This window comes from Nipponia nippon, unplaced genomic scaffold (assembly GCF_047370975.1).
Source record: "Nipponia nippon isolate SJK-2023a ecotype South Korea unplaced genomic scaffold, ASM4737097v1 scaffold_4, whole genome shotgun sequence".
NCBI lineage: Eukaryota > Metazoa > Chordata > Aves > Pelecaniformes > Threskiornithidae > Nipponia > Nipponia nippon.
The window spans coordinates 13,646,644-13,920,794 of record NW_028262358.1 but is presented as its reverse complement, the minus strand read 5'-3'; the positions used below and the strand labels follow the sequence as shown (position 1 = coordinate 13,920,794).

General features: G+C 51.7%; 16 protein-coding genes, 2 long non-coding RNA genes and 1 pseudogene across 30 annotated transcripts in view; 11 read left to right on the top strand and 8 right to left on the bottom strand.

Moving 5' to 3' along the window:
* TTL (tubulin tyrosine ligase) overlaps positions 1-13,365 on the top strand; it is a 17,267-nt gene extending 3,902 nt beyond the window's left edge. Inside the window, exons 2-7 of one of the 2 annotated variants that reach the window (XM_087775886.1) lie at positions 830-908; positions 2,619-2,851; positions 5,808-5,943; positions 6,039-6,308; positions 7,284-7,427; positions 9,330-13,365. In XM_087775886.1, the coding sequence (XP_087632012.1) occupies positions 830-908; positions 2,619-2,851; positions 5,808-5,943; positions 6,039-6,308; positions 7,284-7,427; positions 9,330-9,447 (980 nt within the window). In that variant the 3' untranslated portion in view covers positions 9,448-13,365. Of the gene's footprint in view, positions 1-829; positions 909-2,618; positions 2,852-5,807; positions 5,944-6,038; positions 6,309-7,283; positions 7,428-8,746; positions 9,289-9,329 lie in introns of those variants that run through there. The other variant, XM_087775887.1, reaches the window with a different exon arrangement.
* Positions 13,366-14,194: 829 nt separating this feature from the next.
* POLR1B (RNA polymerase I subunit B) lies at positions 14,195-33,879 on the top strand. Its single transcript, XM_087776834.1, has 15 exons — positions 14,195-14,367; positions 14,472-14,639; positions 16,610-16,756; positions 17,732-17,864; positions 18,910-19,046; positions 20,918-21,141; positions 22,888-23,059; positions 24,675-24,846; positions 25,663-25,944; positions 26,515-26,648; positions 27,083-27,253; positions 27,875-28,031; positions 29,380-29,576; positions 30,017-30,270; positions 32,515-33,879. The coding sequence occupies exons 1-15, from the start codon at positions 14,230-14,232 to the stop codon at positions 33,395-33,397; spliced, it is 3,369 nt and encodes a 1,122-aa protein (XP_087632960.1). The 5' UTR covers positions 14,195-14,229; the 3' UTR covers positions 33,398-33,879.
* A 764-nt stretch (positions 33,880-34,643) lies between these two features.
* On the top strand, positions 34,644-37,643 carry PTCRA (pre T cell antigen receptor alpha). 4 transcript variants are annotated; one of them, XR_015708777.1, is made up of 5 exons: positions 34,644-34,829; positions 34,934-35,245; positions 35,466-35,503; positions 35,867-36,010; positions 37,022-37,643. XR_015708777.1 is itself a non-coding variant. In XM_087776691.1 (5 exons), the coding sequence occupies exons 1-4, from the start codon at positions 34,703-34,705 to the stop codon at positions 35,974-35,976; spliced, it is 591 nt and encodes a 196-aa protein (XP_087632817.1). In that variant the 5' UTR covers positions 34,644-34,702; the 3' UTR covers positions 35,977-36,010; positions 37,022-37,643. The 4 variants fall into 4 exon arrangements, 2 of the variants coding, with proteins under 2 accessions (XP_087632817.1, XP_087632816.1); XR_015708775.1 differs by having other exon boundaries at positions 36,836-37,643; XM_087776691.1 differs by having other exon boundaries at positions 35,462-35,503.
* CNPY3 (canopy FGF signaling regulator 3) lies at positions 36,282-40,242 on the top strand. The gene is made up of 6 exons (XM_087776689.1): positions 36,282-36,528; positions 38,342-38,465; positions 38,758-38,854; positions 39,258-39,380; positions 39,537-39,654; positions 39,766-40,242. The coding sequence occupies exons 1-6, from the start codon at positions 36,426-36,428 to the stop codon at positions 39,972-39,974; spliced, it is 774 nt and encodes a 257-aa protein (XP_087632815.1). The 5' UTR covers positions 36,282-36,425; the 3' UTR covers positions 39,975-40,242.
* Positions 40,243-40,477: 235 nt separating this feature from the next.
* Positions 40,478-42,712, top strand: GNMT (glycine N-methyltransferase). The gene is made up of 6 exons (XM_087776688.1): positions 40,478-40,763; positions 40,855-40,982; positions 41,302-41,415; positions 41,899-42,041; positions 42,193-42,314; positions 42,405-42,712. The coding sequence occupies exons 1-6, from the start codon at positions 40,558-40,560 to the stop codon at positions 42,574-42,576; spliced, it is 885 nt and encodes a 294-aa protein (XP_087632814.1). The 5' UTR covers positions 40,478-40,557; the 3' UTR covers positions 42,577-42,712.
* A 1,368-nt stretch (positions 42,713-44,080) lies between these two features.
* Positions 44,081-63,276, bottom strand: PEX6 (peroxisomal biogenesis factor 6). The gene is made up of 17 exons (XM_087775051.1): positions 62,389-63,276; positions 62,139-62,299; positions 59,638-59,721; positions 58,171-58,273; positions 57,840-57,976; positions 57,644-57,755; positions 53,247-53,455; positions 52,459-52,651; positions 52,007-52,083; positions 51,765-51,897; positions 49,116-49,321; positions 48,961-49,022; positions 48,405-48,513; positions 47,081-47,197; positions 46,384-46,461; positions 45,077-45,216; positions 44,081-44,750 (listed from the first exon to the last, which is right to left on the bottom strand). The coding sequence occupies exons 1-17, from the start codon at positions 63,274-63,276 to the stop codon at positions 44,614-44,616; spliced, it is 2,946 nt and encodes a 981-aa protein (XP_087631177.1). The 3' UTR covers positions 44,081-44,613.
* Positions 63,277-66,565: 3,289 nt separating this feature from the next.
* Positions 66,566-70,587, bottom strand: VSX1 (visual system homeobox 1). Its single transcript, XM_087776390.1, has 5 exons — positions 70,215-70,587; positions 69,865-69,943; positions 69,533-69,656; positions 68,427-68,607; positions 66,566-67,790 (listed from the first exon to the last, which is right to left on the bottom strand). Exons 1-5 carry the CDS (start codon positions 70,585-70,587, stop codon positions 67,525-67,527), a joined length of 1,023 nt encoding a protein of 340 aa, XP_087632516.1. The 3' UTR covers positions 66,566-67,524.
* A 26,421-nt stretch (positions 70,588-97,008) lies between these two features.
* LOC148053128 (uncharacterized) lies at positions 97,009-99,960 on the bottom strand. The gene is made up of 2 exons (XR_015708405.1): positions 99,510-99,960; positions 97,009-99,376 (listed from the first exon to the last, which is right to left on the bottom strand). It is a non-coding gene; the product is annotated as an uncharacterized LOC148053128 (long non-coding RNA).
* On the top strand, positions 99,956-115,136 carry ENTPD6 (ectonucleoside triphosphate diphosphohydrolase 6). 2 transcript variants are annotated; one of them, XM_087775624.1, is made up of 14 exons: positions 99,956-100,060; positions 101,991-102,331; positions 103,665-103,741; positions 104,525-104,668; positions 105,830-105,905; positions 107,484-107,519; positions 108,702-108,790; positions 110,174-110,253; positions 111,166-111,230; positions 111,585-111,686; positions 112,161-112,301; positions 113,182-113,238; positions 114,291-114,403; positions 114,655-115,136. In XM_087775624.1, the coding sequence occupies exons 2-14, from the start codon at positions 102,073-102,075 to the stop codon at positions 114,742-114,744; spliced, it is 1,329 nt and encodes a 442-aa protein (XP_087631750.1). In that variant the 5' UTR covers positions 99,956-100,060; positions 101,991-102,072; the 3' UTR covers positions 114,745-115,136. The 2 variants fall into 2 exon arrangements, with proteins under 2 accessions (XP_087631750.1, XP_087631751.1); XM_087775625.1 differs by lacking the exon at positions 99,956-100,060 and adding an exon at positions 100,611-101,899.
* A 1,625-nt stretch (positions 115,137-116,761) lies between these two features.
* PYGB (glycogen phosphorylase B) lies at positions 116,762-135,080 on the top strand. The gene is made up of 20 exons (XM_087773569.1): positions 116,762-117,109; positions 119,374-119,475; positions 121,378-121,456; positions 122,189-122,292; positions 123,739-123,870; positions 126,394-126,505; positions 127,605-127,687; positions 128,562-128,705; positions 129,042-129,134; positions 129,262-129,408; positions 129,543-129,706; positions 130,061-130,175; positions 130,916-131,017; positions 131,155-131,302; positions 131,861-131,919; positions 132,258-132,399; positions 132,732-132,939; positions 133,384-133,518; positions 133,690-133,756; positions 134,013-135,080. The coding sequence occupies exons 1-20, from the start codon at positions 116,867-116,869 to the stop codon at positions 134,163-134,165; spliced, it is 2,532 nt and encodes an 843-aa protein (XP_087629695.1). The 5' UTR covers positions 116,762-116,866; the 3' UTR covers positions 134,166-135,080.
* Positions 135,081-135,507: 427 nt separating this feature from the next.
* ABHD12 (abhydrolase domain containing 12, lysophospholipase) lies at positions 135,508-184,221 on the bottom strand. Its single transcript, XM_087773570.1, has 13 exons — positions 183,937-184,221; positions 162,310-162,434; positions 158,722-158,827; positions 156,192-156,311; positions 153,331-153,361; positions 143,428-143,473; positions 141,996-142,125; positions 140,426-140,463; positions 140,153-140,232; positions 139,234-139,316; positions 138,423-138,501; positions 138,005-138,132; positions 135,508-137,502 (listed from the first exon to the last, which is right to left on the bottom strand). Exons 1-13 carry the CDS (start codon positions 184,092-184,094, stop codon positions 137,463-137,465), a joined length of 1,164 nt encoding a protein of 387 aa, XP_087629696.1. The 5' UTR covers positions 184,095-184,221; the 3' UTR covers positions 135,508-137,462.
* A 5,557-nt stretch (positions 184,222-189,778) lies between these two features.
* On the bottom strand, positions 189,779-191,544 carry LOC104015800 (testis-specific serine/threonine-protein kinase 4-like; annotated as a pseudogene).
* Positions 191,545-191,884: 340 nt separating this feature from the next.
* Positions 191,885-194,345, bottom strand: LOC148053127 (uncharacterized). Its single transcript, XR_015708403.1, has 3 exons — positions 194,065-194,345; positions 193,655-193,845; positions 191,885-192,990 (listed from the first exon to the last, which is right to left on the bottom strand). It is a non-coding gene; the product is annotated as an uncharacterized LOC148053127 (long non-coding RNA).
* Positions 194,346-194,487: 142 nt separating this feature from the next.
* On the top strand, positions 194,488-226,895 carry PPP2R5D (protein phosphatase 2 regulatory subunit B'delta). Of its 3 annotated transcripts, none has more exons than XM_087776642.1 (16): positions 194,488-194,636; positions 195,500-195,583; positions 202,163-202,376; positions 203,552-203,751; positions 204,138-204,248; positions 206,083-206,175; positions 206,686-206,816; positions 207,207-207,266; positions 207,916-208,024; positions 208,904-208,957; positions 211,768-211,938; positions 214,011-214,138; positions 216,233-216,334; positions 222,289-222,361; positions 222,840-222,956; positions 223,330-226,895. In XM_087776642.1, exons 1-16 carry the CDS (start codon positions 194,610-194,612, stop codon positions 223,465-223,467), a joined length of 1,812 nt encoding a protein of 603 aa, XP_087632768.1. In that variant the 5' UTR covers positions 194,488-194,609; the 3' UTR covers positions 223,468-226,895. The 3 variants fall into 3 exon arrangements, with proteins under 3 accessions (XP_087632768.1, XP_087632770.1, XP_087632769.1); XM_087776643.1 differs by lacking the exon at positions 194,488-194,636 and adding an exon at positions 194,872-194,983; XM_087776644.1 differs by lacking the exon at positions 208,904-208,957.
* On the bottom strand, positions 226,780-228,059 carry MEA1 (male-enhanced antigen 1). Its single transcript, XM_087776653.1, has 3 exons — positions 227,763-228,059; positions 227,525-227,648; positions 226,780-227,445 (listed from the first exon to the last, which is right to left on the bottom strand). Exons 1-3 carry the CDS (start codon positions 228,030-228,032, stop codon positions 227,282-227,284), a joined length of 558 nt encoding a protein of 185 aa, XP_087632779.1. The 5' UTR covers positions 228,033-228,059; the 3' UTR covers positions 226,780-227,281.
* Positions 228,060-228,300: 241 nt separating this feature from the next.
* On the top strand, positions 228,301-251,477 carry KLHDC3 (kelch domain containing 3). 5 transcript variants are annotated; one of them, XM_087776645.1, is made up of 11 exons: positions 228,301-228,455; positions 235,669-235,904; positions 238,209-238,385; positions 240,673-240,788; positions 242,141-242,212; positions 242,439-242,652; positions 242,926-243,012; positions 244,219-244,327; positions 250,063-250,136; positions 250,542-250,620; positions 250,829-251,477. In XM_087776645.1, the coding sequence occupies exons 2-11, from the start codon at positions 235,751-235,753 to the stop codon at positions 250,893-250,895; spliced, it is 1,149 nt and encodes a 382-aa protein (XP_087632771.1). In that variant the 5' UTR covers positions 228,301-228,455; positions 235,669-235,750; the 3' UTR covers positions 250,896-251,477. The 5 variants fall into 5 exon arrangements, with proteins under 5 accessions (XP_087632771.1, XP_087632776.1, XP_087632772.1 ...); XM_087776646.1 differs by lacking the exon at positions 228,301-228,455 and adding an exon at positions 228,761-229,568; XM_087776648.1 differs by lacking the exon at positions 228,301-228,455 and adding an exon at positions 229,606-231,715.
* A 128-nt stretch (positions 251,478-251,605) lies between these two features.
* Positions 251,606-256,388, top strand: LOC148053125 (neuronal PAS domain-containing protein 4-like). Its single transcript, XM_087774281.1, has 9 exons — positions 251,606-252,572; positions 253,256-253,492; positions 254,063-254,229; positions 254,329-254,465; positions 254,604-254,709; positions 254,847-255,093; positions 255,370-255,479; positions 255,938-256,067; positions 256,145-256,388. Exons 1-9 carry the CDS (start codon positions 252,415-252,417, stop codon positions 256,386-256,388), a joined length of 1,536 nt encoding a protein of 511 aa, XP_087630407.1. The 5' UTR covers positions 251,606-252,414.
* A 123-nt stretch (positions 256,389-256,511) lies between these two features.
* On the top strand, positions 256,512-267,003 carry RRP36 (ribosomal RNA processing 36). Of its 2 annotated transcripts, none has more exons than XM_087776652.1 (7): positions 256,512-256,817; positions 261,946-262,084; positions 264,135-264,201; positions 265,063-265,167; positions 265,291-265,365; positions 265,477-265,594; positions 265,689-265,828. In XM_087776652.1, coding segments are annotated over exons 1-7 (750 nt in total). In that variant the 5' UTR covers positions 256,512-256,573; the 3' UTR covers positions 265,691-265,828. The 2 variants fall into 2 exon arrangements, with proteins under 2 accessions (XP_087632778.1, XP_087632777.1); XM_087776651.1 differs by having other exon boundaries at positions 256,519-256,817; positions 265,825-267,003.
* A 1,643-nt stretch (positions 267,004-268,646) lies between these two features.
* On the bottom strand, positions 268,647-271,957 carry LOC104015790 (transmembrane protein 121). Its single transcript, XM_087773506.1, has 2 exons — positions 271,904-271,957; positions 268,647-270,164 (listed from the first exon to the last, which is right to left on the bottom strand). Exon 2 carries the CDS (start codon positions 270,161-270,163, stop codon positions 269,258-269,260), a length of 906 nt encoding a protein of 301 aa, XP_087629632.1. The 5' UTR covers position 270,164; positions 271,904-271,957; the 3' UTR covers positions 268,647-269,257.
* Positions 271,958-274,151: the final 2,194 nt, after the last annotated feature.

Below are 274,151 nucleotides of genomic sequence, written 5' to 3'. Positions count from 1 at the left end.
CTGTGGTGTGAAGTTCCGTATTGGTAAGGAGGTACTCATCTATTTGGCACTCTTTTTGGCACTCTTTTTGGCACGTGTGAGGCCACAGCTGGATACTGGGTCCAGTTTGGGACTTTCCAGTACAAGAAAGGTTTAGACACCCTGGAGTGACCTGGCCATCAGGATAGTCGGGGGGCACAGGATGGCAATCAAGCACTGGGACAAGGACCCAGTAGAAGCAGTAGGATCTTCATCCTTAGAGCTACTCAGCCTTTGACCGAACAAGAGGTTGGAGCAGAGACCCCGAGAGGTCCCTTCCCACCCTATCCAAGGGGGCTTGCTGCAAACTGCCAGAGGGAAGCAAGACTCCAAATCTTTTTACGTTTCCCACTGTTTTGTGGTATCAGGTCTGACAGGGAATGCTGCTGTATGTGACAAAGAAACAAGGCCCTCTCCTAAGCTGTGATCTTTTTGTATCATGGTGTGCTTCCCTGCATCCTCCTCCTGCACTTAGGAGTAACTGAAATCTTGGCTTTTAAAATCTGCCACCAGCAAACGGAGAACATTTTTGGGTGGCGCTGCCAGTTCCCAATGTGAATTAGGAAATTATTATTTTCCCTTAGAAAATGGAAGTGTCAGATTCAAAACAGACTTGGGTAAACGCATGGGTTTTCATAACTAAAAGAAAGAAACCACAGGAGCCAGTACCAGGTTAGAGCATGTTTCTACGATGCAGGGCAAGGAAATGGCCTCCTTTCTCTTCCCTACTGCACAAGTCCTTTGTGCCAAGCAGGTGTTTTTCCTCTGTTAATTGAGAAGTTTGTCTGACCTGTTTGTTTCCCCTTTTTAGGCCATGAACCCGGACTTGTGCAGCTGGTGAATTACTACAGGGGAGCAGACAAGCTGTGCCGCAAAGCATCTCTGGTGAAGTAAGAAATTCACTGAAATGTTACGTGGGATTGGCAGAAGTTTTTCTTCTAACCATTGTCGAGTGTTGAACCTGTTTGGAGGGTGTTTCACAGAACAGCTGCCCTGCGAGTGTCCTAGCATGTGCTGTCTTCAGCCTCTTGCACTGGTCTCTAGAGCTATCTGTGTGCACAAAGACCTCTTTGTAACTTCAGGGGAAATGCCGTTTCCACTGAATTACATTTGCTTGAAACCATAGAGTGTATTGAATCAGATCAGAGCCAAATCAAAAGGAAAAAAAACCCCACATATCTGCTCTTTTTCCTTGTAGACATTTAATTAAAACCTACTCCTTTTATTCTCTGTTTCATACAGAGATCAGACACTAATAAGCCTTTAGCTAATCAGATTTGTTGGTCAAACAAATGCTTGGAGACATCTTCAGGAAGAGCTCTGGGAGTTACTTCTGCATGACCAGCCATGCCAGGATCTCCTGGGGACATGTGGATGAGCTTTCATTGTAGATAACCCTCGTCCCTGTGCAAACTCTGCGGCCATTAGGGCATCTTCATGTCAGAGCTCTTGATCTCCTTCAAGCGTTGGATTCCACCTTAGTGTCTGCGCTGCCTCCTGCTGATGCTGTCCTGCAGACTGTGTGTGCTGATCCAAGGCCTCTCCTTCCCCTGGGAAGAACCTGGTCCCAATTGCTTTCTTTACAGTGGTGATGGTGTTTGTCAGGAATTAGCAGAGTATTTTTTAAACAAGCATTCACAGCGCTCCCCAGCTAGATTTGTCTGCGGCCCGTGGTCTAGAGGCAGTGCTGAAAGTGCTTGCACACCTGTTTTTCTCTCCTGAAGCTTGGCTGACCTTTATAACTGTGGGGTCAACCGTGCATCAAGCTACTTACGAACTCAAGGTACCACAAATTACATTCCCCAGGGCTCCCAGGGTGTCACTGACTGCCTGCCATTTCAGAGAGGCACAAATACACAGAGAGAGTCAGCGAGTCAAGAGCTCTGCTTTTGGCCTTAAGTAAAGCACAGAGTGAGCATTCAGAGAGGCAGGCGGCTCCCTTGACTCTGAAAGAAGACAGGCCTGGGCTCTGCTAACAGGAGTTTGCTGGCATCTCTAGACATTACTGGTAGGAGAGATGTGCCAGAGAGATCGGAGACTGCATGACGCAAGGGGTAGCTGTGTCCTTGCTTTCAATGAGTTCCCAGTGGTCTTCATCCACAACTGCAACACCTGATCAGATCTCAGTGGGGATGGGATCAAGAGCTAAGCACCGGCACAGAGAACGTTACTGCTCTGGCTTCCCTTTTGCCTGTTGCGATCACAGCATCCTTCCTGCCCCGTTCTGTGTTAGCAAACACATCTCCGCAGTTCCCTTGTGCAGAGATGGTGCAGGGAACGCACTGCAAGCTCTAGTGACATGGAAACTTCTCTGCTGATTGTTTCACAATATCCAGAGTATCTACAAAACGTTTAATGAAAGCGTACAGGTCTGTTTCAAAGAGCAGTGCTTGGCTGCAGGTTGGGGTTGCCATGATATCTTTAGGAAAACCCTAATTTCAAGGATCTAAGGAAAATATAATAATTTAGCACAGACTGTCTGTAAGCTGCTATTTATCACCAAGCAGAAGAGCCCAGTTAATGGTGATTTTTACATATTAAATGATGTCTGTGCAGACGGGGGCACTCTGGAGATTAACAGCCTGTCTCTCTTCACCCAGGCTAATCAAGACAAGCCCTGAACTATCGGAGTCCTGCACGTGGTTCCCTGAGTCGTACGTGATTTACCCAACAAACTTGAAGACCCCTGTGGCTCCAGCACAGAATGGAATTCACCATCTCATAAACAACACAAGGACAGATGAGCGGGAGGTCTTCCTGGCAGCTTACAACAGGCGGCGGGAAGGCAAAGAAGGCAACGTCTGGATCGCCAAGTCCTCAGCTGGTGCCAAAGGTTCATTCTCCAGCAAAATGAGCCACGCTCTCGTTATTCCTTACTCTTTACTTGATCAGTAGAGTCCCAGGGTTTGGCTGAACCCAGCTGATATCTAGCGTGTCTATGCAGGGCTTCACCTACCAACTTCATGCCAGTCAAGCCAGCACAGGGCTCTCCTTTGTCTGCTGGGTGGCATGGGGCTCCTGACAAGCATTGTAACATGCATATGCTACCTAGGACATGGATGGCAGTGAAAGGACCTCTACTTTTCTATACATGCGCCTCAAAATGCGTGAAAGTTTGCTGCAGGGAGAAGGCAGCAGGGACCAGCAGGCGAGGGGAATGTGGAGAGCAGGAGATAACAGGGAGCAGAACAGGCTGGGGGGAGGAGGGCAGCAGGCAGGACAGCAGCCTTCAAGGGCAAGGAGCCCAGCTCTCCATGCTGCAGCTAAGCCTGGTTTCACCCGGGCAGAAATACACTGCTTGTCTTTCAAGCGAACCCAGATGCCTGGTGCCAATGGCCTACCCGTGGTCATGCTGAGAGACTGGCTGAGCAGCCACGAGCTCAGGGCATCAAAATTACACCCAAGCCTCAGGGAAAGGTACCAGAGCAAAGACAAGCAATGCAATGTCTGTATGTCCCTTTAATTTGAGTAAGGCAATAGATACCTAAGTGATAACGTGTCCGTCCTTGTTCCAGGGTCGTTGCATCGCTCGCTCTACAGAAATAATGAGCTATTAGAAGAGATAGCTGGACACAGCTATAGATGCAATGGTTTGGTAACTATGTGCTGTCTGTTACAGCAGTATCATGGGCACGTTATCAGAATGGCTTCATGAAAACCTGCCTTGCCATGTGTGCAGACCCTGGGCAGCAGAGCCCAGCCTGAGGAAGGACCTGATCTTTTCAAAGGGAACAAGCCCACATATATTACTCATATTTGCAGAGTCACTTTTGATGCAGTCTTACAAAAATCACCAGAGAATGTGAAAGCCAGAGGTGGCTGCAGGGAGGCTGCATGGTAAAACTGTCCTTCATGCTGGCTTCCTACACTGCTGTGCTCTCTTGGCTGTGTTTCCAAGAAGCATCAGAAGAGTATGCTTATTTTCATCAGGGAGGAAGGGAAGATAAGTCCTTTCATTATGCCAGTGAGGGAATGTGTTTCTGTGTGGTATAACTGTCTGGCAAAGAATCAGTCTGGGCAGTTGAAAAGGCCATTGCTGTGGTTCGCTGCAGGATGGGGAGGTTTAAACTCTCCACGCGCTTTATTCAAGTGCGATCCCATCTTTTCTGCATTAAAGCAGAGTAACCTTTCATTTTCATTAGTGTGCTGCAGAACTCAAGCTGGGAATTAAAGTGGAAAGCAGAGCCTCATGTTAATCTTCTAAAGGGAAGTTTTAAATGTGTGGAGATTACTTCTGATGAAGAAGAAAGCTTGTTGACATCAATTGCCAAGGCAGATCCGGCTCAGGCATAGCCCCTGACTTGGGACAGGTCTAGTGGAAGCTTGGTTGTCCGTCAGTAAAAGGAAAATGAAGGGTTTAGGGTGTCCTGACTTAAAAGTTGAGAGATCTTTCAATTGTGGCTAGATATTGTGGTGTTTTCTTTGAGAGAAGGGACAGCTGCCCCACATAAGCTGCTTTGCTGCCTCACTGGGTTGCTGACTAGGTGCATGGTTAAGCTAACCCCCGCCTTGATTCCACCGTCTGTCCAGTGCAGAACGGGTGCCTGCTGATCTTCCCACTGCAGGGGCTTTAGTGGCTTACAGAGATGATGTTTCTTTCCTTCCCCAGTGCACAGCCTGTGGGTGTAGCAATGCAAAGTTCTGCCTGGCTCTGCTGTGATCAGGGGACTAAAAATCTTGCCCCCCCGCATAAACCATGCGTAAGAAAGATACTTCGATAAAAGGATTTCAAGTCATCAACTTTAGTCCAAAAAAGTTAACTAAATGCCTGAAGACTGGACATAATGCCAGAGAAGTGTTAGATAATTTTACCTGAGCTGGTTTATCCCTCAGGTGGCACCGTGCCATCCCTTTATCAAATCCCAGAAGGGATATGTTTTCTCTTCATTGCTCTGCAACAGTGGTTTCATATCTGGACTCTTGAAAGAAATGAACAGCGACAGCTTCAGCCAAAATGTGGCAGTATTTAAACGGCACATCTAACTTCTTTAATGAAGAGCTTCCACAGCAGGGGAAAACACTGACTACGTGGATGAACATTTTGAAATAGGTTTTTTCCTAATTCAGCAATGATTTTAATAGTAACTTAAATGAACTCGGTGAGCAGAGCAACACTGCGCAAGTGTGCATGTGTGACTGCCTCTGGCAGCCAGAAAAGCCAGGCAGGGGGAGAAAGTCTGAGTCTAGGATAAAAAAAACCCACAAACCTCCCTCCCCAAATTAAAAACAAAAAAAAAAAAAAAAAGGGAGAAGTCTCACAGACAAACTGCCAAAAGCCCTGTTCTCCAAACTGCTGAAAAACAGGGAAAAACAAAACAAAATTCAACAAGTGCTCAACACATGTGCCACCCCCCCCCCCCCACCAAGCCCCGCTGGAAAAAAACACCAGAAAAGGAAAAAAAATCCCCCAAACCAAGCAGCTGCCTCACTGCTTGCCTAGGTCCCTGTCTGCTGTGCATCCCCTCACTCCTAGATAGCCACCCCCTGCAGACGAGCCCCAGGCAGGCCATGCCATCTCAGCTACCCTTGGTTTCCGTTTGCATTAGCTCCCATTACGGGGGAGCCAGATACCCCATGGCGTGGTAACAGGGAGATCCGTCCGCAGATTCACTGCCTGACGCTGAGCGAACATGACATCGCTTGGGCACCGACCAGCCCTGGGGCCGTGGGTTCTCGCATGTCGAGTGGCTTTTTGGGCAAATGAGCCATGGTCCGCTTGGGCCCTGAGAAAGCTCCAGCTAAGGTAGGAGGATCCTCTGCCTAATTTTGTCTTTGTCTTTCTGTGCCAGGGGAAGGGATCCTGATTTCTTCAGAGGCTGCAGAGCTCCTGGACTTCATCGATGAGCAGGGACAAGTGCACGTGATTCAGAAATACCTGGAGAAGCCTCTGCTTTTAGAGCCAGGGCATCGCAAGTTTGACATCAGGTAACCTTTTCTGCTCTTGTAATAATACCAGTTTTCATTTTGGTGCTGTTTCTTTTTAAGCCACTGAGACTAGAGTTTGTCTTCTCGCCCCCCAGGAGCTGGGTTCTCGTGGATCATCAATATAATATCTACCTCTACAGAGAGGGTGTCCTGCGGACCTCTTCCGAACCATATAACAGTGCTAATTTCCAGGACAAAACCTGCCACTTGACCAATCACTGCATTCAGAAGGAATATTCCAAAAACTACGGGCGGTATGAGGAAGGGAATGAAATGTTCTTTGAGGAGTTCAACCAGTATCTGATGGATGCCCTGAACACAACGCTTGAGAATAGCATCTTACTGCAAATCAAACACATAATAAGGTAGCCAGCTGCCTGTTGCATAGGGGAACATGACCCTTCAGTGACAAGGAATGTGTATGGACACAGCTGGGGAAGCAGAAAGACCAAAAAGGGAAGGGTTTCAATTGCATAAATTTAAGATAAAGCCATAAACACCCCGGTATCCTTGCTCAATGAAAAGGGACCTCCGTAGGTGCTGTTCTCTCAAGGGTATGTGTCGACATGTCTGCATTTTGCCAGCTGTGGCTGGAGAAGGATGGAGTTGAGATCACTTGGTAAGGGAAGCGGGTAGGTCGAAAGACAGGGCTGGGAGAGGTTGAGGTTAAAAAAGGTATAAGGTGTAAGAGGGGAAATGAAGCCGGACTCGAGTCTGCAGGATCTCACTGCTTCCCCCGCCATCAGCAGCACATCTCATTGGCATACGTTGTCTTACTCGGTCCCCACAGAGCCAGCTGCCTCCTGGGCACGGAAAGTGCCTGGAGAGAGATCTCAGACATCACGGTGCCATGGAGAATCCAGGTCTTGACAAAGTGATCCTTCGTGGCGGAATTTACTTTGCAAGTACCCTATTGCTGGTACTTACTCCAAAAGGACACGACACAATCTTTGAGGGACTCGGAGGCAAATGAGCTCTCAATGGAAGTTCCTTGGGGACCTGGTGCAGTCCTTTGTGGCTCTGCCTTCTGCTCCAGGCTCTAATTGCACATCACGTTTTTCAGCATTGCCTAATCCAGTAGCGAGGGTGGCTGCTGCTCTCCAGCTCTTTGGGGCTTAACTCAGGGGTGTCCCCACGTGTGATTTGATGGTTGCATGATCTCACTCGCAGGGACCTGGTTACCATGATGTGTGTTGGATATAGCTTGTAATTTGGGGCAGTCCCAGGGCAACAGGGGACCCCTCCACTTACCTGTGCTATGCACGTGCCCTCAGAAGCTGCAGCACGACACGTGTGTCTGCTGGGCTTTTCATCTTGAGTTTCTGTTTTTCCCTTCACAGAAGCTGCCTTATGTGTATAGAGCCTGCGATTAGCACGAAGCATCTTCACTACCAGAGCTTCCAGCTCTTTGGCTTTGACTTCATGGTGGATGAGGAGCTGAAGGTCTGGCTGATAGAAGTCAATGGGGCCCCGGCGTGCGCCCAGTGAGTAATCAGTTTCTGTAATACCCTTGCGATTCTGCCATTCACATGCCTCACCCAAAACATGGCCATGTCCCAGCTCCAAGTGAAAAAGGTGGAAGAAAGCGAATGGCAGGGGAGTTTTCCAGGCTAACCCATACCGGACACTGCTCTAAGTGCCACTTGATTTAAGTTTCTTGCTCCTGTTTCTGTGTTTGGTATCCCCCAGCTTCCTTCCCATGTGAGATGGGGCACTAACCTCAGGTTTTGGACAAATGGGTTTGAATATAACTTGGGTCATTTTTATTGACACTGTTGGGTTGAAGTTATGTTGCAGAATTAATGCTTTGGGGGTCAGGTGGTTTCTCAGTCTCTCTTGTGGAGCCACTGGTGGCTGGTCTTTACCTGAACACATGATAAATGAGTAGCATTAAGGGCAGCAGCTGGAAGTGAGTGACTGAATTTGCAGGCAGCGGGACCCCAGAGCACACTCTGGATGCTGCAGACATTGGATCAAAGCCTCCACCAGCCAGAGGGAGGCTGGGACAGCCAAACAGCCATGGCCATGAACGTCTTTGCATAGGCACAGCGGGAGATGCTGTATTATGTGGTTGAGACAACTGCAGGAGACTAGAAATCTTTGCTAAATGGGCATCTGTATTGTATACAAGCCCAGTAAAACAGAACAGGCTGTACATCACTATATTAGAATTTGATTAGATTAGATTAGATTAGATTAGATTAGATCATCACTAACAGTAGACAAAAAATACAGGTCAAACCTACCAGACAGCCTGTTCAGCAGCCTTTTCAGGGCCAGGGCTTGGGGAGCTTTCTGTGTCCAGGACACCCCGTTCAGCATATGCACCGTGGTGCAATACTGCCTTGCACCTCCTTCTGGTGCTGTATGGGTAGAATCTGGCTGCTGCTGGGTGGATTTGGGTTGCAGCAATGCCCTGTTTGCTTTGTTTCTCTATGGGTACTTGGAAGCCATCAAAAGCAGCTGAGGTAGGTTTTGGCTATTTGTGGCTTCTCCTCTTCAGGGTTATTCTAACTTACAGCACCCATATCACACAGTACCCATTTGAAAGACAAAAATTGGCTGCTGAAAGCAGTAACATTCCCAGGAGCTGAAAAAGCATCTTACTGTCATGTAGCCCCAAAGGCACAGGGTGGAAGACGTTGTTAATCCTAGTAAAGACAGCTTTGGTGCTAAAAATGTCCCAGATGCCAGCATGTTCAGGGAGGTTGCACATGTATTTCCTTCAGCAGAAAGTGAAGCTATTGTTAACTCATTTCTCAAACACCTTGTCTCTCTTCTCCCTAATCCTGCTCTGCATAAGCTGTGCCACGGTGAAGCACATCCCGCACTTCCGAAGGGTCCTGTGAAGTCTCTGTGCCTGTCACAAGCCGATGTGCACAGCTGCACCCCAGTGCAGCATTTCATCAAACCATGAATGCATCAGTGCAGTCCTTCTGGGGCACATCCCCACATGAACGGGGTCTGGTGTGATAATCACGACTCCCCATCTTGGAAGGCGGGTACAAGGGGTGCTCAGCTGTTGTCTGCCCCCGTGCATCTTGCAGTGACTCAGGTCTGGGGCCTGAGGGCATGGAGACTCTGCTCAGGAGCCTGTTCTGACAGTAAACTTGGATAATGGGTTTTGTCTGGCAGAGAGCAATATTGGGAATGGGAGTGCCGTTGAAAAAGAAGACAGTTGCTGGGGTAGGCGGGGAGGAGATGGAAGAGATGCCACCCTCCTCCTGTTTGCCACCCTGGAGCTACCTGTAATGGGAGCAGGATCTCATAGATCCTCACAGATCTCATAGATCCTGCTGTGAAAATGCATGTCTATGTAAAAATTGGTTGGAGGCTTGCTGGTTTGTCCTGCCTGGGCATCTGATTCTCTCTCTCTCGTCTCTTAGGAAGCTGTATGCAGAGCTCTGCCAAGGAATTGTGGATGTAGCCATCTCTAGCGTTTTCCCCCTCAGTGACACTGGGCAGAAGACAAGCCAGCCATCATCGATCTTTATCAAGCTGTGATGACAACAGGAATGCCTCTGCTGTGCACAGGGAGAGACTGCACCCATCGGGTCAGCACAGTTCGGTGGTTTATCTCAGTATCATGCCAAAAAGTGATAGAGACAGGCTTCTTATTTTCTGGGAAATCATGGGGAAAAACAAGAAACCAGGCATCCACACAGAGCTGTGATGAGTCAGAGCTGCTCAGATAACTCTGCCTGCATTCACCAAAATCCACTTTAGAAACAGCTCGTGTGACTTTGATATCTGAAACAAATCTCTCTGGGAGAACAACAAAATAACGTTAAGATGAAACCCCAACAGGGATACTATAATACTGTATTAGCTCCTCCTTTTCTATAGAGAGAACATTGGGTTTTTTAAGGGAATTGAGCGAAGAGAACGATGATCTTCCGGGACATCGTGACTGGGAAGTTGTCCTCCTCCCGCTGCATTTCTTTTTTCCTCACCTACTGCATCATTAGTGCCTTAGCTCAGCTCCAAATAGGTGACTCCTTTCCTTTGTTCCTGCTCTATTACGTAGAAAGGAGGAAGCTCTCTTGCATCGCAGGATGCCTAAAACCAGGAACACCAAGAATTCAGTTTCCTTAGGTCATTTTCCAAGCTGGTTGGCTGAACACCCAGGCAACAGCTGGCAAAAGGGTGCTGAACTGCAGGCGGTGAATTAACCCAAGGAAGGAAGGCAATTTTGTTTATTTATAGCTATCCCTCTTCCTAATGAGATTTGAATCAGTGTCCATCCCAGTCTGATGCAGTTGGATTCTGTTTAAAAGCGGTAGAGAGACCTCCCTCAGGGCTCACCGGCAGGCTGTAGGATTTCTAGCATCACTTTTGTGCTAAGAGTGTTTCAAATAGCAGAAACCAGATCTCAGTTTCTTCTGAGACACTGCAGTGAATTTAGGCTCTTCTCTCAGCTTTCACCTTCATGCGTTTGAGCCTTGAATCAGAAACCTTTCAGCCCAAATGATTTTTTTATCCCATTTGATCCAGCCAATTTTATTCTCCTCCATTTGACAAATATTGCAATTTTCTGCCCTGAACACAGTCCACAGCTCGGTCCCAGCTAGGGGGAAGGTGGGTGAGGTTTTGTAGAGCAGGACAGAGATTCCTTGTGTATAGGTTTGCCACGCAGCTGGGGAGGCAGGTGTTTTGGGGGGAAGGGGAGCTTAAATTCCTTGAGGTCCCTGAATTTCAGACCTAACATCTGCTTTGAGTATAACCTAAATCCCTGGCATATTGCCCACCCTGTGAAGTGTATCTGAATTCTCAGCGTGAGCCCAGCACATCCCTCCCAAGCTAGAGCTCTTTGCAGAGCACAGTGGCGCTTGTAACAGCAGCAGGCTTTGTGGGGGGTGTTCAGGGCTGTGTTCTGCTGCCTCTGGCAGGGAGAGGTGGTTGGCACCGAAATAAACTGGTTGCCGTTACCCAAAACAAACAAACAAGAAGAGATTGTAGAGGTTACAAGCTTCTGGCTGCCTGTGTTTAATGGGAATCGAATCAAGCAATGGGATTTCTGCCTCCCTCAGAAGATCCTAGCGCTTTGGCATACTCATCTCTGCTCGTGATGGAGATTTCAGAGGTCTTTGTGCCAGCAGATGATCTTGGCACCTTTCTGTAGGCAGGACTGAAGTGCCCAGGTGTCCTTGGAGTGATGCATTTTGATCGTGCTGTTATGGGATGGACATTTGTTGCAACATGCTGTGAATCCAGAAGTGGCACCATTTCACACAGGGCCACTAAAATCCAGGAGGGAACAGAGCGCTTAGCAAAACCCCGTGGAAGCATCGCGGAGAGGGCTCATCCCAAAGAGCGGCACAGGCACCTCTGAAGTTGTCAGCGCCCTGAAGCGTGGCGTGGAGCCGCATCTGCCGGGGGTGTGGCGGATGGAGGATGCACTGCTGCACGCTGAGAAGGGACAGGGAGCGGGAGCTGCGTGAAAACGGGCCTGCGGCTTTGTTCCCCTGCACTGCGAGTGCCGGCGGGTGGCTTCGCTTCCAGGGAGACCCTGAGTGCCAGGATTTGGGCCTTGTGGGTGCTCAGAAGAGAGACCGTGAATGCGTCAGTCCATGAGACGGGAAGCGCTGGGTGATAAGCTGGGAGGGGGGTGTGGGGGAAGGACTGGTTGGGTTTTTTAACCTTAAGGTAGCACGTAGATGTCAAAATTTCACTGCAGGACAGGTAAAGCGTAGTGGTAACGCTCCAAGGTAAAATGTAGGCTGTAACGGTTGTTACTCAACTTGCAAAGTTCACCACGTCTCCATTGGCATTTTCACGTGTTAGCTCATGTGAGCTTAAAAATTACACCTTTTTGCCCAGAAAAGGGAAGATCTAACAGCAATCGCTCTGGTCCAGGATGTGCCTGAGGTGACAGAGGAGACGTTGGGCTCTCACAAGCGCTAGGGCAGACGAGAGCAGAGTGCCAAGTGAGAAGAGAAGATTTTTCCCCTTCATAATGAAATGGGAAATGCTCATTTTCTGGGGTGCTAGACCCATCCTTCTTTTCCCCTCAAAAGGGAAATAAAAAACCAAATCACTTCCTTACTGCACAGTAATGTGAGATTCCTGCCGACGTAATGGGATAAGGGCAAGAAAGCTGCCTGGATGGAGGCAAAAGCAGCGGTCCCCACTGGAGCAGCTGGTACCACCGGGAGGAGCAGCAGCTCAGGAGCCTCTGCCTAACTCCAAGGCCTTTTCTTCCCCCTTTTTCACCCTGGATTGTGTTGTGGCATGTCAGCAGCTGGCCAGTTTTGCTGCTCAGCTGAAAGTGGGGCTTCAACTTGATGGCAGAGCCATGACCACAGGTGTTGCAGCTATTCATACCCTGCCTTTTCAGCTGGGCTTGGGGGAGATAGTGATTCAGGGACACTTTAGTCCTTTGCTTGTTTGCTGAATTTTTTCAGAAAAAAGCAACAGCCTCTGGAGGAAAACAGCAGGTATCGCTTGTATTTACCACCTGCTCTCAAAGTGCTCCCCAAGGTAAAGCACAGGAGGTAAATGATAAGGGATGGGGAGCAGAGTGCCTAAGGTCTTGCCCAAAATACTAGCTACAAGGTGGAGCAGAGAACGCATGTGTGGCTGAGGCCTGAGCATTGCAGCCGTGGGTGCACCTTGCAAGTGATGCTCACAAGCCCTTGTGAGACTTTTGTTTCTTTCTTTTTTTAGGAATACACAACAATAAATGTTTTCTAGCTTATTTCAGCTAAAAGGTCAATAGAGAAGGTCATACTCTTTTTCCTGAGCTTTCGCAAAGGATGGTGCTGGGTTTCCAGAAGACACCTACCACATTGCAGAATGTCTTTAGTCTTAGTTGTATCCCTTCATGTCAGCCATGAAGGATTTCAGGCCCAGGTGCTCTGGCTGCGTTTTCCAGCAGGGTCTGGTCCCGCTGGACTCTGGGTTTCAGGTAACTCCCATGTGGCTTGTCTCATACCAGATTAGTCGTGACTACCATGCAACAGCTGTTGTATTCCTGCCGAAATCTGGTGGCTGGCCACAGCCCACGGAAAATGCTGGAGAAGTCTAAGAAAGGCTCAAAAGCCACTTCATCCAGGCGGCCCGGCTTCCCAGCCCTGCTGTGACCAGCGCCCTTCAGGACTGCTTGCATGTCCCTGCTCCCAGCATTTCTTGTTCTCCACGTGCAGCTCTCTCCCAGGAGAGCAATGCTGTGCCGTACATAGGTTCATAATCATGTCTCATTGCCAGTGTCTGCTATGGCAGCCCTCAGAAAACCCTGGTGTTGAGAGGATGGTGGGGTACATGTGGCGCTGCCAAGCTGGCAGCCCACCGGGCTCCGGTTCGTGTCCCCAGCTGCTCTCACGTCAGCATGTGCGTGTGGGGCCAGCGGGTGCCTGAGCTCATGGATCTCCGGTGACTCTATCCACATCTCTCCTAAACCATCATTAAAACATGCAAACCCCACAGCCTGCAGTGTTTCCTTGGGACAGCGGGCCCCTGGGGTGTCAGGTCCCCCAGGAAACCTTCCTGTGGGTGCCTGTGGTGAGTGTTGCCCCCCTTGCCATGTGGGACTCCAGGAGCCAGCCCAGCCCCGCAGCAGAGGCTTCCTCACCTCGGGGTGACAGATGCGAGACGGCAGCATGGCATGAGGGGCGCTGGCCTCGCATCCCAGGGCTGTCCCAGCACCGGTGGGAGCTGGGGAGCAGGGGGGGGTGTTTGGGGGTCCAGGGGTGTGGAGGCGGCAGGGAGTGATGTGGGGTGGGGTGGGTGTCAAAGCTTCCCCACCGCTGCTGCAGGGGCCCTGGGGGACGTGGGTGCAGATGTCTGGGGACACGGTGCTGGCAGTACCTGCTGGGGGGAGCATAGCTCTGGGGGACACAGCTGGGGGTGGCCGTGGGGCGCAGGGTGAGGGGCTGGGACGGGGGGACACGGCTGGGGTGGCCGTGCGGCGCAGGATGAGGGGCTGGGGCGCAGGGTGAGGGGCTGGGACGGGGGGACACGGCTGGGGTGGCCGTGCGGCGCAGGATGAGGGGCTGGGGCGCAGGGTGAGGGGCTGGGACGGGGGGACACGGCTGGGGTGGCCGTGGGGCGCAGGGTGGGGCCGGTGGGGGCGGCGGCGGGGCGCAGGCGCGGGAGCGGCCCTGAGGCGGGAGGCGGTGACGGGGCGGCTGTGCGCACGCGCGCTGCCCGGCACGCGGCGGTGCGGTGCCGCAGCGCCCCCCGGCGGCCCGGCGGCGGGGCGAGCCCTGCACGCGGCCCGGCGCCGCGTGCCCCCGCCCCCGCCGTTTACCCGTGAGGCGGCGCGAGGCGGCGGCGGCGCGTGCCGGCATGGCGGGGCGCGGCGGGGACCCCCACCGGCTGCGGCCGCGGCCACCGCGTCGCAGCGGGGCCCGGCGCGACCTGCCCGGCGCCCACATCCAGTCCTTCAACTACGCCGTCAGCGAGGGCGTCTACCGCGCCGTGCAGGTCTGGGAGGCGAGGGGCGGGCGGGCGGCGGGGGGGAGCGGAGCGGGGCCGCGGCCGGGGCCTCCCGGCGGGCTCCCGCCGCGCTTCATCCGGTGCCGTTGCAGGATCTCTCCCCGCTGGAGTTCGCGCTGAAGGACAGCCGGGTGTCGCTGGCGGTGACGGGGGTCTCCATCGCCCCCCCCGCCGTGCCGGCGGGAACGGTCTGCCAGGAGAGGAGGGTCTTCCCCGCCGAGTGCCGCGGCCTCCGCAGCACCTACCGCGGCCGGATCGCCGTAAGTGGCCTCGTCACGCCTGGCAGCTCCCCGTGGGGAGCAGAGCCGCCGGAGCCCTTCCCGCCTTTCTGCCTGCTTTGGTTGCAGACCCCTCCCCGCTTTCACCGGCCCCGGGGGGGTTTCCGAGAGCTCTGTCCCGCCCGGGGTCTCGGGTGTTGGTGCAGCGTGAGGTCGCTGCCCAAACTTCCCTCCAAACCGAGCTCGTAACGGGCCGGGGCCTTTTCTTTTCCCCCTCCTTTTCCACGGGACCCTAGCTGTGTGCTTCACTCTGCTGTCAAACTTGCCTTGCAATCGGCCGGCCGGTTCAGACGGCCTTGGAAGGAGACCCCTGTCATCCCAGAGAGCGTGACAATCCAAATCTTGTTTCTGCAGGAATCCAGGTTTCAGAAGCAGTGTTGCTCCCGAATAGAAGTCCAGAGTTACCCATCCCTCTTGTTCACATCATATGTTCATCATTTTTCTGAATTGCTCTGAAATTGGCTTAGAGAAGAAGCAGCATCCTCAGCAAATCTTTTCCTTTGCGCTGTGAAAGGATTGCACAGCCATTGCTGTTTCTGTTAAATTTGTGTAATTGTGTCTGAGCTGTAAGTTTGCATGAGGCACTCAGTGCAAGGGAATGCTTGCTTGTAATTTCAGCTTTTTTGTTGTTATTTTAGTTTGCCCGAAGCATTACAACTAACAGTGATAAAAGCGACTGTAAATGCAGTATCTTACCTGAACATGAATGTAGGGCAGTTGCAGATTGTTCACAGCCATTTTCTCAGTGGCTCTTAGATTTTCCTGAGCTAGAGAGACTTTTATTTTTCATACCTGAATTATTCCCTATCTTTTTTTCCAATGTTTGTTTGTTTATTTATTTTTTGAACGCATGTAAATGTTTGGAACAAAACATTTTGCTGTGCCTTGTGTGAGAAGGTATTGCCTCCTGCTTGGACAGGTTGGTTGGTCTCTCCCACTGCCTGCCCTTGCATGGCAGGAAGCAGCGTGTCATCATTCCCTGTTTCCACCGTGCTGCCTTTAACCACGTACCCCTCCCTCAGATTCTTCCTGCAGTTCATGCTTCCCCAAGATGAGAAGTGAGCCCTGGTCTGCTGAGCGGCTGCTCATACGGGAGCTGCTTTATACCTTTAGCCATCGCTTAAACTGGAGACTAGAACTGTGCAGAGGTCTTGGTGTAAGGCTGGACTGTGGATTTGGAGGGGTGCAGTAACATTTCCCTTCCTTTGCCTAGTAATTCCTAAGACGCGATTTACTCTTTTAACTGTTGCCAGGTGTTAAACCAATGTTTTTGTATTGCAATGCTGGTGTTTCTTTCCTGCGTGGCAGCAGCTCTTTTAAAGCCTGTCATTCTGCGCATAAAGTCAGGATTGTTTGCTCCCACAGTGCATTTTATCACTGCGTTTTTTACGGTCAAGGGGTCCTTCTGCAGACCCACTGCCACATCTTGTCATCGTAAATAAATTATTTTTTCACATGCACTTTTCTTTCTCACTTTTCAGTTCACTCATGGATATGTTGCTGAACAAGTCTTAGGAAGGGTCTCTGCAGGCTTGTAGTGGGGATGTCTTTTCATTGAGCAGCGTCTGTTTTCTTCTACTTTTTCTTTTAACTGTTTGCTAACTTCGAAGGTTTCCTGTCATATCCTGTGGCTGCCTTTTTTTTTTTAAGGCTGCTCTGTTGAAGGCTCTGAAAGGCAAAGTAGACTGTATCAACTTTGTTTACTCTACTAGCAGCTTCTTTACCTACTTCTAGACTTGTACTATTTTCTTCGGTAAACCCATGTTGACTCTTTTCCCTGGAGTAATCTTTATGCATGTGTAAATGTTCTGCTTTTTATTATCATTATTACCATTTTACAGCGATAGAATTTTGTGAGACAGATTGTGGTTATATTAAATGTACAGTTAATATAGCAGGAAAGATTAAAAGGGCAACTTAATTGGCTCCCTGTTTGCGTTGTGTCGTTTTAGGCTGACATCAGCTGGTCAGTGAATGGCATGCCACAAGGGACCATTAAACAGCCCCTGGGGTATATTCCAATCATGGTGAAGTCCAAGCTGTGCAACCTCTATAATCTTTCTCCACAAGAGCTCATAGAGCACCATGAGGAGGAAGAGGTAACGGGGATGTTGTGGGTCAGGAAAATCTGCATTTTATGTGAGCAGTATCTCAGGCCAGCTTCTCTTTACAGAACTTGAGCGTTTATATTTTATTTCAAGTTTGACTTGTTGTTTTCTCTGACTGTACCCTATTTATGGTGGTTCCATACAGCATCTTGAAAAATTTGCAGTCACAACTGTCTTTAAATACAGGATCTGTTTGGTGCTGATACCTATGGCTCCAGTATACGACTTCTCAACTGCTAACCAGCAACTGAGGCTATGTAGCTGTGAGTGAGCCTCTGTGGAGACAGAGATTTGGAGAACAGGCATTGAAAGAGACATTTTAATTCTCAGTTGTCTTCTGCAGCTTTTTCGTCACCTCCCCAGTAGCATGTCAGCTGTGGGGAATTGAATACGGAATTATTTAGGGCGGTATTTTGTGCTCACAAAAAGAGTGAGCAAACTATGAAAGAAAATCTACAATGGCATACTATTGCTGCCCGCCTAGCATGCCGCTTGTACCTTCATTCATAGTATTACTCGTTACTGAAATACTTTTTGTCTAATGGCATACCATTTGGGGAGCTATAAATTTATCAGTGTTAAGCTTGTATGTGACCAGAAAGAGGATTTCTGCATTGAAGATCCCTCCGGTTTATAAACTCAAACTGAGAACTTCAGAGTATTTATTAAAAAAATAGTTAATGTCAGCTCTTCAAAGCTGTTCAGGTTTTTTTTTATTTATTTTTTTTGTTTCTTCCTTCAAATTGTGGAACATGCATCCCTTTGCTTACACTATATGCTACAATTAGACTTAATAGTCACTGGCAAGGAGTGCAGCCTTTCCAAATGCAGTGCTGAAACATGTGTCTTGCTATGTGTTTCATAGTTAAAACATTAAATGTTTGTTAACATATATAATTACTTTTACTTAAAATGCTGGGTTACGAATTTCTAAGCACATTAACATGATTTTTCTTCTTCTGACAGGAAATGGGAGGCTACTTTATAATTAATGGCTTAGAAAAAGTTATTAGGATGCTGATTATGCCCAGGCGAAATTTCCCTCTTGCAATGACGAGACACAAATGGAAAAACAGAGGCCCTGGCTTCACAGAGTATGGTAAGCTGAACAGTTTCCTGCAGCATCCTGCTAGTAACTACTCGAGGATGAACAGGAGTGACCATCTATAGCTGACCTGTGGTAGTTTGTTTTGGTGTAGCTCTTGTGTAATGTTTATATTTTTTACTACACATAAAAATAAAGGGTCAACACTGCCGTAATGGTACAAGCATGAGGCAGGTGCTGGCCTTCTAGGAACTGTCTGAGCCGCTCATGCTGAGCAAGGAGACTGTACTCCAGGCATTGCAGTATGTGTAACCTTTTGTTGTGTGGAAGGTGTAACTAAAACCCTACCTTCAGTAGAAGTCAGTGTAAACTGCTGAACTTGTTTCATTGAATTTGTTTATCCATACTTCGAGATGGCACGTTTAATTTACATGAAGCAGATTAAGTAGATTCTTGGCTGTCCCATACCTATGTCATGTATACTCAGTAAAACAAGTTTAAAATTTAATTAAACCAGAAAAGTTACAGTTTTAAAATCAAGGGTTACCAGCTGCTGATTTGACTGGACCGTGGTGTTTCAGCACACACCGTAATTCCACATAAACTAATTTTGAGGCAGTGCCAGTTTAAGCAGTCCCATTTGTTTTATTTTTCTTTGTCCTGCAGTGGATAGCATGGGACAGGACCAGGAAACACTGCTTCAGTGGTGCCACCCGAACAGAAAGATGTGAAAACTTGACCTAGAGTGCCATTAGGAAGAGTACTTGTGTGTTGCTGAGTCTTACAACCTAAGGTTATAGACAGAATAGTTGAGGCTCGGGGCTTTCCTGTTCTTAAAAACTGTGTGCATCTTCCAAGCCTCCTAGCAAGCGTGCTGGCTGTCCTGAGGCATTTGTGCACTAAGAACTGCACTGAGCTGGTGTATTTATTTGAAATGGGAGACTGATGCTGAAACTAGTGATCTGCCTGGTGTTCTCAGCCATGAAGTACCCAAGTTTCTCTCGTGAATTGTCTCACACCTGCTCGGCCACGTCACAGCAATGCAGCCAGTTGGATTTGTACAGCTCACGTTGGTCTTTGCTTGTGTTAATTTTTGCAGGAGTAGTGATGCACTGCGTTAAGGATGAGCACACGGCAATAAATATGAACCTTCACTACTTGGAAAATGGTTGTGTCATGGTGAATTTCATTTTTCAGAAAGAGTTGTTCTTCCTTCCCTTGGGATTTGCTCTGAAGGTAAACAACTAATGCTCGTGCTTTCTGTGTTGAATAAACAGAGAAGTTTTGCTAAGCGTTTTTATTTAAGTAATGAGAAGCTAATTCCATATGAAGTGTTTTCAGTCATTCTTCTGAAGAATGGCTGAAGAACTACAGTCCAAACCGAGCCTGTGCCTGTAATGTAACACTCAGCCTTAGCAGAGGAAGCATGTGCAGGGTCAGGAGAGGAGGGGAGAGTTACGCAAGGGTTTCATGGCTTTTTGCTAATGAACGCGCTGGATGAATAGCTCCTGGAGGGTGTAAGAGTTTACCACCTAATGTGAAAGATCTCAGGAGTCTTTTTAAAACAGAATGCTGGCTGAGTGTCAGTGTGTGAACAACATTAATCATTAAAGTCAGGTTGTCCCATCTAAAAGTAAACTGTCTTTTTAAGGAGAAAAATAAAATGTTTTTGATTGGAACTGGAAGCAATAAAGATCTGGAAGGATCTATTTGAGCACGTTTGGTAGATGTAACCTGTTCTTTGGATAGCAGACAAAAGTTTTACTTGAGCCAAGACTTTTTAAATTCTCCTCTAAAAGCATGCTTTCTCTAGTAGCAGAGCCAGAGTACTTCAGCCCTGTATTTTGCCTATAGCAGCTAAGTGTTAAAGCAAATCAGAGGCCTGTGGCAGTACATGATGGAAGCATCGTGTAAATCAGCCTCAGTCAATTTGTATCTTCTTTCCATCTGCTGTATTCGCATTGCTGTTGCACAATGCATTTCACTCTTTTTTTCAACGCTTTTCTTCAGCTTTTGCTTCAACAGAAGTAGTTACCAGAAGTAGCTGATTACCTCTTGTTTTAATATGCAGAGGAATTGCACTGGCTCTCTGGTAGCTCGTGAGATCTCAGGATAAGCAGGCCATGTTGTCTGAAGTTCAGATTCCTCCACAAAGTGTCACTCTCTGTGGGTTTGCATCCTCCCTGCACCAATCAAGCTCAGTTCTGTACTGGTTTCCGGTGGTACATCCAGGTCCCGCTGCGGCAGACTGCTGCTTATGCAGCCCCACTGTGCTTCTGTTCTGGCTATAATTCTGGTTTCTTCTTGCTGTGTAATCATCCCAGTGCTCTCCTCTGTTGGACAAGAGGCAGCACGTGCCCTGGCTGCTTCCAGATTGTATATATCATGATTACCAAGCAGCAGAACTGAGCTTACATTGCGTCCCTTCATAAAGAAATCTGCCTTAGTGTCTTTTTCATGCAGCCTTCAATTTTTCCTGAACTTTTTGAAGCTCACTTAAATGTGATGAACACATACTTAAAGATGAGGCACGTTTGTCAGTAAATACAGAAGTCATTGGTGGACAACATATTTGCTTAACCCTGAGGTAAAGAACAACTAGGAAACCATTATAACACCAAGACCTAGGAACGTTGGATTTAAGTATGAGCTTTAGTATATGAAGTGCTGAAACTAAAGTGAATTCGTTCTAATAGCCTTCATCAAAAGGCTAAATTGCCTTTTGATTTGCATGAGAATAAGTAGCAGCTTGAGACAATGGTGAATTAAATTCATGATTCTAAGTGAGCTCATTCTGTAAAGATATTATTGGATCTTACCTAAACAAGAGATGCCTGTTAATTTAGAGGATACAAGTTTGTTTTTTTTTCCAGTGGTCTCATTGGATTGGGAGTACTTGTTGTGATCAGCATCGGGGTATAAATATCCGCTGCATTACTCTCTAAGGACCTCAACCCTGCAGTATTTTTCAGTTTGCATAGGTGGGAGGGTATTTCCAGAGGGCTGAAAACCCAAATCAGTGGGGTGCCCTATTTCTTTTGCTGTATTTTATGGACAGATGTTGCTATGACTTTGTTTTTCTGATCTGATACACTTCTGTCTTTCAGGCATTAGTTAATTTCCCAGACTACCAGATTTTTGAAGAGCTGATCAAAGAAAAGGAAGGTGACACCTTTTATGTGAACTGCGTTACTGAGATGATGAGAGCGGTAGTGGATGCAGGCTGTTTCACACAGCAAAACGTTCTCGAATACCTGGGAAAGAGCTTCAGAATAAAACTTAACCTTCCTGAGTGGTACAGCAATGAACAGGCTGCAGATTTCATTTTGAAGTATGTATGTATGTACGCATGTAGGAGTGTGTGATATCAGTGTAATTGTATTGAAATTATAGGCGGATTTAAGAGTACTCTGCCATATTATATCACACTTTGTTATGGTTTTCACATGCAGTCATAGAATGATAGCCAGTGGCCAGTTTTTGATGTGACTCCAGGATATTATGATAATCTGTATTTGCAGTGTTCAGAAATATGTATTTTAATGGTTGACACAAGTATCCCCAAAATGGTTTCAGGAGAGGGTATCGGTTGTTATTTAGATATGATTTTCTGGTGTATTTGATGAAAAACGTAAATATTAAAGATTAAGGAAGAGAAGGTTAAAACTAGGTCTGTGACTGCTCGAGGTTCCATTTGTTGAACAGAAATACTGCCATTTGTGGCACTTCATCAGTTTCCCACAGTCGTTGCCAACTATGATGAGAATTACATTTATCTTTTAAAACGGTAGAAATTAGGTGCTTTAAAGTCTTGCTTCTTCCATGGAATAAGTTAGAAAGGAATGGAAGAGCTGGCTTTGAAACTGCCAGTGTGACAGGCATTCAACGAAGTGATTTCTTTTTCTCCTAAAGTAGGTGTTTGCTCTTTGACAGATTTTTTAGCACATGAAAAGGATCATTTGGGATGCCCAAGTCCTTGAGTTCTTGTAAAGAGGGGGTGGTCAGGTGGCTGGAAACACAAAGACAGCCTGCAGGTGCTTCAGAGGGGCACTTAAAAGTCCATAGACCAACTGGAAGCACAGAACTTTGTACTGAGAAATGCGAGTGGATAATTTCAAGAAAGTTGGAATTACTCTGTGTTTGTGGGTTTTTTTATTTCTAAATATTCTGGTGGGTGGTTTGTTGGTTTTTTGTTGTGTTTTGTTTTGGTTTTTTTTTTATATGGTCTGTACAACCTTATTTGCCTCAGCTGAGGAGAGAGAAGAGGAGGAATAGTGAAAACATAAATTGGGATGTACCCTGTATGTCAGAGGTTCTGCCTTTGGAGTTTTGTCTTGCTTTGCAGTGAAGTTGTGAAGGCTTCAGTAGAGGGCAATGTAGAGCAGAGGTGAAAAGCACAAAAAGTCCTTGAGTGCTGATGGAAGACTATTGCACTTGTGTCTTGGAGAGCAAGTGATCTCAAGTGTCTTGGAAAGCAGTTGATCAGGTTTAGCAGGAGTTAGGTCTGGCTTTCCGTTTGCTTGTACCAGAGTGTTGTTCAGCCCACAATTTTCCACACGTGGGTGGATAGCAATGGAGATTTGGAGTTTTTGTGGCAGGACACTGATAATATTAACAGAAATGTTTTGTGGTTTGCTACTAGTTTCCAGCTCAGATTTGGGGTAGGGTGCACGTATGTGGATATCTATGTGTATATGATTGGTGTCAGAGCTACTGTAACATAACACACAAGCCTCGTCTGTTGACTGGCCCTGACTCAAATATCTGTTTACATAAACTGTATACTTATAAGGACATCTAACATGGAAGTGTGTAAAATCAATCTTTCACAAGGTTCACCTTCATTTAATCAACCAGGTATATCCTTAACAAAACTAGCCCCTTAAAAAGACAAGTTGATCACTTTTCAGCTAGGTTTTTTTAAATATTATTTCTTTGAATTTTCATATAATACTAAGGGCAACTGGAAAAGCTTGTGCCTTGTTAATCACAAAATTGTGATTATTTAGAAGAAACGTGAAGAACAGCTAGCAGGAAGAGATGGTGTTAGTTGTCCTTCTCCTTTCTCTTTCTCCAGCAAGTGTATCTGCGTACACCTGACAAACAGAACTGAAAAGTTCTACCTGCTCTGTATGATGACCCGGAAGCTGTATGCTTTTGCCAAAGGGGAGTGCATGGAGGATAATCCAGACAGTCTGATGAATCAAGAAGTGCTTACCCCGGGACAGCTTTTCCTTATGTTCTTAAAGGTAAGGTCTTAAGGGGTTTAAGCCTGTGAATGTAATGGTCATCCAGTCCAGTCCCCACAGTGACCATGGGGACAGAAGTGCAGGAGCCAGACTGAAGAGCGGGGAGCCTGGATATGCTATGAAGCCTGAGAGAGTGCTGGATGTAACCAGGCAGTGTAGCTGAGGAAGGCTTGGCTGCCTCAGTATAGGGTATTAAATATGCTGAAGAAAAGCCTGTACAAAACCTGGAATAAAGAGCTTCGTAGCCTTCCAGAGCAAATGAAAGCGCCTCATTCAGGGTGGGAGTCTGAGGAAGGCGGAATACCGATCCTTCTGGTGTTTGAAGAGGGTTTTGAAACAGCGTACTTCTGTTGTATCAACTGATATGGGAGTGGTAAAGATCTGCCTTGTTGTGGTGTTGCTGCTGTTTCACATGGCAAATGTGCAAGAAAAAACTGCCCCCCCCCATCTTCCAAAAGTGATGATTCGTGATGATGTTATCGCTCTCCCATCTTTAAATTCCTTTACGGATCAGGAAGTTGATGGCATGCTTCTAACTTATGCAGTTAATTTATTACTGGATGCAAAAATGTGGTTTCCTAATCTGTTCCAATTCAATATGAACTCAGTTTCTTTCTAGGGATTCCTCATTTGAGGATGCCGGGAGGAAAGTATTCCTGTTCAGAAGCTTGATTATCCAATGAAAATCGTTGTGGAATAGTAGTTCCCATCCCCAAGTAAAAATACTTTCCTGAGTTATCTAATAACTCTTCTAACCTTTCTTTTCCATTTTAGCCAAAATTTTCTTAGCATTGTTTTATTGAAAGATTACTAAAACCTCTCTTGAGTGGTTTCAGTGAGTTTAGAAATAAAACAAAAAGTGAGTTCTGTGAAGCATTTTAATGCTATATGGAACTGCCACCAGGAACCAGAAAAGGTTGCTTTCCTGCCTGGCCCTGTCAGATCAGCAGGGGAGTGAGTTAACAGCCCCTTTTCTGAATGCAAAGATCCTAAATAGACTAGAGCAGTAGACACAGTGTGGCTGTATACAGTGGATTTTTACTAAGAGTTCAAAGCGTTGTTGGGTATTTTATGTCCTTTTCCCTGTTTTTATATAGTATCTAAGATCACAGCAGTGATAAAATTACAGTTAAAATGAAAATCCAGTCCACTGTCTAAGATTGTCTCAGCAACATTTAAATACTGTGTGTCCATGGCCTTCAAATTTTGGTATCTAAACTTACTTCGTAATGTGGTTTTACTTTGTCACTGTATTTAGCAGGCTAATCAGTGGAGTTATTCTTGTGGTCAGATTATAGGTACCATTTCTGCTTTGGGTTTTGTTTGTTCTTTATGAAATTCTGTTCTTGTACTTTGTTTGCCAGACTCATCACCGGTCTGGATGGAAGTGATTACTAAGCAATTGGATGGGTATTTTCCTTGCAGGTCTGTGTTGGTGTGATACCATCAGCGTTTTGATAAAATGAAGTCAGTGTGGGAAATATGGCTGTTCACAAAAAGTTGTCCACCCTGCTGATTTCAGAGGATTTCTGTAGCATATGCAACTGATGTGAAGTTCTAATTTCAGCCTTTATTTTCCTGTTTTAAATTTAAATCTCTCACTTTTAAACCGTAGGAGAGGCTTGAAAGCTGGTTGCTATCTGTTAAGTTCGTTTTGGACAAAAGAGCAGAAAAGGCAGATATCAGCATAAATGCAGACAGCTTGGTGAAGGCATTCAGCCTGGCAACAGACTTTACAAAGCCATTTGAATATCTTCTTGCAACTGGTAACCTGCGATCTAAAACCGGTAAATCTTCAGGCTTAAGAAGCCTTTTTTTTTCCTGCTAAACAGAATGAGAAGCAACATAAAACTGAACTCTTAATTGAAAATAACTGCTTGCATGCAGACATTGTACACGGTAACTGAATTAATGAAAGTGGTGTGAGTAAAGGGATAATTGAGGAAAAAGGCAAGGTTTCTCCTCAAGCGTAGACTTTATGCGTGGTATGAAACAGGTTAGTTGTTAAAGCAAAGCCTCTACCCAGATCAGTAGTTGAAACTGAATTTAGCATTTTCCGGAACAGCAACCATATTTTGATTTTTCACAAAGATTATTTCTTCTCAGAAGGTGCAATCTAAGACAGAGAAGGGGCATTTGTTTATCAGGACTGCCCCATTCACTGGTCATGTGAGCTTAAATGGAGAGAAACTGCTTCACTAATGTATATTTCAAATTTACCTGGTGCTTCCCTGAAGTGTCTAGTGTGATGATGTTGTAATGGAATGCCCACTAGAAAATGAACTGAGATTAGAAGGCCACAGAATTTTAGTAAAAAGTACCAGTTGCAAATCCCCAAGCCGCTTCACGGGGAATGACTTCCACGTGTTTCTAAAAGCAGTTAGATTTTAAGCAATAGCTTGGAATTTAAAGTCTCTAGGCCTCTTACAGGTCACTGAGTTTGCCTGTGCACAGGCAACAGCACATGTGCCTTCTGTTGTTGGGATCCTGTGTGAGCATCTTTTGGGCTTGTCAGTGAAAAAGAAACAACTGCCTTGTAACATCATACTTTATTTGTTAAAGCTGGATGACGTCCTGACATAAATCTCAATTTTGTTCCCAAGGCCTGGGCATGTTACAGGACAGCGGTCTGTGTGTGGTGGGAGACAAGCTGAATTTCATTCGCTACCTTTCCCACTTCCGCTGCATACACAGAGGGGCAGCATTTTCCCAGATGAGAACCACAACCGTCCGCAAGCTGCTGCCCGAATCCTGGGGTTTCCTGTGCCCTGTGGACACCCCAGATGGAGAACCCTGTGGTCTGATGAACCACATGACAGCTGTGTGTGAAATAGTGACGGAGATGGTGCCTGTGACAGACATTCCACCTTTGTTATGTTCCCTAGGTATGTTTTACTGGCTTGATCATTTAATGAAGCAGTCTTCCTTTTTACCTTTCTGCCCTGCAAACCTGTATCTGGGAAAGGTCCTCCAGATACTATCACTGAACACTGTTAACTTGAGAAGGTGAAATCAAGTTAAACCTGTACTTACTGTGCTTCTGCTTAGTGGTAAGTAGCACGTTGTTTATACAGGTGTGTCAGCCTTTTGGAGAGCATAAAGTTCAATGTAAATGTCTCTTAGCACAAGGAATTGCACAGTAGAAGCTCTAAGAAATTGGACCAAGCAGTGACTTCCTAATGCTGCTGGTGACTTGAATTAAACTTCAGCTCACTTGTGATTGCCACCATAACGGGAATCCTTATTTCAATCAGAAAAATGGGGAGGGGAATGGCATTCTTAGTTGTGCAGGTTTTATATTTTCCATTCAGTAATCTACAGCTGTGCCCTGTAGGTCTGAATTTTTTGATGTCTCAGAAAGCTTTTTGGTGTGGATTGAGGCTTCCTGCAGAAATAACTTCTGTGTTATGTTTGCTTTTCTGGCTGTTCCTTCTACCAACCCCCTCTTGTCACAGGTGTCACCCCCATTGATGCGACTCCAAGCAAGCCTTACGCGGAGTGTTACAGAGTTGTGTTGGACGGCTCTGTGGTAGGCTGGGTAGAGTGGGAGCTGGCTCCTGAGATTGCAGAAACCCTCCGCCGTTTCAAGGTTGTCTTGTTTAAAATGTTTCTTGGCTAAACATCCTCAATATGCAGTGGTCAAAACTAGGCACGTTTAGAACTTTTTTTAAACTTCCTTTTTTTGTTTTTTTTTAATCTGACCCAGTAAGTTATCTTTAGCTGTATGTTAGTATTGGAGTGGGCTTTTCTGTTTTCCTTGTTTATATCCGTATGTTTGGTCTGCTGGTTTATGAAGTCATCATTTTTAGAAGAACTTTTTTTCTTGAAAAAGGTAAGATAGACATATTGTGTCCTTTTCTTGGTGGAGATTTTTCTGGAAGTATTTTTAAAATCTTTTCTCCACCATTTTGTATTAGCAGCTACACTTGTGGTTGGCATTTTCATTGTGTAGCCTGTTGGATGCAGCTTAACTAAATCAGTGTTGGTTTGTGTTTCTAAATTGGTATTCCTTTGCACAAACAGATAACACAAGAGAAGAGATTTCCTGCACGGGCAGAAGTGGTCCTTATCCCAATGACGGGAAAACCCAGTCTGTATCCTGGGTTGTTCATTTTTACTACCCCTTGCCGGATGGTGCGGCCTGTCAGAAACCTGTTTTATGGAAGGAATGAATGGATTGGTACTCTGGAACAGGTGGGGCTTTGCATATTTCCTTTACAAAGCTCTGACTATTACAGAAGTACCCAGCATGAAAAACAACGTTTGGAAAATATTTGTGAAAGGAACTGAGGATGCGATATAGGGAACTTGAGTTGAAGAGCTAGAATAGGTGGCAAAAGGGTTTTCTCGCCTCCTGCTAATTGGTTTCCTGTAAATGTCTTAGATGGACTGTAGGGATCTTTTTGAGATATTAAAATCTGCTCTCAGTATTAACTTAGTGAAGCGTTTGAGGCGAAGGATTGCTGTCTTGTGTGTACTGTCTCATCTTACGTTACATCATGTTCTCCAAATTGCTCATGGGCAGCCGAGCAGTGGATTGCCAGGGAACTTGCCCATTTGGAACAATTAAAATGGGAGACAGGAAGGAGGACATGTCACTGCAGTTTTGTATTTCCAGACTTGCAGTTGGTCTGTGATTGTGATAGGCAGTTTTACAGCTGTCTGGTATTTTCTTGCCTGCTAATACGCTAAGGTGCAGACAACGACCACAGCTAAAACTGAAATGGATAAAAAGACATCGGAGGCAGCTTTGTTTTGCTTCCTTCCCTTTAAAAGAAGGAAGCAAACGAGCGTTGTCCGATTTGATGCTTGCAGATCTTCATGAACGTGGCCTCGCTGGAGTCGGAGGTGGTGCCCGGAACGACCACTCACCAGGAGCTCTTCCCTCACAGCATTCTGAGCGTGGTGGCCAATCTCATCCCCTTCTCCGACCACAACCAAAGTCCACGAAACATGTACCAGTGCCAGATGGGTAAGTGTTGTAGTACCTAATGCTGCGAGGCCCTGGGCAAGGGAGAGGGGAAAAAAATGCCTCGCGTGTCTATTCCAGTGTGTCTTCCCGCATTCCCAGGTAACAGCTCTTCCCAGCCGTTGTTTCAACATTGAGGTTGATTAACAGCCATTTTGTTCATGGCAAAGAAAGTGAAGTCAGGTTTATCATCCTGGCTGCCTTCCAGTGGGCAGTTGTAGGTTGTTGCACTCATGTTGCCTTCCTTAAGCCTTTAGTAAGTTTTGTTTGGGTTTTTTTTTTCTTAATTTGATGTTGTTGATCACATAGACAAGTGAAGGGCACTGCACCAGCTGTTTGGTGGTGTTAGTGTCTGACAACTGTGCTGCCAACAGTCCTCTGGTCCCCACAACTGACAGAGGTTAACCTCCTTCTGACTGGTAGCTACAGCAGATGCTCTGCAGTAGTCAGTGTGAGGTTTCCTTGCCACCTGTTTTCAGTCAGCGACTGCTGTCTTGACAGTGCAGCTGTTGAGAGGACACTTGCTAGGCATCTCTTGCAAGAGAGTAATACAGCACTCTGGCAACAGGGTGGGTTTTGTTTCTGACAACTATTTGACAAAGATTTAAATTGATTTATTTGGTTGTCTGAAAGAGGTTGGAATAGGGTATGTAGTGGGATTTCAATCAGCTGAGGTGCAAGTGATGTGCAAGAAGCTTATTTAAAAAAAAAAAAAAAAAAGAGGAAAAAAAAAAAAAGGTAGGCGAAGAGAAAGCGTGTGGGTAGGGACTTCCAAGAGAGCAGGTCTCATTACGTCCATAGCATCGCTAGCATATTACATTTCTGACAATATTATCAGAAAGATGTCCTTAAAATGCTACCAATTTTTCATACTTTTCTGAAAGTACCAATGTGACTATGTTCAAAACTTGTTTTCCTTGCCAATATATTTACACTGCAGAAGCAAACACTTTTTGGCCTGGAAATACGTAAGGTGTGCCTCACTATGGGGAAACTCTGGGGAGATGAAAAAAAAAAAAAACAAACAAAAAACCCCCACAAAAAACCCCAACCAAACAAAACCAAAAAACACCACACCAGCCTTATTGGAGATTTTGAAATTGCAGAAAAGACACAAAATTACAAATAGTCCTTATGAAATGCTATGAAAGGAACTGAGTGTTGTGGTTCACAGAAACTTTTCTAGCTGGACTTAGGGCAATTATTAAATTCCAAGGGGGTTAAGATACAATCCCTCTAAATTATTTCCCTCTAAGTATTTCCAGCTTCCTTCTTAACAAGATACATGGAGGATGAAACATAGATTAACTTTGAATTGATGCTGAATAAATCCAACTTTCTTTCTTTATAGGAAAGCAAACCATGGGGTTTCCAGTTTATAACTACAAGGACCGCTCGGATAACAAGCTGTACCACCTTCACACTCCCCAGAGCCCTCTGGTGCGGCCCAGCATGTATGACTATTATGGTATGGACAGCTATCCCGTCGGCACGAATTCAATTGTGGCTGTCATCTCCTACAGTGGCTATGACATGGAAGATGCAATGGTAAGCCACCAAAAGGAGAAATCGTACTGTTCTGTAAAGGAACTTGATGGGGGGGCCTGGGAAGAAGCGTGGTACCTAGCTGAGAAGAGCCCGTTTTCTGCTTCTGCTGGTCCACACACTGTTAGGGCAGATATGGGAGCACAGTGGTTAAGTGGTGTTACCACAGTTAATGCTGGAGCTACTGAGAGTAGAGCAGAGCTCCCTTGTGCAAGGCAGAGCTACTGAGAGTAGAGCAGAGCTCCCTTGTGCAAGGCAGTGGGCTTCCAGCATTGAAAAATACTGGGGTTACAGGAGATTGGAGCCTTTTGAAACGGTGGCTTGCTGGGAGGCTTTGTTTAGGAAGGCAGTGTTAAAAAGGTAAGCATCAGATCGGAAAGGAAAAGCTTTCTTTGTTGAAGTTATTAGCAAGTCTTTAACAGGCCTTTGCTGCTTCCTTTTAGATTGTGAACAAATCTTCCTGGCAGAGAGGGTTTGCCTATGGAAGTGTTATCAAGATGGAGAGCATTGACCTTGCCCTTAAAGCCAGCAGGGCAGGCGATAATTTAGTATTTGGCGTCAGGCCTGGTGATCCGAACCTTACAGAGAAGTTGGATGCCGATGGACTGCCTTTTGTTGGCTCTATCCTACAGCCTGGGGACCCCTTCTACAGCTTCGTGAACCTCAGCACAGGGGAGACCTTCACGGTGTACTATCCGTAAGTACAGCTTGTCCCTCCTGGCTCCCCACGCCCGCTGGTGAGCAGTCTGAGAGCAGCTGGCCCTGATGAGCTGCAGTATCTTTTCCTCCAGGTGTTCCCTTTTCTCCTCACGTGATAGTGTCCTTGTCTTGACAGAGAGAGCATGAAGTTCATGTTCATGTAGGTGACTCCCATGTGTGTATCACGGCTTTTCCCTAAGCCAGTGTATGCTGCAGAGCCTGACTTATCCCAGGAAGAGAATCTGAGGCCGGTAAAAAGAAAGAGCTTGCAGAAATGTTTTGCTGTCTCCCAAGGACCGTTCCTCTGCCCGTCCCCCCCAGTCGTTTTCGGTAGCTTTTTGGTTAATTGACTCGCATAAGGTGTTCTGTCTAAAAAACCCAAAGAAACACCAAACGGAAAATCAAAACAAAGTGCCTCGTCCCAGAGACCTGCCAGAAAACCCTGTAAGCAAATTTGTTACAGGATTAGGGGTTCAAAGAGCATTTTTATTCACATTGCAGCTTCCGAACTGCTAGAATATTAAAATGTGTCAAGTATACGCCTCCCTCCCCCTGCAATATTTCAAGGATAAGTTTTGTAAGATTTTTGAACTTCATTTGAAAGAGAGAAGGCTGCTGAGGCTTTCATTAAAATCTTAATTCTTTCAGGAAAGGTAAGCAAAAACATTGACAAAAACTGCTACATGTAAATGCATCCTGCACTCCCAGTTGTCTGTACAACTTCAGGTCTTACCTGTGTCTCTACAGCATTGACAGAGTGAGGATAATGGTGTGTAGTTATTCACATTGTGAAGGCAAATTAGTTTGAGAAGCGCTTGGGTAACACAGTAACTGGCATTACTGGGAAAACCATTGTTTATATAACGGTGCCTTAGCTGCACCAGGGAGACTGCTGTGGACTCGTAGAATTAGTCATCCTGGTTGTAGAGCAGGGCTAAAAGATTCGGCACATGGTAGTGGGGATCTGTAAGCTCAGCCTCGTCCTTGCACTTGTGGAGCCCGCTTTGGCTTTCCCACCCCACGCTCCTGCTCCCCAGCTCTCTCATGCCAGCACGGCCTTAGTTGAGGTTCTTTACCCAGAGAGCCATTTTACCTCTGTACCATTCAGCTTTTGTTCATTCTTGGTCCAAATCAGATAATTATTTGGGTTCCTACAGAGAGATGAGGTTCCCAGCTCAGCTCTCAGTGTTGGCTCCTGCCCCCAGTTTGCCCCAGAGAGCCTTAAGATGGAGTTCTCCCTCCTGTCCTAAGTGCTGCATACGCTGCTAGATCTTATGCATGGCTTGGAAGAGAGGGAGGCTTTGACTTTGAAAGTTTGAACAGGCTTGGAAGAGGCTTATGAAGCACAGTTTTCTTTTTTTGGTTTGTTTTTTTTTTTTTAGGGGGTTTGTTTTTTGTTTCTGTGGTGGCCTGTACCCTGGTTGCATTTGGACATGGCAAAATAATAGCTTTGAAACAGAAGCTAAACTTAGGTACAGGCCTTCCGCAAACACTGTGTTCATTAGGACTTCAATGGAGAAGACGAAAAGTAACCTTGTCTTAACATGGGACAAAATGTATTTGTTCCTTAGCTGCCGTCTCCAGAAGGAGTGGAGAGTTTGGGCTGACGGCTCTATTACAACCATTAAGCCTGCAGCAGATGCCTAGCACGTGGAACATGAGGCTGAGGGTTCATCTGCAGCAGCAGCACACCCCTGAAAGAGGCACTTGTTGGCAAAGCCCTCTCAGCTCACATTGCGCCTTCCCTTTCTGCTCTGAACTTCCCTCTCTGCTTTGCACCGAGCCCGGTTCTTTATTTTGGTATCCCACCAAGATGCTGTGAATTTATTGGGGGTAGGGAGAGGGACTGCTGCCTCGACACAAAACAAATGGCACGGGGGTGCAGTTTCTCAGATAAAGTGCGATACAGATGAATCAGGTTTAAATGATCTTTATTTTAAATCACGGGTGGCACATTACCTGATCACCTGAAAACTGTAGCTGTGTTTCTAGTATTAGAAAAAGCAAATGAATGGCACTTGTGTGATGCCGGTGTATTGCTTCCTTGCCCTAATTCTTACGCGGTCTGATTTCCCTCGCTACTGAATAGTACTTCTCAAGAACGATGTTGTTCCCCAGCTGTCCCAAGGCATTTTATGAGACTTAGGAAGTGGTTTGGTTTTTTTCCTTCGTTTCTCTTTCCTAGCTAAAAATCATGAGCGCACCTGACAGCTTTGCTGTGATTGTTTTTCCACCTACACAGGAATAAGGAAGTCGGCATTGTAGACAACGTCAGGTTATGCAGTAATGACCGTGGCACCGGGAAATTCAAGAAGGCTTGCATCACTGTGAGGGTTCCCCGAAATCCAACTGTCGGAGACAAATTTGCCAGCCGTCACGGACAGAAAGGTATCCTGAGCCAGCTCTGGCCAGTCGAGGATATGCCATTCACGGAGAACGGGATGGTTCCAGACATCCTTTTCAACCCTCACGGCTTTCCCTCCCGTATGACCATTGGGATGTTAATCGAGAGCATGGCGGGGAAGTCGGCGGCGCTGCACGGCGTCTCCTACGACGCCACTCCCTTCACCTTCACGGAGAAGAACGCCGCTTTGAAATACTTTGGTGAGACTTTAGTGAGCGCAGGTTATAACTTCTTTGGGACGGAAAAGATGTACAGTGGCATCAGCGGCCTGGAGCTGGAGGCGGAGATCTTTGTGGGAGTGGTGTACTATCAGCGCCTGCGCCACATGGTCTCGGACAAGTTCCAGGTGAGGACAACGGGGCCCCGAGACGCTGTCACCAACCAGCCCATCAAGGGGAGGAACTTGGAAGGTGGGATTCGCTTCGGCGAGATGGAGCGTGATGCTTTGCTGGCTCACGGCACGTCTTTCTTGCTGCAAGACCGCCTGTTCAACTGCTCCGATGGCTCCGTAGCCTACGTCTGCATGAGCTGTGGCAGCATGACCTCTCCTGTGCTGGAGAAACCGCCACACTCCTCCTCTGTGACAAGCAACAGGAGGTACTCCTGCTCCGTCTGCAGCGAGGTGGACACGATCGAGGTTGTCCCGGTGCCCCACGTCTTCCGTTACTTTGTGGCGGAGCTGGCAGCCATGAACATAAAAACAAAGCTCAACGTGGAGTAGCTCTGTCCTCGGGCACGGCGATGCTGCTGCTGGGAGGGAGGAAGCATGGGTCAGTCCTGCCTTTGCCCCCCGCGGGTTTCAAGCGTTTAAGTCAGTTCTCAGGTTCTTCAAACGTTTGCGAGATTAATTTGATGTTTGTATCGAGACGGGGGCGGTCGCCAAGCTGTATGGCGAGGAAATGCGGCTCTCGTGAAGTTCGTTTGCGCTTCCTAAGGGATCGCTAGCTCTTGAGATGTGGCGTGTGGAAATCAAGCAATATCACCGCTCCCACTGGGCTGCTGGGTTGAGAGCGGCGGGGGTTCTTCGTTCTCTGAGCGCTGGCTGCAGCTGCAAAGATGAAGAGGTCATAAAACAGCATGAAGTGAATGCTGGAAATGATGGAGAAAAAAAAAAAAAAAGAGATATATTTTGTTTTTTTGAAGAAAAATCCTTGCAAAACGTATGCCTTAATGATGGGTACGTCTTAAAGTGATTGGACATGTTTTGTTTTGCTTTATTTCAATACATACACCTCGAAACTCATGAAGAAGGCACGAAGTTCTGCCCCACAACCCCGCAGCCTTGACGGCAGGAGACCGCGGTGGCCGAGCCAGGCCTGTCCCGGGAGTTTGTGGTGTCGCTGAGCCCAGCAGCTCTCCTGGTGCGGCACTGCAGTGGGGGTATTTTTGGGTTTGTTTGGGGTTTTTTTGGTGTGTTTGGCTGAAGAAGAAAGCAGAGGCCTTTCCAGCCTGGCTCTGACCCCGGACCTCAGCCAAACAGCCCAGTGGGACGGGAGCTGGCCCTGTCACTGCTGCTGGGCTCCGGCCCTGCTCCCCGGTGGGGGCCGGCTCCCGCCTGCCCTGTCCCCCCACGCTTCCCCTTCAGAGCTCTTTCGTACGTTCCCGCATCACCTGGCTCCGGAGCCGTGCTGCCGCCGGGGCGGCTCAGGGCCCGGCGGGGCCGGGGCGGCTCTCCCAGGGCTTGGCGGGCGGCGGCAGGCGGGAGGCGGTGGGGGCGTCCCCCGTGGGCGCGGCCCGGGGGTGCCGGGCGCCCGGCGGTTCCCGCCCGCTCCGCACCAGCCGCAGCACCTCGGCGAAGGAGGGGGCGGGCGGCGCCGGGGCCGGGGCCGGGGCCGGGGTCCGCTCCATGGGGCGACCGGTAGCAGCGGGAGGGCGGGGTGGGACGGGCCGTACCACGGGTGCGGATGGGGGGGTGGGCGGTACCACTGTGGGGAGGGCGGTACCACTGCTGCCGGGGGGGGGGGAGGCGGGGGACAGCGCTGTCACCGCCGCGCTGCTGCCGGCCCCGGAGCCGCGACGCCGGGTGATGGGCGACGCAGCTGGCGGCGGCGGCTGGGGGCTGAGCCCTCCCTCGGCAAAGCCCCGCGGCGCTGCCGCTGCCATGGAGGTGCCCTGGGTGCTGCTGGCTGCCGCTCTGCTCCCGCTCCTGCCCCGTGAGTACCCTCGGCAGGGCTGGGTGCCCGCCAGCCTGGGTCGCCGAGCCGGCAGCCGTGGTGGTGGGGGACACGGCACCCCTAACCCCTGTCCCCCCACCCAGCTGGCGGGGCCACCGGGCCGCTGCCCAGCCTGGCCCCACCGCTGACCATGGTGGTGGCCGGGCAGCGCCGGCGGCTGGTGGTCTGCGTGGTGAGCGACCTGCCCCCCGGCTCCGGCCACGCCGTCTGGATCTCCGGGGAGAACGGCAGCGCCCTGCAGTCCTTCGCCTACGGGGCCTCCCAGGAGGACGGTGGCACCGTCTGCACCGTCTCCCTTCTCCCCGACGACCCCACGGCCGAGGGGGATCTCGCCTGCCACGTGGGGACCAACCGGACCTCCCCAGCCCACAGCTCCAGCCCCATCCGCATCACGGGTACGGCCCTGCTGCCACCCCCTCTGCCCGTCTTGCCCAGCGCCCCGGTGGCCCCGGAGGACGGGGGGCTGGCGGGGAGCAGGTGCGAGGCCCCGCGGGCCAACGTCGCTGCTCCAGCCGGCAAGCGCAGGAAGGGGTTTGCGGCCAGCCCCGGAGCCAGGTGTGCTGGGGTGTTGGCGCTGCCGCCGCCTCCCCAGCTGCTCTCTCATCCCACAGGCAGTGAGGAGGCGGCAGAGCCGTGTCCCGGCAGCACGGCCGGTGAGTCTCCGGGCCCTGCCGCGGCGGGAATGCCAGTTGCCAGGGAGGAAACCCTGCTGGGCTCCTGGCAGGGACCCGGCCGGGGCCGTGCGGTGGTCGGGGCGGGTCCCCGCAGCGTCGCGGGGCTGGGGAAGAGGGGATGAAGCTCCGTCTCGGTGGGGGGGTGGGTCACAGCCAGCCTGCTCTCGGGGACAGCGCGAGGGTGACGCGGGGTGTCTCAGGGACGCGGGCGGGTGACGAAAGCCCAGGACCGGGCCCCGGGGACCCTGTCGGGCCTGAAGTCTTGGCCCCACGGCAACGCTGGAGGGGACGTGGGGGCAGCGGGGTGATGTGGCAGGCGTCACCCCCTCCCTTCCATTGCAGAGCCGCCGGCCCGCGCCTCGGCCGCCCTGCTGGTGGCCGTGCGGGTGGTGCTGCTGAAGGTCGCCCTCTCCGACGCCCTCCTCACCTCCATCCTCCTCGCCCAGAGCTGAGGGCGCGGGGCGGGGCCCCCCCACCCCCCGCGGGGTAAGTAAGTCCCCCCGGGTTTGGCCTGGGGAAGGCGCCTGAAGTATTACGGAGGGTGGAGAGGAGCCCCCCGAACGGCGGAGGGAGGGAGAGACGCGGGGGGGACCCCGGCCGGGGGGGGGGGGGGAGAGAGGGGCCGCCGCTTTTGTGTGGGTGGCGGGGACACGGAATTACGGGGGGCAGGAGAGGGCCCCGAATTGCCCGGGGGGGGGGGGGGGCGGGACCCCTCCGGAGCGGGGCGGCCTGCGCGCCCGCCGCCACCCACGTGAGGGCTGAGCGGGCGGGGGCGGAGGCCATTCTACGGTGGCCGAGCAGGCCCGCGGGCGGCTCCGATTGGCCGGCGCCGCGCGGTTGCTATGGTTACCCGGCGGGGCGGGCGGGGCGATCCCGGAAGCGCGGCCCCGGAAGCGGAGCCATGGCGGCGGCGGCGGCAGCGCTGCTGCTGCTGCTGTTGCTGGCGGCGGCGCCGGCGGGAGGCGACGACTCGGACTGGGTGCGGCTGCCCAGCAAGTGCGAGGGTAAGCGGGGCCGGCGGGGGAGCGGAGCGGCCCGGTGATCGGCCGCCGCCCGCTGGCTGCCCGGGCCGGGGGGTGGCTGGTGCGGAGGCTGCGGCCGCAGCCCCCGGGCCCGACCGCGCCCCGGCGGTCGCTGCTGTTTGCGGCCTGGCGGCTCGGAGCTGGGGCTGGTGGTGGCCGCTGCTGGCAGGCCTCAGTGCTGCGCCCTCCCGGAGCAGCCCCCGGCGATCAAAGGCTTCACCGGCAAACCGGGGCAGGTCGCGACGGACCCCTGCCGTCTGCCGTGGTTTCCTCTGTCTTTGCTGTGCAGGGACATGCGGAGCTCGGCAGCAAAGCGAAAAGGAAGAAATCAAACTCCGGAGCTCTTTGCAAAGCTTTCCCTGCCGGGGAAGCAGCTCTGGAGGCGCCGATGTCCCGGCCGCGCTGCGGCACCCCCATCACCTCAGGGAAGCACCGTAGCGAGCGCTGACCGCGCGCCGCTCCTCTTCCCGCCCAGGCCCGGACCCCGCCTCGGTGCGCGGCGACAGCCGCGGGCAGCGCCGGGATAACGGGACCCAGCAGCGAGCGTTCCCGGCGCGCCTGGGGACGCTGCAGCAGGTGTGGCGCGGAGAGGGACGTCCTCGAGTGCAGAGGGGCTGCGGGAAGGAGCGCTCGTCCCACCCGAGAAACGGCTGCGGTCACCTCCAGCCCCTGGTGCCAGCAGAGTAAGGAGAGCGCAGGAGGTGCGCGCTGCGCTTCTCGGCACGCGCACGGCCACCTTGGAGAAGCCGCCCCGCTCTCTTCCTGCCTGCGGCACGTCTTGCCGCTCACGTCATTGCCTGGGAGAAGGTGCAGTGGCTCCTCGCTGTCAGACCGTCCCTGCTGGGGCTTGGACCTTCTCCTAAAGCAGGGCTCAAAGACGAGATGGCTCCCAGCAAACAGAGCCTGCAGCACAGGACAAAGCTTTCTCCAGCCTCCCGGGATGCCGGTTTCGGGGGAGGAAGGGCCACACCGTGCCTGGCTTTCATCCCTCCACGTTTCCACGTGTAAACCCCCAAGATGTTTCTCTTCTCCTGCTCTCTGTTTCTATAGCTCTGTCGGACTCTTTGTTACAGAAGAAATAAAGCTTTTGTTTCTTTTTTTTTTTTCATTTTATAAAAGAAAACACACGCTGCGTTATAAAGCTGTTGGTGCTGTGGTCTCTGCTGCAGGCGGTGCCCCGTGCGGTGTTGCTGGAGCTCACAGCCCCTCATGCGGTGGCACAGTCCGCAGCCAGCATCTTGCCCTGCCACCCGGCCCGCCGCACCCTGCTGGCTGCTCGGTCCCCAGTGCAGCCCCCGTCTCCCCAGGGCGCTGGGGGAACCATCACCGGGTGGGATGTGCTGGTGTCACGAGGAGGAGCTGTCACCCACGCCGGGGCTTGCGTTGCAAAAAGACCCCATCCTCTTCCAGGAGGAAGGGAGCGGCTCGTGGCGCAGAGGCAGAGGCTTTGGTGGCTGCGAAGCGGAGCTGTCGGGACACCTGCAGGCAGAACTCAGGCAGAACTGGTGCCGTCTGCCTTCCCAGCTGTGCTGTAGCAGCTGGCTGCACGGATGCGCTTACACCAAAGCATTAATTCGGGGGTTTCTGCTTCAAGGGATCGCCCGTGGAATCAGTTGAGCCATTCCTGGTTATTTCTTTGAATGGCCGAGGCGTCTTTTTTGCTCACAGCGGCTCTACTGTGCCTGACTCCTGGCGCCTGTTTCTGCCACTGTCCCCTCCCCAGGCACTGTGTCGCGCTGCCCATCAGAGCAGCGAGACCCCCCCTAACCCACCTGTGTTTTTTACCTTCCTGCAGTGTGCAAGTATGTGGCGGTGGAGCTGAAATCCGCTTTTGAGGAGACTGGCAAGACCAAGGAAGTGATTGACACCAAGTATGGCTTCCTGGACGGGAAGGGCTCTGCCGTCAAGTACACGCAGTCGTAAGTGAGCGTGGGACGGGTGGTCTCCTGCCGCGATCGCTGCCCATGGTCTGCAGAGCCGGGGGCTTCGGGAGCCCGCAGGCAGGCTGCACCGCGCACTGCTCCTCTGGGAAAACCGAACCGCGCCAGGGCTGGTGGGGCGGGCGGGGCAGGGCGGCCGGGGGATGCTCCTTCGGCTTGGGGGAGCCGCAGAGCGCTCCTCCACCGCATCGGCAGGGCCGAGGCTCGCCCTGTGCCCTGGCTGTTCTTGGGGGGCAGTGCCGAGTCCGAGCCCTCCCTCCTCTCCGTGCAGGGACATCCGGTTAATCGAGGTGACGGAGAACATCTGCAAGCGGCTGTTGGATTACAACCTGCACAAGGAGAGGAGCGGCAGTAACAGATTCGCAAAGGTGAGGGCTGTCCTCCAGTCCCCTGCTCCCAAGCGTCCGTCGCTCACCTCTGTGCTGCCGGGGCGCCGAACCGGGGTCTGTTCTTCCCATCCCCTGGGTCCCCTGCCGGCACCCAGCATGTAAGGCCACGCTGCCCCCCAAGTCAGGTGTGGGGCGCTGCCCTTGTGGGGGTGGCCTGCATGGAGGGAGCCCGGCCCGCGTCTTCCTGTTGTTTTTTGGGAGCGGGTTTGCAGAGCGGGATTTGAATGCTCTCCTGGTAACGCTGATGCCCCGGGGAACCCTGATTTTGGCTGGCTTGCGCGTACCTGCGTCCCTGGGCAGGGTCGTGCGGCCGGCGCCGGGAGGGGAGAGCGGGAGCCCGGCGGGAGGAGCGGCGCTTCACCGGGCAGCGCTGCTCCCCCAGGGCATGTCGGAGACCTTCGAGACCCTGCACAACCTGGTGCACAAGGGCGTCAAGGTGGTGATGGACATCCCCTACGAGCTGTGGAACGAGACCTCCGCTGAGGTGGCTGACCTCAAAAAGCAGGTACCCGGCCTGGTGGGATCGGCCCTCAGTGGCTGCCGTGGCCTTGTGGGCTGGAGCACAGGGGGAGGGAGGGTCCGGGGGTGCGCTGCCGGCAACGGGGGTGTCGGCAGGACCTGGCGGCGCGTGGCTGGAGCTCGGCTCTCCTCTCTGCGCCAGTGCGACGTGCTGGTGGAGGAGTACGAAGACGTGATCGAGGACTGGTACCGGCACCACCAGACGGAGGATCTCTCCCAGTTTCTCTGCGCCGACCACGTGCTAAAAGGGAAGGACACCAGTAAGTGCTGGCCGCTGCCGGGGGCAGCGTGGGCCTGCAGGGGAGGGCGGGGGAGCCCCGACGGGGCGCGGGGAGCCCCGCTTCTCCTTCAGGGCCCCCTCTCCTCCCCAGGCTGCCTGGCAGAGAAGTGGACTGGCAAGAAGGGTGACTCGGCAAGCGTGGGGGAGAAGCAGAGCAAGAAAAAAAGCGGGAAGAAGAAGAAGAAGGGCCAGAAGGATGAGGAGGGAGCTGCCGGCCTCCTGCCCGCAGGGGAGGCCCTGGAGGAGAGCGGGGTGCAGGAGGAGGCTCCGCTCACCCACAGCCCGGCCGACGAGCTGTAGGCAGGCAGCCCCGGCCCCCCGGGGCCTCGCCCCGCCGTGTCCTGCGGGTACCAAAGGAAAAAGGGACTTGGGTGGCGGCGTGGAGGCCGCAGCGCCCGGCCCCGCCTTGCCCTTCCCGGTGCCATCCTGCGAGCCGGGGGCGGGGGGTGGCACGGAGCCGCCGCCCCGGCCCTGCTGGGGCTCCAGCTACGGGAGGCCGCGGGTGCCGCCCCGGCGCCGGCTCCTCGTCCCGCCCGGACTGTAAATAAAGACGTTTTTTTCCCCAGAAGCGCCGCCGCCGCCGGCCCTGCTTCACCCGCGTCGCCGCCGGGGGCTCCGCGGCTCCGGCCGCGGGCGGGGGCTCGGCGGCTGCCGCCCGGCCCCGCCCCCGCCACCGGGGCCAATGGGGGGGCGGCGCGAGGGGGCGGTGCGAGCGGGGATTGGCGGGGCGGGGGGGCTGGCGGCGGCGGGGATTGGCGGGGCGGCGGGGGCGGGGCGGGGGCGGGGGTGGGGGCGCGGCGGAGCGGGGCCGCGGCGCAGCGGAGCGGGGGCCGGGGCCGGGGCCGGGGCCGGGGCCGGGGCCGGGGCCGGGCCGTGCGGCGGGATGGTGGACAGCGTGTACCGGACGCGGTCGCTGGGGGTGGCGGCGGAGGGGCTGCCGGACCAGTACGCGGACGGGCAGGCGGCCCGCGTGTGGCAGCTGTACATCGGGGACACGCGGAGCCGCACGGCCGAGTACCGCAGCTGGCTCCTGGCGCTGCTCCGCCAGCACCGCTGCCGCTCCGTCCTCGACGTGGCCTGCGGCACCGGGTGAGGCACCGCGCCCCGCGCCCGCCCGCCTCCCCTCCGCCCCCGGGGCTACCCCGGGCCCCCCCGGCCCCGCTGACGGCCCTGTCCCCAGGGTGGACTCCATCATGCTGCTGGAGGAGGGCTTCCAGGTGACCAGCGTCGACGCCAGCGACAAGATGCTGAAGTACGCGCTGAAGGAGCGCTGGGAGCGGCGCAAGGAGGAGCCCTTCGACCGATGGGGTGCGGGGGCCGCGGGGGGCGTGCGGACACCAACACCCCACCCCGGCGCCGGGCCCCTGGCCCGCTCCCCCCGGCCCCTCGCCGTCCTCGGGCCGCTGGCCGGGCGGCCTCGCTGCAGGGACGGGCAGGGACCTGCCGGCGCCGGCTGCTCGGCAAGCCCCGGCCGTGGCCCTCGCCCGCCTGCCGACCCCAGGCCGGACCCAGCACCTGCAGGGGCCGGGGAAGGGCTGGGCGACGCTGGGGTGGAGGTCTGGCATGCAGGGGAGGCTGCTGGGTAGGTGGGGGTGTCCCTGCCCTCACCCGCTCCCCCGCGCTGCAGTCATCGAGGAGGCCAACTGGCTCACGCTGGAGAAGGACCTGGAGAAGCCAGGGGACGGGTTTGACGCAGTCATCTGCCTGGGCAACTCCTTCGCGCACCTGCCTGACTTCAAAGGTGAGTTGCGGGGGGGGGGGTTACCCATGCACAGCGTCTCCCAGCGGGCTGAGAACACGCCCTAACTCATGCCGTAAGTGGGGCAGTGGATTACACATGGTGGAGTTGCTGTGTCATGGCATGTCCCCAGGGAGGCTGAGAACGTGCCCCAGTTCGTGGCATGAGTGGGGCCATTGGGTCCCGTGGTGGCGGTGGAGCTGTGTGCATCGATGTCACGTCTCTGGCAAGGCTGGAGACACACCCAGACTTGTGCCACAAGCGGGGTGGTGGGTTCCCCACGTGGCATGCTCTGCCCCAGTGAGGCTGAGAACGTGCCTGAGCTCATACCATGGGTGGGGCTGTGGGTTTTCCAAGCTGAGACTCGGGGGGGGGGGGGGGGGGGCAGGTGTGTGCGTGTGTGTCTGTGTATGGGTGAGATGAGGCCCCATGGGCTGTGCCATGGGGTACAGCCAGTGCCTGGGGATGCCATGGTTTCCTCCCCAGGGGACCAGAGCGACCACAAGCTGGCCCTGAGGAACATCGCCAGCATGGTGCGGCCCGGGGGCGTCCTGGTCATCGACCACCGCAACTACGACCACATCCTGGCCACAGGCTGCGCCCCGCCTGGCAAGAACATCTACTACAAGGTGGGTGGCTGGCAGACCCTGCCCCATCCCACGCCCCTCTGCCCCAGCCCCCTGGCCCCGAGGGGGCCAGGCAGGGCAGGGAGCAGGGCTGTGCCCAGGCTGGGGGCCACTGCATCCCCGCAGGACACAGACGTCCTCCTGCGGTCCCCAGAGTGACTTGACCAAGGACATCACCACCTCGGTGCTGCTGGTAAACAACAAGGCGCACATGGTCACCCTGGACTACACGGTGCAGGTCCCCCCCACCGAGGCGGGGGCAGACCCAGAGCTGAGGTGAGCGGGGCCGCAGGGGCGGCACCGGGAGGGGGGCTGGCACCGTGCCCCGCTGTCCCCCCCCACCTCACCATCGTTGCCTCTTTGCAGCAAGTTTCGGCTCTCGTACTACCCGCACCGGCTGGAGGCCTTCACAGCCCTGCTGAAAGGCGCTTTCCAGGGGAAGTGCCAGCACAGCGTCCTGGGCGACTTCCAGCCCTACACGCCGGGGCAGGCCCACGTCCCCTGCTACTTCATCCACGTCGTGAAGAAGACAGCCTGAGGGGGCCATGGAGATGAGACTGTGGTGGCCGAGAGCTGCAAGCGGCTCTGGGAACAAGCAGGGGGCTGGGGACATTGCTGAGAGGCACCGGGCAGTTCCCTCCCATTAATTAAGAGCGCTCATGAGACCTACTGGAGCCCGTGGTCCATGTGTCCGTGTGTCCGGGGCGAGGGGGATGGCCACAGCCGCCACAGGACTCCCAGGGAAGCATGTGACTGTGGGGTGGGTGCAGGCACAGCCTCACCCCCCAAGCCCGCGGCTGTAGGTGCCAGGCATGCCTGCGGTGTGGGGTTTGGGGCGCCCATTGAAGCGGAGCCAAGGGAGCGCCAGCTCCTGGGTGGATGCTGCCGAGCCCACCGCAGCACCGCTCACAGGGGTATGCTGCAACCGGTTTTTCTCCCTTGCACCCGCAACCAGGTGCTGACCCCTTTTCTTGACACCCCATCAGCCCCATCCAGGGGTGCCCACCCCCCTGCCAGGGCTCCCACGGTGGGGAAGCTCTGCACACCCCACCAGCGCTTCTGCAGTGGTTGCAGCTCCCTCCTTGCCCGCCCTGGGGAAGAGATGGTGGCCAGATCCCAGCAGCGCCTTGCGGTCAGGGACAACTCTGCCTGAACACGCTCAGGTGCCAGAGCAACAGGGCTCGAGGCACGCGTCGGCCGGGTCTTCGCGCATGAAATGCCTGCAGCTGCTGGAGAACCAGCCCTTCGAGAAGGAGCTCGGTGGGGAGCTGGTTCTCGACAGCCACGCTTGGCTCAGGGACACGACTGCCAGCAGTCTCGGTGCAGCCTGGCAGCAACGACCTCACGGGCTGGGGCGCACACGGGCCCTTGGCTTAACGTGGGGCTGCCCATGAGCCACGCCAGCAGCTGCAGGGACCTGGCAGAGGCAGAGGCAGCTGCCGGCCAGCTGGCTGCCACACGCAGCTCAAGGGGGGATTTATTTGGCATCCTTGGCAAAGGCCAGGAAGCGGGGCACACGCAATCACGCCGGCAGCTGCTGTGAGGCTGCAGAGGGAGGCGAGACAGGACTTCAGGGGGGTATGGGCCAATTCGCGCTCAGCACAGGTTAGTGGAAACAGGGTAGCTCTGGGCTGCTCCAGCCAAGGGTTGAGTATTTCCAAGGCTGGAGCCTTCCCTCTCCCTGTGATAAGTTTTTCCTAGTATCTGGTGGGAGTTTCCCTTGCTGGCACTTGCCCCCATTGCCTCTTGTCCTGTCACCCAGCGCCTCCAGGAAGAATTGGGCTCCCTCTGCAGAGGGAGCTCAGCTCCCAGCTGAGCAAGCACCACTCCCTCAGCCTCTCCTCATCTCCTCTGGGCTCCAGCCATTCTGGCAACCTTTGCCGGATGAGAGTGACCCCCAGCCCTGTTTGTGGGTGTGCTCCCCGCCTCTGCCTGCAGGACACTGGTTTCTCTGCAACGCCCAGCCCACCCAGGGGCTCGCAGGGACCTTCCCGAGCCCACAGACACCATCAGCAAGCAAAGACCTGAGGCCAGGCAGTGAATACCTAGTGCCAAAAACCTGTATTTATTCAGAGAGACCACGTCAAGCCCAGGCCAGCTGCAGCAGCAGCGCCCTGGGTCCTGCTGCCCTCCAGCCAGCACCCCTCACTGGAGGCTGACAGCCCAACGAGCAACTGCCTCCAGCCCTGCTCTTGGGGCCAAACGGGGTGCAGTTTGGGCCCTGCTCCCCCACCAATGCTCTGTCACCCATGGAGACACTCCTACATTGCCCACAACCATGAGACTCGGCTTCCTCCCTGTGGGGAAGTCATCCCAGCATGCTCCCGGCAGCCACAAAGTGCTCTCCGAGATGTGAGGGACCATTACAGAACCCACCACCAGCTTGGCTGAGCACAGCAGCGCTTCCATCAGGCTTTGGCTCAAGAAACTGCACAGCCACTTTTCCACCCAAGCTCGAAAGAGGGGGGCCCGGGAGACATCAGAGAAGAGCAGGTGGGTGCCTGTTTGTGCCTGTTCTCTCGTACCCCTTAACACACCGTCCCCATCACTCCTCCAGTCCCAGCTCTGCTGAGCATTAGCAGGCAGCAAACTTCTGCTGGATGAGTCTGTACCTCAGCAGCTCCTGCTCGGAGACTGATGGCTGCAACCTCGCGGCAGCCTGCAGGAAGTCTTCCATGGTCAGGATCAGAGCAGAGCTCTCGGTATCCAGCCCTGCGTGAGAGAGAGAACAGGAAAAGGCTGAGAGCCAAGCACAGGGGCGGCTGGCGAGATCCAACAGCCCCCTCTCCAGCCACCAGAGACTGGAAGGAAAACCTGTGTCTCCCTCCTTCCCCCTGGGGCCAAGCATTGGAGGTGAAGATGATCACACCTGCAGAAACTGCCTGCCTGCCAGTAACCCAGAGCCTAGCATTCAGACATGGTCCCAAAGCTGTCGAGTCTCATCTCACAGAGCCTCAAAACCAGTAGTGGTAACTCTCCTCTCTGCCCCTGTGCTGGGCCGTCCCAACACGTGGGACAGGTAGGGGCCGGGCTCCTACCTTCCTCGATCCATTCCACCTTGCGTTTGACAGCACACATCATGGCGTCCGAGCACAGGGCGTAGATGTCTGCTCCTGTCAGCTGAGCTGGGCATTTTTCTAGGATGGTGGTGAGATTCACGGAAGGATCCAGTTTAAACCTGCCAAGTGAGAAAACTGCAGGTGTAAAAGCCACATAAAACACAGACCAGGAGAGACGCAGCAGCCAGTGCGACTGGGCAGGAGGGATCGGAGGCCCCATGTTTAGCCAATTCTGGACTGTGCCCTGCATACTCCAAAAAAAAAAAATCAGAAAGGGGTTGGTTGGTTTGTTTTTTTCAATGCAGTCACTTCTCTTTCTTTGAAACATCCCCGCAGCAAGATCCTCTCTCCTGCTAAGTAGGATCAAAGGCAACTTTCAGTTCTCACTCAAAGAAATGAAGTGCTCCACATGCCTGGGAACAGCCTACAGCCAGGGCTGGATAAGAACAAGTTTAATTACAGACAGCACAAACCACTAACACCAAACCATCCCATCAGAGCCACACTGCAGACAGTGAGCCTCCTTCAGCATGAACAGCAGCACAGTCCTGGAGGGCATGACTGCCAAGCCACATGGTGTGAAAAGATGCTCGCAGCCAGCCCACGCTCTCACCTCTCCTGCTAGCTTATCGTCAAGGGCAGCATCGACCACAGCTCACCATGACAGAAAGTCCCTGCAGAGGCAGATTCGCAGCTGCTCGCCCAGCTGTGGTGGGTGGTACCTCTGCACCTGAATTACAGGGCTTGCTTTTCTCCCTCCAGAGACGCTTTCAGGCGCTCAGAGCAGCTGGGGAAGCCCAAACCCCACTGCTCGGTGATTGCACACAACCAGTATTTGGAAAGACACACAGAGCACAGGCTGAACAGCCTTCAGCATCGCAGGAGGACAGGCAGTGAGACAAACAGAGCTTGCCTTCACCCTTGGACCTGGAATCAGCAGGAGATGTGCTAGGGGAACTCTTGCAGGAAGCAAATGGGAGCTTCCTGCCATGTTGGTGCGCTGCAGTCCCATCACACTGTTAGGATCTGGCTGAGCTCCTCAAGAAGAGCATGTGGGCACAGTGACTGGAGAACTCTCCCAACCCTTCCACTTGGTCAGCCAGCCGAGCTGCTCCCATCTTGTAGGAAAACCAGCTCCAGTTCTGCTGGCTGTGGGTCAGTGACTCAGGTGCTCCCCAGGGCTCAGACATGAAGCCAAGCTGGAGCACACTACGCATCAACCCCAGGAAAGCTGCAACCCATTGGAGAGTGGTGGAAGGCTGCTGCAACAGCACAGGGTCACTCACTTCCTGGTGACGGCGCTCAACACCTGCAGCTGCGACTCCCGGTCTTCATTTACGCCCACATAGACCAGCTTGTCAAACCTGCCAGCAGAGAGAAGAGACAGCTGAGAACAGGCCAAGACAAACTGGCCACTGGTGCTCAGCCCTGTGCACTGGAAACTGAAGGGTGGCCCTGGGGCAGCTCCTTTTGCTGCCAAGTTCATGGATGATAGAAAGCCAGAGGGGGAAGCAGTCGATGTGCTGGAGGGCAGAGCTGCTCTTCAGAGGGACCGGGGCAGGCTGGAGAAACGGGCTGACAGGAACGACCTGAGGTCCAACAGCAGCAGTTACAAAGTCCTGCCCCAGGATGGGCAAGCCACAGGCATGAGGACAGGCTGGGGGACAGCTCTACAGAACAGGCCCTGGGGGACTGATTCCTCCTGCCAGTTTGGTGCCACGGCAGGTCCCTTATCGCCCTGCTCTGCTGCTGGGGCAACAACCAGAGTGGTGGGAGATAACAAGCAGCGGTATCTTGTGCTGCTGCTACAGCCATAGGCACTGGCTTCCTCTTGGCTTCCCATTTTCCCCACAAGCCAGGGCTGGGGGAGCTTTAGGAACAGCCTCTGTGGAGGGAGCGTGGTGGGGACACAAGCCAGCTCATCACTGCCTGACGAACTCTGGGGAGCTACCCTGGCGTGAGGCAGGGTGTGATGCGACATACCTGCCTGGCCGGAGCAGAGCGGGGTCCAGGAGGTCAGGCCTGTTCGTGGCTCCAATGACAAATACCTCTCTGGTGGAATGAAGGCCATCAAGCTCAGCCAGGAGCTGTGAGACAACTCTGCAGGGAGCAAGAGAGGACGCTCACAACTAGGCCTTGGCAAGTCACCCGCTGTCACCCTCAGCCACCAAAGGAGAAGATGAATAAGCAAGGCCACTGGCAGGTCTATGTCTTGGACTTCAGCTCATGTTTCTCGTCTCTGAAGAGCCCTGACACAGCCATCCAGAATTCTCTGTTTGAGCGCAGCCAGTGAGCATGTAGGCTCATTGCAAAGCGAATGCAAACCCCTGGTACCAAGAGAGTCCTTCAGGCCTGTGGTTGGCTCTGAATCCTTCCAGGATGGCCACACATGCTTACACGTGCTATCAGACACTGGCAACACAGACCAAATGCAGGCAGGCACGCATGGCTACGGCTCAGGTTCCCCACTCAGATGTGCTGGCTGATCCTAACGCTCCCTGCTATGTGGTACTGCCCAGCACATTCAGCTGCAAGCCTGCCCTGTCAGTCCACGCCAGGGACACCCTGGCAGGCCAGTGACGCTGCCAACCAGGCCTCAGGGTGGTGAATGGTTAACATTGCAGATCTAGTTCTGCGGCCATGGGGCTTAAGCTGGTCTGGCAGCACAGTACTTCAGTGCTGCAGAGACCTCCTGGAATGGGGATATCTCCACTGGGTGCCGGGATCATCACCTGAGGCGACCAATGGGCACCATATCCAGCTCCTTCCAGAGCTGCTGGTTTGTGTGTGTGAAGACAAATGCCGGGGCCACATGGTGTCACTGGAAAACTCTGAAGAACCCTTCGTGGATGGAGAGGAAGACTGGATGGGGACTATCAGATCAGCAGAAGAGGCCTGGGGAAAAGAACCCTGTTTCTGGGTATCTCCAAGCTGTATATACAGGCAGCTGAAAGGTTTCCCACTGCAGGGAAACAGCAGCTAATAGGAGGAGAGCACGGCAGGGGTGTGAAGGATGACCTTGGAGAGGCCAAAGGGAACAGTTGGCAGCCACAGAAGCAGCTGGAAGAGACTCTGTCTTAACCAAATGTTTGCACAAGCTTGGGCAATCGGGAAGCTGCAGCAATGCAAACAGCGATACTAATGCCCAGAGAGAGGAGAGGAGCCATGCAGAGGAGCTGAAGGGAGCAGGGAGGCAAAAAGCAGAGAGAGAGAGTTGGGATGGACTCTGCCTCACAGGGCAAACTTGTGCATCCCCCCCAGCTGAGGCAGGTATGTACTCTCCTAAGGACAAAGGATGCTCACTGACCTGTCCATGACGCCCCCTGAATCTCCACTCCGCCCACGACTGGGGGCCAGGGAATCCAGTTCATCAAAGAAGATTATGCAGGGAGCAGCTGCCCTGGCTCTGGCAAACACTGGGAGGAGACAGCACAAAAGGTGAGAAAGACCTGAAGGAGCAGTCAACAGCAACAGGACCTGCTACATCACCAGCAGGGAAGAGCTGTGGATGGAAACCAGCTGCCCACTGCCTCCTCACCACCAGCTGCTCCTGCCTGAGGGGCTCAGTGGGAGTGGGGACATGCAGCACCCAGCACAATGGGCCCTGAGGCTCAGCTGTGTCTCTGAGGGGCTGCTGTCCCATCAGGAACACCAGGGACAAGAGCAACAGGAGCAGAGAGAGCAGGAGGGGAAGCTGCGGCGAGGCAGGGAACAGACTGGGTGTAGAAGACAGCTGGGTTTGTGCCTTGCTGGCAGCTGTGGGTAGGAGTTCGGAAGAGGGGTTTGAGCACTACCTCCTTGCCTCCAGCACCACAGAAAAGCCCCATCTTCCCACATGCAGGAGCAGAATGCAATCTGCTCACCATTACGCACGTTCTCCTCGCTTTGCCCAACGTACATGTTGATGAGCTCTGGCCCTTTCACGCTGTGGGGCAGGAGAAGAGGGAGCCAGTTAGAGCATGCCCATCCACCGCCAGGAGAAAGCCAGCCCCATTGCGTGACACCCCCCACTCTTCACCTAAGGAACGTCATGGTGCACGTGGTTGCCACAGCTTTTGCCAGCAAGGTCTTCCCTGTCCCTGGAGGCCCATACAGCAGCAGACCAGAGCGACACAGACCCAGTGACAGCAGCTCTGGGTGCTCCAGGGGCAACTGGATAGTATCCAGGATCTCCTTCTTCACCTCCTGGAGCCCACCAACATCCTGCCAGGACACAGAGGGGATCTGCCAAGAGAAGGACAGTCCCTGTCAGCACTTCTTCCTGAGCCCTGAGCAGGCCTGGGCAGCTCTTGCTCCAGTGGGGTACTAGTCATCAGCCCCTTGTGCCGTCAGCTGTGTCTGGCTACGCAGCAAGTCAGCCCCGCACAGCACCACCCAGACATCCCTGCTGTGGGATCCCCCAGCATCCACATTTCAGTTCTCCCAAGCTTTGCAATGAGGAAAACAAATTGCACGTGGCACCAAGCAAGCTGCGCTTGCAGCGTGCCGCCTCGTCTCCAATCCTCCATTGCACCTCATATCATCTGTCAGCAAAAATACCCCGGGGAAACTATCTGCCAGGGTTGCCTGCAGCTTTGTGGCGAGAGAGCCCTGCTGCAGACAGCCCTTGGGACAGATGAGGGAAGGTAAAAATAGAAAAGGGGGGAAAAAAAAAAAAAAAGCAACCCGGACCTAGCAATTACGAGCTACTTGTGTTCAGGGCACCTTGTCCCCCAGGGTGGTGAGATTGTGCAAGGGCTTCACACCAGAGCGACAAAACCTGGGCTACTAGGACGTCTGTTGTGTGAAGGAGGATGCAAGAGACAGACGTCCTGGAGGACACCATACAGAAAACTAGCTGCTTTTGAACGGGGGGATGCAAGAACAAAGTCCATGGATGCTTACAAGAAATAGATAGGGATGGGGTCAACTGCAAACACACAAGGGATCCTTGCAAAGAGAGGAAAGACAGTAAACTTGAGAGGGGTGAGCCATGCCACTTTCATTATTTTACGCTGAGAAAAACAATCTTGGGGGATGCTGCTGCTCTGCTCGCAGCTTTAAAAATAGCAGGAATGCCACAGTTTGCATGACAGATACTCCCGAGAGTCAGAGCAGCTCTCCTGGGAACGTGCAGAGAAAGCAAAGCCCCAAAACGCTTCCCCCCAGCTGCTGGCCGGGTGGCGAACAGGTGCCAGCACAAACGGGGAGTTTAAAAATAGGCTAGAGCAAAATTCTTTCCCCCTCAGCCAGTTTGGCTGTCCTTCCTTTGCTACTTGAGATGATGTTATCTCACGCTATTTCTCCAGCTGTCCAGCAAGTCCACCAGGAAAATCCAGTCAGACAAGATAAGGATTTCCACAAAAACAATCTTTTAAAGGAAAAGGTCACAGGCCCTCCTTCTTCAGTGCCGATGAATGGAAAAGTTGCCCTCTCCCTTCCACTCTTGCTTATACTGCCTCGCTAGAAAAAGCTCTACAGACATCAGCACAGGAGCTGGAAAACTGCAGCAAGGTTGTTTTCAGGGAAGAACATCGTAAGCCTAGGACACTTTGCAGACACTGCTAGCAACTGGAGGTTTGAAATTAGTTCTCTCTAGGAGGCTCAAGCTGTAACTGCAAACAAATGTGTGACTAACCAGAAAATGCAAGCAGGGAATTGAAAGTTATGTATGTTGAGAGTATCCAGGTCTGCTAATGGGCCTTCTGAACTGTAGCCAATTACAATTACTAAGAAATTGATAAAGGATTGTAAAATACAAACAAAATTAGCTCCCATTCACACCGCTCGCTGCTGAGCATGCTCTATGGTTATTATTTGTCTTACAGTGAACTTGGCAAATGCCTCAAAGCAGAGCTCATTTCAGTCTCTAGTAAATTTATGAATGAATTAAGTCCCAGAGTAGCTCCGGGATGATGACACCAGCAGGGTGTCATCCTGCTAGGGCAGGACTGCAAGTGGGCAGTTGGGGAAAGTGCCAGAATAACTGCTCCAAGGCCAGTTGCTGAGCTCAGTCATTTGCACTCGAGGGTGTGGAGAAGAGGCTCCAATCACTTCGCTGGGTCCTAACACCACATTACCCAGCAAAAACAGCCACGCCAAACGCTGTTTCCCTGGGTGCCGAGTTGCCGGGGGCAGATCATGCCCCTCCCGAGAAGCTGACTCTGCTGGTTTTCTCTGACACTCCACGTCCCTTTCCCTGAAGAACCCCCAAGCTCTTCAAACTACCCGGCTGTCAGAAAAGCCCATGCCAGCTTGAGCAGTGTCCAAGGCCAGGGATCAAGTATAAGGCTTCTCACACATGTGGGGAAACACCCTCACCAGCTTGTGCCCCAGCCTCTCTGTTCCCACACGCCAGGCAGCTGGAGAGCCAGCCTGCAGTTGCCTTTGCCTCTCGAAAGGCTGGGCTACACAGCTGGCACCCCTATGGCACTAGCCAGTCGAGCTGTCTCCAATTAGAGCAGCAAGGGCTTCCCTGACCAAATTCAAAGCAAAGAGGGTGAAAAGCACTAGTGGGGGAAAGCCCACAGTGGGACTGTTTCCCACCCAAGGCTGGAGGAACACGTGGAAGGACACAGGAGGAAGTGACATGTTAGAGCACAGCCCCATCTGGCAAGGTCTGTGAGATTTATCTGGAGCTGTGCAGCTCTAGAGAACCAACCCCCCCTCCTCTGCCCCAGCATCCTACCTTCGGGGCTCCCACTGCCTGCGAATGGGCATCATGCAGCTGGTCCAGCGCAACACTAAAATCCTCTTCAAGCACTGGAAACCCAGCAGTGCAAAAATCTCTCTCCACTTCCTCGCTCAGTCCGCCTGGAAAACTGGAGAGGAAAGAGAAGGGAAGAACTCAGGCTCTGCCCCACTCCTGGCATTATCAAGCTGGCTGCAGCCCCTGCCCTCCCCCGCCTCCTGCCCTGTTGCCTGTGCTACCTCAAGGCCTGGATGCGGGTACAAGCAGCCCGGCTGCTGTGGGACAACAAGGCACAGAAATCTCCCAGCACAAAACCCTGTGAATGCAGAAACAAACAGCATCAGTTCAGCCCCTGACCACAGCTCCAGTTAGGCCATAGAAGGTGTATGGGGAAAAATTCCTCGCAGAGCTGTTCTTTGAGCTTCTGTGCCCTGGTTAAAGGCTCTAGCTTCTTTTTTTTCTATTGGCTCTGTCTTCTAGCAGAGCTGAGCATCAGCCAACACCTCTGCAAAAGGTGTGCAGTACTTAGGCACTAGAAATCTGCAGTTAAAGCTGGTATCTGAGGACCAGGGTTAACCACTGAAGTTGACTAGGCTGTGGGAATTGCCCCCTTCCTCCATGGCCAGGTAGGGGAGGTTGGCCCAGTACTCCCGGCCTGCCCGTCTCCCCTTGCTGCTGTGGTCTCACTCACTGCAGTCCTGCAGACCAGCTTGGATAGGCTCACTTCTTTGCCCAGAGGCAGACTGGCAGTCAGCATGCTCAGCATCGACCTCCTCTGCTCTGCTGAAGGGGCTTCGATTTTCACCTCGTGAAGGAAAGCAGTCAGCACATCTGTAGGAACATCCTGCGGCTTGCAGGTTGTGCCGATTGCCAGGACCGGGTGGCTGTTGAGAAAAGGAGGACGGTGCATGGTCTCAGCTCTATGGAAGCTCCCCTCTTACATTGCCATCACCCACGCCAAGTCACTCTCTGATGGCTAGCCTTTCCTCTGAGAAAAGTGCACATACTGGCCAAGGTGTCTTGCAGCCACTCTGCTCCAGCTTGCCCTTGAACTGCTTTGGGAGCTCTGTCTCCAAGTCAAGACCCTTCAAGTGACATCTCATTTCTTCACTTGATGTCTCCCTTCCTGCGCCATGGTACTTGTCATCAGCCTCAAGATTCTCCCGGGGTCCAGGTCCCTTCCAGAGTCCCTGCGACCCTTGGCATGCCTCACAGCAAACACACCAGGTTTGCTCACCTGAACAACTCAGAAACCAGCTGCAGACAACAAAGCTTCCTGATTCCCTCTGCCACTAAGCTAGAAGAACAAGAGCCCTCTGAAATAAACAAAGCAAGTCTGGGAGAGACTCCACCAGATTAAAAAATAAAACAGGGCATGTTAGCAATCAGTCACCTTGATGTAATGGTGCCTGCTGGCCTAGGAATGGCAGAAGCAAACAATCACCTCAGATGCCCACATCAAACGTGCAGGGTCCATACCTCAGCACTGGGTCTCTGTCCAGGAGCAGCCGTCTCAGAGTAGCGATGACCCTGGCGTCCTCTCCTAGCCTGTCCCGGTCTCTGCCAAGCACCTCGATGTCTTTCAGCAGGAGCACACATGGACGGTACTGCTGGGCCTGGGCAAAGGCCATCTGTACTTTCTCCTCTGTGGCTCCAGTGGTGTCACTGCACAAACTAACGCAATCAACCTGTGAGACAGACCACACAACACACAGTCTGCAGCGGTTGCAACGTGGACAGCTGGGGGACCCAGGACAACGTTCACTTCCACAAAGCTTTCCACAGACAATTCACAGCTGAAAGGAGAACTAAGTGAATGTTTCCCAGAGACATAAAATAGACGCATTTGGGACATATTCAAAATAGACACATTCAGGACTCTCTGGCATGGAAAAACAGCTGTTTCTTGCTTCTCTGCAGGAGATGAGGGGGGCAGGAAGGTTTTGTCTGAAAGAGGTGAGGCCAAGGGTCTGGAGAAATCAACACAGTGGATGTCACAGCTCAGCAACCTAAGCTGGAAGGGATGGGAAAGCTGTGGAAGAGGCCAAGACAGGGAGAAGAAGGTGCCTTGGAGGAACAGTACAAAGAGCGGAGGGGGAGGCTCAGGAAACTGTTCAACCCAGTGCTGCACAGGCTCAAAGTGCAAGAGGAAGGCAGAAGGTAAGCGGGGTAAAAAAATAAGTTAGAGGTGGCTAAAGGCCACTGTGACTGTTTACAAAGCAAACACTTGATGAAATCATCCAAGGTGATGGATGATTGGTGACTGGTGAGCCTTGAACAGCAGCTTGAACACTGCTGGAAACAGGCAGTGCTGCCTCCTGGTGCTGTGAGATCGCTCAGGGCGAGCCAAACCATCTCTGGGATTCCCTGGGCCTCGTCCTCAGAAAGGGTAGCTTGGAGCAGGGAGAACACTGCAGCCTCAAGAGCTGACGTAAAGGGTAAGGACGGGGACACAGAGCACAGGAACTCCTGTGCTCCATGTACTATAGAAAAAAAACAGGAGTTAGGGTTGTGGCAGGCACAGCCAAATGGCAGCAGTATCTCTATGCAAGTACAGAAGGGCAGAGAGAAAGGAGAAAAAACTGCTGATCATCAAGTGGTGGAGATTACAGTGTGGAAGAGTTACTGTGCCCTGGTAGGAGAGCAGGCAGAAGGAAGGGAAGAGAAGGTGGAATGGTAATGTAAGCATTGCAGTAAGTGAGAAAAGGAGGGGAGAGTGTAAAAGCTGGGACAGGAGAATAAGATGGACAGAAAATACCTCTGATTTCAATAGTAAGAGTGCTAGTCTTTAAAAGATCACACAAGGCCAAAACCAGAGCTACAGCCTTGCACATCACACTAGAACCTGAGGCCACCTGCCAGGACATGGCAGTGCCACAGTGCTCCCAAACACGTCCTATACATGGATCTGAAGGTACTGTGAAGTCTCTGCAATCTCGTACTGGATCCCAAGAGCTATGGCACATCTACAGAAGAGTAAGAGCTCAGCACCACTAAGGATCATGTCCAGAAGACGAGCTGCACAGCAGCTGGCCAAGGCTGTATCCACCTCCCCCACTGACCCACTGTTACAGCTTTACTTGGATAGAAAAGAACAGTTAAAGAGAGTAATGTCAACTTAACAGGACCCAACTTCTAAATAGAAGAAGAAAACCCAAATATCCAAAATGCTTAACTTGTTTTCTTTGAGTTTACTCAAAAAATACCCACAAAAAAGGAGCAAGCCTATGTTTTCCTTCCACAAAAATGAACCTTCCAGCTCTCTTCTTTCCATCTTTCTTCTTCTTCCAAGTCCTTTCAGAGTTTCAGAAACTCTCCTAGAAAAGTCACGATGTGACTTCCAATCCCCTCACTTTTGCAAACCTAACTCTACAGATTCAAGGAGATTAAAGCATTTGCAGGATACACCCAGACTGTCAGAGTGACCAAAAGAGGTGTGCAGAAGGAAAATAGTCTTTTTATCAAGTCAGTGAAGACTGCTGTGGTGCCCAGAACCTCCGGTGCTGGACAGAGACAGGGGCTAGACCTCATTTTGGCCGTGAAGCTTACCCAGTACAGCCACAGCTGTAAGAAAACATGAATGGCTGTACTGGTTCAGACCAAGAGCCCGTTTAGCCCACTAGTTTGTCTCCAAGCATGACCACAAGTGGCGGCTTAAGAAAGAGTAAGATCAGGGTAGGCGCACATAACCCTCTCCTCTCAGTATTCTCCAGGCACCTACCATTCCCACCAAAAGGGATTTTCCCAGTCAGATGTGGTTTCGTAACAGTAGATTTCTCCTCCAAATACTCTTACCTACACAAAGAACCATCTCTTTTAGCTTGCCTGCTCCCACTAGCTTCACCTGACAGCCCCAGGCCTCATGCTGGCGCAGAGAAAAGTAAACACTTTCCACTCTCTGCTGACCACTCAAGATCTTGTAAACCTCTATCAAACTCTCCCTAAGTTCTCTATTTTTTCAAGCTGAAGAGCCTGTTCAGCTGTTCACCATGCAGAAACTGGCCTAGACCCCTGATCTTCTGCAGTGTCCTCCTCTGAATTTTTCCAGTTCAGTTTTATGCTTTTGCGATGGGAAGACCAGAACTGTACATGACATTCAAGCTGTGGCAAGACACAGAACTGCACAGCAGCAGCACCTACTCTCGCATCTGTTTCCTAAAATGATTTTTGACATATATGGAGAACAGAGCCTAAGTTTTCATGGAGTCATTGACATAAAACCAAATTCTTGATACTGACTGGTGACAGTCAGCTTGAAATCTATAATTTTCCATGTAAAACTAACTACAGTGAATTTTACCTGCCATTTTACTGCTTAGTCACTTGGCCTCATTAAACCTCTCCTCTAGTCCAAGGACAATCTGTCTCCCTTTTCTCTTACCTTTAATAACTTAGCAGCAAACCATCACATCACAGTTCACCCCCTCTCCCAGGTCATTCCTGAGCTCCCAGTGCAGATGCCTGCAGAGCTCTGCTGCTGATTGTGGAGGCTCACCAACTACTCCCATCCCATTTCCAACATTTAACCGGCACTTTATCCATGCCAGGACCTTCACTCACATCCCACCGCCACTCGGTTTCCCAAAGAGCCTTTTCAAAGCCCAAGTAGACCATGTTGGTCAAGTTACCTTCACCACGTGCTTGGTAACACCTTCAAGTAAGTTTCTGAAGGTTTACAGGACAGGACTTCCCATTGCAAAAACTACACGGATTCTTCACGAGTAGTGAAGTCACCCCAGAGTGCGCTAACTCTGTCCTTCACTCTAACCTGCTACAAGTTTGTGCCCTTTGAAGGATGCCTCTTGTTTCCAGCGACTGCCCTTTCCCTGCCGCTCATCTGTTTTGTCTCCCATTTACTTTTCTCAAGCCCATCCCTATTCAATCTATGCAGTGGCCTTGTGTTGTGGCACAGTGTCCCTCATTCACCCCCACAGCAGATGTAACACTTCCTTGTCTTGGCCAATTCTTTCTTTCTAAAGAAACCTCATTTCCATGTTGTTCCCCTTTCAGAGGCCAAGCACTGCTATGGAAGATTTGGGGGCTTTTTTGCTCTTGGGGGGCAGGGGGTATGGTGAATGTGAACACAGTTACAGGGCAGCTCTTCTACAGGCCGTGAGATTTTGAACCAGATCTGGCACACATGCTGTTATCAAACCAAGGGCTGCATTTCTTTTCTAGGCTTCCCACCCAGCTAGAGAAGATCTCAGCATCACCTCTGCCTCGCTTTCCAACATGCCTTTTGCCCAACCTGTGCAGGGACAACCGAAAACACGCAATGCCACTGCGATTCCTGCCCTCATCACCTCTCCGATTTCTCTCAGTATATTTTAGTTACTGCCACCCTCTGGGGTACAGTATCAACTCAATGACCTATCAAACGACAGGCAGTCAGTCTGTTGAAATACAGCTGTGTATTGCGGTATCAGTAAAGTACATCAGACTGACAGCAATAATAGCAAGAGTCAGTAAAGAAAGGTACAAATGCACCCCCTGTGACAAGAGATCTCCAAATTACTGATCCTGGAGCACTGAAGGGTACACGCCAGAGGAAACGTCTCTTCATGCTTATGCTCTCTTCCTGAGCATCTGTTACTGGCCAGTTTCAGACACAGGCCAAAGGGCTAGACAGACCTTTAGGCTGATGCACATCATTGCTCTGAGGTTCTGCCCACCAGCAGTCACAACCCATGCCAGAGCGAGCTGCTAAGCTCAGCATACTCAGACTCCTTTTGTCTGCACGTGCGCACGGGAGCAGCTTCTGGGTAGGCTCGTGTCATGGTTGCAACAGGGGTGTTGGTATGGCTAACTTAAAGAACATTTCCATAATTCTTTGTACGTTGTAAATCCACCAGTCAACTGACCGCAGGAGGAATTACCTTGAAGAGGTGGAGGTTGAGGCAGCTACACACAGCTCTGACAGCCATCAGTTTCCCACTGCCGCTTGGCCCTGAGAGGAGAACGCTGCCGGCCCCGCTCAGCGCACTTGCCCTGTAACACAGAGGCAGCTCTCCCAGTGACCGAGGAGCAGGGTCCCAGCTCTCCTGGGGCTTGCTAAAAGGAATTCTAACTCACCGACTGTTCAGGTAAGGCCGAAGAGCATCACAGAGCTGCTTCACGACATCAGAAAGTCCAGCAGGAGACAAACTGCTCCAGAACTCGTGGCTGTTATAGGCTGGGGCAGATGGGACAGCGCTGTTTGTTGAACCCACCTGTGAGGAAGGGAAAACAGCACTCTGTGGAACACTGCCTGAGAAAAGACAGGTACCAAGTGACAAAGTCTGTCCTGAAATGCCACTTTTCAATGGCAGGAGACACAAGCCTCCACAGGCACCTTCATCATCCATAGTGCAACCTCAGCCTCAGACCTCCTGTACAGCCTCCCTGCTCTCCACTGACGTCTTACCAGATAGACAGAGGTGTTCTGGGTGTCCACCAGGTAACCCTCAGACTGCTCGCCTTCCACCATGCCTAAAATCTTCCTCACTTTGAAGTAAAGCTCTGGCCACCTAAGGGAAAAAACAAGCAGTCGAAATTGTTGAGTCAAGATCTTGAAGGCAGGAACGAAACAGCTGTCAGCAAGAAGACAGCTGAAAGGCACAGGTAAGCAGAGATACTCTTGCTCTCTCTCAGGACCCACATGGATCCTTCACGGCCCCTGCTGTGCTGTCTGGCCAGACAGACCAACAGGGCCGGCAACAGTTACAGCTTCCGCTGGTGGCTTCAGCCCACAAGTATGGCTGCACTAACCTTATTTCATCTGTCTAAGAGCTCAAGACATTCTGTCTTCTGCCATTCCTTCCTTCACTACAACTCCGCACAGATTCACCTGCAGCATATAAAACCTTACAGCGCAGAGTCCTCTAGGCTGCAGATAGGACTCACCCAAATACCACGACAGCCTGACAAGCATCCTGTCCTGGACGCCTCGCAGGAAAACCATGTCTTCCTACATTGATATCCCACTGGACAGATTAAAGGATCTGCAGAAGTTTCCTTTGGGATTTTCTCCGCCCTCTGAATAACTGTACCACTTGCAAACCAACACAGTTCCAAGCTCTTTAGATCCCATGAACTCTGCTGTCTTCTCTGGCTTGCCACAGGGCTAATATATAAGTCCACAAATGGAAGACTTGTGCCTCCTGTGGTCCTGCCTCCCCTCCGAGAAACCTAGAAAATACTCATCCTAGTAGTGCTATAAAACTACTAAATTTTAAAATACACAGCAGAGCTGAGCAGCGTTATGTGTTGCTTCCTGCATCAACAATTCAAGGCAGTCCTTTGCATTGCACGCCTCGGCCACCTGTGGCAGTTCCCTCAGTGACACAGCTGAAACATTTATACTAACACCAGCCAAATGCTGCTGCAAGCACCCCTACTCTGATGCAAAGGTGGCTTTCTCTCATTTAGCACAGAACTGTTTCAAAGCCATATGAGCAAACCCAAGGAAGGCAAAATTGGTGGCCAAAGAGAAAGTTATTCTAACGTGAACTGTAAGGGCTTATATTCACACTTTGTTGTTTGTCACATGTTAAGAAGCCCAACTTTCACTTTGCTTTCTTTATGTGGCACTGGCTGTCCTCAGGCCACCCCTTCCTCCTCTTCATTCTTTTTCCCCATCAGTTTCTCTCTCTCTCTTTCCTCTCTTCCCTCCATGACTATTTGAGTGAGCTAAGGGAGGCCTCCCTCTTAGCTGCAGCCCTCCATAATCCAACAAAAAAATTTCCCTCTTCCCCCTAAAATAAGAGGCAGATAAACTCTAAACTCCAGGGACAGAATGGAATCAACTGTCTTGTTTCAAGAGAGTCAATAGTGGAAAAGTACCTTTTCTCTCACAGTACCCATGTAACAGTCACAGTTTGTTGTCACCTACCTTAGGAATTTGTCTGCATTTACTTCTAAAAACTCGGCATATCCAAATGTTGGAACACACAGGATGTCTCCCTCCTGGACAAGCCTACAAAAAAGCCCAGGGAGTTTCACCAGTGAAAGAGAGTAAATCCTGCTGGTCATGTGTCCTGCCCGCCCCATACCACGTGCATTTTTACAGAAAAGAATGTATTCATACCGACTCACTCCTTTCCTGTAAAGGAAACTATAAAAAGCCACTTAAAGATTTAGCATGCTAAAGGCACTACTGAGGGGAACCTTCTGGGAATGGTACAGAAGATGAATGCCATTAAAGACCATCTCTTCCAGACAAAATAGCCTCCTTACCCCTGGAACAGCCGAGTATAATTCCAACAGAAAGCCTTGACAGCCAAATGAAAGAGGCTTGGGAGGGCAGGTGTCATAAGAGAGCATGGCAACACATCCAGTTTCCCGATTACTCAACTTCATTCAAAGCTGAAAAGCGGGGTTACAAACATAGAATCATAGAATCGTTAAGGTTGGAAAAGACCCTTAAGATCATCGAGTCCAACCGTTAACCCAGCACTGCCAAGTCCACCACTAAACCATGTCCTCAAGCACCATGTCTACCTGTCTTTTAAATACCTCCAGGGATGGAGACTCAACCACTTCCCTGGGCAGCCTGTGCCAGTGCCTGACTACCCTTTCAGTGAAGAAGTTTTTCCTAATATCTGACCTAAACTTCCCCTGGTGCAGCTTGAGGCCGTTTCCTCTCGTCCTATTGCTTGTTACTGGGGAGAAGAGACCAATCCCACCTCACTACAGCCTCCTTTCAGGTAGTTGTAGAGAGCAATGAGGTCTCCCCTCAGCCTCCTCTTCTCCAGACTAAACAACCCCAGCTCCCTCAGCCGCTCCTCACCAGACTTGTGCTCCAGACCCTTCACCAGCTTCGTTGCCCTTCTCTGGCCACACTCCAGCACCTCGATGTCCTTCTTGTAGTGAGGGGCCAAAAACTGAACACAGGACTCGAGGTGCGGCCTCACCAGTGCCAAGTACAGGAGCACTATCACCTCCCTGGTCCTGCTGGCCACACTATTCCTGATACAAGCCAGGATGCCATTGCCCCTCTTGGCCACCTGGGCACACTGCTGGCTCATGTTCAGGCGGCTGTCAACCAACACCCCCAGGTCCTTTTCTGCCAGACAGCTCTCTAGCCACTCCTCCCCCAGCCTGTAGCGTTGCATGGGGTTGTTGTGACCCAAGTCCAGGACCCGGCACTGAGCCTTGTTGAGTCTCATGCAGTTGGCCCCGGCCCATCGATCCAGCGCCTGTCCAGGTCCCTCTGCAGGGCCTTCCTACCCTCCAGCAGATCGACACTTCCACCCAACTTGGTGTCATCTGCAAACTTACTGAGGGGGCACTCAATCCCCTCATCCAGATCATCAATGAAGATATTGAACAGGACCAGCCCCAACACTGAGCCCTGGGGAACACCACTCGTGACCGACCGCCAACTGGATTTGACTCCATTTACCACCACTCTCTGGGTTCAGCCGTCCAGCCAGTTTTTAACCCAGGACAGAGTGCACTTATCCAAGCCGTGTGCAGCTAGCTTCTCCAGGAGAATGCTGTGGGAGACAGTGTCAAAGGCCTTGCTAAAGTCCAGGTAGACAACATCCACAGCCTTCCCCTCATCCACTAAGCGGGTCACCTTGTCATAGAAGGAGACCAGGTTAGTAAAGCAGGACCTCCCTTTCATAAACCCATGCTGGCTGAGCCTGATCCCCCGGTTGTCCCGCATGTGCCACGTGATGGCACTCAGGATGATCTGCTCCATGACCTTCCCCAGCACCGAGGTCAGGCTGACAGGCCTGTAGCTCCCCGGATCCTCCTTCCGACCCTTCTTGTAGAGGGGCGTCACATTTGCTAACTTCCAGTCATCTGGGACCTCCCCAGTTGACCAGGACTGCTGATAAATGATGGAGAGTGGCTTGGCCAGCTCCTCTGCCAGCTCCCTCAGCATCCTCGGGTGGATCCTGTCTGGCCCCATGGACTTGTGCACATCCAGGTGGAGAAGCACGTCAGTGACTGCCACCTCTTCGAAAACTGGGGCTTCATTCTGCATCCTATCTCCATCTCCCAGCTCAGGAGCTTGAAAACCCCGAGGATGACCAGCCTGACTATTAAAGACTGAGGCAAAGAAGGCATTAAGTACATGCCCCAGAATGGAGGTTTGCGGGCAGTGCTTGGAAGCCCTCAGCATTGGATGGCAGATCACAAGTGAGGAGACTTGAAGATGACTTCTGAAGGACAGGAGAAGAGATGTTGCGAGCAAGCGAAGCACGCTCACCAGGAGAAGACGGTACGAGCGGATATTCTAAAACTACTCATCATCTGCATTACGGTGTTGATTATGCACCTCGTGAGCGTGTATCAGATCTGGGTGCCACAGACAGAGAGCGAGGGTGCCTCTCGCGAACGCACCCCGCGAACAGAAGCGCGTCTCCTCCCCACGCGGCTCACCGGGGCGTTTTGAAGTGCTTGTAGAGGACGCGGTCGTAGCCTCCCCGCGCGCTGTAGGCCGGCGAGCAGACGATCTCTAGGTGCAGCTCCTTGGCGAAGGGGGGCACGGACAGCACGGACCGGCTGCCTTTCCCATCCGCAGCGCCGGACCTTTCGTACCTCTGCGGAGGGGAAAGGGCGCCGCGTGAGACCCCGCCGCCACCGGGCCCACGGGCCTCTGCGCCCCCCGGGGTGCCCGGCCCCGGCTCACCGTCAGGCGGAGGTGTGCGGCGGCGGCGGGGTCGCAGCCCAGGTTGAAGGCCAGGGCGGGGGCCAGCAGGGCGGCGCCGTCGGGCGGGCCGCGGCGGGCGGCCCGCGGGTACTCCCAGGGCGGCGGCCGGGCCAGCAGCGCCGCCAGATGCTCGCGGGCCGCCCCCTCGGCGCCCACCCGCACCCACTCCCCCTGGAAGAGCCCCAGCGCCAGCAACCCGCGCCGGCTCACCCACACCTCTGCCCCGCCGCCGCCGCCGCCCGCCCCGCCGGCGGGGGCCGCCCGCAGCCGCGGTGCCGCCGCCGCCTCCGCCGAGCCGGCGGCGGCGAAGCGGGAGACGAGGGGCGGCGCCGCGGTGCGCCGGCAGGGGGCGCCGCCGGCCGCGGGCTCGCGCGGGGGCGGCGGGGGGGCGAGGGCGGTGCGCGTGCTGTTGCCCAGCAACCCCTGGAGCGCCGGCCGCGCCTCCAGCACCAGCGGGCCGGGCCCCGGGCCCGGGCCCGGCAGCGCCTCGCCCCGCCGCACCAGCACCGCGCCGCCCGCCGGCCTCCCCGCCCGCCCCGCCGCCCCCAGCAGCACCCAGGCCAGCGCCGGCGGGCGGCGGACCGGCCACACGGCCACCCGCCGGCCGGCCGTCAGCCCCAGCCGCCGCAGCAGGGCCCCGCGCAGCCACAGCTCCGCGCCCCGCCGCGCCCCCCCCGCCTCCAGCGCCACGGCGCTCAGCAGCACGGCCTGCGCCCCGCCGCGCCCCGCCGGCCGCACCGCCAGCACCAACCCGCCGCCCCGCCCGCGCAGCGCCGCGCACAGCGGCGGCGGAGCCAGCAGCAGCGCGGTGGCCGGGGCCAACTCCGCCGGCGGGGCGTCCAGCGGCCGCAGCACCGCCACCGCCATAGAGCCGAGCGGAGCAGACCGGCCCCGCCCCCGCCACCATAGAGCCGCGCGGCTAGAGAGGGCGCGGCGCGCAGGCGCCTCACGCTCCGCCAAGGCCATCGAGCGGCGGTGCAGAGCGGCCCCGCGGGGGTCAGGGATCATAGAGCGGGCGCCGAGCGGCTGCCTTCCCTCAGCAGCGCCCCGGCCCGGCCCCGCTTCGGGCGGCGCTCGGGCTCCGGCGGGACCGCAACCGGGGGCTGCGGGGCGTGGGAGAGACGGGGAACGGGGCCAAAAAGGCGGGTGCGGCCTTTGCTGCCCTGCCCTGCCCTCCCCGAGCCTCACGCCGGCACAAGGTGGAATAATGGCGCGCACCCAGGGCAGAACAGGTTGCCCTCGCCAGCGCCCGCCTGGTGAGATTTTGCAGGCTGAATACGTGCGCTTGGTTGGTGAGAATGTGCTTGTGTTGGCGTTAGAGCCGAACTGCCCTTGGAAGGGAGCGGTGAGGGGGAAGCCAGCGCCTCTGATGGGTGCCCACGGCCTCTGCCAGAAGCCGGCTTGCTCTGGGGAAGGGGCTGCGCATCCTACCGAGTGCTTGTCAGTGAGCTGAGAAGCAAGTAATGAAAAACAAACCCCCGTAGGATTCTTTAATTCTGCATCCAGACACCCTTGCGTGTCGCCCCGCAGGGGTCTGTTGGCCTGAGGGGAAGGAGCGAGGCTTCTGGTTGCCTCAAGGACTCCAGCCGGCCTTCCCGCTCCTGGCCTGCTCCCTGCGTCCCATCGCCCAGCTCCACACGAGGGAGTGCTTACAAAATCTTCATACTCCCTAACCTCTCAATCTGAAAATCCAGCCGGTGGCTGAGACAAGATGCCAATTAGAAATTAATATTACTAAGCTGTGCAGAAATGGCACCATGAAGATGCTTCTGCAAATGCAGCCCTGCAGCCTTCTCTGTTCTGGCCAGCTCTGGGCCCATCACCAGGACGCCCCCACTGCCTCCTTGCAAGCCCCAGACGTGCATGTCCAACAGTCAGCCTCCAATCCTGTAAAAGCCGAGAGACACACCAAAATAATCTGATTTTATTCCCTTTTCCCTTTCCTCGTCCCTTCTTCCATGACTGGTTTAGCATATCGCTTAAGTCCCCAGCTAGTGCTGTACATAGGCGCTGTGGAAAGACCTGGATGTGCCAGGGTGGGCGGCAGCCCGGATGAGCTGAAGCGAGGCTGCAGCAGCGCTGGCTGCTGAACAGTGGCTTTGACGTTACCGACTCCTCTTGCCCGAGCCACGTCAAAGGGGTCTCCCGCCTGAGCAAACCCTGGTGTTGTGGCTGAGGGACCCCCAGGGCCCCTCGCAGAGGGAAGCTCATGCCAGCCAGGTCCCGGTGCGGTCACCAAGATGGCTGCGGGGTCTCGCCATGGGCAACCGCGCTGCAGCAGTGGAGATGTGAGCAAGCGGCAGCCGTTGCCGTAAGTCAAGGGTTTCTTCTGTCACACTGTTGTGACCTGCCCTGGCCTGAACCTGCACTGACAGGAGCCATGGCCGGGTTTGACTACCACTGATCTCAGGATGGATCAAATCTGAAACAATGACAAGGAGAACGTGCTGCCCTACTCCTACTGCCGCTACAACCACAGCGACACATGGAAGGACAGCGAGCACTTCCCTGCCAGGCTTAGTGCAGGCAGCCAAGAGGCAAGTGACTGTCCCTGTTCCAAGGATTGCCCCACCAGACCCTGCCAGACCAGACCAGCTCCTGGTGGCAACCGTTACTTCCTGGCACACAAAAAGTGCCTCGGGCCAGCAGCCCTCCCCATGACTCCCCCTTCGCAGTGTGAGGTGAGAGCTGGGAGCCCACCCGGCCCTAACGGGAGAGTTCTCCGCACCCTGCGCGGGGCCGGGGCTGTGGTGTTTTCCCTTGCAGCAGTTGTGGTGGTGACGTGCTTGCTCTCGCAGCGCTGCACCCAGCACAAGGCGAAGAGCCAGGCCATCTGCATGCAGGCAGGGCAAAAAAAAAAAAATGATTGCAGGCATCCAGTGCCAGCATGGCACGGCCCAAATAAAAGGTTTGCAGATGCTGCTCAGGCAGGATTAGGCCTCCAATGTGCTAAGTCTCGGCTCTCGGCAAGCCTAATTGCTGCTGCAGTAAGCCCTGGCTGGTCCTTCCCTGAACCGTGCTCCCCACGGCCCCCCCAGCAAACATTTTTTTTGCTGCAAAGCTTGTATTTGCCATGCATATGTTCCCCCCCCCCCCCCGCCCAGCGGGGCCTGGCCGAGCAGAGGAGGGGAAAGGCAGGAAATCTGCAGATGCCACTTTTATTGCTCTGCTGTTCCCAGCCAGCGTCCCACCGCTCTCCCCCTGCCCGGCACAGCCTGTGGCTGCCTGTGTGCAAGGAGCCAGACCCAGCAGCAGAGGCAGGTGACAGCATCGTTACATGGCCGCACACCCCCTGAGCTGTATTAGGAAACTTTCCAAATTGGAATTATTCAGATTGTAATAAAACCTTCTGAATAATTTTCCGTTATGTTTTGGCCAGCAGATGAAACTGGAGGTGTTCCAGGAGAGCTGTGGCGGCGTGTGTGTGGGCCAGTTCAGCCCAGCCACGAGATGAGGACCCGTCGCAGCCAGGAGCTGGGCAGTTGGATGGCCACGGCGCCCTTGCGCCTCGCTGGGGGTGCTGGTGCGGCTGGGACCACGGGGCTGCTCTGTGTGCCTCCCCGGGAGGCAGTGGTGCCCCCAGCGCTACCTCCCACCGTGCGTTCACCTCGCCCAAGTGAGCGGCTGCTCCTTGTGTTTAACCACAAGAGACGTGGGGATGCAGGGCCCAACTCTGCACCCTCCAAAGCACCAGGATCAGCAGGAGGAGGAGAGCGCTGCACGGAGACCCGAGAGGCAGAGTGCCTTTCCTGCTGTCCAGGCAGGAGACATTTCAGTGAAGAACCTCGTGCTTGAGCTGTACTGAGAAGCATTTTCAACAGCCCTTGGGAGAATGGAGCAGCTTTCTCCCTGTGACTTCCCTCAGGAACTGTCCGAGTGCTCCGTTTTGGACTATCTCCTAACCCATCAGCCGTGGTTTGGCTCTTTGACAGGCACAAATCACTCACCTTCTGGCACGTGGAGGCCAGTGGACGAGACCTCAGTTCTGGGGAGACACACGAGGGCTTTGCTTTGCCCCCTTGGAACAACTACACTGCCTCAGCAGAGCTCTCCGGCCCAGTTTAGGCACGAGTCTGCAGCGGATCTGCTCAAAGCTAGCAACTACCACGAGATGTGCCAAAGGAAGGTACAAACTGCGATGCAGAACATGAAAACCAAAGATACGGCACGATTTTATTTATGGATGCGTAATAAATAAATGGTGGACAAAACAGGAAGAGCCACATTCAAAAATCCAGATCACTAAAGTGCTTTTAGACATAAATATAGGACGACCAAGAAACAGCTCTGACATTAACACTTTTTACAGACAATTACAAAATATCTTCTTATGTCAATTCACAAAATTGTTTAGTTGCTCCAGGGTACTATGGCTTGGTTTTCAAAAAGGTCTGTTCTATTATGCATAGTATGGCAGATAACATTCAAGAGCGTACAAAATCATTGCATAAACAAAAATGTCTTTACCCCCTTCTCCGAAATATGAGTTAAGGAAGCTACACAGTGTAAATCCAGTGATAAGGCTGCATTGGCAGGCCAGATCCTCAGGAGGTATAAACCGGCGCGTCTGTCAGGTTACACCAGCTTGAGGATGAACCCTACCGTGTTTAAAAACCCTGCTGCTCCTCGAGGTGGAAGAATTCCGTGTTCAAAGCGGAGGGACTTGCCACGCGGGCGCCGTGCAGGGGTGGGAGTGCTCGGAGAAGGCGTCTGTAAACTCCCGCACCCTCTGTGCACCCGTGCGTTTGAGAAGGGAGCAACTCCCATTGCATCGCTGCTCTTTGTGCTCCTGGCTGGCCAGGGAAGTGTTCACAGCCCAGAGGGGAAGGGTGGCTCTTCCCCAGCAACCGTCCACGCTGACCACAACGCGGTCTCGTTTCCGCACTGTTCTTGGCCCCGTTGGGACGCCTCTCCCACCCTCCACCCCGGCTCTGCTGAGAAGTGAACAGCTGGAAAGTGAGGGGACAAGGGGATGTGTGTGCCCAGTTTTAAAATGCCCTGAATTCAGATAAAAGTTCAATTATTTAAGAAAAAATATATATATCAATAAATCAATAAATAGTATTATCTCGCCAGGAAGCTGTGAGGCCTGGCCTCCTCCGGGGCAGCCCAAGCTCAGTGGTCCCTGTCCTTCTGCTCTGTGGGGGGCTCCCCATTGATGCACTGCCTCAGTACACCCCTCTTCTCGTGCTTGGCTGTCCTGGAGAGGTCGATGGCTGTGTCCTCCAAATCTTTTGCAGGGCCAAGCTTGTCGGAGCCCCTCTGAGAACTGGCCTGCTTCCCTTTGAGTTCCTCCTCCTCCTGCTCCGCTCGCCAGCCATCTGCCAGCTTCTCTTGGCTCTCTGCCTTCCTGCTCACCTCCATGGACTTTTTGTGCATGCCTTGCAGAGGGGAGAGAGCAAAGCCAAGAGCGCTGGTTGCTTATTTCTGCCCGGGACCGCTCAGCATCACCCCCTGCCCTCCTGCTGCTTCTTTCAGCTCTCGCTTGCATCCCGAGGAAAACTCACGCTAGCTACCAGCCTTCCCCGACCCGGAGCCCTGCCAGCTGCTCTCTGCAGCCCGATGGGATGGCTTGCCGCAGAACTGGTCCGTACCTCCCCTGCAGCAGGGAAGACTTCCAGGGAGAGGGGTGCTGTGACGGCCCATCCCAGCCTGGATTTCAAGCGCCGCCTCAGTGTAGGACCGTGCATGAGCAGAGGGTCGCTCTGAGGTAGCATTATTTTTAGTTTGGGGGGGAGGGTGATGACTTCCTAGACGCCCTGCAACTCCCATCACGCTGGCTGCTAGCACTAGGAAGCCGTCCCTAACCACGCACAAGCACCTGTCTGATATGGCAGTAAAAGGTTTTCCCTGTGAGGAGGGAGTGGAAAAGCCACGGCGCTCGCCAGCCTGCGTACAGCTCATGGCCGAGGCGCCGTTCTTTTCTGGGAAAAGGCAAGGACGGCCATGCGAAAGAGGAAGGGACGTTCGCTCCGCAGCCGCCCCCCTGAATCCCCCAGCCCCAAGCTCCCACTTACCCAGCAGCCACGGGGCGCAGGATCCCACCAGCCCGCTCTTGGCGGAGTTGATGATGGACTCGGGCAGAGGGATGGAGTGCCTCACCATGGCCCCGTAGAGGCCGTACTCGGCCATCACGCTGCTCCGGCCCCAGCACTTCTCCCGCTTCCGCCACTTGGCTCTTCGGTTCTGAAACCAAACCTTCAGGGGTAACAGCCAGGAGAGCACGGAGGGGTGGGATTGGGGAGGAGACGGCCCCCGCGGCCGGGCGTCCAGGGCCCGTTGGGCACGGGGGAGCGTGCGTCCGGGGCAAAGGGGCAGCCGCGGGGGTGCGTGGAGGGGTTTGGGTGTGCGAGCGTGGGGTGCGGACGCACCAGTGGTGACAGGAGAGCAGCCAGGGCGGTGCGCGGGGAGAGGGGTGAGGGAGGGCACACACGTGGGTGTCAGTGAGAGGGGGGAGGAAGGGGGGGAGAGGGAGCACACGTTACAGGAGGCTGATTGTGGCACAGGAGGGTGATCCCAGCCAAAGTCACCCTACGCTCCGCCTGCCCCCAGGGCCCCTCCGCTGCCTCTGCACGGAGCACCGACCTCTCCAGAAAAAGGGGTCCATAATGCAGTGACCGATGATGACAGAGGGTGCTGAGGTCCCTCTCCCCACCCCCTTCCTGCGTTGGAAGGCTCAAGGGGTGTAGATACAGCCTGGCTGCTGCCCAGACTACCACCCCATTCTTAAGCTATTCCACAGTGGGGCAGGATCAGGCCCTAAAATACCACGTGTCCCTCAAAGGGCCAAGCTACTGAGCAAGCTGGCGGGACACAGCCCAGCCCAGCAGCTCCTGAATCGCTCTCAACTCCTGCCCGAGTTGGGTCTCCAGAGCCAAGCTGCCGGCAGCGAGCCGCTGTCAGGGCCAGCTCGGTCCCCTGGTTCTGCATTTCCATTTGGAGCCTGTTCAGCGCCGGGGGGTGGAAGCTGAGCCGCCCCCACAAGCGTCCTGCAGCATTTCAGTGCCACCACTTTCCCACCACCCGCAGCATTTCAGTGCCACCACCCTCCCACCACTGGCCATAGAGCAGAAGAGACAGCCGGGCACCGGCAGCCCGCAGACTCCACGGCGCAGCCACCTACCTGTATCCTGTCCTCCGGCAGCTCCGTCTTCACGGCCAGCATCTCCCGGGCATAGACGTCGGGGTAGTGAGCTTCGTTGAAAGCCTTCTCCAGTTCCTCCAGCTGGTGAGCTGTGAACACCGTCCTGCCGAGAGGAGAGAGCGTCCCGTGAGACGATCCAGACCCTCACGGCGAGCAGCGGGGCTGGCAGCCCCCTCCTGAAAATCCTCCCCCCACCCCGGCTGCAAGCCCTTCTCTTTTGTCGCGCCCGTGGGGACACCCACCGCCCGGGCCTGGGGACCAGAGGGACAGCGGGAGGCGAGAAGGGGGACAGCCCCGCTCTCGGGCTCTACCTGTGCCGGCGTTTCTTCCTCTTGACCTGGGAGCTGGACATCTTCATGTCGCCGGCGTCCCCGGACAGGCTGTCCTCGTCTGGCAGCAGCGGCATGCGGGAGGGGAAGAGTCACATTCCCGTCGGGAGCAGGGGGGACCAAACCCCGCTCCCCAAACACGGCTCCAGCTGCCGGCGGGGCGCGGGCCCGGGGCGGGGGTCCCCTCCCCACAGCGACCGGCGGCATCGGGGCGGCGGCCGAGGCCGGAGCACCGCGCCGGTGCCGCTATCCCGGGGCAGGGGATCGGCTCCCACCCTTGCCGGGACGGGGGGGGATGCGGGGGGATGCTCGGGGGTCCCGGCCCCGCTCACCGGAGACGTTCTCCTTGTGGCGGCGGGCGGCGGGCGGCGGCCCGGGGGGCGGGCGGGGGCCGCGGGCGGGCAGCAGCGGCAGCGGGGCGGGCAGCAGGCAGGGGCCGCCCGGCCCCCCCAGCCCGCAGAGCAGCCCCAGCCCCAGCCCCAGCGCCCCGCCGCCCTCGTAGCCACCGGCGGCCGCGGCGGCGGGGGGGGGGCCGGGGGGCGGCTGCAGCTCGGCCTCCAGCCCCAGCAGGTCGGTGATGGCGAAGCCTTTGGCCCGCAGCCCCGGACCGCCCGCCCGCGCCGCCGCCCCCGGCGCCACCGGTACGGGCACCGCCACCGGCCCCGCCGCCGAGCGTCCCCCCGACGGCTCCGCCCGGCCCGGCATCGCCGCCGCCGCCTGGCCCGGCCCGGAGCCGGCACCGCCGCCCGCCGCCCTTTTTATCGTCCCGCCGCCGGCCCCGGCTCCAATCACGCCCCGGGCCGACGGGGGGGCGCTCCCAATCCCCGGATTAACGGGCCCCGGCCCCCCCGGGCCCCCCGCGCCCCTCCCCCGGCCCCCGCCGCCCCTCCCTCCGCTCCCCTCGGCCCCCGCCCCACGGCCCCCCCCATCCCCTCCCCGGGTGCCCCTCGGTCCCTCCCCAGGACCCCCTCAGCCCTCCCCTGCGCCCCCGGTCCCGGCCACCCAGCTCCCCCACAACCCCCCCGCCCCGTCCTCCCCGGGCCTTCTCCCCGGCCCTGTCCCCATGTCCCCTCCCCAGGGCCCCCCTGGGCCCTCCCCAGGTCCCCTCCCCGGTCCCCCCATCCCGCCCCGTGGCCCTTCAGCCCCACGTCCCAGACAGGGTGTCCCACCAGCCCGCTCTGTCCCCCGGCCCCAGGTGCCCCCCCCACCGGGGCCGGGGCCACCTTGAGGTGCCTTGCCTCCATGCTCCCTTTTGCTCCCAGATTCTTGCACCTGGGCTGCAATTTTTTCCCCCCTTCCCTTCATCTGTTGATGGAAACGATTTACAACCGGCTTACACGGGCCGCCTGATCCGGGCCTTCGCCGGACGGTCAGATTAACTGAGGGTCCTTCTGATAAAGATAATTACAAGGGGACTCCGCATTAACTTTGCATTATTAAAGAAAGACCCAAATCTCCCCTCGCAAGCTGTTCCCGGGATTAGCAGAACAATAACTTTCATTTAGGATAATTGCCGTGGCCAGCGCTGGGGGCTGGGGGGGGAACCCTCTGGGCCATCGCGCTTCGCACCGAGAAAGGCAAACGGGCGTGAGGGGAGCGGGAGCTGGGGGGGGTCACACTCCCAAAGCCACCAACTGGGGGTCCCCATGTGCTCGGGATGCAGGAATGCTTGGGGCATCCCCACCCAGGGCTGCCCCCCACCCAGGGACGGGGCACCCAGGGTCCCCTTGGGCACCTTCGCTTCTCCTGAGTGGTTTTGCCGCAGTTTTGCTGGAATCGGAGACTTTCACTGCTGGGCAGGGAGGATCTGCCACAGTAATTAGAAGCCATAATCCGGCCACCACCCACAACAAATTTCCTGTCCGAGCAGATATTAGTGGATAAAACCCTAATTTTTGACGTTGTCCCAGAATCAGCTTGATTTCAGCAGTTTATGTTCGGGCTGAGCTGTTGGGAGAGATGATGAAGCCTTAAATATGCATATGGCCTAGGCATTTGGAAAGTTTGGGGATAAAGCGCGTATAATTGCTCCTAATCAGTTTATGAAACATAAAAGCTCAAACCCAAGAGAAAGCCGATAGATGCAGAAATGGAAATAGCGATTAAATCTCCCCGTGCTGGGGAGGTGGCCTGGATACGGCGCTGCTGCCCGGGGCGGAGGGCGGCCGTGGCGGTGCCGTGGGGGACGGGGCTGCGGGACAGGGTGGGGGACACGCACCTGCTGCCACCGCCGGCTCCCCTGGCCATGGTGGAGAGGGGCATCTCCACTGGTCCTTTGGACAATAAATCAGTTAAAGGATATCTTGATATATGCTCATCAGATAGGATTAGCTGGGATTAGACTAATCAGTAAATGTTTCTCTGCTCATTATTTTCCAGGGAAGATTTTCAGCTGATTCTCCGACGCCGAAAGATTATTAATCGCTTAAAGAGCAGAACATCAAACATCGCCCCTTGCTCTAATTTCCCTGGGGTTCCCCCCCCCCGCCGTGGGCAGGGCACCTGCGCCAGCCGGCCCGGCAGCCCCAGGGTGCCCCAGCACCCAGCCCCTCCACGAGGGCTCCGGCCAGGGCGGGCGGAGGCCGCAGCACCCCGGCCCCAGCGCAGACCCACGTCGTAGGGGTGGGTGCTGCCCGCAGCTGATGCTGGAGCACCCCCGTCCCCTGCACTCTGCTCCCCGCTGCACTTTGCAGGACTGCGAGGTGGGACAGTCCCCGAGGTGTCCCCTCCTCCCCGTGGCTGCTCCAGCACCACATCAGGCACCCACCGTACCCTGCAGCACCCTATGGGATGGCATCGTCAGGGCGCACAGGATGGGACGGGTGCCTGGGGCTGTCCCCTTTGGACACCAGGGACAAGCCTTGCAAGTCCTTGGGGGATTACAGATACGTTCAACATTTTGGCAGACCCTCCTCGGCCGATGATGGCTCCTGAGCCAGCGGACGGTGCGTTTTTGTCTTTGCGGGGACATGAAACTCAGGGAAACCCTGGAAGGATGTGCCCTCGCCTTACAACCACCTGCTGCAGCAATGAGGAGGGGGAAGCAAGGAGAAGGTATTGAAGGGCCTGGTTTAGGGGATTAGTAATGGGATAAGACAGCTTTCACCTCCCTGGTTTAGATATGAATCAGGTCAATAATAAAGGACCATCTGACAGTTTCAGGCAGCCCTGGGGGGAAGAGGCTCCCATGCTCCATGCTGGACAGAGAACCCCTCTCCGACAGCCCAGCTCCTGCCGCACACCCACCCGTCAGACCCGCACCGGCAGCCACAGCCCTGTGCTCCCCGCCTGCTCCACGCCACGCACCCACATCAGCTCCCGGCAACCCGGCACGGGAGCGAGGTTGGAGCCTGGTCCCCAGGGACGGTATCAAAGCCACAGCCCTCAGGTGCCCGCTCTACAGGGCAAGCTCAGCCAGCTGGCTGGTGGCCGTGGCGGACCTTGCATGGGTGTAAGGTGGCCCAGCAGTGGAGCGCAGCAGGGCGAGCAGCCAGCCGACGGCAACACAGGCAATTTGGCAAGGGTGGGAGCCTGGCGGGAAGGTCCCTGCCTTAGTAAGCACGGACAGAAGGAAAAGAACTTTTCTTCCACCTCCTCCATGTCCTGCTGGGAGCATGGGGAAGTGATGGCTGTTGTGAAAACGCTGCCTCTGACACACGGATGAAAAGGAACTGAGAAATAGCCCATCGCTAGGGGAGAAGGCAGCAGTGAGGCACGTCCGTATTTTGCAAGGCTGAATCCCCACCTCTGAGTTACAGGTGGGCTTCCTTCTTGCAATGGGACTTTTCTCAGGCTGCAGCCAGGGCTGAGTGGTGGGTTATGCGTGTGCTCCTGGCCAGTTAGGAGCAGGTATATGTCATGGCCAAATATCCTCCATTTTGGGGTGATGGATTTGCAGGGGCAGGCAGCATGGCCAGGTTAAATGAATGGGGAAATCTGTGCTCCCGGCACTGCTGGGCAGTGGAAAGCACTTCTTTTTGAGTTTGAGTTTACGTGGGTGAAGCAAAGGGTTTGCACGGTAAGCACAGCCACAGCTGGCCGTGCACACCACCTGCTTAGCGCTGTAGCATCGCCAGCCGAACTTACCACAAGTGCCTCAGCAGCCCTAATTTGGCACCAGAGGGGGGGTCCCTTTCCAGGTCCCACTCTGCATGCCCCAGAGACATCCCTACTAATTCCTCTGCACAGATTTCTGTCTTAAGGCATTTGCCTTTGATTAAAACCAGAAGAGCAGTCACGGTTTAAGTGGAGTTTAAGAGCAAACCATGTGCCGATGCATAGGGCTCTCACATCTGGAGCGTCGCAGAATTAATCAAACTGCTGGGAAGTGCCGCACACAGACAGCTGTCACAGCAGCCTGGAGCCCATCTCCTAATTAATTCCTCGCCAAACACAGGGCAAACAAATGACCATCAAGGTGCTATACCTACAACCGCAACCAGAGGCATGACTGGCAATTGGTGAGCAAGTAGAGCTCACCCTGTGTATTTCCAGGTGCTATAGGTGACGTAGCCCATGGAAAGCCCTGTCCCTGCTCCTAGGGTGGAGACTGGGGCTTGTCCCAGAGGCGTAAACCTTTAGGTGACAAATGGGAATGTGAGGGGCAGGGTGTTTAGGAAGAAACCCAGGTGGAGCAGGCACAACAGCCGTAGCCCTGACTTCTGGCTGCTCCTTCGGCTGGTGCTTTTCGCTTCCACTCCATTTTGTTGTTTTCTAGTCCCGTTTACCTGCCCATCTCACGTCCCCGTCGGCAACTCCCTCCTGTCCTACACAGGGTGCGTGAGCCGGGACACAGCCCTCCCGGGGGATGCTCTGCCTGGTGGTACCCGGGGCCCTGTGCTGGCCGTAGCTCCTGGGCAAACTCCGCCCGCTTCCGCAGCCTTCTGCAAAATCTGGGCAACGGCAAAACAGAGCAGGCCCAGACTCGGTTCTCCTTGGTGCTCGTTCACAGCTCATTAAAGCTAATTGAAATGACTACTGGAGCTGGGTCTATGTGGGTGCTTGGAAGTCCTGGGCACACGGCACAGCTAGGCTGGGAATATCCAACTGTGAGGAGCCCCAAACTAGCCGATGGACTGTCCACTCCAATTAGCCCCACAAAGGAGCTATTATTCCTCCGCACTATGCTTGTCCGATTACTTTATCTTATTATTTTTTGATCATTCCTCTAAAATGTGCTAATTAAACAGAAATCATCAAGTCAATTAGAGAAACACTCATTAAAGCAGAAAAGAAAAGAAAATATCAGCAGAAGAAAAACGGCTGTGAGGCTCCCAAGCACACACAATAGCTGCCACATTCATTCAGCATCTCCCAAAAGAGGGGTAGACATTGTCCCACTCTGGTACGCGCCCTGGAAATGAAACTTCCCAAGCAATGGAGTCAGATTTCTTTCTTTTTTTTTTAATGGAAAAACAGCATTTTACCACCACCTCAGGTTTCTTTTACATTTGGGAGAGCAGAGAAGTTTTTGGTCCCATGAAGGTCTCGACCCAAGGACGATGAAACCCCTTGCAAGATTTTTACTGACCTTAGTGGGTTTTGAACTGAGCCTAGATTCTTAACTTCCAGAATGGAAGATTGTCAGCCAGTTTCTTCATTCAGATGTCTGGCCTTCAACCAGATAATGGCATGATGTGAAAATAAGTTAAAGCCCAGCAAGGTCTTTCAGAATATCTCCACTGACGCCCACAGCTTTAGCGTTAGCCATCTAGGTAGGGAGGCTAGGGGGAACGCGCCGTGCTTCAGCCTGGAGGATGTCAGCAGCGATGGGCAGCTGCTCTATGCATGGAACGGGCCGGGGAACGGGAAGGGACCTGCCCATGGCCAGGCAGCAGGGCAGGGGCAGAGCTGGGAGCCAAATCTTGCCAGATCCTAGCGCAGGCATCTTATCCAGGTGCCAGGGGCATTGCTGCTGCTCTGCACTCGCTCTGGGTGTAACATCATAAAATACCCCAGCCCGCGGCAGACGCACCAGTTGCTTCCATGGGAAATCTAGGCTTGGCTCCAGGACTCCGGTCTCCTGACCTGGCTGGCCCTCAGACACCCAGCGACATGCTGAGGAATGGGCCGTGCCTCACCCCGCCCCGAGAGCCACAGCTACAGCTTGCCACTGCAAGGGGTGCTGGAAAAGCTCAGGGACAAAGCGGCTTGGTTTGGAAGCGACTGGTCCTAGGAGGTGAAGGAGTGATGGAGAAGTGCCTGGGCTGCAAATGGTCCTTGTGAGAACTGGCTGCTCTTCTGGTGACTCGAAGGCCGATTTTTTTCCCTGCCTCGCCTCTCCTCCACCTCACAGCCTCCTTTCCCTCCCAGACACCTCTACCCACCCAGCCTCCAAGTCATCCCTCTCTTCCCCTACATGCCTGTCCAGCGCTCGTTGTCATAACATCTGAACCTCTTCATTTTCTTTTTTCTGCTGCCTCCCGTGGCTTTCCCAGCTCCCAGCCCAGGAGCACGGTGAGCCCCCAGGCAGCCCCTTCTCCACATGCGTACCCAGCACCTCGCCAAGCAGAAGCCTCCCAGAACAAATGCCTCCCTTCCCACCTCCCCGCCCTGACCTGCAGCAAGCTGGAAGCGAGTGGCTAGCCCTGCAGACGCAGGGAAATCCAGGAAGACACGTGAAACAGTGATTTCAATATTTCTAGTAGATCTCCACTGGGGGTAGAGAAAGGAGGATTTCACTTTATTCTGACCCCAAAGTGGTGCAGAGCCCAGCTCAGCTCTAGGTGAAGGTGTTGCCTAGCCTTTGCGTTTCCAAACCAGTTCAGCCATGCCTAATCGTAGGCGCTATGCTATGAGACCTGACAGAATTACTTCTCCTTTAATTAATCTCCAAGTTTGCTATCTGAGTGCCGTGCCATATGGTATTGATTTTTCAGCTCGGTATGACAGCACTTGCCATGAAAGAAGCTAACCTAATTAAAGCAGGGGACACCACGCGCACAGGCAGCTACTCTCACTCTTCCCTTTAATACCGCTTTCTAGATTGGCTCCCCTGAATGCAAACAGGTGCCGAAATGCAGCGCCTCTGCTTGAAGGTGAATTCAAAGGTTTCGGCTGGGCAAAGAGGTCCGGGTCCCCTTCTGAGCACCGGCCTGGGCTTGCAACGCGATTCTGGGTCTGCCGTGACAGGCGATACCCTGGGCTTTCCCTCTCTGCAGCTGAGCGGGGAGATGGCGCGGGCAGAAAGGCCAGGAGATTTTGGAGCACGGCTTCCCCACACCACGCAATGTCTCCATTTCTTTTCAGACAGAGCAGATAATTCATTAATGAATTTCACGGCCCCCAGCCCCCGGTCAAGGGACATAAACTAGGGCCTTTTAGCTAAAGAGACTGACATGTGGCTGTCTCACAGAGCCCACCGGCGTTACCCAAGCAAATGACCCTTCACTGAAGCAATCCTGTCCCAAACAGACCATCTAAAGGACCTAACAGAAAAATAACATCAAATATATCCCCGTGCATACATCCTCCCTCTTGTATGAGTAGAGGCCTATGTGCTTGGCCGTCTCACCTTTGCCCGCAATCCTGTTATCTGGTGTTAAAAATACAGATATAAGAGGTAGGGTTCCTGTAGCAAATTTCACCCATTTTACTTGACCCTGCAGGAGAGCTCTTCGTGCCCAGCTTCCCTCCGCGCTGTCAGGGACGCGTTTTCTGCGCTCTGACGCTGCATTCCACAATTTTTTTTTTTTCAGATGCAGAAAGAGCAGCTTTCAACACGCACGGACTCCCCCCCGCCTGCTTCTCCTGCCATAGCTCAGCCCTGCTCTCACCAATGTCACTCCTGAGCCATCTTTTTATCTTCTTTTCTCTTCAGTTTCTTCATTGGCAGCAACTAGTTGTAAAATCTGTAAAATTTTCTGGTGGGATTAATTTTTCTTATAATAAAGGACAAATTTTAGCACAAAGGACTTTCCAGCTTTCCTACCAGCTCCTGATCTTTGCTTTGACATGATTCTTCCAATGTAGTCAAGGTGGACCTTGATGCCAAAAGGGAACATATTGTCCAAAATGAACAGATTGAATGTTGCCGACAACGAACAGTTACTTAATCACCTCAAATAAGGACTTATATTATTGGTATTGTCACAATCTGGGAAAAAAGGAGGAGGAAAAGGATTAAGAGGAAGAAATAAACCTCTGCCTTGTGGGATCATTGTCTGCAGCCTTCCCTTTTGGCTTGAGGTTTTGCTGGATTTTGAAGGTGGAATAAACGTATTTTCTTCCTATTTGGAAATGGCAGCAAAGGCTCTCGTTTCCTTTTGCTCAGTACCTAGAAAGGTTCCAGTTTCACTGGGGGACGGATGCCTGGTTATCGGTTTCCTTCAGCATCCCCCCTGCTCACCCTCCTTCGCGGCTCCTGCAGTGCTCAGCCAGCCAAAGCGCCCTCCAGCCTGCCGCGAGGTGAACGAGCAGAAACCCTGGGGAATACCCTTCCCTCTCCTCTCGGCGCCCTGCCCAGCCCAGGGCAGGAAACCTCTGTGCCAGCCCCATTTTGGGGTGCTGGCTGCCCCGGCCCAGCAGAGCATCTTTCGGGGTGGATGCAGCCCACCTGGGAGGGGACCCGCCGCTGAGGGTGTCCTACCCCACTTCTCCTTACTTCTGTTGGCCATCCCACCACCATAACGGTCTGGAGCACAGGCGAGAGGGTTACCTGCATCTCCCCTCCTAGCTGGAAGCCCACGGCCCATCCTTCTCTCCCTTTTTAAGTGACCCCTCCTTCGTTTCTTCAGCGCACGAGGGGAGATGTAACGAAGAGCCCCGTCGCCCCGTGCGGCGGCTGAGTGTTCATTTGTTTGGCAAAGGAGATGCTGGGGCTGGGAGAAGCCCTGAGAGCGCTGGCGTGAACCGTGGCCAGTGTGAGCTGCGCAACGGGCTGCGGGGCAGCCATCCCCATGGGCAACCTGAGAAAAGAGGCAATTAGCCAGCCCCTCACCAGCACAGCGGGAGCGGTTCAAGGGGAAAGAAAAGCCGAGCCCTGGTGGTAATCACATTTTTCCACATGGGTAAATGCATTGATCTGTGACAAACAATACCAGGCTGTGCCGCTGCCCGTGGTGCAGAGGAGTGACAGGAGAGCTTCCCCATGCAAGATGTTAGAGGCAGAAGTTTCCCAGCTTCCCTGCAAGAAGCTAGACGTATGCAGAGGATGGGGGGGGGCCCTATGGATGTGCCCCCGGCCCCTGCTGAAACCACAGCCCAGGTCTCGCCCAGAGACAGGCTTCCCAGAGGGTGCCAGGAGCTCCTCCTTAAAGGCAGGTGCAATGCAGGCGAGCCTCATGCACGATCCCATCCCGTGTCCTCAGAAAGTCCTGCAGAGCAGAAAAGCAGGGTACAGTGCACTCAAGTGAAGCTTGATAACAGAGCTACCCTGGGGTAAAATGCCTGTTCGTTGAGGCTAAAACAGTGACAATTACATCTGCTTCTGTCCCTGATCCCCTAACTCATCGCTGTAGCCTTAGTTGCCTTTTACCATCCCCTGCAGGGTTGTGACTGTGGGCTGTAGAGCACCTGATGTAAAAGAGCATTTGGGTAACACCTCAACCGATGCCTGGGCTGGGGCATCTCTCCCAGGGCAATTCCTCTGGCAAAAGCCCAAGCCATCTAAAGGCTGAACCCTGGCAGACCTGGACCTCTGCTTTGCTTGGAGCAGTTCCTCCTACCTCCCCGCTTCCGAAAATAGCCAGGTGACCACAGATAAATACCACTGTTCAGGCAGAAGTGGTGGGATGTCCCAGGAACATCATACACCCTATGGACCAGGCATCATGCGTGCCTGAGAAGAAACATATAGAAGTGTATTATTAGTGTCTTCTCATCGAGTGGACAAAGTGGTTTAGGAGAGCACAGGGCAAGGCATGCATCCTGCCCGAAGAGCTTAACTTCTAAGCTTTAATCAGAAGAATTAGGGCTTTACTTTGGCTCTAATTTAATCAGAATGAATAGCGGAGGTGGTTGTGCCATTTCGTGGGCAGGGTGTGATCAGCTCGGGGCATTCCCTCCTGCCTTGCGTTCGCCAGGCAGCACCCCTGGGTGACCAGGGTCCGACTGCCGGTGACAGGCGCTGTCCTGAGGGCCACAGCTCAGCTCTGAGCGTCTCGGGCAGGACGACAGCCCTCTCGGCTCTGGGGGAGCTGCCCGGGCTGGCTGTGCCCTTCCATTGCAGGCTTAGCTCTAGGTGGGTCCCCACAGGGCTGTCCGAGGTCTCAGCTACCTGGACACACGTGCACGCCTCTGATGGCAGCTCTAGCAGGTCTCCTACGTCTCTGCTCACTCAGCACTCTCCTTTGGGCTGGAGCCATCAGGAAACGGCTCCTGATGGTCGTTTTACTGCCAGCTGGACTGTAGCCTGGGACCTGGTTTAGCCCAGCTTCCAGCACCCGTGCGGTCGCGTGGCTGTGCTGTGGGCATAGCGGAGCTGGACCAGGACTCCCAGCAGCAATAGCGAGCATAAAGGAAGGAGATTTGTTCCCTTCGTGGCAGGCCTCTCCACTCATGACATGAGGGTTGCAGACACCTTGGCAGGCCAGGACCTGTGCGTGGGGAAAGGACCTGGGGCTAAATCCCAGGGCAGGCATCGCTTTTCCCAACTCAGCACCTGCCTCACCCACCACATCGTCACGGGATCGATTTTCCTTCCTTTTTAACTGCAAAATGGCACTTCGGGGAGGGACATTTCACCTGGCAAGCTCCAGTTCAAGGCAAAGAGCCCCAAACTGTGACAGGTTAAAGCGAACTGCCCTGTCCTTCTGATGTGAGCTGCAACGGTCGGAGGGCTTTTGTCACTCACCTCTTCCCACGCTCTTTTTTTGACACTCTCTTCTGTTCACTTTTGCACAGAAGCAAGCGCATCCCTCATGGCAAAGCCGGACCCCAGCTGCCCTGGGCACGGTGCCACCCCGCCACTCTCACCCTGGCCAGAGCAAATTCCCGATCGTGGCAGCAGGCAAACACCAGGCACATGCACTGGATGTGGCCCTCATCCCAGCGCCTCTCACTCCTCCTTGCTGTGCTTCCAGCCCACGGAAGTGGCTCGGATCTTCCTGAGCAAAATCTAATCAGGCCTGTGTAAAAAAACAGAGGGGGAAAAAAAGCCCTGACTGTATTTTTAAATAATACCAAAAAGCTGTAAGTATGTGGTTGGCCTGCTTGTTCTTACTGCCTGGGATCAGCCTGATTATTCAGGGATTCATTTTTATTTCTGAGTTTTATTTTTTCTCATTTAACAGCTGCACATTAATAAAAACTCCATTTATTGGAGGATTTGGCTAGGATTGCTATAATAAAATAGAAGGATTTGTGCCGGGCACTAAAAGAACTCTCTGCAAAAAGTAGTGTTTTTCCAGTGATTAGGAGCGCCGGAACATATTGTTTTGCTGTGTAGCCCCGTCACTGCCGAGGATGGTGACAGATGTCTTGTGTTAATGTTGAATGATTAAATGCCATTTCTGAAGCCACTCCCTAGCTGCGTAGCACGGTGCTGCTTCACCCACACAATCTGCCTTCAATCTGTTCCCTTCCCCGAGAGGCATCCCGCCTTGCTGACTGTCAAGAAGCCCCCATCACAACCCGGGCTGCACGCTGGGCCCCAGGGCCAGCCTACGTCCAGCCGATGTCTGGACATCAGCCTTCCAGTCACCCTCTAAGGACCAGACCGACCGTCATCGCAACTCAAAGACGGAGGATGCAGCCAGTGGAAGCCGAGAGACAAGGCCAGCTCTTGGGCTTCTCATCCTGTCGTGGTGTCCTTCACCCGCACCACTAGTGAGGGCAGGTTTGGTGGGAAACATGAGGCCAGCCCGAGACGTCGCCATTTCCCGCTCTATCCACTGCTCTGCTAAAAGAGGTGATACGTCCCTGCACACTTGCCTCTCTTCTATCCATAGGCCACTGCTTGTGTCAGCAGGGCTTCCTTGATCTCATTTTTGACTATTGCCTTTGAGCAAGGCAAAGAACATCCCAGTCATGGGTATCTGCACAGCCATGTCCAGCTGCACCAGGGGCTCCACAAGCCCTCTAGCACTGGCTTACTTGTTTGCCAGTGTCCCCAACCCATCTCTTACTCCCTTATTCTGTTAAACCACTACAGCCCACAAACTGCATCCTGCTCTGCCCAAAACCGGGTAGGTAACTCGACTCTGGGAAAAAAGAGCCTCTGCCCAGGAGGAGAAGATGGGCAGGCCGGCAGCGAGGTGGAAATGGTGGCTCACTGCTGTCCACCTGAAATTTAGCAAACAGCGATGCTCCTCTTCTAAAAGCCTGCTCTGGCCTCAGCAAACACACTGAGATACCCAGAGAGGCACACACACACATGCACACATACACACAGATCCTTGATCAGAACATCTGTATCCTCTGGAAGTATGTCGTCTTCGCAAAACCATTATCTGTTTGGCATCTGTTGCAATGACCTACTCCAGCGACAAGTCGCGCGCGCACCACTTCTGGCCCACAGGCGCACATGCGACATCTGAGTCCCAACACAGCACAGAGGACAAATAAGGTTGTTTCTCCAAATAGAGCTGATGTGGTGGGGGGAAGGGAGGAGCCGGCTGGGGAGAATCTGGCCGTTCACATGCATTCACACATGTCACTACGAGTCCTGTCAGTCAAGAGGAAAACATGGTAGGGGGCACTTCAGCAAGCTGGGAGGTGCGGAAAGATGTTAAGGAGGGGGATGCCCCCTTGGGAAGCCAAGCCAAGATGGTGTGACCGCGCCCGTTCACGCCATCCACAAACAGCACCCTTCTGCCTGCCTCTGTTCCCTCTGTTCACCCCTCTCCATGCACCTCCGGGCAATTTTCCCCCTCATCCCAGGACCAAGTGCCACCGAAGATGTCGCCTCCCGGGCCGCAGTGACCTGGCTGGGCAAGGCGGCTCTTCTGCAAAGCGTGAGGAAGCAGGAGGACAAGGTGGTGCCAAACAGCAAGAGGCCCAAATTGACTTACTTATTTCTACCACCTCTCCATTAAAAAATTATGAAACCTGCTGTCACTCGCTAATCCATCAGCCTGACAGGTCAAGTAAAAGCAGGTTGCCCACTCGCTTTCACTTCTCCCCCAACTTAATCTCTGTGCTAAATTACAAGTTGATAATGGGTTCCCATTAATTATTGATTTTCCAGATAATACTTGTTAAAGTAGAATTAACGCTATTGTTTCTGAACAAATACTGCCCAAATACTGTGTTTAGCGGGCTTGTAATCAGCTTTACCCACTTCTCCTCTAATCTGATTGAAACAGATTTCCTACCAAATCTTTTTTATCATTTTGTTGATATTAAAAGGTCACATATTTATGCCTGCCCAAAAGTTTAATTTAAGTTACTGCAATTGATTATCATTACATGTTCGTGCGCGAACAGCAGAGTGCTGATGGACGCAACTTTAATTTAGACTGGGAGTGAAGAAGCAGAGAGAAAACCAAAGTAGTACACTTTCCATGGCGTCCAGTGAGTGATGTTAGGCATCGTACATTTTAGCTTATTTTCTCAAGCCCTATATTATGATTCTGTTCATCATAATGCCTTTTGACCCGCTGCATTTACTCCATCATAATTATCCTTTAATACTCTTATAAATGAACTTTTAGCTTATCTTCCGTTAATTCTCAGAACAAGCAAAGCACACACGTAACAAACAAAGCCATCTAAATAAAGTGTTTAACCCTTGTGGTGGCTTTCCCTGATTATTCAAAGGCGGGCCGTGCGTTTAAGAGGTAGGTGGCTTAATTACACTTCCTCTCCTGAGGTGCAGAGGGCGTGATGGCATTTCAGCCCCTCTTCAAGCCAAGCCCCATGGAACGACTCTCTGAAAAGCAAAAGTAATGAATGAAAACCAAAGTAAAACTAGCTGGCAAGAGTATCACAGATCAGCCTGGGATTTCTCCAGCGTTGGGCGGCCGCCCAAGCTGAATGGCACACGGGACCCAAGATGAGCTAGTTAGAAAGGGAAGGTGGAGGCGACTTATCTCAAGCACTTGAGCGGCTTCAATTCAATTTCCAGCTCAGCCATGAGCTCTCAGGGAGCCCTTGGACAACTCAACTCTCTAGGACATGGAGGGAATACCCCTGTGTACCTGCACCTTGGAGCAGAGACCATTTTTCACATCAAAGAGCCCACAGTACTAAGCACTATATCATAAGCACTATATCATCTTCCACCTTGTTTCTCCTCCATGGCCATGCTGAAGCCATGGTGGGAAATGGGGACTCACCAGCTTGTTCCATTTACTGTGTTTCAGAGTTTGGCACATAATCACATCTCGGCTATGGTCTCAATAAAGGTTTCTATAAATACAAATATTCCAGCAACATGATATCTGGGGAGCACAAAGACCAACACTGGTTTGCAGCTGTTGCTGGGTACAGGTGAGACCCTGCAGACTGGACGGGAGACATCATCTGCCAGCAGAGTCCTTCTTGTCCTTCATAACCCAGGATGGACGAGAGTCTCCAATACTCCCAGTGCCTTGGACACCTGCCACTGACCCGGCACGTTAGACTCTCTCAAACTCTTCTGCAGATGGCAAAGCTGCAACCCATCTCTGCTGTGACCTGATTTCCCTGATCCACCTTGCGACGAGCGCAAGGTAGCTGGCACTGGTCAGCGCCTGCCTCCCGAGGCGGAGGACAGGCGTCCGGGCACCCACCGCCCAGACAGCCCTGCTGCCCACGCAGTTCTGAACGTCCCAGATGGGGACAAGATCAGTAAGGGATCTGTGGCACAATGAGGGGTCACCTCCTCGGCAGGAGTTGCCTGCTGCGGCTAGCGATGCAAGCACAGCTCCTTTCAGCGTGGTCACTCCAGTCTCCTTGCTGCAGTTATTTATTATCAGCACGACAAGCAAAGCAAGAGAAGGTCCCTTTCCCGGAGAGTTTGCTAAACGTGGACATACAAGGGCAGAGAAATGGAGCATTATTTTCCCCAAAGGAGCTGAGACACAGAGGTTAAAGACCAGATCCAATACAGGCTTTAGCTGCCTGGGGCTCAGACTTTAGGTGTCTACGTGCAACCCTGCAAACCTTAAATACCTTCTAAGCAGCTAGTCAATAGTCAGCCCAAGCGGCCGCACATTTTCCCAGGACACATGGCAATGAGGTCCTGCAGGCAGAGAGAGGAACGGAGATGGGTGGATGCTTCAACCATCAGGCTGTTGTCCTGAAATGGCTCCACATACAGCAGGGACCCATCTGCTTCAGCATTTCCTTCCCCACACGTATCCTGCATCTGCCTGTTCTGAAGGCAAACTGCTTTCATCTTCCATCAGTTCATCAGTGAGTACCTCACCTGCATAATTCAGAAGTAGTTGGAGGACAATTCACTAAAGACAATTCTTAAGATCCTCTTTTACAGATTGAGTAAACTCTGCAACTTGCCAGTGAAAATCAAATAGATTTTCATGGAAATTTGGTGGTGTTCAGTGAAAAGGTATTAGCGTGCATAATAAGAAAATACCTAATTCTCCCAAACAAGGTTTTGTGCTCATAAGTGCATCTACAATAACCTGGAAGGGTTAGATTATAGCTAGTAATGCCATGCAGACCTCTAAAGGAGATTAACTCAGGAGTTTTGTTATTAAAGGTGTACCGTTCGTGAGTCTAACTGCACTACCACTACAGTGATAGATACTAAAGAGTACTAAAAAAGGTTAACAGCCCTGAGCGGCTCTAAGAGACAACTTGCCCACACTGGTGCATGTCCCAATAAAAAAAAAATCTCAATAAATGACAAATGAAACAGCCATCCTGTTTGGTCCCCAGCCCATCTTATTTGTTCTCTAATATTATTTGCCCTCACGAAATCCTGTTATAGTCTTTCCCCTGGTTTTGCCAGCAAGACGATGATTCTTTCAAAGTCACGGGGCTGGATCCTCAGCTGCTGTGGACTGACCCAGCTTTGTCAGCTAATGGGACTACGTTGACTTACATCAGCTGGGAATCTGGTTGCTCCCCTGCTTCACGTGGAATGGACTCACAAAGATTACCAGTTAGCTTTAAGACTATCATGTATTTATTGTAAAGAAATCACTCTAAAAGCATTTTTCCCCATTCAGTTTTTAAGAATCCAATCCTCTGCTGTAGCTTAAGGACAAACAATTTCATGATTACCACCAACAGAGCCAAGGCCAACTTGAGAAATTTTTATTTATTTCCTGATAACATAATCCATATTCCACAGAATTTGCCATGTGAAATGTACTCCTGTGTAATACCAAAGTGTTAATGGCACAGAGTAAAACAGCAAGCTGGTCTGAAATGCAGAGATTTTGAAGGAAAAGATATGAAATCACATAATGCAGCTCCATAATCGTTTGACAATAAATGATCCTTTTATCCGATTATTATCTCAGTTGCATGTCTTTAATAAAATGCAGCAGTCACCCGTTCCCCAAAGCATTTGGACCACAGCTATGACCAAAGACCAGTGGCCTGTACCAGGAAAGCTGGGTCCTGGTCCTTCATTACCCCATGCATAGCCCAACCTCCTCAAATCTTAGAACCATCGATGGGATGAGACATAGGATCACATCATTAATTGCTTTAAACTGCAGTAGCTCCAATGAAATGGTTGCCCCAATGGTTACTGACTGGCAAGCAGGAAACGGCGAGGACCAGTATAGGAATATAAAGACAGCACTGAAAAAGACCGTGACTATTAGAGTCAAAGAAAGTAAGAAGGAAGTCTCTACGTTTACCAAGAGCAAACGTATCTCCTGCTCGTTAGCTAGCTTTCCTACAATACGCTGCTTGTTAAGCTGCCCTTCACGGTTCAGAATAATTTTCTTTTAGTCAAGAAACTTTCGCAGTTTAAACGAGGAAAGAAGCAGCGGTCACATCTTTTGGTGACAGCTGCAGGAAACTACCAGCTCCTTAACTTTCCAAGGGGAAATTCTCCAACGCTAATAGACGAGTTAACTTGTAAGGAATTTGGGAGAGCTAACACAGCACCAGAGAAGTCCTGCTTTTTACGGCTTCAGAAAAGACAAATGATCCTTTTCCATCAGATTAGAAGTTGGCTCAAAGAATGTAAGCATGTTGATAAAATAATACTATGGCTTCTCAAAGGAATTTGATTTCATTTTGGTTTAAAAAGAAACGAGTGTTATACAACATTGGCTGTGCCCATATTGACGAGTTTTCAATCTGTTTAACTGCTAAATCCTCAAATCAACACCAGCCTTTTCTCAGCCCAGTAGAGTTTGGTTAACCACGAGGCTGCAAAGAAACATTAAATGTTACTGGGTTTTCATCACATTTGCACAGGATTCAAAAATGAGCACTAAATAGCATGGGGTCAGGTCAGATACGCAGACAAATTTAACCACCTGCAGAAATACATTATTGTTTTCAAAAAAGCTACAGCCAAACGCAAATCTACATCTGCATGGAAAAAGATGGTGACCAGAGACAGTCCTTTGGGATGGTGCTTAAAATAGCTGAAGAAAAGATTGAATAAAATGCCATGGCTGGAACACATTCTCTCTCTGAAGTGAGATGAATTTGGATAAGAAAGAAGGGGGATATTTTTCACCATCGATTCTCTAATGTTATTTACAGCAGCCAAAAAAATGGGCTGTTCTTAACTGTGCCAACTATGAACTTGGCCGTTCATACATGGCGTCATGTGTACACGGGGTACAGTAAAATTATTCACCCCCAGAAAAGACATTATCAGCAACTAGGTCGTAACGACACGAGGCAGAGATAGATTTTTCTCTTTTTGCTTTGTTTTGTCGTTGTTTTGTGGCCCCTGGGGACTGAGCGACAGAGATGTAGAGCGGGATTTGCCATAGGTAACTCACCTAATCAGTGTGCAAGAGAATACATGTTGAATTTCTGGAGGAGAAGGTCAGGAAAGATGCAACTTGTTTTGCCTTCACAAATTCTGTAATTGGAAAGAAAAAGTCCTTGCATTTTGCCTTCCAATACAGTCTAGTGAAAAAAAATAGTCCTACAAAATGGCAAAAACAGCATGGGAATCATACTGCCTTGGTCATCCCTTGCTGGCCTCACTCAGCAAGATACCTGCTCTTTGGGAAAACACCAAGTAACGTGGGATGCTTCGGTGCTGACTACAGACCAGTTACACAGATCCGTGACACGGGTCTGATGTTCACACGTGCCCCACTCTACCCAGTTCCCACTGAAAGCTATGAACGCTGCAGGCTCACAGCACCCCAGAAAATCAGGCACCGTATATCCGTACAGCAATGCCTGTGGGCTTTTTATGTCTTTTTCTTGTAATAAACAGGCAACGACGAATGCAGTGAAGGAAGATGTGCCAGAGCAGAGTTATGTGTCAGAGAACAAGCCACCAGAGCCAGGCGGGACAGGAACAAAGTTGCTGACCTAGTGCAAATGCACAGACCTTCATTAAAGTCAGCCACTATGCCAAATAACTCAAGAGCAAATTCTTGTTATAACAGTATTTTTCAAAATCTTTACAGCTATCAAAGATATTTGCAGAGCAGTGAGTTTTCTTTCTTTACCCTGATCAACTCCTCAAAGTTAAAGATAGTCCTACAGAGCATCCACAACAGCAGCCTCTGAGATTTCGCAGAAGGAATGCAGATATCCATGTAGCACATTCACGCCTCCTGACCACAACTTGCTTTTCTATAACTTTCCACAGCCCTGGCAGTAGCCCCTGGACTGCCAAGGGTCTGGACATCTGGTGGAAATCCAGTGGTCCAGAAGGTGATGATACAGCAGGAGCTGAATAGTTATATTAGGGTCTGCAAGGCGTGCAAGGTAAGCAGCTGAGCTAAAACCCAGCTCAGGCGGGCCCTTCTCCTTCCTTGTGATGGTGGAGAAACATCAGCATGTTCAAAGCTGAGTAACTGAACCCTTAGACACCTGCAGAGATTATCAAAGGTGGTAAGAGCACACACACTTTCTTCGGCATGTACAGATTAATTGAAACGTCTGACCAAAATGCTGAAGTATGACAGATAGATCCACACCTCATCTATATTTTTCTTCTGCTGATTAGGTAGCAGTGATCTGCAGTTTGAGTTTTTGAACTGGAGAACTAAATGCGGTGCGAACACTGAGCAGGACTGCCCGTTCAGTTAGAGTCCTTTCCTTCCAACATGACTCTCCACCAGCTCCAGCAACTTCAGACCAGAATAAAACTGATGTCGTTAAATCAGGCTGAATATATTGGTGGCTCTGGTACTTCTTTGGCTGTTGAAATCCCAACACGGGATTTCTCCAGAAATGAAGAAGCAGTTCAGTTACAGGATTGGGGTCACATCTCCAAGCACAGAGCATGTGCACCAGCGACGGCGGTACAAACTGACAGCTGTCATATATTTTCTCTCACCGGGAAAAAAAAAAAGCTATTAAACGAGCAAAAAACTTTGCACAACGCATGCCACCATTGCACCAGCATCAACCCAGAGGCTTCGAAACACACAGAGGCAACATCCCTGGGAACCACTCTTTTCCTCCCAGGGATCCCACCCGTTGCCTTTCCTCTCTGAGGAAGAGGCGAGAACTGCATGTGTGTGGGGAGAAAGGCGTTTGTCCAAATTACCTTATTTATTCATGGGCCTTCCTTAATAGTAACGATAAGAATAATAAATCCTGTGGGAGCAACGTAACTAATTCATGCGCGGATGTGCAAATGGGCAATTTGCAAACTAATTGCCCCCGCACAATACGCCGTGCAGACAGGTTGTCCGAACGCTGGCTCTGCGTACTTTTTGTACGCAGCGGCTGCCTGGTAAGAGGCGGTTGAAATGCTTTCTGGGCGGACAATGGGCTTGCTCAAGTGTGCAACTATTTCGGAGGGAAGCTATCCCGCCCACCCCGGGTGGCGAAGGTTTGTTCTGCCTGCGTCCAGCTGCCGTGTCGTGCCAGGAAAATACAGGGGCCATGTGCGGGACAAAACAGTTTTGCCTTATTGCCTCTGCCGGCTCGGAAGGACGCAAAGAATATCAGCAGCATATGGCCCTCGGGGGATTTCAGCCATTTAACAAACATTATATGCTCCATAACAAAACAACAATATTTCGGTACTTAGATCAACCAAATAACTAAATTAAATTCCCTAGACGGTGAGGGCTGGTATGCTAATTGGCTTGCCTTGTGGATTTTCTATGCGGCTCCCCAAGAAACAGATTGGCCCATTTTTCAGGCAACTGATTGTTAATTGGAGTAATGAATAGCAGGCTGGAGGGGCCGATCACTTCGCTTGGTAAATTCAAACCCCCATTATTCATGAGGACAAGCTAGAGGTGAAGTGGTTTTCATGGGAGGGGGGCGGACGGGCTGGTGCCAGGTCAACCCAAACGCGTTTTTCTTTCCCTTTGCGCTGGGAACACGAGAGAAGGTTTAGCACCTGATTCCCCCATCCCTCTGGGACGCAGTGCTCTTCAAACAGCTGAATCACTTGCGAGAAGGGCTTCCCCCCTTGACTGCAGAAGGCCAGCCGGTACCTCTATTGAGCAGGCCTCTGCAGATCTCCCGCCCTGGCTCTGTTGTCCCTAACACGAGCAACCTCTACCGCCTCTGGGAAAGTCCTCGGTTTTGCTGTGCTTTGCTTCCCTGGTAGCTCTGATGGGCTGCACAGAAGGGCTTGAGGGGCAGGAGCAGGCTGGCGCAGCCAGGTCAGCAGGACACAGCTCCGAGGCTTCTCCCTTCATCATCCCGGCTCCTGCATCTTCAGCGGGCCACACAGCCGCTGCTCCTTCCCCTTCCCACTCACTCACCAGCCGTGGTTCTGGTTCCCCGCTATCCCAGCTTCCCAAGTTGGTTAGAGGCACACAGCTGGGGCGTGGGAAGGTGAAGCTTGGGTCTTGTCTGCTCCTTGACCCAGAAGACCCAGCCCTCAAGCCTGCACTGGCAAGGATGAAGGCTGTTACCTTGTTTCCCAGCCCACTCTCTCCAGTGCCTGGCTTCGATTTCAAAGAGCGTGAAAATGCTGAGCCCTCTCTGTTCCCGCAAACTTTGCTGTAAGCCAAGCTCTCAGCACCTCCCCGGGGCTGAGCAGCCCTCTTCGGATTGGGCTCCGTGGCAGCACACACAACACCTGCATGCTCTTCTGAGCGAGCTTCCTTGCAACTGCCTTCTGCACCAAGACCCGGAGTAATGACTGCCTGAAAACCACGGCCACACTATTCACCAAAGACTACACTCAGAAAATTTTAGAAATGGGTCCCTTTAGGGTATTTCAAGTAGTGTTCTGCAACTGATGAGCTTTTCAGTGTGTTAGCTGACCCAAAAGATAGCTTTTCTAAATTCACAGTTACCCAACCAAAATATTTTAAGTTGTTAATACATCACCTTTCCAGATAACCACAGTTATACATTCTACTAAAATGTAGCAATTGTTTCAGTTGCTTATTCTCCAACAAACGCAGTTTCGGTTTCATGTTGAGCACGGAGGCGGCTCAAACCAGCACACAGGTGCCTAACGTCAAAAGTCACTTCTGAAAATCTCACTTACAGCCTAATTTTTCTGCACCACGATATCAAAGAAACTGAGCTCATCAGAGAGACTAAGATGACATTTTGCAAGAAGAGACTTATTTTCATAAATTATGTTAGAAGACAGGTAGGTGACCTCATTTACTGAGAAAAAACGTGGCACAAGAGAAGACACTCTGTATTCAAAAGCAATTAATGGGTTTTGGTGTCCACATTTCTAAGTGCCCAAGGTGGGTGCTCCAAAAGGCCCAGTCCTCAAAGTCCAACGAGACTGGTTTTGAAAAAAAGTCTTCTTAAAGTCCCTCAGGTTGAAAAGCAGAGATTTCCTACGTTTGCTTCTCTGAGCTGCTCATAACTATTTATCCAGGCACTTCTGCATTCACCCTGGCATACAAGTGCTTTATAACCAACAGTGAATTTATCACTGGGGAACTAGAAACTGTGTTCATTTTACAGGAACTAAACCACTGAAAATTAGTTTGCTTCTTCAAGAAAGCTTAGAAATACTGGAGAACAGTCCTGCAGCTCCTGAAGCATAAATGACTGAAGGCTAATGTTTATTTATCAGTAGTTGGTGCAAGACATGAAAAAACTAACTGAGAATACTTCTTTTCTTTCAAAGGTGCACGATGATCTATTTCACACACAAAACTTCAGGCACCTCCTAACAAATGAGAGGTTCACAATGTTTCAGAGCGGAAAAGTGACTTTCTGGATCATTCTCCCTTTTGAGACTCTAAGCATTCATCACCAATGTACAGCATCAGGCAAAACCACATGGAGGACTGGGAGCAGTGAACTCCTCCTAAAGGGGAACCGCAACAGCAGAGCACCTCCAAAAACAGCTCTCAGGGCACAAGAAGCGACATTCAGCGAAGAAGAAAACAATACTGCACTCGGATCTGATACAGATGTTTAAGCTGGGCATAGTCCTCGGGATACAACGCCACATTTTTGAAGGTACCCTAAATTAAAGTCGAGGTTTGTTTCTGATGCGTTCCTCCGCAGCTCCTGAGATAAAAACAAGAACAGCGCCTGTGAACAGCTATTTACATCTCCCTCTGTAAAGCTGACATGAAAGGTTCGTGGACCGAAACCCACAGAGCTGTGTCTCAGACCTCCGTGGCTTCAGCTCCTCTTGTTGCTCAAGGAAGGCAGTGTCAGAGAAGGCTGTGCTGCCTCAGACAGCACCATCACATCGAAATGGGCCTCTAGAGGTAGTTTTTGCTCTTTAATCTGACCCAGTCACATTTTTGTACAATGAAGAAACACGTGCTAGTAACTCTTCAGGTCAGATTTAATTTTAAGATTGGATACCTCGCGTTATATACATAGGGGGGGAGTCAGCAGCCAGCTTTATTTCCATATTTCCATTTCTGCACATATCGAGCAATAGAATATTATCAATATTAAGGAAAGACAGACACTTTCAGTTTTCTGTTCTTCAAAATTTCAAATTGCTTCTAACACGCTTTATATAATAGTCATTGAAAATATCATAAGACACACAGAGAAAATTTGTCATGAAACTAAACAGTGTGAAAACAAGTAATATCATGCGAAGATGCAAACCATCGCACAAAGCCCACAACTACTGCCTGCAGTCGGCAGTCTCACTGGCAGCTGATTACTAAGGGCATTTTTCCGAGGTCAATACTATCTAGGTCTTCGTTAATGGCCTGGAAGACGGGATGCAACGTACTCTGGGCAAGTTTGCACTCTGCACCAAGCTGGAGGGCAGGGCTGCTCTTCAGAGGGACCTGGACAGGCTGGAGAAGTGGGTTGACAGGGGCCTCATGAGGTCCAGCAAAGGCACATGCCAAGTCCTGCCCCAGGACAGACAGAAATCTCCACGCAAGGGGACAGACTGAGGGTTAGCTCCATGGAAAAGCCCCCGGGGGCCAAGCTGACCAGGATCAGAAGCATGCTCTTGCAGCAAAGGCGGCCAACCATGCCCTGGGCTGTATTAGCAAAAGGGGAGCCAGCAGGAGAGGGAAGAGACCCTCCCCCGCCATTCAGCACTTGTTTGTTCAACCTGGAGAAGGGAAGGCAAAGGGGAGAGCTTCTTGCTACCTGCAGCTACCTAAAGAAGAGAAGACAGAGCCAGGCTCTTCCCAGAGATCTTCAGTGACAGCACAAGAAGCGACGGGCGCAAGCTGGACCGTGGCAAGTTCCTATTAGGTATCAGGAAACAAATTTCACCTTATGGCTGGTTCAGTCCTGGGACAGGGCCCAGAGAGTCTCCATCCTTGGAGATACTAAAAACTCAACTGGACAAAGCTTCGAGCAGCCTGACCAAACTTCAAATTTGGCCCTAGTTTGAGCATGGGAACCTCAAGAGCTCAGTTTGGAGATAAATTACTCTACGTTTCAAATATCATGTGCAAAATGTTCTTTAAATCCAGAGCATTTTTACCAAAAGCTGCTTTTTTGAACCTTAACATCACACATCATACAGTAATAGCTCTCAAAAGCTCTAAAGAAGAGGCTGGGATCAATTTTCTGCTCAGGAGGCAGAAGGATAAGGTGAGAAAGGACTTTCTTCTCCCTCAGAATATTCACAATTGACTCCAAGATTATGACGAGATCATAAAAATCTTTATTAACAAAAGCCTGGTCATGGCACGGGCTGTCTATTCAGCTAGACAAACCTGTGCCACTTGACAACCTGTTTAGCTAATGAATAGTATACATAGTTGAAAAAACGCTTTGCCCACACACTCGCTGGTAGAACACACATTTTTGACTGCCTAGAAGCCCATCCCTAACACGAGACAGGGGCAACAATTCCTGAAATTGTGAACAGTTAAAAACGGTAGCAATTTGTTTTCACTTTACTCATCCTCCCCACCCATTTTTTCTTCAAAACAAGCTTCTTGAAGGAATTACGGATAATATTCAACACAGTGCTACGTGACAGCCCACAGATGGATGCATTTCTAATGAATTTGGAGAAGTTAAAAACGCACTGATAGCAGACATGAAAAAAATCTGGGGAATTCTCCTTAATTAGATTACATTCTGCGCATCCTGTCTGTATGAATGAGGACACAGCAGTGGAAACCGCCTGACAGCGCTGTTAATACAACTGCTAGGGTTTGTAGTTGCGGACATCTGTTTTAAAGCTGTGATCCAAATCTGCCCCTAGAGGCCAATCACCTGGGCTTTGGACTTTGGTCTAAAACATTAAAAGCAAAATTCATACTTGCTGGGAGCAGGTGCCATTCCATTAAACTCAGCACATTTCAACATCACCCTAGATTTCAAGCAGTTCCTACAGTCTGCAAGTGAGGCACAAGCGCAAGGAGAAATAAACCCATTCGTTATAAAATGTTCAAATACCAACAGGGTGTAGTAATGCTGTTTCCCAGCCTAGAAATGTGTCTCAATAGAGTGACCGAAGTGCAAAGCATGCTCAGCCCCTACTTGCTGCCCTACAAGTCAAGGGCTTGAAAATTTTGCTGTATTTTCTCCTCATGCTTAATTTTCTCGCATACGGACATGAACGAGGATATATCGCCTTGCCTAGAAAAGCAATAAAAACAATTTTACTTTTTTTTTTTTCTCTGAAAGCAGAATCAATTCACGTTTTACTGCAATAATCCAAGGCACAGGTCAAATATGGAGGGGGCAGAGGGGGAAAATCTGGAAATGATCCTCCCATACGTCACTGCAGACAACAGGCACACACCTCAGTATAAATAAATAACCGCTAAGCCATCCCCATTCATGTTTCTAATGAGTGCAACCTATTTAACAAATAGACACATAATATAGGTCAATTATGTAGGTCATGATAAATTTGTGAAGAACTTCAGCCTGTAGGGCACCAAAAAGACCACATTGAGGCAGCATTTTCAAAGTTACAGCTCATTTCTGCGCATGGCTTGCGACCAGCAGTGAGGAACAGCAGAGACCTGCTCGGTTTTTCTGTTTTGTGGTACTAGAGCCGCAACCACAAACGAAAACATCAGTGACGTCCCCTGGGAGACACCCTCTGTGATATGATCACGGAACGTAGTGGAGCCCATCCAGCATTTATTCTAGACAAATCCAATGCAAAGCCACTAAGATCATCTATTACACCCTTATTATATTGCAGAGCAAGAGCAAAATGTACATACTTGGCCCGATTCTAGAGTGTTTCAGAGTTTGAACTTATTGCCACACAGTACCTTTAGCTCAAAAAAAAAAAAAAAATCCTGGAAGACAAAAAGACATATTACTTCAGAACGCAGAAATCTTTGGAGCATCGTTAGAAAAGCAAAGACAGAACCAGAAAAGCACAGCAGTCAGTGGAGGGCCTACATGTGAATACGGGATTGATCCCGATTTCCTCAGAACAGGAGACTTATGTGATCGTTTTGCCCACCTGCTGACCCTCCAAAACTATTGAACCAGTTACTAGTTTCAGCCACAATTGTCAGAAACATAAACGTCTCAAAGACGTTTAATTTCTACGAGTTTGTCAAAAACTGGTGAGTATCCAGAGGAGACAGAGAAATATCTTATTTATGCTTTCTCCGTAGGAAAGGAAATGGCAGCTCAGCGTTTCTCTAGGACGTTTGACCACAGCCCTCTGACCAGGGCCAGATGCAGCTCCAGAGAAGCCACAGCACGTGCCAAGTCCTGCCTTGCTAGAAATTTTGGGGAGGAATGATGAGGAACCACAGCGGAGGGCATCAGAGAGCAGCAGGTGCCACATGGGGTTTCAGGTAAGTGACGGGGCTCCAGAGCTACCTGTCCTGCTCAGGGATACGGGGAGGACGCGGGGACAGAATATCACAGCAAACACTACGGGTGCGTGGTTTGCAGGAGGGAGATAAAGGGGTTGTGGGACTCAGATCCGCAGGAAAACAAGCTTAATGTTCGCTGTTCAGTGAACATCACATTTTTCTGCTAAAGGTCAGCACTAGTATAATTTCTTCTTTGAGATGAAGGGAGAATGGATCTTGGATGGGAATTTGAGATGTGGGTTTAGTTGCTGTTACCTTTCCTTAGTATTTCCAAAATATTTTTCTTCTTCAGGCAATCCCAACTCAGCCTGCCGTGGGACAGGACTTCTGGCTTCCTGGACTGCTGTTAGCAGAGGAACTCCAAAATCTTCAAATGAAGTATCTCAGGGAGTTACCTGAGGTACTCTTTTGTACCTTAAACATGCAACAGTATTAATAGCATTACTAGTTAAGTGGCTGGGGAGCATCTGGGACCCGGGACACAGCTGGGAACTGAGAGGCCAGTTCCAGCATTAAAAAACCCCAGCACTAGCCGCAAGCTGGAAGCAGACTCCTCACCCCTTTGAACTTCCCAAACCTGTGCTGCTGCCTGGAAGAGCCAGTCCCCAGGCAGGGCAGGGGCGGCAGCACTGAGGGAAATATGCTCTGCACAAGGAGCCTTAATTAACCGTGCGGCTCTCAGACGTCAGATGTTCAAAACCGCACATGTGCATCCGGGTCCACATAAGGCAGCCCAAACTCTATTGCTGGCCACACGTCCACTGGTTGAATTCCTGCGTGCCTCTCTCAGGATGTGAGGAGACGGAGCGTTTTGTGTAATTTGGCGTATGTTACTACCTGACTTGCACAAAACAACATACCAATAATGCACAGTTCATGGGTACACTGTGCCAAAAATACTGACCTTGTATTTATGTCTATAATATAATCTTGTTACTGTTGCAATAGTCATGACTGAACTGGTGAACTAACCTTTTAATTACACATTTTCTCATATTCATACAATTTGTCTTTGATCATTATTTATTAATTCTCATCCAGACATCCAACACAATTGTTCTTACAACACTGACTCCAGTGTTGTAAGAGATCATTTTCCAAATAACTGGTTCCCAATAACCTGCGTTCTAGCTCAGGTATGATATATGTAATACACCAAGCTATATACTTAAATGTGCACATGTAAGTAATATATATAATACGTAGACATCATACTTGAAAATTTGTTACACACCTCAGACTATATGGCTTGAGTTAATCCTAGGAATGACCACAGTACTGTGTGTGAGAAAGTCTCGGGAACAGATGCAAAACCTTTTAAACCATCTACGCTCCCTCCCTGGGCCCCAGATGAGGCAAGGGGGTTTCCAAGAACAGACTGAGAACTGTTCCCCATGCACATAAATGATGCTTTTCACAGGAGGGAAAAAAAAAAAAACAACAAACCAGCCTTACATTCCCATTCTTTGGGATCTCTAACCCTAACTGCAGCACTGTTTATGAACATATATGCAAGATATTTCAACTATGAGAAATAAATACTGTACTATTTTGCCCCATCCCTGGGGAAATGGTGTTCCTGATAAAACACTGCTCTCTGCTGGCCTGGCCTGCTTTTCCACAAAGGCCTCGCTTCCCACAGTCTTCTGTCTTCCCTAGTGAAAAGGGGAAAAACCACCTTGTTTTGCTGGCTCTTTAATTGCATCTTTTAGCAATCGGTGACAGGAGCATCTTTCGTTTAGGATTGAAAATCATTATATTGCTAAAGAAAACAATACTGATATCGCATAAATCTTTTGCCTTGAAGAAAAAAATGCAAGTAGTCCTTGAACCTGAGTAACTCTCCAGAAATATTCCTGGTTTCTTGTAACTTGAAAGAAGAAATAGGCTGTTCATGTAGCAGGCTCCCCACTGTAACCAGCTCAGCCAAGAGCATATTTGTAAACATAAGGGACTGTTATGGGTTTTGGGAAACTTGCTCCTAGGTGGGAATTTTCACAGCAGCCCAAAATCCAAGTGCCAACCACAGGATTCAAGATGGGGCTCCCTGGTCTTTTACTTTAAAGGACAACTCCAGGCCTGGGTAGCTCTCTGGCCTGAAACTTGTAGCATCTCTACTCCTTATCCCCATTTTTTGCTGTTTTACCAAAAGGGGATCACCCAGACCAAAGCTAACTGAAAACCAGCTTATTTGCATTGAATTTACCTTCACACTGCCACTAGGTATTGCTGTGCCACAGCTGGTATAGCGATAACCATAAAAACTGACAATTTTTAATCTCTCAGTATCTGATATTTCAGGCCAGAATAAGGCGACGCCATGCTGCAGACTCACCACGACCAGCCACCCATGCCCAGCTGCAAGTGTCAGCCTCCCCTCGGTCCCAGGGATAAAGGGTATTTACCCAGGCGTCAGGCTCCATCTTTGCTGAGGTTCTCCTGTCTATCTTCTTCCCGACAGGCTTACAGCTCCTGAGATGCTATGATCGACAGGAGTGCTACAGCAGCAATTTTGGGATGAACACCTACAGGAATTACCAGAGCGCTCTCAGCTGGTTTTTTTTCAAGCTGCCTGCAGACTCAGACAGGCTTCTGTGGAGAAACCACAGTAGGTGTCAGGGCCTCGCTTATGAACTAGGAGGGCTAGAAACTAAATATAGATTCTGTTGCAATTACATCATCGGGGAGCCACAAATCTTAAACATTTTAAGTCTTTGTGCCTTAATCTTCCTTTGCAGGATTCTTCCGTTACTAGCACAATTCCTTTTAAATATAATTAAACAACATTAAAGCAAGTTAGAAAAATAGTTGGAAAGATCATTTTCATCTACATGAGTAAACCAGACAGGGAGTTTGATTTGAACAGTAACCATCATTTGAAATTCCTCAATGCCTGCTGCCCACAAGGCTGGGAAAAACAAAACAAAACAAAACAAAACAAAACAAAACAAAACAAAACAAAACAAAACAAAACAAAACTGATTTACTTTCCAAACACTGCTAAGAGGGAGTCCTTTACTGGAATAAATAACACCCTAGGAGACCCCGCGCTCGTTCCTACAGTGGGGTCTCTCAGCACAGACACCTGCACACAGACGGAGCTGTGGGAGCAACAGCAGGGCTCGGCGGGAGGACGTGAGCCTCTCGCATGCCGCCAACAGCATCACGGCTCAGACCTCTGCTCTGCATACCATTTCCAAACACCAGGCTCCATCTCTTTTTCTTCACGCCTCATGTTTGCCGCCGAGCGCTCGCGCATCCTCACTCCCAAAACGCCTCTCCTCATTCTTCCAGATTGGGTGGAGCAGCAGGAGTAATTTTAGCTGGTGAAAGATAAAACAATCTAGGTGGAAGAAGAGCCGCTAAGGAAGTTCCTCAAGCAGAAAAACTGCTAGAGGAACATGAGGGATGGAGAAAAAAAAACAGAGCAGCTACCTGAGGGTGTCCTTTGCTCACCTCTACCAACGCTTTCTGCCTCAGAGCTGGACCCAGCTTGCAGGTAAGGAGCTCCTGCCGGGGCTGGATCTCCCAAGGGGAGCAGAGGGTGCCCCACAGCCCTGCCGGCCGTCTCCTTGGTGGCCTTATCCCCGGGCTGCAGGGCCTCTCCCCGGCCTGGCACAGGCCCCCGTCTGCTCCACAGCTGCCTCCGCACCTCCTCCCCGCCCGTCCCTCGCCTCGGGGACTGTTTCTCTTACACTTTTTCCTCACACATCAATGTTTTTGCGGCGTTTTCCCCCTTTTTAAGCACATTTTCCCCGGGGCGCCAACACTGAGGGGCTCCGCTGGGCCTTGAGGGAGGCGGTTGCTGCGGCACCGGCCGTGTCCGGCGCGGGGATCCCCGGCCTCTCCTCACGGAGGAGCCCCCGCAGCAAACACCGGTTCCCGGGCACCGGGAGCGGGACGCGGAGGCGGCGAATCCCGCCCAGCACCGCGCCTGCGCAGTGGGAGCGGCGGCCGCCCGCGGGGCGGGGCAGCGGCGTCGCCATGGCGGGGCCGGCGGCGGCGGCGTGAGTGCGGGCGGCGGGGCCGGCCGGGAGCCGCGCCGCGCACCGGGGGGGCGGCGGCGGGCGGGGATCCGTGCGTGAGGGGTCGCGGCGGCGGGCGGGCGCCCTGAGGGTTGGGGCCGGGCCGGGCCGGGCCGGGCCCCCCGCGCTGAGCGGCCGTGCCGGGGCCGCGCAGGCCCGGGCTGCCCGCCGGCCTGCGCCGCGCAGGCGGAAAGCTTTTCCCTTGCAGCAAATCTCAGCCTCCCCTGAGAAAGGCAGGGAAGAGCTAATCCCGGCTCTCTTCGGGAAAACGGGGGCAGCGGGTTTATGCGGGCAGGCTGCTGCTCCGCCGTCCCCCTCATCCTTCCGGCCTCCCCTTTCCCGCCGCTGCTTCCCTCCCGTGACAGGTTTCTAGCTCTCGTCTACCTGCAGTTGAGGCCTTTCGCCAGAAGACTGGAGCAGTCGCCCCGTGTGCGTGCAGTAATTGCCACCTACACCTCTCTGCCTGCCGACAGAAGCCAGAAAGATTTTTTCTTTTTTTTTTTTTTTTTTTTTTTTGCAATGCCATCTCCCTGATTTCTGTTCCATGACAGCCTACGGTTCCTTTTCCCCTATGCTGATCTGTTCTTCGTGTGTGTTTGTGCCTGTGGTTTGGCTTTCCTCCATTTTTATAAAATTTCGTCTTACCCATTTTTGGCAATACACCATAATCACCTTGAATTTAAATTCCTCCCCCTCATGCCTTCTGTACACCTCCTGAATTCGTATCACCGACAGATTACATATGCTCAAAACCCTGTTTAAGTCAACTTCATCAATTGACCTGCTTTCTCTTCTTCATTACACTGTCAAAAAAGGAAAGATATAATGTAATTTATTCCCCATAGATCGCCACTGACTATTTTTTAATCACCTGGATGATGTCCTGTGAGTGCCTGTAGATTTCTTGTGTTGTGCTTTGCTGTGGTTTCTTTCCTGGTATTGGAGCTGGGGGGGCCGCTCTAATTCCCTGGACCTTCTGTCTTGCCTTTTAAACACTGATGTTAAATTGTCCAGTCCTCTGGGACCTCCTTCACCATCCAGGAACTAACAAAGATAACTGCAAATGATTCGGGTTGCCCAGAGAGGTTGTGGCATCTCCATCCTTGGAGGTTTTCAAGGTGCAGTTGGATATAGCCCTGAGCAACATGGTGGGTCCCCTCAAAGCTACCCGTGCTTTGAGCAGGAAGTTGGATGGGAGACCTCTTGAGGTCCCGTCCCACCTCAGTTACTGTATGTAGCTTCTCTGAGCTCTCCTTGCTCTCTTCCTTCTTAGGCCTTAGTAGCAATGGGGAAAAGAAGATTTATGCAGCTTCATGTCTTAAAATTAACTGTAGGTCTCAGTGACATGCTGAAGGAGGATGGATGTGTTCCTTCTGAACCATTGGGAAAGTAGTGTGCGGTCTCGTAGGCATCCAGCAGCCACGGAGGCATTTGATGGTTAGGACAAGCAACATGGAAGAGAGGGATTTTGCTGCTAGGTCCAGTTTTACAAGTGATTCGCAGGTGAATCCTAGATTTTTGAATGCAGGATTCTGCATTGTCCTACTGGAATAAACGTAAGCATTTAACTGCAGGTTACCCTGGGTTAGTTGAGATAGATTTGACCACTGAAGTCTAGCTGATATCTCAGTCTTGCTCCAGATGCTGAAGGAGCTGCAGGCATAAATCCTTTTACTTGCCAGCCGTAGTCTGTCACTCCCTGCGTGTAAGTTTTTTTTACCAGGCTGTTTGTTGCAGTGACTTACTGCTTACTTTGACTGTCATGCCCAACTTTCTTATCACAGATCTAAACCAACTAATGCTCAAGTCAAGTTTACTCCTGTAAGTCCCTTATCAAATAACCATCATACTCTTAGATCCTTTCAGCAAGTTTAGAAAATAAAACATATCTTTTCTTTTCTGTTGGATATAGGAGTGATGTGGGAACCACCTGTTCTGTGTGAAGGACAAGAAATAAAACATTTGATAAAGGGAAGAAACCAAACGTCTGATAAATGGAAGCCATGAAGATATCAAAGCGGTTCTTCGCTTTTGGCATTTTGGCATGCATAGCTATTTATGTTGCTTACATAAAATGGCACTTGGATTCCAAACCAGCCATGGGAGCAACAGAAGGAGTTGCTGAAAGCAGGGGAGACAAACTGAACCATCAGGCACTGACCACAGATCCCTCGGTCTTTTATGGAATAATGTTTGACGCAGGAAGCACAGGAACTCGCATCCATATTTTTAGATTTACACAGCAGCCAAAAGGTATGGCCTGCTTATTGCACGATAGGTTAATTCTTCCATAATGTATGGAGCAGATTATTGATGATTCTTTTCTAGGGATTACTTGAACAAACAAGCTTCAGCTCTTTCCAGAGAGCCATCAGGGAGTATATTATGATTCAAGCATGTGGGTTTGGATGAAATTATGAAAACATTCAACAAGGAGAAAATGCTGTAATGTCAGAATGTGAACTGAATAGCAGCTGTACCTTTAGAACGGTGCCTTGAAGAGCAGTTTTTCATCACGCTGCTTGGTGGAAGAGAGGATTATGAATTCAAACTGCCTTATTCCCCCAAATTTTTACCGTGAGGTGGTTGACTGTCTCCAGTTCCTGGCAGTGAGCTGCTTCTCTCTGCATTGTCTGGTTTACTGCATCCTTGGCTTCAGTGTTGGATTTAAATTGCAAAACTTCACTGTTTGATTAAAATTGCTGTGTATTGCATCTGGACAGAAAGTATTGCTAAGAAACAAGACAGAAGTGTACAAAAAAAGCTCCAGTTTTCCTCGAGTCGTAAGCTTCATTTCTGTAGGTGTTGTCAGCTCCTATTTGTGAAACTCTTAAAGATGAAAGAACCCGTGTGGATGCTGTTCATAGGTGATCTGAGGACGCTTTTAAGGATTAGCAGTGTGGTGTATGGTGCGATTGGCCTGTGGGGAGCACCTTAGGTTTGTAGAATGGGGTAGTGTAAGGCTTAGCCAGCAGAGGCATTAAACAACAGTCCATGGATTTCCTTCTTTCAGTGTGTTCCTGAATCTTTGCTTCCTCCTTGCCTGCTTCTCTCTAAACACAATTTCAGAATATATTGCAGGAAACCTTATGGAGTCTAGTTGGGTACAGGAGGAAGATGTTGTCAAGCTCATGTTGTCTTGCCTGCAGGTTCATGTAATTGCCTATACTGCATGTTTCCAAAATACCTATGTCTGGCTCCCTCTGCTGCCATTGAAAATGGTGGTAAAGCTTCCACTGAGTTTTGCTGGAGTCAAGTTTAGAGAAGAGAGAACAGAGCATGCTGCAACGTGGGGTCTTTGTTACTGGTGCAGTTTGGAAAGCTGCGCCTGGTAGGCGTAAGGGCTCAAAGAGAACTTGCACCCATCTGGTGATTGTCTGATGTGCATGAAAAATATCTGCATAGTGGACACCAGCACCTGAAAAACAGTCATGACTCTTAAAAATGGTTTTCTTAGGAGCTAATTACAGCAAGGGCTGTATTTAAAGGTCGGGTGGCTGTTGATAGTTCATTAGAAATGGTTTTCTTCTTGTGTATGCAAAATTATTTGTACCATTATTTATTTTGGAATATTGCTTTTGAACAGAGACTCCCAAATTAACCCATGAGACGTTTAAAGCACTGAAGCCAGGTCTATCCGCCTATGCCGATGATGTCGAAAAGGTAATTTTGTTTCTGTTACTGTAAAAGTACGTGTCCCAAAACCTCCTGTTCTTGCTATGCCCTGCAAATCACTTCTTGCTGTGGTACAGTGTGCTGAACTGTCTCAGTTCAGGGAAGTGTCTCCAAATGATACAAGCCCACAGTAAAAATCGGTCAGTGTGCAGAGGAGCAAGGAACAGAACGCATCTAGTTCCTCTTGGTGATGTTGTTAATTAAGCACAGTGGATGTTTTTCCTATTCAATGTGCTTAAGAAAATGACAAAAGAGCTGTGCTGGATTGGAGCAGATCCTTCTCCCACAGTGACCAGAATTGGATTCTCAGGAAAATAGTCGAGAAAACAGGCCAAGTACTAACTGACTTCTCTCCCGTCTCCCTTACCTTCTGGCTCGCAGGGATTTAGGGACTTCCTGAGCCAGACTTACACCCAGCTCATAGTGTTTTACTGGCTCCAGAGGCCTTTTTTTTCCAAGGATTTGTCATATGCCTTTTGAACCTTTTGTCGCCAAAACATTGAGTGGCAGAGAGTTCTATATCACTGTTTGAAAAAGTGACTCTTCCTGCTTGTTTTTGACCCGGTGCTGGATAATCCTCATTATATCCACCAGGTCTCACGCTGTAGGAGATAGTGAGTTCTCCACCTTCTCCTGACCCCTTGTGATACTCACTTGTCTCTGTTATACATTTACAGTGAATCATACCTCTGATCACCCTTTTGCCCTTCCAAGAAAGGCAAATCGAAAGAGTTTCTAATATGCCTTTTTTTGTTCGTTCTCTGCTCACAGAGTGGCCAGGGAATAAAAGAGCTCCTGGAGGTGGCGAAGAAGGAAGTTCCTATGGAGCTGTGGAAGTTTACTCCTCTGGTCCTGAAAGCCACAGCTGGCCTACGGTTGCTGCCAGGAGAGAAGGCTCAGAAGTTGCTGGATAAGGTACTATTTCTTGTCCTCCGGTTCGCTTTCCAGAAATTTTATAGCAAAATTTGGTCCCTTCTGTGTAAGGTACATACTCCTTTATCTTCACGTACATGAGCCATTCCTGTCATTTAACTCTGAAAGCAGTGCAGAGCCACCTGATCTCAAATGGGGTTGGGGGGAGAAACTGCGTGAGTACAAGCACAGGGGAATGATGACAGCTCCGAATAATCCTGGAGATGACATATAACAAGTGTAATGAGATACTCCTAACAGTCACCACAGGCTTGTTCTTACCGGGCGTGTTTGTTGGTGGATTTGACCAGGATGCTGCTATTTTGAGAAAAGTTCTCTGCTATTTGATTGGTCAGGTTATCAGCCTGCTGCTGCAAGGTCACTCCTTCATATTGATTGGAAATAATGTAAATTGTATTTATAGGCATGTAAAATACGTTTAATATTTTAAAATGCTATAAAAATAAACATAATATTATGTTTTAGACCTTACAGCTGCGGGAAAAGTTTACTAAGTGTGCACTGAGTGTACTCTTTTTCTAAGCAATATTTGGAAGGAAGAAATGCGGTGCAGTTGAAACCAATGTCCGTATTGTTCTCTGCTGCCTGCAGGCTGGCCCGTTCTTTTCCACACTGAATTTCAGCTGAAACTGCTGCAATTGTTACTTTAGAGGGCTCTGGAAACCCAGGGCTTTGCTACCTCATGTAGGATGTGGTCTAGAGGACCTCTAACAGCCAACATGCTCCTGTTAAAAATGCCATTCCCTGGGGCATTCCTGAAAGCCAGGGTATCCATCTTCTGCCTCTCCCGTGCATATATAATACCCTGTGGGTCACCAGTTGCAGCAAAGTAAACTGCGTTCCCTTCCCTACCCATGTCCGTCCCTTGTTAATGGCATTTCTGAGCAGTCGTCTTGCTCGAAAACCCACACATCCATCCCTGTCTCTGCCCCAAACTGCAGAGCCAGCGTGTAAATCGCTGACCTTTTATAGCAGAGCCGCAGGCTGATGCTTGTTGGGCTCCTGAACTTCAAACGAAGTGGTGAGCAACAGTCAGCATCTGGCCCAAGAAGAGGAGCAGTTGTGTAAAACTGGAGTTGTAAAAAAACTTGCTTTCCAGCTGAAAAAAGATTTCTCTGAGTGTAGCTTTTATTTGAACTACAGGTGAAGGAGATTTTTCAGGCCTCCCCCTTCTTCGTGAGGGACAACTGCGTGTCGATAATGAACGGAACCGATGAAGGTAGGCTAACTTGTGGAGACCCTTTCTGCAATCCTGGAGGTCCCTGCTGCACTGTGACAAGTCCCCGCTCCCTGTAGTGGGAACCCACAAGCAGCGGGTTTGACACAGTTTTTACGCTGCCTCAGGCAGTGCCTGCCAGAGATCTTGTGCTACGTTTTCCAATTTGAAGTCCTGAACTCTGTCCTGATTCTGAAAGCTCGGAGTGCCGGGCAGTTCCTGTGGGATCACCGGGAAGCCACTGTGCACTCAGCACTTCTGGGAAGATTTCTGAATATCTGCTTGTTGAGATGGTTTTCAACAACTGGTTTTGCACACCCTGCTCTTGACAATTCTCATCAGAGCCTTCTGGAAGTATTTGGTCATAATGTTAATTATAAGTGATCTAACGAGTGTGATTGTGAATTCAATCTGAAAAAATCTTACATAGTTAAGAAAATACATGCTGAAGTAAGTTGATGCTCATCAAAAAATGCTGAGGACAGAACCCAGAATCAGTCTTGTTTTAAAATAATTTGAAGAACCATGTCTAAATTCTAAGTAACTGACTGTTGAAATGTGTTTTAAATCTGCTTAGGAACCAAACCTTAAAGTAGCTGGAGCTGTTTGGAGCTGTTTATGAGTTTCTTTTTTAGTGCTTAATGGAAGAAAGACATTGTAATTCTTTTTGTTTTGTTTTAAAATCATTAATAGCAGTGACAGCCTTAGTTCAGCCAAGGGTTGAACTGGACCATGTTCCCTAGCATGCCTTGAGTTTTAACCACATGGATAAATATTTGAATTTGTTAACATAAGGCCCACTAATTAATCTAATTTATGGAGAAAAGCTTTATAAAACAAGAAGAGGACAGAAACAGTGCGGCTCACAAAAATGCTTCGAGGAAAATAGGGAAAATTAGAACACTGCAAAGATGAAAATTGGTAGTATTCAAAAGGAGTTGAGTGCCTGACATCAAACAAAAGCATACCCATGGATGTTTTCCTAGAAAATGAAAAATGTGAGTGTCCGTCATGTCCTTGTCTTTTAGCTAAAGACTGAAGCCTTTGTGACTTCTCACCTAAGTTTTTGACCTGTGAAATACAGAGTTCTCCAGGCATTTCATATATGGGGCTTCTCTTCCAAACATTGCATAAGCTCTGGTATAGAAGATCATTCTCTTTGTTTAAGGCATCTAATCTTGGTTTTTGACAGCTGTTGACAGTTGTGGAGACACTGGCTTTGGGGCAAGGTGGGTCAGGGGAGCTCAGCAGAGCCGGTCCTATTCACCCTTCTTGAAGGTCCTTCTTGCTTAGCTCCTTTGGAGCTTTGTATTGGAAGTCCTCCATTTGTGAAAGGGGGACAAGGGAGCTTGTGGCAGACGGTCTCTGGTGCCTCTGCCTGTCGTTGGATGACAAGCTCTGGTTTGCTGATTGTTTTGTTTAGATGGTGCAGTTAAACTGTATGAGAAAAAAATGCCTCCAGCTAAACAGATCCTAAAGCAGGAAGACCTTGTAATACGGCTCGCCTTATTTGTTACTGTAGTTAGATAAAATGAAATGATATGATCTAATAGTGCGTCTTCTGAATCTTTTCCTTATTAGGTATTTCAGCCTGGATCACAATAAATTTTTTAACAGGTATGTGTACATGAGTATGTGCATACAGATATGACCGATGCTGTGAAATTCATGCTGTTTTCTGCCCCTGCATGGGATTTGCTCATTGACTGGGGTGGAGTGGGAGAAAGAAGGATCTGGGAATAAGTCAGCGGTTGTTTTTGGCCTGGCCTATTTAAGTCATTAGGATTTTGGTCATTTACTTGACAGAGCGAGGAGTTTAATCCCTTTTCCTAGATGTTTAATGTAGCCTTTCTTTCAATTCCCTGTAGGGTACCAGAGCATTTTATTCCTTTTTAGAGTCTTCCACTAGCTCTGGCTAAATTTTTCATGTGGATATTCTAGATGTGCCTGGCAGCTGCACAGGGTGAAAGAAAGTGCTATGCTACTTCCTTACAGATCTGTGACATAGGAATACCACAAGTGTTGACACTGCTGAGTTAGAAAAGGATAGCTGAAGAGTAAAGAAAAAACTAAGCTGGAGCCCTCCCTGACAATAAGTAAAGCAGTCTGCCCTCCGAGCGCTCTGTTCAGCACCCACGGTGTGTGGAGCAATACGACAAGTGCTCTAAAGCTTTTTGTGCTCACAGGGAATATCAGAAAGGTCAGAGATCTTCAAACATCAGCTGTCATGAGGTATACCGAGGTACTTGGCACAAACTAGTCTTGTCAGGAAGGTGTATTTGAAGGATCTAACTGAGAAGAACTGGATTTAAATGAGAAGAGAGGTCTGGGCTGGCAGCAGGAAGAATTCCAAGAGAGCTGAGTCTCTTAGGCCAGCTCTTTTCAGTCTGTCATCCCCTTGGCCATAGGAATCTGCAAAATATCACGAAGGGATCAGGGAGTGGTGGCCAAGAAAACCACATTCCTCTGTGTTACAAAGTGGTTACCAGAGTAGAGCTTGCAAAAGGGTCCTTGCATCCACTGAAAAATGTTTAGGAATCCAGTAACCAAAGCTGCTGTAATTAGGGCATGAACAGCCACCAGAGAAATAAGAGAAACTCTGTCACCTGAAGATTTTCAGGTCACCCTGATAAAGCCAAAATAAACACCCAGTAGATGACGGTACAATTTAGTGCTGGCTGGAAGCTGACAGGTGGAGTTAGATTGTCCTCTTTCTTTACCACTGTACTTCTGGTTTTGTTCCTAGCCAGTTTCTCACAGCACCCACCATGGCTTTCTCTGTTCTGTCACACATTTCAGGCAGCCTAGATGATCCGCAGAAGAGAAGTGTAGGGATGCTGGATTTGGGTGGTGGATCAACACAGATCACCTTCCTTCCACGCACCGAGGTAATGTGAACGTGCACGCTGTTGGGAAATGCTGGTGCAGCAATCAGTAACTGCTCAAATTTGTTTCCCTTGGAAACAGACCAAGAGTTTGTCAGTGTGACGTGAAGCCACGTTTCTGACAGAAAAACCCAGGTCACTTGGTCACATCTGCCTTGTTAGAGTCAGTCACGGAGGCATTCACGACTCTCTGTCAGTCCTCTTACTCCAGCTCCATGGGTCGGTGGTGTGTGTGGTGAATCTGCCAGGGCTGCTGTGTCCTGGGGAAAATGCAGTGTTTGCCCGAGTGTCTTAATCCTTGACTCTCAGTTTGTGCTGCTTATAATGAAGAACTCAAACGCAATGCTGTTAATGAATTCAAGTCCAACATTTGGCCTATATTGGGTTTTAAGAACGCAGTAAGATGCCTTCTCACTCCTTGTTTCTGGTTTTCCTGAGTTCACTCAGTTGCAAATGAATGCTTTCTAAGGAGCAACTGTTATTACGCAGTAAAAAATACATGCTGATGTTTGTCATTTCAGCTTCCTGCTGTGGCATTTTTATAGGTGTTCTGTGAGCTGGAAGCCCTGTAGATGTGGAGTCATAAGGCTCTGGCCTGAGCAGAGATCCTGTTCATAGCAAAGCTGCACAAAAGCAGAGGGCTGGGATGCTCTATCTGGTGTCCCAGCCTGGGCTAATCAAGACATTGTGCTCTTGCAGCAGAACGACAGGGGATGTGAAGAGTCTGGGACGTGGAAATTCTGGACTTAGAGATGGTGTTAAGATACGAGCAGCATGAATAGCGTCGTGGCCCGAGCTTTGCTCCCCACAAGCGCGTTAGCTGTGCTGGTGCGCTTGTGGAGGAGGCTGCAAAGTGCTTTAGATAATGACCCTTTCATTTCTTCAGACTGCAGGCTGGTCCGCACTCTGTTCCTTGGCAAGCACAGTGATGTGCTTTTCCTCTGGCTTGTGGAAGTTCACAGCTGAATTCACTTGAGTAGGAAGTTAATGCGTGCCTGGCTTTCATATTATTTTGCACAGAGTTTGCCCTAGTAGGGATCGTGTGAAGAGGCGGTTGCTGTAGCCTCTTAACAAAAGCAGTTAAGAGCTGGAATAAGGATTCCTTTTTAATTAAAATAGTTCTTTTATACACCAATTTGGTGTGGATACAAATAGAAATGTAACCAGTTTAGACTCTGTCATGTTAGACTCGGACAATATTTTAGCTCCAGGTTTTGTGGTTGTCTTGTGTATCAGCGGTCAAATCGAAATACTTGCAAATTCATCATTTCTCTCTGAACCATGCTAGGATTGTTTCACGTTTTTCCTAATGTTTTGGAAGATTGTGTTGTTGACGTTTGCTGCTGCTGGCAGAAACCTTGCAGTGACATCTTTTTCTCCCTCCAGGCAACTCTCCAGACATCACCAGCTGGCCATACAACTTCATTTCAGATGTTTAACAACACCTACAAGCTGTATTCGTACAGGTTAGTTGTGGCAAAGAGAGCACGCTGTACAGATAGAAGCTTTCTATGAAGCCAGTGAGATCTAGGTGTTTTGCTGAAGTGGGGTCCTTGCAAACGAGTACTGGGAAGAAGTGGAGAAACCTGAGCCACGTCATTGTGGTGGATTAACCTTGGCTGCCTGCCAGGTGCCTACCAAGCCGCTCTATTGCTCCCCTTCCATCAACAGGACAGGGGGAAGAAAATGCAACAAAAAGCTCGTGGGCCAAGATGAGGACTGGAAGGTCACCATCATGGGCAAAACAGACTCGACTTAGAGAAGTTAATTTTATTGCCAATTAAACAGTAGGATAATGAGAAATAAGAAAAAAATCAAAACCACCTTCCCCCCACCTCTCCCTCCTTCCCAGGCTCAGCTTCCCTCCCAACTCTTCTCCCGAAGAGAGAGCCGCCAAGCGGCTCAGGAGGATGGAGAATGGGGGTTGTGGTCAGTTCGTAGCGCTTTGTCTCTGCCATTCCTTCCTCCTCGCTGCCTTTCCCTGCTCCCAGTGTTTTGGGGAGAGGGAAGCAGCTTCTTCCCATCTGTGTTTGCTGTGGGGTGTGTTTGGGCTCAGAGTCAATTCTGTATGCTAGAGGCTGTGCTGCCTTTGAGGAGGGTAGGAGAAATATTAGGGGAATGCCTTCAACATTCCCCGTTCTTCAAGAGTCAGATTACCACCGACAGCTATTGCCTGTGCTTTTTCAAAGAGAGATTATCCTTCTGGGGAAGGGTAATATGAGACTGAGTTGTCACACTGTTCCCCTTATGCGCATTAGCTGCTGACTTGAGCCATTTTGCTGGGACCGTGTAGAGGAGACTGGCATGTCCCAGCCAAGTTGTCAGTGGAGCATCAGGAAGGATGTTTGTTGTTCACTGAGGCTTTTATCCCTTTGCAGTTACCTGGGACTCGGGCTGATGTCGGCAAGGCTCGCCATTTTAGGAGGAGTTGAGGGAAAACCCTGTAAGTTATGGGTGCTCCTCAGGTCTTGGCTCTGAGCATAGGGTACGTAGCCCTGTTGTTGGGGGAGGAGCTGTCTGTCCCCTTCCCACTGGGCTCAAGGTTCCCGAGTGGTATGTGGACTCCTGTCACCATGGCTGGGTGCATTTGAGACGAATGCAGGAGGTGACGCTGCTAGATCCCAGGAGACCTGGATTCTTGCCAGCCCTGGGGGGGACGTGGGACATCTGAGCCATGAGTGGGGCTTGGAGGTGCCTTGCTGAGGCTGTGGGACAGTATGGAGCAGGGCTGGGGGTGAGGGATCTGAAATTAACTCCTTGTGCTTTTCCCTAACCTGGCTTTGTTTTACTTCTGCAGTAGGAGAAGGGGAGGAATTGATCAGCCCTTGTTTACCACCTGGCTTCAAATCTGAATGGCAACACGCTGAGATAGTGTACAAAATTAAAGGACAGAAGGCAGGTATAGTGATTTATCACGCTTCCTATCTAGGCCAGCATGCTATTAGCAGAGTAAATGATATACTCTCAGCCTCTTGCAAAGACAGTACATTCTCTGTTTACTGTTCTGTCTGGCTCCGCTTGACGTGCTGTTAGAGATTCTGCAGCTCTTTCCTCTTGTGCCATGGCGTGTCTGTCCCGTCAGTAACGCTGCTATAGTGGTAATGCAGATGGAGTTGAGCAGTCCCTGATCAGGTCTTTCAAAATCCTTCTGCCTCAAATTATGTTGTCCTTCTCTGATCTATCGCACACTTAGTCCCAAGCTGAGGACGGTAAGTGTTGCCACTGGAAGAAGATGCAGATTTCAGTTCTCTGTGAAGAGCTTATGAAGTGCTATTGTGCAAAAGGGAGCCTGTTTCCTGGCAGATCCTAAATAAATTGTATGTATATTTAATTCTCTGCCTATAATATGCTGGGTTTCTTTGCCTTCTTTTAGGTGAGCCTCTGTATGAGTCTTGTTCTAACAAAGTGGCAAAGATGCTCTACAAAAAAGTGCATAAAGCTGAGGAAGTGAAGGACTTGGATTTTTACACTTTCTCCTACTACTACGACCGCGCAGCAGAGGTTGGTCTCATAGGTACGTTTGCCCCTGTTTTCATTTCATTTTAAATGACAAGTTGCGGAAGAAATGGTAACAATTATACACATCACGATGCTTCGCTAAGCAGGGAACTTAGTCTTTTGTTACACTTCTGTGCAGCATTGGTCTCGACTGGATATTGAGTGCTATTTAATTTCTGTAGAAAAGAGACTGGGGCTGTGAAAGAGGACCTGCAACTTTTGGTAATGGTTTTTAAACAAACTGTCTGCATTTCAGAAATCGTTGTTGTCTGATTAACTCCACAATCCAAAACAGAAAAAAGCCCTCGTAATGATAAACAAATTTCTTAAGCAGTAAAGTGATCTTGGGCTGTGTGTTTTGCTTCACTGACCTTTTTAGATGGAAGGAAGATTTACAGGTAATTCCACATGTATTCAGAATGCATCGATCTCTTTTCCAGTGGTATGCTGGTGTACAGAAGGCTGTCGCGTTCAGTGGTAGAAAGCAGATGATGAAACCTCAAGCTAGTTTGAACAAACATACCCCTCTCCTCAGCCACTTTGTTTTACAAATGATTTCAGATTTAATATGTCGCAGAGCACCGCTGCCCTGTCAGATCTGGTCAAGGGAGTTAACTGTGTTCAGGCATCACGGGGCAGGGCAGCACAGACATGGGGATGAGGTGAGAGAGCCTGTAAACTATGTTTCTTTAAGAAACGAGGCTAAAAGTTCTTCATAAAACGAGGCTTTTCAATCTATATTAAGAATCTTTTAAAGGTTCTGTTACCTTTAAAACAAGTGTGAGTTTTGTCATTGATTTCAGTGGCTCAAGGTTTGATTTCCAGACTTCTGTGACTTGAATCTACAATTGCCTTTATACAAAAACCATAAAAGATCACGTTTTTTTTTCTTTTAGATAAAGAAAAAGGAGGAAGCTTAACGGTTGGTGACTTTGAAATTGCAGCTAAATACGGTAAGTAAAATACAATCAAACACGCACTAGTGATTGTGTGTAAATTCATACCCAGGTGGCAAATGTGTGACATGCTAACAAGCCTGATTTTTTTGTTTTAAGTAAATATTGAGCAGCTCTCTTGAGCACCTCTCTCCGTAGCATCTCACCAACATTTCTGCTTATTTCTGAAAATCTCAACTATTTTTATATTAATTCTTGCTTTTGCAGCCCACATAAGACACATAATACTTATATTTCAAAACTCTCTCAAGAATTACTAATAAACTTGCCAGTTAACTGTTGTCCTGAAATCTTGCTTTCAAAATAGATGTGGAGGTTCTCATCCTTTTAGCATAACCTGTTCTAATCTGGTTTAATTCTTCTTTTTGTCACAAGATTTGTTCAGGTGCTTGATTGGTAATCAGAAAAGGGGAAAAACCAGTTCATAGCTTTTTGCTTCATCAGCTACAGAGAGAACTGCAAATTTACAAATGTAAACATTCTTTTCTTAATACCACAAACTCAGACTTGGATCAAACTGACATGGGGCTTTTTGGTAAACTTTATGAATGACTGAACAATTGTTGCAGTTCTGATTTCTGGACTACCATTTGTGTAATTCATCCTGAGAAAGGAAGTGGCGTTTATTTTGGTTTTGTCTTTTCTTTTTCTTTTCTTTCGTCTTTTGTCTTTTTTTTTCCCCCTGTGTTTTTGTCACCATCTGTTGAGTGCTTATGCTTGAAAAACATAACACACCTGAGGTTGCTCAGATTTTTAAAGGCTTGAAGTAGGTAGAAGAAAAGTTGGAGGCCCTTTTCATCCTTTCCCAGAGGGACAGAAGAAACTGCTGGGAGAGACAGAATGCCTTGATCTTCCTTCCAGTGTGCCAAAGCTTTTGTGCTTCTGCTGACGCGTGCGTGTCATTTCAGCCCCGTTCTAACAGGTTCCATCACTGCGCAACTCAGCTGACGAGAGGTGTTTTATGGATTCGTTTGAGATTTTTCAAAGCTGGGCCGATGCTAGGCCTGAGCCCACAGTGCGCATTCAGATGCTGTTTTCTTTCTCCTTAGTATGTAAGACCATGGAAATCAGCCCTGGGAGCAGCCCTTTTCTCTGCATGGACCTCACGTACATCACCTTCCTCCTGCAAGAACTGGGCTTCCCGAAGAGCCAAGTCTTTAAGGTGATGCACAAAATGGATTGCTGGGGAGAGTGGGCAGGAGGGTGCCGAGGCAGCAGTCGTCATGCCAGTGGCTCGGTCCTTGATTTGCCTTCTTGCTACAACACATGCTCTGTGGTTGGAGGTGGAGGGACACTGTCGCCGCGATGGTGACAACCGGTTGTGATACCCTTCAGCACTGCATTCCCCTTGCATGCTTCTCCTTCTCCCAAAGAACTGTGTTTTAACGTTTTTGTTTCATTTTTTATTTCCAGCTTGCCCGGAAAATTGACAATGTTGAAACGAGCTGGGCGTTGGGAGCCACTTTTCATTACATTGACTCACTCAATAGACTGCAGTACTAAGGCTCCTTGAAGGTGACTTTTGGGAATCTCAGTTTTTGGAAGCCCAACGGGAGAATTCTTTGAAGGGCCTGATTTTGGCTTCCAGAGTCATTGGGGAGGTCATCATAAACCAGGCCCCTTTCTTCCCACCCCCTGCCAAGTCCCCTCCATCACGAGCTCTTTTTTACAGTGCAGAATGCGGTATCTAAAGAATAAGCCTTGATTTGACAGCATCTGCGGTCAACTTGATGTAAAACTTGGCCATTGTTGAAGGAAAACCAGGACTCTGCAGGACAGCTATGATCTCTATGAGAAAAAACACGTTGTTGGAATACACCTGTACTGTGTGCTTGTACTGTGCTGAAGTCGCTGTAGGAAATGGTTACTCCAGGAGGAACTCTTTACTCTCCTGATTTCAGGGTGTTTTTTCCTGTTCGTCAGCAGTTTTCGGTGATGATTTGTATTTTACTACTTCCGTGTTTGAAGGTGAACTTGTGTGCGTGCGTGCAAAGACATTAAATACACAGATGCGCTGCTGGCAGGCGGCAGCTCTGAAATGCAGCGTGGAAGTCTCAGCCCTGCTTTCCACTTGCTGAACTAGAAAAGCTCAGGAGCCCTCTAGAAACTGGATGCGGACTTGGAGGCATGCATCAGAGCCTGTACGCCCTGTAGGGTTAAAGCCTACAGCCTAATGTTGGTCCCCCGGCTGTTGGGAGGTGGGTGGTGGAAGACAACATCGGATTTGCTGGATCGAGATGAGCAAGGCCTGGGAGTTGGGCTGATGATGGATTTGGCAGTCCTAGAGTCGGTCAGGGTAAGATCGATGAACAAGACGCAGGCACAGAAATAAACCCTGAGCATGTTTTATTGGACCTCACAGACATTTGTGCCTTGGCAAGATCGATGCAGGGCCCGGGATGAATGCATTTATGTGGTGGTTTGGGTGCCGCTTCCTGCAGACGCATCTCACGTTGATAAATGAATGTATTGTGGGTGCACTGAGCTGTGGCAGGGTAGCTGCAATGCGTCGCTCCAGCAGCGTCCTGCGCGCGGGCTGGAAGTGGTCTCGGAGGCAGCGGGAGCTGCGCTATTTGTAATCTAAGTGTGGAATTGTCTTGTATTTGTATGGATGTTTAGAGCAGATCCGAGTGGTCTTTTGGGGGTGGAAAAGAGCCCAGCCTGACGGAGAGCCAGCGGTGCGTGCCCCGACTTGCGGGCTCGTGGCCACAGCCTCGTCCTTTCCCTGGGGCAGTGAGATGTGGTATGGCGGCGTGTGGCGCTGCGTGGTGGCTGGCTCTGCAGCCGAGTGTACAGGGGACGCTTGAACCCCACAGTACTGACAATAAAACCCCAATTTAAAATGAAAACACAGTGGTGGTGGTGATGGTGTGGCTTTTAGTGGTTGGGTTGAGAAATGAGTGGCCTGACGCCATCCCTCTCCCCTCACGCCATCGTGGCCCCCCCCGCCATCGCCATCCCCATCCCCATCCCCACGTGCCATCGCAGCCCCCCCGCCATCCCTGACCCCTCAAGCCGGTCCCCCTCCCCTCACACCATCCCAGCCCCAGATGCCATCCCTGTCCCCACAAGCTGTCCCTGTTCCCTCACACCATCCCAGCCCCAGATGCTGTCCCCGTATCCCCGTCCCCTCACACCATCCCAGCCCCACACACCATCCCTGTCCCCTCAAGCCATTCCCCTCCCCTCACACCATCCCAGCCCCACAAGCTGTCCCCGTCGCCTCACACCATCCCAGCCCCACACACCATCCCTGTCCCCTCAAGCCATTCCCCTTCCCTCACACCATCCGAGCTCCACACGCTATCCCCGTCCCCACAGGCCGTCCCGGTCCCCGCAGGCCCTCCCGGTCCCCATCAGCCCGCCACCCCGGTCCCGCGACAGGCGACAGGGTGGCGGCAGCCCCGGCTGCTCCCCCCCCTCCCCCCCTGCCGCGTCGCGGCCCGCCCCGGCGCTGTGGGGCCGGCCAGGGGCGGGCGGCCGCTCCCCTCACCGGGGGCCGGGCCGGGCGCCAGCCTTGCGGGGCCCCGCCTCGTCACGGGCGACGGAGGCGCAGGCGCGGCGGCCCCGGCCCCGGTTGCGGCAGAGCCCGAGCCAGCGGCGGAGCCGGTCGGGCGGCGGCGGGATGGCGGCGCCGCTGAGCGACGGGGAGCGGCGGAAGCAGATCAGCGTGCGGGGCATCGCGGGGCTGGGGGACGTGGCGGAGGTGCGGAAGAGCTTCAACCGCCACCTCCACTTCACCCTGGTCAAGGACCGCAACGTCGCCACCCCCCGCGACTACTACTTCGCCCTGGCCCACACGGTCCGCGACCACCTGGTGGGGCGCTGGATCCGCACCCAGCAGCACTACTACGAGCGGGACCCCAAGGTGAGCCCCGAGCCCCCCGAAACCGCGGGGGGAAGCCGGGCCCCGGGGCGGGGGACGGGGGAGCGGCGGCTGCGCCTTCCCCGTCGGCCCCGCGGGTGTCGCCGCGTCCCCCTGACGGGTGTCACCGAGTCCCCCTGACGGGTGTCACCGCAGAGGTGGCCCCTGGGCATCCCCACGGCCGCGTCCCCCCTGGGCATCCCCACAGCCATGGCCGCTTGCCACGGCCAGTGTCCCTCGTGCACCTCACCATGGCTTCCTCCCCGTGGGCATCCCTCGCAGGTGCTGTGTCCCCGTGGGCATCGCCGTGGCCACGTACCTTGTGCGCACCTTGCCATGGCCCTCGTGCACCTCGCCGTGTCTCCGTGGGCATCACCGTGGCTGTGTCCCTCGCAGGCAGCTCACCGTGGCCATGTCCCTGTGGCCTTGCCCCCGCCATGTCCCTCGCACACATCTTGCCGTGGCTGTGTCCCCAAGGGCATCCCCACGGCCATGTCCCTCACACAGTTCGCCATGGCCGCATCCCCACAAGCTTCTTTGCAGCCCCGTCCCCACGAGCCTTGCTGCAGCCATGTCCCCCTGCAAGCATGTCCTCACACGGGCCTCGCTGCTGCCAGCTCCTCTGCACGCTTCACCGCGGCCATGTCCTGCCCTCGCACCACCGCGGCGGTGTCCCCTGTGGGCATCGTCACCTCCAGGTCTCGGCACATGCCTCAGCACAGCTGCGTCCGGGCTTCGCTCCTGCAGAGCCCACAGGCAGCTCGGCTTTGAGGCTGGAGAGGAGTTTCTTGCCTCGTGCAAACCAGAGAAGCTCTCCCAGGTCACCAAACCCTGGGGAGCTGGTGATTCCCAGGGGACTCAGCCTGCTCCCTCTTCTCCTCCCCACTTGTCAAGTCAGGACGGCGATGCTGGAGATGTCGGGGGGGCTGCAGGACGTTATTCAGCCTCAATCCTTTTGAATTAAGAGCCGATCCAGCACTTACCTGGAGAGCCCCGGAGGGCAGGTGTGTACTAGAAAAGGCACATACCTTCCCAGCGTGCAGGCAGCTGCCTCCCCAAGTCAGCTCTTTTCTCGGGGTTATGAATATTGCCTTGACACGAGAAACAAACTGCACTTTCACGCTGGTACGGCTGCACATGCACTGGGAGTTAGGCCGGTGCGTGGAGCTCTCCCTTTTATCCTTACTCACAAATGCGCTCTGATCCGTATTGCTGCACTGACCGAAGGGATTGCACAGATCCCGTAAAGGCTAAGAGGAGCTTGGAGTGGGTTTGCTTACTGTCCCCTGCGCTTAGATTTGCATTAGAAACACGTCCCTGCAGGAGACTGAAAGGAGCAGAGTATTTATGCAACCGTGCGATGTTTTCAGTCTTTCTGATGTGCCCCAAGGAACAGATGGGCACTTTCAGACTCCCAGCAGTGGTGGCAGCGCGGGTAATCCTGCTGCTTAGTGGGGAAAGATCCCAGCTACAAAGGAAAGAGCTTCAAGGGGAAGCACAGCTTAAAGTCAGGCTATTACTCTGTTAAAAATTCCTGTTTATTTATAAAAATATCTATAGCAGTAAATCTGAGTGAGGGCAAAAGTTTGCACAGCCTGCTTCTCATCCTACAAGCAGGCTTTCGTTAGCATTCGCAGCACAGGCACGGCTCCTCCGAAACTTGGAAGGTCACCGCAGAGCAGCCTGTTGTGCCGGGAACCCTGCCACCCGTGGAACAGTTTGTTTGTTCAACAGGGTGAAACGTGCGTGTGAAACTCGGCGTGGGGAGGACAGGAGGACCCGTGCGATGGGAGCGCTGGAGAACCGCGAGCAGGAAGGGGCCTGGCCCTGAGCCCGGCCAGCCCGCACGGGGCGGGGGGCTCGCCTCGGCTTTCAGCGGGCTCTGGTTCAGTTTCAGCTCAGCATGGGAAAACTTTAAAAGCCCAGCATAAGCATCACCTCAGCTGAGCTTGATGGTGTATAAATATACCATTCAGCATCCTAGATAATTCTTGCCCTAAGTTAAATAGGGAAACACTTAACAGGCGACGAGATTTTTCTATAGAAGGCTGTTGGCAGGGAGACACGCGGTGGAGGGTTGGCTCGCATCCCGCGCGAGATCCTTCTGAAAAACAAACGGCGGTGCGTGGTGTTCAGGAACAGGCGCCAAGAGCCGGTTTGGGAAGACGTTCCTACTCTGGAAAGCGCTTGGATCTGCTCTTAATTTTAAGCGACTGGTGAAAGCGAAGTGCTGTGCCGTGTGTAAGCATCTTGCTTTGCCTCCCCAGCGCATTTACTACCTGTCCCTGGAGTTCTACATGGGCCGCACTCTGCAGAACACCATGGTGAACCTGGGCCTGCAGAACGCTTGCGATGAAGCCATTTACCAGGTGATGTCTTGAGGGTACTGGGGTCCCCCTGAGGAACTGGCCGAGCTTTTCCACGCAGAGGGCTGGGTATCTTTATTTCTCAGGGCTTCCTCTTAAGGATGTGTTATTTTGACTAAACGAAGCAAGGCTTGGCTCTATGTTAGTGTTTTTCATCCCCTAGAGAAGACCTTGGGGTTCCTTGAGAGTTGGAGTATGGTTTTTTCAAACTACCATTTTCCTGTTGTGGCTGGGAAAATTCAGAAGAGTATCCAGAAAGCAACACCCAGTATCCCAAAAGACTAGGGACTCCCAGGCTGCAAATAGCTTTCCATTACTAGGAGAGATGATGGCTCATCATGGGAGAGGTAGTCTAATGGGGGAGGCTGGGCCAGAAGGGGAAACTGGAGCACCAAAACACCAGATTACAGTTCATAACATGCACAAGGCACCACAGCAGCGCTGCCAGATAAAAGTGGGAAGGAAGAAAGGGGGGAAATTGTTTGCTTGAACTAAAATGTCATTGGCTGAGTTCAAACTGGAAAAAAACACAGCTGAGTGTTTTGTGTTGCCAAGGCAATCACAAATGCAAGGCCATGGTTACTTCGGCTTGCAGCCACTTCTGCAGCAGGGCAGTGACCTTTTTGACAGACTATGAGTTTTTGGGCTTTCTCACCCAAAAGGTTTATTCTCCCCCCTCCTTTCCCCCCCTGCCACACCAGACTGATCCACGTTACACTTTCTAGCAGAAGTTGGGCTCTGTCACGGTCTCTCAAAATGAGGTGCTACGATTGCTGACAAAATGTCCTGGCGAGCGCTTTCCCTGCCAAAGGATGGGAAGGGATTTCCAGGGAGGCACCCGACACATTTCCTCTCTGAGGTATCGTGCCTCAGACGGGAGGCTGTTTTTTTTTCAGGGAGGATCCTCAAGTCCTTTTGCAAGGGATTTTCCATGTGCTGATTTGGCCTGATGTGCGAGCGGAGGCTTCCCTTGCTGTAGCCTCCAACGTGTGGAGCTTGTTATGGCCAGTGGCCAGCTGGGATGGGATGTCTCGTGTCCAGCATGGCTCTGTCACTGAGAGAATTCTCCTTGGTTTTTGTGACCCCCATCACACTGTGCATGAATGAGGCTTTCCCAGCTTGTGGTTGCAGACCACTGAAGCGCTGGGAGAGCGGTTTGGGGAGCAGCCATGGCATCGGCCTGACTCCCCGCTGTCCCCCCTGGCACCAAGGTGAGATACTGCTGCCCTCTGAGAGGCAGCATCTCTTGACTCCTGGAGAGGCCTTGCTGCTGGCACACTTAGCCTTCATCCAGCAGCAGGGAGCAGGCCCCAGGCCGGAGAACAAATGGCCTGAGAGATGCAGCAGAGGAGACAACCACTTCCAGCCATGGACTCCGGCCAAGGACCTCGGCGGCAGGCTGGGCAGGAGGCGGGAAGGCACGGAGTGTAACCGCGAACACTGCAGTAACCAGCTGCCAGCGCAGTCGTGCCCTTCCTCAAGGACCGGGCAGGCGCGAGCAGAGGGGCGGCGCACGTACCCGGGCAGGACTCGGCGGTCCTTTGCATGCTGGCTTGGCCTTTCGCCCTCCTGTCTCCAATGGCGAGTTTGGTGGAAGGGCCTCCTGGCCTGAGGGCTGCCAGGAGACGAGTCTTTTGTTTGAGGTCTCTAAGGAAACCTAGTTCATGGGAAAGTGACGTTTGATGATGAGCTAAATTGTCTTCCAATTAATTGGGCTGCCCAGGGACCAGAGGCTGGTGAGATGCTTTGTGGGGAGGGGAGGGTGGGGGGATGCGGAGACCCCTGTGGGTTTAATTTCCCATGCTGTGGGTTGTTTTGGCATCTGTGTTTGCCCTCCTCGGAGAGCAGCCTCAGGGCGTGAGCTTTGGGTGGTGACGTGTTCTGCTGTGGCTCTTTCCCCAATAGCTGGGTTTGGACTTGGAGGAGCTGGAAGAAATCGAAGAAGATGCCGGGCTGGGAAACGGAGGCCTGGGCCGCCTGGCAGGTAATGCGGGGAGAGGGGAGCCCCCTCCTCACGCAGAGTACACGGGGACCGAGGGTGGCCTGGCTGGAGGCTGTCACACCCTCGCTGCTGGCACCGCAGCAGGACAGCACACAGACCTCAGCCCGCATCCACCCCGCAGCCCTTCAGCAGTGTGGAACCCTCCTGCCCGCTCCTGGCTGGCCAGAAACGAGCCCCCTCTCCAGTGAGAACATCCAGGAGATGTAGTTGTGTAGTTTGCAGCACAGCAGGCAGGGCTGAGGCTGAAAGAGGCTGTCTGGAGCCTGTCTCCTCACCTCCCTGTGAATTCTCTCACTTTTCGGAGGCTCCCAAGCAGCTCTCATGTAGGCAGATTGCTGGCTGCTATTTTAGTCTGCGTGTCCCATGGGATTGCTGGAGATGAGAGCTCCCCAATGTGGAGGAAATGCCAGGGCTGATCTTTACCAGAAGTTTAGAAGAGCTCTCACTGTGACAAGGCTGGATTTAGGTTTTTGGTGACCTGTCCTTGTCACCAAAAACTTTTGGTTGTTCATGGTGGCTCGACAGGACGTGCATGGGGTCCTGCTGCAGGCTGTCCCCTTCTGTCCCTTCTGCATGCGGATTTCATCTGAGTAATAAATGTTTCCAGCGGCATTGGTTGTGGCAGCTCCTCACCCCCGTGCACAGCACGTCGCAGCAGGTGTGGAGAGCGAGGGGTGAGGTTCCTTGCAGCATGACCATGCTCTGCTCTTCCAGCTTGCTTCCTGGACTCCATGGCCACACTGGGGCTGGCAGCATACGGTTACGGCATCCGCTACGAGTTCGGTATCTTCAATCAGAAGATTGTCGACGGCTGGCAGGTATGTTGGCAAACTCAAGTCACCCTTTCTCCTTCTGTTTCATGCTGTGGTGGCCACCTCTGCCTGTGGACAAAGCCTGGCCACACAAACAGCACTGTGGTGCCTTGAGCTGTTCCTAAACTGGGTGTTTGAGCCCATCCCCTGGTGCCAAATGGGCTGCCACTTCCTACCACTTGTGCGGACCCTAGGGCTCTGACCGCCTGAGCAAAGAGAAGCGATGAGGGCGGTGGGGTGCGTGTGCGGCAGGTGCTCACCCAGGGACACGTGCGAGCTCATCCTCGCGTCACCAACCCAGCAAGATGGTGTTGGAGCTGAGCCTGCAGGGCATGGCCGGGACCAGAGGTCTCCCTGCCCGGAGCTCTGCAGCACAGCTGCAACAACCTGGGAGTCCCATCCAGGCTGGCAGTGAGTGGGCAAGGAGTCAGGCTAAGGGTGGAGATGTGGCTAAGCACCTCATGAAGGGGTCTGGTGGAGGATGAATTTGAACTTGATGGAACACGTGCAAGTGCCCGGGGTGCTGCTGCTCCTGCGGGTTCCCTGGGAGACTGGCAGTGGGGGCTTAAACAGGGACTCTCCTGTAGCATTAAGGATCATAATATTTTGCAAGTAAAAATAGGCTAAAAAACTGTCCCAGCTGGCAGTTTTCCCTAGTGCATATCTGGAAACGATTTCCGTTAGGAGACTTGCCTTGCTTCTGAGCATAAAGGGCCTTTTTTCCCCTTAAAATAGCTCTCCATAAGTCAGGGAGGGTGAGAAGTTTGCAGTTTGGTTTTTTCCTCCTTCCCCACAAAGAAGCTGCAATGCTAGGCCCTATAAATGGTGATAACAGGGGAAAAAGCATCCACTGCGTAGGGGTGGTGGCGATGCTGGGTTGTGGCTCAGACCTGCCCGCCGCCTGGCAGAGAAATGCCTGCAGGCACAGAGCATCTCTCCAAATGCCTCAGCCCCTCTGGTTTCTGGTGCACATCAGCCTTGGTGGCTCTGCTGAGTTCACTTCACCCCCGTTGGTGCTGTTATGAGCAGAGAGAGGAGAAATCCTCTCTGGCAGAGGGCAGAGCAGTTAGCAAGACCTGGGTTACAGCGGTGGTTTGTGGCCAGGAACAGCACCGATGGGCTTCTAGGGAACCACATCCCACATATCCCACTATCACGGTCAAACTGGATGTAAAGGCCTCGAGACAGCCTGAGTGCAGCAGTCTGTGCCGTTTGGATGGTTTAAACCCGTACAGCTCTGCAAAGCCCATTGAGGCTCATTTATTTATACTAGCTGGGATGTAGTCTTCCATGTTTGGAAAAGCCCAGCTGTCCTCTAGAGGCCTCTGCATATCCATTTTTAAAGCCAGCTTCCTAAAGCTTTGCTTTTAAACTGGCCTCCCTTCAGGGAGCCTAGTTTAGCCTTCACGTGGAGACACAAGCCATTGCTTGAACCCCGTTTGCCTCTTGCAGGTGGAGGAGGCCGATGACTGGCTACGCTACGGCAATCCCTGGGAGAAAGCTCGCCCGGAGTACATGATCCCCGTGCACTTCTACGGCCGCGTGGATCACACCCCTGAGGGCGTGAAGTGGATCGACACCCAGGTACCAGCACGTCCCTTGGTGCTGGGCTGGGGGAAGACGGGCCAGGGTAGCGTGGAGGGGGAGAGTCTGTCCCCGGGCTGCCTGAGGTGGTCAGACTTTGCTTCTCTCCCAGTCTGGCAAAACTCTCTCTGCTACCCTTGCAATTACAAAGGTGACTTTGTTGGCTACGGCTGCAGCAGGATTTGAGGAAAAAGAGGGATGATATTCAGTCACAGCTGTAACTTCAGATCAGCTGGGGCCTCCTCTACTGATCTCCAGGGTGAAGCCCCACAGTCTTGCATGGATTTATGTCGGAGGAGGACTGTATCCCTGGCAGCTGTGCTAGGCTCCTTCTGCACTGCTCCTGGCTACCGCTCACTCAAACTCCGTGGTTTTGCAGGTGGTTCTGGTGCTGCTGCTGTGGGTGGAGATTCATCTCGTGGGGCAGCCATGGAGCAATCCTGTGGGTGTTTAACTCCCGTGATCAGAGCAAGTTCCTCTTTCCCAGACCAGCCTGATGGGTAGAGTGCTGTCAGGGGAGGCTGGAGGCATGGTTTCAAGTCTCCAGCCTGAAGGCCTTGTTTTGTGGTATCGTGGAGAGCAAACGCTTCTTTAGCCTCCCACAGCTGGGGAGGTGATGCTGTGCTTCAGAAGCACGTGCCTGCTCAGAGCACAGGCTGCTGTTTTGTAAATGCATTTCAGTCTTACAGCGGAGGAAGGCAAGCTTTAAAGAGGCACAGATTTATTAAGAGGATTGAAGATATTTCAGCCTCTCCTGTCTAAGCACTGCCCAGGATGGAGGAAGGAAGGACTATGAATTTCTCTGGGGTTCAGGGACATGACCTAGCCTTGTTCCCTTGATGTTCAAGGGTCTCTCAGCCTGATGAGCCAGCTCTGTCCATCTGAGGAGCGCACAGTCATAAAGCCAAGCCATTCTCTTCAGCACCGAGAGCTGAAGCTCAGTTGCAAAGTCGCCTGGGCCTGCTCAGAGGAGACATAAACTAGGTCCTTTTCCAGGGACCGTGGTTGTCGAAGGCAGTGCAGTGACCTAGGCCATTCCCAGGACACACAGTGCAGGAGTTCAACACCACAGCCCCGTGAACAGCATGGAGGCACCGTGCCAGAGCTCTCTGGGGAAGCAGACATCCACTTAGGGACCGAGTACCATTGCCCTTCAGTGTGCTCCTCTTCTGACCCCGGCGGTAGTCTGGGGTTTCAGGGATCCCAAGCAGTGCAGTGGAAACACTGCTTCCTACAAGGAGATGAATTTTCAGAACAAGCTGGGAACACTCAAAAAAGCCAAAGATGCAGTCTCCAAATATAGCATCGCTCAGTGCATGTGATGTGTCTCCCAGTCCCGTGGCTCGGGCAGGCTTTCTGCCTGCTTCCATGTTCGGAGCTGGTAATAGCAGCTTTGAGGGCCTGAGCTCTTGCTGATTCTCCCCAGAGGGGAGGTGCTGCTGACGCCAGCACGAAGAGGCTGTTCAGGGCCAACATGCTGATCTGCCTGGGTTTTCCCTGGCCTGTGAGCACAGCTCCTTCAGTTCTCTGCTGTCTCTCACATCTTTGCTTGGGGACAGCTGCCGGGCTGTCATGCCAATACACACTGACTTGTTCAGGAGGATGCTGGCTCCTTTCGCCAGTGTCGGAGAGGTGGCCCAGGCGCTGCAGGATCAGGGTCTTGCTCTGCAAGCACCATTCAGCTCTGCTGGCATAAGCCCTCAGCCTCTTTGTTCCAGGCTGAGGTCAGGGTGCCTTGCTGCTCAGCAGGTCTGGAGGCACGCAGATTTTGGCACAGCAGTGAGCTGGAGCACACAAACTTGGAAGCACACCCATGCCTTGCCTGGCTAGTGTCATCTGAGCTGGGAGCCCCAGTGTTACGTCCTGTAGCCACGTGTGCAGCATCCGGATGCTTAAGCATCATCTGTAGACTGTGCTAATAGTTTCGCACTCCAGTTCGAGTGCTGGAGATCTCAGTGGATTTACCCAGGCAGGTTCAACAAACCTTGAACACCGGGTGAATTGCTCTGGGAATGGTGCTGCGGTGGTAGGGTTTGGTCCTGGCAGGCAGCAGAAGGCTAACAAGCAGGATTCAGGCTGTGGATTTTATCCCAGATGGAAACACAAAGGTCCCAGCTGCCCTGGTGCTACCCCAGCACAGACAGAATCGCAGCGGCCAGCTGAGGATGCTTGCAGTGATCTGGTAAATAATTAATAGGTATGCTAGTTGGTATAGGAAGGTCAGCAGGTTGCTTGCAACTCTCTTTTACATTTCATCAGTGGGCTTGTAACTCCAGTTTGTCAGTAAAGCTCCAAACAGCTCTGCTTCTCCTATTAACGCTTTGCCAGTGGGCGCTGGAAGTGCCCGTGATAGCAGGGAAGTCTGTGAAGCTCAGTAGGTACGTTTTAGTGAGGTGAGATTCTTACCACAGCCAGGATTTGTCTGTGTCCTCTGGATTCTTCCTGCAGAGGTTTCAGCCACTTTCCCACCTTCTCCGAGGCCACCATGCTGCTAATCAGGGGGGGAATACTGTCCTTTTGCAGGTTGTCCTTGCTATGCCTTACGACACGCCAGTGCCGGGATACAAGAACAACACTGTAAACACCATGAGGCTGTGGTCTGCAAAAGCGCCCAATGACTTCAACCTCCAAGAGTGTAAGTGCTATCCCTCCACTGCCTCTTTTCTGGCCAGGCTGGGACACGGTTGTTCCTGTGTGCATAGCACCTGGCACAGCGCTCCCCGTCTGGCCTGCTTTATCCATGCCTCCTGGCTACCTCCAAAACACAGCACTGTGTGCGCATCCATGGATCACACTACCTCCAACCACTTCCAGAGCCCTCAGGCTCTGCCCCAGGACACCCATCCATCCTCCTTCCATCCCCATCACGCTTATCATGCTCTCAAAACCTGCCCTATGCCTTTCCCAAGTGACAGACCGCCTGCCACTGCATTCCCCACATCACCAAATGAGCTGCAAACCCACACTTGCCACCGAGGGTCGTTTCTGTGCAGTAGCATCCCGTAGTGCTGAAGGAAAAGAGCAGCACAGCCCACCTTACTGTTGGTTTCCTTTGGGTCTATGTGTGACCCCTCTAGTGCATTTTTCAGGCTCTAATTGTAGTGCTGCAGAGCAGATACGGGGCAGCTAACATACCAAATTTCAGTGCTAGGCTGTTACAGAAGGGGAAGGTTTCAGACTAGTCTGGTTTGATTTATTCTTCCATACTGGCAAGCACAGAGATGCATGTGTCCAAGCAGCCCTGCCAGGGGAACTTGTGTGGGACAAGGGGTGATGGCTCTCGAGTCCTTATAATGTCTCCTCTATTCTTGATTGGCAGCTGCAAGCTGGGTTTCGGATGAGCCTTTTGTACGCTTTAGGAGTTGAGTGTGATTGCGGTCTTTGTGCTTCTTTGCCCTGCCCCATTTCTCCTTAGTCCTTAAGCAAGATGGCTGGTCACTCACTTCCTTTTTTTGCCTTCTCTGGCTGCTATCTGTTTTCAGTTTCTGTCTGTCCTTCCTGGTATGTGTGTCTTGAGAAATTGCATGGAGATGTGCCTTTGTCTTATCCCATCTCCTCCTGTCTCGCTGATGCCTTTTGCACATGTACGTTCCCATTCATATCTCATTAATACCAGCCTGAATGTTCCTGTTACAAATCTCTCTACAAGAGAAGAGGGGAAAAGCGCGGTGTCAGGGACCTGCCTGAATCTCTACAGCTGCTGCAGTGCTGTGTGTATTTCTCTCTTGCTGCAGTCAACGTGGGTGACTACATCGAGGCGGTGTTGGACAGAAACCTGGCAGAAAACATTTCCAGAGTCCTGTACCCAAATGACAACGTGAGTGACTCTCTTGCCTCTCTTCCCTGCTGCTCAGGATCATCCTCCCTGTAGTTGTATCACCTTGTTTGCAAGCACTGGAAGGTCATGACCACCTGATGTTTATTGTTCTGGTTCGAGGATTTTTAATGCCATAGGTTGACCCCATAATTCTTGGTGAACAGACACAGCTTTGCTGGCTCCAGAGGGGAAGGCATATTACTCCTTCAAATTCAAAGCAGTTGCCAATTTACGTGGCTTACCCTTTGCAAAAGTAAGGTGTCATTTCAGAGGCAGCCATGAAGGGGGACTCGCTTCCATCCCCAGTTCAACAGATTTCTCACTGCAGGGACTGTCCCAGGCCATGCGCTCACTGGGCACTGGATCCGAAAGGGAAGAGCCCTCACTCTCTAGTCACGGATTAGCATCTGTGCTGGAAAAGCTCATCTGCACTTTACACCCACCCTCTCATTCCTGCTGGTGTTTTAAAATAGACCAGCGTGAAATGTAGTGTGGATGGGAGGCAGCTGGTGTGTCCAGAGACACTGGCTTCTGGCTATCGCAGGGAGTCCAAAATCCTTGGTCCAAAAACCCTGCCCAAGGGTCTTGCAGTGAGGGCGGGAGCTGCGCTTGCTCTGTAGGAGTAGCATGGATGTAGCAGGTTGTGTTGCCCTCTGGAGGCAGCTGTTTGGGATGCTGAGCCCCTTGTCAGTCCCTACAGCTGCTGCTCCATCAGAGGCAGTATGAGAAACATCCACATTTGCCCTGATGAGGTGCTGAACCTGTGAGACCTGTTGGGAAGCCCGTCAGAGTGGACAGGAGCTTCTCCAGGGGTTTGGCTACCAGCTGGGGGTGGCAGCTGCGGCACTGAGAGCTGTGGTCCCCCCACTTGCAGTTCTTCGAAGGCAAGGAGCTGCGGCTGAAACAGGAGTACTTTGTGGTGGCTGCCACCCTCCAAGACATCATCCGCCGCTTTAAGTCCTCCAAATTTGGCTGTCGAGACCCTGTGAGAACATGCTTTGAAACCTTCCCAGACAAGGTGAGTTTGTGGGCAGAGAGGGCCTGGGGGCGTTTCAGCCAGACCTGCCTATCATGAGGGCGAGCAGGATGCTCAGGACCAAGTGGGGGCATGTATACGAAGACCCTGGCAATTTGGGTTGGAAAACAGGTGATCGCTGGGCTTATTTTCCCAGGGAAAAATTTGGAGCAAAACTTGCAAAGGTTGAATAGCTCCATTCCTGGGGACTCTGTCTGTTTCTGGGTTGTGTGCCATGAGAAGGGGCTTGGGGCTGACCCTCACCCCAACCCCATGCATGTGGTACGCTGTCCCAGTCCTATCACTGCCGGATCTGAGCCCAGCAAGTCTGTGTTGCAGGTGGCTATTCAGCTAAATGACACCCACCCTGCCCTGTCCATCCCAGAGCTCATGCGGATCCTGGTGGATGTGGAGAAGGTGGAATGGGACAAGGTAAGCGGAGCTGGGAGGTCCGTGCCGAACCTTGCAGGGGAAAGAGCTGCTGTCCTGTTCTTGCACAGGGTTTCCTTTCCCCTCCTGGCCTGGGTACGCATGCGTTAACCTGCTGTCTGTAATGCAGGCCTGGGAGATCACGAAACGGACCTGCGCCTACACCAACCACACTGTACTGCCTGAAGCCCTGGAGCGCTGGCCCGTCTCCATGTTTGAAAAACTGCTGCCACGTCACCTAGAGATCATTTACGCCCTCAACCAAATGCATCTGGATGTAAGGGACTGGGCTGGTCACAGGCTGTGGGAACTCTGGGGGTCTTGATCTGGCTGCCTTTAGGATGGGAATGTTCCTAGGTCCTATGGCTGGGTCGCTAATGTTCCTCTTTCTGCCTGCCTGCCTGCCTGCAGCGGGTGGCAGCTCTCTACCCAGGGGACATTGACCGTCTCCGGAGGATGTCGGTGATCGAGGAAGGAGACTGCAAACGTATTAACATGGCGCACCTCTGTGTGATTGGCTCCCATGCGGTCAACGGCGTGGCCCGCATCCACTCTGACATCGTGAAGAACTCCGTGTGAGTTGGGGGGACACCCAAGGCACGCACCCTCTCCACTCGCTGGGCTTTGCTCACAAGCCTGGGGGGCTGCTGGAGCCATCAGGTGTCAGGGTCTGCTTTGGCTGCCCTGCTGGGCATGGCAGGCTGGGGAGACTGTTCATTCGCGTGTAAGCAAGGTCTAACCCATCTGCTTTTGGAGCTGGTGAAACCCCTGGCATTGTGGCCGAGGAGGGGGATGAGAGGCAGCAGAGAGAGTTCACGCTTGTTACAGGGAGATCCGCAGAGACTGCCCTGAGTCAGGAGCACATACAGTGGGGGCCCAGCTGAAGCTGTGGGTGGTAGCGGGTGGTTCAGAGCTCCCTGGTGTTCCAGGTTCAAGGATTTCTATGAGCTGGACCCGGAAAAGTTTCAGAACAAGACAAACGGGATCACGCCGAGGCGCTGGCTCCTGCTGTGCAACCCAGGACTGGCTGACGTTATTGCTGAGGTGAGTCACAAGCATCTGAAGTGAGGGGCTGAGCGTGATCCGTTGGCCTCTCATCACCTCTTCGTGTGGTCTGATCAGACCTGAGGCTAACGCCTGGCGGGTGTGAGTGAGGACAGCCTGGGAGGAGCACACCTGTTGCACATGTAGGTGTGAGATTGGCTGGGCTTTAAAGTTGGTGATGAAGAGTTGGCCAAAAAAGTTGCAGAAATTTGGATCTGGTTCCCTGCCCTCGCAGTGGCTACACGCAACCCCTCACGCAGTACCATGGTGTGTGAAATGGGGTGTCTGCAAAAGCATTCAGCTTCACAGGCACAAAGGAGCTCCCGCCCCAGTTCTGTCTCCTTTGTTTACCAGGCCCTTTAGCACAGGTTTTTGCGTCACACTGCAACATGCCATAGCTGAATAATGTCCTGCAATTAAATGTATCTTTATGTTCTGCCTGTCGGTTTCTCCAGCTGCCAGGAGGCGCTGGTACATGTGCACACATCCTCCCTCCCTCTAAAGCTCCTTGAGAGAGAGGGGCACTTGTCTGGGTTTTTGCAAGTGCCCTGTTTCCCCTGTACCTTTGGGCTCCCTGATGACAGGGAGAAGTAACCTCGCCATAAGAAACTGTGCCCCTTTTCCTGGCCAGAGTGCCTCTTCCAATTCCCAGTGGGACTGCAGCATCTCCATTGGGGAAGTTGTGGACTGGGTGAGGTGTCTCACAGGTGGGACACCCCTCGCTTGGTTTGTTCTTTTAGAAAATCGGGGAAGGCTTTATCACAGATCTGAGCCAGCTGAAGAAGCTACTGGATTTCATCAATAACGAGACTTTCATCAGGGATGTGGCAAAAGTCAAACAGGTAATGTGCACTGGAGGTGGGGTGGGGGGAAGAAGGCTAAAGACACCATGCTCCCAGGAACATCCCAGCAGCAAATGCTCGCTTCTGATGCAAGGCCTGGGAAACCATGCCTGTTCCTCATCAGATTTTCTTGCCAGGAAAACAAGCTGAAGTTTGCAGCCTACTTGGAGGAGCAGTACAAGGTCAAGATCAACCCTTCGTCCATGTTCGATGTTCAGGTCAAGCGAATCCATGAGTACAAGCGGCAACTGCTGAACTGCCTGCATGCTATCACCCTCTACAACCGTAAGTCCTGCCAGGGCTGGTAGGCAAGGGGTGTCCCCCCAGCTCTCACTGCCAGAGTTCCAGTGTAAAAGTATGCCAGCTGGTGGCCAAGGAGTCCCGAGCCCAGCTCTGCCCTCCTGTCATGAAGGGCTTCCCTCCAGGAGGGAATACAGAGTGTCTGAAGGGTCACACAGAGCGCTGAGGAAAAGCTCACAGCCCACACCTCCAGCCCAGCTGGGGCCCAGGGCCCAGGTAACCCCCACACCTGTGCTGCAGGTGTTAGCACTGACCTGGTGCAGGTTAAAACCCCACTCCCTAGTGTATGCTTCGGGTGCCTGCCCGTTCCCGAAGGGTGGCAAAGTCATTGGAGCTCTGCATCGTGCTGGCTTGAGTAGTTCTCCGAGGACTTTGCAGCCCATTTTCGCCCAGCACAGCTGTCTGGTTGGGCTTCAGGGTCCTGCAAGTTTGCTGGGTCCATGTGACATGGGCTGGGATCCCAGCCCACCTCTGATGCACGCAATAAACTCTTGTCCAGTTTATCTATCTTCACTTCGGTTGTGTTATGCCCTGCTCTTTCAGGCATCAGAAGCGATCCATCCAAATCCTTTGTGCCCAGGACTATTATGATCGGAGGAAAGGTAATGCGCGTTCCAGACTCGGTGCATGCATGGCTCACTGGGGATGTGGGGAAGGTGCTGTCCCCTTTCTGTGGCTTTGCCGGGCCCGCTGTAGGTTAGCCAGCATGTGTCTGCTGGCGGGCTCTTCAGGACACACCTTCATGGACTAATCAGACTGAACAAGGCCCCATTACTCTTTTCCTGTGGCTCAGGACTTCTCCCAGTAGGGTGTTTTTGCTGATCCATGTGAACAGCAGAGGTGAGGCCCAGATTCTCCCTGTGGTGAGGACCCGCACTGGCACCTCTCATGCTCTCCCTTCCTTAAAAGCCTTCACCATTTCTGGGCTGCTCTTCTTCAGGCGGCCCCTGGCTACCACATGGCCAAGATGATCATCAAACTCATCACGTCCATCGGTGAGGTCATCAACAACGATCCCTATGTGGGGGACAGGCTCAAGGTCATCTTCCTGGAGAACTACCGGGTATCCTTGGCTGAGAAAGGTACGTCTGGTCTTGTATAAGCGCACGTCAGCAGCTGGGCATGTCCCAGCTGAGCCCAGAAACTGGCTGGCCTGACAGGCTGTCATGGCAGGTCACCTGGCTCTCCCTTAGGAAGGGCCTGAGGGCTCCACACAGGGCAGGAGGCCAGCTTCATGCATGGGGCTGCGGCAGGGCTGAGCCTGGCTCTGGCGCCAGAGCCGCGCTGTGTGGGCTGCGGTTGAAGTCAGCAGGACCACTAGCAGATGCCCAGGGTTGTTTTACTGTCCTGAGCCTAGGTTGTGGGGAGCTGCAGTGTGCCAAGGATTAACTCCTACCTCTCTTGCACCTGGCAGTGATCCCGGCAGCGGATCTCTCCCAGCAGATCTCCACAGCCGGCACGGAGGCCTCGGGTACCGGCAACATGAAGTTCATGGTGAACGGGGCGCTCACCATTGGTACCATGGATGGGGCCAATGTGGAGATGGCTGAGGAAGCAGGCGAAGAAAACCTCTTCATCTTTGGCATGCGGGTGGAGGACGTGGAGGCCCTGGATCGCCAAGGGTTGGTGCTGGGGAGAGCCCAATGCATGCCAGGGCTTGTCAGATGGGGTCCCAGCTCTGGCGGGGAGAGCCATGATCTCTGGGAGGGATACCCTCCTCCCCGGGCAGCTCTGGAGCAGGAAAAAGCAGGGAGCTGGAGGCAACCTCCACCCTGGGCTGGTCAGTCCATCAAGGATGCAGCCCAAGCAGCTCGCCCAAAGCACAGTAACTGTGAATGGGACGCGAGCCTGGGCACAGAGTGTTTCAGGCACTGCGGCTGGTCTTGGAGCCACTAGCAGGGTGCTCTGATGGACACAGCCCCAGGAACAAGGCATGGAACATATGGCAGGAGCCATATGACATCCTTCCCTGCCCTCCCTGCCCCAGACAGGTCGGGTCCTGCTCTCCAGGTGCTGGGCCCCAGGGGAGAGCATCAGTCCCTACAGCCTGTCTCTGCTGGGCACAGGTATAACGCACGGGAGTACTACGAGCGCCTGCCAGAGCTGCGACAGGCTATCGACCAGATCAGCAGCGGGTTTTTCTCCCCTCGAGACCCCGGTTGCTTCAAGGACGTCGTGAACATGCTCATGTACCACGACAGGTGAGTCCTGGCAAGCATCCCCGCTGGCGGGCTGCTCTCAGCCCGCCCAGGCCTCCTTCCCCGCGCAGGGGCTAAGCCCTGCCTGCCCGCAGGAAGATGTCCGTGCTGCCCTGTCCTGCCGGGCTGGGACCCTACAGCAGGCAAACCCCCTTACTCTGCTTTGGGTTTCAGGTTTAAGGTGTTTGCCGACTATGAGGCCTACATTAAATGCCAAGGGCAAGTGGACCAGCTGTTCATGGTAAGAGCCGCCCACTACCAAGGGGGAGGGATGGGGTCCTTGGCCATGGCAGTGCAGCGGGGAGACTGGGGGGAGCTGGGGTGAGGGTGCTCCTGTGGGGGCACGGGGCAGGGTGAGGCGGGTTTTGCTGCTTCGACAGCCCCACACCACGGCCTTTGAACCAGCCAAGTGTGCACAGCCAGCGCCCTGCAAGGCTGCGAGCCAGGACGGAGCCGGGTGAGGGACTGACTGCTGACACCGCCTCTCCTCTTCCCAGGACCCCCGGGAGTGGACTAAGAAAGTCATCAGGAACATTGCATGCTCGGGCAAGTTCTCCAGTGACAGGACCATCATGGAGTATGCCCGGGAGATCTGGGGTGTGGAGCCATCTGCCACAAAAATCCCCCCACCCAACCTCCCCCGGGATTGACGCAAGCACAGAGGGAAGGAAGGCGGGATGGGTTCCCAGCCCAGGAGGCCTCACCTGCACTTCACCGCCAGTGAGATGGGCTCGGCTCTGCAGAAACAAGGCTTTTCCCTCAGGGGGGTAGAAGGATGCTCTGAGGAGGAGCCCTGACTGAGGAACAGGAGCTGGGGGAGAGGAGAAAGGACCCTGTGTTTGTACCCATGTATCCAGCCTGCATGTGCTGCATAGTGCTTTTAGTGAGATGACCACGGATAAGTCTTCCACAGCTGTGCTCCATGCTTAACAAGGGCTTTCCAACTAAATCCTCCCCTCTCCCCGTGCATGCAGCCTGGCCTGGCCTCCTTGACCCTGTCCCACAAGCAGGTTTAGCCAACACAGTGTGTCTTGCATCCTCCTCCTGTGGGTCTGCCAGCCCCAAAGCCAGGGGAGGGAGAGGCCACCGTCTGCCCCTCCGGTCCCCCCCTTCCCCAGTAACGCCTAGAGAAGGTGGGGCTGGCTGCTAAAGCAGCTGGCCCCACTGCAGGCCCCAATGTCAAATGCTGCGTGCCACAAGGAGGAGAGAGGGATGGGATCAGCGACTTCCTTGCCACAGAGCTTGCCGTAGTGAAGCCCAGTAACCCACTCCGGGGAGTTTTAGCCTCCGTGTCTGCATAGAGAGGGCTGTACCTGCCACTGCCAGCGGGGCGGGCGTCCCTGCTGGGCCCGCAGGCTCTTGGCTTGCCAGGCACAGCTGTACGCTGGGTGCTACCCGGGGGGCGAACACATTATCACATCATCTCTTGCGTCCCTCCGCAGCCGGGTCCTGCTGCTCTGTGTGTCCCTCCCAGTGCTGGGGTCAGAGTTTAACACCCGTAGCGCTGTGTAGTGCACCAGTACTCCCCTGTGTGACACCAACTCATTAAAACAACCAGAACACTTGCTGGTTTGACTTTGGGCTGACTTGTGACTACTCCACCCCTGTGGGTTCAGGTTGCAACAAGCTCAGGCCATGACACCTGAAGCCATGCTGGCCTTCCTCAGCTGTGGCTTCATGGGATGCGGTCCCCTGCAGCTGGCATAGTGCTGGCACCGTCAAGGGCGTGAAATCCCATGGGCAGCTCCCATTTCTCCCATCCCCAGTGGGGAAGCAGAGCCTCGGATGCAGCCGGGCTGCAGGCACAGACCCACTGGGCTCCAGGAGAGCCGCTTACCCAGAGCTGGCAGCAGCCACAAAGACGGGCCCAGTCCCAGTTGCAAGCTCACGTCCCATGCACAACCCTACTGCAGCCCTGCCCCATACCCAGCTGACCTGCCCAACTGGGCAAAAAGCCCCCAAAACTGCCAGGTAAAACGGGTGAAGCTGAAGTGATGAGCAGTCAATGCCTTTATTAAAACTACACCACTTTTAGATAAACATTTCGGTTTAAATTTCCAAGCGTATCACTGGCCTACTAACGGGAATGGCGGTGTTGGGATCACCAACACCAGCAGTTCAGGTGCCGGACCCTCAGCCCTGCCCCACGGGAGGAAGGCAGGCGGCCAGCCTCCAGCTCAGGCTGCGCTCCGCCCCAAGCCAGCTGCCAGCAGCAATATTAGCTGGAATGTGCACGTCACTCTCCAGAGCCAAGGAAGTGTTTCTCTTCTGTCAGTGCAATAAATACAAGTGCATCAAACATAATTTAAGTGGCACAGTTAGCTTATGAGTATCACGGGTCAGAAACCTCGGGGACAACCACGCTATGGCAGAAGAATCTCAGTACAAGAACAAGCTACTGTCTGCTTTGCAACTAGTATGAGCCTGCAGATATAACTTGGATGCATGCTGAGCAGTTTATACTATGCCGCACACCCCTGACCAGACCCTTCAGGCAGCACAATTCACTCTAAGCACTAGTGACTAAACCTACAGCACCTGGTATTGTCTATATAGACTGAACGGCGAGCAGGGCCAGGTCCCCAGCCAGACACCACAGAGTCAGCATATGATGACCCTCTCCCGTCGCAGTGCAGAGCTCGTCGGTGGCATAAAACAGCCCCTGTTCCAGCCCCAAGCAGGGCAAAGACATCCCCCGAACCTCTCCCCGTGGGAGAGGCTCATTTCCACTTCTGCCTCCTGGACAACGTGCTCTGACCACAGCTGTGAGATGGGCTGAGAGTGCTACTGGAAGCGCCTGGGATGCCCAGAGCACAGAAAGGAGGTGGATGGAGAGAAGGGGAGGGACACCCCAGACTTCTTTTTGCATCAAGAACTGCACACCGCTGCCTGCTTTCAACTACAGAGGAACAGCGTAGCCACCAGGAACAGGAAAACCTGACCTAAACAGCTACAAGGTAGTTGAGGGAAAAAAACCTGCCCTTCCCACCCAAAGGAAGCACACGTCTGTCTGGGCGCGTACAGGGAGAACGGAAGAGATCCATTCCCACATCCTGGGCCCACGTTGTTCATGGAAGGGGGAGATCAAGCAAAAAAGTAATCTCACGCTTCCCGGCTTAAACTCCCAAGTTTGCAATTTATCTACATAAGACACTTCAGTCCTAATAGGAAGTGCATGTGAAGAAGGGGAGAAGCTCCACAGAGGATAGCAGGGATGGGAGCAGAAATGATGTTCAGAAGGAAAAGGGTACAGAAAAGATAGAAGGGCACTAACCTATTCCATTGAATAGATGTTTGAAAAAGAACAAAAAAGTCTTTCATTTTATTTCCAAATGTGTGCAATTAGTCCAACACTTGTAATATATCGTGACTGAAGAGCTAAATAAAAATATCTCTTACCACCTGGATCTTCCATGTATTTGTAATTACAGCCACTTAGCAAAAAGGAAAGGCAAAACATGTATTTCCTAGAAAGAGAACACCTCAAACTCAAGCAAGACAACTGTGGTATGGAGACACGGCAAAAGCCATTCGCCTACAAATGAGTCTCTACATGATCCAAAAACAGCAGCAGTGTCTAAAAGTGAAAGAAACACCCTTGGTCATGACACACGTGTCCTAGGAATGTCTGTCCTCAGCGGTACCGCGCCGGATTGGCCAGGCTTTGTTGTGCTTACATTTTTCACGGTTTGGTAATGGCTCCTGGGCTGTTACCACCCCTCCGTCCACGTCAAAAAAGAAGCCAACAACTTCTTTCTTCTACCATCACAGACGCTGATGCTGGGAGCTGGAGTTGCCAAGGGTACACATCAGGACCAGAGTGGGAATCCCTGATCTCCTCTAGTGCCAGGGATGGAAGAATGGCAGACTGACCCACAGGGAGGGAGGAGGAAAGAGAGAGAGGAAGGAAAGAAAGGAAAATCTCTGTGCTGCCAAGCAGCCAGTCTTCAGTGATGACGCTCATGTTCAGATTTTCCCAGGAATTCCCTAGGAAAGGAAACGACACAGCAGTGACACTCAGCTCTCATAGACTCTGGTGCATGCTGCAGTCTGCAGGTCTTCCCATTCCCCAGGCAAACACCAGGGCTCGAGCACATGCAGCTACAGGCAACAGCACTGAGCTTTGCTCTCGCCCATCAGCGGCTCCCACGAGAAGAAGCAAGCAGAAGTAGCTGCTCTGCAAACAGCTCCTCCAGAGCACCCAGCTCGCAGCAGAGATGAGCCAGAGAGGAGAAGTGCTCCCAGCTTTCTGCGGCTGCCCTTCCCCGAACCTGCTCTGCAAGGAGGTGGGGAGCTCTGCCTTTGTGCTAAGCCAGCCCCAGTATCTCACCCACTCTGGAGACCAAAGGGGTTTTCAGAAGAGCTGCCTAATGCAGGCGCCTGTTACACATCTCTCTTGCTCCTGGGTGCATGTCACAGTGTGCCCCAAAGCCCCAAGCCCCAGTACCCCCCGCAAGCCAGAGGAGACCCCGGTTAGCTGGGCTGTTACCGCAGTATTCGAGGTAGCTCTGGACTCCTGTAGATGTACTTGTGCCGATAGCCGAGGTCTGTGTGGAATGGAACAAACTGCACCTTGTAGTCTCGGAAACTCCGTGACGTCGCAGCGATGTTGTAAAGCTGAGTCCAAGGGGAGGCAGGTGAGGGACACGTGTCATTCCAAACCAGCTACCCCTGCTAAACCAGCACCCCTCTCAGGGATGGGTTATGGGCCCTGGCTTGACCAGCTTTGCTAGCTCTAGCTCCGTTTCACTATTGATTTGCCACCTCCAACACCACAGAATTTGTAGTCGCTTCGGGCTATGCGTTTCTACATAAACCTTCCTATTGCTGACTTTTTGCCTGGCTGGGTGTCATTCTATCCACACCAGTTCCTCCCACCAGATCAGTTTGCAGAGCCACACGTATACCTTCTTTCCCAGATGAAATGGTACCACCGGGTCATCCTCAGCATGAAGGATGAGCAGGGAGCAGGAAATGTATTTCACACTGTAAAAGAGACAACAATGTCACAAAGGCTCAGAGCAATCCCATCACTCTCCAACACCAACACACTTGGATTTTCAAGGAAACCGCAATGACAAACATGTCCTGTGGGTCATTAACTGCAGTTCAGATCTTGAAAACACTATTATCTGGGCACCATTCATTTGATCTACACAAAATTTACTAGTGAAAGGCATCCTTGTAAAAGCTACTTGCTGCTTAGACCAGAGAAAAGTGGCTCACCCCACTGCAAAGCATCATCCCACAAGATCTGGTTTGGTTTCAGCACTGGAAACCAAACTCACAAATGAAATGAAATTGAATGAAAGGCTCAGTGAAAAGATAATGTTATTACACACAGAGTGGCTTATGCAAATGCACAGCAGAGAAATCTTCCCAAACCTTCAATGTCCCAACGCTACTGTTTAACATGCAACATACACTTGAAAAGCATAAAACACATGCCCCAAATTAGCATCTCCCTGAGTAGTCTCTGTGCTCTCTGTTGCATCTGTCCTTATTAAGAACAACTGAAAAAGAAAGAGCTCCACAGTGCAAAGCTGTGTTGCACTCAGGGCAGCGAGAGTAATCTCTTCGGCAAGTATAATGCTCCAACCAGGGAAAAAAAAAAAAAAAAAAAGAAAAAAGCAGAGTGCAGTCTGATGTCTGTCCTCCTTGATGCTTGCCATGGCTCACTGCAGCCACAGCTGAAACCCCAGCAAAGAGGGAACTCACTTCTCATCGTTTGCAAATTTAATTCCGCTTGTCGTGATGGGGTCAAGGAAGAACCAGTCAAACCCAGGGAAGTATCTGTATATCTGAGAGGAAAAATTTGCGTTAGTGGCAGGCACCAGCAGCACAGTTATACAAACAGCAGTAACAGGCAGGCTACTGCCATGCCAGTCACATCCCCTGGCTGCTGGCTGCGCTCTCTGCAGTGAGATGATCCACGTTTCCACCAGCATTATTTTGCCTCTCCTGTTTCAGACCCATCTTATCAGCCTGCTCAGGAGCAGGCTCTCTGGGTGCTTGTACGGTCAAGGTCTCTAGGTATCACGCTGCTGCTGGCAAAAGTCTTCCTGGAAGAGAGCTTTATCCCAGGGCACCTCACCAGCCCGGCCGCATCCAACACCCGGTCTGGGTGTCTGCTCAGTTCACAGCCAACTCGCAGCCACGCCGGATGGAAGAGATGGCCGCATCAGAGTGAGCTCACCAGGGAAACCACGCAAGCGCAAAGGGGCCACGTGCACGGAGCAGTGACCAAGAGAAGCCCAGCTTTGCCATCGCTTTGCTCGCAGCCCACAAAAGAGCCTCCTGCAACAGAGAAGCTACAACACAAGAAGAACGGGCTATCCACTGCTGAAAGCAGAGTCTTTCTTCCCCTCCCTACATTTACTGCCCTTTCTGATCCCAGTTTCTGTTTTCTTTAAGCAGGCTCCACACATGGCTCTGGTACTGCTTATTGTACTAGTGTTCCCAGGAGCTGCTCAAGTGTTCCCAGGAGTGTTCCCAAGTGCAGCTCTTTACCCCTGATGCTTATAAATATCACTGCTGCCCCACAAGTCATGCAGTTAGCTCAGCTACATCACTTCTGAAGGTTAATTTCTAAGCATACAATTACATGCCACTAGTGTGAGAGCCACTGTGTACTTGCCACAGAAAAGGGGTGACTTCGTGCCTCCTCCCGTATGTTGGTGAATGGAGATTCCAGTATCAGGGCATCCGGGGGCGTTTCTGAAAAGCCGAAGGCAATGTGCTGAAATGCAGGGGTGCAGATAGCCAGGCAAGGTCAGGGTCCACCTTATGAGAGCAGCTGCCACCATGGTGCGCCAAGGAGAGCCTTGTCACAACCGCAAACATATGCGGAAATCTGGGACGCCAGCAGGACCCAGGCTGGGTGGGAAGAGCATCCACCCACCAGACTTACCTCTCTCGCAAAGGCGCCTCACTAGATTCGTTGCGACCCTGGAAAGAAGAACGACGAGTATTTAATGTGGCGCAGGCCCTCTGCAAAGCAGCAGGCTCCAGTGGTAGTAGGTGGCAGAGGTACAACTCAACTGCCGTAATGTCGACCCCTCATGCTGTCTGAGGTCTGGGCAGCCAGCCCACAGCGACTTGGGTTCCTGCAGGTCTCCTGTATCCAACTGTCTCAAATGGCATCGGGTGCCTGCATGAAGTGAACAAGTCCAAGGAAGCAGCACACCACGCAGCCACTTGGAAGGACCTCCTTTAAGGTGGCTCTCAGGCTCCCAGCATATCTGCAGCTGTGTGACACAGCCTCTTACGCCCAGACCACAAGGGCTGAGCAAGAAAGAGGGGAATGCGGGGGTATGGACAGAGCAGTGCTGTGTTCCAGGCAGCTGGAGCACAGGGTGATGCTGCAAGGAGTTTCCATAGCTGGGTCAGAAAGCAGCAAGGTCTCCCCCATGCATCTCCCTAACAGGACAGGGATATTTCCAAAGTTGCTGAATTCTCCAAGCACAGCATATTTCAAAATGCTCAAACCCCAGGCTGGCTACGGTCACCAGGGAACTCAGCCGGGGACCACAGTCCCAGGCCACTCGGATTGCAGTGCATTGGGAAATGTCACGAGCATGCTCTGACCCAGAAAGGGATCCTGAACATGGCAAAAATTTAGAGGAAGAGACAAAGGAAAAGCCTTTGCCTTGTCTCAAAGAAAGCAGGATGTTTAGTATCACAGCAATGAAGAGGCACTATCCTGAAATACGTCCTTGTCCTGGCAACACATTTGTTGGACAACAAGGCAAGCTGTTGTGGTCTCCAACAGTTTAATCTGCACATAAGTCAACTCAAAAGTAACTCTCGTGTTTGCCCTCTGCTCCTCCGCAAATCAAAGAGGTAAGAGCACATGCTGCCTGCTGAACAGGACCCACCTCCAGAGAGCAATGGAAAAGGAGGAAGCAGGAAAGGAAAGTTAAAAATACGCAGGCAAAGGCACTTCACTTTGAACCTCCCCATGCCAGGCATGACCACATAAATATCACAGATGGCCAGCGTGTAGTCATGAAGGCATCTGCATGAGTACCGATTACACACGGCAGGTTTGCCAGGACAGGAGGAAAACGTTTTGTAAGGGCAAGTCACATGCACGGGCGGCTGGTCCTAGATACTCTTCCAGAGTATCAGAGAAGCCTGATGTTCTGCTCTGAAGGACATATAGACATAGGTTCACCTCAGGAAGAGATCAGTGCAGTCCCACTTCCTCTCCCCTTGGTCAATCTGCATTACATTATTCTAAGTGTCTTTTTTCCAGTGTAACCCTCCGGGCAATGAAGGTTCAAGATCAATTCCTGCGCAGTCATTCACTGTAGCCCTTCTCACTCTGTACAGTGCAAAGGGAAAGCTACTCTGCAGCAATTATGCCACAGACTCCAAGCCAAGCCAGCCTGAGGATTATGGCAAACAGCACCTTCATCCAAGGTCAGTGTTTAATGTTTTTCAGAAGTTACTAAGTCCAACTGAGATTAGATACTTACCCCGTGCCCAAGGAGTGTCCCCATATATAAACAGGGTTGTCTCCACTTCTTGCTTTTATCCAGTCGAAGACATGAAGGGCGTCGTAGGTCATTCCCCTCTCTGACGGGCTGCCTATTGAATCGCCCCAGCCTGAAACACAAATGGTCCTTCTGAGAACCGCACAAACTGCCCAGCAACAGCAGCCAGCTCTTCCCATGCAGCCCATCGGCGACTGCAAAGGGAACTGGGAGAGGGACAGTTTCTGTTTTTTTCACTGTGCACCTCTACAATTTGGGGCTGAGAACCCTGATTGATCTTGCAGTCTTTTAAAGAAGGTAACTGCTGGCTGCCAAGGAGTTTTTGTGGGTGTAGTCAACAACAAAAACAAAAGCTGAATCTCAAACACTGCCACACTGCGTTCTTGCACCTACCCATCTGCAACAGCCCAGCTCCCAAACCTTAGCTGCTTTTGCATGCACATAACCGATTTGTAAGTAGAGTATCTAACAACATAAGAATTGGATGCTTAGGGTCAAAAACCAAGCACGTTTCACAAAGCTGTTGCAACATCAGTTTGTCCATGCTGTTCGATCAATGCCTTCAAGCAATTTTCCACCCTCCTGATTGTTTTGGCTCTATCGCTATTGCAGCATGTCTACACATCTTACGCTACGCAGCAAGCATCCCACATCCCTTCTAATACCTAACAGGCAGCCAGAGAAGCAGCTGCCAGCAGGACTGAAAAACAGGGCAAGCTCCTACAAATAAACCTCTCCCAGATGTCTTCTTGACAAAAATGCAATGGATTAATTTCTTTCCTGTATCTCCAGTGGCATTACACTGCAGCCATGGCTTAAATACTAAGAAGGAAAAGAAAGAGCAGCAGATGCTTGACTGCTGGTGGCACAAAGTTGAAAAATGGTCATGGCTTCTGCCGAGGACGTTACCAATTGTTAGGAAATCATTTACTCTATGTCTTATCCCCCCTATCAGCTTTTAAAAAGAAGTGCAAGTTCAGCTCCTTGTGTGACCTCAGGAAAGTCCACTAGATCATATCCAAAAGACTACATCTAGGCAAGGCTACTAGTTTCCAGGTGTGCACCTGGAGGATGCCTTAACTGGATTGCTGTGACAGCATACGTGCCTGGGTCACCCTCTGCTCCTTAGCTCCCAAATCAATGAGCCCTGTGCATGAGAACAGATAGGAGCCAAGAGTCCACCGAGCTGGACATCAGGAAGCAGTGCTACACAGGAAGGCACTGGAAAGAAATTTCTGGAAGTTCTTTGGATACCCATGAGGAAAAAAAGAAGCAATAACCATATCTAATTAGCTGGCAGCAAGCATTTATAAAACAACAGCTCCCCTGAGATCCAAAACAAAGAGCAACTTCTTTGTTGCTTCTACAGTAAGAGACATCTAGAAGTGTTTCGTAATGAAAGAAGCCCACATACCTCGATAATCAAACGTGACCACATGGTACCCAAGGGAGCTGAGAACCTGGAGGGGAGAGAAACATGCAGAAACCCATCAGAGACTTGCACAGCAGCCGTGCTCTTGCCTCAGGCCAAGGTGCAGGGATCTAATTTATAACATTGTCAGCCTGACAGGGTAAAGCGACAACTTACAGCTTTTCGGTGTAGCAGACACAGAGCTTTTCAAACACTAACCATCTCAGCCCACTGGTTTTACTTCATTTGTTTCCTCAACCTTGTATCAGGCTATCTTAGATGTTGATTCTCCCTTTAACAGCTTTGCCCTTAAGATCCACAAATATCCTATGACTGTTTCATGTACAAACACTTTCAGGTTTTCCAGTGAAACAGTACAACTGCTTCATTTATATTATTCAAATAAGCATAAATGTTAGCATAACATATAGGAGCCTGTTTCAGAGGGCTTAAATGTATACATCCAAAACATGCAATTGCTCTATCAAGAAGATTTATGTTACAGCCAACGGTAATCCTAACAAAATCTGTGAAAAGCAAGCAAAAATACCCAATGTTAGATCAACTTGCTTGGAAAAAGTGCCTTGGTAAAAGCAATGTTAGCATTCCAAGCTACCATTGCTCAGGTATGAACTTAACAGCTCCAGGGTAGATTAAAAAAAAACCCAAAACAAACAAGAAGTCACAAAAAGATTAAAATATTGTTGCTCTCATGGTCTATGTATGATACATAATTTAAAAAAGCCATCTTAGTATTACGCTATATTTTAAACCTTCTAATGGACAAAAGGAAATAATCTCATATGTAAAACCAACACTTTATTTCTAGCGTAACTGAAATCTTAACAGCCTGAACAATCACGGTTACTAGTTCAGAGCTCTTTAGTACAGAAAAAAAAAAAAAAAAAAAAAAAAAGAGGACAACATAGAAAAGAGGGGTGTTCAGGTAAGTTGGCAACTCAGCTCCTTTGCTGGGAGGACTATGATGGTGATGGTTTCTCCCACTTCCCTCTAGGATCCACGCAGGACTAATTTTCATACATTTCAGACACGCACTGGCTGTTTCTTTCTCTTCACTGGCCTGTTACATCCATGTTACACCCCAAATTACTTTATGGGGCATGTTCCACATACACGGGGCATGTTCCACATACATGGGGCATGTTACCTCCAAACCCATTTTTGCCCGCACCTCTTCAGCGGACCGCGGGCAGGCTGTGCACAGCCCGGGGGTCCCCGGGGTCAGCCTGTGCCCCGCTCCATGCTCGCCCGTACCTGCGCTCCTGGGCAATGCCCCCCGCGTCCCCGTCTCAGAGGCCTCTGCGGGCATACCAGCCCCGTGCTCCTCTACACTGTACTGCTGTGCTGGGGGTCATCAGCCTTTCCTCTGACACAGAGTAACTGTATCTGTAACTTGTACGTAAAAGCATGACAGCGATTTTCTCTGTAACACCATCTGTATGAGAATTGTTACTACTCGTACTACGGTTATGGCTATACCATGTAATTATACCAAGCTCAGCAAAAGTGAAACCAGCTAGCCAGTGGCCACCTGGTTGTTAGACAATTGCTTTTATGGCTAAACAAGCTCAAAACAGTGCTCCAGGGAGCTCCAAAACAAGGTCAGAAGAAGCCTTACAAGCCTCAGCCATGTTACTAGCAGTGGCAATACTATATGCGCTGGGTTACAAGGCTGCAATTTCCCTTTTTGACAGTCCACCAACTGCAGGCTATTGCTCACAAGTCCAGCAAGGATATTGCAAACCCTCCTGTGGCTCCAGGCTTCTCACCAGGACCAAGCAATAGATTTTCTCGGAGGTGTTTACCCTTGCGGCTTGCCCCATGATAGCCTGCACAGGTCTGAGGGCAGGGAGTAGCTCTTCCTTGTAACATGCTGCCATTACTCGGTTCCTGAGTGTTTGATTTTATAGACAATGCAGCTTGCACAAGGAATAAAATTGCTATTAAGACAACCACAGGATGCAAAGCCAAGTTCAGAACCCCTGTAGCGGTAGGACACCGTTCTCAGAGGGACTGCAGGCAGGAGCAGCGCTCGCTGGTTTGGACGGTGCAGCACCGGGGCAGTGCAGATGCCTGCTCAGGGATCTGCTTGGTGCGCAACATTCGCTGCCTTCAGGGCTCATTGCGCCACACGCGGGACCTTCCAGCGTTAACGGTCGGGTCAGCATTCGTTGCTATTCTTTAAACAACGCACCTGGTGGTACTGGGACTATCGCAGCATACAACTGGAATGATACTGAGTGTTACTGAGTGTTACTTCTGAAGGAGTGTTACTGAGTGTTACTTCTAAAGGAACAGTACAATTTTAACCTTAACAGGTTACATATACAGATATCGGATAGAGTTATACACAATTAGACAATTTACAACAATTTGGGGGCACATAGTATGCATACAAGTACAACTGGAGCTTACACAGACAACTGACGCCTGATTGGAAACGGAGAGAGCATTTCCACTGTCCCACTAGGATCCAAATGGTCGTCTGAAGACGGAAAGCCAGTAACTTCACCTATGTATCACACAGTTTGCCTGGCTGCTTGCTGGCACCCCCCCGAGACTCACACGTTACACCGTGCTCCCCCTTACTGCACTCGGTTGTGTTGTTTCTTGGCACTGGCCATGGGGTTCTGCTACTCCACTGCCCCTCTTTCAATGCCATTTTCCCACTAACAGTTATTTGGAATTTACATTAGCAGACGTGACAGCTTCCAAGTCACTCAAAGCTCCTTTGCTCTTTGCTATTCCAGTCTCTTCAAGCAATTCCTGTTCCTCTTTCTTTGGCTCTAAATCCTTCAAAGGGGTTCCCTTGGAGGTGACAAGGTCCGTACTGTGCGCACTTCCAGGGCAAAGGCCCTTTACAGCAGAGGTATTAAATATGCAGTTGTGCCGCTCTGGGATCTGCACACACAAGTTACTGTTTCTTCAACATCCTCTTGCAAATAACTATGCCAGCATCACAGAGAGGTGTGGTTATGTATATACAACACCACAGTGCAGAATACCACTGCAACCTACATAACAACAGCAGAATAATCAGGTAAAATATTAATTAACAGATTAGGTGCTGCAGGACAGCTGTTTCCATCAGAATCACTATATACCATTTTTTAATATGTTCACGTACATATTGGACCCCCTGACTGAACACGCAGAACACAAAATTCCTTCTTGCAAAATCTGGTTTTCAGCTTTACAATGTGATTTTACTGCCAAGATATCAGATACAATCTAGACTTTTCCAGGCCATTAAAAATTATTTAACCTGTTGACAGTTTACCTGTCTTCTATACGTGTTTGTTATGCTGCATTGGCAGCATCTCTTCTCAGTAACAAAACTTTTATTTTAATTAGCAGCTGTTATATTTAAAAATAGATTTTTACCATCCTCTATTTCTTCTTTAAAAATATTCTGAGTTTAACACATCCATTGCAATCACGCACACAGGACTAAATGTTTCACTTTCAAAGCCAACTATATCCCAGTTTCACTAGAGAGTTTATTATTCAACTATTCCTTCAACTTCTATCTGCTTAATAACTGATAATGTTCTCAATTCAAACATTTTTTTTTTCTTTTTGATCTCCGTCCTAGATTTCTTTCATGTTTATACTCATACATACTTTGCACCTGTGCTGTTAGGGCTGGTACCCACCTCCCTCTGGGAGCTCAGCCCCCGCAGCAGGAGAGCAGCACTGTTTGCCCCGGGTCACTGCTCCCATAGCAGCTCTGCCCTCTTCCACCTGAATATTCACCTTCTCCCCCTGTTTGTCTTCCTGCAAACAGCCCCTCAGCACCTGGTTCTCCCCCTGCATTTACCTCCTCAGACCGTCGGTCTGACCGGCACCAGCCACCACCTGCACCTCATACCTGTCAAAGACCACCACAGAGTGGCCTCCAGCTTTCCTTAACCCCAGTCTGATCTGAGCCCCCAAGCACAGCCCTACCCCCAAATCCTGCCACTCAGCACAACCAAAAGCAGCAAGGAAGCACCCAAGACAGCAGCCATGCCTGCAAAGAGCGTGGAGTCTCCTAAAGAGGGACAACAATGGCGTAATGCACCCCCAGCCAAATTCTCCTCTTGTCAATGGGAGCCAGGAGCTGCACGGCTGCACAAAGCAAATGCACCTGGCAGAGAGCAGGAGATGCTGCAACATTAATCTGCCTGGCTCTTGTCCCGGTCAGCTGCCAAGAGCACCAGCCCTCTCACAGCAGTAAGCAACGAGGATGCCCTCAAGATACCCCCAGGCACAGGCAGCAATCTCCATGCTCACCTAAACCTAGGCCGGCCACATTCAGAACCCCTGACCACCAAATCCGGCCTCCTCACAGCCCAGCATGGCACAAGCCGGTGTGCCCAGTTCTGCTCTCCCTAGCAGAGAGCAGGGACAAAGAGCTGGGATAAAGATGATGAAGGTCATCCCATGCCTTTACCAAAGGAAGAAGTTGATGGAGCCTCCCACTCCTGCACCCATTCAACTCAAAGCCAAGATACAGGTGAACCACTTGCAGGGTCTCATCCCTCCAAGGACCTGCCAAGGCCCAACCACGGGCACCGCGCCGCTCTTACACTTCAGAGGTGCCTTTCTCTTCCAGGGGAAAGAAAAGATGAGGGTAAGGAGGAACAGAAACAAGCAGAAGAGCAGGAGAAACTGTCACTACCACCATTGCAGCTGCCAGAGCTGTAAGGTGCCCACCTCAACCTTCACGATGCAGGGCCCCACACTAATAGCACCCTCTGCTTTAAAGCATGGCTCTGCTGCCCATACACCTTCCTTCCTACCCTGGCGCTGGGCAGCTGCAGCACCCAAACACCCACTTCCCAAGACTAAAGCAGACATGCAAAGCAAGGCCAAAGTACAGCCTATCACAGTGGATACACGAGAAGGAAGAACCTCCACCATCAACATTCAGCTCCTCCTGGTGAAGGACACGGCTGGTGATGAGCTGTAACATCCCCTGCCTGAAGCCAAAAACCCTGGGAGCATCCCAATCCCATGCCCTGCACTAACAGCCTCTTCCATTTTAGTCTTTTTTTTAAGAGTATTTTTCTTTCTTGTTTTTTTTCCCCTTAGAATTAGTTCAGAAAAAGTCTCAGATGAAGCCAGTAGGATTTCAATTGGCTTTGCAGATAACAGACATTTCCTTCGACCCTTAACAGGATGTTTAGTTAACAATGCCAAATGTTTTATTTATAGTAATTACTTACACCCCTATAACAATACCGCATTGTTTCATGTGCTGCTATAAAGTTGGGTGATCTCATGCAGTGGGCAAAAAAACCTCTGCATCAGCTCTCCACTATCCCACCACATCAGTGTAATAACAACCAAAAGCTTCACTGCCAAAGCCTCGATGTACAAGTATGAATTACAGAAGGAGCTTGTGGTAGTCTTTCATTGACAGTCAAGGTAGCTAAGAGAACACAATTCTTGTCAGTTTTAAAAGGTTTTGAGTTGCATTATTCAAGCATGAATAAGTTGAATAATGTGAATAACACAGTGACCCTGAATACACCGGTAACTGCGATAACTGGAAACCAGGCTTGAGCAAAGGATAACTGGACATTTGTCCAGACTGGAAGAAAGCATGCCCCTCAAAGTGAGTTTGTATCTGGTTACTGCTCCACTGCTGCTCCTCCTGCTGGCTTCCTCATGGCTCTGGTTACTGTCTTCAAACACACATCGACTCGGGCAAGAACGATTTCGGATGCCTGCTGCTCACAGACTGTGCAGCAGTGGCAGTCTCAATTTTCAGCGCTGCTGCTGAGAAAAGCTGCTCACATGAATCAATCACTCGGGAAAAAAAGGACGGGGACCTCTTAGTTATTATTCCCCTTCTGAGCCTCTTCGAGACGGTTTCCCCTGCTGCTTCCAGCCTACTAGCAGCACCAGCAAAAAGGACGGCAATCCAACCCGTTTCATTCTGCTGGAATAAGCACGAACCTGGAGTTTCTGGCGTGGTTCTGGTAAGCCCACGTGTGTGTTTGCATGTGAGTAACTGACCGAGAAAGACAAATTAAGCAACTTGTCTATGTTCTCAGAAGCAAAAGAATACTAGACCCAGGAACAGAAACCTTGGGTTTTGGTAACCCGTGTTCTCTATGCACGTACACACACAGAAACACAGAAGCACGCAGAATCTTTGAGTATTCTGAAGCACTGCTACCCTTGCTCAGTCAAAATCCAAAACAACTCCTCTGCCTGTCTTGGCCAGCCCCAAATGCATTGCAGCATAAGCTGGTTCTCCAAAAAAATGACCAAATAGGTCACCATACACAATACTCTCCTCAACCAACTTTCTGCAACTTAGCTCATCCTTTTTTCTTAAAGGAAAAGAAATATCACCTGCCTCCTTGAGGCTGCCAAACAGCATTTTCTAAGCGATCTAAGTTAAAAAGACTGTGGCAGGGGATTTTGCACAAGGAGCTGCATTGCAATAAAGCTTTATGAGTGCCAACACTTGACACAAATTATAAAGAGAAGGGAACGATAGCTAAATTCATAGGAAAAACACAGACTCAGACTCCTCTGAAATGAGCCAGCAAAAATAATTATGGCTCTTTTATAAACATGTGATAAGAGACCAAGAAATTGTGTGCGAGAATTTCAACCAAGAGAGAATTTAATAAAATAAATGACCACAAAAGCCATTAGGCAAGAGACCCAAAGGAGCTGAAGTTGCCTGTTCTCATGTAACACACCATGGTGCCACGTCTGGGAAATTCATTGGGTTTTGTACCAAACCTTCAGCACTTGAGATGGCACCACTCACACAAATGCACTGTGCCATGGGAAAGGGGGAAACCCAGGCTGAACCTGCCTCCCTGACAAGTGATAAAATAACCCCCGCACTGGCAACCTTGAAAATGTTTTATTGCAGCAAATTGTTCTGTGAATAGGCAAGTAGTAGCTTTGTCATCCCGGCCAACTAATGGACCAACAGGGAGGTTTATACTGGCTTGGCCCAACATTTTGCCATTTAAAAGACCAAATGTCACCTTCAAAGGTTTGAAGAGTGCGAGGAATCTGAGCTGGCCTCAATCCACGTGTATTTTCCCAGCAGTTGGTGATGTATGGCATCATGTGTGGCATCCTGACAACAAAACCTGCATTAAGACCAGCGCTGAGAAGAAACAACGGCAGAACAGAAGCACCCATTTGCAGACTGGGCCCTCTTTTCAGGCAAGTTTGCTGCCTGCCTGCGGCCTGAATCAGGGACGTCACCACAAGAGTGAAGAGCTTAGTACAACCTTCAGACTACTATCCATTCCTGCTCTTTCACTAATGATGTTGCAACAAAAAGTCTGAGGTTGATCAAAAGAGGTTTCAGAATGCTAAAAAGTTCAGGAGCACAGGTAGTGTTTTTTTCAGTCCTCCCAGTAATGGGGGGAGACTTTGGAAGAAACAGGCGAGCCCAGGATATCAATACCTGGCTCCAGGACTGGTGCCTCCACCAAAACTTTGGACTTTTAATCCATGGAAGAGCCTTTAAGACACAAGGTATGCTGGCGCCTGATGGGATCCACCTGTCCCAATGGGGAAAACGCATCTTTGGGTGTAAGCTGGCAGGACTGATCGAGACAGCTTTAAACTAAAATCAGCGGGGGAAGGGGATACCGACAGGATTGCAGCAGTAAGCCAAGGGTTGGCATGGCATTGCCTGAGGGTGGCAATGCTAGTGGGAACATTTACTCTGCTCCTGGGAGCATGGAGAGCTCAGGAGCACATCTGAAATGCTTATATGCTGACACACGCAGTATGAGAAACAAACATGATGAACTGGAAGCGTTGGTCGGTTCCCAGAGCTATGATATCATTGGTGCTAGTGAGACTTGGTGGAATGAGTCCCACGACTGGAGTGCTGAGATGGAGGGCTACAGGCTGTTCAGGAGGGATAGGCAAGGTGTGTGAGGTGGAGGTGTCACACTGTACGCAAGGGAGATGTTTGACTGCACAGCCCTTACAGTTAGTAATGATGTGCTTCAGAGCCTCTGGATGAGGATTAGGAGGATGGAAAACAAAGGAGATGTAGTGGGTGTCTACTACCGATACCCCAGCCAGGATGTAAGCACCGACGAGTTATTCTATAGGCAATGAGGAGAAATTTCTGGATCGGTAGCCCTTCTTGTCCTTATGAGAGATTCCAACTTCCCAGACATCAACTGGGAATACCATACTGCTGTGAAGAGCAGGTCTTGGAAATTCTTGAAGTTTGTAGGAGATAACTTCTTGTCACCAGTACTCAGTGAGCCAACTAGGAAAGATGCCCTCTGAGGCTTGCTATTTGTGAACAGAGAAGGGCTTGTGGGAGATGTCATGGTAGCTGGCTGTCTTGGCCACAGTGATCGTGAAATGGTTGAGTTTAAAATTTTCATTGTAATGAGAAAAAAAGCCACCAGATTTGCTAGCCTGGACTTGATAGTATTCCTCACAGCATCCTTCTGGACAAGTTGTCCAGCTGTGGGATGAGCAAGTTCACTGTGCGCTGGATGAAGAACTGGCTGAAGGGCAGAGCTCAAAGGGTTCTAGTGAATGGGGCTACATCTGGCTGGTGACCCGTCACCAGCAGTGTTCCTCAGGGTTCAATTCTAGGGCCAATCCTGTTCAATATATTTATCAACGACCTGGATGCAGGACTCTCTTGAGGGACAGAGGTCTTGCAGAGGGATCTAGATAGATTGGAGCATTGGGCTATGGTTAATGGAATGAAATTTAACAAGTTGAAATACTGGATTCTGCACCTGGGACAGAGTAACGCTGGACACAAGTATAAATTAGTAGAGGAGTGGCTGGAGAGCAGCCCTGCAAAAAGGGATTTGGGGGTGCTGGCTGGCAGCAGGCTCAATATGAAGTCAGCCGTGTGCCCTGGCAGCCAAGAGGGCAAACCGCATCATGGGGTGCATCAAACACAGCATAACCAGCTGGTCAAAAGAGGTGATTATCTCACTGTATTCAGCGTTGGTGTGGCCTCACCTGTGTGCAGTTCTGGGCCCCACAATTTAAGAAGGATGTGAAGGTACTCAATTGCATCCAGAGCAAGGGAACAAAGCTGGTGAACGGGCTGGAAGGCATGTCCTATGCAGAGCAGCTGAAGACTTTAGGTTTGTGTAGTTTGGAGAAAAGGAGGCTGAGGGGTGACCTCATTGCTCCCTACAGCTTCCTGAGGAGGGGAAGTGGAGTGGGAGGTGCCGATCTCGTCTCCCTGATATCCAGTGATAGGATGCGGGGGAATGGTTCAAAGCTGGGTCAGGGGAGCTTTACACTGGACATTAGGAAGCATTTCTTTCCTGAGAGGGTGGTCAAACACTGGAACAGGCTTCCTAGAGAGGTGGTTGATGCCCCAAGCTTGTCAGCATTTAAGAGGCATTTGGACAATGCCCTTAACTAACTTTTGGTCAGCCCTGAAGTGGTCAGGCAGTTGGACTAGATGATCGTTGTACGTCCTTTCCAACTGAAAACATTCTATTCTATTCTATGATGGCGAGTATACAGAGACTGGTAACATATGAAAGAATACTCTTAAATGGTATCTTAAATTAGTATACTAGTATAATCAATCAAATTACAGCTGTGATTAAATAAAACTTCTAATTTTTCCTATAAACTGTGTTGTGAAAGTATTCCTGGCAAAGAACCTGGTTAGTTCAGTTGGAGCTGACAGTTAACAGCAGCAAGTAAGAGACCTTTCAAATATCTTTTAATATGGGGAAGTATGCTCACAACTTACAGACCCCTTTTCCCATAGACGCTTCGTATCTAGAGGAGACTACGAGCCCTAAGCTACCTGCCTGTTGGCAGTGGGCTGTAATGAGCAGTCTTCTCAAGTCTGCGCACATCTGATGTGTTAATGTAACTGCTTGGACAACATGTGCATCCACTTACCTTGTAAAGCTCCACGCGGTGATCCCCTCCTCTGGCGAAAGTGATTCATGAAGAGAAGAGGAGAAAAAAAAAAACACCAAACAAAAAAACCACATGTGAACATTTAAGCTTCCAGAAACAGACTTTCCCAATTGCCTCAGGCTTCCAGTTTAACACAAACATGGCAAACATAAGAAACACCATAACTGCTTTGTCACAGGCTTCAAGGAGGCAGCAAGGCTTTGCTGAGCTATGCAGGACACAGTTTTGAAGTCAGCTTCTCCCTATAAATCTCCTCACAGCAGGTGAAGACGAACTTTTCAACCCACCCTCCTATCTGCCTTTTCCAAAGCCTGTAATACATCCAAAACAGCCTGTCTCTGTTGGCTTTGCAGACCCTGTGCTCCTGCCACCAGTGCTGCCCCAGCCAGTAACCCCTGCTCTCCAAGGTGCGATGCTCTCAGCAGAACTCGCCACGTTAACCCAAGCAGCTGGCCCTTGGATTTTCTCACCTGGCTCCAAGCACAAGGACAGAAAGGACATAGGCAAAAGACTGAGCAGAGAAAACCAGAGTTGAACACTGTAAATAAGTCCAGGGGAAGAATCTGCTTTAACATTTTTTTCATAAATTGAAATCTAGACAATAAAATGGAAAGGAGAGTGAATGTGCCATTACATGCTTTAAAATATATCTACAACATGACATGGCTAATCCACACTCAAACTTTAGTCTAGTATTGATGCAAGAGATTTACTCCCGCACTCATATGAAAACTCTAAAACATTCACACTACGACTGGTTTGGTCAGTGCAGCCTCTAAACCAAAATGCCACTTTCTAGACCTCCCTCTAAGAACACATGCGCTTGCCAGCCAAAAGCTGTCAGCTCCAACTATACTACAAAATACCTAATGAAGCCAAAAAACACTTAGGGCAAAATGCAAGGGGTTGCTTGTAAGTCATTTTGAATCATACAAGTCTGAAGAAGAAGATAAACCTGCTTGAAAAGCCACCCTTGACGTGCACGCGTTGGTGCCTTTTCATGCATTCCTCAAAGTGCAACAGAGGAATTTTTTCTAAGGGGATCAAGTAAATGTAACATTTTTGCCTGAGCTCCAGACCACTTGGGCAAACCAGAAAGCCAAGGCAGTGCCTTTTACTTATGGTTAATGCAGCCTGCATCAATAAAGCAGCCCAAGAGACTAAATATGCAGTGTAGAAACATACAGCAACGTATATTAAAGCTGAAATGGCAAAGCCAATACACCTCCAGCTTCGCCAATATGCAGAGTAAAGCAAAATGTGAAATATGTTATCGATCCACAGCTCAGTACTTTATCTCAGTAGCACTTGGGGGAGTCAAGAAATAAATCTAATCAATATGCACATACCAGAGATACTGGTCCCAAATTACCACCATTAAGCTGCAGAATAGCTTCCATTAGTATCATTTGCTACACCCAATAAAGGCAAGAAAACAAGCGAAGCAGTATTTGAAAAATAATGCAACAATTTGATTAACCTTGTAATACATCAGCACAAGAAGACAAGGTCAGTTTCCAAAAACCCATCTGCTCATGCATTTCCTGGCTCACAGCATGCATCTTCCACACCATGCCCTTGTACCAAAAAAAGAACACTGCTAAGACAAGAATTTAGGTGAAAAAGGGCAACGTTCCTGTGATGTAAAGGCTAGCGAACCTTCACTACCAGCACAGTTAAAACAGAGTTTCTTCGCTTTAGATCATGGAACTTTTATTTCTGCAATGTTTCAGCTCTTGCAGAGTATCTATGAGCAGACGTCAGCTTCAAAAGAATATGCACTGGCACTCAAAACTCAGAAAGGGACTGATACTCTTTGTAAAATGCATATTAGTAAGGAAAAAGACCATGCTCTAATAAATGAACTAAAGCACTGTACCATGCAGGGATGTGGCAGTAAGAACACGATTCTGAGAAACATCCAAGAAGTTTCACACTGCGCTAATGGTTTTCAGCATCCAGCAACAAAGTACAGAGAACCAACCTACTTCTTTAGCTGATACACATGGTCAACGATAAAACTATGAATTTTAGAAATGCTCCTGTTCCAGACAAATGTCCTGTATGTATGCAATAATGAAACAAGACCAGCACATTATCTTCCTCTTTCCTTCCCATTTTCCTTCCTCAGAATTTGTCAACTACTAAAAGAAGCTCACAAAAGGAACTGGGAAGTTTATTTAATGCGTGTAAATCACATATACAGAAGCACTAATACTATCCCATGTCTTGATTCAGAGACCACTATACTGAAGAGAAGTACTTCTCCCTACCTGAGAAGTGTCACAGGCTCCTGGCTTCTAGCAGAGGGTACAAGGTAAACTACAATATCAGATATCTCTGATAACTGCAATACATCTATTCCCACGTTCAATAAATGGAGAGGCATTGTTTCTTAAAACATGTTTTCCTTTTAAAAGGAGGGAGAAGCACCAAATTGCTTTTAGATTTTATTTTGGTTTTAATCATAGAATGGTTTGGGTTGGAAGGGACCTTTAAAGGTCATCTAGTCCAACCCCCCTGCAATAAGCAGAGATATCTTCAACTAGATCAGTTTGCTCAGGGCCCCATCCAACCTGGCCTTGAATATTTCCAGGGATGGGGCATCTACCACCTCTCTGGGCAACCTGTTCCAGTGTTTCACCACCCTCATCATAAAAGATTTCTGCCTTATATTTAGTCTAAATCTATCCTTTTTTAGTTTAAAACCATTACCTCTTGTCCTATTGCGCCAGGCCCTACTAAAAAGTTTGTCCTCATCTTTCTTATCAATGTGTTGAAGCTGTGACAAGCCAGGAAAACACAGCATGAAACAAAGCCATCACTGTTTTGTGTCTCACCTTGTTCCTGCATTGCCGTGCAAGTAAAGGATTACAGGATGGGTGGAACCCAAGGCATCTTCAAACCACAACTGGTCCTTCCCTCGCGCATTCTTCCATAAGGCTGCAGGGACCGTGTGCCTGTACGCAGAAGGAAAAATTACACTGTCCTGTTGCTACTCGGTGTCTGTCACTCGACTTTTGAGTTTTTCTGATCGACTCATTAACTCAGGATTACACACCTCACACACACTCTTCATAAAACTGTCATTAGCCGACAAATGGCCAAATTTAAAAGGCAGTGGCTAGGGTTATTTCTACATTTCCACCTCCATCACCATTGCCTTCAAAACTCAGGGCTGTGCAAGGTATCAATCTTCACAGGCAAACACAAAGCCCAATTACTGAAATTCCGACAGTTCTGGAGAAATAATCTCAATGCCACAGCTTTTATAGCACTTAATTACTTCAATTAACATACTTACACACCATAAACAAGATTCACAGCTAGGTCAGCAGATATTCAGAATAATCTTTGGAAAGCATGTTTGGTGAGTAAGAAGCATATCTGACTCCATAGTCAATCTGAGGAAAAAGAGGGGCTCAGGGTCTGACGAGAAGATCATGTATTTTGTTTTCAGACACCAGGTTCTTGAAGGTATAACATTTTAGCTGGAAAAGCTACAACCTGGAAAAGCCAGGAATTTTTAACTCACGGCTGTTCTTCTGTACATAATACAGCTGGGCAGCCTGTTAGAAAGCATTCAACACTGATGGAATGGAAAGAGAGGAATGACAGACCGAAGTGAAGGTAGGCATTTAAATTGGGTAATTACTCTAGAAGACAAACGCTGAAAGTGAGTACATGCCCACAACCATCTCAAATTGTTGAGAAGGGGGCTAGCTTACAGCTGTCAGACATAACTTAAGTACTCACATGCCTTTCTCCTTGGAAGAAAGACAAACTCCATCTACCATTCCATTCCATCCATTCCTCCCAGATGTAACACTCAGAGGACTAACCAACATGGGCAATGTAAAAAGTCTACCTGCATGCATGCAGCCAGCAGACATTGAGTTCTTCAGGAGGAAAAAAGCCCCAATAACTGTAGGACTCAACTTCTCCAACTGTTCTGCCTCAAGACTTTTGCAAGCTTGTGAATAAAGCAGGCTGAGGACTTTGTTTCAGAAATATACTGAACACAAGACCTTACACCGGCATTAAAGCAAGGCTCCAAACTTTCATGAAAACCTATCTCGTAAGTATCAAGACAAATGACGTGGACTCGAGTTGCCACCACAAGCTGGAAGTTCTGTTTTAGTGAAGATACACAGTACACTTGTAAGGGAAACAAAATAAAAATCTCAAGACTGCAATCTAAACTTATTCATCAGCTTAGCAGGTAGAATTTTAACTGTCCAAGTGAAGATACAAACCATTATTTATTAGCCTTCCCTGGAAAGACTTAACTTCCAGCTTCTAGACATGTCTTTCACCAAAATTCACTTAAAGGGAAGGAACCATCTTTATGTAGCAGGATACCGCTGTCCCATTCCAAAGGTCATATACCCTCACGTGAAGAGAAAATCTCTACTGCATTAGTGGACACTTACAAGTTACACACACATAACTGAAAACTCCAAATCCTACAGCTTACAGATCTAACATCACTGCCTGTATTAAGGAACAGCCCCCTTCCCTCCACACCCGACATGGTGTCTAGCCTTTTTTTCAGGTGTTTGCTGCTCTTGCATTCAAACTGCAGGCACTGCTTTTTCTTCAAAGCTAGCAGGAACTTTTCTGTGGCTTTGAAACTTCTGGTGTTGAGACACAATAGAAAGTGATCACGAGAAACAGACGCAGAAGCTGTTTGAGCTGGTGTAATAATACGGGAAGTACTGAAAGCAAACCTTTTCAGGCAGAGAACCAGTAAGCTGAGCTGATCCTAGGTAACAAGGAGCTAAAATGAATCGCCCTTGCCTAGGACCAGAAAATCTTCTTCGTGAGGAAGGAATGACAAGTGAGCTCTGACACTGTCACTTGTTTTGTTAAGAGAGTAAACTGCATGTTCCATTCTCACCCACTCTCCGAACCTTACATATGTTTTATACACAGAATATTCTTCCTCCTACTCTGAACACTTTGATCCTGTTTTCCTACCTTCCCCCACATTTATTTTGCAAAACAAAATATGAACAGCAGTTGAATGACAAAACTTCTAACTCCTTGGGTCTCATCTGATATGGAGGCATGATCTTCGTAGCAATGCAGACCTGTAACTTTTACGATTCCAAATTATGAAGTTTCTCTGAATGCACAGATTGTCCAATTGTGTTTCATGCATTACTGATCCGAGTTCAGACAAGCTCCAGAGATGTGCATACTTTTCAACATGAACTCGGTCACTTGGCAGAGGAAAACACAAACATCCACAAATCAGAGCAGGCAATGGTTGTCATAGGCACAGCAAAAATACTGGATAGGCAACACCGAGGACAAAAAGAAGGATAAAGATGCACGGCACATACTGCACAGAACAGGCTTCCTTACCAGACGCCGATGGTTACATCCTCCTCTGGTTGCAGGTAATAGTTACAGGTGTGGTTTAAACCTTGATCCTGTGGTCTTTTCAAGTCAATGAAATATGGGACCCTCACTGAAATAAAAAAAAAAAAAAAGAAAAGAAAAGAATATGAAACCTTTTAATTTTTACCTTTATTTTCTTACAAAACTGCTTTACCAAGGCATTGCTGAGTTGTACAGACTGGTCCACTGTGCTGGGAAGACCTTATTCTTTTTGTGTGAAAGGATGAACCGGCTACAGCTGTGACTAAGACATGAACATCAAAGAGAGCAAGGTAAGAAGACACAAGGAAGACACAAGCAACCATCAAAAAAACAGGGAGCAGGCTAAAATTAAGAGGCGGGGGAGACAGACAAAGCTTTCCATGACACACATTTAACCATCTCTGCCCAGTCTGCTTTGTAAATCTCCCAGACACAAGACAGTCGCTCCTGCTGCATCAACAGGGGGAGGGGGGGGTTAGCTGATTTGGCAAACCTTTTACTGTTTGCATCGTAGCTGGAACAGAAGTTACTGACGGGACAAACTCCTGGGATAAAGGGTGCATCCCAGAGCTGTAAGGTGTTTCAGGATGACATGTGGTTTCAGCCTCTATAATACAACAGTCTAAAGGAAATACTCATTATAGTAGCAGACACTACGTTGCTTTTGTTCTTTAAGTGTAAGATAGATTGTGTTAAACACTGTCCTCCTGAGCCTTTGAGGAGGATATGCAGTTCGTTAGCCCACTCTCCAAAGGCTATCAAATAATTGCCACATCTCCCAGACACTGCAGCATTTAAAAGAGAACATGTTTGGCTGGAAACTTCATCTCTTCACGAAGAGATCACTGAAAACAAAATCATTACACCTGGATTCACTCTTGCAAATATTTTATGTTCCCCAATTTACACAACACACAGTTGTTTGTTGCTTGTTATATTCAATGATTCAAACATGAGCAACATCAGGAAAGTCAAACATCAAACATCAGCATTTTGTTTTCCATTGCTTAGTTCACAAGCTACATCTTATAGACACTGTGCAATGTGCTAAATGAGGGGATGTGCTTAGTCTAAATGCTTCCTTTTCCATCATCAATGCTGTACGGCCTCTCCAGGCAGCCTCTGAAACACCCAATATCAAGAGAGACGCTACAGTGATCTACTGACAGTATCAAGCAGTTTTAAGGACTCTCTTCTCCCAGTGATTCAGGCTTTTCCCATAAACTTGAGCTCCACTCCAGCAGAACCAGGAAGTCTGTCTCCTTGGAATTTAGTGGCATAACAACTGACATACCAAAGTTTTTGTGCCACTGGCACAAGAAGAAGCGCTAATAATGATGACAGTCAAATCTCACTTCACTTACTCCCAAATAAATCACTAAACATTCCACAAACATGAAAACCAAGGCAGACAACAGCTGATGTTAACCTGACAAATCTGGCCCCCTAGACTGCAGACACTTGAGAGAGGGGGAAAAAAAAAAAAGAGACCATGCAAGTCTGTCTGCTCTTACGCAACAGCATGTGGAGGAGTCCCAGACAAAGCATGCACGCCACTGCGCCCTCACCGCAGAACTCGGCAACCCTCTCACAAGGGCGGTGGATCCTCCAAGAGGACGGTAAGTTCTGCGGTCGAGGTCTGGACAGGCGCTCAAGTCACTTTTGGAAGTGTTCTGGGAAAATTATTGAACTTCTCTGTGCCTTGATTTTCCTATTTGCCAAATATGTTACAACTTTCTTGCCAGATACAAACAGGAACATACCAGTATTAGTGATGGGGGTCAGGTAAGCATCTACCTCAAAGCAAGAGGAAAATATAGAAGTACAGGCAATTTTTATGTATGACATTTATTACTGGGATGGTCCATCTATTCTACACACACAAACAGATCATCATTGTCATCATATAGGCATACATGGAGATTTAGCACATCAAGTGTTTTTTTAGTGACATGTTTCAGAGCTATTTGGCATCACTTGCAACACATCACATGACAAAAATCACATAATTTGTTAATCATACTGATACACTAACTCTGATCTAGTCTGAATTTATGCTTCTAGAAATCTCAGTTTTCTGAAGACTTCCAGTAGAGACAGCTTGAGATCTCTACCCATATGGCCACGTATCTCATAACCTGGAATAAAAGCCTGTCCACAAGAACAAATCCATTGATTCGGTTGCTAACAGTGAGAGCATGGCTATTGATTCCTCTTTAGCTATCTCGAGAAACAAATGGAAGCACTTTCTCCTGAAGCTCTGTTTTGGAAGCAAATCCCAAACTACACAAAAGGAGGAGAAAACGACAGCTGAAGAGTAGTGATTTACACTCAGAAGGTTAAAAAAATAATATGACAGGGCAAACCCTACCCCACTCCTCTGAAGGAGAAGTGTCACTCTACAGTGAAAAAGAATTACTCAAACATGCCAATGTACTTCCAATAAGTGTGTTAGAATGCACTTTGTATTAAGGCAAATAGCTTTTCATGGGAAGACTGTCACAAGTAAAATCTGACTGCCATTATATAAAGCAGTAGGAACAACACTGCAGTGATATTAGTGCAAGTACTAGTGCAAGAAAGTGTTACGGGACAATTATTTCAGTCACTTAGGAATGAACAGAGGCAGGGACTTCAGGGAGACCTAACAAAGCTCTGCAAGGGCAAACTAAAATCATCACTGAAAAAGCAAGGTGACGAAAATGGAAGCAATCTGCATTATTCACGTTACCCAGCTGTCAGTTCTGACAATCAAAGACCCAAGAGATGGCCCACACATGTGCGCACTTCACAGTGACCATGATTCAAGGTGTTAGAATATACAGAGCATGCAATCAAAACGACAGAAGTTATATAAAAGCAACATATCTGTAGTTGGTCCTTCTAGCTTCTACAACCAAAGGAAGATATTTTTCAAAACTTCATTACAAAACACAAGTGAGGTCTAAAGACAAATTTAGATTGCAAAGAAGCATCTCTCATCCAGTGACGCTCCATCATTTTCCCTCCTGTGGATGCTCAGGTTTCCCTGGATGACTGGGGGCTCAGCCAGCTCGCCAGATCCACTGTACCATCAGTTTGACCAAATGCAACAGCTAAACAGACACAAGGAATTCTCATTTCAATCTGAGCTCTCCGTTCAATCTGACTGCACGAACAGGCCTCTTCTATCCCAACCAGAATATTTTAAAATGCTTTCAGGTGAAGAGTCACTGCCTGGAAAACAATTCACTGGATTTCATTTCACTTGCTTGCTGTCTATTCGTGCAAATTTGTTGAACCCTTCAGAAAAATGCATTTGACATATTGCACAGTTTTCCTGAAGGAGACCCTTTCAGCTGAAAGTTGGCTTCAGTTTGGTCGCTGTATTTATACAAAGACATACGACAAAGACCACGAGGGCTACAGAGAATGCTTTCCAAACCATAGTTTGGAGAATTTACAACCTGTGAAAGTTCATATGCTTCACAAGCTGTACACAATCAGGGTAAAAGTGAAGGCAGACAAATGAAAGATAAAGACACTCCTCCCCTTCACCCCTCACCCATCCCAACAGACTGAGTCACTTACCAAAGTTTAGGAAGACCAGCTTTGCCTGAATAGCAGGGCAAAGTTTTACTAGAAATGGAATGGCTATGTACACTCCCAGCAACCAGATTATTAACTTCCGCAATCGAAACCATAATCCGTATCGCCTGTATTAAAAAAAAAAGAGAGAGAGAGAGAGAGAGAGAGAGAGAGAGAGACAGACCTGAATACAGCAGGAATTTTATGAAGCAATTTTCACAACAATCTGTATGCTTGGTGTATTTGAAAACCTGGTCATTTACTCTTTAAACAAAACTAACTTTAAACAGTTTATCTAGCCTCAGTTGTTTGAGAGAAGCAGAAGTAACTAAACTGTCAGCTGATGATGCAGCTTAGAAAAAGGGAATAGAAACTCCCCACTGATTCCATTTTAAATCAGCAGAAAAAAGCTCTTGTTACAGAGTGTTTTAATAGATTTCAGGATCTCTAGAAATGCATATCACATGTTTGTCTCCAAAAAGTAGCCTGACTGCACTTCCCATTTAAATCACTATCAGCGAGATTCTGTTCAGTTAGATTTTCACGTATTTTGAAGAACTATTTGTAACGAGACTGATAAAATTACACGCGATCTCATGTACAGACTGGAGCAGACATTCTGCCTCCAGCTAAAAGGCTTCATAGTTCTCAACGCCCTGGAAAGGAAATCTTTCTAAGTTATAAAACATTATGAAATTTCTTATCTGCAACATCACTCTCTATGAATCCAGACTGAATTTGTAACAATTGCCCCAACACTTTATTTCTATTTTCTCCTAAGTATTCTGATTGGGAAGAGTAAGCTACAAAAAACCCCCAAACCAACACCACCAAAAAACCCCAAAACAAACTCCCCCCCCCAAAAAAACAACAAAAAAAAACCCCAAAAACCTCCAAAGGATCACACAGCATCTAGTTAAGCAATTTTTCTCAAAATATACTTTATTGCCGCAGAATAATTACCACATACACACTCATATGTATATATACACATGCATGTATGTATACATAAAGGTGTACTTCTAATGATCTAGTTGATTAAAGTTTTATGGGCAGAAACACTGAGGCCCTCAGCTATCATTGCAATCAAGAACTAAAATGCATGTAAACCCTTCAGGCAACACAAATTCCTTTCCAGCAGACAGTCTCGAGGAGGAACGACGTTGCACGCCAGTGAGCAACCAGTTCTCAGTATCGGGAACCGCTGGCAGCTGAAAGCAGAGATCAGTTTTTCCAAGACGCATGAAATTATTAATCTCCAATTTGGCAATTTTAGGAACTGACACACTGAACTTGCTCCACACTACTGCTAAGGGGGTTTAAACACTGTCAGCTAGTTGAAACTATTGAATAGAGAGCCTGAAGACCTCTTTTTTAAGCATTTATACAAGAAATATGAGTGTACAGACAGAACTGGGATGGAAATAGTTTAATCATGCACTAAAAGCTTCAAGATCTCAACAGCTTTTGTAGCTCTAGGCTAAAGCCAAGACTCTCACGAACAGTTTTTCAGCACTGTGAAAAAGGAGATATCCCAACCCCCCCACCCGGGTAAAGTTTTTGGCGTGATTGCTAGGGTACTTGCAGGGAATAGGCTATCCTCCTATTTGTCCAAGACCTGCCTCCATCACACTACCGCCTGCCTACAGGTACCTGTCTGTCTCCTCTCACCCAGGAACCATATTCTGGACTTCAGGAACATCTACCATCAAAATCCATGTACTTTTCTTGACAAGCTCAAGGAACTGCCGTTTTCCAAGAGGGGGAAAAAAAATATATTACTAAGACACTGCCAACCAGCTTTGGCTACAAGAAGTCCATGTCGAAAGGTTCAACAGACTTTAATACTTCCCACAGCAAACCTGACAATGAAAAGGTGAAGAAAGCCAGCAAGTCTTCCAATGACATTTCCATACCTCAAGCCCAGTTTCCTAAAATACTAAGGAAAGCAGAAACAGCAAAGGACTGGCAGAGGAAACAGTACAAAACAGGGGCTTTAGAAGAACATTAGTGAGTACCAAAGCCTTAGACCGACTAGAAGAGCAGCAGACGTCCCGAGTGCACAAGCAGTAACAACCAACGCAGAAAGCCTGCCTACAGTTGTGGTCTTTGAGAGGGGCCCAGCAGACGTACTCCAGAGCCAGGGTCTGCAGAGCAATCCACTGTGAAATGCTGTAAGGTCAGCTAAATACACACGCAAACCCCACAACTTTGGAAAAAAACCCAACATTTTTCTTGGGCTAATCGCAAGTGATCACAGCTCTCTACTCTCAAATTAAAACCAGCTTTCCACAACCACCCCCACATTAGCACCTACCACCTATTTCCATCGCTGGAAGGGGTTTGTGGAAGAGAAGGGGAGGAGAGATCACTGAAGGGTAGCCAACATTTAGTTGCTGAGAAATCAGGATATAATTTAGCTCTCTTCAATGAGAAAAGCGTGGCTTTTCGTTAAAACTTTTTGTCTCGTTTGGCAGGTTGCTCAGAGTTAACACAACCTTGCAGCTTCCTCTCGCCTCACACTCGAGAGGTGACTCTGCCATCACCACCTTCCCACTGAGAACGGTAACACGGGTGAGCAACCAGGCAGGATGGGGCTTTCCAGCAAGCTGTCCTGCCTGGGGCCCAGATCCTGCTGCAGCCAAACAGAGCTCTCCTGGGGGACTTTCGCATAGGCCAGGATTTCAGTCCTACAGGAAAAAAAACCAAACAGCTGTTTAGAAAGGCACCAGAGTCAGGTCTGAACTCCTCCAGGCACAACCAGAGCACTTCAAAACACAGGCTCTTCAGATGTCGGGGTTGCAAAAGCACTTAGCATGACCCAGCCACGAGCTGGAACCAGGAACAGAAAGCGCTGAGGACAGACATTGTCCGAGTAATGCTGTCAGAGCTCAGGAATGAGACTGAACCCAGACATCTCTTCCTCTGCTCTGGTACCCCACGCCAAATGCTAATCGGTAATGTGACATTTACACCTCAACTCCAGGGAGACGTCCACTTAAAATGCAACCAGGGCAAAGCCTCTATCCATCAACAGTTTCTCTTTGCCTGATAAATCCAAGATGATGTGCTGAAGTACAGACATTGTAAAATTACCAGGTAAGTCTGTAGTGAGCGATTTAGCTAAATTAAACTGCTCTTGCTCTGCAGAAAAGCTATTTCAGGAAATAAATGCCCTGCACAGGGAGCTTTTGGTGTGCTCAGGCAAAAGCAGCAGCAACATAGTTTTCACCACCTTCTCACCAAGGAACTCCATCAGTCTGAGTTGGAAAATACAAGTGAGTTAGAGAATAAGCAGCTGCAAACTGAAGACATTGAAGAATATCATAAATAGATTTCTGGGAATAATAAAAGTAATGTCGAAAAAACCAAAACAACAACAAAAACCCCACACAAACCTGAAACACTCAACCCCAAGTGACCCCAAAATAAAAAAAAAAATCCCCACGGACATCACATTTTCTCCCTTCATTCACCAAAGGCTTTTGCCCAACTTCTGGGTTCTGTCCAAACACAGGCAAAACCTCAAGTAGCTTTTGCTTCGCACAGGTTTCTGAAGTGGATGTGACAAATACATTCTCTCTCCAGACATACTTAAATCTGAAAGAAAATCTTTCCTGTGAATGTGACATCAGAAATGGAAAATTTTCCTGGTAATTTACACCTGGATGAAGGTCTCGTATTCACTTAGAACAAGCATATTTTGCATTTGGGCAGACAATAAGAGTATCTGGGAGGTGAGGAGGAGCTGAGGGTCCTCTCATGACAGCTGCTCCTGAGCGTGCTATCTTTACCAGCACTAAGGGAACTGCAGGCACGAACATCCTTCGTCTCACTGCAGAAAACAACTGCCAAACTAAGATTTAAGTACTGCACTGCCACACAACAGGGATTTCAACCTGTGATCCACAGTCACGGTGTGTCTGCAAAGAGCAACCGAGGCAAGCAAATTTACTACGGGCATCTTTCAATTCACAGTACCGGTGTTCCTCCCTCCTCTCCAGCAAACTCGGGAGGTTTCGTGAACAGAGAGTGTCCAATGACCACGCTACTGTGGCACGTTCTGCATACAGACTCAGATTAAAATAATTTCCCCTGGAGAGCATCTGAATCACTTCTGCATCAGAAGTACGCCAGAAGAGTTTCCATTAGGATCTCCTTATCGGCTGCGCTACAAGGGTGAAAGGGCAGGCCAAGGGTGAAACAAGAGACTGGCATCATCAGAGCTGCAGTCATGCAAGAACAAAATTCATCAAAAACACACACATGCTGGGCTTGCAGGCCCAAAAGGACCTACAGACAAATGCACGTACAGCCCACATGGCCTTTGTCATCTAGCAGAGGCAATGGCAAAACAAAATGCTCACAGACACCTGGGTACGAGACCATGTTTGTTCAGCAAACGCTATTTCTCTGGCTGGCTCTGGTGTCCCTCAAATCATTAGCTGTTCAAACTGCAAATTAGCAATCTTTTCCCAGCAGGAATTCAGAGCATGGGATGTGGAAAGCCAAGACCATTTTCATTCTTGGTCACACAAGGTACCTCCTGATTACCAGGTGACAAGAGTGACTTCAAAAGTGGTAGAGGAAGAAATACGTAACATGAATAATGGCACAACAAGAAGACGTTCCCCCACTTTTCCAACAGAAAACATTAAAAAAAAAATCAATACATTCCTCCCCACAGACAAGGATCGAGAGCGTAACAATCAGGAGGTAGACGAAGACACAGACAAAGGATTCAAAGAACTGAGGGTCAAAGGGAATTTAAAGGACCGGGATGAATTTCTTTGGGTAAATAAAGTTGTACTCAAAACGATCTACTCTACAACCTGGAAACTGCAACTGAGCCCCAAGGCACACAGGGGCGTGCAGAAACAACACAGCAGCCACACAGCGGGCAGGACAGCCCCCACACATCAAGTCACTGGCAAGCCTTCCTTGCTAGCCTTGCTTTAAACAAGAGATGGTTTCTAGCCCAGGTAGGATCTTTAAGAGCATCCATCTTCCCTTCCTACAGAAAGCCTGGACAGTGGCGTTGCACAGGGCTCCTCCTTCTTACAGGTCCTGAAGGGTGAAAGGATCACCCAACCTTTCTTCTCCCTCCACACAGGCCATCTGAGCCACCCAAGCTGATTAATCTTTTGTTTTATTTCACTTGTTCCCTGCCAAGAAAATAAAAAAGAAAAAGGAAAAAACCTATCCGCCTTCCAACTGTGTGAAAGTACATTCAGAGAGAGCCTCTCAGCCCCTGAATGGGAGTTCGCAGGCAGGCGGTGGGTCTCATTTCCACTCCGAAATGTTACCACCAGCTTTTGGACAGCTTGTGCAGTGACACACAACAAAGTAATTTTCCACTACAAGATTAATATGGGTCTTTTTCTCCTAAGGTTTGCTGCAAAACCTGTTTTACGTGCAGCCAAATGCAAACTGAAAAGATGCTAATGTCAAAGGGTTTGTCCCCTCCTGGTTTCTGCGCACAGTGAACGAAGCTGCGCAGGCAAATAGGCAGCCACGTGATTCTTTTATTTCGGGCCCAGCTATGCGGAATTCTCCTCAATGAAAAGCCTGCAGCCAAGCCTTAATTCTGCTTCACTGGAGGCACTGTATAGAGAGCAGGGAGGCTGAAGTATAGAAAACTCATCCAATCCTGAAAACAGATCTTCCCCTGAATTCATGAAAGCCAGTGGGAACACAGCAGTATCTGCCAGAACTCTTCGCATGTGAGCGACTGATCCCTCCCTTTGGCATTAGGATCCTTTTTCACAGGAACAGTTCACTGTGAAACAACTCAAAAAGAAAAATCAAAGGCCCCAAACTCATCTTGCTATTCTAGGCATTAAGCAATCATCTAAAACAATAATAAGCCACAATCCTGGAAACAAGACACAAATGTAAAGGCATTACTAATTTTTTTCCCAAGCTTGTTTCATAGAACAACCCCAAAAAATCATGGGCATAAACTGCATGGGTATTTGCATCCTCACAGAATTTTAGTTTCAACCAATTCCTAAAAATCTTTGCTCTTGGAAGATCTGAAAAACAAGAAGGAAATTAGCTTTACCAGATTCCTTTGCCATCTCCTACAAAAAGTTCCTTAAAATCTCGAACCTTTGCCCTTTCTGAAGAAATATTCTAGTCTCTCTCTCAAACTAAACTGCAGTGCAGTATCATCACTTCAGCACTTCTTCAAAAGAATTAAGATACTACATTGCAAAGAGCCGTGCAGAGCATATTTTTACAAGGGTAAAGGACTTAACGATTTTTCAAGCATCCAGCAGCAGAATAAATTGTTACCGACACATGCCATGCTTGTGAAAGACACGATTTACTTTTTGATGTTGCAAAAGACAACCTGATCTTTCAGCTATTAGGATGAGACAGAAAAGGTTGGGTATCTATTTGTCCTTTGACAGCCTCTATAATTCAAGTACGATAAAAGCAAGCATTAACAGTAAGAGTTGTTAGATCTGTTACCAAGAAGTGTCAGTCAATTAATACAAGGTAAATTTCCATTCTATGCCATCAAAAGTACAGAAGATGCAACAGGCAAAGTCATACCTGATCCTGTGGCCTTCATCGCTGTAGCATCCAAAGTGTTCATCATTCAACTTAAGAAAAGCATCTGAAATCAGGGACTATTTTAGTCATGTCATAGATACATGAAGAGTAAAGAGGTTATAAGAGATCCCAAGAAGTCACCCAGTCCATTCCCTCATCCTACAAAGGACACACTACCTAAAACAGCTGTCTGCTTAATTCCTCCCACCAACTCCTGGCAAAGTGCCACAGCCCTTCATGAACATCCCTCTGGTGATGCAGAGCTGAGCTAGACGGACTAAAGTTCGCCAGGTTCACACAACAGATCAGACTAGCTGACCTCTCACTGAACAGTGAGTTTTCCTAGAAAAAAAGGAGAAGGGTACCAGAGTACTTCAAAAGCTGAATAAATATTTACCCAGTAGGCAGAGACAGAAAAAGCTATCCAAATCTCAAAATCTGACTAAGGTCCTAAATGGTCCTATTTACACCAACAAGAAAGTGGGAGAGGGGTTGAATAAAACACTAAGCACACCTTCTTAAATATTGGCCTTAAAAAGCTAGGATGGAGCAAGGCATTCAAGCCTTTCCCGGCAGAGACCCAGCCCAGGAAAAGCTACTCCACTCCATAGTTCCCATCAGCATACTTAGTTTGACTGTACCCAGGAGCAAACAGTTGGGATGTTCTACTATTTCTCTTTTTAATTAAAAGACAAATTAACAGGAATAATGAGCTTAATAAGGCAGTGGAAAGGCAACTAATTTAAAGCCTACGGGTTTTCAGAAAAAAAGACAGAAAAGAAAGGCAAGTTGAGTTTTTTGAGAATGTTTTCAAACATGCAAGCTCCACCTTCATGTTCCTCAGAATATATGACAGCTTATTTTTTTAAACAGACACACAGCCAACAGTGATGGAAAGTGAAGGTGTCCCAACAGAGGCAAAAGCTCAAAAACCAGCACTGACAAGCAGATGCCAGTACACCCATAAAACCTTCTGAGTTAGCATTTGGCAGGAAATTCGAACTGTTCTAACCACAGAAAAACACTGCCTGCTACTAAAATTTATTCTTTTCTTTCCTGCTGTTATAGCAAAAAATGCTTCTTTTTTTTTTTTTGCTGAATAGTACGTTGTATTTCTAAAGCACGGCAGAAAGCTATCATAAGCACTAGCTTATTTCTCTGTTCATAGCGGTATCACAGAAAGACAGTGAAAGCTGCACACACAGCTCCAGAGAAGTGCTGCATGTCAGCAAACAGAACCAGAATACTTTGCCTCTATGCTAACCAGCTCTTTCAGCATCCCACCCCTTATTTTCCGTTAACAATGTCCCATGTAACATCAATCAAATGCCTACTGACGCTGCCTACAGTTAGGCCTGCTGGATTTCTATCATCCTTAAAAAATCCCCCCACAATCACTTTTCAGCCAGAGAAGTTACCTAAGTTCATTTAACAAGCTCTACTATGCAATTTATCCCACTTCCCATTCGCTTCCATACCTATGCAGCCTGAAGTTGGCAAACATTAATGTGGCCACAAAAGAAAATTCATTGGAGGAAAGACCTGAACCTGTACCCGCATCATAGCGGATACATGCAAATACATATAAAATTAGCTTTTCAAATTGATCAGTTTGTAGAGATGGCTTAGCAGCTGTGGTAGAAAAGCCTGTCCAAAGAAAGAGCCTCCAGGACCTTTTCTTTCGGCAGCGGCATCAGCTTACAGAGGCTGTACAACTGCTGTCTTCCACATGTTCCTCCTCAGCAATGTCCTTTCCTCCCTTCATTGCAAACTATTTCCAAGCTGTTCCCTGAGGTTTCCTTATCCCTTTCAGCCCCAAAACAAGCTGTCGCCTAAAGGGCATCTCCTTTTGGCTGGGGTAAGAGCTTCAGGCAGTGTTGTTCCAACTATCTGAATGCAGATGAGGTTGGAAACTTTAAGGTCCCAAATTCCCCCAGTCCACCACTTCATTACCTAGCTCCCCTCTTACAGCCCATGCTCTCACTTAGACTGCTTCTGTGCCTCCTTCTGATTAATACCAAGTGATTAAGCATTACCTTAAAACAACAAACAGCAAGAAGGAAGCTATCTAGCCAGTCATTTACAAGAACTCAGGTCTGTCTCTCCAAGAGATATAACTGCAAAGTAAAGAAGAGCATCTCAATGAATTGGGTTTTTCAGAAGGGGCCAGCAAGCTCCCGCTATTGAGACTTTAATAACCACATTTCAGCTTGTGGAATAGGGAAAGATCTTAGGTAGGACCTGCAAATATCATGACCCCGGTGCAGCAAGAGGAGGAAATGCAGCATCAGCACTCAGAGGAAGGAGAAGGCCCTGCTGATCAGGCAGTCAATAGCAATGAAATGCCAGGGAGGGTCATGCAGGGACTCAGAGTGCAGCAGGAAAAAAAATGAAGTCCATGAAGTGAAGGAAAGGCAAGTTAGTGTGCAATGTTAATAATAATGGAATAGAAATAATGGAGCAGCCTGCAGGTAATGTATGGGCCTTTGGCAATGAAACCTGTTTGCAAAAAGCAAAGCAAATGAAGCAAGGTAGGGAAAGGCTCACATAAGCATTTACACACCCCACAGGAGAGGGACATTGCAGCTACTTCTAACTTGTCCCCCTCAAGCACCCCGTCCCTTCCCAATGCTGAGCCTTGGGCTCTCCTCTTCACAACCATCGCCTAAGCCGACCGCCCCTGAAAGGCAGTAACAACACCGTGTGTCTAATTAAACCACTGTAAGTACTGGCACTTCTCCTTTGGCATCCTGGCTTGTATCAGGAATAGTGTGGCCAGCAGGACCAGGGAGGTGATAGTGCCCCTGTACTCGGCACTGGTGAGGCCGCACCTCGAGTACTGTGTTCAGTTTTGGGCCCCTCACTCCAAGAAGGACATCGAGGTGCTGGAGCGTGGCCAGAGAAGGGCAACGAAGCTGGTGAAGGGTCTGGAGCACAAGTCTGGTGAGGAGCGGCTGAGGGAGCTGGGGTTGTTTAGTCTGGAGAAGAGGAGGCTGAGGGGAGACCTCATTGCTCTCTACAACTACCTGAAAGGAGGATGTAGTGAGGTGGAGGTTGGTCTCTTCTCCCCAGTAACAAGCAATAGGACGAGAGGAAACGGCCTCAAGCTGCACCAGGGGAGGTTTAGGTCAGATATTAGGAAAAACTTCTTCACTGCAAGGGCAGTCAGGCATTGGAACAGGCTGCCCAGGGAAGTGGTTGAGTCTCCATCCCTGGAGGTATTTAAAAGAAGGGTAGACATGGTGCTCGAGGACATGGTTTAGTGGTGGACTTGGCAGTGCTGGGTTAACGGTTGGACTCAATGATCTTATGGGTCTTTTCCAATCTTAACGATTCTATAACTTTATGATTTGAAGGACAGGAGCTTGGAACAGCAGTCTTGATAACTTACATTCTAATTGCATGAAATCTACATATGTGTCACAGACCAGGAGAGGAGAACGAGCTGAACACTGGCCAATACAGCATTGATTTATTTAAAATGTATACTGACAGCATGGCCTAAGCAACAGCTATGGCACTTCTCAATACTTAAGTAAAATGGTATTAGCGTTAGTATGAATTCTGTGTGACAAGATTAACCTGAAAGCTGTGTTTGAAGAAGAAAGGAGCAGATGCTTCTGTTATTTTAAGTATGTAGCAAACAATGAATAATTATACCCTAGGGAACTGAACAATTGACTCATGGGACAGAAAAGCAGGCTTGGGGATTAGGGTTTTAAGGCTGTTGCCTTGAATGCATCTTCTGCAACAGCTGTTTAGTTTGTTTCAGTATGAACCACTTGTTTAAATTCTAAGAATATGCTTTCTCCAGAGCTCCCGAGCAATGCTGCTGACACTAATCAAATCTGAAGTCACCCACACCAGATTTTAGTCGAGCTTGGCATTGAGATACTACTGTGGTACAAGTACACTCCCTCCACAGTGTTTACTGAATTCTTAAGTTTTCCACTCATTTCACAGCTGACAGCTGGTTTATATTAAAGGCACAGCCCTCGCACTAGTCCATGAGCTGGGGAACACAAAGCTGTCTGCAAATGAAAGAGGAAAAAACAGAACATAAACATGAAGAGACAGAAACAGCACTGGAAGTGCAAAACAGGAGCTTGAGACCAGCTGAGTCAGATTTTTATTGAAGCAATACAGCTCATTTCTCTCTACCACACTCTCCTTCATCAGGGTCCACAAGCAAAGGTTCAAGAGCAGAACCAATTTAGACATGTAATACTCCACCACAGTTCCTAACTGCCATTTAACATAAAGCCACTTGCCTGTTGAATGCATACTATAATTGAAAAAGCATACAGTACGGCCAAGCCAGTTCCCCCACCACCACTTAAAACTTGTTAACATGCTGTAAATCTGCCAGACTTGCATTCATGTGTTAACCTTGCAGCAATAACAGGAATCCATAGGTTCAGACTTTGTTCCTATGGATACAAGTGTATGAACAGGTCCGTATTTCCAAGCTGCACAACTTTGTGAACATGAAATCTTCTTTTCACACAACTGTTTTTGGGAGACAGCCACCAGCCACACAGCTTGAGAATTACCACTACTGGCAAGCTCTGTCACTCTGGCTCTCTTTTAAACCACCTGAGCAAAAGTCTCATTTGTGTATTGTACACCTTTTTCCTTTCAAATGCATGAAGATGGTAGTCTTGCATTTGTCCAACTGAGACAGCTCTGCATTTGCTGGCAGAGATCAGAAGCCATTCTTCCTTGGAAGTCTGAAGAAAAAAAATAATGCTTCTGTGTTAGCAGTGATACTGCCACCTTTTAGATGCAGAACACATCGTTAGTAATGCATTTTGATTACAATGAACCAACAGTTCCCTGTTAGAGGCATACAAGCAAACAAGAACATTAAACAATGCCAAAACATTACATATGCTGACCGTCAGCTGAGCACAGTTACATTTAGCTGGCAGTCACAGTGCCCTCTGTAATTGTGACCTGTTTAAAAAGGGAGGCTTAACAAACAGTGCATGGCCATAAAGCATCAGCCATGGTTAAAGAACAGATGTATGAACAGACACAGAACTGCTGCTAGCCTCTGACATACCTTGAACAGGGGGTTATTTTGCATACAGCCAGGAAGATTAATCTGTTCCTGCTTTATTCAGGGCTTCCAGCTTTAGCTATCATCTTGTTGAGGAAACAACTCCAAAAGGACAAAGGCTTGAAAAATTAATGACGATTAAAACCAGAGCCTTTGCTAACACTAAAAAACTCTGAAGAGCCAAGCCAGAAAACACATACTCAAAGAAGGTGAAAAGCAGGTGTTGCAGTTTCTACTTAACTGCACAGAAACAGAAGATTTTGCAGCACCGTACATCAGCCTGCCACAAAGTTTAAAGCGAAATGTGGTCCCTACTCCAGTAGTCAAAAGTGGAAAAGAATGCTTTACTAAAGACAGCACAAAGCTATCAGAAACTGAAAGAAAGGGTTATTCACTGCATTTCTGCTGGATTTGCAAGGACAAGAGAACGGGATATTTCCAATGGTTGTGTCCAATTCACAGTTTTCATATTCAGCAGTGTAAAACTGACATTGCCAGCTCTACTCCTGCTTCCTAAAGCTACTCTGAAACCAATCAAAACTTTACAAAAAGTGAAATATGACTGCTTTAGAGGAGAAAACAGAGCCCAGCTTCCATTCCTCAGGATGCCAAGGAAGTCTAAAAATCTACTTGATTCTTAAACACCTTGCACACACTTTCCTCCACAAGCAAGGATTCTGCAACCTGGAAGCCCAGACTCCAAAGCTCCAGTTACATCACCCTCACTTGTGTAGGCTTCTCTGTCTCAGAAAAGTCATCCCAGGGGAAGCTTTACTGCCAGGGGAAGGCAAATCAGCCTCTAGACAGGGTAAATGCATTTATTTTTCTCTGCTCTGAGCTTGCATATATCCCACTGAAAAGTGCTCTTCCAAGAGGGTTTTTTGTTTTTTTTTTTTTTTTCCAGTTATGCCACACAAAGTCCTTTATGGTGCACACCTTTAGTAACAAGAAAGGCTCCACACGACCTCGGGTCACTGATTATTCAACACCAATCTCTTTTGCAAGAAGAATTAACCAGCATTTTAAGTGGGTACAAATTTGATTTTAACATAATCATTCACGTTCAGAACAGCAGCACAGATACTACAGGAAAGAATATTTGAAATCTCAGCTACCCTTCTTTATCCCGTGCCTGATGTACAAGAAGCATACTATAAGTGAAAGGTAGGGGCCGCATTTTGGCCTACCCATCGGTTCTTCTTTTCAGAGGCTGAGAAGGAACACCTGCTCTTGCTATTCACACATCACCCCTACTAAAACACAAGAGGGAGGTAACCAAAGAACAACGTTATCTCTTCCCAAGATACAAGAGAATACAAGAGAAACAATACAAGAGAAAAACTTTGGGCTTAAGGGATGTTAAAAGAGGAATTCTGTATTCCATTATCTGTGCTTAAAGCCGTTCAGCATCCATTCAGACATGGCAGTTACCAAAAAAAAAAAGTGAAACCGGCCAGTCTATCGGGGGAGGATTTTTCCTTTTATTTTTAAAACAAAATCGACAAAGATTGAACTACTTGCACTAAACAATCCTATATGCCCTCCACTGGAAGGTTTTGCTTCAGCTATTTGCTAGATTCAGAAGACAACTTCGATGCCTGGGGATTTCATGCTCTTCTTTCTATTTCTAAAGTTCTCTTTCTGTGGCTTGATAGATTGTTTTGAACAAGTAGAGGGCAGCTGTGGGACTTACCTCAAATATTTTCAAGTGTGTGTGTTTTAAAAGTTGATTTTCTAGTTTAACAATCTTTTTTATTGCTCTACTACTCAGTAAGAGTTACAACATTGAGATAAACAAACACTTTGATTTGGAAAGTAAACACAGACATCCTTCCTGTTCACTCAGTTCAATAGTCATACTTTAAATTATCAAGGCAGTTAATAGAGTCTAAAATTAGGAGATTCTGCTTGCAAGTTTAAATTGCCTTCAGTAAGGAAGAGGCAGATTTCTGAAGCTCAGCGTTGCACTGTTTTACCAACACTTACTGCTTTGAGAAAGAGAGGTGCATGCCAGCAAGGCAGAAGCGCAAAGCCTTACTCCTGGATAGACGATACTCATGCCAGGCCTGCACGAGAGGACGCACGACAGCTTGCAGAGGTGGTTACCTAGAACAACTTCACTCTTTGTCACAGTTCCTGTCCCACAGTTACCACCTCTACGCTCTCCCCCGCCGTCCTGCCATACGGCCAGCTACATTTAACCTGCGTTCTGGGGACCTTTTATCTATTTCACCAGCTGCCCCAGATTGCTGACTGCCCTATTCATCAACCCTCTCCCTCCTCCCAGTTTTACCAACAGTAATTGTTTCATCATTGGGATGGTTTATATACAAAATTACGCACCCTTGAGCCCAAGCATCAATCCCAAGATAACTCCCCAGTTGTTTCTCTCTCCTCTGAGCCAGTTTTCATGCTCTCCATTAGCAATGCAAGCCCTTTCAATAAAATAAACTACAGTAAAAAGTCAAGTGCTTTGGAGAAACAGTTTTACCACTCATGCTTTCATCAACCAGGCTGTAATCTTGACAAACCTGTCACATTTTACACCGAGACCTCCCTTCCACAGGGCAGATCTATTTTCATTAGTATATATATTTAGCTGCTAAATCCTCTGCCATTGAATTGCAAATTAACTCTTACCATTAAAATTGCACAGACTCCACCTCAGGTTAATGACTTTAAAGTCTCCTAGGTCTCCTGTTACCCTTTTAATACACCAGAAGTACTTTCTTTTCATCTTCTTGTGGTACTGATTCAGTCACAGCTACATTAACATAGTGCTCTCACATTACAGCCTTAATGAATCTTCCTTGCTTACAATCACTCACTCTTGATGTCAGAAGCTGTCCACTACTCTAACACCAGCAACATGATACTTACAGTGCAGCTACCCACTGAGCTTCCAAAACCCAGGGTACTGTCAGGGGAATTGCTGTAGAAGCCTATTTACTAATTTCACATCGTGGCATGATTACCAGAATAATCTGACCTGCCCTTCAGGCCTGGAAGGATAAAGTAACTTAGCTGCAGCCTCCTAAGAGGACATCATGGTGCCTTTCAAAGGAAACTGGACTCAGCAGGCAGGACCCTTCATCTACAGCAGAAGTCCTGCTTGGGTATACTGGGCCTCTTGCATGTACCGCATCAGCGGATCCTGGAGAGGAAATGATGCCACCATCATTAGTTTTAATGAAAACACCACAATGCTGTTTTCACCAAACACAGATATATTGCATCCTGGAGAAAACCTACAGACTCGCTGTGATGACCTGTGACTGTATTTGCAAAGAACTAGATTCCTGGCTCAGCAATTACATACCATTTATAGCATGAAAGCAAGTCATCCTCAAAAATTAGCTTGTCGTAAGTAGACCACTGATCCTCTGTATAAGTGAAAACAGGCTGGAAATAGACATGGGGACACCAGAGTAAAAAAGGATATCTAGAGGGAGAAGCACATATGGGAACCTAGGACTCGTGCTGATGTTAGAAGCTCAGTTTAGCTGGTCATCCTACCGCGCAGCATCACACTGGCTGACAACACAGCCCATGATTATACTCACAGGCGTGCCCAAAGGAACCAGCAGTGGCCAGCTGAGAAGAAAAGACAGAAAAGATTGTGACAACACTGAGAAGACCCTGGTCTCCACAGACATCTTCACTCCAGAGGTGACTAGAAAGTCCTCTTGGTCCCAGGAGCTACCCATACGTTGGGAAGTTTAGGTAAACTGAAACAAGCAGCGGTCTGCAATTCATACAGCTCCGAAGTAGAAAAGGACTTTATAGGAATTACAAAGTAGTAGTAGTTAATAACACTGCAGTAATTATTAATTCAGGCATAAGCCATCAAAGCAGAGCAACTGAGCCCAGGGGCACGCGTGATGTCAGAAGTATGGCACCGCAATGAAATAAGGAGTTCAAGGAGACCAACACAAAACTCAGTCATAACTAGAGGGCAAACTGTCTTCGGTCTGAAGCAAGCCTGCTCGAGCAGAGTTCTCCATGAGAAAACTACTCAGAGACTACAAGACCGTAGGACAACATAACAGAGCAGATGCAGCAGAAAAATGCTGTGCTCTATCACAGAAAATCCAGAGACTCGTGGGAAAGTTAGATCCAAGGAAAGACATTTCAGATCACACAGACAGGCCTGCAGGAGGATTCTAGGAGTCTCGAGAGATGCTTGAGAGAGTAAACCATGCCTGTTTAAGACAAAAAACAAAGTCAGTGATGAACATCATGAAAGAAGATCAGCTTTAACAGTAACACACTGAGGCACAGAACTGTCAGCTACACATGAACACGATGGCCTCACAAATCAGTAAGTCCTTAAAAAAAATCCCAGATTAAAAAACCCACACTAATAAAACTAATAACTCCCCACATTGCAGGGAGTCTTGCTATTTTAGCTGAATGAATTATACATCTCTGAGAAAGCGGGGGGAGAAGACGAGCACAAGGAAAGGGAATTATAATGGCTGCAAAGGCTGAACAAATTGGGAAGATAACGCAGAGACTGAACACCTAATGCCCCAAACCGGGTAACTTGGGAGCAATTCAGAGGCACTCGCTTAGCCATAAGCTGCCAAAATGGCTGACAACGCACGAGACAAACCAGGATTTAGACACAGCCACTGAGTTCCCATTCATAAAAAAAGAGAGAGTCAGACATATGTGGAAGTAATTACACAATCCCATTTTTGACAGATCTGAGCAAAATATTACTGTGCATCTTCAAGAGAATTGTAACCAAAGGAAAAAAAAAAAAAAACAAAAAACAACAAAACCCACACTACAAAAAAATCCCCACATAGAGCAAGCTGCTTTTACACATTTCACACAAATGAGGAACTGTGATTCAACCTGTACTTACTATGAAAGAAAGCACAGGCAAGTGACTGGAAACCATTTCACAGCTCCTTTGTGAACTTCGCTCAAGAACAACTGAAACAGAGGCAGTTACCCAGTAGGAAGGTGGAATTGGTGAAAAAGCTGCATGACTGATGAAATGTCTCTATACAAGCAACACCTTTCCTCATTGAAGAGCAGTAACAAGTAACTGGTTCAACCTGAAGACAGCAATTAAGAGAGATAATAGCACAAAACTCACTTGGGGGAAAAAATAAAATCTCAAGGAAGATATTGATGAAAACTTGCAGGAGAACAATTACAAAATTTGTCATCTGTGCTACAATGACCAGACTGGAATAATCATAAAAGACTGTGCAAATGCTTCCAGACAAAGTAGCATCAGGAAAAAAGAGGCTAGGCCTACAGATATGAGGGGAGAGGGGGGGAAGACAGATGAAAACTTGGCCATCTCTATTAAGTTTTCTGTTGGAGGAAAGATACCACTCCTTAAATCCAAAGAGACACGGGAAGGCATGGAGCACTTCAGCTGCCGGGGCAGGATGGCACCAAGGGTCACCACACATCACATTCGATACGCCTGGGCACGCTCACCGTTCCAGTAAAATTCAGCCACATCAGAGGGAAAGATACCAGCAGCCTGCTGCAGCCTCTTGTTTTCAGCACCTCACTGTATTTTCATAAAATACCCAGGAAAGGGTACCATAAAAGCAACCTTCTGCCTTTCAAGAGAAAGCACTGAGAAAGCTGCACACAACAAACAAGAAGGCAAACATGGGTGACCACAGGGTAACTGAAATTACACCAAGTTGTAACATATTCAGACAAAAAAGATCTAGCTTGTGGGATGCATAGGCTGGACAGCCAGTGGAAGGGTACCAAAAACGCACCTTGCAGGGATCTGTGCCAGGAACAGGGGGTCGCTAGGAGCAAAGACAGCTGAGAGCACTGAAGCGACAGCCTGAGGGACAGCGGGCTTCTCCAGCAACGCGGGAAGACAAAAGTATGACGGTATACAGCTCACACACATGGGATTTGCAACTCTTCACTGCTTCACAGCATGGAGAGAGACACAAACAAGTTTTAACATTTGCAGCAAACAAGTGCTTGTAGGAGAATAGGGAATGGCAAAATTCATACTTCAGGTCTATAGTCTGACTATTGATTGGGATTAATGAGGCACAGTTAAGGACGCGGTCACAGAAGTGAATGGTAATATACATGTGACCTTTTGCCACCAGGATCAGGGTTCAGCAGAAATGAGATAGGAGAAATTGCTTTGATATCAATACCAGTATTAAGCTCATTTGATTTTCTTTATTCTGTGTGCTCCCACATAAAGGTTTTCTACATCTAAGGCTGCTCAAACATCAAAAATGAGTCAGAGCCACTACCCAAAACACAATGCTACCTTAATAACCATCTAGCACTTATACACTGTCACCTGGAAAATGCATTATAGCACAAATATTAGAGGAACAGCCATCCACACAAAACATGCATACCAGGAAAACCAAGCACTGCATGCTGCTGCTTTAGTACTGCGTTTAATAGTTTCAGACAAAACATCCCAGTTCCTTTAAAAAACAAATTGTTCACAGACTTTTAAAGTAGCTACTGGTAAAAGTTCCTAGATAACCACTGTATCGTATTTTACTGCTACCTGTGGAAGAAAAATGGAAATACCCATATTTGCTCCTTTCTGTTTGTAAACCACTTCAGGAAAGCCACACCGACTACAGTAAGCACCAGCTGAAGCCACATAAATGTTATTTATCAGATAACCATCTCCGTTATACACGTGTGCACAAGCACACTTGCTGTAACAGAGTAGTTCAAACGCACAGCCACCTCTCCAGAATGAGTTTCAGCTCCTGGATGAACGAGCACAGAGTGATGATATGAGTGAACCAAAACAGAGGGACAAATACAGTGCTAGTAAAATTCAAAAATACTGCTGCAAGAATAAGCTGCTGCTGCTAAGTCAATACTGTATTCTACAAACGTCGCTCGCATTTACAGTTATGGTGCTATTTAGCCTTCGCCGAGGAACTGGACGTGAACAGAAAGAGCCCTGCCGGGGAAGTGCACGCACAAGCTCTGCTGCTGCTCTACAGCCCTGGTCGCTCATGCAATTACAAAGATCGCTGCCTCTGCAGCCCCCCGGGCTCCCGACCCACGGGATCTGCCACATGATCGGCCCCTGGCTGCAAAACTACGCAGCCTCTTCAGGCTACCGTGGGGTCGGTTTGCTTTTCTAACCAGCGGTTTGTATCATTTACAAAGAAAAGATGGAAACCCACATACTGAAGCCAAATATATGTGCTGTTTTCCCAAGTCTGCAGAGAGACTAAATAACAGCAGTATGAAATGCAGGCTTCCCCTGCACGCAGAATTCACAGCTACCAGAAGTGCTGATTTTAACTATTTCATCAATGAGCATGCTGCTAAGAATAGTTTGCTGTGGTACAAATCCCCAATTCCAGGTATTATGCCGTCTCCACCATCCCAGCAACCTTGCAGCAGAGTTTCTACCTCCTTACAGTTTCTGCAAGCTGGGGAGTAAAACTGATGTAACACACTGAAAACAACAACACAATAAAACACTAATTTTATATCCAGTGGTATAAGGAATGCAGCAATAAGAGCATGACTTTCCATATTAAAATATAAGGATCTAGACACTCATACAGCAACTTGGTGGCCACATAACTGGCCAGTCAGAGTACCCCCCAAGGGAGGTCCAATGTATACCTACCCTCCTCATGTTCTTCCTTAAACACCCACTGCTGTCCACTGCCAAAGGTGGAATACGGCATTAGAAAGCTGTCTGACTTGACTCAGGGTAGTTGTTCTGGGATAACAACCTTATCTCTGGGCATCATACCTTCTTCTGCCTGGACCTCCCATTCCTGCATGCTCAGATTCACACTTCAGCAGTGTCTTTGTTATCCTATAGAAAACATAACTGGAGGGTATTGGCAGACCCAGACATCTTGCCTGCAAACCACTGTCTGAAGGCTTACAAGGTAAGGAAGTCAAAGGAGGTCCATTGAAAGTCAGTAAGAAAGGCAGACAACCCAACCCAGGACAGCAGAAAAGAAAAAACAACAGAAGTACAGAAGTGATTGTTCCACTTTGCACTTTTACTCCATTACAAACACACACTATTTTGGCAACACTGCACAGGATGACCTACAGGACTCTTTAAAAAAAAAAAAAAAAATCTTGATATGTGGAAAAGGGAAAGTGAGTTCCAAACAAATAAGGCTTTCCTGTATGGAATACAGTACCTGACCCAAAAAGAAAGAAAAAAAAAAAAAAAAAAAAAGCTCAAAATGCATGTAGGCCTTCAGGGATTTCTGTAACAGGCTTCAAAGGCTCAACATGGAGAGAAAAGTGAGAAAAATTTGCCTGCTGATCATTTTTAAATGCGCAAATGGAGAAATAAATACAAGAAAACTTTCCACAGATGGGATGTGTTTTCCCTGCTTTTAACTTGGCCTTTACAATGCTGTGTATCTAATAGCTGTGCTATGTCTGGTTTCCACAAAGTCCAAGCCTGTCAGACCAAGCCAACAGCCTGTGCTGTGTGCTCCTAGGGCTTGCTCAATGCTCATCACTGAAGGAGCACTTCCACTTCAGTAAGAAGTACTTGAATGCCATTTGTAATGTTGAAGAAGTTAATAAGCCATCATTTGATTACCACCGGTCTTAGAAGTTATCCACTTGGACAAATGGAATAAATATGCTGAATTTTTAAACGTTATAAAAGCAGAGCACTGACAGTCTGATCTATTGCACAGTTATTGAAATGAAGAGATCAACTCAGCGCCATTTTCAATTACCAAAAGCTTGTCATAACACGAACAGAGCACTGACAACATCCCAAACGTTCACCTCTAGGGCATAAAATTGAATAGCTATTACCCAATAGAAGAAATAACATTTTAAAGCCTCTGTCTTTGAACATGACAAAAATCCACGTCACGAACAGGAAAAAGTTATTTTCAAATGTTAATTTTGTCTATAAGAACAGAAAAAGTCTCACAAAATTTACCAGAGAAACAGCCACACTGGCTCATTTTCTAGAAATCCACTGATAAGCGCCTTTTTTTTTTAACAGGCTGCTGTATTCCTGAGGCACAGCAATTTGGCTTCAGCTACCTAAACCACACAGCTATTTTGATCATTAAATATTCTTCACGCTTACGAAATGCAGTCAAAGAAAAGCACTATACTAGTGCAGATGTAACTAAAAGGTTGCGTCTTTTCCTCCCCAGCCCTCTGCAACTGTGAGTCAGTCTTCATTGTGTATTACATCCCCCTGAAATCTTGCACAAAGAAGGTACCAGCTTATAATCACCTTCTGTTGTTACAGATTTTAATTTTTTTGTATGGAGGAACACAAACACTTTCCCAGCATAAATAGGTATGAAATGTTTAAAAGGTTAACACAGCCAGCAAAAAGCCACAGCTAAACTCTTTCCAACAGAGCCACGCAGATAAGCTGCTCCTACCGACACCTAAATCTGTTTAATTTATAGGAAAAAGATCGCTTTGACAGGCACTAGCTTATACGGGGGAAAAAAAAAAAAAGGGGCATCCTACCTGCAGGCCGCCGCTCCTCCAGATACGCTCCCTGATGGAGCGGATTTTGTGCTAGCCATTTTTTCAGGGTGAACTCCTGCCTGTGCCGAAGGGGGCTGGACGGGTACGCAGATCAAATCCTCCGCTGGCCAGACCTGGCTCTGCCGGACCCGCTGCCGCCCCGTCCCCCACCTCTTAATTTGCCGGTTGTACCGGGAACTCGAAGGCATCCGAGGGGACGGCGCCTGCCCGCCCGGCACACGGAAACCGGGGAAGCGCAACCGAGGCGGGAAACATCCCGAGCTCCCGCGTACCGGGGGGCTCTTCGGCCCTTTCCCTCTCCTCGCAAAACGCTGCCCCCGCCTCCCTCCCTCCCGCCCCGCCGCCGCCGCCGGCCCCGCTCCCCGCCGGGGGCGCGGCGGGGGGGGGAGACGCTGCTGCGGCCGCAGGCCCCGCCGGTGGCGGGGAACCCAGGCCGGGGGTCTCTCCGGCGCGGGGCGGCGGGACAACAAAGCCCGGCGCAGGGACGCCACGGCGGCGGCGCTCACCTGCCCAGCGGTCGCTTCATGCCCGTGTCGGCGGCGGCGGCGGCTGCAGCGGGCAGGCGCAGGCTGTGCCTCAGGCTGCAGCCCTTGTCGAGGGGCGCGGGCGCGCTGGCGGCGGCGCGCTCATGCTCCACCGTGACCGACTCGTTGCGCTTCCTCATGCCGGGGAGGCGGCGGCGGCGGCCCGGGGCGGCGGAGACGGCAGGAGCGGGGCCGCGCACAGCCGCCGCTCACCCTGCGCCGCGCTCGCGCCCCCACCACACCAGACCACGCCCCGCCACGCCCCGCCAGCGCCCCCGCCAATCCCCGCCTCCGGAGCGGGCTCGCGACGGAGGCAGCGCTTGCCAGCACTTCAGAGGGGACCGCGGCGCCATCTTTACTGCGGGCAAAAGCGCCGGCCGCCATTTTGTCGGCGGCCGGAGGAGGGGCCTGGAGGAGCGGGCGGGGGGCGGTGGCGGGTGTCCGTGTGCGGGACACCGGGCTTCGGGCCCTGCCTGTCCCGCTGTCGTGGGTGCGGGAGCAGGGTGGTGCGAGCAGAGGACCCTGCCGGCTTTGGGAAGGAAGGGACGCAGCAGGGCATCGGCACGTCAGAGCGCGCAAGGCCCTGTGGTGACGCGTGAGGTGCTGTGCTGGTGCGTGTCCCAGCACAGGGACCTGGGAGATTTCCCCTCTGGTGTCACGGAAACCTGCGGGTGACTGGAAATGTTGTCACCCCAGCAGCTGGAATGGACACCCGGCTTTGCTGAGCTGCCGCTTGCAAGGGGCAGCGAGGGAATGGGCCGGGCATCCTTGAGATGCTTCTGTGTGAAGAGCCGGTGGGAGACGGGGCAACAGGGCAGCTGCAAATGAAAGAACACCGCCTGGTCTGCATGGGCCTGGGCCAGGCTGTGAGACCCTGCCTGGGGCTAGAGGCTGAGCTGCAGCACACACCTGAGCAGGGAGAAATGGTATAGCTGGTACAAGGTTGCGGAGAGAGGCAACACTAGCAGTAGCCCTGGCTGTTAGACTCAGCAGTGGGGACAGGAATGAAGCACTGAGATGACACGGATAATCGTAGGCTTGCTCCCTGAACAGTCAGAGATCATCGCCTTCCGCTATTTCGTCTTCCAAAACTTTCTCTGAAGCAGAAGGCAGCCATATCAAAGTTTCAGAAGTGATTGCCCCCCTCCCATTTGCTCTGTAGACTTCTGGGGATATGATACCACTTTGGAAAGCATGTCCTCATCTGTTGATCTCTACAGATGCACACAGGCAAGGCTAACTTGCTACAGAGCTTCCCTAGCAGTGTGGGGATTCTGCACTGGAAACAAATGGTGGCAAATAAAGAACAAATAAAACATCCCCTCCAGTATCAGCAATAGCTGGTGACTGCGCTGTCTGTACCATTGGGGAGCAGGACAGCAATGCACTGCAGAAAGCAGCCATGCTCGTGTGTTCTGTCTCCCACTGCCACTGCCGGGTTGATCTATTGGGGTACCTTCTGTGTTCCTATAAAGCGAAAAAGTGAAGCAGTTCCTGGAAGATGGCTATTTGGACGAGTGATCTTTGCTGTCTTGCATCCATTTCTTCTAACTTGCTGCTGACTGATCCTGTACCTGATAGAACATGGAGATTCAAGAGAAATACAGGAAGGAATTAATCCCAGGAGCAAAGACAAGGCAGTGGACCAAAAAGGAGGAAGCAATTGTTAAAATACAAGCCTCAACTATCTCAGCAGTTATGGATAGCTAGCAGAAAGTACTGTGTAATGTGCTAATATGTGCTTTGTCATGTCTCTGAAAGCTTCTCCTAACATTTGAGACCTTTTAGAGATTTTCTCTTGACCAGATCATAGTTGCTAAAATTTTCAGCTAGGCTTTTGGGAAGACTTTTTGTTCTTTTGCATGCTTTGAACAGCAAAGGAGGGTAGGCTTGTCCCTCTGATTTTGTTTCGTTTCCGAAGTCACATTAGGAAGACTGAATGCTGCAATTGGGGCTTGTTAGCCATGTGTTAGGAGCTTTGCCTGGTGACAACGTGTCATGAGTGGTGGTCACTCCAAAAGCAGGCTCTGCCAAGGCTGTAAGGGGCTCCTTGGGAGTGACAGTGTCGTCCTGTGAAGAGGGAATTGCAGGCTGCCCAACAGGCTTGGATACAAGGGGAATGGACTCAGGCATCATAAATCCTCTGAGATGCCTCTGGGTGAAGTTTATGACTGAGAAGGATGACTAAGGAAAATCACTTGAAAGTCTGTCTTTGTGGCACTTTGTTGGCTTTTTCTCTGTGCTAGAAAGAAGACAAGCAAGTATTTTCTTGTGGTGACCTTAAGCTATTCTCAGCATTTCTAAAGGCTTCTTTTCCTTAACCATGTACGAGTACAAACAGGTGCTTGTTTGGTCTCTCCTGTCATATCAGATTTTTAAGATTCAGAAATCGTCACATCATCCTTTTTTTTTGTTTAGTGTAATGTCCTCTGTGCTGCTAGTACATAATTTATAGAATACGAAGAGGTTCTCCCATTTGGGATCAGTACTTGCCCTTCTTACCTATTGAAAGAGATGAGTGCTGCCTCAGAAATTTGCCCACTCACAGAAATCAATGCACAGCATCTGTTCTGAATTCCAAATTAACCCCAAATGCCATGATTGAGTTCTGGTGTACTTGATGGGAGTTTGTTGAGGCAAGGGTCCACTACAAATCGTACTTCTGCTGCTGTTATAGGCAAACCAGGGTGAAATTCTACCATTCGTGGTCACCAGATACTTCATCTGAACAATGCAAAACAGCTTAGGGAATGTGCTGCCACAGGATTTCTTAGCAGCCAGTAACTCTGTGTGGTTCTACGAAGAGAGCATGTACAGGAAGAACAGGAAAATCCAGTCACAGTAAAGGCTGAGAAAGAATTTGAGATTTTTTAGCTCAAGGCATGAACAAAGATTATGGTAGAGCAATAGTAGAAACTATCCCTGTGGGCAAGGACACGTTCCGTAGGGTTGCTGTATGTCTGGAATGGTCTGGAAGAGGTCTGGAGACAGGCCATGGGGCAAGGACACAGCCTGCTGGACTGCACTGATGGCAATCTCCTCCCCACCCTGTATTCTCCAGGCAGCCACACCTGAACTCACCTGTCTGGCCTGGAGATGAGGAAGATAAGTGGAAAGCAAAGGACAGCAAGTGAGCACAGATCCCAAGTAACATTATCAAGAGAAGTGATGAGAGCTGTGTTTGGCTGTGCATGAGCTCAACCAAGTCTCCCCAAAGGACAGAATCCAGAGCAGGAGACACTGAAGGAACCCCGAAAGGCCGGGAGAATGTACTGGTTAGGAAACCAGTGGGAGATAAGTCTCTGGAGAGCACAAGGATATTCAAAGCAGCAGAGAAATCAGAAAAGGGCAGAGCCACCTCCTTTGAGGAGGTGCTTGAAAGGGGGCAAAAGCCAAGGCGAGGTGACTCAGGGCAGAGCAGAAGGAGGCTGCACCCTGCTGCGAAAGGCAGCAGTACCTCTGGAAATGCAGAGAGGCCTGCCAGGAGGACAGCTACCCACAGCTTTCTGTTCCTCAAACTGCTCCTCTGACAGGACAAAGAAGGAAACGTGATGCTACAAGCTTTCCCTAGCCACTAATCACGGCACAAATTCTATAGCTCAAGTTGGTGGCACGTGTTTGTGCTTAATGGGCAGCGCAGGGCTCTCCAGTGGGTTGAGCACTCCTCCAGCTGCTGCCTTTGCAGCACAGCACCATGAGCTTCTTCATTCTGCTTACCCAGCTGTCCCCAGGTTGCACCATGTAGAGGAAATTATGGAGAGTTCAGATGGAGAGGACTGTGGAGCTATCCTTCCATGCTGACTTCCTGAAGGCAGGAGAATCCCGGTTACTAAGGGTAGAGCCAACTTCGGAAAGGTCCATCACGCAATGCTCCTAATGAATCAGAGAAGTGTCGCTTGCTGATGTTCCTCAGTCAGCACAACCCCCTGCCTGCTACCTGCTAGTTTTCCTAAGTAGACACAGAGCTGACTGAAGCCAGCAGAGCTCGACAGAGTTTCAGTGTGTGCTAGTGCTCCAGTCTGCTATGCAGGGGCTGAGCCAAGTCCACCACTCTCCTGCTCCATCCTTGGCCGTAGCTAAGCCAGTTTCTGAAAGCCTCGTGTTCAAATGAGTAGTGCTTTTTAGATTACAGAGTTGGCAGTTAAGAAGTAAAGCATCTGGGAAGCATTTCTACTCACCTGCCCGCCTGGGTGATTCTTCACCTGTGTGTCTGAAGATGTCCAAAAGGCATCTCTCCGCAGTTTTCTCCATGCTGACCATCTTGCATGCCAGTGACAGTGGTCAGTGTCAGATGGTCACGAGGTGCAAGGATGTCATTCAAACCCCCTTTTGCTCACCTCAGTCTTCCATGAACCTCCTCCAGATGCTGCACATCTGGTGACTTCATCTCCAGGAATTCGAGAGTGCATGCAGAATCTTAGAATCATAGAGTGGATTGGGTTGGCAAGGACCTTAAAGATCACCTAGTCCAACCTCTCTGCTATGGGCAGGGACATCTTTCACTCGATCCGGTTGCACTAAGCCTTGTCCAAACTGACTTTGAACACTTCCAGTGATGGGGCATCCACAGCTTCTCTGGGCAACCTGCTCCAGGGGCCACTCCTCTTTCTCCTCTTCATTAATGACCTGGATGATGGGTCAGAGTGCACCCTCCGCGTGTTCGCAGATGATCAAAAACTGGGACGAGCGGCTGATACACCAGAGGGTTGTGCTGCTGTTCAGGGGTGACTGGCCAGGCTGGAGAAATGAGCCTCATGAAGCTCAACAAAGGGATGTGCAAAGTCCTGGACATGGGGAGGGTAAACCCCAGGCACCAGTACATGCTGGAGGTATGACAACCGGCCTCGAAACTTTCTGGCCTTTGCTGCCTTCAGGAATCGCAGGCCCCTGAGGCCAGAGGAGGTGCCTGGAGTGAGGAAGACTTCCCCTTGGGAAGGGAGAATTGGTTTCAGGAACATTTAAACAAACAGGACAGACACAAGTCCCTGGGAGCAGATGGGACGTCCCCGGAGCGCTGAGGCTGAAGGCCTTCCGAGACCACCCTCCATCACCTGTGTAATTACGGCCATGGCGATGGGGAGAGGTTCCTGGGGACTGGCAGAAAGCAAGTGTCGCTGCTGTCTTCAAGGAGGGCAAGCAGGAGCTCGCAGGGAACTACAGGCTGGCCAGCCTCACCTTGATCCCTGGGAAGGTGATGGAGCAAGTAATCCTGGAAACCATTTCCAGACACATGGAGGACAAGGCGGCCATCAAGAGCAGTAGATCAGCATGGCTTTATGAAGGGGAGGTAATGCTGCGGCAACCTGATACAGTACATGCCAGAGGCTGACAGACCAGCTGGAAAGCAACTTGGCAGGGAAGGCCCTGGAGGTCTCCTGGTGGACACCGAGTTGGACATGAGGCAGCAGTGCACCCTTGGGGCAACAAAGGCCAAGAGCCTCCTGGGCTGCATTAGGGGGAGGTGATCCTTCCCCTCTCCTCAGCCCTGGTGAGGCCACCTCCAGAGCACCATGTCCAGTTGTGGGCTGCCCAGTACAAGAGAGACACAGACATCCTGGAGGAAGCGCTGCAAAGGGCCACAAAGATGATGAAGGGACTGGAGAAGTGGTCCTAGGAGGCTGGGGGTGGCTCTGCTCACGGTGGGAACCTCCAGATTCCTGGGACCTGGCAGCTCCCACAGTCACAGAGAGGCTTTGAATGGAGAGGTGTCCCCAGATGGAGAGACTGCTTTGTGGGCTGGAGGGTGATGCCACCATGGACTGGGGGAGGTCCGTTGCAGGGGCTCTCCATGATGGGAGCTCCACCAGGAAAGAGGGAGCCAAGAGAGGGTTCAAGGCTTTTATTAGTGGCCCCCTGAAGTCGAGGGGGCCCCAAAGCTGCACGTGGGTGCCAAGTGCTTGGCAGCCTCGGTGCCCAAGGGCAGGTGCCCCAGGGACAGGAACAGAGAGATCCATCAGGTCCAGAGCAGCTCGGCAGCTGAGAGGTGCTGGCGGGCTGGGCACGGCAGGCGCAAGATCACCTTCTCGGGGGACATGGGGGTCAGGGTGGGGCCTGGGGGAAGCGCATCGTCTGGGAGACCCCTGCACACTCCCACCCCAGCGTCCTGGCCCCTGGTGCCCCAGCTGCCCCCAACGCCCCCTAATGTCCCTCCAGTGCCCTCCCAGCCCCCCACCTTGCAGTCCTGGGGCAGCGGCTGCCTTTCGGGGAAGACGGGGGGCCGCTAGGTCTGGCACAGGAGGCACTGCAGGTCGGTGGCATCGAAGGGCATGCAGCCCCGGAGCAGGGCATAGAGGATGACCCCGGCGCTCCAGGTGTCTGCCAGGAAGGGGTCGCAGGGCTGCGCCTGCAGGGTCTTGGGACAGGTCTCAGCATAAGGCCACAAAAATGATGAGAGGGATGGAACACCTCTCCTGTGAGGAAAGGCTGAAAGAGCTGCGGTTGTTCAGCCTGGAGAAGAGAAGGCTGCGGGGGGACTTATTGCAGCCTTTCAATACTTAAAGGGGGCCTACAAGAAAGATGGGGACAGACTTTTTAGCAAGGCCTGCTGCAACAGGACAAGGGGTAATGGTTTTAAACTAAAGGAGGGTAGATTTAGACTGAACACAAGGAAAAAATTTTTCATGATGAGGCTGGTGAAACACTGGAACAGGTTGCCCAGAGAGGTGGTAGATGCCCCATCCTTGGAAACATTCAAGGCCAGGCTGGATGGGGCTCTGAGCACCCTGATCTAGTTGAGGAAGTCCCTGCCCATTGCAGGGGGGGTGGACTAGGTGACCTTTAAAGGTCCCTTCCATCCCAAAGCATTCTGTGATTCTATTCTATGATTCATAGGACCCGCAGAAGGTCTGGCTCAGCGCTGCTTTGGCAGGCAGCCCCGCATGTGGCATCCTGCAGGGCCACGCTCCTGGAGAAGCTGGAGATGGATATCTTCATGTTGCCCTTGCTATCCAGGAGAAGGTTTTCCAGCTTCAAGTCCCTGTGGGGGAGAGGCAGCACCTGCTGGGGGCAAGCAGGGGCAGATGTCAACTGTGGGGAGGCGGAGGTCAGGGGCCACGGAAGGAGCTGTGGGTAGATGAGGGGCCGGGGGCTGCTTTGGGAAGAGGAGGGCTTGGACTGGGAGCTGTGGGACAGGTGGCCATGTAGAGGGAGGGTAGGTAGGAGTGTGGTGCAGCAGGTGGAGGTGTGGAGGCAAAGAAAGGCTTCCAGGAGGCCCTTCATTGCCTGGGCTGGGGGGAACAATGCTCCAGGCAGCATGGCCAGGGCCCTGCAGAGCCCTCGCTGCCTCGGGGAGCCCTGTCCCCAGCTGCCAAAGCAGGGACCCCGTGCCCCCGTGCTCACCCACCGGTGGACGATGGCCCTGCTGTGCAGGTAGGCTAGAGTGAGGAGCAGCTGGGAGAACCAGAGCCCTGCCTGGCCCTGGGAGCAGGGCCCCTGGCTCTACACCCACTCCAGGATGCTCCCCGAGGGGGCCAGCTCCATGAGGAGGTAGAAGCCCATCCTCATCTCCATGCCTTGGTACAGCGTGATGAGGTGCTTGTGGCACAAGCCTTTCAAGACCTGTGGGCAGCAGGGGCTTGACGTGGGACAGGCCTGCCCCCCTCTGGCCCCCCTTTGCCTTGCACCCCCTGCACCCTTCTGCCCACCAATGCTCCCCTAACCCCTGGCAGCTCCCCACAAAGCGTCCACCACGGCTGCCACCCTGCTGGACCTCCCACCACCAACAGCTCCCTGCCCCTCTGAATCCCTGCCCATTGCCCCCCGGTGCCCCCAATGCCCCCCTACGCCACGGATTCCCCCAACCACTCCCTGCTCCTCTGACCCCTCCAACACCCCTGCCCCATTGAGCCTCCCAGTAGCACCACTGCCCATGAAGCTCCCCAAAGGGTGCTCCCCCTGCCCCCCTTAGCCCCCGATGCCCCAGGGACCCTCTGATGCCCCACAGCATTTCACGATGCTCAGGGGCCCCCCTTGCTGCCCCCTGCTCCCTCTGCCTGCATCTGATGGGACAGGAGCTTCCTGAGGTCTTCCTCCAGTGCCTGCCTTCCTTTTGGAGATGACCTTGACGGCCACCTTGTGCCACAGTGGGGGGGCTGCACCCTCATGCACCTCCCAGTAGGCACCGTGAGCCAGCAGCGGCCCCAGCTGGAAGCCCATCTTCCCCAGCACCAGGACGGTCTCGGGGTCGGGGGGTGCCTCCACCATGCCTGTGGGCAGCACAGATTGGTGGGGGGTCAGGCAAGGCTGGGGGGACCCTGGCTGGAACCAGGTGCCCCCTGGCCCCCAGGACCCCTCACCCTCCTCTGGCTGTTCCCTGCGCTCCTGCTCAGGGCTTGGCCCCCAGCACAGCTCATGCCAAGGCCTGGTGAGTGCCAGCAGCAGCCACCCACCCACCGATGACCCACCAAGGCGGGGTGACAGGGAGGACAGCCGGGATGTCTGCAGGGCACTGCGGGCAGCAGCAGACGAGGTCCCTCCTCTCCTGCAGCTTTGAAGCAGTAGCTGGCCTGTCCTTTCTGAGAAGGCTCCTCCAAGCCCCCCAGCACCACTGATAGCCACAGCCGAGACCCAGCCCCCCAGCTGGAAGGTCAACCTGAGCTGGCCTAGAAGAGCCCTTGGAGCAGCAGCAGAGCTGAGGTCCCCAACTTCTGCTGCCCAGGCAGCAAGAGGGGACAGGTGATAGCAAAGGGCTTTCTGGTAAAACCTCTTCCAGAACTCTTTGGCAAGCTTGCAAAACGACAGTTTTGCTCTTTGCAACAGTCCCTGCTCTGTGCAAGCACATCCTTCACGACCAAGGCTAGGCTGGAAATCAAGACTGGCACAGGGCACGTGTCGCTGCTTGTGTCCTTGCACTAGGCATGCAGGGCTCCGGCTGGAAAAGGCAGCTGCTGAGTGGCTGAGGCAGCGGGACGCAACTCCTCTGCTGGCAGGTTCAGGAAAATTCAGGCCTAAACACACCTGCTTGGCACTGGGAGGAATCCAGGGGCCAAATAGCAGCTTGTTGAAGCTGAGCTCCTCCAGGACCAATCACCAGAGGAACTGCAAGGAAAGCCAATGCAGAACTCGATGTGACAACTTACGAGAGAGAACGGCGATAGCCACGAACTCTTCAAGCAAGTGGCTTTTACCGCTCACGCTGGCGCACTGCCCTGCTCAGAATCACCCTGACAGTTGTGCTGATGCTTTGGCCAGGGTCACTCGTGCGTGACACGGGAGAAGGACAACAGCAACCACGGCCTCTCTCTGCTCCTGGGGAACCTCGAGTGCCGATGGCTGTCAAGCCAATGATGACGATCAGCACGCTGACAATAAGCTGTTGGACTGATCTGTTATAACAGACTAAGGGAAATTTTTTCCCTGTGTGCCATGCCAGGTTTGTTCACCTGGTGACTTTGAAAAGATCATGCTCCTGCTGAAGCACCTCTGACGCAGCCAGCGCCCCCCCCTTCGCTCCCCACTGATGTGCCAGATCCCGCCTGAGAGCGCGCCCTGTGCGGAGCGGCCGCGTAGGGCCGAGGACCCAGTACAGGTTTCCCAGTAACAAGCCCACACTGCACACCACAATGCAGGCTGTAGGCAAAAGCTTCACCTGCTCGAAGTCAGGGTGATCCTTACCGCTGGCTTGGCTAAAGCGAACGGGAGCTCTTGCAACAGGCCAGCAGCCACCCGCTTAAGCACGCTGACAATAAGCTGTTGGACTGACCTTAGACCCTCTAGGCACCACGAGCCCTAACGAGATGGCCCTTTGCCAGCAGGTCCTGCTCAGTTCGGGTCCATGAACTCGAGGGCAGCTTGCTGCCCGCTGGCTGCGTTTCCCCATGTAGAACACCAGCTGGAAGGCAAAGTCTGCAGGCTGTTGGAAGCTGTCCTCCTACCGCGAGGATGCCGGGCCACCTGCCAACGAGTTGTCCGAGTTGCCCCACGTGAACATGGCAGTGTCCTGGGACCCCCGTCCCGGGAACAGCCTTCTCCATTACCCGCAGGGGCACGGCTCTGGCTGTGCTGGGCCTCGCAGCGCTTCCACACCCACATTTCCACCCGCCCCGGGATCCATTCATCCACCAGCTTGCACCGACCCCATTACTCCCACCAACAGCCTCCCCAAAGCCGTACCTCGGTGCACGGCAAGCCCCTGCCCCGCACAGGTGGGGAGCGGCCAGCCCCTGGGGGCAGCGGCGGGACCCCCGCCGCTTCCACCGCCGCCCCACGGGAGGCATCTGCGGGCAGCAGCGACCCGGCAGCCCCGGACGGCTGCTCGGCGCCTCCCCCCCCGCGGCCGGGCTGCCGCGGAGACCCGCCCCTGGAGCCGCTTCCCTGGCGGAGGGGAACCCCCGCGACACCGGCAGCCCCGACCCGCTCGGGCCCGGCCGCTGCCGCCGCCGAGCGCGGAGGCTGGCGGCGCTGCCCCGGAAGAGGCGCTCGCCCGCAGCCCCGCCCCGCCCCGCCCCCCGGGGGCGTGCCCGGCGCCCGTGCGCAGTTTCTCCAATGAAAAAAATCTGCTGCACTGCGTCAGCGCCGCGCGGCGTCGGCGGAGACTGTTGCTAGGCAGGCCGGCGCGGCTGGCCCAATGGGAGCAGGGCGCTGCGGCCGGGCCCGGGCGCAGGCGGCGGCGGCGGCGGCGGCGGCGGGCGCGGAGCGGCTGGGGCCCGGCGCTCACCATGCCCTACAAGCTGAAGAAGGAGAAGGTGCGGCGGGCGGCGGCGGCGCCGGGGTACCCCCCCGGCGCGTCCCGGGCGCGGCCCGCTGTGACCGGTCGCCCGTTCCCGCCGCCCTCCCCGCCGCGGCCTTCCCTCGGCGCGGCCCTCGGGCGGGGGCGCGCGCGCGGGGCTGCGGCCGGCAGGGGGCGGGGGCGCGCGCCCGGGGCGGGCGGGGCGGGTGGTGCAGGAGGGCGGCGGGGGCGCGCGCCGGGCCGGGCCGGGCCGGGCGGGGGGAAGGGAGGGGCGGCCGCCGGTGCCGGTGCCCCCGCGCGAGCCCCGGCGGGGGAGCGGGGGCTGCGGCCCGCCCCGCCCCCGCGATGCCCCCGGTGGGGGAGGTACGGCCCCACCCCTGCCCCGGCCCCGCCGCGGGGCGGCCGGCGCGGGCCGCCGGTGCCCCGCTCCGCCCGATCCGGCGCTGCCCGCGGGCGGGGCGGGGGCCCGGATCCGCCTCTGCCGCCGCCCGGTGCGGGCGGGCCGGGCCCCGCGCCCTGCCCCGTGCCCGCCGGGGCTGCCGGTGCCCCGCACCTTGTGGCGCCGGTGGGCAGCGGCGGGGCCGTGCCCCGGGGCAGGGCTGGCCCAGGCTCGGGCGGGCGCGGGGCCCCGTCACCGGCAGGCGCCCGGCGGGGGTCAGCCTGCGGTGCCCGGGACGGGACGGGCCCCCGCCGCCGGGGGAGCCGTCCCGGGGGTGCCCTTCCCGGGGGAAAAGGGCCGGGAGTCGCCACCCGAAGCAGGGCTGGCCGCGGGGGTGGAGGCGGGGTGGGCCTGTGGCAGCGCACGGCTGAACTCTGCAAAGGGATGCTACAGTTCTGCGCAGGGTGACGTTGTCTCTGAACGCGTTTTCGTCGTTTCAGGAGTCTCCGAAGTCTACCAAAAGCACCACAAAGCCTGGCAGCGGCAGCAGCGGGAAGGATGGTGGGGCAGAGAATTCGGAAGAGGTAAGGCTTTCCCCTTGGATACAGCAGTGTGCGCGTGCAGCTCGTCTTTGAGGAGGAATAACGTCTTTCCTTCTAGCTGCTTCAGGCTGCTCCGCCAGATAACGCGTGTCACCGGGATCTTAAGGAATCGGAGAAGACGGTAGCAAAGACTAAAGTTAAGACGAAGTTAGTTCCACTTGAAAGTTGGCCCAAAGGGAGCCGCGGCTATGGAGGAGACAGGATGAGTCTCGCACCCTACAGCCCTGCAAAAAGAGATTTGTCACGCAGCTGGCGGCGGGCGCTGCTCGCAGCGGTGGGCAGAGGGTGGTAAAGTTGGCTGCAGAGGGGGAAGAGCCACCATTATCAAGAAGAAGGAAGCCTGACAGACGGGAGTAGCTTCCTTGCTCCTGTCAGAGCAAAGCGCAGTAAACTCTGTTGTCACCTTGTGTCAGAGTGGGAGAGCAGTGAGAAGCAAGAGAAAAGGAACGTGTTCTTCTGAGGCGTTTTCTGGGGGAGTGAGATTGGGAAATTATGGATAGGACACCTGAAAGAATAGAGGTAAACTGCTAGAGATTAAATGGTTCTCCTTTGGTAGAACAGCCTTGTTGCTGAGCACAACATTACTCACAAGAAGGCACAGTCTGTTTTCCCAGCTGTGCAGAGTCTCTCTCCCTCTCAATTTTGATGTTGTCAAGCTAGATGTGTTAGAATGGCCTCAGCAGAACGTGATAATATGATAAGCTGTGCTTAGAATTAGCAAAAATTTGGGTAAACTGGAACTTTTCTGGTAGACTTGAGTTTGCCCGGCACTCAGACAGTGTGGTTGTGGATTTTGAGACTTGGCTCAGAAGAGCGTTGTACGCATGTCCGAGGAAGCATGCATATGTGTGTGGTTTATTTTTTTTTTTAATACTGCAGTTTGGCAAACAGGCTGTGCCACTTCTATGTCCGTAGAAGCCCTGTGTGCTTGAGTCTTGTCTGGAACACGTTGCACTTGTAATGTGAAGGACGGGGGACAGGAGACATGTAAGGCTAATGAAGGCTGGGAAGAAATCTGTAGTTCAGTGGGATGGTCATAGTCAAAATAAGGTTGTTTTAGAGTCTCCTTCCAAGCATAGATCTGTGTTGCAGAGCCTCAGAAAATATCCCTACTACTAGCCACTCGGTTTCAGGATCCAAGCCATGCTCATGCCTAACCTGCAGTGTGGCTAGCAAGAAGCTGAGTTTGTTTGCCTTGGAGCAGGTAGCAATTTTGTAGATCCTCTTTTTATATCCCATGCTGGCCTTGGCCTCTGCCCATTTTATTTTGCGTGCGCAGCTGAAAACAGCTTGCTGGGAGAGCTGTCTGCCGGCTCCGAGGAAGTGAGAGAACCCCTGCCTTGGCATCATGGGGTCAGGTTTACCTTTTATTTATTTGGCACTCTTTGTCTGCTGAGTTACAAGTGGTGCAGTAAGAAAGGAAGAATAGTGCAGGCTACAAGCTTCCTTCTGTGACCTGAAATGGCACATAATGCCTGGTTGTACCTGGGTGCAGAAGAAACTTAGAAGTGATGCGTCTAACCTTCCCTCCCACAAAACATACCCAGCCACTTCCTCATACTCCAGACAAAATCCAGCCCTTCTTTAAGATGGAAGGCTGGGTCTCCTTTGATCATAGGAACAGAGAGCAGAGCAGAAAGGAGACACCTCTGCAGTGTGCACTGCCACAGGTCTCTTCTTCCCTTTCCCTGCTGAGTTTGCAGTGAAGTTTGTTCTCTCTTGGTGCTTTCCTGTCTCCGGACTGCTCTGCTGCAGAATGGAAGAGAGCTCTTTGCTTGATAAGAAGAAATGTATACCAGTTTGAATGCAATTTTCCTGCTCTTCAGGAAGCACAGAAAGGTATTTTGACTTTCACATTGGGGGACCGTGGGGAATTAGGTAACGTGTGCTGGGAGCGAGACTCCTTACTCGTGTCAGAAGCACGAGGTGGTTTGACTTGCGAAACACCAGGAGTGGTGTTGCCTGGTGGGGTTGATGGGCTGAGCCTAGCCTGGATGAGAGAGCCTGCCATGGTGAGAGTTTTGCACCCTGTAAATTCCTCCATGGAGTTACGGTTGGTTGGTTGCCTTTTCTAGGGTGAAAGTTGCGTGCACCAAAGAGAATTTTCTTTTTTCTTCATATTTCAATAGATGCTTAATGGGCTTGCAGCAGGAGAGCAGCATTTGGGCAGCCCTCTTCCAGTATGCACTTTCCTCTCTCACACCATGCTCCGAGGAGCAGGGGAGGACTCAGCCCTAATTTATCCTGGTACCAGAAAGTTGTGACTTGTTTTGCAGGCAAGTTGTCTGGCTGGTGGAATGAGTAAAGCTTGTTGAAGAGCAGCTCTGGTTTGACAGACCTGAACAAGTGCAGCAGATGAGGACCTCCTATGGGGATCTCTGCGGAGGGAGATGAGGAGGGTAGGAGTCAGTCCAGAAACCCTTAAGCATAGTGCTTTGTTCTCTGCAGCGAAGGAGCTTTTAGTGGAGCTGATCTGGAAAGGCGGATATGTTCAAAAGCAGACGCATCCCCACAAGGGAAGGCAAGTGTTCGAGTTCCCTCGTGAGTACAGGGGTAGCGCAGTGCTCTTTTAGATGCCCGTCTTAGGGTGAAGCTATCTGAGGGGAAGAGCCAGCAGAGCTTGGCCAGCCCCTGGCTTTGGGGGGCTTTTGCTCAGGAAGAGACAGGAGCAGCGGAGGAAAACACGAGAGCAGGGGGTGGGAAATAAAAGGTTTGTTTAGTTCATTCCTTCTGGAACATGATGAAGATATGAATGGAGAGAATTTCTGCGTGGCTATTTAAGGAGAAAAAAGAAATCATGTCAGAGACCAGGGCAGCATTGAATGAGAGGATGAGAAAGAATTACTCCTCCTGGCCAGAAAGACTGGGAGAGGCAGCTGGGTGGGGAAGAGAGTTAATGACCTGGAAGTGGGAGCAGGGATCAGCAGCAGCAGTGAAGAGGAGAGAGGAGTTGCTCTGCAGCCTCAAGGGCAGCTCGGAGCCTCGCTGATGAGATTTGCAGCTCTGGGAGAGGGTGCTCTTTTTCACTGTGCTGCTGTATTACGTGTTTTGCGGATATCTCCATGGGGCTTGTTACTGCAGTACCTGGAGTTCATTATTCAGAGACAGGCGTTACAGTGTGTTGATGTTACTTCTGAGGCAGAGCTTGATTTTAATAGGGAAGCTGTGTAACAGCAGACAAAGAGAGCAGGTACTGACTTGAGGGATGGGAAGGGAAGAGTCATCTGAGGAGGAGGAGCTGAGAGCAGCTCTGGGCTGAGAAGCTTAGCAAGCGGGAGATGCTCAAGGGACCAGTGAGGCAGAAGGGTTTTCCGAGTGGTGATGCAGCCAGCCGCGGTAGGAGTGCCTGCAGAGGTGAGGTCATGCATGGGTAGGAGAGCGGAGGAGAAGCTGGCACAGCTCAGGGTCCCTGGGAGCCCGGGGTGAAGAGAAGTGGCACAGAGCAAGCTCAGGGCCTGGGGCTCATTGACTTGTGCAGGCAAGTTCCTAGCAAGGAGGAGAGGTGGTGGGAACCAGTGGGGAGGAATTGCTGTGAAGCCAGAGAGCCTGTGCTTGGCGGGTTCGAACGCGGTTGCAATTGGGGCTGGCCCGTCCTGTTGGCACGAGTAGCCGCTCCACCGCAGCGGGAAAGGTGGGGCTGCTGCACCGCGCTTGGGCGAACAGCTTTGTGCTGTTCTCTGGTCACTTCAGCACGTGCAGCATAACAGCCGCTGGCAAACAGCGTCTCCCAAGCAGCTGGCTTTGCCGTGGTGGTGTGAGCCCTGCCTGTCAGGAAGGGGCCGAGCCTGATCAGGTAGATGTGTGCCTGCAGCCATGTAGCGGTCAGCTGGTGTTGATGTCGGGGAAACAGTCTATAACGTTGATACCTGTGCATTAAGAGAAAAGCTTTTGGTTTTAGCAGTCTGCTGTGTTTTCAGGGATGGAAACTTCAGAGAAGAAAGTGTTAGGAAACTTAAAACAAACCTGTTCTGATTCACGTGGCCAAGGTAGGAGGTGTTGAAGGCAGAAGGACAGCAGGCCTGCCACAGGAAGCACCTCCTGAAAGCAAGTACTCAGCTTGATGCCAGAAAGTCCATATAGAAGCAATCCATCCTAAAACCCTCTGAGCACTGCAGCGTAAGAGTGTATCTGACCTCCCCCAACTTGGTTGTGTGATTTTTGCATGTGTATGTCTGTTTCTGTAATAACTAGCAGCTAAACCTGAAGCTGTTTTGTCTCTCTTCATGCCAGCTGTTGAAGACTGTAGAAGCTGGTGGCAAGGACTCTGCCGGACCCCTGATGAAGGCAGTGTGGCCACAAGCCTGTTAGAACATTTACCTGTGGCATTTCTGGGTGGGTGGGGAGTGCACAGGCGTGCCCTGTCAGCTAGGAAGACCCATGTGTCCTGCTTCCCTCAGTGTTACCTGTGAGGCTGCCGATGCATCTTTTGTTTCTCTCTGTACCATCTTTCCTCCACGGTGGCTCAGCATTCAGATTTTGCCCTTCTTCCCTGTGGAAGGAGAGTGATGCAGAGTATCAGACTAGCCTTCCCAAAAGCGTCTGGACAACATCTGAGCGGCTCATGCTGCCCTGATACTCAAATATTCAGGGTGAGGAATGAACTTCTCGCTCTTGGAAGGTTGCCAGCAAGGATTCAGCCTGACTTAACTGATGAGAGACCACTGTTCAGGATAAGTTGCCTCCAATTTGTAGTCTGGGCCTGCTTTGTCTGGCAGACACAGCTGTTTTCATCACAAGCTCATCTTGCTCCCTCCTCTCATCGTGGGACAATGCTGTTCCATGAAAGGAATCAGATCAAATCTAAACTGAAGAGAGTTCAGATCTTGTTGTCTCCCCCCACCTTGGCTTGGAGCTGAGCTTGAAACAGAACCATTTAAGATTTCCTTCAAGCAGAGCCAGACCAGACCAAAATATTTCTGATTTCTGATTCAAAGTAATGGCTTGACAAAACAATTGGTGTTTTGTTTTGGGCACTGTTTTTCACAGGGAGTCTTTGCACTTGCTCTGCAGATCCTCATCTGTAGAGCAGTGTCTCCTTGTAGGCAGCTTTCCCTGTTCCTGCCTTGCTGCCTCCCTGTGTGCTGCACGTGCAGTAACTCTTGGTCTTGCACTGTGGTGCTGTGCTGCACCTCTTTGGAAACCATCAGGACTGAGTTCAGGGTAAGCTGCAGCTCAGCTGCAGCTCAGCTGCTCCTCACAGGAAGAGACTGGCCACATCTCATTTGGAGGAGAGGTCTGATGAGCTTCTGCACTGCTGGTGCTTTCCCTCGAAATCCTGCTGGTCGGTGTTCTGGGAAGGTGTGCGCTTGTACCGCTATGCTGTATGTGGCAGCTGGGAGTTGTGGGGGAAGGAGAGGGTGACGTCCAAAGATTTCACCCACCTCTGCTCCCCATCCATTGCGCTATCCCTATTGTGTCCTAAACAGGTTCACCCTGCAGCTCCTTGGCTTCATGTGCCAGTGGGAAGGAGATGGCAGAACTGAGGAGGGGAGCGTTGCTGGGCTCATGCAGCAAAGCCAGAGTAGGCTGAGTGCTGTCTCCAGCTGAGCCCTCCGCTATAGGCTTGCTGGTGGGATGTTGCCGTCTTCCATATGAAGTTTTCCATGAGTTGGGACAGTGTGGTGTTAAAGGGTCAGTTATTGAGCCATTATGGCCCAAGTGGGACTTGAACCAGCAGAGCTTCAGCAAGGTCAGAACAGAGCTGAGCTGAGCAAACACTGGCTTGAGTTTCTGGTCACCTGCTAAAAATAAGAAAGTGCCTCTGTAAGTGCTGTTTAACCAGCATGAAGTGGAGAGGATGCCTGCTGGAGGAAAGTGCAGGCAAAGAGGTTGTGTGGCTAAAAGGGGTGATGTGGAAAAAGCAAATCGGCAGAAGTCCAGACAGCAGTGAGGCTGAGACAAGGCAGAGATGGAGGGAGCAGCCAGCACAGGTTGGGAAAGCCAACAGCCTGAGACCTAAGGTTTGAGTATGGCCTGTGTGGTTCGTAGACTAGCAGCTCCTGGTCTACGGATGCAGCAGTGATTTTAGTGGTCTTCACTATTGCCTTTCCAGGGCTGTCATGTCTGCTCTGTACTACATGCTGCTTTGCTTTTTCCCAGGTGGTTCCCTGCACAAGGATAAGGAAGCAACTTGCTAGTTTTCAAAACCTGTTTGCTGTGTTGTACAGAGTGCTGTAATCGGAGGCAGTGGCACACTGAGATTTCCGTTTGGACCACGGAAAGTTCTTATTTCTGCTTTTTTGTGTCAACAAACTCCTGTAACTTGTTGCAACGTCGCTTTGCTTTCCATATCCCTAGCACCCGGTGTGCTGAGAGGCTCTCGTGTCTTTGTGGTACCTCGCAAATATGAGTAAAACTGATGTTAACTTTGCAGGTATGCTGCAAATGCAACCGACGGGTCTAGAGCCCTGGAGGAGTGGGTGAGATGCACTGAACTGAAAGTGCAACAGTGGAAAATGTGCCAGGTTTCTTCAGTCCAAGAAGATGCTGATGGTATCCGATTGCTTGTGAGGCTTGTAGGTAAAAGCTTATGAGTTGTTTTACTCTCTTCTCCCTCATCAGGCCCAGCAGCCTCAGCAGCAGCCACAGCAGCAGCAGCAGCAGCAGCAGCAAACTTCAAATAAGCGGCCCAGTAACAGTGCTCCCCCACCAACCCAGCTGAATAAGATTAAGTACTCGGGGGGACCCCAGATTGTGAAGAAGGAGCGCCGGCACAGCTCTTCTCGCTTCAATCTGAGCAAAAACCGGGAACTGCAAAAGCTCCCAGCCCTTAAAGGTAAAGAAGCTATGGGGTGGGGGTGACCCGCATGACCAGCTGCGCCTTCTCCAGGCAGAGTGTGGTGGAGTAGGGGCTTTTCCCAAAGCAACCCTGGCAGTGTTCTGCTAACCTCCTGCCAGCAGTATGGCAGGAATGGCTCTGGGAAAGGTTCTTGGCTTGGCAGCTGGTTGAGAATTGATGGATAGCCTAAAAGAAAAGGAGGATACTCAATGCAAACTTAAGTAGTTACCTTCCCATTTGAACTGATTTAAACCCTCGTGTTTATATGTACTTAGGATTGCCTCAGATTCTTCAGCAGGTTGTGCAGGAAGGTGGTGAAGTGCAGAGACCTTGGTGCAGACTGCTCTTGGTTCCTACAGCCACCCGTTCCTGGGAGAGGACCAGGCCTCCTCCTCCTCCTCCTCCTCCTCCTTGTGTTTCCGTTGCAAATTATAGTAGTGCTATTGAACTTGTCCACATTAGGGCAATTACCTGGCATTAGCAGTTAGTCTACATAATGGTGCAATTAAACATGACTTAAGTGCGGACAAGGAGAAAGCATTTTGAGCAGTCACTCAGCCAGACCCGTTGCTGACATTGCTCACAGAAACAGGCAGTCGTTTTAGGAAGGGCGAGCCTTGCAGCTCAGCAGCCATTCTGCAAGCAAGAGCTAAGTTCTCCTGATTGGCCTTAGCAGAGCATAGTTTCCAGTGGCAACATGTCAAAAAGAGAATGCTGTTAATATAGGGCCTCTGCCACCTTGGCCCCTCTCTTCTGGGCTGCTCTCTGGGAGGAAGGTTAGCCTACAGCGTGCTCTGCTCAGCTCCCTTTGTGACTGTGCGGTGCAGGGCCTGGGTGTCACTGGTCTGTGATGGGAGCTAGTTAAGCAAGTTCCTTTTCCGGTGTACCTTGTACTGGGAAGGGATCAATACTTATCAGATCAGAAACTGCTGCCATGTTTGAAATCACCTTATGGGATAGTTGCTCCGGAGGCCTTGCAGTCTCCCTGCCTCCACTGTCCCATCTCCATAGCAGGGATAACACTGCCTCTCCCTCTTCCCCCACCAGCCCAAGAGGGACTGTGACAGGGAGGGAGAACGCAGGATGGGGAGCAAACCGCACTGGTACTTGGGCAAACCAGGAGGATGTTCTGCCTATCTCCAAGGACAGATGTCCCTGCTTTCTCTTGACAGATGCTCCTCCACACGAACGAGAAGAGCTTTTCATCCAGAAGCTGCGGCAGTGCTGCGTGCTTTTTGACTTCATCTCTGACCCCCTCAGTGACTTGAAGTTCAAGGAGGTGAAGCGAGCAGGTCTCAATGAGATGGTGGAATACATCACACACAACCGTGATGTTGTCACTGAGGCCATCTATCCTGAAGCTGTTATCATGGTAGGGCATGGGGCCAGTACATGCATGTGTGCCAAAGAAACAGGGACTGTTCAGAAGCATGGCGGGGAGGAGGGGATAGGGATTTGTCAGAGAGGAGTGTGACCCCAGTCCTACCCATTCCTTATTACCTGCCCACCCCCCAAAAGAGAAGGGTGGGGGGGTGACAGTGCCTGGTGTAGGGAGTGGTGGAAGCTCTTGTCTCTGGCACAGACTGCACTTGTGGGGTTCATATGCAGACTGTAACCCTACAGCCTCTGGGGAGGGCTCTGTCTGTGGGCACAGCTATGGCAAATCACAATGCGTTGCTCCACAGTGAAGGATTTGCTATGGGGAGGACCATCGTGAGGTGCAGGGATGTCACTCATACATGTTTTCACTCACCTTAGTTTTCAGTGAACCTCTTCCGGACGCTCCCGCCATCATCCAATCCCACAGGCGCAGAGTTTGACCCTGAGGAAGATGAGCCTACATTAGAGGCTGCCTGGCCGCACCTTCAGGTGAGGAGGAGGCGGGGGGATATAGATCTGGTGAATTTATCTCCAGGAGGTCAAGAGTCCATGTAGTGCTGGAGCCTGCCAGCCCTGCTGCTGGCTGCTTCCCCAGCCTGCGAGGGTTGCTGGTGTGGGGATGGGGAGAGACCAGGCCTGCCACCCATGGGTCAGAGGTGGCTTGCAGGCAGCAGGGGTGTCCTGGAAACAGGCTGATGGCTGTGTGCAACACTCACCTGCAGATGGCTGTAGTCCCACATAGCCCTGAGGTAGGCTGGGAGTGAACACTTTACTGGGAGCGAGGGAGTTGTCCTGTATTGCCTATGTAAGAAGCAATTCCCAGCAGTGTTAATGTCCCTCCCGAAGGCTTGAGAGCCCTCATCCTCTGGGCTTCAGCAGCACCGGAGATAGCACCCCTGTCTGCTTCAGCACTCCTCTCCTTGCCCAGCTCCCTCAGAGGCACATGGAGGAAGAGGACTGCTTGGTGCCAAAGCAAAGCCTGTGCTGGCATCTGCTAACTTGTCTCCTGTATGCTGGATGTAATTCAGTTGCGTTAACTGGGAGCAAATGTTTGACCAGAAAAGATAGGGAACTGGAGAGGAAGAAGAGGAGCGAAGGATCTTTTCATTAGGCTGTGTGTCCTGGGAAATAGACTTTAAGACAAACTAGGTGAAAAGGGTTATGAAGGCAACAGTGAGCATGGTTTAGTAGACCTCAGCAGTGGAAGTCATGAGGTAAGCTTACAGAAGTCTCCCCAGGCACTTGCACAGGGACATGTTGTCAAGCAGACAAAGGCAGAACAAGAGCCAGGCACTGCAGAATGAAGCAGAAAATACAGAGAGGAAATAAGGTGCAGTTCTGCAGCAGTGGTTAATCACTTCTCACTGCTGCAGCTGACATAGGGATGTGAACGTCGATAGAAGTGGCGTGTCCTCAGCACCAGAGTGCTATGAATGCTAGGGAGCATTTGTTTTTCAGAGTTAAGCCAACATGGATTTGTGGCAAGTGTGTGCTGAGTTTTTTGGTCATCACCTCATTTTTTTTCTGTGCTGCTGTCCTTGGCAGCTGGGCCCTACCTGTGGATGGGTGCCCCCATAGCTCCTTCAACTCCAGAGTCAGACCTTTGGGATGCAGTGCTCTTGTTTGGCCTAGTGGCCCCTCAGAAGCACTAGGCAGGGTCAGTCCTGGAATGGACTTGTCCCTCTAGGAGGACAGCAGGACCAGGAGTTGCTGTTTCAGCACTGACAGCCTTCTTAAAGCAAGCTGCCCTTTGCTGTCCAAGTGGGACACAGCATGCAGCTCACGTGGCTTAGCAGGGCCACGCCAATCTGGAGTCAGTCCCCAGGAGGCAGAGGACACAATGTGTTTTCCTGGGGTCCGTTTCATTTCTCTGCTTTTCTCTTCTTCCTTGGTGTGTCTCAAGGGCTTCCAGTGAAGCCTGAGCCTTTGCCTTCTCTGGAGGTTTCTCTTCTCTGTAGAGACGTGGGCTGAAGGTGGGAGAAGAGTTTCCCAGGCCTAGTGTCTTCATCTGAGTAGGTGACTGTTGTCTTTGGTGGGACCTGAGGTGATGAGATATCATGCAGACTTGGACAGATATGTGCCACCGGCCCCCTGCCCATCAGAGCAAGGGCAGCTGAGTTGATCCTGAGGCCCCCTGCCCATCAGAGCAAGGGCAGCTGAGCTGGGTGGGGAAACACAGGTTCCTGTGTTTTCTCTGCTCCCGTTCAGGCTTCCCAGCCTTTCCCCGAATCCTTAAGGAGAAAGAAAACATTTAAAATCTGAAGTAAATACTGGTGAGAGGACGGGGGGGATTTCTAAGTGATCTCTCCTTCTCCCCCCATAGCTGGTGTATGAGTTCTTCCTCCGGTTCCTGGAATCGCCTGACTTTCAACCAAACGTAGCCAAGAAATACATTGACCAGAAGTTTGTACTATCTGTAAGTAATCGTTGCCCCTGCCACTGTGCACCACCTTTAAGAAGGACATGCAGGAGATTTTGGTCAAGGTGTTATGCAAACAATCCGGTTTTGTTGGCAGGTGCTTGATGATGTGGGTTTTCTTTTTTGCTTGGTCTAGTCTTGCATGAGCAGCCAGAAATCTCTGTGCAGGGCAAGAGTGTGTGTGAGCTGTAGTCCCTGGAACTCCTCACTCACTGTACAGATGGAGAGGGGGCACTGGGGGCCTTGCAGGGGAAATCCAGGGACATGCAAGCTTTGCAGAATGTGCAGGCCATCCCTGTGCTTCCGAAGATGAAAGAGGTGCTGATGGTTCCAGCTTGTGACTAGGAGGCTGCATGTTTCAGGGAAGCAACCACTGTGGTCAGGGTGCTGAAGGCATCACTCAGCTGAAAGAGCCACTTTCACCGAGCAGGAGCAGTGCCCAGTGTTGCTGGTAGCTTTGTCCAGACAGGCAGTATACAGACACTGACTGAATTTCTCTCCTCACAGCTGCTGGATCTCTTTGACAGTGAAGACCCCAGAGAACGAGACTTCCTAAAGACGATTCTGCACAGGATCTACGGGAAGTTCCTGGGTCTGCGAGCGTATGTGAGGCGGCAGATCAACAATATATTTTACAGGTGAGATGTTTCTTAGTGCCACTGGCCTAGTGAGTGAGTGGGACAATCCAGTGAGATAAATTTGGGGCACTAGGCTGTGATTCTCTCTGATCCACACTGTGATTAGCTAAGTGACTCAGTTATGTCACACTACTTTGGTAGGGATAGCGTTCACCTGTGAGGATGTGATAGTGCTGTCTTCAGTGCACACAGCAAATGTTGGGACCTGTGAGCTTTAGCTGATCTGGGGGCCATGAATTTATTTGCTTCTGTCTCTTACACCTTGCCCTGTTGTCTTGGAGTTCTGTTACTTGCTAGGAGGCTCCTCGTCTCCAGTGTTTTTCCTTCCTTTTCCTTATCAAACTGTATCCAGAATTTGGTAATGACCTCTCATTCTTCTCTTTTCTTTAGGTTCATCTATGAAACAGAGCACCACAATGGAATTGCAGAGCTGCTGGAGATCCTGGGAAGGTAAGGGCACTTTTGGAAGTCCTAGAGGGCCCATAGTGAGTGAGACCTTGCAGGAGCCACCTCTTCCAGAGGATCTCAGTCTGATGAAGCACACAGTGAAAGTACTCTCCAGCCTGCTGATAAATGCAGTGGTAGTCTTCTCCTCCCCAGATTTGTCTCCTGTTCTTTTGAGTTTGAGTCCAGCCACACTTGCTGTCTTGCTTCAGCAGGCAGTAAAAGAGAAGAGTTCCTCGCAGCCCTGAGAAACCTTAGCAGTGGGCAGCCTTCTCCATGGCTTCAACTGCCCTTCTGCTTGCAGCCCTCTCTTATGCCACCATCCTCCTGTTCTGTAAAGTACAAGCCTTGAGGACTGGGCTGCCTCTGTGCTGGCCTTCCCCACAGGTTCTGCTTAAGTGTGTGTGGGCTCAGCCTGACACAGGACAGAGCAGAGCCCAGTCCCCATCAGAGGCGTTTCCCTGCCGTGCCTGCTGAGGAGACACTCTCGCTGAGCATGGTATGCAGGTTGGGCCCCAGCAACCACACTTCTTCTGGTGGGTGCTTTCTCAAGTGACTAATGAGAGCTAGGGCAAGCCACTGATTCTTTTGAGGTGATATAAATACTGTATTTCTGCTGGGTAAAGATGTTAACGAGACTCTTGTTTCTTCTCAGCATAATCAATGGGTTTGCTTTGCCTCTGAAGGAAGAGCACAAAATGTTCCTCATCAGAGTCTTGTTACCACTGCACAAGGTGAAGTCCCTCAGTGTCTACCACCCACAGGTGAGAAGTGCTTCAAGTTCCCAGGGCAGAATGTGATTCTTGCAAAAGCCATTGTTCAGGCTTGCTTATAGCTATTCACCGGGCTGCATTACTGTGTTGTACAAAGTTCTTGCTGTGAGATGTTTTGGGCTCTGCACTAGTCCGTTACTGCAGTGGTTTGTCCCAGCCTTGTGATGCCTGGGCCTGTATGTATTCGTGTATGCTTTTTGCCACTGGCTGATAGGAGGGTATCCCGCCATTTCCTGCTGACTTAATGCAGTGGCCTGCTTTGCCTTTCTGTGCTGGAAGTTTGTGAAATATTGGGGCCCTGCTGAAACCAGAGAGATAAAATTCTGAGCTACAGTCATCAGCCTGTGCGTGCGATGTGTCAGCTGTTAGTCACCGCTGAGATATGCGGAGAAATCAGTGTGCTGGGCTGCTAGGCTGGTATAGAGATTAATTTCTTGCAATTTAGAATACTTAATAGAAGAGTAGAGAAGATCAGGACTCGGGCTAGGAAGTGAAAAAGTGTGGGTACTGAGCAGTTATGTCTGTTCTCCCAGCCTTGTTTTTATGGGGCAGGGCTTTGTGATAGTCAGGTTTGTTCCTTCCCATGTGTGCAGCTGTGCTTGCATTTGAATGTATTAGCTGCGGACTGCTCTAGGTGGCTCAGGTTTTAGCCTTTATGCTGCATGAATGTCCCGAGCTTAGGCCCTGCCTGCTTGGTCTTAGAGCCTTCACTTGCCGTCAGAAGAACTGGATTCATTTGGAGCTGCAACTGCCTGCTCATCACACACACTGTGGAGGGCATAATGTGACTTCCAGCCGAGGGTGGTGGTGGCACTTTAATCTCAGGTACACTTGAGGAAGCTCTAATCTTGCCATGTTTTTTTCCTACAGTTGGCGTACTGTGTTGTACAGTTCTTGGAGAAAGACAGCAGCTTGACAGAGCCAGTGAGTAGTCTTGCTTAACCTCTGCGTGTCAGTCAAGTCCCAAAAAAGCTTCACTGCTTCCTTAGAGTACAGCAAGGGTGAAAAAAGGCTAAAGAGGCTGGGAGTCAACTGGATTGTTTACTGAGTTTGCCTGGTACCCTGTGGGCAGAAGAGTCTGTGCTGTTCATGTGCAAGCCTTTAGCATTCTCTCCTGAAAGCTTCCAGAAGGTGGGCTATAGTCTTCCTTTGTGCTTCGGATCTTGATGTAGCGGAAGGAACACTATAGCAAGCTGTCCTTTCAGGGCAGAGCTTTCAGCTAGTGACAGATGCTGCAGAGACAAAACACATAGCCATCTGATATCTGATGGAACCAGTGTGAGCTCATGGGAGCCCTGAAATAATAAGAGTTCACTCCAGACTGCCGGAGTTGGCTGAAGAACTGTGGAGATGAGGTTAGGAACCTGGGACACAAAAGTCTACTTAGGCAAGCCACTGTTCCTTGATGAAAGTATTCTCCTTCCTGCTCTAGCATCAGTTTGCTATGTCCATACTGTTAAGTTACATTATAGATGCATTTGCCTTCAGGATGTAGTGCTGGGAAACAGCAGGTTCAAAAATGTGTGAGCAGTGTAGATGGGGACCTCGCATATTCCAGTTACTGGCTGCGCAGACCTGCAGGGTTAACCAGGCTATATGCTGGCTTGGCAGAGGGTGCAAGCAGGAGACAAGTGTTTCTCCACCCACTGCAGGCCAGGAAATGTCTTCTACAGAGCTGAGCTTCACAGCCTCAAAACAGCAGATGGCCAAAGAACACGGTGCTTGTGTCACTGTAGCAGGGAGCACCAGAAAGTGTGAGCATTTTAATGAGTAACGCTAGCTGAGGTCGTTCTGTTCTCTGGCTGAAATGTGTGAGTTCGTGGTGAGCCTGACTGTGCTTGGTGGAAGCTGGTCAGCTGTTGTCAGCTTTCTGGCTCCTCAGCTCTGACACCAGCAGTGCTGAAGCAGACCTCCCAGCTTTTCCTTTAAATGTGGGTCCTCCATTTCCTGTGTTCCCAAAAGCCTGCTCTGAGACGAACCGCGTAAAGTGGCTTCCTGATCATGCTGAGTACTTCCTGTGGCTGACATCCAGCCTGACAGCCTCCTGCCAAAGCCCTTACTGTAGGGTGAGGGAGAAGAGAGAAACAGAAATCTGTCAATATTTCCAGGATTCATTTTGCAGCTTATTCAAATAGTAAAGCTCCATAGCTCATCACTGCTTCCTGGGTAATGGGTTATTGGCCCCTGGATTAGAGACCCAGGTCTGGTTTGGTGCTTGAGGAAAGCAGTGGGATGACCCAATTTCATTACCTTCAGTGGGTGTTGCGTTAGGTCTCAACCAGACATACCGAGGCCATATTGCCACAGGTTGTGTCCTGTTGAAGCATTGTGGTTGTGAAGGTTTTGAATAGACTCCCGAGATGGCTGGGGTTACTGAAGTCTTGAAGAATTACAGGGCTTGTGCAACAGCAAGGCTCTGAATGCACTAGAAGGTGTTGCCACCAGTGCTGGAAGGAGGCCAGATCACTCACTAGGTCCACACTCGCTTAGAGCGGGCCTCCCAGAAGCTTGCTCAGCAAGGCTTGACATGGTAGCTCTTGCGTTAACAGCAGTCTGAATGACTGCGAGGTGAGCAAGGCCTCAGACGTGCTCAGTAATAGCAAAGACAGACTCGACACACCTTGTACCGCCTTAGCTGTAGGAGAAATTACATCTGAGTCACTGAAGCTAACTCTTGCCTGAATGGCAGACCTGAGTAATGACAAACACTGAGGATACCAAACTGTTGGCTTCTCAAGCCTTGAGTTGGGGGGAAAATAATGCTCAGATGTTTCTAATCTTGCTGTTGCATTGCCCACTCCTTTCCCTTCACTGCTGTGAACTTCCTCGTGCTGGCTCCAGGATCAGGTTGCTGAAGTATCCAGAGTTTGAAAGAGCAACTCCTACCGCCAGCTGTGTCTGAATCTAGTGTCCACAGAGTTAGCATTTCTGTAAATGCCGTACTAATGGCTCCAACAGAGTGAAGGTCTGCAGGATCTTGGATCCTGCCTTTGACTGTGTCTAGAAGCAGATGTGTAGGGAAGGAAGCAATATTAAAAATAAGTAAATAAAATCAAGTGGGATATAGTCCTTCCCCTAGTATATGCTTCCAGTAAGCTATAGTTTACTCAGCCAGAAGTTGCATCTGCATTGTCATATTTAATTATCACCATTAGGCGTAACCTCCATAAACTTGTCTACTCCCTTCCGGAGTCTGTTCGGACTTTTGAGTCTCCACAAAGTCTAGCAAGAATGAGCTCCGTGATCCAATTACTTTTGTGTGAAATGGTGCTTCTTTTCCTTGTCCCAAACCCATCCATTGCATTATTTATTGGGTGCTCCCCAGTGTTCAAGCTCTGCGATGTGTCGAATAATGATTCCTCAGTGACCTTCTTCATAGCATTTCCAGTTTTATTAATTGATCTTCCATGGTTGCTCTGCACCATCTGCCAGCTGCTGCCCACTCTGATTTGAGACTTCCGTGTTAAGCTGTGTTTGGGGAAAAAAGTGGTTCTAAGCTTTGTGCTTGTAGTACAGAATCGTAGCAGCCTGGGCAGTGCTGCTGTCTTGCATGTAACTTGGCAGAGTTTGGGCTTTTCTCTTCTTTCTTCCCTGGTAATCCACCTTGACTTTCTGAGAAAGTCTCTTCTGTTACTTCCTCCCCTCTGCTCTTGTGACCAGACCCTTAAAAATTTATTTCACAGCTGGTGTTAACTTTCAGCCTCTAACACTGTCTCTGTACCCTCCCCGCTCAGGTGATTGTGGGCTTGCTGAAGTTCTGGCCGAAAACTCACAGTCCCAAGGAGGTGATGTTTTTAAATGAGCTGGAAGAGATCCTGGACGTGATTGAGCCATCTGAGTTTGTGAAAGTTATGGAGCCCTTGTTCAGGCAGTTGGCCAAGTGTGTCTCCAGCCCACACTTCCAGGTGGGTTACAGCTCAGGGAGGGGACAGGGCACTGGCTTATAATCCACTTGGCATGTGAGGGTGACACCACAGCTTTTGGGCTTGTCTTTGTGGATTAGTGGCACGTGGAGGTGTGACCAGGGTGAGTATTGGGGTGACATGTGGTGGGAGGCAGTGAGAATCCTCACCACAACCACAGAGCAAGCTCATCCAAAGAGAAAACAAAGCAGATCGGTGGAGCCCCTCCTGCTGCACCGTGCTATTCAGCGCCATGTCTTGCAGCAGGCTGGAGCAGAGGTTCTCTGCCACCTCCTGTTTTGGCTAGCAAATGTAGAGTAGATCCATCCAGTGTCACCCTGTTGGAGTAAAACCAAGCTGGCTGCAGTACTGGACGGAGGCCAACCAAAGAGTGTGCAGAGAAGGTACTTCGTATTATTCTGGTGTAAGTGGTAGTGAGGTATACTGAAAAAGTGCTAGAGTCTGCTGCTTCCTTGTTCCCACTGAAGGGGAAGCTGGCTGTAGTACCAGCCTAAAACAATCTCTGTGGCTGGTAGTCCTAAGGTTTAAAATGTCCAGGATGGCAGGACCTCAGGAGGTGTTCTTGGCTCACTGGTGTAGGTTGCCATGAAGAGTGCCCAGGAAGAAGATAGCTTGCTGGTGAAACACATGGCTGACCCAGGTATGGGTGGGGTGTTAAATAGTGACATAGCCCTCCCCCAGAGTGAGTGTGACTGCACAGTGAGGCAGACTGGCTTCAGTCTGTCTTTTCGTACAGGGAGGTACAAAGTCATGGGTTTACAAGCCAAAAATTAGGTCAGTCTAGGTCACATGTGTATGTAAAAGATCACTGTTTCCTGGAAAGGACTGGGGGAGCCTGATGGAAACCAGCTGGACATGGATTACTGGTGTGGTGATGGGAACTAAAAGACTAACATGACCTTTAGGTGTGGAAGGAGCTACCATAGGAAGCTAAGGAGCTTGAATAAAGTAGGGTAAAGGCTGGAGGAGAGGCATCCTGTACTTGATAGCCGCTCTCATCTGCTGCCAACTCTTTAAAAAACAAGACTGAAAAACCTGGAGAAGGTGCAAGCACTTTACAGCCTAAGAAAATTAACCCCAAAGCTGTCCCATACAGTCAGGCTGAACAGTCTCTATGTCTGCAGCTTGTCTGAGAGCAAAAATAGGAATGTTAGTCTGAACACCTTAGCGGGGGAGAGTTTTCTCTGAGTGGACTGTGTGTTAATCTAGCAGACAAAGGCTTAACAAGATCTAATAGCTGGAAACCAAAGCTAGGTAAGTGAACACGAGGTGAGTTTCGCTTCGTTTACTCATGTGGAACAATACATTAAGGGGATATAGTGAGTTCTCCATCATCTGAAATACAAAACCGAGACTGGATGTCTCTCTTCCTAGGTTTTTAAGCCATTCTCAAGCTAGCACTAAATGCAGAAATTAGCCTGGTGATGTGCATTGCCCAGATTTGTGGTTAAATATGAAGAATTGTGGTTGAATCTATCACTATGTGGAAACTTGTTAGACTTGTTTGTCTTGGTAGAGCAGGATGGCTGCCCCAAGATTTTCCATATTTTCACCTTTACTGAATCAGGGGGATGAATTGTGGGCCTGGTGACTGAAGTGTGCTCTGAAGCCCAGAGAGACTCTCTTGTGGGGAGGGCCAGGGAGGAATGGGAGGAATGGAGCTTTACAGAGGACAGTCTGGGGAAATGAAGGAGGCTTGGAGCTAGTCTGAGCTGGGACCTGGAGTGGATGACATTAGTGTCCTCAAGTGTTGTGTAGAGGGTGGTGGAGTCATCAGTATATCGACGATAGGCTTGCCTAGTCAAGAACGTGAGGTTTTCCCCAGGAAAGTGAGAAGTCTCTGACAGAGGCTGAGGGGAAGAAGGCTGGGCAGCAGGGATGAATGGCCTTGTAGAAGTTGGGAAAGGTCAGCCCTGTTGCCCGTGCTGTGGGGAAGCATTTGCTCCTCGGCTGGGTGGTGGCAAGCTCTGGCCTCAGCACTGCACAGTTTCCCTGTGCACCACAGGTGTTACTGGAAGGAGCCTCTCCAAGGACGGCTTTCTCTCCCACTGCAGGTGGCAGAGCGAGCGCTGTACTATTGGAACAACGAATATATCATGAGCCTGATCAGCGATAACGCAGCCAAAATTCTCCCGATCATGTTTCCAGCACTCTACAAGAACTCCAAGAGTCACTGGAACAAGTAGGTCTTTCCGCATGCCCTGGCACTTGCTGTGCATGCAGGATTGCTTGACCTACGAGCAATCTTGGGACATGCTGCTACAGTGCAATGACGCATGGCGCTCGGTGACACCAGGTGCTGAGCCAGAGGGGTTGTTAGTAATATCAGCATGGAAAAGTGCCACAGCAGACCACAGTGGCCTGCTTCTGCAAGGGGTCAGGCACCTGCAATGACCCGCCTTGGGGCCATTGAGTCTACCCAGAGTTTGATACCTGCATATCACTAACACTGCCAGTCTCTTGGAGGTTTTCCAGCCAACTTCTGGCTGCTTGTTAACTAATGATCACCCATATGCTCTCCGTGACCAGAGACCTTGGCTAATGCAGTGCCTGACTCCTTGAGTACAGGAAGAAAGGAGAAAGCAGAACTAACTGGGCAGATGTCCCATCTCAAATTATTGCCCCGTGTCTGATTCCTTGATACTAGTCTGTTTTATGGTTCTCCCATCAACTTCCTTTCTTCCAACTGCTTCTTCAGTTGATTCCTTACCCGGTTAATTCCAGTTGTAAAACTCACTTCCTTTTAATGAATTAGCTAAAAATACTCAGTCCACAGAAGAGATCCTAAAATCTTCCAGCAAAAACCACAAGAACACAAAAAAAAAGTCACTTTCCCCTATTCTAGAGGGTGGGAAAAAAGGAAAATAATTAATTCTAGGGAGGCTGGGCAAGTCCAAGGCTTAGGAGTATACTGTGGTAGCAAAGACAGGGTTGTGAGGTGGAAGTTGTTTGCAGAGAGCTCCCCACTGGTCTGCTCTTTGACTGCTTCCTTCTCTTCATTGTATCAGGAAGCACGAACTTGAGCCACCGGTCAAGGGTGCCCTAAAGACTGGGGTGGACACAGACACGCAGGCGCGAATGCGCACAAACACCCGGATACACACACATGTGCACCAGCAGGCACATGCATGTGCAGACGGGCACATACATGCATGCACACACATATAGGATGTGTGCGCACATGTGCACGTGTGCGTGCAGACAGATGTGCACAGGCACACTCTCACTCAGTGTTACTGGCCCTCCTGATCGGAGTTCAGAAAAGGACTTTATGTTCTTGTCTGAAACCCTTCACCAGTTCTGTTTCCTTCTTGCACCAGTCAAGATTCATGATTCTGCTGTTTCTGTCTTTTCTTCTTATCTCCTTCCCAGTGATATGGCAGAAGAAGTCCTGAAGGTGTTTTCCTCTTGTTTCTCCTTGTCTTTGTTTTAGCACTAGCCGCATCTTCTCAGGGCAGGTTGAGGACCTCAGATTCTCCTCTTCTTTCCCGTAGCTTGTCTACTCCGACACTTTGTCAGACAGCCTGCATAAGTCCGGTAGGGCTGTAGCTCTCTTCCCTATTCCATCTGTAGAGCTGGCGAGGCACAGAGCTCAGTCTACTGAGTCTCTCGTCTTTTGCCTCTGGGCCAGGTATTTCAGAGACAGCTTCAATACTTGTTTTTATTCCCCGGGAGAGTCCTTGTCCCAGAGAGAGCTCACTCACAGTGCAACCTATCCATAAATTGCTGACACAAAGTCAGCTCTTCTTCTGTGGTATTCTTTGTGCTGCTTCCCATCTCTACAGGGCTGTTGAATGTCTGTGTTTGGGGCAGCTCAGTGACAAAGCACATGACTGAATACTGGGCAGCCCAAAAAAGTCATTGTGTATATGCAAGGTGAACTGTGGGAGGCACTAAAGCTAGATTAGGTAAAGCCCCCCTTGAGAAGAGCCCTGAGTAGGTCCCTAGCATCCTTCCTTTCCAGTTTCTAACTACAAGAAATAAATGCGTGAATGCCTATTTTTGCACTCATTAGTCTGACCACAGTAGAGCAGACCTGTCCCAGTGGTCTTTTTGTTCTTCATCTCTTTCTCCCTGTGCGATAGTCTCTGCTGTGTTTGTGGAGGGGGGTTTCCCATGCCAAGAGCTGGGACTGAGTGAAAATCTTTTGTCACGTCGCTGTAATACATGAGTTGCTGCTGCTGTTAGGTCTTGTCTGTGCTGCTGGTGCTAACTCAGGGCTGAGAACCTGGAGGATACCACCATGACTTGTTCTCCTTTCCTCATTTCTTTGCAGGACGATCCACGGGCTGATCTATAATGCACTGAAGCTGTTCATGGAGATGAACCAAAAGCTTTTTGATGACTGCACGCAGCAATACAAGGCAGAGAAGCAGAAGTGAGTAAGAGATTCTTGCCAAGTAACTCGAGCTCATCCCGGAGTCTCCTTGGGGTACAGTAACAGATGGCAGATGCCACTAGGCAGAGGGGAAATGGAAAGGTGGTGCAAATCATTTTGTCAAAAAGTAGGATTCCTCAGCAATAAATGCATGTAGGGATGAGAAGAGGTAAAATGTGTGCCTTGATAAAAATCCTTTCAGTTCTGCTGAAGCAGGTAGCTTGGAAGAGTGACAGAGTTTGCTGGGTCATGAGGAAACAAATTGCGATGTAAAGGATACTCAGCTTTGCAGAGATGCTTATGCTCTGCCTTGGAAATATTTACCAGTTCACGTACGTCATAGTGACACCAGTGGAATCCTGCTGCTTTAGAAAGACTTTTCTGAAGAGCTTTGCTGCAGTGGGCATAATGCATCTTTCACACCACAAGACGCTTTCAATTTTCCAGTAATAAAGGTGGAATAATACCTGGAATTTCAAAGAGCAAATGGTGGGGATAAAATCTGAGCTCAGCAAGTACCTGTGCCATGATGCTGTAAAGAGGAGAAAACTCCACTTTTTCTGCTTCCTTGTGCTGGTTTTGGTGCTTGTATGACTTGCCTTGGTGAGCTGAGTCAGTTCAGTAAGCTAGAAGGAAACTTCTGGGTTTTTTTCTGAGTCTGTTTTCTGCAGACTTAGTGACATAAAATAGTGCTTCTCATTCCTGGATGAGCCAGGGCTGCCACAAGCATGGCATTGCGGGGAGCAGGGCTAACCTTTGCTGGCAGTGGGGAGCTCTGGGGTACATTCAGTTGTTTTGTGAAATAGTAATAAATAACGAAGTTGAGATATGAATCAGAGCTTGGGGATGGGTAACCTGCATATGGAGAAGTTAAGGTTTTGTTAACATATAAACTGGGAGCAAGCAAGATTTTTTTTCCCATTCCAGGACATTTGTGAAGCCCACAAATGTCTGCACATGTATTTTAAGTCACAGTGATACCACATTTACTATGAGATCTACCTGGTGTTTCCATCAGGAGCTTTTTCTACTTGTTTAGCTTCTACCCATGCTGACCAGCTGAGGGTGACTGTTCCCAGCATTGGTCTGTGGCTGATGGAGGATTGTTCTGGAAAAGGTCGGCAAAGCAGCTCAGAGCTGTCCAAGAAGTGGATGGGTAGAGCTGCACTGTTCCCTGCTCTTGTTAAAATGATTTTTTTTTTCTCTAGTGCCTCTCTGCCTAATTATGCTTCAGAAAACCTTGTGTTGGGTTTTTATCAAGGATGTACCTTTTGCTCTCCTAAATAACCAAATTTGGTAAAATGTCAATTGAAAGCTTGGTGGGCGGGATGTAACAGTGTCTTTTAGCAGCTGAATCTGAGATGAGTTTACCTACGGTGAGCGTGATACAGATCCTCAGCTAAGTGGGATTTCCCTGCCACAGGGACCCAGCTAAGGAGGCCTTTGGGCAAAAACAAGAAGGCTTGACTCTGCTGTCTCTAGCACAGCATTACCAGTTGTTCCTGGCTCGAGAAGTGTGGAAAGGTCCCCCTCTGAAGGGGTGCTAGAGCTGGGAAAGAACGTTGTGAAAGGTCTGTAGGGACAGGCTGGGAGACAACTAGAAAGGGAAATGGGTGGCAGAAGGGAATGGGGTAGGACAGCAGGCTGGGGGGAAGTGCAGCTTGTCTGGGCAAGGAGGTAGAAAGGAGGTAGAGACTGTGGGCAGAGGTACAGTGAGGAGCCGGGTTGTGGGGTGGTGGTGGCGGTGGTAGTGTTACTCTTAATGTCAACGGATAGTGGGGATGGGATAGGTAAAGGGAAGAAATTAGAGGAGGAGAAATGAGGAGATCAGGGTTTGTTGGGCAAGGGGCCTGGGACTGGACAACGATGTAGGACAACGGTGGGGGAAAAGAGCATGCACTTGGGAAGGTGGATTAGAAACCTGGGTTTCCTAGAGCAGTGTGCCTGAGTTCTTTGCTTAAGTCGATTGTGAAAATGTCATCTTTTCCCTCCATGTCTTTAAAATATCCAAGAAATACAGGTAAATCCATGTGCACTTAACACTGTGGCTGCATGTTCTGGAGTGTAATAGAATAAGTTAGAAAAAGCATGTTTCACAGGCAGGAAAAGTGTTGTTTAGTTGTGTCTCCCTGGTGGAACGAGACCATTTCATAGCTGAAGAGTCTGCCTCAGAGTTTGGGGTGCCATTCCTGCACTTTCCCTACCTGCTCTTCTTTCCGCAGAGTGCTGCGACCTGTTCTGGTGAGCAGCAGGTCCTGTTGCCTCCCTTCAAGGGGAGGAGACATGCTGCATCCGCAGCTCATTTCTGCGGCCTCCCTGGCAGAGCTGGCTGCAGGCCATGCCTGTTGGTGGACAGTAATGTGGCATTGCAGTCAATTGCTGTTTTCTTTTCAAGTGCGGAGACTTAAACTGAGTAGAAATAGTACTTTTTTTTTTCTAATGAAAACCTATGAGGCTGTGATGTCAAGTGCCTCTGGAGGAAAGCAGTGTGCCGAAGGCTGCCTGTGGGAATGCTGGCTGGATTACTGTAATGCAGGATTGACCTTTAACTGTGTGATACCTTGCTTTTTCATAGAATCATAGAATCATTTAGGTTGGAAAAGACCTTGAAGATCATCAAGTCCAACCACTAACCTAGCACTGCCAAGTCCACCGCTAAACCATGTCCCTAAGCACCACATCTGCCCGTCTTGTAAATACCTCCAGGGATGGGGACTCAACCACTTCCCTGGGCAGCCTGTTCCAGTGCCTGACTGCCCTTTTGGTGAAGAAATTTTTCCTAATAGCCAATCTAAACCATCCCTGGTGCAACTTGAGGCCATTTCCTCTCATCCTATCAGTTGTTACTTGGGAGACCGACCCCCACGTCACTACATCCTCCTTTCAGGTAGTTGTAGAGAGCAATGAGGTCTCCCCTAAGCCTTCTCTTCTCCAGACTAAACAACCCCAGCTCCCTCAGCCGCTCCTCACCAGACTTGTGCTCCAGACCCTTCACCAGCTTCATTGCCCTCCTCTGGACACGCTCCAGCACCTTGATGTCCTTCTTGTAGTGAGGGGCCCAAAACTGAACACAGGACTCGAGGTGCAGCCTCACCAGTACCAAGTGCAGGGGCACTATCACCTCCCTGGTCCTGCTGGCCACACTGTTCCTGATACAAGCCAGGATGCCATTGACCTTCTTGGCCACCTGAGCACACTGCTGGCTTGTATTCAGCCAGCTGTCAGCCAACACCCCCAGGTCCTTTGCCACCAGGCAGCTCTCCAGCCACTCCTCCCCAAGCCTGTAGCGTTGCATGGGGTTGTTGTGACCCAGGTGCAAGACCCCATACTCAGCCTTGTTGAACCTCATGCAGTTGGCCTCAGTGCATCGATCCAGCCTGTCCAGATCCCTCCGTAGAGCCTTCCTACCCTCCACAAGACTTTGGCCTTATCCAGTGAGACTGACGAGTCTGAAACAGTGAGGCTTCTTTAGCGTAGACAGAAGAAGGAAGAGGGGCCTGTGAAGTGTTTTCCCAATGAGCCGTTAGAGACCTTGTGCTATGAACTAGAAAGCAGCAGGCTTGGGAAGGGCTGCACGTGCGAACAAAGCCGGTAAATGTGAAACAGTGAAAAGGAGAGAGCTTGTAGGTACACAATTAGGCTGCAGCCAGATGTTGAGAGGCCTGCTGAGAAAAAGCTTGGCCATGTTTTTAATTAGTTACTGTGCCTACGAGTGAGGTGAGCTCAGGCCTGTCACCGCGGCACCCCTGGCTGTGCAGCTGCAGCCAAGGCTGGTCATGGAGGGACAGGCTCTCCCCGGGACATGTGGGGAGGCGCTCTGCTGTTCAGTGCAGATGGACTGACTGCGCCTTACTAATCTCCGCAAACATCTTGAAGCTGTTTGAGTTATCAGAACCCTTCAGAAAACAGTGGGGAGGTTGGGGCGGGCAGACAGTGTCTCATCCTGAACGTGCCCTTCTGTAAAAGCGTGAGGGCCTTGAACGCTGCCTTTCAAGTGCGGTGTCAGCGTGCCCTGGGGCCACCCTGACACTGGACATCTCTCTGGTAGCAGCTACCTTGCCTCCTTCAGCACAGGCCACAGCAGCGGGAAGAGAAGATACCTCCCAGTATAGCTGCTCTTTTCCAGATGTCCTGCCAGTGGCTTTCTCATACTGCTGGTAACGGGGTCAGGAATGAAGGGAGCTGATGAGGTGCACATCACCTGGAAAGCAGGGCTGGGGGTGCTGCTCCCGTAGACTCAGCGCTGTCCTGTGAGGCATTCCTGTTTAGAAGAGAGGATTCTCGGAAGACTCACGTGGATGAGTGACGCTTTCAGATAAATGGCAATGGAAATGTCCTAGCGTAGGAGGTAAAGCCAGGCCAATTGATGAGGCTGGGAGGAAGTTTCCCCTACAGAGGGATGTTGGACAGCTGTAATACTACAGTTAAGTCAAAGTTCCATCAAAATAAAGATGAAACTTTGTTTCATTCTTTGGAAATATTTCTTTGGCTGAAAAGAGTGGTCACGGGTGTAAAGCTTTCAGATTTTTAGAAGCTCTGTTCAGACTGGGTATTCTCTTTGCAAGGTGGTCTTTTGCAATATCAGCTGAGCATGTGATGGGTAATCTGGTGGATCTCGAAGTGCGATGAGGAATGGAGGGCTTCCCCGATGCTATTCAGACTGCTTTGGTGATCTGAAAGGAAAGAACTGGTGCTGGAGATGCATGGACCTGAATGGCTGGATGGGTGCCCGTGGCTCACCGTGTACCAGACCAGCAATGCAATGTGGTCCAGCCAAACAAAATGAGCTTTGTTACACCCATACATGGCACGGTGGTAGACATGATACCGGCAAAGTAGCCATTGCTTTGGAGGGGCAGTGGCCTTCATAATGAGAGGGCCTTTGTGGACAGACATACTGGTCTACATTTCCAGTGGCAAGATTGGAGTAATACGTACGTTTCTGTTTACCAGACGTTAAAAAGGATTCTGGAGAAATTGGGGATGAGTCAGGCAAGAGCTAAGGAAGATCAGTGCTAATTCCTGGTCACAGTCCCCTGCAGAGAGATCTCCAGATCTCTGTCAGAAAATGAGGTGTTGGGTTGTTCATTTGGGGTTTGGGTTTGTTTGGGTTTTTTGACCCTATGTTCTCTGATGGAGTAGTCTGCTGCTTGAATGCTTGGCAGCTTCCTTCTCATTTTTAGCCTCCTTTCTTACATATATTTCAAGAGTGTGAGGTGATTACAGAGTATAAGAACTTCCTTAGCATGGATAGATAGGGCACTAGAGAGACCAGTAGCTGGGATGAAAGCCAGCTAGTTAGTTAAAATCAAAAATAAAGCAGAGATTTTAGTGCAGATGTTTAAAATGTAGAAGAGAATAACAAGGAGTGGTGGATGCTCACCTCTGTTTGCAGGGAACGTTCACTGCCCTGGGATTTACAGGTGGCCCGGTTGAACGGTCACTTAAGGTCTGTGCCAAAATCTTTGCCAAGTTCCGGAGCTGTGCCTGGGGGTTTGGGCAGCTCTCTGGTGTGTTATGGCCAGAGAGAGAGGGAACTGCGGGCAGCTGAGCCCCAGCTCTATTGGAAATGGCAGTTTGTCCCTCTGCATCTGTAGGGCACCAGGAAGATGTGTGTTTGACATCCAAACTGGTGTCATTGCTTTACTCCAGAAACCAGTCGCTCTGGCCCACTCCTGCAGCACAAAGCCAGGGAAAAATTAACCACTGCAGCCTACTGCTGCCACCATGTGCTCTGAGGTGAGCGAGGAGCGTGCCTGCCTGCCTCCTGCTAGCTGCAGCGTGTCTCATCTTCTTGCCACATCTCACCTGTAGATAGAATTAGGGGTCTCTGAAGGACAGAGCAGCTCTTCCCCTCACCTGCACTTTTCTGCTGTCTCTGGCTTTTGTCTTCCTGTGGGCAAAAGCTGCGCTCTCCCTGGGAGTTCACGCTTGCGCTCTCTCTCTCCCTGCAGGGGAAGGTTCAGGATGAAGGAACGAGAAGAAATGTGGCAGAAAATAGAGGAGCTGGCCCGGCTGAACCCCCAGGTGGGTAACAGCAGGACCTAGAATGAATGAGACAAGAATGTGCTGGGGGTCTTGACCTGCTTCCTCAGCTCATGAGAGCAGACTCTAGCACTTGATCTCAGTCCTGTGCACCCAGCTGCAGCAGTGGCCCATCCCTCCCAAAACCCAGTGTCTTGGGGATGCTGGCAGTGTTTTACCAGCCTGGCCCTCTGTAGCACTGACCTCTAAGTAATGCCTTATAGAGAGCATGTACGTGTTTATGGACTGCTCTCTCAGCTGCGGCTGCGCATGCAGTGTACTGTGGCTCAGAGGGCACAGATAGGAATGGGTAGGAGAAGATGCTCCTTTCCTGTCTACCTACTAAAGGTACCTGCTGCTACCTTTGCGGGTGCCAGAGAGGGCAGCTGGAAGAAGTGCGCCATGCTGTGTTAGGAGGCTGGGGGAGAAGGCTCAGTATTGGATGGTGTGCTGACTTTCCAGCTGTCTGTGTTGTCTGCAGTACCCTATGTATTACGCACCTCCACCATTGCCTCCTGTCTGCTGTATGGAAACGGAGACCCCAACTGCAGAGGATATACAGCTACTGAAGAAAACGGTGGAGACGGAGGCTGTGCAGGTGCGTAGATGACTAGGGTCCTTCCACAATTACTCTCAGACCAGCCAGGACATAAGCAGAGTCAGTCCAGGGTCCAGCAGCCAGAACTGGCTCTTTCCAAGTGTTCTGAGGGTAAATGCCCCTGCTCTAATCCCTGATCTTTAGAGATCGACCCGTAGTCTGAAGAGTGGAGTTTATCTATCCTTCCCACTCTGGAAAAAGTTCACGTGGGACTTTTCTGTGTCCTTTTGTTCTGTGTTTGGCTCTCAGCCTGTTCCGCAGCATGCTGCGGTGTCACCCAGCATATCCTAGAATGGTTGGAGTCAGAGAATGGGGAGGCTGGAGGGGTGAAGGCGTTTGCTAGCGATCCCTGACTCCTTTCGTTTGTCTGTAGATGCTGAAAGACATTAAGAAGGAGAAAGTTTTGCTGCGCCGGAAATCTGAGCTTCCTCAGGATGTCTACACTATAAAAGCCCTGGAGGCCCACAAGAGAGCAGAAGAGTTTCTCACCTCAAGCCAGGAGGCTCTCTGACGGGCTCAGGAGCTGGCCCGGGAAGTTCTGCCCCATCCCTTTCCCCCAGGGGTCACGGAAATGCACTCGGTTCTCATGTATAAATAAGGAATGAACATGGTGAGCTGTGCCTGTCCTCCACTCCATCCGCATCCCTCCAGGGTAGACCTGGTTTTAGGTTATAACTTGTATCTCACCACTGTCATGTCCTCCTGCTTCTCCTCCTTCCTCCTGCTTTACCACCTCGGGTGTGCGTGTGTGAAGGGAGCCTGCCTGACCTGCGATTGTATCAGCCCAGGCAGGAGTCGCTTCATTTCCAGCTGCCACCTGGTTCTTACTCTGCCTGGGAGCCAGAGCCTTGCTGCCCTGCAACACAGGCTCTGTGTTGGCCAGAGACTACCGCGCGTGGCTCAGCATGCCGCTACAAGCCCCGGGTGCCCATCTCTGCCATGCCTGCCCCCGTGCTGCCTGTGCAGCCAAGCCCTGCAGCGGTCGGAGGCCAGGCTGAGCTCAGGGCAGGAGTGCGTGGCAGAGTTTGTGGGGGCTCTGCTGCCTCTCTGCCCTGCCTTGGGGTACAGCTCTGCAGCTGGAGGGTCTCCTGTACAGTGGAGGAGATGTTTGCTTACACCTTTCTTTTGCTTCAAGCCCCTTGTTCTGTTCCCCTGTCAGTGGAGTGGGGGTTCAGTGCTTCGCCACCCCCAGTAAAGCTGGGTGCAAGCACTACGTACTATTGCAGCCCTCCCTTTAGAGCATCCTTAGAAGCTCTCTTGTGGGAAAGTGAATTCCTTCAGCTGTTTGTGTTGGTCCGTGCTGACTTGTCTCCATCCTGGTGTCTTGGGTTAATTGTGGGCCCAGAATTAACTTCCCGCTTTGTAGCAGGCGTCAGCCACTGACTTCTGCTTTCTTCCTCTACCTGCTCAATTAAAATACTCCTGCAGCTCTCCCTTTGTCGCCGTATCCCATCCTTAGCTCTGCAGTGGCCAGGGTTTCCAGGAAGCTTGTGCTGCTAAAGTCATTTCTGCAAACTAGTGGAAGCAATGGATACACCTTACGGGGCCAGGCTGAATTTCTGAGTGTTCACTTGTCTCCTCTTTATGATCAATGGCTAGGTGCTACTGCTGAATTGCTTCCGCGGGTGCTCTGAGCAAAGTTCGCCTCGCCCTGTTACTTTGGCACCTGCTGTGGCCAGAGGCCCTTGTTAGTTATCATACGGTGCATCAGGGACTTGTTGTGCTAATTTAGCATTTAGAGCGCACTTGCTGATAGCCCAGGGGGTTGCAGGGCACTTGGGTGCTGCTGTGATCTGGCTTCCTCCCTTACCTTTTGTGGTGCAGATTCAGTGCCAGGCCAAGGTGCCACCTCGGAGAGGCTGGCTTGTGATAGAATCATGGAACCGTTTGGGTTGGAAGGGACCTTAAAGATCATCTGGTTCCAACCCCCCTGCCATGGGCAGAGACACCTTCCACTAGACCAGGTTGCACAAAGCCCCATCCAACCCGGCCTTGAACACTTCCAGGGAGGGGCCATCCACAGCTTCTCTGGGCAACCTGTCCTGTGCCTCACCACCCTCATGGTGAAGAACTTCCTTATTTCTAATCTGAATCTACCCTCTTTCAGTTTAAAGCCATTACCCTGTGTCCTGTCCCTTGTAAAAAGTCCCTCTGCAGCTTTCTTGTAGGCCCCCTCCAGGTACTGGAAGGCTGCTATAAGGTCTCCCCGGAGCCTTCTCTTCTCCAGGCTGAGCAACCCCAACTCTCTCAGCCTGTCCTCATAGGAGAGGTGCTCCAGCCCTCTGATCACCGTCGTGGCCCTCCTCTGGACCCGCTCCAGCAGGTCCACGTCCTTCTTATGTTGGGGGTCCTAGAGCTGGACGCAGTACTCCAGGTGGGGTCTCACCAGAGCAGAGTAGAGGGGCAGAATCGCCTCCCTCGGCCTGCTGGCCACGCTGCTTTTGATGCAGCCCGGGAGATGGTTGGAAAAAGGGAGTCTTCCTCGCTTCTTACCTGCTGCGCTTGCTTTCTTGACACATAAGCTTAAGTGGGTTTGCAGTAGTGCAAGGGAGCTTACGGGGCCGGTGCTAGTCTGACACTGCTTTGCAGCATCATGGGATGTTGCAGTAGGTCCTGGTGTATCTGCTTGTCCTCACCAGTAAACCATTCCCAGGTCAGAGGTTCGTCCCCTCTAATCTTACTGCTGGTGTGCAGCACATCTTTCCTCCAACTCAAACAAAGCTTGTTTTTTCCCCGTGTATTCTGTACCCCCTGCCCTGTTTAGCTCTCTTTCAGTTCGGCCCTCGTTAGGCATGCCACCATCTCTTAGGAGCAGCTGGCAAGCGTGAGCACGTGCAAGATCACCCACAGTCACGCAGGACCCCGCCTCCCCTCCGCTTCATGCAATGGGCCAGTTCATCAGGAGACTTACGAAACACCTCAGGGAGGTTATTGCTTATTTTGAACATTAGTCCGAGCTCATGGTCAACTGCCAATCAATTACCTCACGCCTGGCACAGCGCGTAGACGTGCACTGGGTGATGCCGGATGGCGCACGGGAGCGGCAGGCGTCTCGGGGCGCAGCGGAGACGAGGACGGCCGAGCGCCACCCGCAGCAGGGCTCGGGTTGGGGGAGGATGTTTCTTCCCGTTACAGTACAGGCTTTCCAACTCATCCGCTTCGCCTTGCGTTATAAGCCACCACCTCATTTTTAGAGTGCTACAGCATGCGTGCCCTCGCTCGAGCCTGCTTGCTGCTGGGCAGCGGCTGCCGTTCCCTGCCGCGGGCTGCTCCGCCTGCAGAAGGAACAGAGACTCTGGTGCGCAGAGGCCGTCGCTGCCCTGCAGATGGTCCGTCGCTGCCGGCAGTCCCCGAGCGCGGCCGGAGGAATGCTGCCGGGGTTGTGCCATGTGCAGGACTGCAATGCATCACAACTACGTGCTGTACGGCTTTGATGTTCTCATAGCTTTGTGTGTCTTGTTCTGGGTCAGGGAACTTACGCTTAGTACCTTCACGTTGCCATTAGTTTGCTGCCTACTCATTCCAGTGTCCTGGAAGAAGGGGACCATGTGAGAAAGGGGGGGAGCGCGTTCACCCCCTCCGCCACACGTACCGCTCGTACGCAGACCTGCGTCTGCCACGCTACAGCTGCCCCTTGCTCAACACTCGGTTTCTAGCGTTAGTGCTGCTCATTTCTGCCTACGCCTTTCCCCACATCAGCCAAATGGACAGAACTGGAGCTGCCTCTTCCACTTCACCTGGCTCCCTCCTCCCGAGGGAATGAGCAAAACTAACTACTGCATTCACCCCCTGGACACAAGTATTAAGCTGCTTACAGTTCATATGTACATATGGTGTACTTTATTTTCAGTAGAGCATTACATAGTATGAAAGTGTTGGATTTTGTACAGATGTCCCTGTATGTACAGAACTAAATAAAACCGATCTCTTGGAAAGACACATTGGACTCCACCTCTGATGTTCCAGCGCTCAGCCCCTGTCCTGGGAGGAGGGGCCCTAGCATGGAGAGGGACTCCTCCAGCACTGACAGCACGGGGGCAAATCCAGTGTTTGTCCCAAGGGAATCTGGGCAAAGCCGGCCAAGCCCCCTCCCTCCATGCGCACATGGGTACGGAAACCGGTCGGGCTCCTGGGAGGCAGAGGAAGCCAACGCAAGGACATCGCAGCGACTTACGCGCCAGCCAGAACCAGGAAAGAGGAGCGGGACGGGAAGCGGGACAACGTCAGTGGGAGAAAGTGGAAGGTGGATGCTGGCAAGTCCCGTCACCCCCCGGCTCCGAGGCAGCGGGCCGCTGGTCCGCGGCCCCCGCGCCGCAGCTCGGCCCTCACTTCCACTCGGGCCTGGGGCCGCCGAGGCTCTGCCGGGCCTGCAGCGTGCGCTGCACCACGTCCTTCCACTGGTCCTCCGAGATCTGGCTGGCCCAGGCGGGGATGCCCAGGGTGGGAAGCTTCACGCCGGCCATCGTCCTCTTCACCAGCTCCACATGCTCTGGGAAGGGAGGGGGCATGAGGCCGCGGCCCAGCCCCGCAGGGGGCGGCCGGGGGGGCCCGGCCGGAGACGCCGTTACCTGCATCCATGGGGATGGAGCTGCGGCTGCTCTGAGCCGCCGCGCCTTCCGCCGCCGCCGCCGCCTCCTCCTCCTCCTCCTCCTCGCTGTCGGCCGGCGGGTCGGGCAGGTGCAGCCTCAGCATCTGCGGAGAGAGGCGGGCAGCGGGGGTGGGGGTCGGCCCGTTCCCGGGACCGCCCCGCCGGCTGCCCCGCTGCCCCCCAGCCCCGGCCCGGCCCGGCCCGGCCCCGGGCGGTACCTGCAGCCGCTCCTGCAGGCCGGGGCCCGGCTCGGCGCAGCCCGCCAGGGCGGCGGGGGGATCCGCCTCACCGGGGCCCTGCTCCGGCTCCTGGTTCAGCGGCTGGTACAAGTACCCCCCGCCGCCGCCTTCCTCCTCCTCCTCCCCCTCCCCCTCTTCCTCCTCCTCTTCCTCGTCGCCGCTCCAGCCCGCCGCGCCGTCGGGGGCCTCCGGCGGCCCCGGCTCCTCGGGACACACCCGCTCCGGCCCCATGCTCCGCGCCACCGCCATCCAGTGGGCGCGGCGCCGGGGAGGCCCCGCCGCCGCCGCCCGGAAGCGCCGCCGCCGCCGCGGGGCACTGTGGGTGTTGTAGTCCCGGGGCGGGGGGGGGCCGCCGGTCCGTGCCGCCGCTGCCCTCCTCCGCCGCTGCCGGCCCCTCCACCGCCGCCGTACCGTGTCCGGCCGCGGGGCCGGCGCAGCGCGGGGGGCGACCGGGCCGTGGCGGGGCGGGGCAGGGGCCACCCCCGAGCGGGGGGCCTGGGCCCGGCACCCCCGGACGGGCCCCGCGGGGCCGTGCCGCCCCGGCGGGGGAGGGCGCCCGCGGTCCACGGGCGGGCGGGGCCGGGCGGGCGGGGCGGCGCCGGACTACAAGTCCCAGGGAGCGGCGGGCGCGGCCGTCGGAGAGGGGCTGCTGGGCCGCCTTCCCGCCGCCAGGTACGGGACCGGCGCTGAGAGGGACCGGCGCTGAGAGGAACCGGCCGTCGGAGCGGGGAGCCGGCGGGGCCGCGCCGGTGCCGGGGACCGGCGGTGGCGGGCGGGGGGGGGCTGGAGCTGTCGCCGAGCCCCTCCGTGAGGGCCGGGGGCGCGGGGCCGCCGCCCTCCCCGGTTGCCCTCGGCCGCCGGTTGCGGGGCGGCGGTTGGGGGCGCGGGGGGGGGGGGGGGGGGGGCGGGCAGCCGCCCCCGCTCCTCCCCGGGCTGGCGGGTCCGGGGCCGCCGCCGGGCCTTCCCCCTCCATCCCGCCGGCCGGGGGTGCCGCTTCAGCCCCTTTCGGCTTCCACCCGGGCTCGGCCGCCTTGGTCTGCCCGCAGGGTGCCGGCGCCGGTGCGACGGCAGGTGCCGGGGAAGAAAACGGGGCGGTTTTGCGTGAAGCGTGAAACGCCACGTTAGCTGTCATCGCCTCGGCTTCCCTGAGCCTCCTCCCTCCCTCCCGAGGGCTGCCCTGGGCACGGCAGAAACAGCTTGACGGTAGCCAGAGGCCCAGGCAAATCCCTGGCGGGAGAGGGGGCGAAGGAACATGTGGGAAGCTTCGGCGCGCCCGCAGAGAAGCGGCGGTGGGCTTCGGGAGGCAAGGCGAGAGGTCGGCTCAGCGGGCTTTGGGCAGCAGTCAGTCAGCCACGGGCCAAATATTTGGGCAAAGATAAAGAGGCGGTGCTGCTGTCTGCAGGGAATAAATTTCTGCCTGAGCAGCGTGGTCTGCGATTCCCGTGTCCAACGCGAGCTTCCAGCTCGGTCTCGGTTAACAAGCTCAGGGGCCGTTCTAGCACCGTCTGGTTTACTGGTGCTGGAATTGGCGTTGCGAGCGCCCAAGCTGCTGAATGTGCAAGCTTGCAATTTCACACTGCCTTAGCATAAATAGTCAAAGCATCAGATAAATGTCAAGCACGAGCGAAGAAAGCGGGTTGTTCTCGTGCTATCTCTAACAGTAAGTTGGATGTGCTTGAAATAGAACTGTCTATATGGACTGCTGCGAGCTGGCTGGGCTATTTTAAGTGTTACTAAACCTTGTGGCTGGCATCTTTTGGGAGACGGGACTGAGGCAGCCACACGGTAGGATTTGCTCTCCGGAGCGACTTTGCAGGGGCAGTAGGGCTGCTCTGCTTGGGGTGGTGCTGTATTTCGGGGGGGATGACGGAGCGAGCCCGCTTTCTGCTGGGTTTCTCCCCGTTGCTGGGGGAATTGACTGCAGCAAGGCTAATCTGAGCAGCTTTCAGGAATGGCTCTAGGTTTCTTTCTGTGTGCATAGAGGAATGAGGCAGCCCAGTGAACTCTCTTTGCGCAAAGAAGCGGATCCAAGGATATGTATTTTTGTACTAAGATTGTTGTCTGGCTGCTGTACTGGGAGATGGTCCGTAGCTTTCTATCTCAAATTAAATGTTTTCATATTAATTGTAGGGATTGAAAATAGAAACTCTAGAACAAACAGCTGAAAAATCTGACTGTAAAAACCATGATTACTTTTTTTTCCCCCCCCTCCCATCTATGCCACTTTGCTCAGGTCCCCACAACAGGTTTGGAAGGTATGCTAGTGAGAAATGATTGAGTGTTTTTTTCTGGTGATCTCCGGTGGCTATATGCTGTGCTGGTAGACTCTTGTTAGGTGTAAGCTGGGGCAGTTAGGATGAAGGTTGTTTCAGGCATTATGTGCATCTTCAGACAACGGCGGAGCCAGAGATTTGGGGGTGTTGTCTATAGGTGCTGTATTCGAAGAACACAGAGCTGACTTAAAATCTGGTTGTTCCCTTGCTTAGCAGTGAAATGCCCCGGGTGAATGGCTGCATTCCCTTTGCTGGCTGTCAGCGCTGATGAAGAACGAGGGAGGTGCTGAAGGACGTCCGTAGCTATTTCTCTGCTTAGAGACTTGTGAGCCACCACTTGTGGCCAGGGGTCACGCCTGACCGCAGCGACAGAGCCAGCCTGCGGCCACCCCATGGCTCGTGTTGCACCACTTACTCTGGGAGCATGTACCTGGGCTCGTGGTGCTGTGCACGGTCAGGGAAGGGCTCCAGGCAGTTCTGTGGGACCACAGCAGGTTATTTTGAGCACTTTAATTTTAGCCTCCCTGTGCTTAGTGGCACAGGAACAACTCATTGCTGTGGTCACTTAATTTCCAGCATCATCAGCATCAGGTGCTTCCACAGTAGGTAAAGTGTAACCTCATTTTTAGAAACGTTCTTATTCCTGGCAATTAACGGCAGGACATACCAGGGTTTCGACCCAAATTTTTCTGCATTCTCTGTGCTCGACTGTACCTCTGGATAGGTTATGCCAGACCAGGGAAATGGGGAGTTGTGAAGATCGCGTGATTGCCGCCCGTGTGAGTGCAAAACGAATCGAAAAGATCTATTAGTTTTTGGAGAGGTGAAGCGGGGAGCTGACACGTGTGTCAGTGAAAGCAAGCGGTGGCTTGAACAGAAGCACGTGCGCCCTTCTGCGAAGGAGCCCCCGAATGCGTGCGTGCACGTGGTCGGGATGCTCAGCACGTCACTTTTCCCGGCTGAGGCTGGGGGAAGAGAGGCAGCCAGAGCTTCCTGATCTAAGGTGTGCGAGCGTATGCCAAGCTAACGGAGCGCGTGGGAGTGCGGTTTCTTTGGTTTTGTTTCGTCTAGAAAATCTCTCGCTGTATAAGAAACTTGTGCTTCTTTTCATGGAGCTTTTTGGTCTCTGTAAGTCTACAGTCATAGTTCCTGGGGCCGTTGGGGCACGATTCCGGCTGGATGTGCTGAATCAGCCAAAGAGATTCCTCAGACCTTCAACCAGCTTCTGCTGTGGGCACAGATGAACTGCAGAGGCTGCTCTGTAAGAGGTGCAGCTCTGGGGAGGAGAGGGGTGGCTCAGCAGGATCCAGAAAAGGGACGCACGCTCAGCTCAGTGTCTGCATGAATCCACGTGGAAGGCAGGCCTCCCCTTCCCCTGCTGGTTTTCGGCAGTAGCAGTAGCTTCTCTGATTTAAACGATTCAACCTTAATTTTTCTGTGGTGTGAAAGCCCTTCCTCTGATCCATGATGAATGTTAGTGTCGCTTACTGTCCCTTTGGTTTGCTGTGCAGAGTGAAAAAGCACCTGGTTTGCCTGAGCTGGGACGTGTACCGCCTCCTGCAGCCAGTGCCCTCCGGTCCAATTTGCCTCTGTCTTGTCAATATTTCTGTGTTTTATGGCCTACATCCCTGTTGCTGGTGCCCTAAATGAGAAATCACAGTATGTATTTTGCATGACTTAATATTGTACCGTTGGGGGAAATCGTTAGTAAATTGTTTCATGTCGATTTTGCTGTTCCCCTCTCCCCCCGAGCTGTGTCCTGTGTAATCTTTAAAGAAATCTAAGGCACACTGCCTAATGTCAAGTGTATTAATGCCTCCTATTAAGAAGTCCTCCTAGGAATGAGGTTGGAGAGTGGTGTATTTATGTCCTCGTTTATATCATTAAAATTATCATTGGAAATCAAAACCTGAAATGGAACTTAACAGCGTGCATGGTTGTAGGGCAGAAAATAACTTTTTTCTCAAGAAATGTGTTTAACTCATATTTGCAGAGAGGGGGATTGCAGGAGGAAAATTTACTTTGGGGCAGAAGACGGCTCTAATGAAACGATTTCCAAAAAAGGCAGGAGAGGAGAGAGGCTGGAGCCGGACGCAGAAGGCGTGGGGAGGAGTGGGGGTCCTCGGGAGAGGGGGCTGGGGGTGTGGGGGGTGGACCTGTGTGTGGCCAAAAAGGGGAGAAAAAGCGCTTGGCAAAGGCGGGAAGACGTTGTGACGGTTTCGGGGTAGGGTTGTGGCCAGTGGCAGGAGAGGAAGATGGAGTCTGGTTGGATGTCTTTATTACAGTGTAGAGAAGAGCACTCGCGTTTGGAAAAACCCTGACAGCTTTTTAAATCCTTCGTTTTCCTTTGCCTTTTAATATACGACCCTGTAAGGATCGCTTCACGCTTCCAATTGTTTTCTTTTCATAAAGGGAATGAGTGTTTCTGCCTGCCCCGGGTCTGGCGAGCGGCAGCAAGAGGCTGTGCTGGCTCGGCTTTGCATGTGCTCTGATGGGGTGTCCCCATCCCGAGCCAAGGCGAAGTGCAGCCAACTTCAACCCCGTCACCCCCACCACTGCCCCGGGCCTGCGTACAACCGCCTGCCTCCTGGGAAGGGCTGATCTCTGGGAAAAATCTTTCCCAGTAATTGTAATTGTAGGAAACAACATTGCAGCATTGTTGCTACAACATCAACATCATTTCCTACAGTGTAACCAGCTGGGCCTTGAGCTGCTGCCTCTCAATTGACCAGATTAACTTCTTAGGACGTGCAGCCTTCGTTTCCTGCGTTCCTATGACTAATCTTAATTATGAAGCTGTTCAGGCAAGGTGGCCGGCTCCTGTTGGAGTGCAAGGACCGGCATCCTGCTCGGGCAGCAACGTGCTCCTCGGCACAGGGCTCGAGTGAACTCCCGAGGGTGAAGAAGAGTTTTCCCAGCCTTTCTGGCAAAAAAGGCAAGCGGCTTGGTACGATGCCTGCCTGCCACGCCGGGCTGCTGTGCTCCTCTACCCCAGGAGGAGCCCAGTGGAGAACTTGGAAGTACAGTTCATCCTCTTAATCTTCCAGGATCGGGCTCAGTCTTAAGGGTGTGGAAAATATTGACACTGGTGATAAAGTCCAGTTAAGCAACTTGAGGAGTCTCTTACAGAATCACTTAACCAAGAAGCGATTTTGAGGAAAATATTGGTTAGATTTTTCAGTGATAACTCATGACTGAGGCAGGAAACAGATTTAGATATGTGAAGCCTTCAAAATAGCCTGAAAGGTGACTTTGGTGGTCTCCATGGAAACTCATCTATTCTGTAGCTTTGTGGAGGACTTATACAAGAGCTGCTGCCTGGCTTAAAAAAACAAAAACCAAACCTTCTAGATCTGAATTTGGGGTGGTCCCAGATATATGGTGAAGCATGGGCTGTAGCAGAGGGGGGCTGTTCCTGGGCCCTTCTGGAGCTGCTCTGCTGAAGAAAAGCTTGATGTGACTTTCTGGGTTGCTGACTACAATTTAGGTTACAGTGGTCGCTGGAGGAAGAAGCGGCTTCGCAGGAGGGACTCCTTGGTCTGCGCTCATCTGTCACAAGTAAGACTGTGGGAGCATGTCCAAAGAAGGACAACGAAGCTGGTGAAGGGTCTAGAGCACAAGTCTTGTGAGGAGCAGCTGGGGTTGTTTAGTCTGGAGAAGAGGAGGCTGAGGGGAGACCTCATTGCTCTCTACAGCTACCTGAAAGGAGGCTGTAGCGAGGTGGGAGTCGGTCTCTTCTCCCAAGTAACAAGCAATAGGACGAGAGGAAAGGGCCTCAAGTTGTGCCAAGGGAGGGTTAGGTTGGATAGTAGGAAAAAATGTCTTCACTGCAAGGGCAGTCAGGCATTGGAACAGGCTGCCCAAGGAAGTGGTTGAGTCCCCATCCCTGGAGGTATTTACAAGACGGGCAGATGTGGTGCTTAGGGACATGGTTTAGTGGTGGACTTGGCAGTGCTAGGTTAGTGGTTGGACTTGATGATCTTCAAGGTTTTTTCCAACCTGAACGATTCTATGATTCTATGCTCTCTGTTCGGACTTTGCACATGTCCTGTTGCGGTACCTTTCAGGTACAGAGCATGCTCTGGCTGCCAGTCTCTATTTTGGAACAACTTGAAAAACAAATAACTTTAAAAAGAAATTAGTCAAATTTTGCTGAGATTAAGAGTTCTGGAATGAGGCGACTGGTTTCTGGGTGCTTTTGAACTGTCTGTAGTATGCATGGCTGGAGCGGGAAGCCTGAGCTCTGCTCCATGCCAGGAGCTCCCTGTTGGGTGGCATCTCTGGCTCTTTCCTTGGGTGGGGATAAAATGGGAGTGCGCGGGTGGGCCAGAGGCTGCGGTGATCCGGCTGCTGATGGGCCCTACAAGCGCCTGGTTGTGAGCGGTGATCCCGCTTGGCTGAAGGGCCGGGGGAGGCCAAATGGAGCAGAGCAGCATGGCGCTGCCCCTTCTTGCTGCTCTCCAGCTACTTCAGAAACGTTAAACAGGAGGAAAGTTCTCCTTGTGAAAACTCACTACTTTCCAAAAAGAAAAGGGACAGAGAAAACGCGTAGGGATTTTAGTCCTCGTTCTAAGGCATCCGCAAATTTCTTTGTGTGCTGCAAATGCTAAAACTGGCTGTGGGGTGGGAGCGCGCTGACTTCATCTTCCAAGAAGCTAGAACCAAGCAGTAAAAAAAGATAATTTTCTTTAGGCTGTCTGAAACACTGACGTCTCTTCTAATGGCTGTTTTTCAGCTGGGGGAAAACTTAAAGAATTGAACTGACCCACTTTTTCAGAAGCACCCAGGCGGGAGTGTGCCTCAAGATCCTTAGATCCAAAGGAGAATCTCTGCAAAAATCAGCTGTGGTGACTTCTCTAAGAGCTGATCTAAGCCATCTGTTTGAAGCATGAAGCATATCAGTTTCTTAACTGAGATATGATGTTACAAAATTTTCATAGTTATGCCTGGATTTGCTGTGGGAGAAAAAGGCCTTATTCTGACCGTTAGCAACCAGCTTTCTCCCCAGACTAGAGGGTTTCTGTTCTCTCGTGTTTAATTAAGCTGGACCCTAGTGCTCAAATCAATGAGTCCAAATGCTGGTGTTGTAGTCCACCCCTGTACCGGGGAGTCAGTTGCTTTATGGGGCGGTGGTTCTTTGGGGGGTTTTTGTTGGGTGGGTTTTTTTAATATTTTCCTCTGCTGTTTCTCACGACCGATCCAAAGAGCACGCTCTCTTCCCTCTGGCTCTGTTCTTTTCACCTTCACAATTGGCTCTCGCTGTGTGTTTTCATTCATGTGAACAAATTGTTCTGGCATGTACGGGATGTGTACATGACCAGGGCACGGCTGAGCGTGCAGCACTCAGCTGCCTTCACTAAAGGTGCTTGGCTTGGGCTGCCTGTACGGCCACCCTGAAGTTGTTTTCTGTATGCGAGGGCATCTCTGCTTGCTCTTCCGAGCCTTGCTCAGGTTACGGTACCTGCCGTGTGTCTCCTTCCCCAGGGGAGATATCCACTTGGGAGGCAGATGAATGAGGATACAGCAATGCGACCTTTGTAGCTGGCATTCAAGGAAGATAGGAAGACCTGCGAGATGGATCGTGTTGTTTTAGCATTCTGTCTGTGTTACAGAGCCAGGTGACATCGCGGTGGCCCAGGAAGCATGCGGCTGTGGCGCTGGGGGCCCTGAAGACTGTCTGGCTTGCAGAGAGGAATGCTACGGTGGGCAGTGCACTTGGAAGGTGGGCCGCGGAGGGTGAACCACGCGGCCGTGGCCGTCGGGCACAAGGTCTATTCCTTTGGCGGATATTGTTCTGGAGAAGACTATGAGACTCTGCGGCAGATTGACGTCCATGTTTTTAATGCAGGTAAATATGTCCTTGTGGTGCATGGAGGAGTGGCTTGCTGTGCTCGGTTATTATTTTTCTTGCCCACTGCTGCTTAACATGTGTATAATAACACTGTATGTGCTGTCTGACTCTAATCTCCAAAAAAGTTACCAGCGTCGATGGGCACCTCTTCCCTTGTGCAGCCCTGTATTTTCAGCTTCAGGGGCAGGGCACAGAGGGGCTGTAGTTCAGCAGTCTGGATAAGGACTTGCTAGAAGTAACCACATAGCCAACGGCTTATTTTGTCCTTGTTCTCCATGAATACTAACTCAACTAGGTGCAAAGAGGCAATGTTTAGCTGGCTCAGGTCCCCCATCCAGTTTGCAGCGTGACCGCGCTCAGCTGCCCCTAGTGTGGAAGGGGTAGGGTGGGAGCCAGTGTGCTCAGTTAAGCCTCCGGGTTTAGACTCCTGAGCTGTTTCCCTCTGGGGGCAGCTGACAACCACTGCCGGCACGATGGAGTCAGCAGGGGCATGTGGCTAGGATGGAGGCTTTCCCATTTTGGCAGCAGCTATCGTGCAGATTCACAATGTGGCTTAGAAAAGCAGCTGGAGCTGGAGCCATTTGTGTAGGGTAGCCAGTATCTGTCAGGAGGCTGAACTGGAGCCATGACTGTGCTGGGAGAGGCTGTATTTCTTGATTCAGTGCTCTTTGAACTGAAGAGGTTACTGAGCTGGTCCATGAAGTATTTCCCTATGATTAGGCAGGTGGTTGAAAAGCTGCACAGGTGCTTGGATGGGTCCAGCTGAACAGAGACGAGAGCAGAGAAGCAATGACCAGTTTTGCAGACTGGACAGCACGCTGAACGCTCTCCTAACACGCACGTGGCATGTAGATAAAACTAGTTTGTCTGTAAGATGCAATGAATTCACTGCTCTAAATCTGACTGTGGAGAAGTCTGACTTGTGCAGGAGTGGATAAAGGCATTGGTTACACAGGGCTGCCAAGGTGACCTGCTCGCAGTGTAGAAGGGAGCGTAGCTCAGGATCTTGTGAACAAAGACATTCTTCTCTACCCAGAGAGACTGGACTCTCACACTCAAGACAGTTCAACGTTGTAGCTTGTAAAACGTGCCAGTAGAGCACCGCTCGTACGGTGGAAGCATCATTACCATGCCCAAAGGAATGCTCCTGCATTGTCTTCCCTTCTTACCACTCCCAGATATTAGTGTCATGATGCTGCAGCCACCACGTGAGAGACGACACTGGCTTCCCAAGCCCTTGTCCAGTTAGCATTGCCAGGTTCCAGTGCTAAAGCCAAGATACCAGATTTTGAATGATCCCTCTCAATCTTCCAAAGAGAAAGACTCTGTTTTAGGTAGGAAACATCCATCTAGCTTGACTTTAGCTTTGGCTGTGCTTCCTCAGGGAAGCCCTTTCTGCCTCTGGGATAGGTGATCACCCTTTAAGATGCCTGACCCTTTCCCTGTGTTAGTATTTCAGGGGAACTGCAGACTGTTTTCTGCTATGTTTTGTGTTGTCTCCGTGTTGAAAACAAAACTGGAGGCTGTGTGTGTGGTAGAGGGAGCGTGTCTGGGTGCTGTTCTGTAATGGCCAAGTAACACTCACTGTGATTCTTGCACTGTCATTAAACCCTGTAATACCTGTTGACTACTCTGGCTACTGCTGAACGTGACATACAGGCCGCCAGGAAGGAGAACCTGTAATCACAAGGAACTCCTATTAGTAACACAAGGTTAGCAGGGAGAACTCGGGTATGGATGGGGGTAAAGGAGACAGACAGCTATCTAGAGTTTAAAAAAACAAAACAGAAGCGAACAAACCCTGTTCATGCAAAGCTGCTGTGTTGCTTTACTTAAACTGCACTGCAGCAAGTTCAAATGATGCCTTCAGGTGTGTCCCCTTGCATGTTGCTGCAGTGAATTATTCCTGTGCTGCCCATTCTTCCAGCTTTGAGTCTCTTCAAAAATGTCACTAGCCTGAAGTAGTATCTGCACTCATTATCACCTCTGGACTTTTTCTTTTTCCTCTCCTTATTTTCCCTGTTTTTTGGGGTTTTTTTAGCCATACTTCTGTCCAGAGTCCTCTGGTCCTCCGGTACTTCCTCTAGTCTCACCTGCGACGGGGTCCTGTGGAGAACTTTGGAATGCTTCCGTGGTCCTTAACTACCTACTACTCATGGCCAGACACAGCTTTGTCTTGCTTACTAGACTGCTTCTGCACCTTGTCATAGGGTGAAAAAAGCACTGCGCAGGGTGGGTTGTGACCTGTGAGGACGTGTAGCGGGCTGAGGATTTGACATGGGCTCAAACTTGTGCTTTCAGTGTCTCTGCGCTGGATCAAGCTGCCTCCAGTGTGGACAAACAGCCGAGACCATGTGAGAGAGGTGCCCTACATGAGGTATGGGCACTCAGCAGTGCTCATAGACGACACCGTCTACATATGGGGTGGTCGCAACGACACTGAGGGAGCCTGCAACGTGCTCTATGCCTTTGATGTCAGTAAGTTCCAGCTTCTCAGTCTTCCTTGTCACAACTGCTCTTGATGAGACCTTCTCTCTGCCCCACACGCTGCTCCCTAACTTGTTTTCCTGTCCCTCAGTCTCTCTGCAAAGTGACAGTCTGGAGGAAATGCTGCAAATGGGGAATTGGTGTTGCTGGCTGTTTCAGCAGGTTTAGAAGGGGAGAACAGGGTGGCCAGTGTGTCTGCAAACTTGACTCTCTGTAAAAGCCTTTGAACAGAGATTACTGATCTTGTCTAATAGTCAAACTGGTTTTAATTTTTCTGTCAGCTTTATGTGCTCTCTCTGATAGTAACTACAGGCGAAGCATTCTCTCTGTGTGACGTATTATTCCTTAACTGTGGCTGAAGGTTGCAGCAAGAAGGGGCTAGAGCTCTGAAGGATTGTGATTCCCTTCCAGGGTGATCCTTCTTTCTGAAAGCATGAAGGAGAGTGAGGAATAAAACATAGAAGTAGTCAGGGACAGGATGGCAAAATAAGGGAAGGCATGAGTTGAGTTAGATAAACCTAAAGGATAAACTCCTTGAGCCTTTCTGTTGGCTTCTCCATAGTGCTGCTGGAGCACCTGGGGAGAACAGGCACCATCAGGAACTGGGTGGACAGGAGTGTCAGGAAAGGAAGGGATTACATCTGGATTCTGGAGGCAAGTCCATCTAAATACTGACCAGTAACTGGCTTGCTGGACTTGCAAGGAAACTGCTTGCTCTGGTGCTTGGTCATGGGTCCCCTTCTTTGCCAAGAAATGTCTCCCAAGCTGGAGCTGCTCTCTGGGCACAAGGTTTCCCCCTTCCCCTGACAGACGCTGCTGGGAAGCCACCAGTAAACCTCTGCCTATGCAGAGGCCTTGTAGTGGGAGCTGCCTGGTCTCCCTGCCAACTCCAGCACTTTAGCATTAAGTGAAAATTAACGGAAAGGCCAGAATTCAGTCCTGGTCCAAACGCTCTGCAGCTGTCCGTACACGCTGTGCCTGTTCCCTGCCAACCCTGGAAAGTGAGGCTGGCAGTCGCAGTCCCATGTCTGTGGTGTAAGTTCCACTGTAGGAGTTGCATCAGGCTGGATAAAGCCCTGGCCGAGTGCAATTTTGTCCCCGGGGGTGCCAAGCAGATCACAAGTGGAGGTCTTTTCCATCTCTAATTTGATGTGTTGCGCTTGGGTGAACTCTTGCTGCTACCATGTGACTGGGCTTGGAAGCAGCCCCATGAAGGAAAGGAACTCGATAGCCGCTGCAACTTTCTCACTAGAGGCTGCTCAGGGATGCTGTTGACCTTGCAAGACCCTTTGTGTGGTTCCAGCTGGAGCCTAGGTGGATAGCTGTGGCCGCAGGCCAAGTTCAGAGGAGTTATCCTCGTGAAGAATGTTGCTTTGGCTCCAACATTACAGCTTCCTGAAATAAGCACTGCTCTTGGCAGCTCGCAGCAGGTAGGGAGGGTGGGAGGGAATGTCGCCTGCTGCCTCGAGGCTTATCTGTGCCTCTCTGGGCTCTGGGGACAGGTGCCTGTTTGCGCTTGGCACCGAGTCGCTGGCTTGGCTCCACGTTGCCCTGGCATGGTGAACAGCTCTGGCTGGATTTAAAGTCCTCCCCTAAATCAAGCCAACCCCTGGAGCGTGCGGGCTAAGGGGCTGAATCTGGCTGGTGCAGGCTCACGCGTGGAGCAGTGCGAAGGGAAACGTGAAGGGTGGCGAGAGAGGAAGGGCTCCCCTTGAAGGGGGATGAGAGTGTACCAAGAGGAGCAGATAAGATAGGGAGAGCTGCCCTGCAGAGGTGGGGATGTGCACAGCAGCTCTGTTGATGTGGTGAGCTTGTGGTTAAGTGACTTCTGCCTGGATTTGAGAGAGCTGTTTTTCCTCAGTCAGTCAGCATCTCCACGCCATGAGGTCAGCTGAGCCACTTAGCATCGTTGCTTCATTGTAATTGAAACTGTAAATGTGGAGTTGATAAGTGACTCACAAGTAGGCTTTGCAAGAGATTCAATAAAAATAACATTGCTCAAGCAGCACTGTACTACTCACACTTAAAATGTGAGCTGTTTGTCAGGTCAGACAGAGTCAGCGGTCGTGCCCAGGAGCTGAGACCTCTGTCACCGTGCCCCTCTGCGGAGGCTCAGGCAGGTAGCCTCGCCTGAAGGAGCTTGCAGCCTCTCCAGAGAAGCAGGTGCTGTGTGTGAAAGAGAAGAATTTCTGTCTTGGAAATGAAGAACGGTAGTAAAGAGCTATCCCATCCCAACAGCTACTGTATTTTCTTAGCGTTGCCTCCTGTTTTGTTTCAGACACGCACAAGTGGTTCACGCCAAAGGTGTCTGGAATGGTCCCAGGAGCCAGAGATGGGCACTCAGCTTGTGTCCTGGCAAAGAGCATGTTTATCTTTGGAGGCTACGAACAGCTGGTGAGTAGTCTCTGTAGCTGTTATTTAGCGATCCCTAGGAAAGAGGGTGTTCCTACCTCGGACATTGGTAGAGGCAGGATACAGGGGCATATTTGTATCCATAGTTGCTTTCATTTTATAACTCAGCAATGTTATGGCATTAATTACCCAGGTTATGTTCATTGTTTTGCAGAGAAGATGGTTGGGATAGTAGGCCTAAAAAAAAAAAGGGTGGATTTTTTTTTTCTTTCCCAAAACATATAGATATATAGAGGCAAAAATATATATTTTCTTTTTTTCTGTCTCATTTCTCAGCCAAATTTAGATCGATAATTGCATAACATCTTTAATAAATATATATTGATCTGCGTTTATTTTAATTTGGCTGAGAAATGAGACAGAAAAATCACTTTCCAATGTCTGCAGTGTTGCTGTGAGGTTTTGTCCTAACCTGGTGCATGTTCCCTGTATTCTGTTCCTGCTCTCACATCTTGCTGATCCCCTCCAGCAAACACTTGCTTGCCCTCCCATGAAGAATATCTTGAGCCAAAGGTCATCCTGCACTAGCTGTTAGCGTGCCTAATGCTCCTTTGAGCAAATCCTTATGCTCCGATCTTAAGAAGCGGGTAAATATCATTTCAGCCTATCACCAGGCTCCAGAAAAGCTGTGCAAAATCACATCTGTTTAGTTGGAAGAAAGCTGGGGCTCTGTTATGGCAGTCCTTGGGTTATTCCCCCTCTTCTGAGGACAGTAGCATGCCAAATCCATGATCTTAATTACAGCAGCAGGAGCAGTTCAAACGTGGCTTGTTTTTAACGAAGACCAAACAAGCCTGTAGCTGTCTCGCTGCTGTCTCCCCTGCCTGGAGGAGCAGGGGTCTGTGCTGTTCGTGCGAATGCAGGCTCTTCCACGCAGCTAGCTGCAGATGAGTTTTGTGGGATCCTCAGAACCCTGACTGTATTTGCTCCTGGATGTTAGCTTCCTAGAAGTCATCTTAGCTTCTGACTCATCAGGTGGCCTTAGCAGAGCCAGTTTGAGTCCCGTTAGTGCCCCTCTCTTCTGTCGCTGCATGGAGCGGAGGCAGGGTTCTGCTGTGAATGTACATATTATGTGTGGGACAGCCTTGGGGGGAGGAACTGAGCACCGAATAAATGGGAAAGCTGCAGGGAGAGACAGGACACCTTTGAGGAGAAATGGGCTTTGCCTGCTTCTTGTTAAGTGTGCTGCCTAGCCTGACATTTTGGAGCAAGCACCATGTCTCTTAGAAAGTACTGACTCCAAAGGGATGCTCCAGGGACAGCGTCCTTCCTAGGGCCAGATGTGACCAGGCTTCTCAGTTCCTTTGTAACCAGGCTGCCCTGCTGTCTTCCAGGCTGACTGCTTTTCCAACGATATTCATAAACTGGACACCACAAACATGATGTGGACCTTAATCTCTGCCAAGGTAAGTGCCTGCTATTCACTCCAATTTGTGGAGGAAGTCTCGTATCTGCTGTTTGCTGGGGTAGCTGCTCACACTTGTCTCACAGCTTCTGTCTGGTGTGGCTGGGATCTGCAGGAAGGGAAGTTCTCCAGGAGAAGGCAGCCGCCTCAACTTCCCCATCAAGATGTGTCATCTCCCTGGGTAATCTGCATTCTTTCTCTTGTTCTGTTTTGCTCTGTCCCTGCAGGGTACACCAGCTCGCTGGAGAGACTTCCATTCAGCTACCATCATTGGAACAAAGATGTATGTATTTGGTGGCAGAGCTGATCGTTTTGGGCCATTTCACTCCAACAATGAGATCTACTGTAACCGCATTAAAGTATTTGATACAGAAACAAACTCCTGGCTGGACTCCCCTCCAACTGCAGTGCTCCCTGAAGGTCGGCGGAGCCATTCAGCATGTGAGTGTGGGTCTGCTGAGAGAGGAGGACAGTGGAAGGAAATTCCTGCCTCAGGAGGGGTGTCTGGTCCGCTGGGTGGAGATGCGGGTTAGCAAGGGGTGCACGGAGCCTGGCTTCTACGGAAAGCTGCTGCCCGCCATAAAAGCCTTGCGCGTAGCCCTGCACGCAAAGGTGGATAACCAGCACCACTTTGCTTTGTGTTTGATGTTGGGACAGGGTCCTGCTGGGCTCTACCTTGGGTGGCACACTGATGTCTGTGCTTACTCCCCACAGTCAGCTACAATGGGGAGCTATATGTATTTGGTGGCTACAACGCACGCCTGAACAGACACTTCCACGACCTCTGGAAATTCAATCCAGGTATTTATGCTTTTAACTTGCTGCAGTGATAGTGCTCAAGGCCCTCAAGGGTGTGAATGCTCAAATGAGCGTACTCTCCAAGGCTAGGAGCCTGCCTGGGGGAAATGGCTCTTCTGCCAGCATTGACAGGAACTTGCTGCTGTGCTCGGGACCCCCGTTCCTCCTCAGACTGTCTCCAAATCTCAGTTAGAAAGTGGGAAAGGAAGCATTGCTGAAAGAAACAGGTAATCAAAGGGTGGTTGGAAAATCTTTCTCTTGTTCTCAAATATGCAGAAGTGTTGGCAGAAAAGAAGACATGGGGAAGCAATGGGGTTAGAGAAGTGAGAGACCATAGCTGGGGAAACCTCTCAACTTGAGCTGCAGCATCACTGTACCGCACTCTCTTGGTACCACGTCAAACTGTGCAGCAGAAGGGGTGGTTCTTGAGCTAGTACCCTGAATATCAGTCAAACGTGAGCTGTTTTGGGGTCCTCAGGTGCTTTTCACTGCCCAATAGCCTGATTTTGTTTGCTAATTGCTTTGCATAGTTACCTGAGAACAGCCAACTTGCTGTTCCCCAAGCTGATCTACGAGCTAGTGTGAGAGCTCCTGAAGGTTTCAGTGCTGTGCATTAGCGATTAATCACCCCCCTGCGTCCTTGCCACAGAGAGCACCAAGGACAAAGGCTGCTGTCTTCTCCATCTGGTTCAGTTCCCCATGCTCCCACAACCAGGCTGTCCCAGCAGCCTCCCCACTGCGAGGATGCTCTGCATTCACAGTGGCTGTCAGCAGATGGAGCTGGTTCCTGGGTCTTCCTCCAGATGCGGACGGCAGCAGGGTGCTGGGGAAGGGAGGCTGCCTGCTCCTGGAGCTCTGCCCTATACAGCTCCCTGTGATGTCCGACCTGTTGCTGTGGCAGCCCGTGGGTCCTGGCGCTCAGGCTCTGCAAGTGAAAGGTCTCGACCTGCAACTCCCATCTCAGCAGGCAGAGCTCCAGGGCTGTGCCTGGCATCTAAGTGACACTTCCGTCACAACCTTACGGAAGGGCACCATTTTGCTGCTAGCAAGAAGAGGAGGTCAACAGGGAGGGTGGATGTTGGGTAGGCAGTGCCTGTGGGGCAGTGAGCCTCCAGTTTTGCTGTCATCTGTTTAAATCCATAACCTGCTTATACCTGGGTCTTGGCCAGGCTTTTGTGACAAGCTGGTGCACTCTTTTCCACCCCTTAGTTTCTCTTTCTTGGAGGAAGATTGAGCCCAAGGGGAAAGGCCCGTGTCCTCGACGCCGGCAGTGCTGCTGCAGAGTGGGGGACAAAATCATTCTCTTTGGAGGCACCAGGTGAGTTGTGTGGGGTGGCTCCCTGAGAGGGTTTGCTGTTCCTTTCAGCACAGTGTCCCCCCACACTCTGCCCCATGCTGTAGTCCCATGTGCTTTAGAGGCACATGGCAATTGTCCATCTGCCATACAAGCGTAAGAAATCGTGTAGATCAGGGCTCCTCTGGAAAAAGGCAAGGGGGAGATTGAAGTTGTCGTGTGAGCTTGTAAAGCACCTGGTGACAAGCCGCCTTGTACAAGCAGAGGCAGAAGTATGTAACATGCTGTTCAGGAGGGGTTGTGCAGCAGTCAAGCTTTCTGTGAAAGAGGTGGTGGGGAGTGGGGAGGAGATCCTGCCTTCAGAAGGACAAGTATCCTAGTCCGCTGTGCTGTAGCAGACCTCAGACTGACTTATCCTCCCCTGCCTGCTGCCCTGCTTCTCCCACCAGAGTTCCTTTCTTTTGTTGGCAAGCGTGGTGTCTGCCAAGCTGCAGTGGGATGTTGGCTCAGCTGGGAGTTGTTTGAGGAGCCCATACACACCACAAGACAACATTCCTTTCTGTGCCAGTGTTCCTTAGCAAAGTTTCCGTTCACAAAAGGGAGCCGGTGTTAAGGATTTAGCTGTCAAACACTGGAAGTGATACTGTCAGGGTGCAGGGCGGCTGGATGTGGCCAAGAGCCTTAACAGCTGCTAAAAGAAAGGAAGTGGCCCATCACCAGGACACGCTCTATACTGTCTGGAATGACAAATTGCAGCTCTGGAGCACAGGCCTGTTTGCCAGCATCTACCTTGCAGAGGCACCTGAAAATGCTTTCAGCCCTCCACATGGTTTGGAAAGCTTTGGGGCTTTCTCTGGGACCCTGGCAGCGGCTTTTTGGGGATACTTCTGAGGACAGGTTGGGGCAGAGGACAAGGCAGGGCAGGTTCTGCTGATGGACTGACCGTATGTCACTGTTTAACCCCAGCCGGCAACTAAGCACCACACAGCCGCTCGCTCACTCCCCCCTGGTGGGATGGGGGAGAGAATCGGAAGAGTAAAAGTGAGAAAACTCATGGGTTGAGATAAAGACAGTTTAATGGGTAAAGCAAAAGCCGCGCGCACAAGCAAAGCAAAGCCAGGAATTCATTCACTACTTCCCATGGGCAGGCAGGTGTTCAGCCATCCTCAGGAAAGCAGGGCTCTATCACACATAACAGTTACCTGGGGAGACAAACGCCATCATGCCCAATGTCCCCCCCTTCCTTCTTCTTCCCCCAGTTTATATACTGAGTGCGATATCATAGGGTACGGCATAGCCCTTTGGCCGGTCTGGGTCAGCTGTCCTGGCTGTGCTCCCTCCCAGCTTCTTGTGCACCTGGCAGAGCAGGGGAAGCTGAAAAGTCCCTGACTGGTGTAAGCACTACTTAGCAACAACTAAAACATCAGTGTGTTATCAACATTATTCTCATCCTAAATCCAAAACACAGCACTCTACCAGCTACTAGGAAGAAAATTAACTCTATCCCAGCTGAAACCAGGACACCGTACCAGTGTGTGACGGAGCGAAGGGCCTTCAGGCCCCAGGAGCGCGGGGGTGTGCGCCTAGTTGTCGGCTGTCTGTGTGTGTGTGCAAGGGAGTGCTCAGTGCAGGTGAGGTATGCAGAGCTGCTGAGTTTATCCAGTCTCCTCGACAGATACTGGGTGCTGCTCTGCACGGCAGAAGGCTTGGTAGGGCTTGATGGCAGTTTTGGATGCTCTCGGGTGCTGCCAGTGGATTTGTGTTGCAGCAGCAGCTGAACTCTGATGTTAAACCTAGGCATTCCTAGGAAATGCTAGCAAACCACAACAAAGTTGGCATCAGCTTTTTGGAGTTTGGTCCATCTCTGCCAGGCAACGCAGCAGCACCTTGTCTTCTTTACTGAACGACTTCAGTACTCAACTTGTTCCTTAATCCAGGCTCAACCCCAGTGCAAGCCAGTTCCTCAGCACTAGTGTGGGATAGGAAGAGCTGCTGGCAGCCAGGAATGCGGCCTGCTTGGACTGGAGGGAGGGTCTTGCAGGCTGGGGAAGGGGGAGACGGGGGGATGGGGACTGTCCCCGCTTCCTGTAACAGTTATCAGGTGTATTTTGGAGCTGCCTGGTGAGATAAGAAGTTTTCCAGGAAGTCGTTGTAATGGAGAACTCCCTGCGGTCTGCCTCCTGACCCGTGCCCCCTGCCCGGGCAGGGGGAGGGGGGGGTCTGGCAGGGCTCCTTGGAGGACGAGCCGGCAGGGCTCCTTGGAGGACGAGCTGGCAGGCTCAGCTTGCTGGGCAGCAGCACTGGGGGGACAGGCAGGCAAAACCCCTTCGTGCCCTGCCGTCCCGTACGGGATTCACGTACACTGTAGGCTGTTCAAGAGGCACTTCTGCAGGCTGCCTGCTCCTGTGGCATCCAAATGCTGTTTCTTTTGTAGTCCTGCCCAGAGCCTGGTCTTTTTGCCCCAGCTGCGATCTCTCACTGTGGCCAGCAGCGATCCTGTCACTTGTGTCCCATTTCAGTGACCAGGAAGCCATGTAGCGCTAAGCTCAGTGTTCCCGTTAGCTGTGTCACAGTTGTGGTCCTGGTCTGGTTTCCTTCCAAAGCCACCAGCACTTCAGCATGCAGAGACCATCCACAAGGGAGAACGAGGGGGAGAGGGAATGCTATAAAACAGAGTTTAGCTGAACAGATGCTGATCCAGGTTTGGCTTGAGGCTGGGTTTTCCCTGACAAGGCTTAGAAATGCCTGGCTCCGGTGAGGGAGCAGGGGCTCTCACTGGGTGCTTGGTGCAGGGCCCAAGAGCATTTGCCAACACAGCGAGTTGCTGTGCAGCTGGAACGAGCAGTTTTGCTGGGCTCTGGCTGGCCAAGGGGTGCCCTGCACCCTGCTGTCTGGGAGTTGTGGATCTCCTGGTCTTGAACTCCAGGCTTTTCCCTAGCTGCTTGCAGCTTGGTGATTAAAACCACAGATGTGGTGCCTGCTGGCTTTCCTTTGAAAGATAAGGGATGGTCTAGGGTTTCCTGTGACGTGGATGTGAGATTAGATTGTGGCATGGTGAGCGCACAAGGGTGGAATTAAAGGGGCTCTGGCCTGTCTCCGGGCAGATGGGACCCATCAGCCACAGGTCTTCTCTGCCAGCAGCGAGCTGTGCCCTGCAGTTTGTGCTGGGGTTATGGGGACCGGGGGGGGCAGGTACTGTCTCATGTCCTGTGAGGTGTGAGGCCAAAGGTGGGGAAGCAAGTGACACTGGGGTGAGAAGTCACTGCATGAGGTCCCAGCTAAGCAGTGAGGACACACAAAACTGCCTTGTCGCAAACTAAAGCAGGACTTAAAACACTTTTCCTTTCTTTCAAATTCTCCAAACAACCATCAGCCATGGGAGTGCTTTCCCCTGGTCCAAGCACGACTGTTCCAGGACAGGCTGGTCTCTGTGCTGGGGGATGCAGTCACCGGTGTCCCAGGTGCTGTTCCATCGAGACCGCAGAGGCAGGGAACCATAGGTGAGGCTGTCTGTTCCCTAGAAAGGCCTGAAGTCATAGCTCCTCGCTAGCATTCCAGGACCAACATAAAACAGGAGTATCAGCAAATTGGGATTGGCTTAAAACGACTGCCGCACTGATCAGTGCCTGACACATGCTCAGTTACAGTCTTCTGAAATGCTGTCCCCATTTTGGCACAACCAGGGAGCTGTGGCTGGAGCCCACAGCGATTCCTGTGGTCAGACTGAGAAATGTCTGTGCTTGTGCTGCCATGCAGATGTTTTCTAGCTGCTTTCTCTACACTCCTCTTACAACATCTCAATGGCCGTGCTGAAATAGTTGCGTAGATCTTAACCACGAGAGAACTGGAGTGATGAACAGCATCTGGCTGGGCAGAATCAGTTTCAAACCTTGCGCTGTTGTGCTTGGCACACAACTTCATCTCATGCAGCAGAACCCAAAAGCAGTCCAGCTGCTGGCCTAGTCAGAGGAATGCAAGCTAATAAAATAAATGTTCTCCTGGCTGCAGGTTGCTCAGCTGTGGGTTTTTGTTGGAGAGTGTGCTAATGCAGCAGGTACGTATGGCTATTGCAGACAAAGAGGGCAAAAAGCTGTCACTAAACCAGGTGAAGACCTCGGCATCTGCTTCAGGTGCTTATTCTCTGCTGCTCCCTTCACTCCTCTGTAGAAAAAATTGAACTTCTGCAAAGCACCTTCCATATTGTCCTCGGAGAAGGCAGCTTGGCTTATCACACTCCAGCCCGCTGCAGTGCTGCGGCAGTGTGGTACAGTGCATGCTGCCTCTGTCCCCAGCAGCATCGGTGCCTCCGAGAGCTTACAGACAGGAGGATCTGGCTTACAGGTCTCCATGGCGTGACTTATAACATATAGCATGTGGCAGTCTGCAGATGTTTCATGCAGCCCTGGAAGCTAGAGCTGAGGTGGGCAGGGAGAGCACAGCAGTGTTGCCTGAAGCACATGGCTCCTTTTGTTGCTTCTCCAGGTTGCAGAAAATTTGGATGGCCACTAGCTACTTGCTGAGCTTGCCTACCATCTCTGGAGATAAGTCATGGCTCCCATGATCTGTGGCCCTGCAGCACAACTAGAGAGCCTTGCAAAAAGTCCTCTTGGGTATCCAGCTTCTCTCGCCTACCTCACTGGGGACACCAGCGCAGCTTTTTGGACTTTGTACTGTGCCATTGTGTGGCATCTGATCCTTCCTAGATCAGATGCCTGTCCTGTGTGATGTTCTCCCAAATCCTTGTACTTCCCATTGCCTGCCTCCCGTTGGCCGTGAGGTGAAGCTGGCCTGGGGTCTGTAAAAAGATGTGGTGTGGGCTGTGTCATGCTGCTCCGTGTGGTGTTTGGGGCCAGCTAGGGATGGGCTGACCGCTGCCTGCCCAGGTAGTTTGATCTGTATGTGTTTCCTAACATGTTACTAGGGCAGCCTTCCATGAAACAGCATTGCCGTGAAGCTGGTTAGTCTCCAGCAGTGCACTGGGTCCTCCAGGTGATGCCAGTCTGCTGCAGGCAGCCCGTGGGGCCTCTGTCACACAAAGAGCAGGACAGATGCTTGTGCAAGCAGGCCTGCCTTCAGGAGCTGCTGTAACGTCCCTTCTCCAGCCTGCTCAGAGTCCTCCAGCCTCATCCCGGGGCTCAGCTTTGCCTCCCTGCGTGGAGCTCTTTGGAGGGTCAGATCCACTGAAACTGCTGAGCAAACAAAGCCCCAAAACAAGCCTCAGCTCTGGCGGCAGCTGCTTGCCAGCACCCTCCTTGTGCCCTGAGGGTGGGTGCCACAGTTCTGGGGGAGGCCCCAGGGTTGCTCAGCTGTTGGAGAGCGGTTTGGGAGGTTTCTGGGGAAGGAGGAGCGTGAAACCAGCCAGAGGCCAGTCAATGTACAAGAAGGGAAAGGGGCTGTTCCCTGCAGAGTGGGACCTGTGCTTGGAGGTGCAGCAGAGTAACAGAAACAGGTGAGGCGAGGAGGAGGCAGCTCCCCCATCCCCTGCTGTGGCTCGCAGAGGAGACGGTGTGTGTTTCTGCCCAACTGCTGGAGCTGGGCCAGCCAGGCAGCCCTGCCTGCTCTGCGAGGAGCTGGGAGAGCGGTGGCTTTGGGTGCTGCTGGGGGAAGCAGAGGGGCAGGAGGGGTCAGAGGGTCCCTGCATGGGGCAGGCAGGCCAGGAACTACCCTGGGCTTGCTCAGCCCTTGGGGAGCCCAAGGGACCCTAAACTGGTGTACAAGCGTTTTGGCAGTGACTGACGCACTTTGCTTGGCTTCTGCAGCCCATCTCCAGAGGAGGGAATGGGTGATGAATTCGACCTGATGGATCACTCGGATCTCTACATCCTCGACTTCAGTACGTGAGCACTCCCCGCCCCGCTTGCGCCTCTCACCACAAGGTGCCCTGTGAGCCGGCCCCGCTGTGAAGCACCGTCCCCTGTCCTGCTCCAGGCGCCTGCCTCTCGGAGCCAGGCAGCTGTCTCCGGCTGGTGTACGTGGCTTAAGGCAGACCAGCTAGAGAAGCAGCTGTGCTTGCAGGCCTGAGCTGCGCTCAGGGCTCTTCGTATGCTCCTTCTCACGCACTTCTTGTGGGAGCACGGAAAACCGCTCCAGCCTGTCCCTGGTGCACACCCTGCCCTGCCTCTCAGAGGGATGGCCGGGGCACTCTGCCCTGTTTCCTAGGGCACGGATTGCAGGATGCCCGGACCCCCCCGCAGTGCCCAGAGGAGGACTGCTGTGGCTAACTGCCCTCTTTCCGCAGGCCCCAGTCTAAAGACGCTGTGTAAGCTGGCAGTGATTCAGTACAGCCTGGACCAGTCCTGCCTTCCCCACGACATCAGGTATTGCCTGCCTTGCTGGGAGGTCACCCCATGGGTGCTTCCCGTCCTTGGGGCACTCCAGCTCTGGCCGAGGGCTGCCTGGGCCCCTCCTTGGTGCTGTGCGCAGCTTTGTCTGAGGGACACAGCTGAGGCTGACGTGCAGCAGAGCTGCTCCAGCCCCGGACACTGTGTTTGTGCTTTCTCTCAGTGTATCCCATTGGTGTTACAGATGGGAGCTCTCGGCCATGACAACGAACAGCACCATCAGCCGTCCCATCGTCTCCTCCCAGGGCTGACGCCGACTCGACCCTCTAGCACCCTGCCCTCGCCCCTCCACGCACTGACCTCTTGCTCCACTGCCTGCATGAGTTTTTAGCCCTTTCAAGCAAGGAACACGTGAGCTCAGTTTGTCTTGCCCTGGCCAGGCCTCCCTCCGCCCTTGTCACGCTGTGGGCAGCACGAGCGTGCAGGCAGAGCAGGCCGCCGGGGAAGACATCAGCTCGCCCCAGCAGCACAACTGTGAATCCCCCTCCTTGCTGATGGTTCCAGCATCTTCTGCTTTCCTTCCCCTTGCCTGTGGAGCTGCAGCCGTGCTGACCTGGTCCCCGGCCACTTTCCAAGGGCCTGAATCAACTCCTACCACCAGCCACGGCCCCGGGATTGGCCTCGGGCTATGAACTGTTCCTGCGCCGCCTGGAGAGAGCAGGGACCTCCACGCCTGCGCCCGCCAGCGCTGACCAGCTTCCTGGCACCGGACAGCAGGCCACAGCCCCGAGCTGAGCCTGATGCGGGGGCCTGCGCCCAGCGGGACCCTCTGCCCAGCTCCCGTTGTAAAACAGCAACTGGGGGGAGTTTTATAAACGCTGAGGCAGACGTGGTTTCTGCTGCTCTGTGTGTCCTAGCAGGCAAACTGGGGGGAGAGAAGGTGTGGGAGGGGAGAGACTGAACCAGGTGTTCTCCCCCACAGCTGCAGGCCACCAGTGGCTTGTGGCAGCTGTGGCTGGTGTGAGCCACAGCCCTGGCTGGGGTGGAAGAAGGGGAGCTGAATCCCCCCCACAGCAGCACTGCCCTGTGAGAGGGCAGGGAGGAGGATGGTGCACGTCTCCTGGGCTGCGCTGCCTCAGGAGGGTGGGTGCCCCGCAGCTCCCTGCCCCAGGGAGGTGGAGGGATGTCTGGGGCAGCCTTCCTGGGCGGCACAGAGGGCTGTGCCCGAGCCCCTTCGCGTGGAGGCAAGGTGCCTGATGTGAAAAGGAGCTCCAGCGGCAACCATAGCGGAGCTAACGCTGGGAAAGGTAGGGAAGTGCTCAGGCTGTTCCCTGGGATGTAAAGCCACAGGACAGCCGAGAGATGGTGGTGGCTGCGTGCTGGGAACAGGTGGCAGAGGGCCCAGGCCATCTCCCCAGCCCTGAGGGCTGGCACGTAGCCAGGGTCAAGCTGCTCATCCAGCAGCACAAGGTTGCAGAGGTGCCTGGGCTCCTCAGCCTGTGGGAGGTGGCCAACGCGGGTGCAACAGAGCAGCCTGGAGTGGCCGGAGAGCAGCGAAAACCCCGCGGCAAGAGAACAGAAGGCGGCACCACACTTGGGACAAGAGCTTGTTCTTCACGTACTGGCAGCACCTCGCTGTGGCGGGCGATGAGTGTTGGTGGCAGGGCTGGGGCCTGACGGGAGGCAGGGTGTGCTGACAGCACATCTGGCTCGGAGAGCTCCTGTGTTGTGGTCCTTGGCAACCTGTGAGGGCTGGGTGGGCACCTCCCATGCGTTGTCCAGCAGCTCCAGCTCCCCCGCTCAGCCACAGGCTCTCTCTCAAGCCGCACCATGAAATGGTGCAGTTTCTTTGCCATGGCATCCCCTTCCCCAGCACTGAAGCACCAACCTTACTCTCCTTGTAGGGTGCCAGGCACCAGGAAACACCCGCAGGTCCCCCAGGCTCACTGCGCTGGGCAGCGTGGTGCTGAGCACAGAGGCTCCCCAAGGTGCTCCTGGCTCTGCCCGTGAATGGCTGTCGCTGGGTCTTCTCTGGGTCAAATCACAATCTCTGGGACACCGAGTGGAGACAACAGGCCCTAGAAAGGCTCTGGCCATGCCAGCTGCCTCTAGGAGAACAAACCTTTGCTGGGGAGGCGGCTTCTCTGGGAAGAAAAGAAGGGTCCCACCAGGGAGAGGGTCACAGGCACCCCACGCCCCTTCAAGGGTTCCCTCAGGTTCAGGGTGCTGCAGCCCTGACCACCCCCTGCCAGGACCCTGCTGCAGACCCAGGGACGGGACAGTGCTCACCACCTTGGTCTGGATGTCTCCCGTGCGTTTTCTCGGCTTGTCAGCTCCCTCTCCCAGCACCCAGCTTAGTCATCAGCGATGCTGGAGAGCGGCTGCCGGGCGGGGGGGCTAGCCACAGGCCTTCAGCCCATCGCGGACCTTCTGCTGGGCTGGCAACAACTGTGGGCCAGGAGCTGGGCGGATGTGTGTCCCACGGGGGGGATCCCCTTCATCATCACCCCCTCCTGAGCAGCCAGGTTTGCTTTAAAGACCCTGGCTTCCTTTTATTGCTTCCCCTCTCAGATTGCAGCCGGCTGCAAGGGCTATTTTTAGCAGCCTGCCTTCTAAAAATAGCCCTGAGCTGTTTGGAGTTGCGTCACTGAGAGGTAACTCTCTCCACCAGCACGGCTTGGCCCCTGCGCTCCAGAAGGGTACAAAAGGAGCCCGGGAGCAGCGGGGTCAGCAGGTTCAGACGCAGCCAGAGGCGAAGGAGGCAACGGCGGCGCGCTGCCAGCTTCAGGCATCCTCGTGCCGGCACCATGACCATCTTCTGCAGCCACTGCCACAGGCCGCTGCAGGCAGAGATGAGCTGCCTGCCCAGGAGGGGCAAGCAGGCGCCCAGTGGCTCGAAGCCATTCAGGTGAGCTCCCTACGGCCTCCCACCTACAGGGCTGTGATGGCCTCCAATCCGGGGAGAGCCCCGGGCCAGCTCGCGGTAGCACCTGATGGCCCTTGCAAGGGGCTGGCACCAGCTTGGGACAGTGGGGCCACCAGCCGGTGCACGGGGAGGAGGTGCGGGAGCTTGGAGGGGCAGAGGGATTTCAGGTGGTTGAAGCGTGATGGCAGACGCAATGGGCTGGAGCTCAGATTCCAGCACTGGCTGCAGTTTCCATCCTTGCGGGGTTTGGTGGGGAGGTCGTGTCACTCGCGCTGCCCCCCCAAAGCACAGGTCATTGTCCAACCTGGCCCCCAGCGAGAGGGGCACCAGCCACGCCAGCAGCGTGCGCCCTGGGGAGCTGTGAGCACCTCTGCCCATACCCGCTGCACCGAAACAGCCACCAAAGGTTTTGCTCTCCTAGAGGCAGCTTGCACGGGCGCTGAGCATCTCCACTCCATGTCCCCAAGCTTGCGATTCTCCCCATAGCGGCAGGCAGGGAATGCTGTCCCTCTCTGTCCCTGGACACGTCTTCCCAGACAGCTGACTTTGCAGGTCAACCAAGAGTGCCTCCAAGGCTCGCCGGGACCAGATCAACGCGGAGCTGCAGGCGCTGCGCTCCCTGCTGCCCATCTCCACGCGGGAGAAGGAGCGGCTCTCCTACCTCCACACCATGGCCCTGGTGTGCCTCCGGCTGCGGGGGGCTCAGCTGTTCCCTCCAGGTACCCGCAGCACCACTGTACCCCGTGCTGGCTTGGCTCTGCATGGGGCGCTGCTCCTGCCCCATCAAGGCAGCGCTTCACCCTGTGCTCCCCCTCCAGACTCAGCTCCTCCTGCGGGACCGGCCCTCGGCACAGAGCTGCTCTCCCTGCTGCCGGGGTTTCTGCTTGTGCTCTCGGCCAATGGCAAGCTGGTCTACATCTCGGAGAACGTGGCTCAGGTCCTGGGCCTCTCTGTGGTAAGGCCTGCCCACCGGGCATCTGTGGTCACTGTCCCCGTGCCTTTGTGGCATGCACGGCATGCTGCCCCGGCAGATGCTGGCCCGCGGCTCCAGCGGGCTGGCATGGTCCCGTGATGGCAGCCCCCTCTTTATCAGGTGGAGCTGCTCGCCCAGGGGGACACAGTCTTCGACATCCTAGATGGGCGAGCGTGTGAGGATGTGCGCAAGAAGCTCCTCCTCGCTCAGGAGGAGCCCGGCAGGGGTAACGGAGGCCTTGGCCAGAACCTCACCCATGCCGCCACCCTGCTCTGGCCCGTCGTGGCTGTGGCCAGAGAGCCAGGGCCAGCCCGGCTGCGAGCGGAGCCCCTGACCTGCTCCGGCCGGTCTGTTTCCCTGCAGAAGTCATGTTTGTCAGCGAGATGCGCACCTCCAAGGCCTTGCGGCTGCAGCACGGGGGGAATCGGGCCGTGGCCGTGCACGGGCGCTTCACGGCCCTGCACTGGCCGGCCTCCTCCACCACCGCAGCCTTCCTGGCCCTCTGCACGCCGGTCACGCAGTTGCCTGCAGATGGCGATGCCGGTTCCCAGGACGACCTATTCCAGAGCACTCACATCCTAGACATGACGTTTACTGATGTCACGGAGAGGTGAGGGGTGCCTGCTCGCATCACAGCCCCAGCTGTACATTTCGGGCAGCGAGGATCGTTTCCCTTCGCTGACTCTGTGTGTGGGACACAGGTTGGACATTGCGAGAGCACCGAGACTCTCCCAGACACTTCCCAAGCCTCTTCCCTCCCTCGTTTGCAACTCATTTCTGTACCCCTGTTGTTTTGCTTTCTCCTCCATCACGCAACAGCTGCTCCTTGCTGACACAGTGCAGACCCTGCAAAGCACTCAGTCCTCACTCCCCTTGTCTTCCCCAGTGTCACCTACCACCTTGGCTACCGCAGGGAGGAACTGATCGGTCAGTCGTGGTACAGCCTCCTGCACCCCGAGGATGCTGACCTAGCGGCCAGCCAGCACAGGGCCGTGGGTGAGTGTCAGGCCTGGGAACACGTGTATCTTTCTCTGGCTACATGGTCTGGCTACACCCAAAACCTGTCTGTCCAGGACAACAGAAACAAAGTGAACTTAGTCCTGCCTGTTGTGGCTCCCTGCTCCAAAAAGGGCAAAGCAGAGAATTGGTTACATGCCCCATACACCGTCTGTAAGGTCACAGGTAGCTTCCAAGCTTGGGAACACGGGCACCCTGCTTTGCCACAGTGCTGAGAGGAGGGACGAGCCTGCTTGAGCCCCAGCTTTTTGAGAGGGTGGGGCTGTTAGGGACCTGACCCCGCTACCTGTGGCTTCTGTCCTGCTGGGGCCAGAGCAGCAGACTGACTACAGACCCCGTCAGGGCAGCCTGTGGGGTCCACGGGCGGCCTGCTGCTCCGCCCTGGCAACCGGGGCCGTGGCGCCCTGCCGCAGGCTGATGCAGCCCCTTGCCCGCAGCCCTCGGGGCCGGAGCAGGGACAGCCGTGCTGCGTCTGCTGCGCGGGGACCGGACCTGGGCCTGGCTCCACGTATTGGCGCGGCGGGACGGCGGGGGCCGCGCCATCACCTGCACCAGCCGCTGCCTCAGGTGAGGGCTCAAGCGGGGAGGAGGGCAGAGCGCTGCCGTGCGCCCCGGGCCGCCCCTCACCCCCGTGTCCGCTGCAGGGAGGAGGAGGCGGCCTACCTGCGCGCCCGACAGCACCGACACACGCCCCGAACCACGGCACCGCCGCCTCCCGCCACCGCCCCGCCGCCGCCGCCGCCGGTGGCGGGACGGGAGCTCAGCCTGCTGGCCGCACAGCTCCGCGCCCTGGCCGACAGCCTCTCGCCGCCCGCCGCTGCCCCGGCCTGGGCCTGGCCCCTACCGGAGGCCGAGGCCGAGGCCTTCCCGCCCTGGCCTGTCTCCTAGGCGACGCGCTGGAGGGGGCGTGGCCTCCCGCCGCGCAGGCGCACTGCGCGCCCTGCCGCGCCAATAAACGCCCCTTCCCCCCCCACCTCGCGCCTCTGCTTGCGCTTCCGCTTCCGCTTCCGCGTCCGCCGGCGGGCGGGGGTGGGGGGGCCGGTGCCGCGCGTGGCTGCAGGGAACGCGCGGCGATGCGGCCGCGCCGGGGGGGCCGGGACTGCCGGGACTGCCGGGACTGCCGGCCCCGGGCGGCGGGGTGGCGAGGAGCCGCCGCCGCGGAGGGGGGGGAGGAAGAGGAGGCGGCGGAGCAGCCCCTCGGGAGGCTGAGGGCGGCGGAGGGCGAGAGCTCCGGCGACAGCGACGACAGCGGGAGCCCCCCGGGGGCCGAGGGCGCGGAGGAGGAGGAGGAGGAGGCGGCGGGGGCTGGCGGGAGAGGTAAAGGCCAACGGCTCGGTCCCGTTCCGTGCTCCAGCTCCTGCCCCCTCCCGCCTGCTCGGCCCAGGGGCCGAGCTGGGGGCCGGCGGCGGGGCCCCGGGCCGAGCGGTTTGAGAGGCCTCTGGAGCAAAAGCTTCTTTCTCTTCTCCCCGGTCGCCTTCCCCGCGCGCGGAAGGCCTCGCGCCTCTAATCTGTGCAAATCTGTGCAAATCTCGCGTGTCTGCTCTGTGTTGGCCCTGTGCAAATCTCACGCGTCTGCTCTGTGCAAATCTGTGCAAATCTCGCGCGTCTGCTCTGTGTTGGCTCCGTGCAAATTTCCACGCGCGGCAGCTGGAAGGGTCCTCGGCAGGACGGGTGAACTGGAGGAGCCGGGTGGCGCAGAGCTGCGGCGACGGCGGCGGTGCTTGGGTTTGGTGCGCTGAGGCGGTTGTTCTCACCCCCAGCAGCACGCGCAGCGTGGTGTCCTTGTCTTAAAACCACCACGGTGAGAACGAAAAACCTTATGAGGAACGCGTCAAAGGCCCTTGAGGAGAATTGTGAGGGAACGGACATCAGTGTTAAATACTGTTAAACGTGTGGCACGGTGGGGATTGTCACAGGTGCGAGAAGTTCCTGGTGGTCTTGTGAGAGGAGCCTCTGTGCTGTGTTTGCGTGGGGCTGTGGGGGAGGCAGGCTTTCAGGAAGGGGATTCCAGTGGTGGGGGTGCCCCCCCCATCCGTAGGCATTTCGTTTTCCTCTCTTAATGGTGAGCTTTAACAAAGCTCAGAGAGAAGACCACTGACGGTCACCCTTGCCTTCCCACAGCTGGATGGGAATGGGAACAGCAATTTTGCCTTTACCGTTTGTCTGAGCCCTCTGTAATCTCATTTCTGGAACAGAAGCAGTTATGTTAGAGCCCAGCACTAATTTTGTCTCAGTGGAGAATGACTGTGCAGATGCAAGCCATTTCTTAGGCCACCTGGTTTTGCACCCTGGACACTCTTTGATGTGGTCAGCAGGTTGTATAGTTCTCAACAGGTCCACCTGAGAAAGGCATAAGGTTTCCATGTGTCACAGGAGCCTGCGGGAGGAGAGGAGGCTTGGGGAGGCTGTGCTGGTGAGCAGGAAAGGCCCATGTTATCAGCAGGTAACAGTAGCTTAGCAAGAGGTGGAAAGAAGAGGAAACAATCCAGAAAATCATGGAGGAAGGGAAAAAATGGCAGGAGGCAAGATGAAATGGATTATAGAGACAGCACAGGAGAGGTAGATTATATTCTGGGGGGAAAAAGGAATGAAAAAAAATAGTTGGGAAATTAAAAGTGTCAAGAAAGAATACAAGAAACAAGGAAAGTAAGCTAATCCTGTCTTTCAATAGCTATTTTGGTGGAGAACCCATCAGCACAGATTTTAAGGATTGTGAGCTCTCCTTGTGCAGAGGCTGTGGATAGGACCAGCCACTTTGGAGCAGGAAGCCAGCAACCTTTTCACAAGCACAGTTGCCAAATCCTCTGCCCAGCAGCGAACACCTGCTGGGACCATTTACTTCTGCCCCAAAACAGGCTTCTCTTTTTATGCTGGTGTCAAATGATGATGTTATCAATGTGAGTGGCTAATTCAGTCTCTTACAAATAGATAGCAGGATGTAGTTCATGGACTGATACTACTGTGTGGAAAGCACTTTCCCCATTAAGTTTTGGGTAGTCAAGTCTGGTCTGGTATCCTGTACTAATATTGAAATATTTTATCCATGGAAGCTCTGCGTGCCTTCGCTTTGTCCGATTTATACCAAATCTCTTTTCTAATCCTTTGCTAAATGTTGTGTCGTTTTATATGGTGTCTTTATCTCGTTTTCATTGACATCTTGTAAGCCTTTGCCACTTGAACAGTATTATTTTGGAATTGCAGCCAAACGGAGTATTTGTAGTGCAAGACATCGTGAAATGTTAGAGTAGCTTCCACATCACTCTTCTGCTCCTTTAATGGTTTCTTTGCCCTTTTGACTGTCCTTGCTCAGAGTCTTTCATTTGTCTGTCTGGTGATGCTTTAAGTATCTCGTGATACTCAAATATTGCCCTATATAGTGATTAATTTCTCTGTACCCCAGTAGCTTGTATAATTAGCACAGATTTTCCCTATAGTGCAGCAGCCTAAAGCTATCTGCACTGAATTTGAGCAGCGTGGTGGCAGATGCTCTTGTATAAGTCCTAGAACTTATTGGTTTTCTTAAGTCCCTGTGAACCCCAACAGCGTCATTACTTTAAATTGCTGAGCTGCTTGGCCCTCAGCTCTTACCTGAACGCGGGCACAGTTCTCTGGTCTGTAGGTGATTTCACGTTCTGGGCAGGCAGGCGATAAGTGATTGTACAAGAGTGACACGGGGAAAGATGGAGAACCTGAGGGAGATCAGAAAGGGCGACAGTGCTGTCATCCCTAATAAGACAGGGGGCAAGGGTGTTTGCGGGAGCCCAAGCAAGAAATAATATCAAACTGCAGAAGATAAGTGGGAAGGGTGTTTTGGGGAAGCAGTGTAATGAAATAGTGCCGTATTTACATTTCCTTTGTGCAGCAGACTGGATATAAGGTGTTCCCTTAACCCTCCTCAGAGAACGAACGAGCATTGACAGAGCAGAGTTCCTGGGTGCTCAGAACAAGCAAAAAGAGAACATTTCTTGAGGCCACACTTGGATATGCTCATTACATTTTCTGGATGATGTGAGTAGATTCTGAAGCAGAAAGTCTTGGTTATTGCCAAGTGAGAGTGACTGGGATGATGAGTCCGTGCTCTGAGCCAATGTGACTGACCTCATGTTGCTTCCTGAATTTGGCAGCGGATTTGGGCAGAGCATGCAGAAACTGTGTGTCACTGTGGGGCAGTGTATTGGGTTTCCATGAAGAGGTTTCGGTAGCGGGGAGGCTACAGGGGTTGCTTCTGTGAGAAGATGCCAGAAGCTTCCCCCACGTCCCATTAGCTCAGCCTTGGCCAGGGGCTCTGTCAGCAACGGTGGTAGCGCCTCTGTGGTGACATATTTAAGAAGGGGGGGGGGGAAAAACTGTTGCGGAACAGCAGCAAGAGAGAGGAGTGAGAATATGTGAGAGGAACGAGACTGCAGACACTGAGGTCAGTGAAGAAGGAGGGGGAGGAGGTGCTCCAGGTGCCAAGATTCCCCTGCAGCCCCTGGTGAAGACCGTGGTGAAGCAGGCTGTCCCCCTGCAGCCCATGGAGGACCCCACACCGATAGAGGTGGATGTGCCCCTGTGGAGAGCCCGTGCTGGAGCAGGCTCCTGGTAGGACCTGTGACCCCATGGAGGGAGGAGGCCACGCTGGAGCAGGTTTGCTGGCAGGACTTGTGACCCCACGGGGGACCCACGCTGGGGCAGTCTGTTCCTGAAGGACTGCACCCTGTGGAAGGGACCCATGCTGGAGCAGTTTGGGAAGAACTGCAGCCCGTGGGAAGGATCCACGTTGGAGAAGTTTGTGGAGGGCTGTCTCACATGGCAGGGACGCCGCGCTGGAGCAGGGGAAGACAGTGAGCGGCAGAGACATGTGGTGAATGAACCACAACCCCCTGCACTGCTTGGGGAGGGGGGAGGAGGTAGAGAAATTGGGAGTGAAGTTAAGCCTGGGAAGAAGGGAGGGGTGGAGGGAGAGTGTTTTAAGATTTGATTTTTATTTCTCATTACCCTAATCTGATTTGATTGGTAATAAATTAAATTAATTTTCCCCAAGTCGAGTCTGTTTTGCCCATGCTGGTAATTGGTGAGTGATCTCTCCCTGTGCTTATTTTGACCCCCAAGCCTTTCATTATATTTTCTTTCCCCTGTCCAGCTGAGGAGGGGAGTGATAGAGCGGCTTTGGTGGGCACCTGGCATCCAGCCGGGGTTAACCAACCACAGGCAGGATGTGATTGTTTTTGCCAGGCCATGGTTGGGGTATTTTGTGCCAAATGCATAGTATTGCAAAGGCTTAGAAAGTCTGCCTGCCTGTCACTGCTCAGAGGTGGTGTTTGCACCCAAGTGGTGTTTGCCAAGACTTTCTGCTTCAGAAGGGAGCCAATGCAAACCCTCCTGTGCCTTCTTGCCTCTTCCTTCATCATCCAGAGAATGGAACGAACACATCCAAGCGCTGCCTTAGGAAGTGTTTTCTGATTGCTAGTCCTGAACACCCAGAGGTGTAACTCCAGAAAGAATTGTTGATAATATTTTTGCATTGTGGTTATAAGAAGTGTTAAAGATTACTGTCACTGAGGGATATTAAAGAAACATAGCAACAGAAGATTCCAGAAGAATATCTTGTGCATTCATCAGCACTTTGGGTAGAATTGGTTTTGCTGTTTCTTGTGTTGTTTGTGTTGGTCTTCTAGTCAGCAGTCAGAGGAGAGAAGGAATATTTTATGAAACACGAGGTGTAAATAACACTGTGGGGAGCTCACGACAGGGCTAGAATATGAAACTGCTTTTGGGTGTTGCGGGGTTTTGTTCTCCCCGCAGTGAATCAGGTTATAAGCTATTCCTATTGGTACCGAGATGGTGGAGTCTGGGTTTCAGACAGGCCTCTGGGGTGCTGAGGAGGCTCTGCTGTGGGAATCACTTCATTGCAGACTGAGCAGAGCTATGGTGGATCTGCAGTGGGGAGAGACTGTCTCCGAGTCTTAACAGACAGATGGAACGGGCTGCGTGGTTTTCCTGCACCGTCTGGCTGGTCTCGTGGTGCGAGAGATGTGGTGATGCCCATTTAAAGGCAATGGGACAAGAACGGTGTGTTAGAGTGAAAGAGTCAGGACCGAGAGGTGACCCCTCAGAATTTGCAATGCAGCCAAACTATAGCCCAGTGCAGAGCTTGTACCGCTCTTTGTACCAGGTAAAAACTTCGAACTGGTCTTGTGTGCGCTACTGAGCGGAGAGAGAAGCAAAGACGTGTTGGGGAGAGGGAAAGACTGTTCTAGTGCTGAAGGCAGCAGTGATTAATGAGAGAGGAAATCAAAGGCTGAGAGATGCAGTGGCTTCTTTCTGCTGTGCAGTTGTATAAGGATGGCACCATTGTGCTCATGGCACTGTCTCAGGCTCCAAGACATCCCTCTTGGTGGAATTTGGGGGTGGGAAGTGCCTTGAGAAGCTGTTCAGTTCAGGTGTGTCCTGTATTCTCTTCCAGATCAATCTGACATGTCTTTTGAGGAGCTACTGCGGGTGCAGAGTGATACGAGAACGAGAGTGTGCAAACAGGTGACTGGTGAGAAGAAAACTGCAAAACCTACCAAATCTACAGTGAAGCAGCCACAAGGCAAAAAGGGGTAAAGAGGTTCTTTTGTGATCAGAAAAATGTGTGTGTGTGTGTGCTCTCTGTGCTCCAGAAGTTAGGCAGGGAGCTCCTCACAGTGTTGCCATTGCCTTGGAGCTGGTGTAGATCTCCTTTAATGTGCTACGCAATAATGCCTTTCGCTATAGTGTTTCATTTGGGAATGGTCTTTTGCTGTTTCAGAGCTTGTAATATCCTATCCTGTTCAAATCCCCAGCAGCCACCTGTTACTTGATAGTTAAATTGCCACTCAATTCCTTTACACCCTCTGTATTAAGGCACTTTTAACCCACGGCATGGTATGCTTCTCTTTTAAGCTGTGTGGTAGTGCTTTAATTGTGTTCCCTGGGCCCTGAAATAGTTACCCTGCTGTTTTCTAAACCTCTTCCAGCTTATCAGCATCTTCCGCCTGGCTCCCGCTGGCTGGAGTTGCAGTGACAGCCAATGGTTCTGGAATTTCATTCATCCTTCTGCTGTTGTCTCAACCTGTGGCTTGTCTGTGTTGATTTTCCTTTTTTCCCCTCTACAGTACTTATCCTCACAGACTTTTTCCTGTCACCAGTGGTCTTTACACCTCCTATTTGCATACTCTGTAGGTGCTATTGATATGGTGACTATAAAACGTGTTCAAGGCAACAAACACAATCAGATCTTTTTACAGTCCACCGCAGGCCCGCACTGGTAACAACTGTTATACCATTACCCTTTATTTGCAGTAGTTAGCTGGTTTTCAGTTCTCAGACTTGTATCTAAGTGATTTGAACAGGTTTCCTCTGTTACACTGGCATTCCCTAACTTATTTCTGAATCTCTGCTGAATACATGTTTTTTCTGCTGTAAACAGTCGATTAGAATAATGTTTCTGCTCTACCTTTTACCCAAGAGTCTGGGGGATTTTGTGTAATGCGGTATCTTCACACAATGTCTCTATTTCTGCCACACAGTAAGCATAATTCTGTTTTTATTTAATTCCCCTAATCCTTTAAGTGATGCATCACTGTAAATCCCACATGCTGTTTCTCTTGTTTTTGTTATGGAAGTGAGCTTCTTGAAAGGAAAAAAAAAAAAAGGACTTCAGGGAGATCCTCTGGAACTGAGCTGGCTTTGGCAATACTGTATAAAGCTGACTCGAGAGCATTGTACAGGGGTGTAGCCACATCAGCAGACATGAAAATACACTGAATGCTGCCCTAAGTGGGATTTGGAAAACTTACTTATGCCTGCGGGGTTGTTTATGTTCCTGCCGCGGTGGTGTTGTGTTGCTGAATGTGGGTATAATGCCCCCATTGTGGGTACTCTTGGTGGGTGGTTCACAGGTGTTTTCGTGTTTCTAATAACTGACCTGATGTACTGACAAATTGCAGGACACAGCATCCAAGTAATATGGGGAGAGTAATCCCCAGTTCTCCCACCTTATACCATCCCCCAGGGCACCTAAAGCACCAAAGTCTAAAGGCCTGTGTTGCAAGGAGAACTTGTTCCCTTAATTGGTTGTCACCGTGGTCCTGATCCACTGTCAAGTCTCTTTTGGGATATGTACCATGAGCCGTATGGCCCTTATTCCTGGAGGCCGACCTTTTCTTTACTTGTGTTATGGTATGCTTTCTGGCTGAGCCTGGCCACAGTAGAATTGGCCTGTCTTTGTAACTACCAGGTCAGTGTGGAAAGTCCTAACTTTGGTCTCGCCTTTCAGTGTGTGTGTTAGTCCAGAGTGGATGAGTTGGTGGGTCAGGAGAGAGTTGTTCCATGATGAATGAAAACATGGGGAGGAATAATTGAGTATGGCACATTTACTGATGCAGGTGGTGGGGTTTTTACAGTGGGGCTGTAACAAGTTTTGTATAGGGCAGTTATTTTGTTGTAGCAGCCTTGTCTGGCTCTTGACAGAGTCACCTCTTTGCTCTCTGTAGGTATCATGGTGAGGATTGAGTGGTTTCGGCACTCTGCAGTAATGTTCTCCTGAGGGTCGGGCTAACACGTTAGCCTGGGCCTCATTCTGTCCTCTGATCCTCTTAAGTACATTTTTCTCTTTTTTTTTTTTTTCAGGCCATTGGAGATGTCTGCCAAGAAGCCTGTACCTTTTCTGCGACAAGTCATCCCTGTTACAAAGAAGGTGGGTGCTCCCCCTCCCCAGTTCAGGAGCTGACTTTCCTTAGCGATGCTGATAGGGCACAGACACGGGCATGGGGCTGCTGAAGATGACACAGGCTGTTCCTGGAGGATAGGGCTTGGACCACTGTCTGGTGAGCACAGGTAGTGCTAGCATGTCTCGGGGGAGAACAAGAGATTGGGTGCGGGAGCGGCTGCTCGCTGTATAACCTGCTGCCCTGCATAATGCACAGCTTGAGGAGTAACTCGAACATTTGAGACCCAAGTGTTTCTAGAAGATGTAATGGCTGCCACCACTGACAATTGCACTGCAAGCTCTGGTCATTGTTCAGTACTAATCACATTGGCAGTTCAAATGTCCATCTAGTTTCTAATCCGAACATAACTTTGACTTATCATTGCTGGATCATCTTAATATGTTAATTTCCACAGTTGGAGATCTCTTTATGTCGCTTTCTTTTTGTATGACCTGGCCCAGGTAATCTGAAAATCTAGATAGGTTTGAATTCCCAAATCCATCACCTTGACAACACATGTTCAGCCAGCTCTTGGTCTGGGAGTTGCAGGTGTTTGGAGGCAGCACTCATCCTGCTGTTCCTTGAATTGGCTGCTCCTGGGTGGTAGACTTGCATATGGAAGTGCCTGTTGCTTGGTAGACTGGATGCAGGCACGGTGACTTTGTGAGAGACTGCCACCTTGATTATTGGACTCGGTCTTTGCCAGCTGCAGATGTTTTCAGTGGTGGGTGCATAATATTGCTAGTAAAAAAAAAAAAAAAAAGGCAAGGTCTGATCCATGGAAGGAGAGTAGGGAGGTTATTAACAGGGTAATCGTGGCCTTTTACCTTTGCCTTCCCTGCCTTCAGGTCCACAGAGACCCTCGATTTGATGACCTGTCTGGAGAGTATAAGCCTGAAATATTTATGAAGACGTACAGCTTCCTGGACAGCATCAAGAAGCAGGAGAAGGAGGTGATGCTGTGTGCCTGTCCTTGGCCAGAAGAGCCTTCCTTGGCGGGGGGCAGCTTCTGCAAAGGCCTCCGACAGTGGAGGTGTCAGGCAGGCAGTCATGCAGCTTTCTGCTCTCCTCCTCAGATGGTTCAGAAGCAGCTGAAAAAATGCCGGAATGTGGAGCAGAAGGAGAAACTCCAGCAGCTCCTGAACCGCATGGTGAGTTCAGTGCAGCATCGCCTCTCCTGTGAGGCAGTGCACTAGAAGAGAGGATGCGTGACCTGAGGTCTGCCTAGACACTTGCTGACACAGGCCGTCCTTTCTGTACAGACACAGCAAGAACAGGCACAGAAAAAACAGCAGAAATTGAGGGAGAGGGAGCTGTCTTTGAAGAGACAACAGAGGGAATTGGCCAAGCAGGGAAAGAAACCCTTCTTCCTAAAGAAATGTAAGTACTCAGTGTGAACATGCTGCAGGAAGACCTAGAGGGAGTACTGCTGACAGGACTCCAAGCACTGTGAGTTGTCCGTAATATTCCACAGAGCTGTGGAGGGATTGTTCTAGTGCTGGAACTCAGGGGACAAGCCAGGCCTGGAGCCAGGGAAGGAGAGGTGAGAAGGGGCTGGTCTGTAGAGATGATTCGGGCTTCAGTTTAAAACCTTGCTCCCCTCTCTACAGCTGAGAAGCGGAAATTGGAGCTAGCCGAGAAGTATGCAGAGCTGAAGAGGAGTGGAAAGCTGGAGAGCTTCCTGAACAAGAAGAGGAAGAGGAATGCCATCAAAGACAAGCGCCGTCTGCCCTCGCAGAAGAGCTTGTGAATGCTGTGGTCTGGCACTGGGACTCACTCTGTGCTGGCCAGGCCTGGAAGATGGCCATCCCTCTTCCCAATATCTGCCTTTCACTGTACAGTGATGCTGTCAGGCAGCAGAGCAGAGGCTGAACTGAAGGAAACAGTACTTTTTGTAGCTGAAATGTCCTCTTCACTTGTGGTTTACACCATGCCTGGGCGGTGAGAAGTCTGTCATGCAGATGCAGATGGTGTTGACAGCTGTCTCTGTCCTTGCACCTGCTCATCTCTTCCTCTAGCTAGGAGAGCATGAGCCCTACCCTGCATTGCTGGCTCTACTCCAGGTCTTATCAGACACCAACTGAGGTGGGAGGGCTCTGGTACAACACCTGCTCAGAGCAGGACTAGCACTGACTTGAGACCAGGTTGCCCAGGGCTTCTTCATTTGGGTCTGGGAATGTCCAAGGGCAGATGCCACCACCTCTCTTGGCCTCTGCTCCACGGCTTCAAGTTCTCAAGATCAAACTTTTTTTTTTTTTTCCCCCTTCCTCCTCCAAGAAACCTGCCTGGTTTTAGTCCATAATCATTGTCTGGTTCTCAGTGAAGTGCCTGGCTCTGTCTTCTCAGTAGCCTTGTCTGGGGGGTGGGTGGGAAAGAGGTGCTGTTAGGTCTCCCCAAAGCCTCCTCTTCCTGAGGGTGAATAAACCCTGTTTCCCCCAGCCTTTCCTTGCAGTGCTCCAGCCTCTGACAACTTTCACATCTTCAACTGGAGTCAGCCCAGAGGACCAGCATCTCTCTGCCGGGGGCCCAGCCTGGCTGCAGTGGCTGGATGTAGTCTCGCAAGTGATGAGTAAAGGGGAGAGGATCACGGCCCTCTGCGTGGGCTGCACCCCGCTGATGCGGCCCCTGGTGCTCCCTTCCTCACAGCCAGGGCACGCTGCTGACTCTGCTCAGGTACTGCTCCAGCAGGGCTGCCTCTCTTCCTGGCTTCGCAAGGTGGTCTCTACTGGGCTATTAGTGCTTCTAGGAAACTAATTCTGTATGAAATAAAATACCTCAGTTTTCCTTTATTTCCAGCGTTGGTGCTGTTACAGTCAAAAGTGTTTGAACTTACGGCAGTTAATGCCTCTCTCCAACATTGTGTTTGACCACCAGCTCTCGTTTCTTCTCGCTCCCGATTGTCCCTGTCTCCTGTGGCTGTGCTGACAAGGAGGCGATGCAGCCGTGACCCAGGCAATCTCTGTCTGAGAGGTCGGAGCGTGCGCCGGTGGAGTGCCTCAGCTCTGCGGGACAGAGTGCTCCCTGGGCACAGCCGTGCTGCGTGCGGCTGGGCAGCTGGTGCGTGGGGCCTGGGGAAAGGCCTTGCAATGAGCAAGAAAGGGAAGGATGAGCAACTCCGTCACACCCACCTGAGGGCGTTGCTGAAGCATCTGCCTCCGCTGCAGTCCCCGTGGGTGATGTGAGTTCTGCTCTGGTGATGGGCTTTAGTGTAGCTGGGGGAAGGCAGTAGAAATGGGCTGTGCCAGCTTGGCTAGAGACCACCGGGAAATCCTCAGCTGCCTTTAACCTGCATGTGGCTTATGGCTTTGCACTGGGCCTGGCTGCTGCTTCCTCCTCTTCTTGCCTCGTGATGTGGGATGCAGAGCCCGCTGTATCCGTGCGCCTTCGGAGGAGAGTTACCTTGGGAGCGGTGTGGCAGCACCAAAGCCCAAGGCTCTCCTGACCCCTCTGTGGCATTGGTCTGCTGTTTTATGCTCTCAGTTTTTAATCCAAAGCTGAATAAACCTCCACCTGTACTTTAATGCAAGAAGGGAAGAAGGCTGGGGGTGGCTCACCTCTGTGTCACTGCTGCCAGGGGCTTCCTGAGAGCAGCATTCCTGAGTCCATGTGTCCCTATCCCCAGCTGCTGTTAGGTCTTGCCTAGCAGGGATCGAACTTGGTGCATCCCCAAAGTGCTCCTGCTTTCCTCCCCTGCCCCCTCTGGAGCCAAATGGCTCCTGCCCGCAAGGAGGACATCCTCACTGGGATGGCCCCTGCTTCTGTTCAGCCCATTAGCAGTGAGGAAGAAGTCTACGGGCCTGTCTCTCCCTGCCAGCCCCTGGGCCCAGTACCCCGCAGCAAGGGAAGCCCTGGGCCCTTGCCCACCTCAGCCAGTGTTGTGGTGGCACTGGGCGTTGGGGCAGGCAGCAGCAGGGCAATGCCAGCTGCAGCAGGAGGAGATGCTTCCAACATCTCCAGAGAGCTTTCTCCTGCCAGGGGAGCTGCTCTTCCCCGTGGCCTCCCCACCTCAAGGAGTCAGTTGGGTTATTTTTCTTCTGTTTCTAATGCTGTCTGGCAGTGTGTCTCTGCCAGACCTGCTCTGGCATCCCTCCAGGTGGAGTGTGGGGACTTGCTATGGGTGTCCCTGGGGAGGGCAGCCATTGCGCATGGCTGGCACCAGTTGATGTAAGCGCAGCCGGTTGCACGGGCAGTGGTGGCTGACAGAGCTTCCACACATACCCCCCCCAGTGACACCCTCAGAGCCCACCAGACTCCCACAAGGACCTGCTGGCCAGGAAAAATGCCTTCAGACCCAGGTGCCTGGGATGCTCCCCTCAGACCTGGGTGAGCCCCACCCCACCCCAAACGTGCTCTGCAGCCACAGCTGGACATCCAGGCACCCACGGGAGCTGGGGGGACCTGCCTGCCGGCAGGGACACAGACATGAGAAGGCTGCAGGGCTCGGGTCTTTTATTGCAAAGAGGGACATACGAAAAAGGACAGTCACCCCCTCTGGGCCCCCCCAAGCCTGCAGCTGGCTGAGCGGGGTGACAGGCAGGGGGAGGCCCAGGCCTCGCTCCCCCAGCACGGGGACCCTGGCTCACGCAGCCGGGAGCAGGCTGCACCCAGCTGAGCCAGGGCCAAGCACCCAGCCGGAGCCAGAGCCAACCACAACGGCGGAGCAGGTGGCCTGCAGTGTCCCCATGTGGCCACCCTGGCCTGAGCCCTGGCTGGCCAGAGCGCCGTGCTGCATGGGGAGCGCTGACCGGGGGAGCCCGGCACAGGGCAGGGCTGCCTGGCCCCAGCCAGGCACGGCATACGGCAGGCAAACCTGGCCTCCTCCTCTGCTCTGCTGCCCGTCTCGCTCGGTGGGGTGCTGAGGTCCCAAACTGCTCTGCAGGGGGGCCCTCGCCATGCGACCCTCAGGGACTGGAGCAGCTTTGCCCAGGGAGGGAGGGAGCAGGGTCGTTGCCCTCTGTCCAGGCGGGGAGCTCAGCAGCCCGCCTCGGGTTTGCAGGTACGGCCAGGTGTGGCGGTGCCTAGGCTGTGGCTCCTGCTGGCTTGTCACGTGTTGTCCTGGGCCAGCTCCTCAGGGCAGGCAGGCTGGTCCCGGGACTTGTGCAGCCCTGGGGAGGGCTGGGCCTGGGTGCTGTGGTGCCGGTGCCGCTGGTACTGCACAAATGTACAGACCTTCAGCCCAATGGCCAGCATGTTCTTGCCCATGAAGATGCTGGAGACCCGGGCATCCCTGAAGAAGACCATGTTGCTGCCACGGATGAAGATGGTGGTGATGTTGACAGTGAGCATGCTCAGCATGGGGTACAGCATCATCCGGTGGGGCATGATGCCAATCCCTTGCATGCTGATCTCACAGAGGGACACGCAAGGGAGGACCAGGAGCAAGATGTAGCAGTAGAAGAACATGATGCCCTCAGCCCAGAGTGGCAGCCCCTTCTTCTGGGGCTCCCACAGGTTGGCCTGGATGTCCAGCACATCCAGCATGTCCACAATGACCCAGAAGAGGCGGTTGCGGAGATCTTCTTTCTTCTTGAATGTCCTGACGTACTCCATGTGCTCCGTGGCCACCAACAACACGTAGAGGGCTGGGATGCAGATGGAGAGCAGCAAGGTCAGCGCTTTGCGGGCTATGAGATCCAGGCTCTTCCGGTCAGCTTTATAGTTCTGGTATACAAAGTAGACTTTGATCTCCAGAACGAAGACATACAGGAACCAGAGGATCATGGCGTAGCCCCGCTTAGCTGTCTTTACCTCTGCCCCGACCCAGATGGCCACATAGCGGAGCACCAGCAGGAAGCACACGTCACCCACTGCCACCATGACACAGATGCCCAGCTTCCTGGAGCCCTGGCTCTGCTCCACCAGGTAGGCATCCATGAGGACGAGGCTGGTCATGATGAGCACAGTGGAGAGGCACACGTGGGGCTTGCTGACAGGAGGTGGGGGAACCATCCTGCACGGAGGAACAGGCAGGGCCATCAGGGAGCTGCTGGGATTCCCCATCCCCACCCTTGGGCCCCCTTCTGCCCCCCTCTCCCCAACAGCTGTGGATGGCTGAAAGAAGGCGAGGGAGTTCATAGACCCTTCTCCCACCCTATGTGCCTGGTTTGTTCCAAACCCGCAGGCTCCTAGCCAAAGCGCTCCTGAGACTCCCGGCCAGGCCACCCTGGTGCCATGTGCTGGCTGAAGCCCAGCTCCTGGGCTGCCCGTGGGGACGTGGTGGGGCAGGCTGGACAGCCTTCGATGACTTGGGATGCTACTGCCTCTTCCAGTAGCTCATCACACCGGTTAGCCTCTGCCACTGTGAAGGGTACATGCTTTATTTTCCATGCGATTTCCCAGCCAGTGGCACTGGTTATATTCTCCCACCCAGGCACACAAGACCATATCTGTGCTTTTAACCCAAGCAGGTCCTTAACTGCTATGATTCAGGACCGCTCTTTTTTTAGTCTCCTTTATTTTCATGCACAGCGTGAGGCGAAGGATTATTTTTAGCCTGGCTGTCCTGTGGGGTGGGAGGGAAGAAATCGGCCCAACATCTTCCGTTTCTTTCAGCCTCACGCTCCCCAAGAGCTCTGCCCACAGCCGTTTGCCCATGCCTACCCTGCCCCAGCACGACAAACTGAAAGCAAGGAAAGGCAGCACCAGCCCACAGCTCCAGGATGCAAGGAGCTCTGCAACGGGCCCGCAATTTCAGCTGGATGCTCAGCTTTCCCAGGCTGGGGCAGAGCAAAGCACGGTCCCCATAAGCACCCTGCCTGCCTCGGACGGCACGGGGGCTGTCAGGCTCCCTCCCCCTGGCCAAGCACAGCTGCGGGCAGCTGCTGCCAGAGACGGAGGGGGGACGGAGCCAGGGCCTCGCCGGGCATGGCTCGGCAGCTGCTCTGGAGGGGAGCCAGCCCCCCGGCTGCGATGAGGATGAAGCTGGCCTGCTGACTGCGTGGCACAGCGCTGCAGGATGGCTGCCGGCGCAGAGCCCGCTCGGCCACACCTGGGCCGTGCGGGGGCCCTGGGACGCCATCCCGGTCACCCGGCGGGCAGCGCGCGGGTGGCACTTGACCGCGGAGCGAGCGCTCGGGAGCGGGACGGAGGCAGCACTGTCAACGGTCACCCCTGCGCACCAACGCTCCCGGTGCCAACACCGATGGCGCAGGGCCCTGGGCACAAGCTACCTGAACTCCTGCTTTTTGGCCGAGGGAGTGGGCGTCCTGCGCAGCCGTGCATCCCCGGGCCCGGAGGCATCCCGGCACGTCGAGGCAGGCAGCGAAGCCTAAGCCTGCCAGACACAGGTGCCCCTGAGCGGGGAGAGATGCGAGGCTGGCGGGCGCGGGGGGACGGTGGATGTGGCACATCTGGAGGCTGGGGTCTCTCCCGCGTTGCACCCCACGGCCTCGCCAAGCCTTCGGAGGAGCCGGCGGCAGCCCGGGCCCCGGCTCAGCACCTGCCCCACCGAACGGGGCCTGGCGGGGTCAGAGCGGGGCCGCCCCCCACGCCGCCGCCCGCCGCCTCCGCGGGCCGCCTCCCCTCGGGGTGCCCGGGCCCCAGCCCCCTGCCCGCCGAGGGGCCCGCCGGCCTCGCCGGGGCCCGGGCCGTCGGGAGGGGAGGCGGGGGCAGGCCCTGCCCGCCGGCCGTGGGGGCCCGACCCGAGGAGGGGGCCCGCCGCCCGCCGCCCCCCGCCCGGGCCGCGCTTACCTCGGGCGGCTCCCCGGGGCGCCGGGGCAGGGCGGCGGCGGCGGCGGCGGCGGCGGCGGCGGCCCCGGGCCCGGCGCGGCATCGCCCGGCGCGCCCCGGCGGCGGCTCTGCGGCGGCGGCGGCGGCGCTTGGCCCCTCCCGGCGGGCGGGCGGGGACTGCGGCGGCCCCCGCCTCACCGGAGCGCCCGGCACCGCCCGGCACCGCCCGCCCCCCCCCCCCCCCTTGCTCGGCTCCCCTCTGCCCGCCTCCCGCCGGCAGCCCCGGGGCCGCCCCTCGTTCCCCCGCCCGGGCACCGCTCCCCTCCTGCCCCCGTCAGCTCCCGCCCTGGGGCCGCACCCTGCGCCCCCCGCCAGACCCAGATCCCCCAGGGCCGTGGGTGCTCCCTGCCGCAGCCCAGGAGGGGCCCCAGGAAAACCCGGGGCGCCCAGGGAAGCCTGGGCCGGCAGGGGTCCTGCCCGCCGGCTGCCCGCCGGGAGCGACCGGGACCCCTCCCGAGCGGAGCAGGCAGGGGAACCCCTGCAGCCCCCTGGCCTGGCACCCAGCCGTGCCGGCCTGCGGGGTCCTGGGGAGCTCCAGCTCCAGCTCCGCAGGACGCTGGTAGAGCTGGGCTGGGCAGATAAACCAGGCCAGCGAAGGCCTTCCTTACCCCGGTGGACATCCATCCCTCTCTGCAAATGCTCTTCCATCAGCCCCAGCAGCTTACTGCATTTAACTCTCAGCTTGTTTCTAATTGATTTAGATCTTAGCTACACAGGGAAGGTTTTCCAGTATATTTCCACTCTGACTTTGAAGTGTTCATTGCAAATATATGTATTTTGGAAGACGGGGAGGCGATCGGATCTCTGGAGATGGGCTAAGAGCAAAAGCAGGCATAGACCTGAGCGAGAGGACAAGTGCCAGTCACAGTCGCCGAGTGCCAGGAGAAGGGCGGCCCACCAGCTGCTGACAGGGTGGCCGTAAGTCCCCTGTTGCATCTGATGCCCTGGGTGGCACCAGGACCATGTGAACCCCGCCTGTAGTGTCCATGGCAAATGGAGACACCGAACCAGCGGCCAGGCTTGGCTCACGTGTCCTGTGGCGAGCGCGGGCTGGTTTATGCAGGCAGGTGGAGGGCCTGTGTGAAGGGGGCAGAGCTCTGGGTTAGAGAGGTGCAACGTGGTAAAGAGTTTGGCTGTGGGATCGTTCTCCCAGTCCAGGAAAAAAACAGCGATCTCCAGAAGGGCTGAAAGAGCAGGGAAATGAAGCAGCCAAAGCAACCTGCCTCCAAGAAGGGACGGAGACCTTGCAACTCAAGCCGAGTGGAGAGCACTGTGAGGTGTGAGAGGGGAAGCCAACACGGCAACAAAACCCAGATCTTTCCCGCTGGGCAGAGAAGCGCCAGCTCTCACTCAGTGTCAGGGCAGTCTCTTGCAGGCTGTCTGTCCATGGAGGCACCCGGGGGTTGGCCACAGGGGTACCCCCATAGGAGAGAGGTGCTGGAGGCAGCTACCAAGCAGTAGGGCTAAAGACAAGATGATTCATCCCTCGGATGGAATCATAAAACCCCTGAGTCTTCACTAGAGGCTAGGACAGGAGGTGACAACATTCGCGTGGGAAGCAGTAAAGAGCTGCTTTAACAAGACACACAAAAATAAGCAACCAGAGCAAGAGCAGATACTTACGTGCTTCTCTAAAACACGATGCTGGAACCAGGGTGCCAGAGTTCGCATGTGGATGCAGCTGTGATCAGAGGCAAAATGGAAGGAAACCGAAGAGGGGTACACCAGGATTCCCAGGCAGATAGCTGCTCCCGGGGAAGCAGGGGAAGTTTGTCAGCAAGGGACAGCAAGCAGCGGCTGTGATGGGGAAAGGCTGGCAGTGGCCCGGGGACCACGCTGAGAGCTTCGAACTGCTCCAAAAAAGCCTCGTGGCCCCCGGAGCCTGGCCACAGAGCGGAGGGCGAGAGGTGGCTGGAACTGATGGGCATCCTTCAGGAAAGCAATTGAAAATACCTAACTGGGAACAGCTTCTGAGTGAAGGCTCACAGGGTGCTGAAGGGTACTTTAGCATCACAAAAAGGCCTAATGTGAGCAAGGTGCTGGAAGGTGACATCGGAGTGGAGAAGCAAGAAATTGGGTGTGCCAAGTAGGAAAACAAAGGAATGAACATACAGAGTCAATCCAGGTAACCATTTGTCAAAATACAAAATGGAGGGGATGGAGCTAAGCAATGGTGACAACGTCCTTTGGGGTGCGGGCTGGGCCTCTG

Bases quoted from the DNA above. Each gene is read 5' to 3' on its own strand.
- POLR1B (XM_087776834.1), top strand. From the start codon at position 14,230: ATGGCGGGGCGCGGCGGGGACCCCCACCGGCTGCGGCCGCGGCCACCG. The intron at 16,757-17,731 runs GTAACGGGGATG...TTCTTCTGACAG, and splicing joins AGCACCATGAGGAGGAAGAG to GAAATGGGAGGCTACTTTAT. The intron at 27,254-27,874 runs GTGGGGCTTTGC...TGATGCTTGCAG, and splicing joins GGATTGGTACTCTGGAACAG to ATCTTCATGAACGTGGCCTC.
- PTCRA (XM_087776691.1), top strand. From the start codon at position 34,703: ATGGGCGACGCAGCTGGCGGCGGCGGCTGGGGGCTGAGCCCTCCCTCG. The intron at 35,246-35,461 runs GTACGGCCCTGC...CTCATCCCACAG, and splicing joins CAGCCCCATCCGCATCACGG to GCAGTGAGGAGGCGGCAGAG. The intron at 35,504-35,866 runs GTGAGTCTCCGG...CTTCCATTGCAG, and splicing joins GTGTCCCGGCAGCACGGCCG to AGCCGCCGGCCCGCGCCTCG.
- CNPY3 (XM_087776689.1), top strand. From the start codon at position 36,426: ATGGCGGCGGCGGCGGCAGCGCTGCTGCTGCTGCTGTTGCTGGCGGCG. The intron at 38,466-38,757 runs GTAAGTGAGCGT...CTCTCCGTGCAG, and splicing joins GCCGTCAAGTACACGCAGTC to GGACATCCGGTTAATCGAGG. The intron at 38,855-39,257 runs GTGAGGGCTGTC...CTGCTCCCCCAG, and splicing joins GCAGTAACAGATTCGCAAAG to GGCATGTCGGAGACCTTCGA.
- GNMT (XM_087776688.1), top strand. From the start codon at position 40,558: ATGGTGGACAGCGTGTACCGGACGCGGTCGCTGGGGGTGGCGGCGGAG. The intron at 42,042-42,192 runs GTGGGTGGCTGG...TGCGGTCCCCAG, and splicing joins GCAAGAACATCTACTACAAG to AGTGACTTGACCAAGGACAT. The intron at 42,315-42,404 runs GTGAGCGGGGCC...GCCTCTTTGCAG, and splicing joins GGGGCAGACCCAGAGCTGAG to CAAGTTTCGGCTCTCGTACT.
- PEX6 (XM_087775051.1), bottom strand. From the start codon at position 63,276: ATGGCGGTGGCGGTGCTGCGGCCGCTGGACGCCCCGCCGGCGGAGTTG. The intron at 57,756-57,839 runs GTGAGTTAGAAT...TCTGTGTTACAG, and splicing joins CGGCCTTACCTGAACAGTCG to GGCAAGTGCGCTGAGCGGGG. The intron at 47,198-48,404 runs GTCAGTGAGCAT...TGCTCCCTGCAG, and splicing joins TCAGGGGGCGTCATGGACAG to AGTTGTCTCACAGCTCCTGG.
- VSX1 (XM_087776390.1), bottom strand. From the start codon at position 70,587: ATGCCGGGCCGGGCGGAGCCGTCGGGGGGACGCTCGGCGGCGGGGCCG. The intron at 69,944-70,214 runs GTGAGCGGGGCC...CGCTGCTGCCAG, and splicing joins CCACAAGGAGAACGTCTCCG to ACGAGGACAGCCTGTCCGGG. The intron at 68,608-69,532 runs GTAGGTGGCTGC...TTACCCCTGAAG, and splicing joins TGCCGGAGGACAGGATACAG to GTTTGGTTTCAGAACCGAAG.
- ENTPD6 (XM_087775624.1), top strand. From the start codon at position 102,073: ATGGAAGCCATGAAGATATCAAAGCGGTTCTTCGCTTTTGGCATTTTG. The intron at 112,302-113,181 runs GTACGTTTGCCC...TTTTTCTTTTAG, and splicing joins AGCAGAGGTTGGTCTCATAG to ATAAAGAAAAAGGAGGAAGC. The intron at 114,404-114,654 runs GTGATGCACAAA...TTTTATTTCCAG, and splicing joins CGAAGAGCCAAGTCTTTAAG to CTTGCCCGGAAAATTGACAA.
- PYGB (XM_087773569.1), top strand. From the start codon at position 116,867: ATGGCGGCGCCGCTGAGCGACGGGGAGCGGCGGAAGCAGATCAGCGTG. The intron at 129,409-129,542 runs GTAAGGGACTGG...GCCTGCCTGCAG, and splicing joins TCAACCAAATGCATCTGGAT to CGGGTGGCAGCTCTCTACCC. The intron at 133,757-134,012 runs GTAAGAGCCGCC...TCCTCTTCCCAG, and splicing joins AAGTGGACCAGCTGTTCATG to GACCCCCGGGAGTGGACTAA.
- ABHD12 (XM_087773570.1), bottom strand. From the start codon at position 184,094: ATGAGGAAGCGCAACGAGTCGGTCACGGTGGAGCATGAGCGCGCCGCC. The intron at 143,474-153,330 runs GTAAGTGGATGC...TCTCCCCTCCAG, and splicing joins ACCGCGTGGAGCTTTACAAG to GTTCTCAGCTCCCTTGGGTA. The intron at 139,317-140,152 runs GCAAGTACACAG...TTTTCCTCTCAG, and splicing joins GAAGTCACCCCTTTTCTGTG to ATATACAGATACTTCCCTGG.
- PPP2R5D (XM_087776642.1), top strand. From the start codon at position 194,610: ATGCCCTACAAGCTGAAGAAGGAGAAG. The intron at 216,335-222,288 runs GTGAGTAAGAGA...CTCTCCCTGCAG, and splicing joins TACAAGGCAGAGAAGCAGAA to GGGAAGGTTCAGGATGAAGG. The intron at 222,957-223,329 runs GTGCGTAGATGA...GTTTGTCTGTAG, and splicing joins TGGAGACGGAGGCTGTGCAG to ATGCTGAAAGACATTAAGAA.
- MEA1 (XM_087776653.1), bottom strand. From the start codon at position 228,032: ATGGCGGTGGCGCGGAGCATGGGGCCGGAGCGGGTGTGTCCCGAGGAG. The intron at 227,649-227,762 runs GTACCGCCCGGG...CTCTCTCCGCAG, and splicing joins GCCTGCAGGAGCGGCTGCAG to ATGCTGAGGCTGCACCTGCC. The intron at 227,446-227,524 runs GTAACGGCGTCT...CTCCCTTCCCAG, and splicing joins CTCCATCCCCATGGATGCAG to AGCATGTGGAGCTGGTGAAG.
- KLHDC3 (XM_087776645.1), top strand. From the start codon at position 235,751: ATGCTACGGTGGGCAGTGCACTTGGAAGGTGGGCCGCGGAGGGTGAAC. The intron at 242,213-242,438 runs GTAAGTGCCTGC...CTGTCCCTGCAG, and splicing joins GGACCTTAATCTCTGCCAAG to GGTACACCAGCTCGCTGGAG. The intron at 250,137-250,541 runs GTACGTGAGCAC...CTCTTTCCGCAG, and splicing joins TCTCTACATCCTCGACTTCA to GCCCCAGTCTAAAGACGCTG.
- LOC148053125 (XM_087774281.1), top strand. From the start codon at position 252,415: ATGAAATGGTGCAGTTTCTTTGCCATGGCATCCCCTTCCCCAGCACTG. The intron at 253,493-254,062 runs GTGAGCTCCCTA...CTGACTTTGCAG, and splicing joins AGTGGCTCGAAGCCATTCAG to GTCAACCAAGAGTGCCTCCA. The intron at 255,480-255,937 runs GTGAGTGTCAGG...CCTTGCCCGCAG, and splicing joins CAGCCAGCACAGGGCCGTGG to CCCTCGGGGCCGGAGCAGGG.
- RRP36 (XM_087776651.1), top strand. From the start codon at position 256,574: ATGCGGCCGCGCCGGGGGGGCCGGGACTGCCGGGACTGCCGGGACTGC. The intron at 265,168-265,290 runs GTGATGCTGTGT...TCTCCTCCTCAG, and splicing joins TCAAGAAGCAGGAGAAGGAG to ATGGTTCAGAAGCAGCTGAA. The intron at 265,595-265,824 runs GTAAGTACTCAG...CCCTCTCTACAG, and splicing joins ACCCTTCTTCCTAAAGAAAT to CTGAGAAGCGGAAATTGGAG.
- LOC104015790 (XM_087773506.1), bottom strand. From the start codon at position 270,163: ATGGTTCCCCCACCTCCTGTCAGCAAGCCCCACGTGTGCCTCTCCACT.